The 287,603-nt window shown below is 42.7% G+C and overlaps 5 protein-coding genes across 13 annotated transcripts; 4 read left to right on the top strand and 1 right to left on the bottom strand.

Moving 5' to 3' along the window:
* The first annotated feature begins 30,079 nt into the window (after nucleotides 1–30,079).
* On the top strand, nucleotides 30,080–66,716 carry mrpl48 (mitochondrial ribosomal protein L48). The gene is made up of 8 exons (XM_041198609.1): nucleotides 30,080–30,195; nucleotides 31,939–31,994; nucleotides 36,432–36,469; nucleotides 45,511–45,596; nucleotides 50,654–50,823; nucleotides 51,436–51,538; nucleotides 53,977–54,066; nucleotides 66,443–66,716. The coding sequence occupies exons 1-8, from the start codon at nucleotides 30,175–30,177 to the stop codon at nucleotides 66,515–66,517; spliced, it is 639 nt and encodes a 212-aa protein (XP_041054543.1). The 5' UTR covers nucleotides 30,080–30,174; the 3' UTR covers nucleotides 66,518–66,716.
* A 32,832-nt stretch (nucleotides 66,717–99,548) lies between these two features.
* Nucleotides 99,549–128,924, top strand: LOC121284130 (proteasomal ATPase-associated factor 1-like). Of its 2 annotated transcripts, XM_041199282.1 has the most exons (12): nucleotides 99,549–99,669; nucleotides 99,777–99,817; nucleotides 114,682–114,785; nucleotides 114,890–114,979; nucleotides 116,373–116,471; nucleotides 117,202–117,352; nucleotides 118,477–118,671; nucleotides 121,887–121,978; nucleotides 123,858–123,973; nucleotides 125,854–125,936; nucleotides 127,193–127,275; nucleotides 127,882–128,924. In XM_041199282.1, exons 1-12 carry the CDS (start codon nucleotides 99,620–99,622, stop codon nucleotides 127,957–127,959), a joined length of 1,182 nt encoding a protein of 393 aa, XP_041055216.1. In that variant the 5' UTR covers nucleotides 99,549–99,619; the 3' UTR covers nucleotides 127,960–128,924. The 2 variants fall into 2 exon arrangements, with proteins under 2 accessions (XP_041055216.1, XP_041055217.1); XM_041199283.1 differs by lacking the exon at nucleotides 99,777–99,817 and having other exon boundaries at nucleotides 99,558–99,669.
* A 13,886-nt stretch (nucleotides 128,925–142,810) lies between these two features.
* On the top strand, nucleotides 142,811–203,929 carry dnajb13 (DnaJ heat shock protein family (Hsp40) member B13). 5 transcript variants are annotated; one of them, XR_005944440.1, is made up of 9 exons: nucleotides 145,361–145,521; nucleotides 156,136–156,239; nucleotides 161,631–161,792; nucleotides 173,156–173,310; nucleotides 175,486–175,599; nucleotides 181,515–181,628; nucleotides 194,567–194,643; nucleotides 195,799–195,936; nucleotides 203,482–203,546. XR_005944440.1 is itself a non-coding variant. In XM_041199303.1 (8 exons), the coding sequence occupies exons 3-8, from the start codon at nucleotides 161,663–161,665 to the stop codon at nucleotides 203,633–203,635; spliced, it is 744 nt and encodes a 247-aa protein (XP_041055237.1). In that variant the 5' UTR covers nucleotides 142,811–142,852; nucleotides 156,136–156,239; nucleotides 161,631–161,662; the 3' UTR covers nucleotides 203,636–203,929. The 5 variants fall into 5 exon arrangements, 4 of the variants coding, with proteins under 4 accessions (XP_041055237.1, XP_041055234.1, XP_041055236.1 ...); XM_041199303.1 differs by lacking the exons at nucleotides 145,361–145,521; nucleotides 195,799–195,936 and adding an exon at nucleotides 142,811–142,852 and having other exon boundaries at nucleotides 203,482–203,929; XM_041199300.1 differs by lacking the exon at nucleotides 195,799–195,936 and having other exon boundaries at nucleotides 203,482–203,929.
* A 6,620-nt stretch (nucleotides 203,930–210,549) lies between these two features.
* Nucleotides 210,550–262,976, bottom strand: LOC121283828 (mitochondrial uncoupling protein 2-like). Of its 2 annotated transcripts, none has more exons than XM_041198602.1 (8): nucleotides 262,953–262,976; nucleotides 238,400–238,561; nucleotides 225,876–226,100; nucleotides 224,882–225,089; nucleotides 222,991–223,188; nucleotides 216,902–217,003; nucleotides 211,785–211,965; nucleotides 210,550–211,237 (listed from the first exon to the last, which is right to left on the bottom strand). In XM_041198602.1, exons 3-8 carry the CDS (start codon nucleotides 225,999–226,001, stop codon nucleotides 211,138–211,140), a joined length of 915 nt encoding a protein of 304 aa, XP_041054536.1. In that variant the 5' UTR covers nucleotides 226,002–226,100; nucleotides 238,400–238,561; nucleotides 262,953–262,976; the 3' UTR covers nucleotides 210,550–211,137. The 2 variants fall into 2 exon arrangements, with proteins under 2 accessions (XP_041054536.1, XP_041054535.1); XM_041198601.1 differs by lacking the exon at nucleotides 262,953–262,976 and adding an exon at nucleotides 238,958–239,112.
* Nucleotides 262,977–263,168: 192 nt separating this feature from the next.
* Nucleotides 263,169–287,369, top strand: LOC121284444 (mitochondrial uncoupling protein 2-like). Of its 3 annotated transcripts, none has more exons than XM_041199913.1 (7): nucleotides 263,169–263,292; nucleotides 268,642–268,844; nucleotides 279,739–279,946; nucleotides 284,277–284,474; nucleotides 285,014–285,115; nucleotides 285,253–285,373; nucleotides 286,457–287,369. In XM_041199913.1, the coding sequence occupies exons 2-7, from the start codon at nucleotides 268,719–268,721 to the stop codon at nucleotides 286,566–286,568; spliced, it is 867 nt and encodes a 288-aa protein (XP_041055847.1). In that variant the 5' UTR covers nucleotides 263,169–263,292; nucleotides 268,642–268,718; the 3' UTR covers nucleotides 286,569–287,369. The 3 variants fall into 3 exon arrangements, with proteins under 3 accessions (XP_041055847.1, XP_041055846.1, XP_041055848.1); XM_041199912.1 differs by having other exon boundaries at nucleotides 285,193–285,373; XM_041199914.1 differs by lacking the exon at nucleotides 285,253–285,373.
* The last annotated feature ends 234 nt before the right edge of the window (nucleotides 287,370–287,603 follow it).

The raw sequence follows: 287,603 nt of genomic DNA, 5'->3' as shown, positions 1-287,603 counted from the left end.
AGGAGGCAAAATAGAGGTCTTCAAGACTATGACAGGTTTTGATTGAGCAAGTAGGGAAAAGCTGCTTCCTCTGGCAAAGTGGGTCAATAGCGAGGTGACAAATACATTTAAAGTAATTAGCAAAGGAACTAGTGGAGAAAGGAAGAGAATTTTTCTTCACAAAGAGGGTTGTTAAGATCTGGAATGCATGAATTGGAAGGATGGTGGAATCAGATTCAATAGGATCTTTCAGAAGGCAATTAGACATGTACATGAAGAGGAGTAATTTGTAGGGTTATGTGGAACCAGATTGTACAGCTCTTACAAATAGCTGGCACAGACATAATGGCCTAAACGGCCTCCTTCTGTGCTGTAAGACTCTATAATTCTATGAAATCACCCCTTAATCTTCTATATTCCAGGGCATACAGACCTGGTTAATGTAATGTCTTGTGATAATCAATGATCCTTTGTAAATAATCTAACCTTTGGAATTTTTGTGACACTCTAGTGAATCTGCACTGCATTCTGTCCAAGGGAAATATTTCCTTTCTAATGTGAGGTGCTCAGAACCGTCTCAGTATTCTGGATGTGATCTAACCAGGGCTTTGTACAGCTGTGGCAACACTTCCTCCCCTTATTTTCTAGCCCTACATTAGAAAGATTCTATTAACCTTTTTGATTCAGTTTTGTACCTGACTATTGCCTTTTAGTGATCTGTGTACCTGGACTCCTGTATTTTGCTGAATCACTTTGGAATTCCACTGTTCCTAGCTTTTCGCCATTTAAAAATACTCAGATCTATCTTGTTTTGGATGACCTCACAATTATGTCCATTGAAATCCATCTGCCACAGTTTTACCTACTCACTTAATTGATCAATGGCTCTTTATAATTTGTAAAACACAGAAAAGCAGAGACAAAGATCAAGTAACAGGCTAACAAAAGAAAATAAAGGAGCAAATAACAAATGTGAGAGACATCTGTAATATAATAAATAAACTTGTGGAATCTCAGAAACTGATAGGCTAACTTGTGATTTTATACAAAAGTACAATATACGGGCTTTAGAAAGAAAGAACTTGTACTTGTAAAGTGTCTTTCTTGCCCTCAAGGTGTCTCAAGCTGCTTCACAGCAAATTAGTTGACATTCAGTCACTTGTTATGTAGGCAAAACGTCAACCAATTTGAGCAAAGCAAGGCTCTACAAACAAATTGGACAAATCACCAGTTAATCTACTTAGTGATGTTGCTTGAGAGATGAATTTTGGGCAAGTCAACTCTTCAAATAGTACCGAGGGATGTTTTACATCTACATTTTTTTTCCAAAACTATACTTTATTCATAAAATTTATAAAAGTATATTACAAGAAAACTCAACTTGAAAATTACAGATAGTGCAATAAAATTCAACTTTTTACCTTACAGCATGTTCCACTCTGAGATGCCTCAATACATTCTAATACTCTTCAATGTACTTCCCACATCAGGCATACATCCTGAGGACAAAACATTTTGAATTAAAGATTACAGAAAGTTCAGTAGAATTCAATTTGTCTCCGTACAGCATGTTCCACTCTAAGATGACTCAATACAATTTCAATACTCTTGATATTTACAATAAACATTCCTTTTCAGGCATACAGCCAAGGGGTTCTACACAGTTTCTAGACCTTTGGTGCACAATGGCTGAAAGGCCTTAGATGCAACAACCTTTCCCCATTCCACCTCTGCGGCAGTTGCCCCCAGCTTTAGTGCATCCCTCAGCACATAGTCCTGGGCCTTGGAATGTGCCAGTCTACAGCACTCAGTCGAGGATAACTCTTTGCATTGGTAGACCAGTGAGATTCAGGCAGACCAAAGAGCATCTTTCAGCAGGTTGATGGTCCTCCAGCCGCATTTGATGTTTATCTTGGTGTGCTTCCCTGGGAACAGCCCATAGAGCACATAATCATGCATCACAGGCGCTGCTCAGGATGAACCGTGACAAAACCCATTCTAGAAGGAGGTAGGCAACAGTATCTTCCCCACCACAGCCACTTTGAGGTCAGTGTGCAGAGGGGTTGAGACTCTGGGCACGTAGGAAGGATCTGATGGGGAGGGTCTTTCTCACCACCAGCCAAGCTACATCTTGGTGCTATCTACATAGGCAGGCATGGATGGTCTTGCTTTAAAATCTCATTCAAAGACAGCAACTACAGCATTGCAGCACTCCTTTGGTACTGCACTGAAGTATCAAACTAGATGATGTATTCCAGTTCTAGAAAGCAGCTTGGACCAATATCTTCCGTGGCTCAGGTGAGAGTGCTACCATTGAGCAAACTGACACTTTAATATGTATAGAAAGCAGATAAGAAATGAAAGATGTTGTTTTTCTTTATGCCTATGGAAGGCATATTGAGATTTTTTTGTAGTAAAGATGCTATATAAATTCAAGCTGTTGTCAATGTTGCAATAGATATCACTCTAATATCAATGATACCTGGGACATAAAGGAAGGTGACACAATGGTACAGAATAAGCTTTCCTACAAGCTGGCTCAAAATACATAATTTATAGGGAGAGAAGATAACTAGGGATTTGATAGACTACAACATAACTAGAAAAAAAGGACAGGCTACTCTATGCAAATATGAGGAATCTATGTGGAAACCACAAAAAAAATCATAGTAATAGGGAATTTGAACCAGCTAATATGAATTGAGAATACCCAAGTGGTCTAGAAACTGAGCTAGTAAATGTAATGCACGGCTTCTTTCTGACCCAATGTATCAGGCGTGCCATGAGAGGCAACTCACATTTCAATTTAATAATGGTAAGTGACCCAGATTCTGGGAATAGAATTAGTGCCTCTCTTGGCAACTGTGAGTGGAACATGATTAAATGTGACAACAGCCAGGATAAACCAATATCACAAACCAATGCCCAGATGCACAACTTTAAAAGGACCGAACTTCCAGAAAATTAGGGAAACTTTTAAGCTAATTGAGGGACAATGTGCAAGAAAACTTAATTTGAGAGCAAACAGAATATGCAAGTTAAATAAATGTATACCAAAACTAATAAGTCTGGACCATGCAAACATGCCTACAAATGAATTATGACAATGCCAGGTTAAATAACCAATGAAAACGGTACAGGGTATGTCAGATAAGGATGAGGCAAACACCTGAGAAGAACACAGGAACTCCCAAGAAATATGAATAAAAAAGGCCAGTGGAGGAGCAAAGAGAGCAAAACTGAAGGCGAGATATTCTTCCAGTATTATAATAATAAGACAGTCATCAGAGAAGAAATGAGATCCTAAGGGTGCAACTAGTTGAAACTGACAAATTCCCTATCTCTTTAAACTCATCCAGGTTCACAACCCCTCGAGATCCCCACACTCCTCTAATTCTGACCTCTTGAGTATCCCCGCATTTAATTGCTGCACCATTGCTGTCTGTACTTTCAGCTGCCTTGGTTCTGAGCTCTGAAATTTCCTCCTTTAACCTCCCTGCCTCTCTTTCCCTCTTTAAGATAATGTCCAAAGGGATTGGGTGTCCTTGTTCATGAGTCATGTTACAGACAGGAGGGGGTGTAATTTAAACAGCCCTGATTTCTCCTGATTTCAGAGGGTGCTGGTGAGAAGTGACTGAAGCATTCTGGGAGAAGTCATCACAGTCACCACGATTCAGGAGGGAATCAAGGAGGACCCAGTGTCAAAGAACGGAATAGCCCCAAACATTACATTGCTGTAGTGTTTCCATCCCTCCTTCCTCCTCAAACCTAAAAAAAAGAGATACTTACCTGGCAGGGGAGAGACCTTCATCGTGTTTCTGTCAGGGGAAGAGCAATGGCTATAACCAGTCAAACCCCTTACCATGGGGTACCTAACACCATCCGAGTCATGGTGAAGGACAGCGAGCAAGGAACAGGAATGGATAGGACCTTCTTCACCAAGAGGATCCTATTCAAGCTGTGTGGTTTCGAGGTTGCGGAGACCTACTGCCTACAGGATTTCCCCAGCGCTGGTTTCTTTGATGTGACCTTCAAGCAAGTGGCAGCTTGTGTCAAACTCCTGAAGGTGTTTGAGGAAAAGAAAGACCTGCCAGAAATGAAGATCCTGACGGTGGAGCCGCTCTTTGCTCTACCGTTGCATCGAGAACGGGTTGCGACGGTGCATCTGTACAATCCCTTCGTCCCTGTCGCTGACGTGCTCACCTTCCTTACCAGGTACTTCGATAAGATTGGGAGCTGCACTGAGGTTAAAGATAATTTGGGGATCTGGACATGTAAACGCCAGGTTAAAGTAATGCTCAAGACCGATGGTAAGGGAGCCGTTTTCCACCCCCTTCCAGATTCGCTATCGGGGGAAGCCGTGGGTACCTTGTCTACGCTGGGCAACCCAAACTTTGTCGCTCATGCGGCAAGTCTGGTCATGTGGCGGCCAACTGCAACGCCGTCCTCTGCAAGAACTGCAAAAAGGAAGGGCACCAGACAAAAGATTGTAAACAGGCTAAGTGCTGCAACCTGTGTGGCGAGGCAAGTCACCTCTACAAGACCTGCCCCAAATGTTGCCGTACTTATGCACAGGCTGCCAAAGCCAACGAGGGGGAAGCAGAAGATATGCCTCGTGTCACTCCAACCACAGGGAGAACAACGGGACAAAGGAGGACACAGAGAGAGACAAGGTGGAGGAAAAGATTGGGGCAACAGACAGCCAATCAACAGCACTGCCCCCTGAACCTCCCACTCCTCAGGAGAGCGAATCAACGGAGGAGGAGGAGGCAGCAGTGGGAAAGCAGCAGGGGGAGTGGCAGCTGGTAAGAGAGCCAAAAGGAAGAAGGGGCTAAAAAGAAACCAAGCCACTTCCCAGACAAGAGTCAAGAGGCGACACGGATAACAAGAGCAGCAGCTCTTCGAACGAAGAAGGGCCAGGGCGGCGCCAACAGAAGAAGCGGCAAAACACTAGGGAGTTGGAGGATGAGACACCCGAGCTCCAGAACATTGGAGACAATGAGGAGACCAGCTCACCCCAACATGGCCCACAACCCGAAGAGGCCAGTGCACTACAACCCCAGGAATCTGGGAACAGTAAGGCACTCAGCGCACCCCAGCTCCGGGAAGCCAGGAGCAGCAACGCCCCAAAGGGGGAGGGGATTGGAGAAGCTTCTCCAACAGAGGACATTTCAAACCCCGCTCTCTGCATGGACCCCCAGATGCCACCCGAGCAGAACATCTCCAATGGGGAGGTTCAGGACGCTTTCCTCAGCCCATCCCAAGTGAAGCAATTTGAGCACACCACGGGCATGAAGGAGCAGACCAAAGGTCTGGAACTCTCAGAGACAACAGGTTTGGTAAGCGACTAACTGCTTTAAAATGGGTGTAAAGATTGTATCCATAAGTGTGCATAGCATTAAATCTACTACGCGATGTGTTGCAACCTTGGATTACCTTGCCAAGGTCAAAGCTGACCTGTTGTTTCTGCAGCAGTGTGTGATACCGCACCTCAGCTCCTACAGGCAATGGTCACGATGGTGGTCCCATGGGCCATCGATCTGGTCGGGAGGAAACGACTCTCGTTCCTCCAGCCTGGGGATTCTGCTGCGGGGAGGCAGCTTCACTGTCTCCGAGGTTAAGGAAGTGGTGGGCGGGCGCCTCCTCGTAGCAGACGTAATGTATAAGAATGCTCCACTCCGGTTAATTAACATCTACGCCCCATCACAAGGGGCTGAGCGGCTGGAGGTTGTTCAGCAGCTCCCACTGCTGCTGGCGACCTCCAGGCCGGTCATTCTGGGTGGTGATTTCAACTGCATCATCGATGTGGCTGGACGATCTGGCAGGGCCGACAGCAGATTAGATGCTATATCCAGATCCCTGATGGAAACAGTAAAGGATGCCAAGCTGCACGACGTCTTCAGCAACCCTGCAGATGGAGCGCAGCGTAGATACACCTGGTTGTGGCCTGACGGGTCCGTCTGTTCCAGGATAGATTTCCTGTTTGTGTCCCATGCATTCACAGTCAGATCCACCGACGTCAAGCCGGTTTTCTTCTCTGACCACTGCCTCCTACTGGCTGACTGTCACTTAGAGAAGGACCAGAGGGTTGGCAGGGGGGCATGGAAGCTAAACGTGAAACTGCTGACCCCAGAGAACATTGAGGAGCTCAAGAGGGATTACAAATGTTGGAGAACCATGAAACCCCACTTTGAGTCACTGACACACTGGTGAGAAGCGATCAAGGGAAACATCGAGAGGTTTTTCGTCCTCAAAGGCACCCAGAAAGCCAGAAAGGAACAGAGGGAAATGTCCTGACTCCAGAAAAACATGCAGAACCTGCTCTGGCTGCGGTCAATGGGGGTCAATATCAAGGAGGAACTCCAAGAGGTGAAGAGCCAGCAAGCCTCGCTCTTTGCCTCGGAGGCCTCCAAGATCATCTTCCGTTCCAGAGTCCGCTCCGTGGAGCAGGATGAGACGTGTTCACATTTCTTCTTCCAAAAGGTACACAGAGAGAGCTCTGTGATTAGCAGCCTTAAGGAAGAAGATGGCTCAGTAAAGTCATCACAGTCCGACATTTTGAGGATCAGCAAATCCTTCTATGCCGGATTATATGACGTGAAGCCCACAGACAGCACGGCCTCCCAGTCCTTCCTGTCCTCTATCATGGAGGTCTTAGACGACAGTACACGGGAGAGTCTGGACAAAGCGCTAACTCCTGACGAACTGACTGAGGCCCTTGAGTCCTTCGAGAAGAGTAAAACTCCCGGAAGCGATGGCTTGCCAGCGGAGTTGTATTCGGCTCTGTGGGACTGGATCGGCCCAGACCCGCTAGAAGTGTACGAGAGTATGCTCCTGGCCGGCAGTATGTCAGAATCCATGAGGAAAGGCATTATCACCTTCATCTACAAGCACAACGGAGAAAGGGAGGAAATTAGAAATTGGCGACCCATTTCACTGTTGAATGTGGACTATAAAATTCTGTCCAAGGTCATCGCCAATCGGGTCAAATCCGCTCTGGAATTGGTGATCCACCCTGACCAGACCTGCACTGTGCTGGGCAGGAAGATCTCTGACAGCCTTGTGCTGCTCAGGGATACGATTGCCTATGTACAGGACAGGAGTGTGGACACCTGCCTCATCAGCCTGGATCAGGAGAAGGCCTTTGACAGAATATTGCACACCTACATGGTGGATGTGCTCTCCAAAATGGGGTTTGGGGAGGGAATTCGCAATTGGATCCAACTGCTCTACACTAACATCAGTAGTGCAGTCTCAATCAATGGGTGGGAATTAGATAGCTTTCCTATTAAATCTGGAGTCAGGCAGGGCTGCCCTCTCTCGCCTGTTCTTTTCGTGTGTTGCATAGAACCTTTTGCTGAGTCCATCAGGAAGGATCCGGGCATAAGAGGAGTGACGATCCCAGGTAGTGGAGGCACTCAGATCAAAGTCTCCCTGTACATGGACGATGTCGCCGTCTTTTGCTTGGATTCGCTGTCGGTGCACAGACTTATCCACATCTGCGACCAGTTCGAACTGGCCTCGGGAGCCAAGGTAAATCGTGGGAAGAGCGAGGCCATGTTCTTTGGGAAATGGGCTGACCGATCCTTTGTCCCCTTCACTGTCAGGGCTGATGGCCTGAAGGTGCTGGGGATATTGTTCGGAGGGACCAGGGCACGTGTTAGAAACTGGAAGGAGCGAGTGTCTATGGTGAAAAGGAAACTGGGCATGTGGGAGCGACGCTCCCTCTCCATTGCGGGTAAGAACCTGGTCATCAGGTGTGAGGCACTCTCGCTGTTGCTGTACGTGGCGCAGGTCTGGCCCATTCCACACTCCTGTGTGGTGGCGATCACCCGAGCCATCTTCCGCTTTATCTGGAAGTCGAAAATGGATCGTGTCTGCAAGGACACGATGCACAAGCCTCTAGATAAAGGGGGAAAAAAACGTGCCCAACATCGCCCTCATACTAATGGCCACCTTTCGTGTGCAGCTGCATCAAGCGGTGCGTAGACCCTCGGTATGCAAACACCAAGTGTCACTACATGCTGAGGTTCTACCTGTCCCCGGTGTTGCGAAGGATGGGTCTGGCCACGATGCCACGGAACGCTCCAAGTAGTTGGACCGTACCACCTGTCACTCATGGGAAAATTTATGCAGAGAAACACCTTCGACCACAAGTCCATCAGGCAGTGGTCGGCACGTAATGTCTTAAAGGCCCTGAGGGAAAAGGAGAGGGTGGATCCTGTGGGATGGTTCCCTAAGCAGACTGACAAAGTCATTTGGCAGAATGCCTCATCACCAGAACTTTCCAACAAACACCAAGATGTAGCTTGGCTGATGGTGAGAAAGGCCCTCCCTGTAAGATCCTTCCTACATGCCAGGAGTCTCACCCCCTCTGCACGTTGCCCTCGAGGTAGCTGTGGTGGGGAAGAGACTGTTGGTCACCTCCTTGTAGATTGTGTCTTTGCGAAGAAGGTCTGGAGAGAGATGCAGTGGTTTCTGTTGAGGTTCATCCCGAACAGTTCTGTGACACAGGATTCTGTGCTCTACGGGCTGTTCCCAGGGACACACACCGAGACAAACATCAACTGCAGCTGGAGGATCATCAACTCGGTGAAAGACGCTCTTTGGACTGCCCGAAACTTGTTGGTTTTCCAGCGCAAAGAGTTGTCCCCGACCGCGTGTTGCAGACTGGCACATTCCAAGGTCCAGGACTACGTGCTGAGGGACACACTAAATCTTGGGGCAGCCGCCGTAAAGGCGCAATGGGGAAGGGTCGCTGCCTAAGACCTTTCTGCCACAGTGTACTGGGGGGCTGGGAACTGTAAAGAGCCCCTCAGGCTGTACAGATTAAAATGAATGTCTACCAATGATTGAAATATTCATTGTTTGTTCTGATACACCTTGTGATTCATGTTGTAAAAGTTGAACCTGTTTTTATTTTTGTAATGGTGATTTGAAATGGTTCGAAATGTTTTTGAAGATTTATGAATAAAGTATATTTTTGCAAAAAAAAACCCTAAAAAATAGAGAGAGAGGAAGAGGCAGTGCCTTCAGGAGTGCACCAGACCTGCGAGCGACACTCTTCTGAAAGTGGATTTTAAAGAAAAAGCAGCTGATTGGTGAGTAAATCCTGGGAGGGAGGAGCACCAGAGTGGTGAGTATAAATCTAGCTTATCTCGGGGATTCGCGGCCTTTTCTCTAGGGAGCAGACTCGTAGGGAGGAGCACCGGAGCAGTGACCTTGGGGCACAGAGTAACTGAAGCCAAGACTGAAAAAGCTGTGACCTAATTCGTTGGTAGGAAATCTGCACCAAATTTGAAAAAAAAACACTGCAAAACTAATTAATAAATTAATTATCTAAGTAGATATGGCTGGGCAGGTGATGTGCTGTAGCTGTAGTATGATGTGGGAGCTGGCAGATCACATTGTGAGCCACAGTGACCACATCTGCAGCAAATGTTGGTTGCTGGAGGAACTCCGGCTCAGAATTGATGAGCTGGAGTCCAAGCTCCGGACGCTGCAGCACATCCAGGAGGGGGAGAGTTACCTGGACGCTTTGTAACCCGGTAAGTTAAGTACCTCAAGTCTGGTCAGTGGTCAGGGTCAGCAGGGTGTGACTGCAAGTGAGGCAGGTAGAGGGATCCTGTGTTCAGAAACAGAGGAGCCTCAGCTCTTGACCTTGTCCAACAGGTATGAGGTACTTGCTCCCTGTGTGGATGAGGAAGAGGGCTGTAGGGAGGATGAGCCAGCTGACCATGGCACCGTGGCACAGGAGGCTATTCAAGAGGGAGGAGCAAAAAGACAAGTGGTAGTTGTAGGGGATTCTATAATTAGGGGAATTGATAGCTTCCTTTGTAAGCAGGATCAAGAGTCCCGCATGGTATGTTGCCTGCCCAGTGCCAGGGTGAGGGACATCTCTGACCGGCTTGAAAGGATATTGGAGAGGGAGGGGGAGGATCCAGGGGGAGGTGGTCCATGCCGGGACAAATAACATAGGTAAGACTAGGAAAGAGGACCTGTTTGGGGATTATCAGGTGGAGACTAGGAATTAGGAACTAAATTAAAGAACAGATCCTCAAGGGTTATAATCTCCGGATTACTAACCGAGCCACATGCAAATTGGCATAGGGACGTGAGAATAAGGAAAATAAACACGTGGATAAATGAGTGGTACGGGAAAGAGGGGTTGCATTTCGTGGGGCACTGGCATCAGTATTGGAACAGGACAGTCTCCACCTGAACCGATCTGGGACCAATGTTCTAGCGAAAAGGGTAAATAGGGTGCACAACAGCACTTTAAACTAGAAAGTAGGGGGGGAGGGAAGGTTAAGACTCCAAGAAATATGACTAATGGGAAACAAAGCAGCAGGTTAGCGTGTGGGGGGGTGGATTCAACTTCATGGAAAATTATGAAAAAACTGAAAAGCAAGGAGAGCCCAGGAGAGGCTATTAAAGCCTCCAGAACACAAAATAGGACAGAGTGTTTGGAAAGGGCTAGGAATCTAACTTCAAGCACATCAGATAAAGGGGACGGGAAATACAGGACTGAAGGTGTTGTATCTGAATGTACGCAGTATACGAAATAAGGTAAATGAGCTTGTGGCACAGATTGAAATTGGCAGGTATAATGTGGTGGGCATTATGGAGACATGGCTGCAAGGGGATCAGGACTGGGAGCTAAATATCCAAGGATATACATCCTATCGAAAAGATAGGCAGGTTGGCAGAGGGGGTGGGGTTGCTTTGTTAGTAAGAAATGAAATTAAAGCGATAGCAAGAAATGATGTATTTCAGTATTGAGTATTTGAGGACCAGAATCTCAAATCCAAGATCAAGGTTATATGCTTCTGGGCAGCAGTGATTCCCATGCTCCTATTTGCTTTGGAGGCTAAGACAACCTTAGAAAATATCAACGGGATTAGACAAAGTCAACATGGATTTATGAAAGGGAAATCATGTTTGACAAATATACTGGAGTTTTTTGAGGGTGTAACTAGCAGAATAGATGTGGTGTATTTGGATTTTCAGAAAGCTTTTGATAAGAGGTTAATATGTAAAATTAAAGCACGTGGGATTGGGGTTAAAATATTGGCATGGATTGAGAATTGGTTAGCAGACAGAAAACAAGGTAGGAATAAACGGGTATTTTTCGGAGTGGCAGTGGTGACTAGTGGGGTGTCACGACTCAATGGGGATACTGCACTGCAATATCAAGCCCCACTGTTCCCCAAGCTGCCTCAAATGTGAAAAGTTTGATTAAATCACCAGATTGCCCCAATTCTACCTAACTGTTTAACTTAGGTTAACAGAATACGAGCACCGGGTTTGTAAACTTATAATAAGTAAATAACTGTTTATTGAACAAACTGTCATTAACCAGTGGCAAAAGAAAGAAATATGAACTGCTAACTTCTAACACTATAACTTAAACTCTACCCCCTTCTTAAATCCCTATATACACACACACACACACACATACACACATCACCTAAGATACACAAAAAACATGGATTTTAACGGTGAGATAAGACAGTTCAATAGCACCAAACTAGAGTACAGGATTTGATGTGTTGATTTTGATCAATGTCTTCCAAATTCCTTTCAGTTCTTGTTGATGACACGCGGTAGTCTCCCAGCACTTTCAGTATTTAGTTCACTGGTTGAGCACTTGCCTTTCAATGTCTCTAACAGTGATTTTCCCCTTTGCCTCTTGACAGGGGTTTTCAGAGACAGAGCAGGTTATAGAGATATGAGGAGAAAAGCCAGCTAGCTATTTCTGTGGAATTACTGGAAAATTCCACACACAAGAGAAAGAGGTTTTAGATCTTGTTTCTATCAGGCTTGGAGCTATTCAGCTGCACTGCCCTCAAACAAAAACCTGGTCACCTGGTCAGGAGCCAAGTAAAACACTGTTGCCAGGCAGCTCCCTTGGTCCAGGAATCCGTTCCGGCACCATCCTGTCTTTTATGGCCCACCCTGTTCTAGGACTGCAACGTTGTCTATATCTCTCATCCGGTTCCAGTGGATATATCCCTTAAACTGCAGCCATTACAATTCTAATCCATAGTCCAACAGAAAATAAAAAGGTATGTCCTTTACAACAGTCCAACAGAAATAAAAAGATAAGTTCCTTCCATGCCTCCACCCTTAAAAGAGATGAAATGCCATTTCAAAAATACGTTTCATGACAAAGCATGTGACACATGGACAAGAAAACACAAGACTTACATTCATTCATCCTTCCTCCCCCTTACACAATCTTATACGTCTTCAGCATTTCTTACTCCTTTAATTTTTTTAATATTTTACACCCAGGACAATGCATCCATAATCACATTATCTTTGCCAGCAATGTGAACAATCTTTACATTGAATGGTTGAAACAATAGACTCCATTTAAACAATCTCCCATTTTGCGTTTTAAACTTTTCAATGAACGGCAGCGGATTATGGTCAGTGTAGCTTAGTGTTTCTTTGTTATTGTGTTGGACATAAACTTCAAAGTGTTGAAGAGACAACAACAATGCTAGAGTTTCTTTTTCTACTGTAGAGAACTTCCTAAGCAACCTTATTAGATCTTTCCTTGGTCTTTCCTCTAACTATGAGAACACAGTGTCTAACTGTCCCACTATTATCGTATCGGCCAGTTGAATTGTATGAGGTTTGCTTTGAGCGCTGTCTACTTCTCCTTCTATCTTACCTTTACTTTCTCTGTCATCGTCCACTACTCCTATCACATGGCATACTTGCTCTTTCCCATCATCTTCTCTTCGATGATATTGCTTCAACATGTTTATGTGACATAACCATTTCTTCTTCCTGCTCTCTGGAGTATCTAACAGGTAAGTCACTTTACTAACTCTCCTAACTATCTTGTAGGGGCCACTGAATTTTGCTTTCAGGGGTTCACCCTGCAAAGGCAACAATATCAATGCTTTGTCTCCTGCTTGGAACGTTCTATTTGTAGCATCTTTGTCTGCCTATTCTTTCATTTTGGCTTGGGAAATTTTTAAGTGCTCTCATGCTGCTTTACATGCTGCTGTGAGTCTTTCTAGAAACATGGACACGTAATCCAACATGGAGGATTCATCTTTCTGCTTTAGGAACTTTTCCTAAATCACTTTTAATGGACCTCTTATTTCAGGACCACAGATCAATTTGAATGGACTAAATCCAGTAGATTCATTTGGAGAATCTCTGGTAGCAGATAGTAAGAAATATAATCCTTTGTCACAATCCTTTGGGTATTCATGCAATAGGTCTTAATCATGGTTTCGAGATTCTGATGGTATCTCTCTAAAGCTCCCTGTGTCTGTGGGTGATAGGCGGTAGACTTTACTTGTTTGATATCCAAGTTGATTATGTCCTGGAAAATTTTAGACATGAAGTTAGAACCTTGGTCAGATTGTATTTCAATTGGAAGGCCATAACAAGTGAAAAATTGAGTTAACTTTTCCACTACCACCTTAGCTGTAATTATCCTTAAAGGAATAGCTTCTGGAAATCGGATAGTCATATCCATAACAAAAACAGAATTACCTGGAAAAACTCAGCAGGTCTGGCAGCATCGGCGGAGAAGAAAAGAGTTGATATTTCGAGTCCTCATGATCCTTCAACAGAACTGATCTTTCTTTACAAGGAGAGGGAAATATAAGCTGGTTTAAGGTGGGGGGGAGAAGTGGAGGGGGGGGTGTTAGGATAGGAGCAGATCATCAAAAGATGTCACAGACAAAAGAACACAGAGGTGTTGAAGTTGGTGATATTATCTAAACGAATGTGCTAATTAAGAATGGATGGCAGGGTACTCAAGGTATAGCTCTAGTGGGGGTGGGGGAGCATAAAAGATTTAAAAATAATGGAAATAGGTGGGAAAAGAAAAATCTATATAAATTATTGGAAAAGAAAAGAAAAACAAAAGGAAGGGGGAAGAAACAGAAAGGGGGTGGGGATGGAGGAGGGAGCTCAAGACCTAAAGTTGTTGAATTCAATATTCAGTCCAGAAGGCTGTAAAGTGCCTAGTCGGAAGATGAGGTGCTGTTCCTCCAGTTTGCGTTGGGCTTCACTGGAACAATGCAGCGGGCCAAGGACAGACATGTGGGCAAGAGAGCAGGGTGGAGTATTAAAATGGCAAGCGACAGGGAGGTTTGGGTCATTCTTGCAGACAGACCGCAGGTCATATCCATGATTGTAAGGATAAACTGATGTCCTGCTTTCGTTTTGGGTAATGGTCCTACACAATCTACTGATACCCAACTGAATGGTTCTTCAAAAACTGGTATGGGTATTAAAGATGCTGGTTTGATTACATATTGAGGTTTAACTATTGCCTGACATGTATGACACATTTTTCAAAATTGCATTACGTCCTTATGAAGTTTTGGCCAGGTAAAATGCCTGTTAACTGGTGCTTGGGTTTTCCATATTCCTACATGTCCTGCCATAGGGATTTCATTTGTTACTTGCAATATCTCCTTACGACATTTGGGCAGTACCACTATCTGACGAACAACTGTCCATTCCTCATCTGCAGATCTATGAGGGTGTCTCCACATCCTTATGAGAACTCCATTTTTAAGGCAATAGCACTCTGGAACTCCTTCAGCTTCAGCTTCAATGTGAGCCAATTGTGCTAACTTGTTTAATTCTGGATCGGCTTTCTGAGCCTCAATTAATGAAGACCTGCCAAACACTTCCTTTAAATTATCCTCATCCTTAAAGAAAATTTTGGCTACGCTAACATCTGCTCATGATATTACTTTGACTTCTGCTAATGGACTTTGTTTAGCCATTGTTCTGGTCACTACACATGATGGAAAAACACCAGGAACTTGTTCTTGTAACTGTTGTATCTCTGTAGCCTCCCTTTCCGTAATTATGGGCAAAGCCATAACCTTTACTCCTGCCAAATCATTCCCCAGGAGTAAATCAAGTCCATCCACAGGTGATTTCTTAACCACTCCTACAACCACCAGTCCAGATAACATATCACACTCCAATTGCACTTTGTACAAGGGAACGGGAAATACTCTCCACTTATCCCGTTTACCAATACTTTAGCTTTCATTGAACTCTCTGTAGGGAAAACTAAAGCTACAATTTGACCCGTGGCATTTCATTTTTGAGTTTCCTTTTTGGACTCATTCTTACAAACTCCAAAAAGTTTCATGGGCTTCCCTCACAACTTCCAGTATTCTGAACGAATGTGTCCTACTTTATTACAAAGGAAACATTTAGGCCTTCGAGTTTCACCTCCACCCTCAGTACCTTCCTTCCTGATCTAGGGAAGAGATCTCAAGGTATTCCCAGCTATCCAGTCTTTACCCTGGCTACTTGCCTTCCTTTCACTCCTATTTTCTATCCTTTTCAAATTTATGGGGGTGATGGAAAAAAGATCAGCTCATAATCGTCAGCCATTACTGCTACCTGTCTAGCAATTGCAACCCTTTGGTCTTCAATGTGGGTTCTTATTACAGGAGGTAGGGAGTTTTTAAATTCTTCCAATAGAATGGTCTCTCTGAGAACTTCATAGATAGTTTCAACTCGTATTCTCAAGTTGAAGTTCAATTCTCGTATCCACCTGTCAAAACTACTTTACTTAATCATTTCAAATTCAATGTAAGTTTGCCCAGGCTGTTTCTTTAAATTTCAAAACTTTTGACTGTACGCTTCATGGACCAACTCATATGCACTCAAAATAGCCCTTTTCACCACATCATGATCCCTAGAAACCTCCTCTGACAGTGAAACATACATTTCCTGTGCTCTACCTGTCAATTTGCTCTGCATGGACAATGTACAGTTTTCCTTTGGCCAGTTCATTTGTTTATCTATCTTCTCAAATGAAATAAAGAATGCTTCAGTATCCCTTTCCTCAAATTTGGAAAAACTTGCACAAATTTAAATATCTTCCCACTGGGTTGATCTGGAAATAAGTCCTGCCTCACCTACTGGTGTCTCTTTTTTAACTGTCAACATTTTAAGCTGGAATTGTCTCTCTTTTTCTCTTTCCTCCTTTTCTAATTGCCTTCCTTATTTTCTTTCTCTCTCCTGCCTTTCTGCCTGTTTTTCCTTTGGAAATCAAGCTTTCACATTTCCATTTCCTTTTCCTTTTCTGCTGCCTCTAGTTCCAATTTTTAAATTTACAACTGAATTTGAACCCATTCCAATGAACCACTCCTTGGCAAACTCAGTCTCTCGGGTATTCCTTCCAATTTCAAATGCTGTGTCATCTCTTTGATTATCTCTGCCTTCCTAGCTTTAGCAGGTAATCCTACTCTTAATTTACTTGGCAGTTTGATTAACCGGGTTTTTAGGTACATCTCTTTCACATGCAGGAAAGCTTTAGCAGTTTCCAGTGCCATATTATTATTGACAGTACAAACCTGGTGTTTCCTTTTAGCTTTTATTATTTACTAAATCTACACCCAAATCATCGTTGTCTTTTATTCCAAAATATCCTGGGCCCCGGCACTCAAACTTTGCCATGATTCGCTGGGGATAGTACACTGTGATATCAAACCCCACTGTTCCCTGAGCCGCAACAAAAGTAAAAAGTTTGATCAAATCACCAGATTGCCCCAATTCTACCTAACTGTTTAATTTAGGTTGACAGAATACAAGCACCAGGTTTGGAAAATTAATAGGTAAATAACTGTCGTCAACCAGTGGCAAAAGAAAGAAATATGAACTGCTAATTTCTATATCTATAACCTAAACTCTACCCCTTCTTAAATCCCTATACACACACACACACACTCACACCACATAAGATACACAAAAAACATGGATTTTACGGGTGGGATAAAACAGTTCAACAGCACCAATCCGGGGTACAGTATTCGGTGGGTTGATTTTGATCAATGTCTTCAAATTCCTTTCAGTTCTTGTTAGTTCACTGGTTGAGCACTTGCCATTCAATGTCCCTAACGGTGATTTTCCCCTTTGCCTCTTGACAGGGGTTTGCAGAGAGATAGCAGTTTATAGAGATATGAGAAGAAAAGCCAGCTAAATGGCAATAGATTGGGAAATGTTGATGTACAAACGGAACTGGGTGTCCTTGTACACCAATCACTGAAAGCAAGCATGTAGGTGCAGCAAGCAGTTAAAAAGACAAATGGTATGTCGGCCTTCATTGCAAGAGGACTTGAGTACAGGAGCAAGGATGTCTTACTGCAGCTCTACAGGGCCTTCCTTTGTGAGACCACACCTGCAGTATTGTGTGCGGTTTTAGGTCTCCTTTCCTAAGAAAGGATATACTTGCCATAGAATGAGTGCAGCGAATGTTCACCAGACCGATTCCTGGGATGAGGAGAGATTGGGCTGACTAGGCCTGCATGGAGTTTAAAAGAATGAGAGGGGATTTCATTGAAATGTATAAAATTCTGACAGGAATGGACAGACTAGACGCAGGGATGATGTTTCCTCTGGCTAGAACAAGGGGCCACAGTCTCAGGATACAGGGTAGACCAATTAGGACTGAGATGAAGAGAAACTTCTTCACTCAGAGGGTGGTGAACCTATGTAATTCTCTACCACAGAAGGTTGTGAAGGCCAAGTCACTGAATATATTTAAGAAGGAACTAGATAGATTTCTGGACTCTAAAAGCATCAAGGAGTATCGGGAGAGAGTAGGAGTATAGCGTTGAGATAGAGGATCTGCCATGATCATATTGAATGGCGAAGCAGGCTTGAAGGGCCCAATTACCTACTCCTGTTCCTATTTTCTATGTCTCTATGTTTCTAACCTACAGCAGGCTCCTCAAGCACTGGAAAAGTGCTATCAGCGGCACCTTCACAAGATCCTCCAAACCGGTAGTGAGAAAGGTGGCCCAACAATGCATCCTCTCCCAAGCCAACATGCTCACCATCAAAGTGCTAATCACTCAAAACCAGTTCTGCTGGGCAGAAGATATCATTCGTATGCTTGACACCAGTTCCAGGCCCCATGATCTAGAATTCCCCTCCCTAACCTTTTTATAACTCATTTGTTTGACCAGGTTTTTTATCATACCTTCCAATATCTCAGTTCCTGAAGCAACTGGGCCACTTGGAACATAGTCGCAGCAGGAGATTCCCAAATTGACAGCAGAGACACTTTAGGGAAGTCCTCAAAGCATCCTTTGAAAAGATCAAACATCCCTGTTGATTCATAAGTGGTGGTTTATGCAGGAAGGCACTGAACACATTGAGAGACTTCGCCGAGAGCATTCAGAGGCAAAGTCGATGAGCCGGAGAGACCGCACAAACCTCTGAACTCCTCATCTGCCAGAACCTTCAAGCACCACCTGCTCCGCATGTGGCAGAGACTGCAGATCACACATTGGACTTATCAGCCATCTCAGAACCTAATGAACTGAGGTGGAAGCAAGTCACCCTCGATCCCAAAGGACTACCTTAGAAGAAAGAGACAATGGCCTCAAATTTAAAATTATCATCCTTCTGTTTAAATCCCTCCTTAGCATTGTGCTTCCCTATCACCATAATATTTTCCAATGATACAACACACTAGAGCTCCTCATTTCTCTGACTGTCCTCCCCTTTCATTTCCCTCAATTGTTGGCTGTGACTTTAGCTGGCAGGCCCCATGATCTGGAATTCCCTTCCCTAACCTTCTTTATAACCCATTTGTTTGACCAAGCTTTTAATTATACCTTCCAATATCTCCTTTGGTTTAGCGACCATTTTTACCCTATTGCCTCTGTGAACCACCTTGGGATGTTTTTTTATATAAAGGTGCAAAAATTAAAATCACTGTTGTTGAGTTAGAAAGGAAGTCAGAATAAATTTCTATGTGGAAAAGTATTGTGCCAAAGAGCAGAAGTGAAGTAAACCGAATGCTTTTGATCTTTTCAGTGTTTGTGAGCCCTTGCATTTATTGACACATTCACGAGGGCCGTCAACATCATAGAGTGCAGCGCAAATAGAGGCCATGCAGAAATTTTGCCTAGGCTGGTTTCTTGAAAGAGCTGTCCAATTTGTCACACTTCTCCCATTCTACCTCTGCAGCCACACAATTTTTTCCACTTCCCATATTTATCCACGTCACTTTTGAAAGTTATTAGGCGGAATTTACCATTCCAGTTTGCAGCGGACGTCATGGCGGGCGAGGGGGAGAGAATTCGGCAGGAGGGGCAGAAATCAATTTCACGCCGGTGTGAAATCACAGTGAGATCATCCAACGGTGTCCGCCATGGCAGATTGCAAATCCAGCGGGAGGCCAAGGGGAAACCGATTTGCATCCCACTAATGGGAGGCAAAGTAAGGCCGCCCCCCTCCCCCCACCCCACACTGGATTTACCATTACGCCGGCAGCAAAACATGCTGGTCAAGAACAGGACAAGTGTGATGTGCAGAAGTCAGAACTTACCTTTAGGGCCTTGCTCAGATCACGGACATCAATGGACAGGAAGATGCTGGAGGCCTACAGCTACCAGACCCTGGAGGAACATATGCGTCACACATGGTGGGTGGATCCTCATGCACATGGTTCCACTGTGAAGCAGCTCTTGGAAGGTGGGAGTTCTCTAGGCTTCAGCTTCACTGAGGCTTTGGATCTTCGTGGACTTCACTGATGCTTCAGACTTGCTTTGGAACTTCAGGGACTTTGCCACAGCTTGCACCATCTGCCAGGGACTTCTCCATGGACTCACATCATCTTCCAAGGACTTCACCATGGGCAGGTACTATTGAACAGCAAAGGTGTGGCGGTGGGGGTGGGGGGGGGCATGGGAGAGGAAGGTCCAGGTGTGAGTGGGAGAGGAAAGTGTACTGGGACCGGGGTGGGGTGGGGACGGATTGAGGTTGGGAGGAGGGGCGAAGGTGTTGGGAGGGTGAGGTTGGGGAGGGGGAAAATATAAGGGAGGAGGAAGGTGTGAGGGAGGAAGAAGGTGTAAGTGGGCGGTGTACGGAGGGGTGAAAGTGTAAGAGGGGAGGAAGGTGTAAATCGCGAGCAAGGTGCTATGGGGGTGTATGGAGGGGGGAAGGTGTAAGGGAGGGGGAAGGTGTAAGGGGGGAGAAAGGTGTGAGGGGGTGTGGAATGTCCAGGTGCAAGGGAGGGGTCTGTGAAGTCAATGACTGCCTCCTGGGGACCAAACTGGGAGCGAGGTGGTAGAATGAAATAGAGAGTGTTGGAGGGGGAGAGAGAGCCAGTAGGGTGGGAGGGTGAGTGTATGTCGGTATCAGTAGAAGGGGCGGCAAGGCTGGTTGGTGAGAACACGGAGTCAAACACAGACCCTGGGGTGGGAAGGAGGAGGTTGGGGACGTCAATGTGGATGGGGGTTGGATTGTCAGGAAGGTAGGGAATGTGTATGTTCACCTGGACATTTGTGAAGGAGAAGTATTCGGAAGAGGGTAACAGTGGGAAGGTCGAAGGTGATGCCGGGAGATTGACTGTCATGGGGGAAAGGACATGGGTGACTGAGGGAGGGGAAAGGATGGGACCGTTTATCAAAAACTTAACGACTACCGTGCTATGCAAATTGAAAGTAAGCGGAGCCTCATGTTGGACGGGTACAGGTGCTGCATGGGAGTGCAGTCAGTGGGTTGGCAGAGCTGCAGGTCAGCTCAGACAGACAACTGAAAGAGAACTCCAGCAGACAGCACTGAAAAAAGGACAGTGAGATAAGTGTGATAGATGAAGGCTCCACATACATGGGAGAGTGCTTGCACAAGGGTCCAAAAAGCCCTGCCACACACATACTTCTCCTTCCAGATTCACACCTCACCTGGCTGGGTGCCAGTGGTGGGGGGAATGCACAAAGCCTGTAAATGAAGCTGAAAGACAACATTACACGTTATTCAGAGAAAGTGAATATATTTTCAGGTTATAAAGTGATAAAATGTGTTCACCTGTGCGACCATTTGTGATCAAAATTTCTTAAATTTTCCAGGCCTACCATTTGTTCTAGGTGCTGCCCCAATATCCACAGCAGGGATGGGGACAACCTGTGCAATGGTTGCTTCGTTGCCTCTGATGACTTTGTCACACTTCTCCTGGACAGCTGAGGCCTTGACGGCCCTGGCTTGCTTTGGCTGTCCTCCTGTGGACCAGCTACTCCCTCTGCAGTTACAGAGGATGAGGTTGAGGGGTTTACAGACATAGGGGATTTGGAGGGGCCAGACAGCCTCTGGGATTCCTGAGTGGATCATCCAGGAGTGTTCAGCTGCTGCTCCTCTTCCTCTATTTGGGTGCCTGAGGGCCCCAGCCTGACTCCTTGAGGGGCAGAAGGACCTGGAGGGATGTTGAGGTGCCCCATTTCCCCTTCAAGTTGCCACTGTAGGAACTCGCCAATGGCTACCATGATGGAATGCTATTCTGCATGCATCCCTGTATTCTGCTGCACCAGAGTCTCCATGGCATCCACTATCCTTTCCATGGAGACCTCCATATGCACACATAGGGGCACTAATTCATCAGACAGCAGGCAGACACACTCCTTCAACTCACGTGCCACTCTGTTGAGGGTTTCCAACAGCTCCATGTGATGTTTCCCTGCCTTCTGCTGACTCCATGATGAGTTGGAAGGCTGAATTCAGAGGCTTGTCATCTGACTCCAACCTCACATATACCTCTTCCCCAGCAGTCCTCTGAGTGCTGGGGAGCTTGGCTGAACCTGCGTCCTCCTGCAGACAAGTGTCCGTGTGGTGACCAGCAAATTGTGAACCCAAGCCTCCTCTAGATTTAGTGTGTGTCCCTGTGCTGGTGGAGGGTGTGGGTAAATGCTATGACGGGTCTTTCAGGCTGCTTATTCCCAGCTCTTCAATGGAGGAGGTGTCCTCATGGCAGGAGGTGAGAACATGGATGGAGCTGAGGGACTGGCTAGCTGAGGGTAATGGTTGCTTGGCAGAGCTCCCCATGAACCAAAGTGGAGATAATTAGCGCATGGCAGCAGAATCAAAAACGGGAGAGAGCACTCACAGTGAGAGGATACAGAGGGTAGTGATAAATGGTTGTTTTTCAGATTGGAGGAAGGTTTGTAGTGGAGTTCCCCAGGGGTCAGTGTTAGGGCCCTTGCTCTTCCTGATATATATTAATGCCCTAGACTGTGGTGTCCAGGGTATGATTTCAAAATTTGCAGATGATACAAAGATTGGAAATGTTGTCAACCATGATGGGGATAGCCTTGAAATTCAAAAGGACATAGACATGTTGGTGGAATGGGCAGACAAGTGGCAGATGAAATTCAGTGCAGAGAAGTGTGAGGCAATTCAGTTTGGCAGAAAAAATGTGATGAGACAGTGTAAAATAAAGGGAGAGCCTCTAAAGGAGGTGCAGAAACAGAGGGACCTCGGTATATACGTACACAGGTCATTGAACATGGCAGGGCATGTTGATAGAGCAGTTAATAAAGCATATAGTCTCTTAGGTTTTATCAATAGGGGCATGGAGTACAAGAGTAAGGAGGTCATGTTGAACTTGTATAAGACACTAGTTAGGCCTCGTCTGGGGTACTGCATCCAGTTCTTGGTGCCATACTTGAGGAAGGATGTAAAGGCTTTGGAGAGAGTACAGAGGAGATTCACAAGAGTGAAGAACTGTAGCTATGAGGATAGATTGGAGAGGCTGGGACTTTTTTCCTTTGAGAAAAGAAGGCTGGGAGGAGACTTGATAGAGGTATTCAAGATCCTGAGGGGTATGGACGGGTAAATAGTGAGAAACTGTTCCCACTCAAGATATGCATATGACAATATCACTACTCTATTATCACTACTCCAACATTCTTTCATCTTCCTGCAATTTTCTCCTTCCCACTATTAGGTGCCCTATTGTATACACCCAACCTTGTAATAGCTCCTATATCGTTCCTTAATTCAAACCAAATTTACCCTCAAGTACACAACATGCATTTATATTCTTGAATCGCCATAACTTCTGAAAGATAGTGTCAACTATCCTAAGTAAATCAGTGCTATTATTGCAGAAAATTTATTTTATTAGCATATCCAAAGATCTCGTAAGTCAACAAATACAGAGGAAATACTAGAATATGCTAATGGGAAACTGCTCATGTGGGCTCCCTAACATCCATTTAGGACTCTGTTTGAAAATCTATTCAGCAGTCCCTCATTTCAAACTACAAATATAAATCTGTAGTTATCCATTATATAGTACTCAATGTGACTATTAAAATTTCTACTAGCATTACATTGACAGGGTAAGACTTTTTAATCCTTGTGTAAATTATTTAAAGAGCTGGCAGTCCATCTCTTTAGTTTGATCTACATTAGCTGATTATCTCTCCCCACAGCCCTACCGAGGAAGACTAAAAAAAATGACATCATCATGTTTGGTTGGCCTGAGGTATAGTTACCTTCAGCCAATAGAGTAACAACTCACAAAAACTTCAAATAAGGATCAGGATTTATCCAAATTAACTCGAAGCAAAATTTGAACAGTGATGAAACATCATACAGCCTATAAAGATTAAAAAGCACAAAATATTAAATTAGCAACCTCTTCTGTCTATTTAATTAAGCAAACATCAATTGTGTCCTCATCTTTCTGCAGATTATATTTTAAAATACTGTAATCTGCAGACAGTGACTCCTGTTGACTTACTTCGCAAACACCAGCAGCCCCTATAATAAATGTACTTGGACAGCGAGAGTTGGCAAGCTTTATGATTGGGGCAGAAAGTGTGGGAAGCAGGGGGTGGAATCCAAGTAAAGTCTGATGTTTTCCTCAATTGATGGTCACGCATCTATATAACCGTGATCACTGGATAATAATCAGACATTGGAACCCTGACCAATATCTTCCTGCCTAGTCCAGTGATATTGAGGCCCCGTTATATCCTAGTTATCAGCTTACTCTGAAATTGAATCTGTGACACTGCTAGTTGGTTGCCTCAGCATCATGTAATGTGATAGAATTACCCAAACGTTACAGCAGCTCCAAATTTAGAACAACATTAGTGACGTCCCCAGTGGGTCCCTGGAAAAAGTCAAGACATCTGTCACTGCCACTGCCAGCATGGTGTCTGCCCTCTGTTCCGTTTGGGTTTCCCTGCAGATGATGCTCAACTTTGTCTCCGTCTCTCTGGTGAATTGGTGTCTCCAAAGACATTGTTCCTTTGTGGGGTCTAGGTAATTCCCTTGTATCCAATACATCCGATTGATAAAGTGATGACAAATACATTTTTCTTCCTATCCCAGTACCACATGTACAATGTGATTCCAAATAGATCACCTATTGTGCTGTAGGGAATGGTGGGAGCCGAACATTATATGTAATTCCCAAAATCTCCTCAAAAACTTCTGGACATTTGGCAGCCTTATCACAGATACAAGCATTATCAGTTTTGGTTTCCTCTATGTTCACCTGCCAGCCACAAGTTAATACCTATCTCTTGAAACAACTGTGCATTTCTGATGCAAACTAGCATCCAGGAGCATCTATTTTATGCACACAATGTTAGCACATGTTCTGTGACTAATATTCCTCCTCCTTCAGGTACCATGCCCTAAGAGGGCATTGGTGACCATGGACTACCATTGGATTGATCCATGATTATGCCTGACAAAGTACTGCAGTGGTTTGCCATTGACTTCTACAGTATGGTTGACTGGGAAACTCTCCCATTCTTACTGGCTGCAATCAGGCATATTGGAAGGACTTACAGGCTAACAATCAACCTGTTTGGCCATGTTATGAACATACATTCCGTGGCCATCAAGTTTTGAAATGGGACTTGAACCCGAAGCTTCTGGCTCAGAGGTAGGGAACACCACCCACTATGTCACAAGTCCTCCCATGACAAATACTAGGGGAGAAATAGGCATTGAGGCCAGAGCTTTTTTCTTATTCATTCATGTGGGTGTCATTGGCTTGGCCAACATTTATTGCCGATCCCTATTTGCCCTTGTTCAGAGGCCATTTAAGAGTCAATCACATTACTGTGGATCTGGAGTCACATGCAGGTTCGACCAGGTAAGGACAGCAGATTTCCTCCCCTAAAGGGCGTTAGTGAATCAGATGGGTTTTTACGACAATCAGCAACGGTTTCATTGTCATCATTAAATTTTTTAAATTCCAGATGTTTATTGAATTAAAATTTTACCATCTGCTGTGATGGGATTCAAACCTGGATCCCCAGTGTATTACCGTGGGTCTCAGGATTACCAGTCCAGTGATAAAAGCACTACACTTGTAAACTTAATTTACATCCCTGCCTCACATTCATCTAAACAATGCACAAGAAATTTGTGTAATGATGAGTTTTAATTGAACCAGTAAGTGTGACACTAGGTTACCTGAGGGTCATCATAAATATAGTTCTATAATCGTTGCCTCATCTAAGGAGGCATCTGATTCATAGAATCTGTCATGGACAGAATTTATGTGTTCCTGTTAACTGCCTGTGATCAGTATGTTGGTATTTAAAGGTGTGCTGTTTCCTTACCTTCAGAGTGGGAATCCTAATTAAATAATTTCAGCAGCAAGTTTTTTGTAAATTTTAAAGTAATAAAGATTAATTGTTATCAAACACTTGCCCAAAGATTAGATACAGATGAAGATAAAAGAATACAATTGCAATTTATCATTATCTCAGTCTCTTTCATGGCAGGCCCGTGGTTTCTTAGAAGAAGGTGGATGCTTTAATGTTGAATTGAATGTCTGGTAAAGCAAAGGATTCTCAGTCAGCTGCAAGGTCACTTGTAGTTGTATTTCCAGGAAGTTGGATCTCAGGTGAGCTCAAAGTTGGAACCGGTTGGGGAAGCCCTTCTCCCACTTTCAAGGTATTGCAGTTTATTACCTTGGCTGCTTGGATGATATATAGCTGGGTTTGATGGCTTTCAGTGGAATTCTCTCTATGCAATCAGCTTTTGCTGATTTAAAAGCAGACAGAAAACATGGCTGTCTGATCATGTGACTTTTTACAAGTTCAAAGTCCTTTTCCAAATAAGATGGATAATTAAGTTGAGTACACATCTTGTGTTGTCGCTTGACACCTTGAGAAATCAAGACAGCCAGTGCCTTTGTGTTTTAATAACCCATTCAATTTGAAATTACCCTTTCGTATTAGTTTCACGAAAAGGCACTGATTCAACATCAGTCCGGAAGGTTTCTTTTCTTCCCTCTTGAGGCAGGGGACCAGCTTCAATCCACAAAAGAAGTCAAGTGACCCTCAGGTGGCCATCTTTTGCAGCCTTTGTGGTCAGTTTTAAAAATATAAAAATTGGTTTGAAGTTCAGAATATACTGGGACATGACAAAGCCATATAATACTCTGGATGTAAAGTCGAATAAAACCTAAAGAAGCCTACAATAAAATTAAATAATACTGTTATCTTTGTCAATAAATAGTGTATATCTGACAATACCCACCAGCCACAGAAGGGTGCTATGCCTTTTCTAATTTAGTTACAATAAAAACAATTGAAAAGTGACTGCAGCTGGGTTGGTATTGTCAATTAAATTTACCTGGGTGTGAAAAGTCCAGGAGGGATAAGAAAGGGAAGAAATGTGATGGCAATGATTGTAAATATTATCATTCTGGTAGAGTCAATAGGCCTTTAACTGTATCAGCACTATTGTAAATTCATCCTACAGTACCTCAGATTGTGGGGGAAGGGGGCATACTTGGAGATGTAAAAGGTGAGCCAAAAGGACGCTCTAAATGGTTGGCAGATTATGGGGGAGTGTTTGGGGGGGGCGGTAAGAATTGTTTTGGGAGCAACAGAGACCAATGTATAAAATGCACAGCTGCTTCAGTGAGGCAAGTTGTGCTGGGTCCAGGATCTGACATGCTTTCATAGAAGCTTCAAAATGGTTGATGAAATCTGCTGAAACAGTTCAAAGCACAAGAGTTCTGTGCGGGCAGTGTCCTTGATTGAGAGCTCTATGCTCAGAAGTCCCCAATGGGGACATATCTGCTATTGTTTGAGCTCAACTCTGCAGTCAGCAGGCTGGACTGGATTTATTCTTGGTAGATTTTCACCATGCGTGAAGGAACCATTTTCTGGAATCTTGTTATGTTGAAAGATAGATCAGGACAGGTATCTTAACTGTTTTTTGATATATATGTTGAGGATAGTAACATTTGTAATTGCCCTAACCTGCATTGTTTTGCAATAAATACCATCCATCTAGCTGCTCTATTTAAATAAGTTGCCATTATTTCTGGCTAAAGAATGGGGAGGATTGGATGCTTATATTCCTGGGTGCAAGGTATTTAGGAAAGATAGGGAAGGAGAAAAAGGGGCATTAGCAGTTTTAGTTTTTTTTGTCATTCTTTCACAGGATGTGGGCTTTGCTGGCTAGGCCAGCATTTATTGCCCACCCCTAATTGCCCTTGAGAATGTGGTGGTAAGCCACCTTTTTGAACTGCTGCAGTCCTTGTGGTGTAGGTACACCTACAATGCTGTTAGAAAGCGAGTTCCAGGATTTTGACTGAGCAACAGTAAAGGAATGGTGATACAGTTCCAAGTCAGGATGGTGTGTGACTTGGAGGGGAACTTGCATGTGGTGGTGTTCCCATGCGTCTGCTGCCCATGCCCTTCTAGGCGGTCACGGGTTTGGAAAGTGCTGTCTAAGGAGCCTTGGTGAGTTGCTGCAATGCATCTTGTGCACATGATAGTACATGCTTCTGTCACTGTGCATTGGAGGGAGTCAATGCTGAAGGTGTTGGATGGGGTGCCAGTCAAGCAGGCTGCTTTGTCCTGGATGGTGTTGAGTTTCTTGAGTGTTGTTAGAGCAGCACTCATCCAGGGAGGTGCAGAGTATTCCATCACACTCCTGACTTGTGCCTTGCAGATGGTGGACAGGCTTTGGGGAGTCAGGAGGTGAATTACTCGCCACAGAATTCCCAGCCTCTGACCTGCTCTAGTAGCCACAGTATTTATATGATATTTAAGGGCACTGATGGGGAGGAATTTCTGAAGTGTGCCAAGGAGAATTTTCATATTTTTCCTGCCCAGTGAGGACGGAGGAGTTGTTGGATCTAGTCCTAGGGAATGAATTGGGTTCAGTGGACTATGTCATGGTTGGTGAGTACCTCAGGAATATTGATCATAGTATTGTAAGGTTTAGATTTGTTATGGAGAAGGACAAGGAGCAATCTAGAATAAACATACTTAACCTGAGGTGAGAGACTTTCTGTAAACTGAGGAAGGATCTGCCCAGGTAAATTAGAGTTAAAAAGAGTGGTGGGATGAATTACGAATCAAAATGGAGGCCTATTGGTGGAAACAGAAGGCATAGCTAGGACATCAAATGAGTACTTTGCATCGGTGTTTACCAAGGGAGAGGGCTTTGCCAAAGCTATGGTAAATGAATAGGTTGTCACAATACTGGATGAGATAAAAGTAGATAAAGAGGAAGTACTAAGAAGGCTGGCACCTGGTACTTAAAAGCAGATAAGTCAACCAGTCTGGATGGTATGCATCCTAGGTTCCTGAGGAGGTAAATGTACAAGTTGTGGAGGTGCTGGACATAGTCTTCCATTCCTCCTTAGATAAAGAGATGGTATCAAAGAACTGGAGGATTGCAAATATTACAGCCCTGTTCAAAAAAACTAAGGATAAATTTGGTAATTACAGATCAGTAAGTTTAACGGGGAAACTTTTAGAAACAATAATCCAAGGGAAAATTAACAGTCACTTGGACAAGCATGAAATAATAAAGGAGAGCAGTCTGGGCAAATCATTTTTGACTAATTTGAGTTTTGATAAGGTAAGAGGGAGGGCGTGGATGAGATCAGTGCAGATGTTGCTGTGTATTTGGACTTTCAAACAATTAAAGCAGTGCATATTAAGTTTATTATTAAAATCGAAGCCCATGACAGGGCAGTAACAGCATGGATACAACATTGGACAAAGGATAGAAAGCAGAGCTGTAATGAATGGTGTTTTTTTTATTAGAGGGAGGAGTACAGTGGAGTTTCTTCAGTATGAGGACCACTGCTGTTTTTGATATACATTACTGATTTGGACTTGGAGGTACAGGGCACAATTTCTAAATTTGCAGGTGACAAGTTTAGAAATGTAGTAATCACAAGTGAATGAGATAATAGATTTCAATAAGAGATAGAAAAAAATTGCATTTATCTAATACCTTTCACAACCACCTGACATCTCAAAGTGCTTTACAGTCAATGAAATATTTTTGAAATATAGTCACCACTTAATGTAGGAAACATGGCAGCAAATTTTGCACTCAGCAAGCTCCCACAAACAGCTATTTGATAATGACCAGATCTGTTTTTGTAACGCTGACTGGGGAATTGATCAGGATACTGGGATTAACCTCCCTTCTCTTCTTTGGAATAGTGCCATGGGATCTTTTACGTTCACCTGAGGGGACAGACGAAGCCTCAGTCTAACAACTCATCCAAAAGATGTCACCTCCGGATGTGTAGCACTCCCTTACTGACAAATATCCCCCATTTTTGCAAAACAAGGTGTTTGGATTAATGCAATGTCTGATAGGGTAGTGGATTCAAATTCAATAGTAGCCTTCAAAAGGGAATTTGGATAAATACTTGTTGAAGAAGAAAAAAATTGCTGGACTATGGAGAAAGAGTGAGGGATGGGACTATAAGTGTGCGGACTGAATCTTCTGTGCTGTGTTTATTATTCTATGATTAAATTGTTATATTACATGCTGTTCTTTTACCTGCTTTATTTAAACAAGTTCTATGTACCACAAGTCTGAGTCCACCTAGGCATTGTCTGCAAACTGCCTAAACAAGGCAGCCAAACAGAATTTTCTTGTCTGATGGTGAATCTTAAAATAACTAGATGGCCACTCCCTTATCATAAACATATAATGAGTGATACAATAGAGAAGTGACAGATTCAATTCATTAAATGAGTAGAGCTGCTTTTCTTTGCAAAGGCACATGGTTTTCATTGGAGGTAACTGGATGCTAATGAATATGTTTGACTGGTCTCCTCGCCCGCTATCATGTAATGCAACAAAGAACAAACGTGTCCACGTAAAACAAGTTTGCTTCCTCGCCTGAAAGATCTCTTGGCCAACCTATTTATTTACTCCTTACGATTCGATCTAATTTCCCCCTTAAATGTGCAATTCATTTTCACGACACTGCTCTTCTTCCTCATCCGAGAGCCGGCTGCGCTCCAGCCGGAACGCATGTTCTCCGGGTTTTGATGCTGGGGTGGGAGCTTTCAGAGCGGGTTTCGGTGGCGGGGGAGGGGGGAACAGATTTGTGTGAAGGACCTGAAGCAGTTTTTATTTCTGACTGTCTGAACCATGAACCCTGTTTTAACGAAGGTGATTTTGATTTATAGCAAGCATATATATAATACATATTTATAAAACGTAAAGGACAGTTTCATGTTTGAAGACATGTTTGCGGTGTGATTGTGTACTATGTATACGCAGCCTGGTCCCCAGGGTCGGGGTGGCAGAGACAAGGGGAGCATGGCTGGGCTTTAGAGAAATAATAACATTTCTCAGCGTGGTCAACGACCTCCCAAGCGGTCCTGAGTGACGCGCATTTCGATCGTATCTGAAACACGCGGAAGCTTACAAGCAAAGCCGACAGTCCATTCGTTTAGTGGGGAAAATGCATTTGTGTAGCGCCTACCGTGACCACGGATCGGCCCAAAAATGCGTTACGGCCAATTAAGTACTTTTGAAGTGCAGTGGCTGGCAATGTGGGAAACGTCAGCCGATTTGGGCACAACCAGCTCCCACAAATAGCTGTCTGACAATGACCGGAAAATGGCAATTGTGGGGTAAATACTGGCCACCACACCGGGAAAAATTACACTGCTCTTCTTTAGGATAGTGCCGCTGGATCTCTTACCTCCACCTGAGAGAGCAGAAGTGGCCTCGATTTAACATCTCATCCAAAAGATGGCACCTCTGACAGTGCAGCACTCCCTCAGTACTGCATTGGGGTGCAGCCTAAATATTTGTGCTGCAGCCTTGGACTGAGATGGACACAGCCTTCTGACTCAGAGTTGAGAGTGCTACCAACTGAGTCATGCTGACAAAGACGATGAGATTTTTCCTGATGTTCTGTGATTCTGCCCATTCCATTCCATCACCCTGCCCTCCACTCCCCCCAAAGCTGTTTGAAATTTTTTTGCCAAGTTCTAGAATTGAACAGGGAAAGAGATCTGGTCCTGACATCAAACATTTGCTTTGCTGCTGGTGAAAATTCACTATCTTAAGCAACATTAATTTATATACATCATAAGACATGATTGAGTGACATCCAGTTTACTAATTAGTTTCACACAGCCTATTCAAAAATAGTAACTCCATGTACAGCAATATTTTATTTTTTGAGGTCTGACATAATACAAAATAGATTATACATTACCAGAAATAGTGAGTCTTACTCCTAATGTATGAGATATGACAGGTTTAGTTTCTGTGTTTCTCTGTACACTGCATAATTCCATCACGTTTCTTTGGAACCAATTTTTCAGTCAGTTTTCATTGTTTTATTTTCTTGTATAATCTCATTGTTTTGCAGTGACTAACTTTCACAGATAGATCAACTACTTATTCAGTGGCTCTGAATTTATCTCAGTGAGTAGCTGAGCTTTAGAGAAGAAGATGATCTTGGGGAGCAATAGATGCACTTCATTTGGCCTCAGTGCCTCATAATCTGTGGTGGAAAATTCAACCAGTAATCACTACCTAGCATTCTGCTGGAAGTGTATGTTAGTAATGGATGGACACCAGAATGGACTTACTGCAATGACAGCCAGAATTAAATAGGCTTTTGGCACAGCTGAAGCTCACACGTGGATAGTAGTTATTTGTTTGAGGTAGTGGGCTGACTGCTGCCTGTGGAGAAAGGTAGGAGAGAAATTATTAAGGAAAGAAAACTCACCTTCTCATTTAACTAATCAATTCTTTTCTCCATTTCATACTAACTTATATACCAAACTGTGGCTGGCTCATTTTAATAAGTGCAGTTGATTTTGAATTGACATGGCAGCTAAGGTTTTGATTTCACTGTATTTCTCACCATGTACACTCATACTTTGCTTGCAGGTCCTGTGTGTCAGACAAGTAACCCTCTTAAAACAAGCTGCAGCTACAGTCTTCAGGTAGGGATTGATAAATGGAAGCACTTATTGTTAAATTATAGGCTTCACAATCTGTTCTAAAATAATGCCACCTTTGCTCTGCTTCACCCTCTCATTCCCACCCCACTAAGAGTACCTGGATGTGTTGCACAAAAACTTATTTTTACCTTAACTGCTGAGTAAGGGGGGAAGGAATAGGCCTTACAGCCCCTTGAGCTGACTCCATTATTCAATAAAATCATGGCTGATCTTCTGTCTCAACTCCACTTTCCTGCCTTATCGTTTAATTTGGTTAGTGTCCAAAAATATATTGATCTAATTCTTGAATATACGCCAGGGACACAGTCCTGTGTGATAGAGAATTCCAAAGATTCCAATCCCACTGAGTGAAGATACTTCCCCTCACCTTGGTCCTAAGTGGCTGAACCCTTATCCTGAGATTATGATACCTAATTCGCTCCAATGTCTAATCAAATCCCTTTTTTTTAAGCTCTGCCACTGAAGGTAGGTGGAGGTAACGTTTTCACCACTGGTTAGTCTGTAAACTATATATCTCAAAAACTAGCAGACCATGAATGAATGAATCAGTGAAACCAGGCGCACAGATAGCTATGGCTCAAGGAAGAACTGATTAGTTTTGGTGAAAATACAGATCTGGATCCTAGAATTTTTTAAAGGATCCGTTAACATTAGGAAATAGGTGAGTTGACTTTTTTTTAAAGACAGTTGTGGGTTGTTTTATTTAGAATTTTGTTGATTGTTTTAGAATGCTGTGGATTGTCTCAGCTGCTGTGATGGAATTTGTCACAGCTATCAAAACGTGTGCAGTTTTTAGAGCAGATTGTTGATTGTGGATGGGCCAGAGGCTGCCTCAGTGAGTTGGAAGCTCTTGAAAAGATTTTTTTTTTTAGCTTTTGTAGTAGTTACAGAGCATAATCCAGGCATGGAAAAGTCTCAGGGGAGAGCTGCGTATACGTAATTGTAATAATGTTGAATTAACACAGTGTGGTGGAAGTATGCACTCTACTGTGTGCACTCGTCACTTGTTTTAAGAAGTGTTTCCCTTTTTTGATAATGAAGCTGAGACTCCATAATTATGCAAGTTTTACATGTGGTCAACTTTGCTAGATTTGGGCTCTGTTTCTTGGCTCTGGGATTAACAAGAACCAGTGGCACAGAGTATAGAACATGCTTGTTTTAAACTAATCTGCTTGCAAAGCTTGAGTTTTGTAATGGGAGATTTTTTTTAAAAAAACTCTTAAGAAGTTTGCTATTTAAAATGAAATGTTTTCTAAGTGAAATATTTTTCCACAGTCCTTAATGTTCAACTTCTAAAAAGGTTTGCAATAAAGTGAGATCAGAGGTTAATGTTTATGTTTAATTTTGGTTTGATGCCAAACAATTTCATTCGTAGACACTTTCCTAATGGATGAAATCCACTACATTTAAAATATGCACCAGAACCACTTATATTCTTAATTTATTTATTACATGTTCTTTTATGTCCTTGTTCTCTTGTATCATGTATCCTCCATAACTAAGAGAGCAACAGAACAATTTATTACCAGCTTTCTAGCAGTGTCACACGTAGCTGTTTGGAGATATGAGAGCTTAGTCTGGGTTAAATTATCATCCATCCTTCTCTCTGGCAAAGTTTCTTATCTATTTATTTATTCATGGTATGTGGGTTTCAGTGGCAAGGCCAACATTTATTTCTCATCCCTAATTGCCCTTGAGAAGATGGTGATGTGCCATGTTCTTGACTTGCTGCAGTCCATGTTGTGTAAGTACACCCACAGTGCTTTTAGGATTTTAGTGTATCAGGATTTTGACAGCAATATTGAAGGACGGGCAGTATTGTTCCAAGTCAGGATGGTGTCTGACTTGAAGGGGAACTTGCAGGTAGAGGTCACAGGTTTGGAAGGTGCTGTTGAAGAAACCTTGGTGAGTTGCTGCAGTGCGTCTTGTAGGTGGTACACTGCTGCAACGTTGCGGTGGTGATTGGAAGGGGTGTTTGTAAAATAATGAATGGGCTGTCAATCAAACAGGTTGCTTTCTCTTTGATGACATTGAGCTTCTTGATTGTTGTCGGGGCCACACTCATCCGTGCAAGCGGAGCGTATTCCATCAAACTCCTGACTTGTGCCTTGTAGATGGTGAAAGGCTTTGGAGAGTCAGGAGATGCGTCAGTGATTGGCAGAATTTCCACTCTGATCTGCTCTTGTAGCCACAGTATTTATATGGCTGGTCCACTTCAGTTTCTGAAGGAAATTCAATTGCCCCATGCTAGATGTTACAAAGGTAACAAAAAGACAAAATTGAAGGCTCTCTATCTGAATGCACATAGCATTCATAACGACGCATGGTGTAGTGGGTAATGTATTAGCATGGATAGAAGATTGGCTGGTTGGCAGAAAGCAGAGAGTATGCATAAATGGGTCTTTTTCTAATTGACAGAATGCGTCAACTGGAGTCCCACAGGGGTCTGTACTGGGGCCTCAACTTTTTTACGATTTACATCAGTGACTTAGATGAGGGGAGTGAAGACATGGTGGCTACATTTGTAGATGACACAAAGATAGGTGGACATCAGAAGGATGTTTCCTGTTGTGGGGCACTGTTTTAAAATTAGAGGTCACTCTTCTACGATAGAGATGAGGAGAATTTTTTTCTCTTAGAGAGTTGTGCGACTTTGGAACTCTGCCTCAGAAGGTGGTGGAGGCAGGGTCATTGAATATTTTTAAGGCAGAGGTAGATAGATTCTTGTTAGGCAAGGGAATCAAAGGTTATCGGGGTTAGATGGGAATGTGGAAATCGAAACACGAGAAGATCAGCCATGATCATATTGAATAGTGGAGCAGGCATGAGGGGCCGAATGGTCTACTCCTATTTCTATTTCTTATTTCTTATGTTTCTTCCACCTGATATTGAGTCTTAATGCATTGAGCTAAGTTTTATATGTTTGTGGCACAAGGTATTAAAAAGCTAATTTTATTGTTTTGCCCTTTGCAATTTTTCCTCCCAAAACTTCAATGAATGAATGAAAGGAAGACATATTTATGTCCATACGTGCAATTGTAAAGTCACTGAAGGACAAGTAATAAAATGTCATTGTGTTGTTATCATATTCTTAATAGGAGAGGTGTATTGCCCCATCAATGTTTCATATTTGGTACATGGACTACAAAATAAATGGAACCGTAGGTTAAACAGGAGCTTAGTTCACCACTTTTTTATTAAATTACAGAAAACACCAATTTGTATTTGTATAACACCCTTAATGTTGGAACTTTCCCATGGCGCTTCACAAAACGTAAACAGACAAAAGTGGATGCCGAACCAAAGGAGGCAATATTAGCAGGAATGATCAAAAACTTGGTCAAAAGAGTTGAGCTTTTAGGAGTGTGTTAAAGTAAAAGGTGGTAGAAAGGCAGAGCGGTTTGGGGAGGCGATTCCACAACTTGGATCCTAGGTGGCTGAAGGCACAGCTGCCAATAGTGAGATGTGGGGAGTTGAGTGATTGGAGGAACACAGAATTCCCAGAGGTTTGTACAGTTGGTGAAGGTTACAGAACTAAGGAGGGTGAGGCTATGAAGGGATTTAAACATAAGGACAAGAATATTAAATTTGAAGCTTTAAGAGAACTAGGAATCAGCGTAGGTCAGGTTGGGCAGAGGTGATGAGTGAGCGGCACTTGGTGCAGGATGAGATTCAGTCAGCAAAGGTTAGAATAAATTGATGTTTATTGTAGATGGGAGGCAAGCTGGGAAAGCATTGGAATAGTCAAGAGTGGATGTGACAAAGGCTGCGGGTTTTGGAAGGAGATGGTTTTCGACAAAGGTGTAAGTGATCATGGAGGACGAGGGATTTGTGATGGAAAGTTTATGGATATGGAAGCTCAGCTCACGGTTGGAAGGAAGTTGAAATAGTGATCCATTTGATACAACTTTCCAATTAACAATACAAAACAACCAGTAAGATCTAATTCCTATCTCACCCAAATATAAATATATATATTTTTTTTGCTTACACGTATTTCAGATGCTGGGTTGCATAAAGCATGCACAAGATTTTTGACTGCTTCTAAGATATGAGAACAAGGGAGCTTAGGTTATAACTGGTGAAAGGAAAGTTTAGGATGGATGTCAGAAAGAACATCAACCAATGAATGGTCTTCAGGATGGGGTAGCTGGAGATGGTCGGGTAGTGTGGTAAGAGCTGGCAGGTTTCATTGATGCAGGCTTGTGCCACCAGCTGTCCCTCTTTTTGGTACATTGCAAATCTCCACATTTTTTTCATTTGGTTTATGAACTAAAATTTCAAGTTACCTCTCAGCAATGTGTATTTTAAGCTTAGCGAGGTAGTTTTTCTCAAATCAAACTTTTCCAATTTTCAAAATACAAATGAACTATCTTTGCAGCGTAAAAATGGAATTTCATTGATCTTTTTCTTTTTTAGGTTAACATCCGTCAGACAGCCTCCTTTGTGGTTTACAGGTCAGAAAGTCTTTAATTCATTTATTGCAGAATACTTTCTTGCCGAAAGGTTCCAATTTATTAGGGACAGCATACATACTTCATAATGTATTTATTTGATGTGCTTCTCGCAATTCTTGGGCCACAGCACTTCTCCAAGTCTTTCCAGCTCCTGCCTCTGATCCCGCCTGTTTCATTTACTCAGGCTGCTGGCTCTGACAATATTCACCTCAGCTTGCTCAAAGCAAGCTGTGGGGTACAGTGAGCCCCTGGCTTATGTATTCAATAGTTCAATACAGACTGGGATTGTTTCCATGAATTGGAGAGAGGCTAATATTTAAAAACGGTGGCAAATCAGAACCAGGAAGTTACAGGTTCATTAACTTAACTTCAACTTTTGGAAAGCTATTAGGGATCATTCAAGGACAGGATAAGCGTTATTAGAGACTCCCAACATAGCTCCTGGAAACAAAGTCAGGTCCCACCAACCTGGTTAATTTTTTTTGAGTTTGGTGGATGGTGTTGACATTTATTTGGACTTTCAGAAAAATCTTGGGAAGGTGCTCCCAATCAGTTACTTTATAAGATAGAGTCCTGGATTGGATAGGGAATTGTTGAGGGTTGGAAAGTGGTTCTGCATTGTGACTGATTAAGTTCCACAGGGATCAGTGTTGGGACTGTTGCTCTTCATGATCTACGTCAATGATTGAGACAATGGAGTCACTGGTACTGTCCACAAGTTCACAAATTACCAGAAGATAGATGCTCGTCTTGGGACCCTCTGAGAAAGTTTGCAATCTGACCTTGGTGCAATGGGAGAAATGGGCTCACATCTGGCAGCTGTCATTTAATGTAGCTGACTACAGTGTTATGCTTTTGGGTAGGGCCAATATCAAGCCATATATATACCATATTAGGCATGGAATTGAAATCTGTTGAGTGGGAAAAGGATGTTGGCAGTATAGTACAAGTCTTTGAAGGCACACAATCTGTGCAATTAGGCTATTGCAGAATCACATAGCGTGCCAGAATGTTTTGCAATGAAATTCAGTATAAAACTAAAAGAACTATAGCATCCTGTACATAGCCTTCACAAAACTGGTGTTAAAGATCCTGGAAAAGGTTTACAAGGAGGGCCATTGTAAAGATCCTTAGTTTTAAAACCCGTGGTTAGCATGATAGACTTGGAGAACTGGGTCTTTTTACTCTAAAAATACTTGGGTTTTGGGGAGATTTAAGTGAAATTTTTAAAATGATGAAGTGACTAGACTGTGTCTGTGTGATTAGGCCATTGCATAGAATCATAGTAACTTAAAGCACAAGAAATGGCTATTCGGCCCTTTCTGCTTGTGCTGGCTTTTTGAAAGAGCAGTTGTACTTAGTCTCACATCCCTGCTTTTTATCTGTAACCCTGTAAATTCCTCATTCTCAAAGTACCTATGGAGCTCTCAATTAAAATTTATTTATGGAATCAGCTTCCAGCACCTTTTCAGGTTCCAGATCCTGACAACTACGAAAAAATTTGACCCTATCCCCCTTTAGATCTTTTGCCAACAATTTTGAATCTATAACCTCTGGTCATTTAGCTACTCACTATTCCATCAAATCCTTTCATCATCTTGAAAATCTGAAGAAGTCACCAGGAGAAAGGATGAAAGTAAGAACAAATTACATTCATATAGCGCCTCTAACATAAAAAAGCTCAAGGCACTTCACAGGAGCGCTATTAAACAAAATTTAACACATGAACAAAAGCTAGGACCAAGACGTAGGCTTTACAGAGTGTCTTAATGGAGCAAAGAGAGAGAGAGGTGGGGAAGTTTAGGGAGGGAATTTCAGCACTTAGACCCTAGGCAGTTGAAGGCACAGTGACTAAAAACGGGAATGCACAAAATACCAAAACTGGACACCCACAGATCTCAGCAGGTTTAAGACCTTAAGGAGATTAACAGAGGTGGGAAAAGTGAAGACCATAGAGGTATTTTAAAACAAGGATGAGAATTTTAAAATAGGCATCTCTGCTGGAGGTTAGCATATATAGGTTAGCATAGGAGTAATAGATGAACAGGACTTGGTGCAAGTTAGAATGTGGACAGTAGTGTTTTGGATCATCAAGTTTATGGAGGGCGGAAGATGGATTGCTGGCCAGGACAACATTGGGACAGTCAAGCCTAGGGATTACAAATGCATGGATGAAGGTTTCAGCATCAGCTGAGCTGAAACAGCGTGGATACAGGTGATGTTACAGGGGAGTAAGAGATTTTGGAAATGGAGCAGATATATGGTTGAAACTTATTTCAGGGTCAGATAGAACACCAAGATTGCAAACGATCTGGTTCAGATCAGACAGTAGCCAGGGAGAAGGATGGAGTCGGTGGTTAGGGAACAACGTTTGTGGTTGACCACAATAGCTTTGGTCTTCCTAATATTTAGTTGGAGGAAGTTTATGCTATCCACTACTGGATGTTGGACAAGCAGTGTGACAAATCAGAGACAGTGGATGGCTCGAGAGAGATGGTACAGCTGGATGTTGTCAACGTACACATGGAACCTGACATTGTGTTTTTGCATAATGTCACCAAGGGACAGCATGTAGCTGAAAAATAGCAGGGGCCAAGGATAGATCCTTGTAGATCCTTTGTAGAGGGGATCACGAGAAGTAAGAGTGTGGGAGTGGAAAAATAATTAATTTCAGGTGAGTCTCTGCCACGACTGAATAGATAAGAGTGAAACCAGGTGAGGGCAGTCCCAGTACGTTGGACAGCAGAGGAGAGATATTTGAGGAGGATGGTGTGCTCAACATTGTCAAAGATTGCAGACAAATCAAAAAGGTTGAAGAGGAATAGTTTACCTTAGCCACAATCACACAGGATGTAACCTGGTAGACATTGTCTACCTGGACTTTCAGAAAGCTTTCCTAAAAGTTTGAAACTAGTGGATTATGGCAATCTACTTTAACGGACTGAAAATTAACTGAATGTCCTTAGGCAGAAGGTTGTCACCAGTGGATTTTGATTTGAAACCTGTTACCAATGGTGCCTTATAGGAATTAGTGTTAGCACCTTTGCTATTTACTATTTAATTGAAGGCCTGGATGTAGGTATTAGGGGAATGGTCCACAAGATTTTTGCAATTATTACGTCTAAAAACGATGCTTAACTACTAAATGCAGATCTTTACATTTTGGAAGAGTGGGCGTGTGTTTAACAAATGATGTTCAACTTGGTAGTGTTATACAAGGGAGACAGGTCTAATGCTAAATATACATACATCCTACAGGGAACAGAATTGAAGCCAGTGACGACAGAGAGAGATCTGGGTTTTATAGTGCATCATTTTTCTCAAGGTTCATTGCCACTGCTGTGAGGAGGCTAAAACAACACTGTTCTAGATTGTACACAAGACAATATAAAAAAAACAAAGCATTTTATCCTTGTGTAAGACATTGGATGTGCCTCAGTTAGAATACTATGTCCTGTCTTGGTCTTCTCATAGAGGATATTTGAGGTTTTTTTTTTATTCATTGTGGATGTGGGCTTCACTGGCTGGGCCAACATTTATTGTCCATCCCTAGTTGCCCTTGAGAAGGCGGTGGTGAGCTGCCTTCTTGAACCGCTGCAGTCCATGTGGTGTAGGTACACCCGCAGTGCTATTAGGAAGGGAGTTCCAGGATTTTGACCCAGTGACAGTGAAGGAACGATGATATTTTTCCAAGTCAGGATGGTGAATGGCTTGGAGGGGAACTTCCAGGTGGTGATGTTCCCATCTTTCTGTTGCCCTTGTCCTTTGAGGTGGTAGTGGTTGTGGATTTGGAAGGTGCTGTCTAAGGAGCCTTGATGAATTCCTGCAGTGCATCTTGTAGATGGTACATGCCGCTGTTACTGTGCGTTTATGGTGGAGGAAGTGAATGTCTGTGGATGTGGTGCCAATCAAGCGGACTGCTTTGTCTTGAATGGTGTCCAGCTTCAGTGTCGTAGGAGCTGTACTCATCCAGGCAAATGGGTAGTATTCCATCACATTCCTGACTTGTGCCTTGTAGTTGGTTAACAGACTTTGGGGAGTCAGGAGGTGAGTTACTCGTCACCCGATTCCTAGCCTCTGACCTGCTCTTGTAGCCACTGTATTTATATTGCTGGTCCAGTTCAGTTTATGGTCAACGGTAACCCCAAGGATGTTGATAGTGAGGGATTAAGTTATGGTAATGCCATTGAACATCAAGGGGCAATGGTTGGATCCTCTCTTGTTGGAAATGGTCATTGCCTGACACTTGTGTGGCACGTATTCTACTTACCATTTGTCAGCCCAAGCCTGGATATTGTCCAGGTCGTGCTGCATTTGGACATGGACTGTTTCAGTATCTGAGGAGTCGCGAATGGTGCTGAACATTGTGCAATCATCAGTGAACATCCTCACTTCAGACCTTATGATGGAAGGAATGTCATTGATGAAGCAGCTGAAGATGGTTGGGCCTACGACACTACCCTGAGGAATTCCTGCAGGGGATTTCCAACAACCACAACCATCTTTCTTTGTGCTAGGTGTGACTCCAACCAACGGAGAGTTCTCCCCCTGATTCCCAGTGACTCCAGTTTTGGCTGAATCGAATTGGCTGAAGACTGGCATCTGTGATGCTGGGGACTTCCGGAGGAGGCTGAAGTGGATCATCCACTCGGCACTTCTGGCTGAAGATTGTTGCGAATGCTTTAGCGTTATCTTTTGCATTTTGTGCTGGGCTCTTCCAACATTGAGGATGGGGATATTTGTGGAGCAGTCTCCTCCACTGAGTTGTTTAATTGTGCATCATCATTCACGACTGGATGTGGCAGGATTGCAGAGCTTAGATTTGATCCGTTGGTTGTGGGATCGCTTAGCTCTGTCTATCACTTGCTGCTTTGGCATGCAAGTAGTCCTGTTTTATAGCTTTACCAGGTTGGTACCTCGTTTTTCGGTATGATTGGTGCTGCTCCTGGCATGCACTCTCTCATTCTTCATTGAACCAGGGTTGATTCCTTGGCTCGATGATAATGGTAGAGTGGGGGATATGCCGGACCATGAGGTTACAGATTGCTCCAGTTCTGCTGCTGCTGATGGCCCACAGCACCTTATGGATGCCCAGTCTTGAGTTGCTTGATCTGTTCGAAATCTATCCCATTTAGCACGGTGGTAGTGCCACACAACACGATGGAAAGCATCCTCAATGTAAAGGTGGGACTTCCTCTCCCCAATGACTGTGTGGTGGTCACTCCTACTGATACTGTCATGGACAGGTGCATCTGCGGCAGGCAGGTTGGTGAGGATGAGGTCAAGTATGTTTTTTCGTCTTGTTAGTTCCCTCACCCCCTGCCACAGACTCAGTCTAGCAGCTATGTCATTTAGGACTCGGCCAGCTCAGTCAGTAGTGGTGCTACCAAGCCACTGTTGGTGATGGACATTGAAGCCCCCTACCCAGAGAACATTCTGCACCCTTGCTACCCTCAGTGCTCCCACCAAGTGACGTTCAACATGGAGGAGCTCTGATTCATCAGCTAAGGGAGGGTGGTACATGGTAATCAGCAGGAGGTTTCCTTGCCCATGTTTTACCTGATGCCATGAGACTTCGTGGGGTCTGGAGTCTATGTTGAGGATTCCCAGGGCAACTCCCTCCTGACTGTATACCACAGGTTTTGGAAAGACTGCATTAGGGAACAATTAATTCACAGTCTAAAACACCTCATGTGCCAGATTGACTCAGTCAGATCTCTATACTTCGGAAGTGCTTAGACTCGGGCTATTTGATTGAGGTTTCTGAAATAATATAAGGACTGGATTTTGAAAAAGGGCCACAGAACTAATCCAGGAGTAACATGGTGGAGTGGGCGAATGGCAGGCAAAAATGTTAGTCTTCAGGTATGGTACAGATTTCAAAAGGGAACATTCCTCATTGATGAATCTCAAAAAGAATTTATCAAGGAGATAACACACATGGTGGGGGGAGGGGGTGTTGGGAGGGAAGTGCAGTGGATATAGTGTTCACATGGACCAATTATCTCCACTGGATAGGCTAGGGAGCACCCAGAGGCCACACTTATAAATGACACAAGGGCAGAATTAGATTGGATGGAACAAGATAAATAGATTCCCTGAAATATATAATTGGGACTGATTTAAATCAAGAGAAAAGAATTTCAAATTTGATCTGTTGAGCGACAGAGAGCAGTCATGGGTTAGCCTCCAGAAAACCACTCTGCCTGATTAAAAGTAGTTGTTTTAACCACAGTTGGCTGTCTTGTGTTTGTGCGCATGTGTGTGTGTGAGGGAGATGGAGATGGACACAAGCTGTATTGAGCATGCTACCAAGATCTTTTAATTTTTTGTATGAATAAACTTCCACTGCTTTACTGTCAAAACCACACTGCAATCACAACATGGTGTTTATGCCCAGTCGGTAACTGCTGAGATGCTAATTCCACTTCTGATGCATTTAACTCCTGGGAAAAGAATGAATGAAAGTAATGTCACTGCATTAAAGCACTTAGAGATGTGTCGTATTCTCTGGAGTGAAAGCTCAGCATCTGAACAGCAATGAGAATAATTCAGCTAATTGCCAAGGAACCAATTTAACAATTCAAGTAAATAATGTTCAGCATTTGTTCCATCATTGTATACAACGGAGATCTCAGATTTGACTTTACATGGAAATATTTGGGTCAGATAAGATATTTTAGATGTCAAACTTAATAGGCAACTAAAGGTTCCAATCTGATGAATGCAATCTTTGAGCTTTTAAATTTGTTTGTTTTAAATCTTCCATTTTAATTGGATTTATGGTACTGCAAAAAAGATTGTGTCCCCGCCCCGCCCCACCTCACCCCACCCCACCCCACACAAGTAGACTTGTTTATTGCTTGGAGACCTTGTGCTGCTCTATATTTCCCAATTTCACAGCAAAGGTCCAAAACCAGCTATATTATTGAGGCTGGTGTGTGTCAGGGAGGTGAATCAAACTAAGCTGCTCAGCATAGTAGTCAGCTTGTTGGCAATATTGACAAAGACATAGAAGCAGGTCACATCATGTTACACTGGGAATGATTTGTGATATAGAGAGACACTAAGGAGGAAAGAAATTGGCAAGAGAAAAATGTAGGTTTTCATGGTCTTCGATTTTGGATCTGCCTACTTGGTGAAAGAGAGATTTCAATGGACATCATTGCTTGGAAGCTGGCAAGATGGAGGTCTTGATTTGATTTCTCCTCAGAACTGCACTGTCTATGATGCAAGTTGCTGTACACTGGGGAGATCAAACAAAGGTTGGATGATCAATTTGATGAATGGCACCATGCTCTGTGACCTCCTTGTGACTCATCTAGTTCAATTTCACTCCTCCTATTTCCACTGTCACTGTTTCCTTTTTGGCCCCGTGCACCATTCTGATCAAGCTTGTCACAAATTTTAGTCTCTGTCCTCAGTCTCCCTGCAGCCGTCTGTTCTGAGCACTGATGGTTGCAGCTTTAAACCTCTGCTGTCTTTCCCATTTTCTTGCCCATCTCTCACATCTACCTTTTATTACTACCATCATAAAATTGTTTTCGTCCTCTTCTTATTTATGCCTCGTTGTGATGAGAACCAGAGAGCCAAACTACTGCCACTCTACCCAATCTCCCTTTTATTGCTCCTATAAAGAGGTTTAGCTACCTTCCAACTTTTAGTTATGATGGGTCTATACCCAAAATGTTAAGCAGGTCTGTTGGCAGATAAATTAAGTGTTATTAGAAATTTATTTTACATTGCTAGCTTGCTTCAATTGTTTGTAGGACTAATCCTTTAAAATTCTATCCTGCTCCTTCCTGTTTCATATATTCATCAGACTATATTATGTGTCTGTAGCACTATAAAAATGGTCTTTATCAGTTTTGATAAAAGGTTATCAACAGGAAATATTGGCCAGGATTTTTTGGATGGCAGGGTTTCCCTTCCCACCATCCGAAGAGTCAGTGGGGAATCCATCCCCGCTGATAATGCCTGCCTCACATCCAATGAGCATTAACTGGCTGATCACTCAGGAGGAAGTCCCGTCTTAGAGAGCTGCTGGACAATCTGATTGGCCAACAGCTGTCTAGTCCCTGCAGCACTAGAAGCTGCAGTGGATAGGACTGGGACTGCATGCAGTCCCTGGAGCCTAAGTACCGGGATTCCAGGAAGAGGTAAGTTTTGGGGGTCTCAGGGCGGGAGGGTCAAAGGGGCCTTGGGGGATGGATAGTGGGGTGATTGGGGTGTTGACTGAGAGGCTGAGGGTGTGGGGGAGGGAGATCCAGTGGCCACCAGACGTTAAGGGGGAGGCGCCTGAGGTTAAAAGAGGGCTTCTGATGGAGGCACCCCTCCCCTTCCCATCCAAAGCCTAAACCCAATTATTTTCAGGCTTTCCTGATACCCCGGAACTCCTCCCACCAGCCTAAAATTTGAGGCATTGTGGGGAATGGCCCTTAAGTGGTCAATAATTGGCCATTTAAGGGTCTCAATTGGGATAAGGATGGGTAGCCTGAGGCCTCGCCTGCCCCAGCGTAAAATTGCTGAGAGGTTGGGGTGGGTGGAAACCCAGCAGCTATGTTATTTTTCGTTTTCTAACTGTAAAAATCTATAGTACCGATTGCTTAAAAAGACTTTCAATTCTGATTAAAATATTCCATCAAAATATTAGTTTATCTTTTTCTCTGTTAGACACTGACTGACCTGTAATGCATTTCAGGATTTTTTTGTTCATGATTCAGATTTTCAGTGTTCATGGCTTACCCTCTATCCATTCCTTTATTTAATATTTACATATTTTCATTTATCTGAACTGTACATGATTTTAGGTAGAGCTGGACAAAAGTACAGAATCAAAGGATAACTCTAATAGAGCAAGCAGATTCTAACCCTGTTAGATTATTTGTACAAAAATGCTATTGTTAGTTTTTGAAGAGTGGTCTCAATTGCTTTGTGTTATTTTGTATTGACCCTGTACTGCCACCAGGAGATTAGACATCTCAAGAGTGTGACCTGGTAATATATTTTAATCAAATAAATTCTACATTTTGCGTACACAGATAATATCCTAACCAGCAAGAGACATTACAGGTCGATGCCCACCCATGGGATTGGAAGGTATAAATACTTACTGCCAAGAGAAGTGGTAAGTAATATTTTGTTTGTGTGTCTGGATTAAATTCCACACAACGATAGTACAGAGATGATTAATTGCAAAATTCACTAATCAACTTAATTTTAAAATAGACAAATTTCATGGTAACTATATTTTTCAAATCAGGCATTGAATTCTTTTCTTTCCCCTCCTTAATTTACTGTCATCTTCCTCCTTCCTCTCCTGAAAGATTCAACTCTTATAATCTCACTATTCTCCAGGGCCTTCCAGGTCAATTCTCAAATTGTCACCTTCCTGGTGTCCCTAGACAGTGAATACTGAATGCCAATTTGTATGGAGGACATTTTAGAAATTTACACAGTCCTGATTGTGTTTTACCTGATATCCATAGAAGCACACCTTCTGTGTGGCTCAGTTATATACTGGTTTCAGCAATTGCGGGAGCTTTGTTTTGTCCCTTAAATTTTCTGTTCCCCTCAAAAATGATGGAATTTGCATTTATGTAGTGCCTTTCACAACTTCAGGACGCCCTGAAGCTCTTTATGGCCAAGTGTAATTAGCTTTATAATATAGAAAACATGGCAGGCACTTTATGCTGTGTAAGGTTCCACAGACAGGCACTGATATTTGAAATAAAAACAGAAAATGCTGGAAATATTCAGCAGGTTTTGGCATCACAGGTAGACAAAGTTGTAAAGAAAGCTTTTGGCATACTGGCCTTCATAAATCAAAGTATTGAGTATAGGAGTTGGGATGTTATGGTGAGGTTGTATAAGACATTGGTGAGGCCAACTTTGGAGTATTGTGTGCAGTTCTGGTCGCCTAACTACAGGAAGGATTTCAGTAAGATCGAGAGAGTGCAGAGAAGATTTACTAGGATGTTGCCGGGTCTTAAGGAGTTGAGTTACAGGGAAAGATTAAATAGGTTAGGACTTTATTCCTTGGAGCGTAGAAAAATGAGGGGAGATATGATAGAAGTTTACAAAATTATGAGGGGTATAGACAGAGTAAATGCAAGTAGGCTCTTTGCACTTAGATTAGGAGAAATAAACACGAGAGGACATGGCTTTAGGGTGAAAGGGGAAAGGTTTAGGGGGAACATTAGGGGGAACTTCTTCACTCAGAGAGTGGTGAGAGTGTGGAACGAGCTACCATCTAATGTGGTAAATGCGGGCTCACTCTTAAGTTTTAAGAATAAATTAGATAGATACATGGATGGGAGAGGTCTGGAGGGTTATGGACTAGGTGCAGGTCAATGGGACTAGCGGAATAATATTTCGGCACAGACTAGAAGGGCCGAATGGCCTGTTTTCTGTGCTGTAGTGTTCTATGGTTTGGCAGCACGCTTGGAGAGAAAGAGTTAACAATTCAGGTCTTTGACCTCTCATCAGAATTTAAAGGTCATAGACCTGAAAAGTTATCTCTGTTCCTCTCCATAGATTCTGCCTGACCTGCTGAGTATTCCCAGGATTTGCTGTTTTTATTTTAGCTTTACAGCATCTACAGTATTTTGCTTTTGTATTGGGTGCTTATTTTGTAGTTAATACATTTTGGCAAGCTATTTTCTATCATATAAACTTGTATTTGTTTGCACCCAAAGTCCACAAATTTACAAGCATTTTTGAGTAGGCAATTAGAAGCAGGAACACTATTAATTTTTCCCTTCCCTAACCTGAGATGTTGAGGTCAATTATAGAGCCTTCTTCACTGACACGTTGACTGTGATCATCTAACTCAGCACAGATCAGAGATTATACCTGGAACCCTCCTGGTTTATCTGGCTTAGGTCTATACCAGGAAGTACAAAGACTGAGCCACAGGGGACTTATATAAAAATCTCATTTGCAATCCCTTTACCATGGTGTCATTCAGACTTAACATTTTGCATCTTAAACTTAGTAAAGAACCATAGAGCTGACATCAGTAGCAAATGTAAAGTGAGTAGTTAGTAGAGTCCTTATTTGTCTTGTATGCAGTAAGAAGATGTCAATTTTCCTACAATTATGAGGTTTATAAATTATCATGTTTTTTGAAATGTGTCTTTAATTTAAGGTAAGATGGAGAGGGTCATACAACCTGCTCTGGAGTTCTAAAGTCTTTTTGACAACAAGCCTGGGGCAGTTAAAGATCAAAAGATTGTGTTACTGGGGCAATGGTGTTAGGTGTTCATGGTTGGAGACAATGGCAGTAGTCTCTGAGTTCACAATGGATAGACCAAATGCCTGGATTTTTGCAGAGTCAAAAATGGTGGGTGGGACCCAAATCCAGAAATCCCGCCCCCATTTCCGACAGTAAGGGAAAATGGGTGGGACATGACTCACAGAGATGGGAAACTGAACTTAGCTGGGTCATTTGAACTCAGTACTGAATTCAAACAATCCAATTTTCACTGTGGCAAGGGCCCTAACCCACAATGTGAGAGTTACAAACCTTTAAGAGCACTCGTAAAATCTCTTAAAGGGCAGATAAGGTCTGTAGAACTGTCAAGCTGTCAAGTTATTTAAACTCCTGCACCTTTTAACTCATTAAAAAAAATCAGCCTGCCTGTTATCAGTGAGAATTGAAAAAAATCTGGCCTAGCAGTTACAATAACTGTTTGTTGACATTACCCCAAGGGTCATTGTTAATGTTTGGTTGCTTTCCATAACATATCATTATCTCAGTGGAGGGGTTATGAGTTCACAGTTTAATTGACAGCTCAAAGAGGTATTAAAGGATTGAATGTCTTTATGGGATTATAAATACAAATGTTTGTTTTTATAAGGGATTAAGTATATGAGGGAATTTAAATGTTTTGAGTGGGCTTTCAAGAATGGGAATTTTTTTTGATATAGTAAAGGCTGTAATAGATATTTAGAATTTTATTTCATCTCAGCATGGCTCCTGAGGTTTACACATTGTGGATACTAGGTGGGTTGGCATGGAGGGTAAGGACAAAGGGTGGGGGGTGAGGGTATGAGGAGCTAAGAGGTAGGCAGGAATATGGGGAGTGGGTGGGGGCGCAAGGGCTAATATTTAACAGAACTGGGACAAAGTCGCAGATTTCCCGACTTGAGCCACCCAACTCAGGAGTGAAAATCCAAGCCTGAGTCTGTCTCTCACAGGCTCAGAAGGATGTTGAAAGTATCGGGTTGTAAACAGTTGTGTTGTAAACTGTCCATTTACTTCTAAGATGAAAAAGGGTTGGGGTCAAGAATAGCTAATCAGCAGTGTTACCAGGATGCAAGGCTAATGTATTTCATGTTGCCATGGAGAAGAGTGCAGAGGAGGCTATTTTTGATATCACGTTACAGGCTTTGCTACAAATCAGTGAACATCATAAACAGATGAAGTGTTCTGTGTGGTTGGCAGAGAGAAGCTGCTGTTTGTCTTTGCGAACTACCACAGCTAGATACTGGAGGGAGATGCAGGTCTCTAGTTGAAGAGAAGCATCCCATTTAAGAATTATGGGAGATTTGTCCTGGCGTGGCCAGAGGGGAAGAATCATTGGGACAGGCCTGACTGCTGGTAGTGAATTTAAGATGCTCTCCGAAAACTAAGGGAAGCATCTGGATGTGGATGTGGTTACTTGAAGTTACAGCTTGGTGAAATGGGGAAATGCGAACCCATTGGAAACTGGGAGTAACCATGAACTGTTAGCTATAAGGACTATAATTCTGTGGAGAATGTGATAAGAAAAGGATTTGTTTCCGTGATTTAAAGTATAAGTTGCCTACAAAAAGAAAATATAGTGTTTAGACAATAGTGCTTTTAGTCATTTGTTCCAGTAAGAGTTTTAAAATCTGAAATCTTATTGTGTCATCCTTTTTAGCTATTAACTGGTAGTTCAAATTTCTTTTTAAACATCATTGGTTTCTACGGGCATTATAATAATTTAAAAACCCAATGCCTGGCAAATGTTGCTGTAAAGACTATTGGGTTCAAACCAGTTACCATTTTGTTCCACTTTTTGGACTGTTGTTTGTTATTCATAATATAGGTCTCCTAAAAGACTTGACAATAATTATTAGTGTTGCTAGCAATCTTTGCCTTCTTCAGTGGCAGCCTGGCTGTGATCATATGGTTATATTGATATCTCAGCTGCCAGAATTAAGCCAGCAATGGCCTGTTGTTGCAATCAGCATCAACAACTTGCATTTGTATAGCACCTTGGAATGTAGCAACATTTGAAGATCATTGTGACCTGAGGTCTGTTGCAAGACTCTTTAACATCCGGGCTTCTTAGTTCAGTTGATCACTTGAACACAATCCTGTAACTTGAACAATATTTATGGCCCTCCCTACTCACCAGTTGTTTGACGCACATAAAAACCTACTAATGTTCTTGAGAGTAGACGCTGTTTTGTACAGAGGGTTGTGAGGCTATCATTGGTACCCTGGATTAGCGATTGAAGCAGAGAACATGCCCATTTTTAACACTTTCACCCCAAATGGACATGCTTCACTTACTGAATTCCAGAATCATTTAGTGTAGTTTTATGAGAGTGAAGACTTTGAGAGGCCCAAGTGTGCAAGAAGAGCACTGCTGGAGTTTAACTAGCTAAAACAAGGAAGCTTCCCATTGTTTAACTAGCCTGGGCCACCATACCTGTTTGGCTTGCTGGGTGAGAGATTTAATTAATCAGCTAACCATTCCGTCACAGCTGCAATTGTGTGGACCTTTCTGAATCAGAGCATTAGACCCAATCTTCAGTCACAAAGTGCATCATCATGGAGTTAATGTGACCTCTCCCCCCCCACCCCCCCCCCCACCACAATAGTGATGTAGTTTACCTATTGCTGCAAGAAACATTGTTACTAGTTGGCAATTAGGTCACTGATAAATGTGAATTTGAGCCCTTAGCAGGTACCAAGAACTCTTCAAGTGGCACAATGATTAGCACAGTTCCTTATAAAATATGATAGCCTGTTTTCACTGTCCCCCTGATCACAGAATGGAGATGCACATGATATCTCATCTCGTTCTATCATCTGGAGGTTCGGAATGTCCCTCTACAACCGATCGCAATAGACTATCATGAATCTGACTACCTTTAAATTTTATTGTAAATTACATGAAGATTTCAACTGCTTGATTTTTCCAACAGCCACGGAAGAAAAGAGAGAAGTTGCAGATGAAGCAGCTAAAGCCTGGCACTGACACAGAATATGGTGTCCTAAATATCCAACTTACCGGCTATGACATGACACTTGTAGAACACTACAGTCAGTACATTCACCGGCTCTGCAATCAACTAAAGATCAAAGTGGAGGAAAGGTAAAATTCAATGCTAAATGAATCACCAGTTTGCAGTCAATCACAACAAATTGCATTTATATAGCTTTTAACATTGATAAATGTACAAAAGTAATTCAGAGAAATGTAGTCAAGGAAGTAGAGATTTGGAGGGGTGAGCAAAAGCTATCAAAAAGTTGGATTTTAAGTAAGGTCTTCCAGGAAGGGAGTGAAGGGGTTTAGAACATCAAAGGTGGAGTTTAAGACTAGGGTTGAGCATACTGATGGCTGCAAAATTATTGTGGCAATTGGAGGGCCTTAGACTAGGCATTTGGAAATCTGATAGTGTATTTGTAAATGAATTGGTAGAGAGTCATGGATTTCAGCAGTCGTGTCAGGTAAGAGTTAAAAGATTCTCCTTTTTAGCCTCATTAAAAATTAAACAGTGATATTCCCCTCCCCCAAGTCTTGTTCTATAAACAAAATTACAGATGCTTCATACATGTCTTCATTCACTCTGTCCCTTTCTCCCCACAAACTGGAGAGCAAATGATATTAATATTTATAATTTCATGTTTGTTCTAATATTATTTTGAATGTTTAGTTTTATTGAAACAAAATATGTAGAAGTGCTTTTGCTTTTCTTTTCCACAGCTATGCAATGCCTACTAAGTCCACTGAGATCTCAGTGTTGCAGGAACAGGGCACTAAGATGAATGTGGAAGGTGTTATTCACTCTCATGAGAGAATTGTACAGGTATTGTGTGTTTTCTCCACTTAAAATATTTCTCATATTTCCCATTTAAAATTTCTCCAGTGCTATGCATTTTTCATTAACACAAAAGGTAGAAATTAATTTTGCTCCCAAGCTGTGCTATTGCCACTCCAAAAAGTCGATTCACAGTTATAGCCCTGGATAATATGTGTTTTTTTTAAACCTCTTCCTATGGGAACGTGGTTTATCTGGCATTGCTTAAGTCAGGAATACATTAATTTGTATTAAGCCACTTACTGGCATAAGTTGTATCTTCGAGCTGCTATTTAATTAATTTTAACAGGAATTTTCAAAGTAATTGGTCTCATCGCTCTTGGCACAAGGAGAGTTAAGATCTAAGTTGATTTGAAATGCAAATTTCATTTTTTTAAAATAAAGGCTACTGGATGCAGAGAAGTGACATCTATTTTTTTTTGCTTTATAAGAACATCCCTTTTTTATAACCTAGTTCGCAGTTAAGTCATTCATTGCAGCTTTAGACAGTCTGAGAACAAAGAGGAGTAAGTCTGCCTGCTATTACTATCTTGGTAGAGACCAGTACTTTTTTTAAAAAGTAGACAAAATGCAAAAGTCCCAGTTATTTGCTATAAGAATGAAGCCACAAGATTCCACAATTTAAAAACAGAAGAATTCTTTTTACAAGAATCAACAAAGCAAACACTCCTAATATCCAGAATTAACACTAGTTAAACATGAAAATCTTGATCAAATTTAAACTATAAATTATAACTTAAATGGCAGATACAACTAAGACAGATCTTACGAATTAGCTCAGCAGCCCATTCAGATTTTAGTGATCATAGTGGGTTACAAAGTCCTCCAAACACTGTCTTCCTCACGAGGAATCTCAGCACCCCTCCTTCTTGGAGCTAATCTGATCCTCTGTCGACAGCAGTGCTAAACCTATCTGAGTTCTACGGGCACGGTCTTTGTCACAAATGGTACATGTCTGCAGAAAATACTCAGCTCTGGATGGCGTAGATCTGCTACTTATCTTCAAGTAACAGAAACAGCTGCAGCAGCTTATTCTTAGCTTCTGAATCTAGCCTCTTCTTCAGATTGTCTGTTCTGCTCCAGTGGACAACTGCTACTGCACAACTTGGACTGATCTGTGTCCTTTTATATCTTTCAGCAAGGTTTGATTTCCCAAATTCAATTTGCTGCTGTTTTCCTTAGAGATTGGGAAGTTTTAGTTTCATTTCTGTATTTACCTTTTCTGCTTCCCTTTTAGTTTCATTTTCAGTTCAGCTCCTGTTTTGAAGTAGTGTCTACCTCAAAAACATCCAAATTAGATTTAATAATATAGATTCCCTCACACTACCAACTGAAAGTCTACAGAACCTGCCCAATCTGCTTTACACAAGAGACTTGGACTGTGTGCCAGTGTTATGCGATGAAGCTCAACCACTTTCACTTGAGCTACCTTTGGTAGTTTCTGAAAATCAGATGGCAGAACAAAATACCAGACACTGAGATGCTTACCCAAACTGGAATGCCAAGCATCCACACCATATTGAGACAGTCACAACTGAGTTGGTCATATAGCCACTCGCTTAACAAAGTGAAATTTCTACGGAGAGATTGAGTCTGGGGTGCACTCTGATGACAGTCAAAAGGAAGCGCTACAAGGACACTCTGAAGACTTCACTTCCGAATTTTGATATCGACTTCAAGTCCTGGCTGAAGCTGCCTGGCGCAACCAAATAAGTCTCCTTCAAAAGCAAACACCTATCAGAGGCAGAGAGGAAATCCCAAGCCAGCAACTCGTCAAAGACTCAATTGTTTGCAGTATCCTGTCCGATTTAAAGCAGAACCTTCAGGATGCATATCAGTTTTAGCAGTCACCTACATACCCACCAGAACCCTGCCAAACACCTTAGATAACGAACATGGTCATTTTCGCCTTGAACACCATTTGGCCTTTTGCAGTGAATGCAATCAGAATGTCCTTAGTGCACTCCATTTCTGCAACCAGTTTTTAAAATGATTCCACAGTTTTCATTCCTACTGTCTGACTTGACCTGCTCTCCAAAAGCTTTAATTAAATTGGTGTTTAAACACAGGGAGTGAAATTGCAGTACTTACACACAAAACAATCCAGAAAAAGTTCAGCCTTGTCCATTCAAGTGTAACCAAATTTTTAACAATGTGATAAGCGTTAATATTGTCAATCTCTTTAGCACTCTGCAAACAGATGGAACTTATAATGCCATGGAGAACAGTGCAAACAGTCTCTGCGATCAGCAAATAAATTTCTTAATGTCAACGTATCATTGATTGAACTAGCACCTGGGCATCCTTTATATATAATGGGACCATGTAGCATGCTGTGTAATTTATTTTATAATTGTATATTAAGTATTTTGTAAATGTTGAATGAACTTGTACAGTATTGATTTTTTTATATCTTAAATTTTCAGGTTAGTGGTTTGAGTTCAGCTCTCGCCCCAATTGTTTTGGAAGTCCTTAAGACTAATCAGCCAGAAGGTGTGCAGCTGTGCATCAAGGAGGTAAGTGCCAAAGCTGATCATTTTGGAAAACTTAGCAGCACAGTCCAATTAATCTGCAAGCACAGCTGTTACTTCTTCCTTTTATATTGAATCTGTACTTTAAGAAAAATCAAAAGCAAAGAAGTCTCAGGCATCATTCAGTCCAATCAGTACTTTTTCTCTCTAGAACTGCACAGAAACAGAGCATTTTACCTAACTGAGCTATGCCAGTTTTTATACTCCACACAAACTTACTACTTACTCCCACTCGAATTACCTCTTGTCCCCCCGCACACATAAAGCTCCATTCCATTCTTCCTCATGTATTTTTATAATTGTGGATAAACTATTTTTTCAAGCACTCAACTGAAATTCCAACAGGCTGTAACCGAGCTTGAGGTTTTAAATAAAATGATAACCACAACTGGAAATGCTCGCACGTGCACAGGCATGTGCAGTCCTTCATTTCATTTTGTAGCTCAAGCATATCCAACATTTTTTCCAGCCTGTGTTTATGCATTCTGATACAGTCTCTTTTCCTCTCAACAGGTTGAGATCTTTTTGTTTTCCTTTTTGCTGGTACTCCCACAAGGTTTTATTTCCTCCCTCCTTTGATTCTCCTTACAGCTATTCCTCTATTGAGAGATAAACAACCTGCTGCGGGTCTCAGGTATTTGGCAGTGCAGAATACTGACCCTGGATATCAGTTTTTCCTTCCTGAGCTGAACTATCTGACCTCTGCTTGGCACATTTGCTTTCTCCAACACCACCGCTCCCTCTCCATTTTGATTGAGAAAGTGGGTGCAATTGATAGTCATATTAATTTATAGTAGTGAGATGGAGAATTTCAACAGCAACCAAATTTTTGTGTTTCAAGCAACTGAGTGTCAGATTTGATGTTTCTTGTGTTTGATTCCTATTTGTAATCCTCCATTCCTCCACTTGTTGCACTCTCATTAGATTAAAAAGTGCAGAGAAAGGAAAGAATAGCTAAGGAGGTGGATGAGATGAAAGTAATAGAAGTCTAAAAGGTGAGAAAGTAAAAGAAATAGGAAGACAAAGTGTGAAACCTAACAAAACAGAGATTTTAAATGGAGGCAATCCAAATGATAAAATTTGATTGATTAGCCTTAAGTAAGAATCATGAAAGTGCTACCAATATGAAGTTTGACATTTATGTTCAATAGATTTCTATCATTAAAGAACAATCAGCAGTGGAAGGGTTATACTGTAGAGCAGAAGCAATTATTTAATCCAAAGGGAAATTATGTCAGGTGACTGCATTGACGTTATAGGAGATGGTCTCAAGGGTATTCTCTAGCTGACGTTGATTACCATGTACTTGGGTTTTTACCACACCCATTGAGATTTTGTCAATGCAACATTTTTTGCGGTTTAGTTCTTAGCAACAATACTAAGTTCTGTTGCTATTTAGAACGTAAGGAGATAAGAGCATGAAACATTATTCAGTTCATTATGACATTCAGGCCCATGTACATCTCTTTAAGCTTTATATTTATTATAGTCTTTTATTCTGTTGTATACATTCAAGTGGAGTAACTGAAACACCTTTACAATTTACTTAACAAATACACTTGCTGGTTAGCTGAACTGCATTAGAAAAATTGTAGAGTCTAACTCACAGGTTCAGAATAGAGAAATGGAGGCAAGAATCCTCAAAAGCTTGAAAAAAAATGAAGTTTCTAATATATCTTGAATTTAACTGTCTTTTTGGTCTGTTAGGCTTAGTAAACATGAATTTGTATTTTTAAAAAGCAAGATACATGGGTATCTCTCGTCCCTTCCTTTTTAAAAGCAGAATACTGTTGATGCTTAAAAGATAGTTTGGAAGAGGAACAACAGAATGTGTAAGCTGAAGGCAGGGGGTGGGAGTGTTGGGAGAGAAGGGATAATGAGGAAATTTTTGGTATAGGGACCATGTTGAACATTTTTGGGCTGACTGAACTCAGGGAACAACCTAGTTTGAAATTCCACTGGAAATTTCCGTGTGGTTATCATATGAAGTTTATATCTGAGTAGGCACCACTTGCCAAAGAATAAATTTTTTCCTGTAGTTTAGTTGTGTATATGTTAAAATGACAGTCCCCGAATGATTTTGTTGATAAAGTTGCTTAGCCTCATTAAAAAATATAAAAACTGAAAAGAATAATTTGTAGATAGAAGGAACACTTTGAGCAACTCCTCAACCCGGTGGACACACCCTTACAGAAGGTAGTGCCAGAATCCTCTGGTGAGATCAGATCTATCGCTGTTGCTGAGGTCACTGCAGCGGTAAGGCAGCAGAGGTAAACGAGATGTTGAAGGTGCTGTACAATGTTGGGGTGTCGTGGTTGACGCGCCTCTTCAATGTTGCATGGAAGGTGGGGGCAGTATCGCTGGGTTAGCAAACTCAGGTGGTGGTCCCTATCTTTAATAAAGGGGATCAGAGGGTGTTTTCCAATTATAGAGGGATAACACTCCTCAGCCTCCCCAGGAAAACCTATGACAGAGTGCTGGAGAGGAGACTCCAAATTCCGGAGGAACAATGCAGATTCTGCCCTAGCTGTGGAACAGTGGACCAGCTGTTTGCCCTCTCACAGATATTTGAGGGTTTGCTAATCCGGTCTACCTCTGTTTTATAGACCTGGAGAAGGCGTACAACCACGTTCCTCGGGATATTTTGTGGGAGATGCTGCGGGAATATGAGGTGCCGGTGCCGCTTCTGTGTGCTATCAGGCCCCTCTATTTGCGGAGCGAGAGTTGTGTCCTCATTCTCAGCCTTAAGTCGAATTCATTCAAGGTGGGCGTTGAACTCCGCCAAGGGTGCATCTTGTCTCCACTCCTGTTTGTGACTGCATGGACAGGATATCAAGTCGCAGCTGAGGTACAGAGAGTATCCAGTTTGGGGGCTTGAAAGTGGCATCTCTGCTGTTTGCAGATGATGATGTGCTTCTTGCTTCATCCGACTGTGATCTCCGGGACGAACTCGAACATTTCGCTGCCGAGTATGACGCAGCTGGGATACAGATCAGCATCTCCAAATCTGAGGTCATGGTTCTCTCCCGGAAAAGCGTGGGTTGCTCTCTCCAGGTGAGGGGGGAGCAAATTCCCTTATGGAGGAATTCAAGTATCTCGGGATCTTGTTTGCAAGTGTTGGCAGGGAGGAGCATGAGATTGACCAACGGATCGGGACGAGAGCTGCAGTTCTGCGGGTGCTCTACCGGTCGTGCTGGTGAAGCAGGAGCTGAGCTTTAGGACAAAGCTTTTGGTTTACTGGTCAATCTACATCCCCATCCTTGCCTATGGTCATGAACTGTGTGTAATGACTGAAAGAATAAGATTGCAGATACAAGCAGCGGAAATGAGGTTTCTCCGTAGGGTTGCTGGGCATACTTTCTAGAAGAGGGTGAGGAGTTCGACAATCCAGGAGATCCTCAGAGTGGAGTCGCTGTTCCTCTGGTTCGAGAGGAGACAGTTGAGGTGGTTCAGGCATCTGATAAGGATACCCCCTAATAGGCTCCTGCTGGAACTGTACTGGGCAGAGACCTCGAGGCCAACCCAGGACACGCTGGAGGGATTACATCTCTTGGCTGGCCTGGGAACACCTGGGAATATCCCAGGAGGAGCTGGATCTGTGGCTGAGGAAAGGGAAGTTTGGTTGACCCTGCTCAGCTTACAGCCACTGCGACCCTCCCCAGGAGAAGTGATGTGAAAATGGATGGAAAAATCATTTGTAGGGGAAGACCTTATTACAAAATTTTATAACTGCATAATTGATCATTATCCTCTGCACAGTTAGGTAAGATGCATTGTAAATGATCCTGTTAAATTCACTCTGAGCTGCAGACTATTGGGTGCATTAATACATACAAACACACAAATTAGGAGCAGGAGTAGGCCACACGGTCCCCCAAGCCTGCTCCGCCATTCGATAAGATCGTGGCTGATCTGATTGAAACCTCAACTCCACATTCCCACTTACCCCTGATAACCTTTCACCCCCTTGCTTATCAAGACTCTATCTAGCAATGCCTTAAAAATATTCAAAGACTCTGCTACCGCCTTTTGAGGAAGAGAGTTCCAAAGACTCACGGCCCTCAAAGAAAAAATTTCTCCTCATCTGTCTTAAATGGGCAACCCTTTATTTTAAAATAGTGATCCCTAGTTCTAGATTCCCCCACAAGAGCAAACATCCTTTCCACATTCACCCTGTCAAGACCCCTCAGGATCTTGTATGTTTCAATCTAAGTGGGATTTTAAAACTGGCCAACTGATATTTACCTCAGTTTAATGGGAGTAAATATGGATCAGATTGGATGCATGGTCCACCAAACCACCTCCAGTCATTTTTCTCCCTTCCTCAACAGAGGTGTCTGTAGCTTTTATTATTTTTAAAATGATTGATCTTGAATTGGATTCTGAGATGTTAGCCAACTCTTGGCTTAATTTTCTTGATCTTAATAGCTGGCTTGGCTACTTCTAGCATATACTTGTTCATTTAGTCATTTGTACATGTTACATGTGAATAAATGCTGAGATGAGGTGTGACTTGGCCAAATGAAGATATATCTGTATTTAAGAAAGAAAACATTGTTGATCTGGAAATATAGTGATGTATTTACATAGAATACAACACAGAATCACACCATTTGAACTAGCTGATCTATGCTGGTGTTCATACTCAACATGCACCTCTTTTTTTTTCTAAAATCTCTTTCCACTTCCCCTCTGCATCCCTCTATTTCCTTATGTATGCATCAAGCATTCCCCTAAATGCATTAGTACTATGTACTTCAATCATTCATGTGACAGCAAGTTCCACATTCTGACCGTCCTTTGTGCAAAGAAATTCCTCGTAAATTCTTTATGGTACAAACTAATCTAATATTTATGCCCCCTTCTTCTGGACTTGTCCATAAGTAAGGTTTTATATATTTATCCTTACGAACACTTTGTAATTTTTATCTATCAGTTCTCCTTTTTCCCAGAGATAAGAGCCTCTTTCTTGATCTTGCATCCTTTCAATTCTGGTAACATCCTTGGTATCTTTTCTGCATTTTCTCCAAAGCTTCATTATCCTTTTTGGTAATATGGAAACCAGGACCCAGATTCTCGTTACCAGGTCGGATGCGCAGAGATGGGAGAATTCCTGGCCCAGCGAACCTGACCTTTAAAGATGTCTGCCCCCATGTTGGATTTTCAGTCTGGGGGCAGGGGATCTGGATTAGAAGTCAGGGCGGGTGACCCTGGAAGAACTGAGGAGAATGCCAGGTGCAGAGGTGAGCTGGGTAGAAGGCCTACCTCAGAGCTCTGGCACTGTGCCCAAAATATTAAAAAGAAGAATAAACCATGAAACATCCCTCCAGCCCTCAACCCTCCACACTCCCCATGCCTCCACCCACCCCCATGGGCTCTTGTAGTCTCCATTCCAACCTCTGGTCCTCCACCCACCTCCATGGCCCCTCCTACCCTACACACCAACTTATGCCCCTCCACTCCTGCCCCATGGCCTCTCATACATGACAAGGTACACCCCTCCACCCAACCACCCCCCTGCAATGGCCCTTTGTAACCTGCATGTCAACTTGGTGCCAACCCATGCACCCCCACCCACCACTCTTTGCCCTTACAACTACCATGTCAGCACACCTAGTATCCACCATGGGCAGACATCAGGACCCATGCAGATATGAGATAAAATAAAGTTCTATAAAATAAGTATCTATTGCAGATTTCACTATATGAAGAAAACACTCATTCATAAAAACCCATTTACTACGTTTACATTCCTTCAACTGAAGCCTTATAACAACAAACATTGGAATTCATAATCCTACATCAAAGAGTCTGTAAGCGCTTCTAGCTGTCAATCAAACTGAAATAGCAGGCACCCTACTGTGATAATGAAAGGTTGTGATATCTGTCATGCAGCAATAATCCAGTAATGGAAGATCTCAGGCTTATGTCAGCAGACAGAGTTAAATAGGAAACAATCATTTTTTTTTAACATTCCAGGAGACATTTATTTCTCAAATACTTAAAGGGCAGGTCTTTTAAATGCCTTGATATGTCCCTTTAACAGGTGCTTCTGATACTTTTGACAGTTGATTTTGATTGATCTATTGACATTTCTAATGATCTTGACAGTAATGAGTTTACATGCCTTTTACACACATTTATGTCTACTTTTAACAATTCCAAAGGGCACCTTACACCGCCGCCACCCCCCCCCCACCCCCGTGTGTCCCAGGACCATATTCAAAGGGTTACCTTCTCAAAAGAGGTAGCCTGGGTATCCAAACAAATCCACAAAACTCAGACCTGCTTTTGAAGTGGATTATAATCCTGGCCCCTATTTGGGACTTTTCTGGATCAGGCATACTCCTCAGGTGATCACTCTCACTTCAAGTTGAGAAGGATAGACCTCACAGTTGCTTGATTGGATGTGAAGAACTGATCTAACTTTCTGCGAAGGAAAGGAACCCGCAAAGAATATTACCGTCCTCCAGATAGCCTTTTTAACAAGTTTTAACTGGATTATAACAGCTTGGAGATTATAAGGCTCCGGGCAACTCTCCTTAATAACTCTCCACTGAACAGTGTACAGAGACAAGTTCTCAAGTTTGGATACAGAAGACTATATGAGACAATATATTTTCTAAATTATATAAAAGATTATGAAAGAACCGAACGTGTAATTCACACTTGATTGGAAAGTTAATTGCAATGTTAATAGTTTTATGATTCAATTCATAAGAAAAGACTGACCTAGCAGGAAGCTATGAGCACACGTGCTTGTCAACATCCTTAGAGCTTAACAAGATGCTGAGAGATGCAAATGGTGGTAACGTCATAGCCACACAATTGTGTCTTAAGATTAGAACTAAGTTTTCTGGATTCAGTTGACAAGTGATTTAGGGGCATCCATAGAAAATAAGGTTATCCATCTATAGATTGTGGTAACTTACAATAATTATTTCCAAAATCTGTATCACCAATGCCTTACTGAGATGATGTTTCCATGATTTTCAGGAGCCAGTTCCTGTTTTTCATTAACTGTGCCTTGTGTTAGGGGATGAGAACAATAAGCCTCAGGATATTGGTATCCTTGAGCGCACAAGTATGCCCAGGCATGTTTATGAACTTCTTTTATTCTTTCAGGCAGAGGAACTCTACTTTTAATTTTCTAATCTCTACTTCATAAGATTAAAAGAGGGCTTTTCTTATAACTGCTTATTATAACTTGATTGCTTCACACATTTACTAGGTCTAAGCTGCGCAGTTTGGGTTTCACACTCCAAGGCTACCAAAATTTGAGTGGAGGCAGCTGATTATTTAAATGGCCAGCTGCCTATGTAAAATGCCCATGCCTTGCCCCTGCGAAAATGGCAATTGCCATGTTTGGTGACAGGACTTAGGATTTTTGGCCACTTCTGCTATTTTCATCACGATGGGGAGCCTCTCTGTTGTGGCAAAAATCTGGACCCAGAACATTAGTTAGACTACATTTGGAATACTATCTAAAATGAATAATACTTTCCTGCTTTGTATTCTATTCTTCTAGATATGAAATCTTGTACTTTGTTTGCATTCTTTATGGCCTTCTCTACTTGTGTTGCTACTTTTAGTGATTTATGTATCTGTATTCCCAGATCTCTTTACTCCTATAAGACCATAACCAAAGGACTCTACCCCATGTACTTTCTTAACTTCCAAGAAAAAGTTGTTTCCTCATTCTTTCAACTAAAATGAACTATCTCACACTTTGCTTTCATTTTCCATTTAACCACTCACACTGCAAGCCTGTTATGTATTCCTGTATTTTGTTAGTCTTTTACATTATTAGCTTAGGACTTATTAGTTAGCATTATCTTCAAATTTTGACAATGTACCTCCAATTCCTTAATTCAGATCACTATGTATGTGGTAAACAGCAGTGCTCCAGGCACAAGTCTCTGCTGAAAACAATTCCCTCTTTTTGCCTGTCTGAGAAACTTCTCTCCATTTTCATTCAATCCATTTTGTGACTTGGCACCTGATTCAACTTGCTTTGACCATTGCCATGAGCCCTCACACGGCACCTTATCAAGGCCTTCTGAAAGTTCATGTATACCACATCCATCGCTTCACCCTTGTCAACTCTTGTTATTTTTATACCATATATAATCATTTTCAGACTAGGTCTTCTATTTTTTTACTGAGAGAATTTGATTTATCTTTGTTAGCATCTATAATTATTCACATTTTACAGAATTGTTGCAATCATTAGAGGAGAAATCCTTACTTTAGTCCAGGTTGGATTCAAACTTGGGTCACAGATGTAAAAGCAATTATTGTACTCCAATAATTATCAGAGATTATTTTATTTGCATAGTTCAGATTATTACAGGCATAAATTTAAAATGAGAATTTTAAAAATTCTATGTTGGAGTTATATTTCAAGCAGTGTAGCCTTGGAAAAGAGGTAATTCTGTGACCTCTGAGTTTGCAGTGTCATTAAATTTCTGCTGACTAAAAACAAAAGATGAATGACATCTAGTGACATTCTGGGGACTTCAGAAATGCTGAACAAATTGACATTCCCCATATTGATCGTTGGAAGTGGTGCTGGTCACATGTTTGCTTCTAAGCAAATGGCAACTGCTCAGGGATGCCAGTTCTAAGCTCTACTGTTAACTCTTTCGGAACACATTTGTGGAGTTTCAAATTGTCTAGCTGCACAGTGCATTTCAGCATTTGCAATGTCACATTTAAATGTTGCATTTGTTCCTTAACTGGTAAATATGCTTGCAATTTTTTTTTGAGGAACCCTAAAATCCTCACTGATTTATATCCATTTTATGATACTAAATATACATTGTGTCTTTGGATCAACATATTGTGATGCATATGGCATTATCTTGTGAGGCATTTTTAAATATTGAATCAGAATGGTAACCATATTCATGCATATAATGATGTCCTTGAAGGAATGGAATATGACACCCCACAAAGTCTGGTTTACATATGATTCCAGTCCTTTGTTACATAGTTGACTCTTAATTCCCTCAGGGTAACTAAGGATAGGAGATAAATACTTGCCTTGCCAGTGTCGCCCATGTCCCGAGAACATTTTTTTTTTCTAAATTGCTCACAAAGTCAGTTCATCCCATAGAACTTTGGCTTCTCTCCCTCGTAGAGCAAGATGTTATCCTAGGCTGTTTTAATATATCTCCTAACATTCAATTCCAAAGCAGAGTATGCAGAAGCCTGGAAGCATTTCTATTACCGTTAGCCAAAAAATTATGTGCAGCATAGGCAGGGGAGCTAAATATATGTGAACATCATGGTGAACACATGCACTGCACAACTTGAGAACATCCATCATTTCCTGTCTGATATAAATTAATGTCATAGCCCAATAAAAATTAATAATCATTGTTATTTATATGATTCATGTCTTAGGTTCCAGGCCTTGATCTATGCTGACATTTTATTGCAGTACTTAGCGAGTGCAACTTTGTTGATGAGAAGTTAAACTGAAGCCCCCATCTTCCTGTCTCCAAGACATTATTTGGAGATGAGTAACAAGTTCTGCTAATGTCCTAGCTAATATTCTACCCACAACAAACAGCACCAAACCCAGATTAATCTACTTAATTTGCTGTTTGTGGGATTCTCCTTTTTTGCAAATTGGCTGCCATATTTAATGGGAGATGTGGTAATGTCACTTGGATAGTAATCTGCAGGCCCAGGCCAATGCTCTGAGGACATGGGTTCAAATCCCACTAAGGCAGCTGGTGGAATTTAAATTTAATTAATGAAAAAATCTGGAATTGAAAGCTAGTATCAGTAATGGTAACCATGAAACTATCAATTCTCACAAAAACCTTTTAGTTCACTAATGTCCTTTTGGGAAGGAAATCTGCCATCCTCACTCAGTCTGGCCTCCATGTGATTCCAAATCCATAGTAATGTGATTGACTCCTAACTGCCCTCTGAAATGGCCTAGCAAGCTACTCAGTACAAGGGTAATTAGGGCTAGGCAACATTGCCTAGTCAGTAACAAAAACAAAAATAGCGGGAAAAACTCAGCAGGTCTGACAGTATCTGTGGAGAGGAACACAGTTAACGTTTCGAGTCCATATGACTCTTCATCAGAACTAAGGAAATATAGAAATGTGGTGAAATATAAGCTGGACAGGGCAAAAGAGAAAAGCGGAAATCCTGTCGGAGAGAAGAGCAGTACTTCTTCAAGGTAGGCATTCCTGGAAGAGAAGTGGCAGTCAATTAAACACTAAGATAAAAGCAAAATACTGCGGATGCTGGAAATCTGAAACAAAAACAAAAATAGCTGGAAAAACTCAGCTGGTCTGACAACTTCTGCGGAGAGGAATACAGTTAATGCTTCGACTCCCTAAGACTCTTCATCAGAACTAAGGAAATATAGAAATGCAGTGATGTCCGCATCATGAAAGAATAATTTTTTAAAAAATGCTTTCAAAACTACATCAACAATACTTTAAAAGTATCTGACCCAAGCCATGATGAATTTGTAACTCTTGATATTGCGTTGACAAGCTACTTTGCTGCATGGTGTATTACATAGGAGCCCAATTAAGTCGTATGCACATGCAGTTCCAAAAGTGCTTGCTAGGTGATGATCTGGAGTCAGTTTTCTCTCCGTTCCACAGATATACTGAAACTGCCTGACCAGCGCTTCTGCCACCCTAGCTGAAATTCGACTTGGGACCTTCCTCATCTGTTATGGTTCAGTTACTCACCTGGTAAACTAATTGAAGCTTTGGAGGAGTTCCCGATATTGTTTCATAAAACATTTTTTCTCCATGGTTAGGTGGGTGTCATGCACTTGCAGAAACCAGTCACTATGCGTGGGCATCAAAGCTACTGAAAATCCCACACAGATGCATCTCGCTTTCTAACGTCCAGAGAGCATTGTTTGACAGCTTAATGACCTCTAAAGCACATAGGTTAGCTAGCAAAAACCATACAGCTTACTAGCACAGATCTACCAGCTGCTTGCTGAGCACCATCCTATTTGTTTCTAGAGTTATCTGGAACAGAGTGGGAAAAATCTCAGCCTCTGATTACAGATCTAACTTCTCAGGCTCTATTATTGAGCAAGTTTGTTGGCGCAATCATCCCCTGCACATGAATTGTTGATATAGCCCCCATCTCCCATCATCATGCATCTCATCTTTGAGCCACCTCAACCTAAAGAAGTATCTTTTACCTTGTTCACCTTCACAAGGAAAATAATTGTAGTTGGTTACTTCACAGCGCACATGTAGATTTGACCCTTCAGTGGACAGACAGGAAAAGAAACCAAAATCTCTTCATGAACGTCATGGTGAGCTGTTCACCATGAAATTTGTGATTGGATTTCTACCAGCCTCATGATCACAGCATAGGCACAGTATACCACAGGGAATAGTGGTTCCATGAGTTGGAAGTACGGAGTTGCAGCAACAGTTACTTCCTCCCTACAACCCAATCATGATATTGGACCCTTTAAATAGAAGCACTTCATCTCAACCCAACCACCATGGTAATCCCTTTCAATTGCTGTTGTGCCAGGTTCCAGAGTTTCCTAATCAATTTTGACACGCCTGCCTCCAGAATTGTGGAAGGATCTTTGCAACATGACAAGCCACCTTGATGTCCTTGACATCAAAGTCTAGTGCAGTGTACCAAACTTATTTGTCACCAACTGCTTAATTGGGAGCATTATGAGACCCTTTGGCAAAGATATGCCAGTTGTGAGGTCAGTATAAGCTGAAACCCTCTCTCCCTGCAGCTCCTTTTGTGTCACAGCTTCACCTCAGGCTGGTTCTGGACTTTACACATGGGCTGCAGAGAACTCTTTAAGGAGTTCCCAATCATGAAGGAAAACTGCTTAGACATGCTTCAACCAAAACTATTTTCCACATTGCCAAGGCAAACGTGTGGATGGAGGAACTTGAACCCTGTTATATGCACCCTGAACTTTACAATAAGGATGTGAACAAAACTAAGTTTATCCAGTACTGAACATGTGGAATTATAGGCAAATGATCTATTTTTGTTTAATTTCTCTAAAATCACTTATTTTGATTAGTAGGTTGTGAATTGCTGTAGAAATGCTGCAGCAAAATTAAAACCTGTTTAACTCACAGATCTGAAAAAATGGTTGAAATCTCTTCCCCTCGTTAATACCAGGCATCATTTAAGAAGACTAATTTATTTTGTTAAATTTTAATGAAAAAGACTTAAAAGCTGAAAACGTTCTAGGTATTTAATTGTGAAAGGGATGATCCAAATTTTTTATTGAGGAATATCATCGCTAATCTTGACCTCCAAAATGCAATGTTGATTATCCCACATGGCAAATAATTATTGCTTTTCACTGTTTTCACAGCATACTGAAGCTGATTTCAATGCCCGGTTCAAGGCTCGACCAGAATTAGAAGGACTGATAGCACAGATAAGTTAAGAAGAAAACTAGAAGGGAGGTGACCATTTTGGCTCAAAGATCATACACCAGGCCAGAGGCTACTGTATGTGGTGACGTCGGGAGCTGTGATTATTACATATTATTTTCAATCATTGTTTCAAGGACTTGGGAGCAAGCAGCTAAAAGTAATGTACATGAATTGTGTGATATGTTACTAATAAAAAGGATTCTAAAGAGATTGTCATTTAATTTACTTAGTAAAATCAATCAGCAGTAAAGACATTCTGCCTTGAAACTTTTCACCACAATTCAGTTAGCCACTTCATTGCTTTCTGAATGTGCACCTAATTGAGTTGTTGGAAAGGGACTAATAGTATATTGTATAGCGCTCCCTAGCAGTTGGATTAGAGTGTTTAATAACTTTGACCGTCCACTTGCAACAATAAAATCCTGTATATCCTGTTTTTAAAAAGTTGTATGCAACCAGCTGACTCCTAGTTTCACATGCCCTATCATGAATAGAAATGGGTGCAAGAAGGAAAATTGATACATTTCAGTAACTTAGTCAGGGGCTCAAGTGACATCCTAAAAATGGAACAGTTTACAATTATTATCTGAATGCTGAGATTAAATTGCGACCTTGAAGGGTTCACATCACCAGATTTTGTCTAATTCTTCCAGTTCTGTTTTCAGCATTATGTTGGCTAGTGTTACCCAAACACACACATTAATCTTCTCAATACATCACCATAATGCATTCACAAAAAATTAATGCTACCTACACAATGTCCCAACAATGTGCTTTAATATAAGCACTAATAGGGTATTGGTCAGTGTTGTTTCGCACTCTACAGAGCGATGAATGCTAAATAATAACGTGAAAATGTTCCTTCAAAAAGTAATTCCTTGAAATGAGCATTGCCATACAATGAGAAATCAGCCCTAAGTTAAGACAGTGTTGTCCAGTAGAAATACTGGGCTGTTAGGAAATAGAGGTAGTTAAGTAAGTTACCTTGGTATTTGTAGGTGTTAGGAATGAGTTTTAGTTTTAATTTTTAAGTTTGATTTGTATTTCTGTATCTGTGTGTTTAAAAAAAAGTCAAATGGAGTTTTAGCTTCACTTTAAAAGTGTGCTTGCATTTCTAATGAGGTTTACGACTCCTAAGGATAAATTAAACAAAAAACAGAAGAAAACTGGCTGTTGCCTAGTAACAGAGAGCCAAAGAGAAAGGTCCCACAGACACACGCACAAGAAGAGAAACAGCAGTTTGATTTGGAAGCTGTTGGGTGTTCAATTGGTTTTGAAAGTTGTTGCCAGGGGAGACTGGAGTAAAGGGGACAGATAACCAGTCCCAAGCTAAAGAAAAGACGTCAAAATCCAGGGGAGTGGAAGAAGGGACAGTCCATAGAAGACCGTCTAGTCGAAGGACAGGAACTTGGGAAAGGTCCTGTTAAGTGAAGTTAAGAGTGAGGGGCAAAGAGAAAGGCTCCAAGCTTCAGATTTAAAGAGACAAAAGCTGCAGAAAGCAGATTTAAGGTGGGAACAGCTTGCAAGAGACAAGAAGCTCCAAAGAGACAACTGAAGGTCTGTAACTCTTTGCTTTGGGCATATGAAGCAGTGGTGTGCTGTTAACGCTAAGTTGGTGAGAGGGAGTGCATGGAAGACAGCTTGAATGCATATGGTGACCCAAGGAAGAGGAACATCAGAAGGAGAGTTTGAAACCCTGGAGGTGAGGCCTTGAAGGGTTTCTCTGAGAGAAAGTATTGGTTTTGGAGAAGATTCCAAAGCGAGTTATTGGAGTGGAGATTGGAAACCCTTGTGTGAAAGACAGAGTGCAGTGAGACAAGTGTCTGGGGGGAGTTGAGGAGAGATCCATAGCATCTTTGAGGTGGCATCTGTCACTTGGTTTCAGAGTATAGTGTGTCTGACCACAGGATGCCTATTGGTACATGGACTGTGTACTTATGTGGACTTGAAGTATAAAATAGCTTTTGTACCTTGTGTTATCCTTACAAATCTGTATATATCTGTAAAGGTATAATTGTGGGTGAAGGAGTATTGTAATATAGTTCATCTAAATGTTTTATTCTTTTGTTATAAGTTCATCAGCTGACTCCTGTGCCTCTTCGGTAGCTACTCTCCACATATCTAAACAAATAAAAGTTAGGATCTATCAAGCTGGGTTCCACTCTGGGATCAAGCTTGTCCAGGAGTAACCTCTGCTGCGGATCATAACAAGGACTAACCATGGGCATTATGTAGACACGACTTTAACTCCATGCTCTAATTTTAGTAGAACACCATGCACACAATGTAAGTAAATGTGCTTCACAAAATTAGTGAACAATTTGAAAGTAGGGAGCATCTTGAAAATAGTGATCATAATATGGCTGAATTTGATAATAGGCCTGAGAGGGAGATAAGATAGAGTTCAGTGTGAGGTTACCTACTTTGGATCCAAGAAAAACAAATCATATTTTTTTCTTTCTTGGGATGTGAGTAGCTCTGGAAAGGCCAGCATTTGATGCCAATCCCTTATTGCCCTTGAAGGAAGTGATAAGTCACCTTGAAATGCTGCAGTCCATGTGTTTTAGGGAAACTTGCAGGTGTTGGTGCACCCATGTGTCTGTTGTTCTTGCCCTTCAAGGTGGCAGAGGTCGCATGTTTGGTAAGGTGGCTTGGTGAGATGTTCCGGTGCTTATCGTATATTGTACACACTGCTGCCACTGTGCACTGTGGTGGAGGGGAGGGAGTGAATGTTTAAGGTGGTGATAGGGGTCCCGATCAAGCTGCTTTGTCCCAGATAGTGTCCAGCTTCCTGAGTGTTGCTGGAGGTGCACTCATCCAGGCAAGTGGAGGGTATTCCATCACACTCCTGACTTGTACTTTGTTAATGGCTTTGGGGAAATCAGGAGTTGAGTTATTCACCACAAAATTCCCAGTCCCTAACTTGCTTCTGTAGCCAAAATATTTATGTGGCCGGTCTGGTCAAGCTTCCAGTCAATGGTGACCCCCAGGATGTAGGGTTTCAGCGAAGGTACTGCCATTAAATGTCAAAAGGAGATGGTTAGATTCTCTCTTGTTGGAAATAGTCATTGCCTGGCACTTGTGTGGCACAACAAATGTTACTTACCACTTATTAGGCAAAGCCTGAACGTTGTCCAATCTTGCTGTATGCTGGCACAGACTGCTTCAGTATCTAAGGAGTTGTGAACAGTACTGAAAACACTGCAATCATTGAGAAAACCTGTCTTCTGACCATATGATAGACGGGAGATCATTGATGAAGCAGCTGAAGGTGGTTTGGCCTAGAACATTATCATAAGGAATCGCTGCAGTGATATCCTGGGGCTGACATGATTGGCCTCCAACAACTACAATCTCCCTTAGTGCTGGATATGATTCTGGCTAGCTGACAGTTTTCCCCATGATTCCCATTGGCTTCGATTTTGCTGGGCTTTTTGTTACCACACTCTGAAGCTGAGAGGCCCAGGTGGGACTCAAACTGAACATCAATAAGCAGGTTACTGCTGAGTAAATGCCATTTGATAACGCTGTCAACAATACCATCCATCACTTTGCTGATTATTGAGAGGATGCTGATGGGGTAGTAATTTGCCAGATTGGATTTGTCCTATTTTTTGCAGACAGGCCACACTTGGGCATTGTCAGGTATATGCCAGTGTTGTAGCTGTACTGGAACAGCTTGGCAAGAGATGTGGCTAGTCTTGGACCACATGACATCAGCTGGGACATTGTCAGGGCCCATACACTTTGCTGTATCTGGTGCCTTTTGTCGTTAATTGATATCATGTGAATTGAATTGGCTGAAATCCGGCCTTTTGTGATGCTGCGGACTTCAGGAGGAGGCTGAGATAGACCATCCACTCAGCACTTCTAATGAAGATGGTTACAAATGACTCAGTCTTGTTTTTACACTGATGAGTTGGACTCCTTCATCATTGATGATGGGGAGCCTCCTCCTCCCCCAGTTAGTTATTTAATTGTTCCCCCAACATTCACTACTTAATGTGGCTGTACCAATACTGTCACAGACAGGTGTGTCTGCAATAGGTGGATTGGTGAGAGCAAGGGTTCTCTTGCCACTTGCTGCAGGCCCAGTCTGGCAGATATGTCCTTTAGCTCTGATCAGTAGAGATGCTAATGAGCCACTCTTAATGATGGACATTGAAGTCACCCAGAGCATCCCCAGTGTTTCTTCCCGTTGGTGTTCAACATGAAAGAGTACTGTTGCATCAACTGAGGAAGAGTGGTGGGTGGCAATCGGCAGGAGGTTTCCTTGCCCACATTTAACTTGATACTTCATGGGATCTGGAATTAATGTTGAGGACTCTCCCATGGCCAGACCCTAACAAGGTACCACTGTGCCACCCACCACCTCTGGTGCATGTGTGCTGCAGGTAGTACAGGACATAATCAGAGGTAATGATTTAAGTTAAAAGCAAAATACTGTGGATGCTGGAAATCTAGAACAAAATCAAAAATACTTGGAAAAACTCAGCAGGTCTGACAGCATCTGTGGAGAGGGATACAGTTAACGTTTCGAGTCCTTCATCAGAACTAAAGAAAAATAGAAAGATGAAGTCTGGTTCATTGGCTGTAAGGTATGATTTGATTATCAGGCTGCTGCTTGACTATTCTGTCTTTTCTGAACAGCACTCGATGTACATACAGCTTTCCCAATATTTGGCACTCCACAGATATTAGTGAGGAAGTCTGTGCAGGGGCAACTGGGCAAGATCACCTTTGTTGTTTCTGGTGCCTAGATCCAATGCTGGGTGGTCAGTCTAGTTTTATTCTTATTTGTCTTTTCAGTAGTAGTTTGATACTACTGCAGCAACTCAGCAAAGATCTTTCCCCAAAAGCACCTTCCAAACCTACGACCTCTACCACTCAGAAGGACAAAGGCAGCAGATGCATCGGAACATCACCACTTGCAAGTTCCCCAGCAAGCCACACACCATCCTGGCTTGGAACTATATCGCTGTTCCTTCACTGTTGCTGGGTCAAAACCCTTTTCTGAACAGCACTCTGAGTGTACCTACAACAGATGGACTGCAGTGGTTCAAGAAGGTGCCTCACCACCACCTCCTCAAGGGCAATTAGGGATGGGCAGCAAATGCTGGCCTTGCAATGACATCCCATGAAAGAATAAAAAACTGAGTGACTTGCTAGATCATTGCTGAGGGCAGTTAAGTATCAACCACATTGCTGTGAGTCTGGAGTTACATGTAGGCCAGACCAGATAAAGATGGTAGATTTCCTTTCCTAAAGGACATTACTGAGCTAGATGGGTTTTTACAACAATCGAGTAATTTCATGGTCACCATTACAGAGGCTAGCTTTTTCATTGAATCTAATTCCTACCAGCTGCTGTGCTGGGATTTGAACTCAGTTTCTGGGCCTCTAGATTACTAATCTACCACTATAATGCCATACCCTTAAAATTGAGATTCTAGGAGCTGTTGAGAAGCAAAAGGATTAGGTGCCCATGTACAAAAATCATTAAAAGCTAGTGCACAGGCACAAATAGTATTGAAGAAGGTTAATAGAATGTTGACTTTATCTCAAGGGGCTTGAAATGTGAGCTTCAGTGAAATCAGAAGGAGCTCTTTACAAGAAAGGGTATTAAAATCTGGAACTTATTCCCCAAAAGGCCCTGGATGTCAGGTCAATTAAACTATTCATCTTTTGTTTGGCAACGTATCAAGGGATGTGGAATAAAGGCAGGTAAATGGAGTTGAGACAGAAATCTGCCCTAATCAGTGTACATTAGTGTCCAGAGCCCCAGGTCATGCTAATTCTGGAAATGAAAGCCGGTCTCAGTTATGGTGACCATGAAACTATCATCGATTATTGTAAAAAAAAATCTGGTTCACTAATGTCCTTTGGGGAAGAAAATCTGCCATCCTCACCTAGTCCGGCCGACATGTGACTCCAGACCCACAGAGTATTGTTGACTCTTAATTGCAATCTGAAGTGGCTCAGCAAGCCACTCAGTTCAAGTGCAGTTAGGGAGTGGCAGTTAATGCTGGCCTTGCCAGCGATGCCAAGTCCCATGAAAGAATAAAAAAAAAATTGGATGGCTCAAGGGACTCAATAGCATATTCCTGTTCTTATATGTGTATTAAACATTGATCACCATTCACCATTCAATGCAAATGTCCTTTGCTGAAGTTTGGAATTCTGACTTGAATTTATCAGACTTACTGTAGCTTCTAGTCCAACAGTACCAAGCAGCACTTTGACGTCATCAGGTTAATTGCTGAGTGTTGTCTTGCACAAGATGCACTCTATTTGGCATGGCATGAACTATTGAAAGCTGCTTTCCTGCACTGACTTGGAGCGATTATTCTGACTCACCATGGTGACAGCTCCCCTTAAAATGCTGTGAGTGTTTCCATGGTGCTTAGGTCTGACTGTTTCACTGTGTTCCACATCATTTTAGAAGAGAACCGCTAAATAGTCATTAAGAAGGCATAAAGCACACACAATGATCAAAAACACTTACACACTGCTTTTGTCTTATACTATTTTAGCATTAAAGCACAAAAGGTTAATGTATACATAGGTGCACCATGCAATTGAGCATTAAGATCATATGAAAACATATTTATATAACACCTATAACAATAGAATGTCCCAAGGCACTTAACGAGAGAATTATAAAACAAAATATGACAATGAGCTAAATAGGGAGATATTGGATCGGGTGACCAAAAGGTTGGGCAAAAAAGTAGGTTTTATGGAGTGTCTTAAAGGAGGAAAGTGAGGTGTAGAGAGGGTATTTCAGAGCTTAGGGCCCTGGCAGCTGAAAATAGAGATACCAGTTGTGGAGCAATTGGGGAAGCTCAAGAGGCCAGAATTATAGGAATGTAGATATCTTGGAGGGTTGTGGGCTGAAAGAGATTACAACAATGGGGAGGGGCAAGGTCCTGGAGGGATTTGATAATGAGGAAGACAATATGCTCAATAACTATGTCTCATACTTAATATGTTAATCAAAAGTGCAGTTAATCATATCTGGATTTTCAATTAGCCACTCACCATCCTGACTTGGAAATATATTGCCGTTCCTTCACTGTCACTGGATCAAAATTATGGAACTCCCTCCCTAACACCACATGGACTGCAACGGTTCAAGAAGGCAGCTCACCACCACCTTCTGAAGGGCAATTAGGGGTGGGTAATAAATACTGCCCTAGCCAGTGATGCCCAGGTCCCATGAATGAATTTTTAAAAATGTTCACTTGTAGATAGCAGCTAACATTTTGTGCAACATTACATTAGAAAAAGAAATGAAATATGAGTTTGAAACAAAGACATCCCCATCCAGAGCATGATGGTGTTTATAGCTGAAATTAAGTATTCTTGTCCTTCTATTAATCAAATATGGATAGCAATGTTAAACATTAAAAAATAGTGTGGCCCAGCAAAGTTCAGCTGTTCCTTTTTACATTTCTGAGGATTAATTGGCTGATTCGCTAAAAGAAAAGTTTTTCTCGGCTGAAGAAAAACATATGTTTTACATGTAAAAGTGTGATAGTTTGGGAAGATTGTTTTTCTGGCTCGACTGAAGTTTGGATGTGTGCATCAGCTGCTATGGAGATTATATTTTCCTGTTTAACAATATGTCAGGGAAGATATACCAGCTGCTGTACTTTAAGTGATTAACCAATGCAAATAGTACAGCTTTAATACCCTCTGTATCTATTTCTTTGCTTGCAATAAAGAAATCTATATTATAAACTGGCACTATTTCCTATCCAGGCATAACAGTTACCACTTCAGCATCTGTATAGACCCAATGGACTACTTTTATTGAGGCAGTACCATTTAAGTACCTTCAATCCCAAAAAAGCCTGTCATGTTCCTCCAGCTCATTGAGCTGACTGGTTAGATGATCCAATGAGTGTACTCGACCTGTTATAGAATTGCATTATAACAATGTACATTCCACATTGAACTTTTCAAGGTACTTGACAAGTGGGAGAGGTAGTGTAACAGATAGGCAGATTTACAGATTTGAAATTGCTTAAGTTAAAATGAAAGCTACCTTTTACCATAAGTCAACATGGGGAATGGAAGGCTGGAGACAGATGGTCTGTGGATCCAAGCCAGGTGGTTTGATATGTAAATTGCTCAGGATAGAGAGGCTGGCCAAGATTTTCTGAGCCCTTTGGAAACATGGCCTGTCCACATGATCCTTTCAGCAGCCAACAGTATTTTCCCCAGAGATGAGGGCCTAAATTGATATGCAAAACAGGTTTAGTGCAGGAATCTTGCTTGTAACGGCTGTTCCACAAGTGGGAGCAAGTGGTTTTGCTGCAGTAGTTGAAAGGCTACTGCAGCTTACAGGTCCAAAGCTCTCAAACCTGTCAGCGAAGGAGACAAGAAGTGAAAGAAGATACACAAGATCTAAAATGGCAAGAGGAACAGCAGGATCAGAGATACCTCTGGTGACCAAAGCCCCAAAGTTCCCAGAACTTTTGATTAAGCACCACTTAAAAATTATTCATAAGAATTAAAGCAAGAGGACATGATTGGAACTGGCACAAAGCAAATTTAGGCCTGATTATGTCATGAAATTCTAACATTTAGGATGGATTTTCAGCAAGAGTATTGGGAGAGAGAGCCCTGGATTTATTTGAGAAACAGTTATGTCCTGGAGAGACTGTAGATTTTTCTGGCTGGATGATATGGCCAATGACCTTTCTATTCCATATTTATCTTGTGGCCTTGAAGAATGAGATTGAGAGAATTGAGGAGAATGCATGGTAATTCCAATTCTACATAATCTGTGGAGGGATGGGGCTTAATGTACTAGGAAATGGTCACTTATAATTGCCAAGGATACATAAAGTACAAATACATCTGCTTTTGTCATTGTCAACTCCTTTAGACCTACTTTTTGTTACTTTCATTGTCTCATTACCACTGTCTTTTGCCTTGCATTATCATTCCATTTGTCATTCCTACCTTCCACCCCATCTCAAAAGTAATTTAAATTCTAAATCTTCAGAATATAACAAAGATCTTCACAGCAATTAACTTATTTTGAAGTATAGTCACTGTAGTTTTGCAAGCAAATATTGTTACCAATTATGCACAGCAAGGTGACCCAAACTGCAAATGTTGTTCATTAGTGGGCTGAGTATCGTGCCAGCAATTATTGCCTGTCCCTAATTGCCCTTGAGAAGATTAAAATAAACTGTCATCTTGAACTTCTGCTGTCTATATCCATGATTTTGACCCAGTGAAAGTGAAGGAATGGCAAAATAGTTCCACACAAGGTTGTATGTGAGTTGGAGGCGAAATTGCAGGTGGTGGTGTTCCCCTGTGTCTGCTACACTTGTTCATCGAGGAGGTAGAGGTTGTGGCTTTGGAAGGTACTGTCAAAGGAGCCTTGGTGAGCAGTTGCACTGCAGTTTGTAGATGTATTTAATCTGTTTTAGTAATGTTGATGAAGGGGTGAATTCGCTGCCCTTAAAATAGTGTCATGAGATTTTTTTTACATCCATCCTGAACAGGCAGCTGGGATTTTGGTTTAAAATCTTATTCAAGAGATGGCATTGTTGATGATACAGCACTCCCTAAATACTGCATTGAACTCAGTCTACTTTAGATGCTCAAGTTCTGTAGTGGAGTTTGATCTCACAACTTTTTGACTCAGAGGCAGGAATACTATAATTGAAATAAAACAGAAAATGTTGGAAACTCAAAGCAGATCAATCAGCATCTTTAACAAGAAAATAAATCTTTTGAGGAGGTGTTGCATGACCCTTTACCTAACAGCACTGTTGGACCTTCACATGGACCATAGCAGTTCAAGACAGCTCACTATTACCTTTTCAAGGCAAGTATGGATGGATAATATAATACTGGCCTTGCCCATATGTCAAGAACGAAATTTTAATGATGACAATTTTGGTGTGCACCCTTCAACTGAACTAAGTAGGCCTCATGTTAAATGGAAGGTCCCAAGTTGAACGCTAATCTATAATAAGAGAATTAAGCATTGCTGAAAAAAGACACATGTTGTTGAAGCTATCACACAAATAAGTAATATGGTATTTGAATTTCAGTACCGGTGTGATGCTAGGTATGTAGGCCGTATGTCCCAAAAACTGGCGGATCGTATCAAACAGCATGTCCCTTTGGCTGTTTACAACAGGCAAGGTACTGACCATACACAACCAGCCCATGCTAGCAAAACTCAAAACATAGCGTCCAACATTAAACGTGATTGGACAACATTTGCTAAACAATCCTGAGTGTGCTAAGAATTGCACTGACAACCAATTTAAGATTATCAGTCAGGCTCCCAGTGAGGCTCACTTACACATTCTAGAAGCTACATATATTTATGAACAGGGTCCTTTGCAGACAGAAAGAACATGTATACACATTATGCTTTTTTCAACTACACAAATCAGGTGACAACCATACTTTGGTTCATTCCCTAGGGCAACGCCTTGACTAATCAAAGTAGACCTGCCTTTTCAGTCAGAGTCATACAGCACAGAAACAGGCCCTTCGGCCCATCATGTCCATGCCGGCCATTAAGCACCTATCTATTTTAATCCCATTTTCCAGCACTTAGCCTGTAGCCCTGTATGCTGAGATAAAAACAAAAAACTGCGGATGCTGGAAATCCAAAACAAAAACAGAATTACCTGGAAAAACTCAGCAGGTCTGGCAGCATCAGCGAAGACGAAAAGACTTGCCGTTTCGAGTCCTCATGACTCTTCAACAGAACTCAGTTCTGTTGAAGGGTCATGAGGACTCGAAACGTCAACTCTTTTCTTCTCCGCTGATGCTGCCAGACCTGCTGAGTTTTTCCAGGTAATTCTGTTTTTGTTTTAGCCCTGTATGCTGTGGCGTTTCAAGCGCTCATCTAAATACTTCTTAAATGTTATGAAGGTTCCTGCCTCCACCACCCCCTCAGGCATTGTGAAAATTTTTTTCCTCAAATCCTCTCTAAACCTCCTGCCCCTTACTTTAAATCTACACCCCCTGGTTATTGATGCCTCCGCTAAGAGGAAAAGTTTCTTCCTTTCTACCCTATCTATGCCCCTCATAATTTTGTATACCTCTATCAGGTCTGCCCTCAGCCTTCTCTACTCTAAGGAAAACAACCCTAGCCTATCCAGTCTCTCTTCATAGTTGAAATGCTCCAGCCCAGGCAACATCCTAATGAATCTCCTCTGCACCCTCTCCAGCGCAATCACTTCCTATAATGGGGGATTTCAACTTCCCCGACGTTAACTGGGTTAGTCATAGTGTGATAGGTTTAGACGAAACGGAATTCTTGAAATGCATCCAGGAGAGCTTTTTAAGCCAGTACGTAGAAGGTCCTACAAGAGAGAGGGGACAGTCCTGGACTTAATTTTAGGGAATGAAGCCGGGCAAATGGTAAAGGTATCAGTGGGGGAGAATTTTTCAGATAGTGATCATAACTCCGTTAGATTCAAGGTTGTTATGGAAAAGGACAAGGATGGGCCAGAAATCAGAGTTCTAAACTGGGGGAAGACCGATTTTAATAAGATCAGATATAATTTGGACAGAGTGGACTGGGAGCAGCTACTTTTAGTTAAATCTACATCAGAGCAGTGGGACTCATTCAAGAAGGAAATAGGGAGAGTACAGGGCCAGCATATTCCAGTAAAAGCAAAGGGTGGGACCAACAAATCCAGAGAACTCTGGATGTCGAGGGACATACAGGATTGGATAAAGAGAAAAAGGGAGGCTTAAGGCAGATGCTGAGGCCTCAAAACAGCAGCACCCGAGAGGAGTATAGAGTGTGTAGGGGGGAACTTAAAAAGGAAATTAAGAGAGCAAAAAGGGTGCATGAAAAAACATTGGCAGGTAAAACAAAGGAAAATCCAAAGTTATTTTACAAGTGCATTACGAGTAACAGGATAACTAGGGAAAGAGTAGGACCCATTAAGGACCATAGTGGTAATTTGTGTGTGGAGCCAGAAGATGTAGGTAGGGTTCTAAATGAATACTTTGTGTTGGTGTTCACAAGTGAGAGGGATGACGTGGGTATGGACATCAGGCAAAAGGACTGTGATATAATTAAAGAAATTAGCATAGAAAGGGAGGAGGTTCTAAGTGGTCTGGCAGGCTTAAAGGTAGATAAATCTCCAGGCCCGGATGAAATGTATCCCAGACTGTTGAGTGAGGCAAGGGAGGAGATAGCAGGGGTGCTGGCAATAATTTTCAATACCTCTCTGGCCACAGGAGAGGTGCCAGAGGACTGGAGGACAGCCAATGTGGTACTGTTATTCAAGAAGGTAGGAAGGGATAAACCAGGGAACTACAGGCCAGTCAGTCTAACCTCAGTGTTATGGAAACTATTGGAAGCAATTCTGAGGGACAGATTTAATCTACACTTGGAGAGGCAGGGATTAATCAAGGGCAGTCAGCATGGTTTTGTTAATGGGAGGTCATGTCTGACCAATTTGATTGAATTTTTCGAAGAGGTGACCAGGTGTGTAGATGAGGCATTTGACATAGTCTACTTGGACTTCAGCATGGCTTTTAATAAGATCCCGCATGGGAAACTGATAACGAAAGTAAGAGCCCATGGGATCCAAGGCAATTTGGCAAATTGGATCCAGAATTGACTGAGTGGCAGGAAGCAGAGGGCGATGGTCGAGGGGTGTTTTTGTGACTGGACGCCTGTGTCCAGTGGAGTTCCACAGGGCTCGTTGTTGGGTCCCTTGCTGTTTGTGGTATACATAAACGATTTAGACTTGAATGTAGGAGGGTTGATCAGTAAGTTTGCATATGACATGAAAAGTGGTAGGATGGTAAATAGTGAGGAGGATAGCCTCAGGTTACAGGAGGATATAAATAGGCTAGTCAGATGGGCTGCTCTGTGGCAAATGGAATTTAAACCAAATAAGTGTGAGGTGATACACTGGGGCAGGATAAACAAGGCACGGGAATACATGATGAATGGTAGAACCCTGGGATGCACCAAGGAACAGAGGGGCCTTGGTGTGCATGTTCACCGGTCCCTTAAGGTAGTGAGACAGATAGATAAGATGGTTAAGAAAGCATATGGGATACTTGCCTTAATTAGCCGAGGCATGGAATATAAGAGCAGGGAGGTTATGCTGGAACTGTATAAAATGTCGGTTAGGCCACAGATAGAGTATTGTGTGCAGTTTTGAAATCCACATTATAGGAAGGATGTGATTGCACTAGAGAGAGTGCAGAGGAGATTTACCAGGATGTTGCCTTGACTGGAGAATTTTAGTTATGAGGAGAGATTGGATAGACTGGGGTTATTTTCCCTTGAGCAGAGGAGATTAAGATGATTGAGGTGTATAAAATTATGAGGGCCATAGATAGGTTAGACAGGAAGGAACATTTCCCCTTGGTGGAGGGATCAATAACCAGGGGGCATAGATTTAAGGTAAGGGGCAGGAGGTTTAGAGGGGATGTGAGGAAGGATTTTTCACCCAGAGGGTGGTGAGAATCTGGAACTCACTGCCTGAAAGGATGGTAGAGGGAGATACCCCCATAACTCTTAAGAAGTTTTTGGATGTGCACTTGCGATGCCATGGCATACCAGGCTTTGGGCCTAGTGCTGGAAAATGGGATTAGAATAGTTAGGTACTTGTTTGACCGGCGCAGATTCGATGGGCCGAAAGGCCTTTTTCTGTGCTGTAGACCTCTATGACTCTAGTACTACCCCTTCTCTTGAAGGACTGTCTATGTGCTGGCTGCACTTTATGAATCTCCCCCCCCCAACCATGCCTTTCACACTAAGTCTATCCCAGTTAATATTGGGGAAGTTGAAACCCCCTACTATTATTACCCTATTATTTCTTATACTTCTCTGAGATTTGCCTACATATCTGCTCCTCTACCTCCCCCTGACTGTCTGGTGGCCTATAGTACAATTGCCGGAAAGTGATTGCCCCCTTTTTGTTTTTAAGTTCTACCCATATGGCCTCATTTGAGGAACCTTCTAAGATACCTTCCCTCGTTACTGTAGTAATTAACTCCATGATCAATAGTGCAATGCCACCTCCTCTTTTACATCCCCCCCCCGTCTTGCCTGAAGATTCAATACCCTGGAATATTGAGCTGCCAGTCCTGCCCTTCCCTCAACCATGTCTCTGTGATAGCAACAATATCATATTCCCAGGTGTTAATCAATGCCCTCAATTCATCTGCCTTAGTTGTAAGACTCCTTGCATTAAAATAGATGCAATCTAGCCTTGCATTATTCCCCTGCACCTTAACAGGTCTATATTTGCTCTGCCTTCCAGACTAACTTAGTTTCTCTTCTATATTTGGCTGTGCATCACCACCACTGTACCTCCACTCTGTATCCTATCCCCCGGCCAAAATAGTTTAAACTGCCGCAACATCACTAGCAAACCTCCCCGCAAGGATGTTGGTCCTGTTCCGGTTCAGGTGCAACCTATTTGACTTGTATAAGCCCCATCTTTGCCAGAAACAGACCCAGTGATCCAGGAAACTAAAGTCCTCCCTCCTGCACCATCTCTTCAGCCACGCATTCATCCTCTCTATCCTCCTATTCCAATACTCACTAGCACGTGGCACAGGGAGCAATCCAGAGATTACAACCTTTGAGGTCCTGCTTGTTAATCTGCTACCTAGCTCCCTAATTTCTTATTGCAGGACCTCGTCCCTCTTTTGACCTATGTCATTGGTACCAATGTGAACCAGGACTTCTGACTGTCTGCCCTCCCCCTTCAGAATGCCCTTTGAATTTAATCAAAGCTTGGCAGTTAACTGTCAGTCATCAGTTAACTGGTGCATTCTCCATGGCAACGCCTCTACCAATTGGAGTTCACTTGTCAACCAATCAGCACTCTCCTCTCATGCAGTATAAATTGTTGTTCCCTTCATATTTGGTGCAAGACGAAAAGCTTCAACAACAAATGTCTTTATTCAGCAATGCTCAAGTTCTGTACTATCAAATGACTGTGAGTGAATTAACTTCAGCCAAAGCAATTACTGAGCTCAGTGTGGTTGACTCTTAACTTTGAAATGGTCCAGTAGGCCATCCAGTTACATCAACAGCACTAACAGCAACGTGGGAGAATCTACACATGGTTTGCAGTAATTATAAAACACCCACCACCACCTTCTCAGGGTGGGCAATAAATTCCACCCTTGCCAGCGACACCCACATCCCAAGCATTACCAAAACATAGGTCTACTCTCTAAAATTGCCTTTAATTCCTTGTCCAAAATTTTCCGTGCCCGCCAGTGTCAGATGTATTCAGTGATGTGAGCAGACAATATGGCATGATCGGTTTCACGACGGTGTGAAACCAGTTCATGATCATCCACTCAGCCTGCTGATGGCGGGCCGTGTTCTCCGCCATCGGATAGGACCCTCATTGTAATACATCAGTATATTATTACTAGGCCCTGCCGCCAGGATTGTTCCCCCCCTCACCCCCACCCACCACCGGATCATCCGCCCAAGTTGGTGGGCAAACACACCATTGTAGAACATGTCTTGACAAAAACAGAATTACCTGGAAAAACTCAGCAGGTCTGACAGCATCGGCGGAGAAGAAAAGAGTTGACGTTTCGAGTCCTCATGAGCCTTCGACAGAACTTGCGTTCGAGTCCAAGAAAGAGTTGAAATATAAGCTGGTTTAAGGTGTATGTGTGGGGGGCGGAGAGATAGACAAAGAGGTGGAGGGGGGGGTGGGGGTGTGTGGTTGTAGGGACAAACAAGCAGTGATAGAAGCAGATCATCAAAAGATGTCAACGACAATAGTACAATAGAACACATAGGTGTTAAAATTAAAGTTGGTGATATTATCTAAACGAATGTGCTAATTAAGAATGGATGGTAGGGCACTCAAGGTATAGCTCTAGTGGGTTTTTTTTTATATATAATGGAAATAGGTGGGAAAAGGAAAATCTTTATAATTTATTGGAAAAAAAAAGGGAAGGGGGAAACAGAAAGGGGGTGGGGATGGGGGAGGGAGCTTACGACCTAAAGTTGTTGAATTCAATATTCAGTCCAGAAGGCTGTAAAGTCCCTAGTCGGAAGATGAGGTGTTGTTCCTCCAGTTTGCGTTGGGCTTCACTGGAACAATGCAGCAAGCCAAGGACAGACATGTGGGCAAGAGAGCAGGGTGGAGTGTTAAAATGGCAAGCGACAGGGAGGTTTGGGTCATTCTTGCGGACAGACCGCAGGTGTTCTTCAAAGCGGTCGCCCAGTTTACGTTTGGTCTCTCCAATGTAGAGGAGACCACATTGGGAGCAACGGATGCAGTAGACTAAGTTGGAGGAAATGCAAGTGAAATGCTGCTTCACTTGAAAGGAGTGTTTGGGTCCTTGGACGGTGAGGAGAGAGGAAGTGAAGGGGCAGGTGTTGCATTTTTTGCGTGGGCATGGGGTGGTGCCATAGGAGGGGGTTGAGGAGTAGGGGGTGATGGAGGAGTGGACCAGGGTGTCCCGGAGGGAGCGATCCCTACGGAATGCCGATAAGGGGGGTGAAGGGAAGATGTGTTTGGTGGTGGCATCATGCTGGAGTTGGCGGAAATGGCGGAGGATGATCCTTTGAATGCGGAGGCTGGTGGGGTGATAAGTGAGGACAAGGGGGACCCTATCATGTTTCTGGGAGGGAGGAGAAGGCGTGAGGGCGGATGCGCGGGAGATGGGCCGCACACGGTTGAGGGCCCTGTCAACGACCGTGGGTGGAAAACCTCGGTTAAGGAAGAAGGAGGACATGTCAGAGGAACTGTTTTTGAAGGTAGCATCATCGGAACAGATGCGACGGAGGCGAAGGAATTGAGAGAATGGGTTGGAGTCCTTACAGGAAGCAGGGTGTGAGGAGCTGTAGTCGAGATAGCTGTGGGAGTCGGTGGGTTTGTAATGGATATTGGTGGACAGTCTATCACCAGAGATTGAGACAGAGAGGTCAAGGAAGGGAAGGGAAGTCTCAGAGATGGACCACGTGAAAATGATGGAGGGGTGGAGATTGGAAGCAAAATTAATAAATTTTTCCAAGTCCTGATGAGAGCATGAAGCGGCACCGAAGTAATCATCGATGTACCTGAGAAAGAGTTGTGGAAGGGGGCCGGAGTAGGACTGCAACAAGGAATGTTCCACATACCCCATAAAGAGACAGGCATAGCTGGGGCCCATGCGGGTACCCATAGCCACACCTTTTATTTGGAGGAAGTGAGAGGAGTTGAAGGAGAAATTGTTCAGTGTGAGAACAAGTTCAGCCAGACGGAGGAGAGTAGTGGTGCATGGGGATTGTTCGGGCCTCTGTTCGAGGAAGAAGCTAAGGGCCTTCAGACCATCCTGGTGGGGGATGGAGGTGTAGAGGGATTGGACGTCCATGGTGAAGAGGAAGTGGTTGGGGCCAGGGAACTGGAAATTGTTGATGTGACGTAAGGTGTCAGAGGAATCACGGATGTAGGTGGGAAGGGACTGGACAAGGGGAGAGAGAAGGGAGTCAAGATAACGAGAAATGAGTTCTGTGGGGCAGGAGCAAGCTGAGACGATCGGTCTACCGGGGCAGTTCTGTTTGTGGATTTTGGGTAGGAGATAGAAGCGGGCCGTCCGAGGTTGGGCGACTATCAGGTTGGAAGCTGTGGGAGGGAGATCCCCAGAGGAGATGAGGTCAGTGACAGTCCTGGAAACAATGGCTTGATGTTCAGTGGTGGGGTCATGGTCCAGGGAGAGGTAGGAGGAAGTGTCTGCAAGTTGACGCTCAGCCTCCGCGAGGTAGAGGTCAGTGCGCCAGACAACAACAGCACCACCCTTGTCAGCGGGTTTGATGACAATGTCAGGGTTGGACCTGAGAGAATAGAGTGCAGTAAGTTCAGAGAGAGAGAGACAGGTTAGAATGGGTGAGAGGAGCAGAGAAATTGAGACGACTAATGTCGCGTCGACAGTTCTCAATGAAAAGATCGAGAGAAGGTAAGAATCCAGAGGGAGGGGTCCAGGTGGAGGGAGAATATTGGAGATGGGTAAAAGGATCCGTTGAACTGGGAGAGGACTCCTGCCCAAAGAAGTGAGCCCGGAGACGAAGACGGCGGAAGAAGAGTTCAGTATCATGCCGAGCCCGAAATTCATTGAGGTGAGGGCGTAAGGGTATGAAACTAAGTCCTTTGCTGAGCACTGAACGTTCAGCATCGGAGAGGGGAAGGTCAGGGGGTATAGTGAATACACGGCTGGGGTTGGGATTGGAAGAAAGGGTGGGGACGGAGGAACAGGCAGGGGTGGGGGCTCCTAGATGGGTGTTGGTGTCGATGAGTTGTTGTAGCTTGCGTTCCTTAGCACTTGAGAGAAAGAGAAAAAGTTTCTTGTTGAGGCGTCGGATGAGCCGAAGGATAAAATGAAACTGGGGGCACGCGCAGCTTTGAAAAAGGGTACGGCGGTGCTGCTGGAGGGAGAGGTCGAGTGTGTTCATATGGCGGCGCATGGCACTAAGTGTGGATTTCAGAATGTGACGGGAACAGCAGTCCGAGAAACGTTTTATGTCCCGGAGATACCTGTAATCCTGGGTGGGTTCGAAACATGAGGGGTGGAATTTCAGTTGAAATCCACGTGGGGTAAGTCGGAGACGGAGACAGTCACTGAGAAAGGAGATATGGCTGTGAAAGCGGGTTTTAGTAAACACCTTGTCAAACACTAGGAGGGAAATGGAAAGCAAAGAAGGTGAGCAAGACAACAGAGAGATACGGAAATCTTGTCGCAGAGAGGAACAGAACTTCTTCAAGGAGGTAGGCATTTCTTGAAGAGCAGTGGCAGTCAATTAAACACAGAGATAAAAACAAAAAAACTGCGGATGCTGGAAATCCAAAACAAAAACAGAATTACCTGGAAAAACTCAGCAGGTCTGGCAGCATCGGCGGAGAAGAAAAGAGTTGACGTTTCGAGTCCTCATGACCCTTCGACAGAACTTGCGTTCGAGTCCAAGAAAGAGTTGAAATATAAGCTGGTTTAAGGTGTGTGTGTGGGGGGCGGAGAGATAGAGAGACAAAGAGGTGGAGGGGGGGGTGGGGGTGTGTGGTTGTAGGGACAAACAAGCAGTGATAGAAGCAGATCATCAAAAGATGTCAACAACAATAGTACAACAGAACACATAGGTGTTAAAATTAAAGTTGGTGATATTATCTAAACGAATGTGCTAATTAAGAATGGATGGTAGGGCACTCAAGGTATAGCTCTAGTGGGTTTTTTTTTTTATATATAATGGAAATAGGTGGGAAAAGGAAAATCTTTATAAATTATTGGAAAAAAAAGGGAAGGGGGAAACAGAAAGGGGGTGGGATGGGGGAGGGAGCTTACGACCTAAAGTTGTTGAATTCAATATTCAGTCCAGAAGGCTGTAAAGTCCCTAGTCGGAAGATGAGGTGTTGTTCCTCCAGTTTGCGTTGGGCTTCACTGGAACAATGCAGCAAGCCAAGGACAGACATGTGGGCAAGAGAGCAGGGTGGAGTGTTAAAATGGCAAGCGACAGGGAGGTTTGGGTCATTCTTGCGGACAGACCGCAGGTGTTCTGCAAAGCGGTCGCCCAGTTTACGTTTGGTCTCTCCAATGTAGAGGAGACCACATTGGGAGCAACGGATACAGTAGACTAAGTTGGGGGAAATGCAAGTGAAATGCTGCTTCACTTGAAAGGAGTGTTTGGGTCCTTGGACGGTGAGGAGAGAGGAAGTGAAGGGGCAGGTGTTGCATTTTTTGCGTGGGCATGGGGTGGTGCCATAGGAGGGGGTTGAGGAATAGGGGGTGATGGAGGAGTGGACCAGGGTGTCCCGGAGGGAGCGATCCCTACGGAATGCCGATAAGGGGGGGTGAAGGGAAGATGTGTTTGGTGGTGGCATCATGCTGGAGTTGGCGGAAATGGCGGAGGATGATCCTTTGAATGCGGAGGCTGGTGGGGTGATAAGTGAGGACAAGGGGGACCCTATCATGTTTCTGGGACAACTGTGAAGTCTGGACTTACCCGCCAAGGCTTTGCTCACATCACGGACACCCGAGGAGCAGAAGATGCTGGAGCCTGACACCAACAGCACAGTGGGGGAACATCTATGGCATTTTGGGGGGATTCTCATGGGTGTGGCTCTGCTGCGAAGCAGTGCACAGAAGTTGGATAGTCATTGTTGATGTTCACAACGGATGATGGTCGAGGGACTGGGAGAGGAAGGGCTAGGATTATCTGGGAGAGGAAGAGGTGTTGGGTGGGTGAGGTTGGGAGGAGGAATGACGATATCAGGATGGGGTGAGGTTGGAGGGGAGGGAGAACAGGGGGAGGAGGGGATAATGAGTGAGAAGACATCAGCTGGGGAGGTAGGTGTAAGATGCAAGGGAAGGGGTGCGGAGAGGGGTGTCCAGGAGTAGGAAGGATTGTGGAGTGGGAAAGGTGTCCAGGGAGAGGGAGAATTAAGAGTGGGGGAAGGAGTCAGGAAGAGGGGAGGACTAAGGGTGATGGAAGTGGTAAGGTTGGAGGAAGGAGACAGGAGGAGGGAGGGACTAAGTGAGGGTGAGTCCTGGTGGCTGGAAGGGCTCAGGGGGGAAAGGATTCCAGGAGGGGAAGGGGTTCTGGGGGTAGGAGTGCAAAGGGGGGGGGAAGGGGTTCCAGGGAGGGAAGGGATGCAAATGGGGTAGGGGTTCCAAGGGGGGGAATGAATGTGAAGGGGGGAAGGGATGTGGAGGGGGCAGGATGTGCAGGTGAATGAGCACAGGAAGAGTTGGATAGGCCCATGTCTGCCTCCTGGGGAGCGAACTGAGAGTAGGTATGGTATGGAGGAAGGGCGAGAATGACCAAGGGCAGAATGAGGCAGTAGGGTGGGAGGGAGAGGATTTGATGGTAGCGAAAGAAGGGATAGCGAGGGTGGTTGGTGGGGACCCAGTGGCAGACATGGACCCTGGGGGTGGGAAGGAGAAGGTCAGGGAGGTGAATGTGGATGGGGGTGGGATTATCGGGAAGGAAAGGAACGTGCACGTTCACCTGGACATCCTTGAAAGAAAAGGGTAGGGGCTGGTAGGTAACAGAGGGCCAGGTGGAATATGATGCCAGGGGTTCAACTGTGATGGGGGAAAGGAAATGGGTGACTGGGGGAAGGTAAAGAATAGGGGAGCTAAAGTAAAACTGAATTAGCATCATGCTGTCCATATTGAAAGTGAAATGAGAGTCGTGGTGAGCGAGATCATGTGCCATTTGGAATGTGATCAGTGAGTGGGCGGAGATGCAGGTCAGCTCAGATGGACAACTGAAAGCGAACCCCAGCAGGCAGCATTGAAAATGCTCAGAATATTGAGATGAATGTGAAACGTGAAGGATCCATGTGCGTGGGAGAATGCTTGCATGAGGCTCCGAAAAGGCACTGCCACAAATACACTTTTCCGTTCAGAATCACTCGTGGGCCAGCTGTTCCCTCTGCGGTGATGAGTCTTCTAGGCTGTCTATTTCCACCTCTTCACTGGAAGAGGAGTCCTCTTGGCTTCAGATGAGGGCGTGGATGGAGCTGAGGGACTAGCTGGCTGGGTGTATTGGTCCCTTGGCAGAGCTCCCTGTGAACCAAAGTCGAGATAAGTGGTGCACGGCAGCAGAGTCAAAAGCAGGAGAGAGAGCACTCACAGTTGCGTGGAGGATGGGATGATGTGGTGCAGGATTCTCAAGTGAGCGTTCACCGCCAATCTCACCATCACTGCAGGGACGGTCCACATCCTCACCAGTCAGCACAATAACACCCTCCACAAAGTGAGTGAGGGGCCACTCCACCCCAGATCTGGGACTTCTTCTGCATGAAAACAGATGGAGAGAGTGTGAGCAGGACACATGGCACTGCATGGAATGTTTGTGTGGTGAGCGGCGCCATGGACAGGAATGAGGATGTGAGCTCCAGAGGATGTGAGCCTGATGGAGATGTGAGGGTGTGTGTGAGAGTTAGTGGTGTTGTCCCTTGAGGTGTGATGGGTTTGTGAGTGTGAGATGATGAGAAGAGTGAGTTACCCTGGCAGAATAGATGAGACCATTTATTTTGTAGTGGCACTGGGTGGCTTTCCTCTTTTTCAGGGCATTGGCACTGACCAACCCTGCCACCACCTCCCAAGCCTAGCTGGTAACGCCACCGCCCATCCTAAGGCCAGAGCAGGGGAAGAGGGTATTGTGGCAGGCCTCCACTACATCCAAAAGGCATTCCAGTGACATGTCACTAAACCTGGAGTCTTGCCTTTTGCGCTCATCTTCCCTGCAGTAGTTGTGCCCTGGAAGCTCTGAGATGTGTGCATGGCTGGACTTTAAATATGGCACCCGGCGTGATAAAGTGGCATGGTGATGGCAGCCAGGTGAATGAGAGCCTGCCCACCATGGAAATAGCATGTTTCTCGGGAATGCTTAAATAAAGTGGTGGGTTTGGGATGATATGGCATGAAAAGCTGTCATCGCTACTGCACTTAGTGCAAAACTGGGATGATGCTGCCCCTCCTCTCTGTTTCCTCTCTTTGAACCAGTGTTAATCTGATTCGCTATGTTTTCCTATGTCCCTTAATCTTTTCCAATATGCTCATGAATGGTACCTTGTAAAGGGTTTCTAAGAGCCCATGTATGCCACATCCACCGCATATTTCCTTCAATCATAACCATCATCTCCTTTTTCGGTCTAACAGTACCTTAATAACTGGTTGGATAAAGTTGTAATTTATAGAAATCACAGACTAATCAAAGTAATTGGGATAAATATCCTATTTAATTGACAATTTGTATATGGCTGACCATTCTAATATAATTATGAGAGATACCATTCTTAATGACCTTTAATCTAACATGTTCTCAAAGGATCATGAAAGGTATACCTGAAGCTGGAGTAATCAGAATAAAACTAACAGATACAGGGATGATCCAAAGACATCATGGTAGAGATTCACCACATAAGAGCTAAGTGACCTGATGATCAGGTTTGTGTTGAGGGTTAGTATAGGAGAAGAATCTATGCTGTTTTGAAATTCTGTGAATACTAAAATTTGTAATACTGCAAACACACAAGAACACAAGAGAAAGGAGCAGAAATAGATCAGATGGCCCATTGAGCCTGCTCCACATTTCAATATGATCATGGCTGATCTTGGGCTTCAACACCATTTTCCCACCCACTCCCCATATCCCTTGATACCCTAAGAGACCAAAAAATCCCAGCCTTAAATATTTTCAACAATGGAACATCCACAACCCTCTGGGGTAGCAGATTCTAAAGTTTCACAGCCCTTTGCATGAAGAAATTTCTCCTCATCTCAGTCCTAAATGATTGTCCCCTTATCCTGATACTGCCCTCGTGTTTTAGATATCCCAGCCAGTGGAAACAATGGCCGGAATCTTCTAGCGCCATCCCCCCCCCGCCACCCCCGCCACCCCCCACCCCGCAATGGGTTTCCCTGTGGCAGGGTCGGCAAGTCATTGAAATCTCTGTTTACACTGGCGGAACCGGAAGATTCCACTGGCATGAGGGGCTGGAAGATCCTGGCCAGCCTCTCAGTGTCAACCCTACCAAGGCCCTTCAGAATTTTGTATGATTCAATGAGATCATCTCCCATTCTTCTAAATTCCAGAGACTATAGGCCCAGTTTATGCAGCCTCTCATCACAGGACAACTCTCTCATCCCAGGGTCCAATTGGAGGCAGCTATACTGCCTCCAATGCAAGTATATCCTTCCTTAAAATATGGAGACCCAAATTGCATACAGTATTCCAGGTGTGGTCTCAACAAATCTTGTACAATTCTAGCAAGACTTCTTTATTCCTGTACTCAAATCCCCTTGCAATAAAGGCCAACATGCCATTTGCCTTCCTAAATTGCTTGCTGCACCTGCATGCTAACTTTCTGTCTCTTTGAACAATAACACTTAAAAGTTTCACACCTTTTAAAAAATATTCTGCTTTCCTATTCTTAAGACCAAAGTAAATAACTTCACACTTACTCACATTATACTTCAAATACCATTTTGTTGCCCACTCAATTAACCTGTCTATATCTCTTTGCAGCCTCTTTGTCCTCCTCACATTTTACATTTCCACCTAACTAGGTAGTCAGCAAACTTAAATACATTACTCTCTCTCTTCATCTTATTCATGAACATAGATTGTAAGTAGCTGGTTTCCCAGCACTGATCTTTGTGGAGTCCACTAGCCACAGCCTGCCAACTTGAAAATGCACTATTTATGCCTATTCTTTGCCTCCTGTTCATTAACCAATACTCTATCCATGCTGATCTATTATTCTCAATCCTATGAGCCCTTACCTTGCCTATTACCATTTTGAATGCTTTTTGGAAATCCAGTTATACTACATCTACTGGTTCCCTTTTATCTATCCTACTAGTTACAACATCAAAAAATTCTTATAAATTTGTCAAACATGATTTACTTTTCATAGAACCATGTTGACTTTGTCTGATCATACTATGGCCAGAATCTCATGCTCCTCCTTAAATTGGTTGTCAGTGTAAATCTTAGCACAATCAGGATTGTTTAGCAAGTGCTGTCCAATTGCAGAATCACATCTAATATTGGACACTATGTTTTGAGTTTTGCAAGCATGGGGTGGTTGCGTACGGTCAGTACTTTGCCTGTTGCGAACAGCCGAGGGGACGTACTATTTGATATGATCCCCCAGTCGTTAGAACATACGGCCAACGTACCTGGCATTACACCAACACTGAAATTCATATACCACATTACTCATTTGTGTGGTAGGCAGAACATCTTTTTGTCTTGACAGCAGCATCCTGTTAGTGGAGACTACCACTCGTGTTGTTACTGCATAGTAACTGCATGAAACGGCTACCTTCACCTGTTGCTCAAATTTTGGAGACATCTTATCCTTCCATGGTAATCTGAGGTAGACTGGGCACTTTTCAGGACTGAAATAGGCGGCCTTAGGCACATTCATAAGTTTGTACAGTATACAGCGAGCAACGATCTGATCAGTGTAGCTATTATCCTGCATAATAGCTATATTTTGGCATCAAGCTTGAATGGTAAGCAAATGGCTCAGGCCATATGTACAAGGTTGCTGATAAAGGCAATCTTATAGTGTGTGGAACTGTAGGAATCGCATATATTGACCAGTGAAAGTGGGCTTGTGGTAGACAGTAGTAGAGAACCCACTGCCAGATTTCTCAACCATCATGTTGAAGAAAGGGAGCTCATTTGACTGCTCCATTTCAAAGGTGAATTTGAACACAGGATGGAGCCCATTAAGGTGTGTAAAGAAATTGTTACATGCAGCTGCAGGTTAAAATGTAGCAAATATATTATCTACATATCAGAAGCATGCAAGAAGTAGGAGATTAGGGATCATCCCATCAAAGGTGCATTTCTCATGGAAACTGACAAAGATGTTGGTGATAGCAGGGCCTAGCGGGGATCCAATGGCAACAGCATTAATTTGGGCATACATGGTGTTGTTAAAACTGAACTCAATTGTGCAAGTTGCTGAGTTCATAAGCTTAATGAATACAGATTCAGACAATGGTGGTGCACCTAGATCGCCATGATATAGTGATATGGTACAAATGACTATGGCTTCCTTGAGTGGTATATTAGTGAATAGGCTAACAATGTTGAACAAGCACATGGGCACAGCATTGCTATTGGCCTGCAAATCCTTTACGGTCTTTGTAAAAGTGAAGGAATCCTTCACCGTGTCTGTGGAAGCCTTGCTCAGAACTGGTTGTAGCAACTCTCTCAGACATTTGGTCAATTCATGCTGTGCTGGGCCAGTCATAAATAAGGCAATGCGTAAAGGGACATCACTTTTGTGTGTCTTGGGCAGCCCATACATACGTGGACAGTTAGCCATGAGGACAAATCTTATCATATACCCAACCAGGCAGCTTGTTGCTCTACACAAGTTCAACAAGCATTTAAGTAACTTGCATTCAAGCAGGGCTGTGTGGTCATGCTTAGTGGCAGATCCAATGGATACAAATTTGGATTCATCATCAAGAATGGTGTGCATTTTGTTGATACAGTCACACTTAACTGTTAAGGATGACTATTCCATATGACTTGACAAGACACGACCTTCCCCTAACAAAACCATGCTGACTTCCCTGATTAATCTGTTCCTTTCTAAGTGACAGTTTATTCTGTCTCTCAGAATTAATTCTAATAATTTTTCCAGCACACAAGTCAGACTGACTAGCCTATAATTATTTGGTCTATCCCTCACACCCTTTTAAAAGACTTCCAATCCTCTGGTACCTCGGATTGGAAAATGATCCCCAGTGCATCTCTTATTTCCTCCCTGGCTTCCTTCAACAGCCTGGGATACAATCCATCTGGCCTTGGCGACTTGTGTATCTTCAAGGATGTCAGTTCCTTCAGTACATCCTCCCCCACTATGCTTATTCCATCTAATATTTCACACTCCTCCTCTTTAACTAGAATATCTGCTTCATTCCTCTCCTTATTGAGGACAGTGTAAGGAACATATCTTTTATTTCTGTTGGACTGTTGTAAAGAACATATCTTTTTATTTTCTGTTGGACTGTGGCTTAAAATTACAATGGCTGCAGTTTGAAAGACATGTCCACTGGAACAGGATGAGAGATAGATACAATATTGCAGTCCCGGAACAGAGTGTGCCATGAAAGACAGGATGGTGCTGGAAAGGAACCCTGAACCAAGGGACCGGCATGGCAACACTGTTCTAATTGGCTCCTGACCAGGTGACCAGGTTTTGTGTGAGGGTAGTACAGCTGAATAGCTCCTAGCCTGAAAGGAACAAGGCTCAAAACCTCTTTCTCCCGTGTGTGGAAGATTTCAGTAATTCCACAATAATGGCTAGCTGTCTTTTTCACCTCATATATCCATAACCTGATCTCTCTCTGAAAACCCCTGTCAAGAGGCAAAGGGGAAAATCACAGTTAGAGATATTGGAAGGCAAGTGCTCAACCAGTGAACTAAATACTGAAATTGCTGGAAGACCATCTTGTGTCATCAACAAGAACTGAAAAAAATTTGAAAGATGTCGATCAATATCAGCCCATTGAATCCTGTACTCTGGAATTAGTGCTATCGAACTGTTTTATCCCACCCTCAAAATCCATGTTTTTTGTGTATCTTATGTGTCTTGTATGTGTGTGTATAGGGATTTAAGAAGGGGTAGAGTTTAGGTTATAGAGTTAGAAATTAGCAGTTCATATTCCTTTCTTTTGCCAATGGTTAACAACAGTTTGTTCAATAAACAGTTATTTATTTATTAAGTTTACAAACCTGGTGCTCATATTCTGTTAACCTAAATTAAACAGTTAGGTAAAATTGGAGCAATCTAGTGGTTTGGTCAAACTTCTCACATTTGTCGTGGCTTAGGGAATAGTGGGGCTTGGTATTACAGCGCACTATCCCCAGTGAGTCATGACAACAGAGGCAAAGTACTCATTGAGAACCCTGCCCACAGCAGCATCAGAGCACAAGTTACCATACACATCGCTGATTATCCCCACCCTTTCCTTAGTTACTCGCTTGCTCTTAATGTACTCGTACACTACCTAATGTATATCTTTGGGTTTTCTTTGATTTTAACTGTCAATATTTTTTCATAACCTTCTTTGCTTTCCTAATTACCTTTTTTACTTCACCCTGTATTTTCTATACTCCTCTAGGCTTTCTATGGTATTAAGTTTTTTGTGACTGTCATAAGATGTCTTTTTTTTGCTTTATCTTACCTTATATGCTTCTAGATAATCAGGGATCTCTAGATTTGGCAGTACCACCCTTTTTCTTTATTGGGACATGTCTACACTGTGCCTGTAGAATCTCACTTTTGAATGCCTCCCACTGGTCTGTCATTGATTTCCCTTCACGTAGCTGTAACCAATCCACTTTCGCCAGATCACTTCTCAACTTCATAAAATTTGCCTTTCCCCAATTTCATTATAGTAAATCTAACTGTATTATGGTCACTATCTCCAAAATGGTCACCCTCTGTTACTTCATCCACTTGCCCAGCTTCATTTCCTAAGACTAAATTTAGAATTGCACTGCCTCTCATTGGGCTTGTTACATGCTGGCTAAAGAAGTTCTCTTGAATGCAATTCAAGAATTTTGTGCCCTCTGTGCTCTTCACACTGTTCATATCCCAGTTGATATTAGGGTAGTTGAAGTCCCCACTATTATTGCCCAATGTTTTTGCACTCAGAAATGTACCTAAACATTTGCTCTTCTATCTCCCCATCACTATTTGGGGGTCTATAGTACACTCCTAGTAGTGTGGCGGCCCCCTTTTTATTCCAGAGCTCAACCCATATGGCCTCATTTGATAATTCATTTAGTATATCATCCCTCCTCAGAGTTGTAATTGATTCTTTAACTAATAAGGCTACATCCCCACCTCTTTGAGCCCCTTCTCTATCCTGCCTGAAAACCCTATATCCAGGGATGTTGAGCTGCCATTTTTGCCCATTTTCAAGCCAAGTTTCTGTTATTGGGATTAAATCGTGCTGTTTTGTGTCTATCTGTGCCATCAGCTCTCCGGCTTTGTTTGTTATACTCCTTGCATTTAAATAAATACCTTTTGACATTGCCAAATTCCTGTGCTGTAAATCTTTTAACCTTTGCTTCTTCTGTCGTTCAGAGTCACTCGCCAATTTTCTGTCTCCCACTCCCTGCTCTGAATTTGTTCTTTCTGAATCTGCCCTCAGGTTCCCATCCACCTCGTTTAACCCCTCCCCAACAACACTAGAAAATCTCCCTGCAAGGATATTCGCCTCGGTCCTATTCAGGTGTAGACCGTCTGGCTTGTACAGATCCCACCTTCCCCAGAACCAATCCCTATGCCCCAGAAATCTAAAGCCTTCCCTGCTGCACCATCTCTCCAACCACGCATTCATCTGATGCATTCTCCTATTTCTATACTTAATAGCACGTGGCCTTGGAAGTAATCCGGAGATTACTACCTTTGAGGTCATGCTTGTTAATCTCTCTCCTAACTCTCTGAGCTCAGCTTTCAGGACCTCACCACTTTTTCTACCTATATCATTGGTACCAATGTGAACCATGCTCCCTGGTTGTACACCCTCACCGTCCAGAATGCTTTGAAACCGCTCAGTGATATCCATGACCCTTGCAGCAGGGAGGCAAAATACCATTCTGGAATCATGTCTGCGACCACTACCACTATTGTTCTCCTCTCTTTTTTCGTCCCTCCCTGCACAACTGAGCCACCCAAGGTTCTCTGGTCATGACTTTCGCTGCTTTCTCCAGAGGAACCTTCTCCACCATTGATACTCAGGACTGAGTACCTATTAGAAAATGGGATATGCTCAGGGGCTGCACTACCTGCTTTGCTTTTCTTGTCAGCCTGACGGCCATCCAGTCCCTTTCTGCCTGCTCTTTCATAAGTTGTGGGATGGCTATCCTCTGAAAAGTGCTATCCACATAGATCTCCTTTCTTGGACTCGAACTCAAGTTCTGTCGAAGGGTCATGAGGACTCGAAACGTCAACTCTTTTCTTCTCCGCCGATGCTGCCAGACCTGCTGAGTTTTTCCAGGTAATTCTGTTTTTGTTTTTGTTTTAGATCTCATCCTTGTGAATGCTCCTCAGTGACACCAGCTGCTCCTCGAGTTCCAAGATACGGAACTTGAGTTTTTTCATTTGGTGGCACTTTCTGCACATGTAGTTGTCCAGGACATGGGTAGTGTCCTGGAGTCCCCCACATGGTACAGGATGTGCACTTGGCGGGTATAAGCAGCCCTGCCATGCCTCCAATTATTTATTTACTGCACCAAAATTGGAATTTAAGTAAACACAATAAAACGCTAATTAACTCTCATTCTGTCCTCGTGCCGGTTATTTTTTAAATCCCCAACTCTTGCCGGAACTCTCGCTCTGTCCTAGCGTTGGTTATTTTCAAATCCCCAACAGCAAAGTCTAATTTGCTATCCATGGCCATTTTCTTCTTCTTGTATTTACCACTTTAAATGTGTTGCCGCTTTAAGGCAGTAACCTTTTTCTAACTCAGGCTACAGTTGCTAGGGTACAGTTCTCTGTTTTTTCTGAGTTTTTGTTGCTGGGCGGATCTTTGAAAAAGCTTTGCGGTGTTCTATTTTGCAACAAATGTATCAATGCAGAGGCAGAGTGTTTTTTGTACTGACCTGCACTGCAGTGAGCTTGGAAACTTGGGTACACCTCTGTTTTAGTTTGGGAGGTAATTTGCTCTCCTTATTTAAAATGAATATTTGAAGCTATTTCCAACTGAGTTCAGAGTGCTAATGAAAACTCAGATTTCAGTATTTCCAAAATGCTTAGAAGGGTTGGACAGCCTGTGTGGCATTTCACTAGTACTGCTGTTTATTATCCTCTGGCCCTTAAGTTTCCTTTTTTTAAAAAAGCCTTTAAAACTGCAGCAATTTCTTCAGTGGTCTTGCAATGGACTTCTACTTACTTGGGTGGATTCCTCAACTTACAAGTCTGTAATGAAGCTTCCTCAACTTATTCTTCAAGTTTTCTTCTTAGATGCTCATCTCTCTAGTAAGACTTCAGTTGATTTTAGTTCCTCATACCTTGGGATGCTGATTTAAGGCTTCTTCACAAAGCAGGTACAAAGCAGAGTGGTGTCTCTGTTAAAAAGCCTGTGCAGGTATAGGGCAGCTAGTCATCCAGGTGGCCAATGTCTTTTGAAAAATGGTTTAAGATCTGATCAATAGGATTTCTATCAAAGAATAAAACAGGAGCTCTTATAACGGATGTAAACATTTTGTTATGCAACTCCTGTGATGCTTTAACCAATGCTTTGAAAATAATCAAAGTTCTGGTAATTCCAAAAAGTATCACAGCTATTGGTAAACCTGCATATTCCCCTAAATAACAGTTAATATTTAGTTATTGTGCTGTGTTATTTGAGCCACTTATTTGAGTATTATTCAACTGTTCTTGACTTGTCGCCCAGTAAGACAGCCACCAGTCCTGAAGTACATAAGATACCTCCTTTTTCCTCACCGTCCAAGGTCCCAAACGCTCCATCCTGGTGAAGCAGCAATTAATGTGTATTGCTTTCAATTTAGTATACTGCATTTGTTTCACACACTGTGGTCTTCTTTATACTAGGGAAGCCAAAAGCAGATTGGGGACTGCTTTGCCAAACATCTCCATTCAGCCCGCAAGCATGATGAACCTGAGCTTCTAGTGGACTGTCATTTCAATTCTGCACCTTACTCTCCTGCTGACACCTCTGCCTTGGTCTGCTGCGCTGTTCCAGTGAAGCTGAACATAATCTTGAGGAGCAGTATCCCATCTTTCATTAGGCGCCATACAGCCTCCCGGATTCAACTGCAGGGGAATTTTCCCCGCAGTCCTGCTATCCATCACTGGCGTCACAAAAGCAGGTTATCCGATAAAGGTCACAGTTGTTTGTGGGAGCTTCCTGTGTGCAACAGTGACTGCACCTCACCAGTACTTTATTGGCTGTATTGTCATTGTTCACAATGACCGGATGTCTCAAAGTGTTATTATATTTCAGTCTTTCTTTTAAAAACTCCAGCGTAAAGACAGGGAGAGATCAAAGAGAGTCACAGGTTAAATTAACCTGGATGCCACTGAGTCGGGAAACAACACTATGACCCACTCTCTGCCCACACTGCCTAACGTACTTCAAGAATTCTATTTCCTACTTCATATATTGATGCATTTGAAGGGCAATAAATAAGTTGTGAAGTGAACTCGAGTATAAATTAACTGTTTTATAAGATTGAGCTTAACCATAGACCTTAGTCTCTATCCTGAATGTTTAACCTATTCATAACATCTTATATTACGAATAAACATCAGATGGTTTAGATTATAGTAATCATCGTTGTGACTTCTTTCAAACCAAGATATTTACAAAAAATTGAACAACATGAAACAAGATGAAACACAGTGCAGGGTCAGCGATATCAAAAGGATCATCGCCTTTGATTCTCTCTCCACAGAAGCTGCTTCATCTGCTGAGTATTTGCAGCATTTATACTTGAGACATTTTAACCAGGACAGATCAGTTCTCAATCTACAAAAATTGATCCCTTCCAATTAAATTATTTTATTGCTCGAGATTGCACCGTGTCCCATTCCAGTCGAAAGTTCATGTTATTCATAACATGAGCTGCTCAACAGAAGTTTCTCTAGGTATGGCTTGAACCCACAATCTCAGCATTGCACATGCCTCAATCCTGCCATTAATGTACCACAATGATTGCATCACAAGAGCAAAGCAGTGCTCATTTGCATAAGTTATCCCATCTAGTTAGAAGTTTTTTCAATTGATTGGCAAGAATTGAGGTTATATGATAATGTGCAGAAGTAATTACATGACTGTGAAAAAGCTGGTGAAATAACCAATGCCCCGTAGTTTTGGGTTGCATCTGGAGCTCGGGGGGGGGGGGGGGGCGGAAGGGTGGCCAAGATTGAAGCTGAGCACAGGGCTCCACTAACTGTAAATGGGGAGGCGGTGGTATTGTCACCAGGCCAGCATTCCAGAGACCCAGGATAATGCTCTGGGGACCAGGATTCAAATCCCGCCACAGCAGATGGTGAAATTTGAATTCAATAAAAATCTGGAATTATAAGTCTAATGATGACAACGAAACCATTGCTGCTTGTTGTAAAAATCCATCTGGTTCACTAATGTCTTTTAGGGAAGGAAATCTGCTGTGCTTACCTGGTCTGGCCTACATGTGACTCCAGACTCACAGCAATGTGGCTGACTCTTAAATGCCCTCTGAACAAGGACGATTAGGGAATGGCAATAAATGCTAAATGCTGGCCTAGCCAGCGACGCCCACATCCTACGAACGAATTTTTTAAAAAAAGCCCAAAAACATAGGTTTAAATGAGCTTGAAAAACTAAAAAAATCTAATTAGTCACTTTGCCAGTTTGAGACGGTTCGTTTTCAATGTTATGCAAGAGATTTGGGGGCGGGGGGGCGCGGTGGTGGTTAAGGCAGCACATGAATACAATCTACTTCAAGTATTACCAATTACCTGATAAGAGAAGCGTCAAAGTATCGGGGGGGGGGGGGGGAGAGGCGGGACGGTGGACGGATGAGCGGAGAGGGCTGTTTGCGACAGGCGCAGTGGCCGTTTGGTTTCCGGCAGTGAGGCGTCGCCATGGCAGGAGGCAGGATCTTCATCCAGAGCGACTGGGCTCGAGCCTTGCGGTAATTTTCTCTGTCCGGACGCCAACAGTTTATAACAAACATTCATTTGTGGCTCCTCTTCTCTCCTTATGTGCCGATTTTAATAACGTTTCGGTTTTGTCCCACAGGGAGAATGAGAGGGAAGCGTGGGTTTCCTGTAAAATACCCGGTAAGGACGCAAGGCAGAGTTTAATAGGGTTTAAAAAAAACAACAATCACAATAATAATAATAACAACAACAATAATAAACACAGGCCCGGGGCTGTGCCTCCCCAAGTATTGATCACTGCGTGAGTCTCTCCACCTCCCTGTTCACCGTCCCCCTTGTAAAACAAAATGGGTTAGTCTGCTGGAGAATAGAAACAAAAATGTGAATGTTTCTGTCAGTGTTTAGTCCTTAAAAGGTGTTTTCTCTTCCTCTTCACTGTCCTGAAGACCTTTGCTCAATGCTGGGCTATGAATTCTAAGCTTTTGGCCACATAGAGTTACATGGAAATTACAATACAGACACTGGGCTCAGCCCTCTGCATTCATCCTCCACATTAGCAGAAATCCTAATCCCTTTATGTCTACTCTATTCTGTAATTTAAAAAAAAATCTTCTGCCCATAAATATCTATCCAACCTATTCTTAAATGTTGCTTCAAATGCAAACTGAGTGCATTCCAGAGCCTCACAATAATCCTGCATTTAAACAAAAATGCTTCTGCTCACTGTCATAAATCTCTTGTGTTTAATTTTATATGTGTGTTTCCTTGTTCTAGATACCATAACACTGGAAAGTATTCTTCTGTCTAGTGTCCCATCCCTTCAGATTTGATTGGGGATGGGAAGAAACCAGCTTGGCACAACACAATCTGACATCCACTCGCAGATTCTTCCTAGCAGAAATTGTTAGCCGTCAATCTGGAGTGGGATCCATTGCCACTGGACAGAGACACTAAAGTCAACTGTAATGCCTTCCCTGCCCCAAATAGTTTTCCAGAAAACTACATTTTACCAGCGCTGGAGCAAATAATTGTGGGAGGTTGAATTATGACAACCCCAATCACTTTGAGTTTGGCCAACACAGTTTTTGATGACTGCCTCCATTCCACTTGCAGGAACTTCTGTCACTTTTGTTCAGATTCTGGATTTGGTTTGCAAATCTGCAGTTCCCAGGTCAGCTTTTGTACTAAACTTATTGACATACACCTGTTCCCAGGCCTGCCTCCTTCCTGCCAGTCAGTTAAATCTTGAGTTCCATCCCTGAACTGTGTTCACCCTCTGCTCCCTCCCACCACCAACCTTAGTCAAACAAACCGAGCTCCACCACTGATGCCAACCAGCATTATATGGTAGTTTGTTAGCATTTCTAAAAAAAAATCAGCTTTTCTGCTGGGATGCAATATTGCTGCATCAATCAATCCAATCAGAATACAAGAGGACAAAATTCAGTTCTCAGTGCTCTTTTTTTGCAAACTATACTTTTATGGGCTTTTGTGATTTTTTTTTAATGAATAAGAGAGTTAGAACAGTATGTGCTATAAATTACTGACAGCTGAATACTTAATGCATTCATATGATTGTCTGCTATTAACATGCACTAATCTGTTTATTTTAATTGCGCTAAAGCCACCATTAAAATAATCAAAGAATGCCATATGAATTTAGAAGAGTTTAGAAGAATGAGAGGTGATCTCATTGAAACATTAAAAAATTCTTACAGGACTCGACACAATAGATGCAGGAAGGATGTTTTTTGTGGTTGGAGGGTGGGGTCTAGAACCAGGGGACAAACTCTCAGAATAAGGGGCAGGCCATTTAAGATGAAATGAGGAGGATTTTCTTCACTGATGGTGAATCTTTGGAATTATCTTCCGCAGAGAGCTGTGGAGGCTCAGTTGTTGACTATGTTCAAGACTCAGATTGATAGGTTTCTACATATTAAAAACATCAAAGGATACGGGGATGGTGTTGAAGTAGAAGATCAACCATGTTCTCATGGAATGGTGGAGCCGGCTCAAAGGGCTGAATGGCCTGCTCCTCCTATTTCTTTTGTTCTTATGAATACTTTCAACACTTGCCTGGATGAGTGCAGCACTGGCAACACTCGAGTCTCGATGCTATACAGGACAAAGCAGTTTGCTTGACTGGCACCACATCCACCACTTTAAACATTCACTTCTTCCACCACCACTGTAGCTGCAATACATGCCATCTACAAGATGCACTGCAGCAACTTGACAAGGCTTCTTCAACGGCACCTCCCAAAACTGTGACCTCTACCGCATAAAAGGACAAGATTAGCAGGTAATTGGATCATCACCACCTGCAACTTTCCCTCCAAGTCACACGCCATCTTGACCTGGAAATATATTGCCGTTGCTTCATCAATGTGTCAAACCCTTGGTACTCTCTACCTAACACCACTGTGGGTGTACCTTCATCACATGGATTGCAACAGTTGAAGAAGGCAACTCAACACCGCCACCTCGAGCAATTAAGAATTGGCATTAATTACTTGCCTTGCTGTCGATGCTCACATGCCATGAATGAATTCTGTTTTTTTTTAAAAGTGTCTGCTAATTAATGCCAGCAGCAATGTCAGGCCTTATATTTTGAGACTTAAAAACAGAAATTGTTTGAAATGCACATTAGCTTGATCTGCATCTAAAAGAGAAGAAAATTAGTTTGGTACTAAGATTAAGTTGTATATATTTACTAACCCTGATCTTGTTTGTGCGGTCTATCTCGTGCTTCCTCAGTCGTCACCGTTGGTTTTCCTTCATTATTGAAGGTGGGCATTTCTTGCGTGCATAGAGTAATCTGTTGTGCGTTCTAACAGGGCTGTGGACCCTGAATGCAGACCTGCATGGCTTTCCACAGTGTGGACCAGTATCAATTGTCTGATTTTTTTTTTTTTTTTGGGCTACCCAGTCTTTCTAACTTGTCTTTTGTCCTTAGCTGCATGTATTCTTTGATGTTTAAAGGAAACAATGCCGCTGCTTAATATTGTTCCCAGGAAGTTCTTTCTGGATGCACTTTTCTCCCAGTCTGTGGTTGACATGCCACATTTCCTGAGGTTCACCTGCAAGGAGTCTTTGAACCTTACTCTTGGCCTACATTGCAGGTGGGATCCAAGTTTAAGTTGTGAATATGTAACTGCCTTAGGGATTTTATCATCAGTCATACGTACTACATGACCACCCCATCTTAGCTGGGTTCTGATGATGAGTGCTTCAATTCCAGACATTTTCTGCTCCTTGAAGTACCACAGTGTTGGGCACTTTGTCCTCCCATTTGAAGCCCATGATGTTCTGAATGCATCTCATGTGGAATCTGCCCAACTATTTTACATATATGGGGTAGGCAGCCCATGTCTCTCAGCCCTGTTGAAGGATAAGTATTATCACAGTTTTGTATACATCAAGTTCTGTTGTAAGTTCACATTCCTGCTAAATTGCTGCCCACTTTTCCTGGTCCTCCTCTTCACGCTCCACCTTTTTTAAAAAAAAAATTATCCTTGAATTATCTGTTTGCAAACAGCTGCCTTATCATCAAACTTATTTTACTCAAGGCTTTTAACATGTAGTTTCCTTCCAAATTCATGCTCATCTTTCCTGGAGCCTCATGCTTGAATCTTTCCAGTCAGATTTCCATTCCTGTCACAGTACTAAAACAGCCTTAATCAGTGTCACAAATGGAGACCTTTGACTGCGGTGCATTTTCCCTCCTCAGCCTGCCTATAACCTTTGAAACAGTGGATTTCAGCATCAATTTCCAACACCGTTTTGCTTTGTTCCAGTTTACTTATCTACTCGTAGCCAGAGTATCTCCAGAGATGGCTTCTCTTCCTTGTTCAATCGCCTCTTGAATCTCCTAAAGATCTTCGTGACTAAGTCCCCTCCTTTTCCTCATCTACAGACATTGTCTGTCTACAGATAAACGATCAGTTCCATATGAATGCTGTCGAGACCAAGCTCTGCACCTTCACAGTCTTCCTTGACTCCGCTGCTTGCATTGTCAAAGTGCTTACCTAACAGTCTGTGATGAACTGCAGTTTCCTCCAGTGAAACATTAAGAAAATGGAAGTCATCATCTTTAACCCCCATCACAAACGTCATAGCCTTATCACCAATTCCACCTGCACACTGGTCATTTAGGTGGACACAGATGTTTCACAACCTCGGGACACTAGTCAACCCTAAACTGAACTGCTGGCATCATAATCTCACCATTTCAAAGGCCGACTACTTCCACCTGTAACAGCATTCATTTCTATAAATCACCACCTTCTGCTATCTCAGCTTGTGTTCCACTACAACCCTCATCCTTGCTTTTGTCACTTCTACACTTCACTTTTCTAGAATTTCCTGCCCATTCTTCAAGTTCTGTAAATTTCAGCTTGTACAAAGCTTTCTTGATGTATTCTATCTCTCTCTAACCATAGTAAGCTTTTGCACGACTGAAATATTTTGCTACCTACATCCTGTTCACCCATTATTCCATCACTCCTCCCCCAATCCTTGCTGACCCACAGTGGTTCCTGATCCCCCATGCCTCAAATTTAAAGTTCTCGTTCACATGTTTTCCACTCCTTCAGCTACTTAGGACCCAGATTCTGGATTCCCCTCCTTTTATTCCACTGCCTCTCCAGCACAGTGTCCTCTTTTAAGAGCTTCTAAAATGTACCACTTCAACCTAGCTTTTGGTCACCCATCCTAAAATCATCGTCTTGATCAATGTCTGTTTTTGTCTGATAACACCTTTATGAAGAACCTTGGAATATTTTCCTGTTTTTAAAGGCACTACATAAAAGCACATTGTTATCCCTTGTTTTATTACTAAAAATAAAAATAGAATGTTTAGTATGTTTCTGTCAACTTGGAATGCTGCATTCAGTGTTGTGCTCTGTGTAAGATGTTAAACTAAGGTTTCATCTTTTTTGTAGTTCTCAAAGGATGGTCCATGGACCACTGGTGGTCCACTAGGGTGTTCTGGGTGGTCCGTGGGCTGGTCTGAAATGCAAGTCACTGAAGCTAGAATTTGGTGAGAAAAGTTCGACAAAGTTTGGTTCCTCATACAGTCCTAGCATGCTGGACTGGCCAACGGAGCTCTGAAGCGCCTGCTGCCATTTCCAACAATGTAGGAGTGCAAGATTGGATTTTCAACATTTGTGGGGCTGAATACAAAGGAGAGGAACTGACTAAACATGAGCCCAGCATGGCACTGTAGCTTGGAACGAGACATCACCTCATGGGTGTCTTATCAAGCCGGCCTGGCCATTCTTCCCATTAATTCTGAGCATTTTTTTTTTTTGCAGTGGCAAGCAGAAGTGGGTGGGTAGGAACTGTAGATGCTGTGTGGGATCTTTTGTGCTGTCTAAATGGACTATGGACGGAGAAAGGAAAACTACAGGTTTTGATGAATATTGAAGTTCCTTAGTGTTTGAGGATTAGAAGTGCTTCCAGTGCCCTGGTCAATGTTTTTCAACATCACCAGAAACACGTTAACTGACCCTTCCCTCTGATGTTTGAGGGACAATTCTGAGAAAAAAAAGTCAATTTAATGTAACTGATTCTGGACAGTACCTATTATACCTCAGAAATCCTGTCATTTACCTCTTTTCGAGGCTGTGTGCAGTTTTTAAAAATAAATTCTAAACTTGCTCTCAAGATGAAGATAACATGACTGTTCTATCTCCCCTCCCTCTCCATGATAATGATTTTGCCCTTTGAATGGCTATAATTTATGTTTAAGTAAAAATTAGGTGGAGCTGATGATCTTAGAATGTTTGTGTCAAATATATAATACAGAACTTTTTTATGGTAGTCATGTATTATAAATATTGAAAAGCAAAGTGACATGTCATCTCCCACTCCCATACCAGCAACGGTATCTCGAACAAATAGTCAACTATACTCGGATGTAGAACCATAAAAGTTACAGTATAGAAGGAGCATGTTTGATACACCACTCGCTTCAGCACTGATGTAAAATCCCAGATGACTTTGAAGTATATTGTCAGTTTTACTGATGTAAAAGTGGCAGGGATGACTGCTTCCTAAGATTTTTTTTGTAAACAATGAATGAGGGCAGACATAGTTCATATATTTAAAGTAAGTACATGAAATGCAAATGTTGACAATATTTTTTAGATTGAATTTGGAATGTACAAGGGAGCATTGCTGAAAAATACAGTAATTACATCGCAAAATTTGGAACGAGTTTCTTGTTTAAAATGATTAACTTCTGAAATAATACATTACCTGGTGTAGAATATATATGTCCTTTGAAACAGGCTGGTTTTTTTTTTGCAGAAATGTTGTATCTGGGTAGCCTCAACTTTGTTTTTGAAACTAAAATTTTATTTCTCCAGCTTTTCCTCTTAACATAGACCTTGATACTAGGGAACTGCATGCAGTGTTCAAGCAGTGTCTGGCCAAAGTGCTATACAACTTCTCTGACATGTATTCTATTTTGGCTGTAAAAGGCAAGGTTCTAAGCAACATAATAATTAAAAGGGTAGATTTTCCCAGTTCTTGACAGCATCCCTGTGTTGGTCTGATAAATTATGTATTTCCTTGAGTTTAGAAGAGTGATCTAATCTAGGTGTTTAAAATGACAAAGGATTTGAGATGCTAGGTAGCGAAGCTATTTATTATATAAGATAAAAACAAAAAACTGCTGATGCTGCCAGACCTGCTGAATTTTTCCAGGCAATTCGTTTTGTTTAAACTATTTCTTATGGTGGGATAATCCAAAGCAAGAGAGCACTATCTTGCAATTAGAGCTCGGCCATTTAGGAGAGCAATCAGGAAGCACTATATTGCAAAGTATAATGGAAATCTGGAATTCTGTCCCCAAAAGACTGTGGAAGCTGGATCAATTCAGATTTCCAAGACTCGAATCAATTGATTTTTTTTTGGGGTAAGCGTTATGATATGGCAGGTGGCAATTGCTGGGCTGACCAAATCCCAAAGGGAAACTTGGTCAATCAAATAGTTTGCAATTTGTATTTTATTACGAGAAGGTACGTGCAGCACTGAAGTCAGAAGTAAAGATTCCACTACCAATTTTGGAGATTTTAAATATTAAATTAAAACATTTATTAAGAAAACTTAAGCACACAAGATTACAGTTACACAGCTAAATTTAGTATTACAACATTTCCCAAAAGATTTCTACCCAGTTAGACTTCCAAATAAACACCCTTTTCCAGGCAACAGTCCAAATAGATTCTTAATCTATAAAACATCCAGTAATATTACCACACAGCACCCACTGTTGCTATAAGGGAGGTATTTCAGTTTCTCTCTCCTCATTCAACAATGGAATTTCAAGGCCTTAAACAAAATCTTGCTTTTTGAAACAAGCAAGCATTTCTCTGGCATGGCTAGAGGCTGCTTTTCACAAGCCTATCTTCGTAACCCCCCCCACCCCACTTTCAAGATTTTACATGGCCACTCTCCTCATACAACTTTCAATCTTCCCTTAAATATATTTTCCTCCCTTTTGGTCTGTAAACCCATTGTTCTAAGCTTTCTTTGGAAGCTACCTTTCCCAGAATATAAAAATCTTTCATGTTGTCATTATGGCCAGCACTTTCAGGAAAATTAAACTTTGCCTAATTTATTAACGATTTTTGCCAGTTGTAAAAGTTCCTGTTATGACTCTTTTGAAATTGAACAGCTAACAATTCACTCCTCACTTTATCTTCCAATGCAAATTCCCATTCGTATTGTATGTACTGGGATCTCATCTTGGCTTGCCCATCTCCATTTCAAAATGCCTGTTTTTACACCTAACCGTTTTGATGATTTACACCTTGCAGTCTGACTGTCTTCAGTTTAATTAAATTAGTCATGCACACAGCTCCCACAAGCCTGCTTCAGTATCCCACAGTAATATTAGGGAAAGAAATGAAGTTTCTTTTACAGTAAGGCTATTGAGAGATATGAAACAAAGGTAAATGAAATTGAGGTATAGATCAACCATGATCTATTTGAATGGCAGAACAGGTTTGAGAGGCTGAATACCTACTATTGTACCTATATTTCTATGATGTACGATGGCAGTAAGCAAGGACTTGGGTTACTTACTCTGTAAAGTCCAACTGGAACAAATCCACCAAGAGTTAATATACACCTTTACAGGAAATTGTTGCTCACAGGTGACTGGAAGTGTAGACTGTCCTAGTATACTTTTCAAATTATTTCTCCAAGTTCCTATAATCACCTTACCCAAAAAAGGCCACTGGATAGTCTGAGAGGTTTCCGAGACAATAAGACTGTTTTCTCCTTTGAAGCAGTTGGATGATCAAAAATGTTAACTTTTAACCTAGACAAAGTGATCATCTTTAAAAGTTGCTGACATCCTCAGAACTTTTTTCCTCCTGCCCCTCTAGAGTCTGGTTATGACTACAAATTACAACATGCATCTGTCAAACTTTGTGTATTAAATTTTCAAAAAAGCAATATCACCCATCAAAGTAACAATAAGGCTTTCTGAAAATGAGATATTATCCCATTAATTGATCATCTTTCATTACAAAATTTCAGAGCCAGCACCTTTTTTATTTTGAACCCAGCCATTTAAACTGCAGAATTTCTTTTTTTTCTGTCAAATCTGTTCGTTGGTGTAAGAAATAAACATTAATATCAGTTGTAAGATGCTTTCTTTCACTTTTATTTCCCTTCATGAAGTCAGTAATTCTCAATAGGGTGTTACACAGGTGGCTTTGAGTCAAATGGTGGTTATTCCTATATTGCATGACTAACCATGACTCTGGTGTTGGCCTGCAGTCACAGCAGAAAATTTAGGGATAAGCAGAAGTAGGAACCTTGCATTATTTCCACTCCCATCATTGCAATCCTGGAGACATGTAGCAAATTGCATCACCCTGGTGACTGCCTTAGCTGAAACTGGCTAACTCGTTCTAGACCAGAGATTGAATCTAGAATCTTCATAGCCCATATACACTATCAGCACAACATGCAGCATGTTGTCCCTTTTACAATGAACTAATTTCAAATAAGACCATAAGACGTAGGAGCAGAAGTAGGTCATTCAGCCCGTCGAGTCTGCTCCGCCATTCAATGAAATCATGGCTGATCTGATAATCCTCAACTCCACTTTCCTGCCTTTTCCCCATATCCCTTGAGTCCCTTACTGATTAAAACCTGTCTATCTCAGCTTGAGTATAGTTAACGACCCTGCCTCTACAGCGTTCTGGGGTAAAGAATTGCACAGATTGACTACCCTCTGAGAAGAAATTTCTCCTTATCTGTTTTAAGTGGGCGCCCCCTTATTCTGACATTATGCCCTCTGGTCCTAGACTCTCCCACAAGAGGAAACAACCTCTCAGTATCTACTGTCAAGCCCCCTAAGAATCTTATGTTTCAACAAGGTCGCCTCGCATTCTAAACTCCAGTGAGTACAGGCCCAACCTACTCGACCTCTCCTCATAAGAAAATCCCTCCATCCCCTGGATCAACCCAGTGAACCTTCTCTGGACTGCCTCCATTGCCAGTATATCTTTCCTTAGATAAGAGGACCAAAACTGTTCACAGTATTCTTGGTGTAGTCTAACTAGTGCCTTGTATAGTTTTAGCAAGACTTCCCTATTTTTAGTTATTTATTTACTTCCCTATCTTAGGCTCCACCTATCACTGGCCCCCTATTGAGCTCTCCTGTCCCACCCCCTTCTACCAGCTTATATTTCATCTCATTTCAAAATGTCTTAGTTCTGATGAAGGGTCATACAGACTCTAAACGTCTACTGTATCCCTCTCCGTAGATGCTGTCAGACCTGCTGAGTTTTTCCAGGTATCTTTGTTTTTGTTCTAGATTTCCAGCATCTGCAGTATTTTGCTTTTCCCTATTTTTATACTCCATTCCCTTTGAATTAAAGGCCAACATTCCATTTGCCTTCCCTATTACCTGCTGAACTTGTATGCTAGCTTTTTGGGATTCATGCACGAGGACCCCAAATCCCTCTCCGCTACAGCTTTCTTCAGTTTTTTTGCATTTAAATAATATTCAGCTCATCTATTCTCCCTGCCAAAGTGTATAACCTCTCACTTTCCCACATTATATTCCATCTGTCACGTTTTTGCCCACCCACTTAATGTATCTATATCCCTCTGTCGACTCTTTGTGTCATCCTCACCACTTGCCTTCCCATCTATTTTTGTGCCATCCACAAACTTGGTGATAGTACATTCATTTCCCTCATCCAAGTCATTAATATATATTGTAAATAATTATGGCCCCAGCATTGATCCCTGTGGCACTCCACTAGTTAAAGGTTGCCATTCTGAAAATGCCCCCTGCCATGTTCCAACTCGCTGGGCAACATTTTCCCCCCATCGTGGGGGAACTACGGGAGTGGGTACAGGCGGGTGGGCTTCCGATCGGCGCCCCCAGTTGGGGGTGCGCTGCCATTTTACATGGACGGGCCAGTTAAGGCCCGCCCAGCGTGATGTCCGCCAGGAAGCAATTTGCACTCCCTGTATGGGTGAGGTGGGGATTCCCTCAGCTGGGAGTGTGCTCTTTCGCACATGCGCGTGAAAGAGCCACAGAGATCCCGGATACAAAGTGATGCCTCAGGGAGATCGGCTCCAACTTAAAACTTTCAATAAAGGTGATAAAAATTTCCCTCCCATGTCCCCTCATGTGACACTGTCACATGAGTTGGGGCATGTCCATAACTTTTATCTAAACATGTAATAAAAATTTAAATACCCTCATGAAACCTCATCCCACCCATGGATGAGGTTTCATGTTTTTTCCAAAGCCCGCCTGGGCTCCCGGCCTGCCCGTCAACCTTAAGGTTCGACGGGTAGGTCCGTCAATCAGGCTAATTAGCTTTTTAATGGCCTTAATAGGCCATTGACAGTTCGGCAGGTTCACAGCCAATTTGGTTGCGCGGCTGCTGAATTGAAAATCTAAATGACACGGTGACGTCGGGATGCATGCCTGACATATCCCTGCATCATTTTACACATCGGCAAGCAGGCCCCGCCCCTGCTCACTGATTGGAAGATGCTGCCCTCTGTCTTCTATTAGTTAGCAAGTCCTCCATCCATGCTAATATACTACCCCCAACACAGTGGGCTCTTATTTTGTGTAGCCTTATGTATGGTACCTTCTTGAACGCCTTTTAGAAATCCAAATATATTACATCCACTGGCTCCCCTTTTATCTTGCTTGTTACCTCAAAGAATTCTAATAAATTTGTCAGACATGATTTCCCCCTTCATGAAGCCATGCTGACTCTGCTTGATTAGATTATGCATTTTTAAATGCTCTGCTATTACATCCTTTACATTAGACTCCAACATTTTCTCAATGACAGATATTAAGCTAACTAGCCTATAGTTACCTGTTTTTTGTCTCCCTCCTTTTTTGAATAACGGTGTTACATTGGCAGTTTTCCAATCCTCTAGGACTTTTCCAGAATCTAAGGACTCTTGGAAGATTACTTCTAGTGCACCCACTATCTCTGCAGCTATTTCCTTTAATATCCTAGGATGCAATCTATCAGGTCCAGGTGACTTATTGGCATTTAGCCCCATTCGTTTCACTGGTACTTTTTCTCTAGTGATAGTTATTGTATTTATTTCCAACCCCCCCCTTTTTTTGCTCCATGATTATTTAGTATTTTTGGTATGCTATTAGTGTCTTCTACTGTGAAGACTGATGCAAAGTATTTATTCAACTCATCTGCCATTTCCTGGTTCCCCAACCTCATTCTCTATGGGGCCTATATTGACTTTGGCCTCTCTCTTTTATATATCTAAAGAAGCTCTTACTGATCGTTTTTATATTACTTGCTAGTTTACCCTCAAAGTTTATTTTCTCCCTCTTTTTTTGGTCATATTCTGTTGGTTTTTACCTCTAATCTTTGCCACATTGTATGTTTTTTCTTTCACTTTGATACTATCCTTAAATAAAAACAAAAAAACTGCAGATGCTGGAAATCCAAAACAAAAACAAAAACAGAATTACCTGGAAAAACTCAGCAGGTCTGGCAGCATCGGCGGAGAAGAAAAGAGTTGACGTTTCGAGTCCTCATGACCCTTCGACAGAACTTGAGTTCGAGTCCAAGAAAGAGTTGAAATATAAGCTGGTTTAAGGTGTGTGTGTGGGGGGGCGGAGAGAGAGAGAGAGGTGGGGGGGGGAGGTGTGGTTGTAGGGACAAACAAGCAGTGATAGAAGCAGATCATCAAAAGATATCAACAACAATAGTACAAAAGAACACATAGTTGTTAAAGTTAAAGTTGGTGATATTATCTAAACGAATGTGCTAATTAAGAATGGATGGTAGGGCACTCAAGGTATAGCTCTAGTGGGGGTGTTTCTTTTTTAAAAAAATAATGGAAATAGGTGGGAAAAGGAAAATCTTTATAATTTATTGGGAAAAAAAAGGAAGGGGGAAACAGAAAGGGGGTGGGGATGGGGGAGGGAGCTCACGACCTAAAGTTGTTGAATTCAGTATTCAGTCCGGAAGGCTGTAAAGTGCCTAGTCGGAAGATGAGGTGGTGTTCCTCCAGTTTGCGTTGGGCTTCACTGGAACAATGCAGCAAGCCAAGGACAGACATGTGGGCAAGAGAGCAGGGTGCAGTGTTAAAATGGCAAGCGACAGGGAGGTTTGGGTCATTCTTGCGGACAGACCGCAGGTGTTCTGCAAAGCGGTCGCCCAGTTTACGTTTGGTCTCTCCAATGTAGAGGAGACCACATTGGGAGCAACGAATGCAGTAGACTAAGTTGGGGGAAATGCAAGTGAAATGCTGCTTCACTTGAAAGGAGTGTTTGGGTCCTTGGAAGGCGAGCAGAGAGGAAGTGAAGGGGCAGGTGTTGCATCTTTTGCGTGGGCATGGGGTGGTGCCATAGGAGGGGGTTGAGGAGTAGGGGGTGATGGAGGAGTGGACCAAGGTGTCCCGGAGGGAGCGATCCCTACGGAATGCCGATAGGGGAGTGAAGGGAAGATGTGTTTGGTGGTGGCATCATGCTGGAGTTGGCGGAAACGGCGGAGGATGATCCTTTGAATGCGGAGGCTGGTGGGGTGATAAGTGAGGACAAGGGGGACCCTATCATGTTTCTGAGAGGGAGGAGAAGGTGTGAGGACGGATGCGCGGGAGATGGGCCAGACACGGTTGAGGGCCCTGTCAACGACCGTGGGTGGAAAACCTCGGTTAAGGAAGAAGGAGGACATGTCAGAGGAACTGTTTTTGAAGGTAGCATCATCGGAACAGATGCGACAGAAGCGAAGGAACTGAGAGAATGGGATGGAGTCCTTACAGGAAGCGGGGTGTGAGGAGCTGTAGTCGAGATAGCTGTGGGAGTCGGTGGGTTTGTAATGGATATTGGTGGACAGTCTATCACCAGAGATTGAGACAGAGAGGTCAAGGAAGGGAAGGGAAGTCTCAGAGATGGACCACGTGAAAATGATGGAGGGGTGGAGATTGGAAGCAAAATTAATAAATTTTTCCAAGTCCCGACGAGAGCCTGAAGCGGCACCGAAGTAATCATCGATGTACTGGAGAAAGAGTTGTGGAAGGGGGCCGGAGTAGGACTGGAACAAGGAATGTTCCACATACCCCATAAAGAGACAGGCATAGCTGGGACCCATGCGGGTACCCATAGCCACACCTTTTATTTGGAGGAAGTGAGAGGAGTTGAAGGAGAAATTGTTCAGCGTGAGAACAAGTTCAGCCAGACGGAGGAGAGTAGTGGTGGATGGGGATTGTTCGGGCCTCTGTTCGAGGAAGAAGCTAAGGGCCCTCAGACCATCCTGGTGGGGAATGGAGGTGTAGAGGGATTGGACGTCCATGGTGAAGAGGAAGCGGTTGGGGCCAGGGAACTGGAAATTGTTGATGTGACGTAAGGTGTCAGAGGAATCACGGATGTAGGTGGGAAGGAACTGGACAAGGGGAGAGAGAAGGGAGTCAAGATAACGAGAAATGAGTTCTGTGGGGCAGGAGCAAGCTGAGACGATCGGTCTACCGGGGCAGTTCTATTTGTGGATTTTGGGTAGGAGATAGAAGCGGGCCGTCCGAGGTCGGGCGACTATCAGGTTGGAAGCTGTGGGAGGGAGATCCCCAGAGGAGATGAGGTCAGTGACAGTCCTGGAAACAATGGCTTGATATTCAGTGGTGGGGTCATGGTCCAGGGAGAGGTAGGAGGAAGTGTCTGCGAGTTGACGCTCAGCCTCCGCGAGGTAGAGGTCAGTGCGCCAGACAACAACAGCACCACGCTTGTCACCCTATCCTTAACTTGCTTGGTTAACCATGGTTGGTTTACCCCCTTCCTACAATCTTCCTTCCTCTCTGGGATATATCTTTGTTGTTAAATGTTTTGTTTGTTAATATATGTTTGTTAAATCAGAGCTCAAGAGTCTTTGAAATATATGTCGTCTTCATTTTAGAATGGCCTGCATAAGCAGCAAACTGTACAGTAGAATTTAAATTCTAAAGGCAGCTTTCTGAGTGAGTTTTGCAGTGACTGGCTTTAGCCAGCCGCAATTCTGGTATTGAATCTGCAGTGGTTTAATTTCAACAGAGTACATTACCTGAAGTTATCTGCAAATTGGTGCCATAATTTTTGATCTTTGCAACATAGCCTTACAAAAGAATGATAATTTTTATATAACATCTTTCACCACCTCTGGATGTCAAAAAGCATTTCACAGTCAGTGAAGTACTTTTTTATTAGAAGTTTAATCACCGTTGTAAGAAAAGTGGCAGCCAATTTGCATACAGTGAGGCCCCATAAACAGCAATGTGATAACCAGGTAATCTGTATTTAGTGAGGTTGGATGAGGAATAAATATTGACCAGGGCACCAAGGAGAACTTCCCTGCTCTACAAAATTCATGTAATGGGATCTTTTGGGCCCACCAGAGGTTAGATGGGGCATCAGTGACAACCCATCTGAAAGACAGATTTTAGAAGAGGTTATTTATTTGTGGTTGACATCTCACAAATGATGAATAAATGATGTGATTATAATTGAGGACAACACAATCTAATGTCCATTTCTAATTTAGGAACAGCTACTTTATATGGCTGTATAAAGTGTCAAGGGGTTGGTAAAGATGGTGTCCCAGTGGTCACAGCTTCAGAAGGATTTGAAGTGACTGAGATTACAAAGGTGAGATCTCCCTCCTATTATTTTCCTCCTTATTACCATCCCTCAAAATGCAGTGCTTAAAACAATGTGGCATTCAATTTTTAAAGGCTTTTTTTCCTTTTCAGAAAAGTATTTTAATTTCCTGCCCTGATGGAAATGCAGCCTCAAAATTTCTCATGCCTTACACAACCTTTTCTAGAATACACAATAAAAGTGTAAGTCCTTATTTTCTTGAAATTGTTTTTGTGTAAACTGAAGGATGTTGTCACTGTTCTTAGAGTAAGTACAGTCATTAGCTGTGAAATCAACTTTACATTGGGTCTCTTGTGATTAATTTGGAAAATTCTACATTTGGAGACATCTATTATAGATTTCCTGTGATTAGCCTATGATGGCAATGCAGCACAAAAGCACATTATAATTAAATATTAACCTTAAGGTAAAAACCCCCTTGTTCTCTCAGTTCTGCTTCCAGCTCCCATTAATCGAGTGTTAGCGCTGGTTGTGAATTTTTTCAAGACTTTTTCAAGACTTGGAGCTCTAAGGCAGCAGGAGTTATGTAGAATAAGATTCTTAATGGACCTAGTAACATTTTATTAATTGGTGTAATGTTATTTTTAAGAATAATATTCCAGCATGAGTACATTTAACTGCAAAGAATATTACTTTGTGGTCCTTTTATCTGTTATGCCTTTGGCATCCAAACAGCTTTTTGCTGAGCCCCCTGTTGGGAAATTCATGTCCCATGTTTGCCTCCCTTTTCCTAAGAAGTAGTTCTTTTGCATAAAACAAGAGGATTTATTTTGATTAACAACATATCTGCCTCAAGTCTTTGACAAACTAGGTTTTCTTCAAAGACTGCAAAGGCTATTTTTATGGCACTGTACTCTCAGCAATGGGTGTTGTAGCACAAATATTATGCTTTATCCAATGTCTCCTGTTTATTTAGTTGATATTTTAGTCAATTCCCAGTGCCAAAATATTAATTGCAGTCTAGAGAGGACTTGGCTGTATAATTTCATAGGACTGTCTTATTTCAAAGGTCTGAAACCAAACCCCGACATTACTACGCAAAGTGAACATGATCCAAAAACTAATTTGCAATTTCTAATAACCCTGATATTCCCCCAGATTGGGAATTTTATTACAGGATGGAGCGTGATACATGCGTTTTTTTTTGCTGTTGCAAACTCTCAGTTTTAGCCTGAGCTCCTACTCCACTGCCACTAAACCTTTGTCAGCCACTATGAAGAACAGATAAGCAACATACAGACGTTTGTCCCTTTGACTTTTCTTCCCCTGTGCAGAAACACCTGGCCTCTCCTGAGCACCTCATCAAAAGACTGTGCTCATGAGTAATAAGTCGAAGTAATTGACTATTGAAGGTGTTTTCCTGAAGTCATACTGTTTCTGAAAAACATTTTCATGCATGGCTCCAATTGTTTGTAAGTCTTAGTAACCTTTGAAAAAAATTACTTTTTAAACAGTTTTGAGTTACATATGGAAAACAGATTCTGGTGTGCTGATTTTGTTCCACCTGACGTATCTTTCTAAATAAAATTGCGTACTAGATAGAACGTTACCTCTTTTCAACCTTGCCCTCTCTAGATAACCGGCATGGATATTTCTAGTGGTGGAGGGCTGGGAGTATCTTGCAGCACAGATGGAACAATGCGAATCTGGCAGGCCAACAATGGAGAATTGAGGGTTTGTGTGTCTTTTATTTTATACTGTTAATATTGTCAATAATTTACAATAGATGTACAAAAAGAATCTTGTTTAAACAATTTTGTTCAGATTTGGTAAACACTTGACCATGTGGTAAACATTTTATATCTCAAGGCCTGTCCTTGATCAGCTTCATTAGAAAGGTTATGTGACCTTAGCATTCTGGTTTGAATTATGAATCGCTGCTTGACATTAAGCATCGTACCAAATTGTGCGTTTTGAATAACTTGAGAGTTTGACAGAATTTTCTACCTACACTTTTCAGTTTGTGGACAATGGCGGGTACCCAGAGGAGATTATTAAGCCATTATAACATCATTGGTTTCCAGTAACATAAGTGAGGAAACTGCAGATTAAACAATTATAACTGTCATTGGTGAACCTTGAGATAAGATTACTGCCTTGTAATCCTTCCGATATACCCATTATACTTTGATGTAGTTAATTCCATATTGTGCAAGTAATTTAGTTAGGTTTTTGGTACATTTGTTGTTGGTGCCAATGCAAATTGGACAGTCTGAATACTTCAGTAGTGACAACCATACTAAAGGATTCAGTGTTATAAAATAATCATTGCCAATTTATCCAGGATCATCAGAAGTTGATCTGAGAAATAACACGGTCGTCGTTCCAATGTGTGTGCATGTTTGTGTGTATGTGAATTGGAAGCATTCATGTATCTAATTCATTGTTCATTTTTAATTTTTAGAGAGATCTGGTTGGCCACGTATACGACGTGAATTGTTGTAGATTCTTCCCTTCTGGTATTGTGGTCCTCAGTGGTGGAATGGATGCTCAGTTAAAGATATGGTCCGTTGAAGATGGAAATTGTTCTGTAACTTTAAATGGACACAAAGGAGGTACACAGAACTATTAACAGGGTCTCTTTGAGAGGAAAAGAGTAACTGTATTCTATTTTATATTTAGCAAGGATTCTGAAAAAGGATATCTATTTTAAAAATTGTAGATTTTTCTACCAAGTTTAGATTTACTACAGATTTTAGATTTTCAAGCAATAAAAGCTGTTTATTGAAAACCTATCTAGGTTACATTCAATTCCTGCTGCAGTGGTCTTTGATTTTCTTTCCAGCCCTCCAGAAGCTAAATGCCTCTCTCAAAACTAATCTGGAACAGATCAAAGACTGATGAAATTCACCCAACTAGAACTTAGGCTTATGACTGGCTAGTTGAAAATCGTCTTTGAGGTATTGGGTTATTGTCCCAATTCAAACACCCTTAATAAATAAAATCCTCCACAGCTAGCAGCTTATAGATGTAATTGATTCATTTTTTAAAAATTCAGTCTTTGTTCAAAGCTTGTCATGAAGCCATAAGTATTACTCCTGCCCGAAAGATAAAATCCAAAATAACAATTAAATTCAAGAAGTACAAGCCATCATTGCTGTTCTGCTGTGACGCATGCAGTCACTTTTCATGTTCGTCACAAGGAGCTCTTCTCACCATATATGTGCCGATGAGCAACATCAGCGTACAGTGCACCTGCAGTCTCCTGTGTTAGGCTAAATGAGGCACATTAACGCTTTGTAAGCCAATATTCTAAGAAGACAGTTGCAAGTTTTTTATTATTTTTGGCATTGTATTGTACATTCAAAGATTATTATGCTGGTTTAAATCCAAAGTTTTCTGGTTACACTTTTTTTATTTTTGACCTGTGAAGCATGCACTTGTTCACTGCTAACATTTTTAATCTTCAGGAACCCCCCGCCCTCCAACCTCAAATCATTCTCTTATTAATGGCAGCAAATAATGATAATGAACAAAAAAGTAGGGCTTCCTGCATGTAATTCCAACTTCAGAATTGAAGGAGACCTCATTTTGCTTAGCTTTTAAAGTTGTGCTTTACTAAAATAGCTAAAATTCTGTTACACAATACTGAAAATAATTGTTTGTAGGCTATATTAATGTTAAAGGAAGATGTTTATTTAAAATTGGATTTTCTTTTTTAAATTGATTTTTTTTTAAGGTATTCTTGATACAGCAATTATAGAACGTGGACGAAATGTTATCTCAAGCTCCAGGGATGGAACGGCAAGATTGTGGGATTGTGGCATGTCCACTTGCCTTGCAGTTCTAGCAGACTGTGGGACTCCCATTAATGGCTGTTCACTTGGTGTTGCTGAAAACACAGTGAATTTGGGTTCTCCTGAGCAACCACCAAGTAAGTAAACTATTGAAACAGATTGTTGCAAGATCCCCAACTTATTCCAGTCAATACTTGAAGTATACAGACCAGAAAGATATGAGTTTCATTTTCCAGCATGTGCTGTTACACAGTTTCAATAGGGGTGGTGATGGGGTGCTATAATTGACCCTGGGGTGGGAAAACTGGGTTAGAGTAGAGAATCACCTATGAATGCTGCTTCTGCTCACTATCCAGCATAATACACACCCGAGCACAGTTTGTATTTGTTAACTCAATTTTGAGAACTATGAGATGAGAAAGTTTGTAACCTGCATTTTTTTTTAAAGGCTCATATGCTAGATTAATCAAATATGACTTTAGGAAGCATACTGCAATCTCCTTTTCAATCCAACAAATAAAATCATAATCCATAATTTTATTGATCATTTCTCTCCCTCTCACTTTCTCTGTTTTCCAATATGTTCCTCACTGACTCCTGCTGAGATGTATTTGTGGATACTGAGGAGAAATTGAGGCCAAGATCTAAAGTATATTCAAGTTAAATTGCCCTGTTGAGTTTACTGTGGCTGTAGGTGAAAAAATATTTATGAAACATTTCTGTTAATACTTGTTAGGGAAGGTTTAGTAATGTTTAGACTAAGGTTTACACTAGTAATTGGTAGCCATACCTTCAGCTGTCTAGGCGCTACCCCTTGAAATTCTGTGCTTACGTGCCTTTGCCTCTTTTTCCCCCCCATCTCATCTTTGAAGGCCCTCCCTTTGGTCCACTATCCATTTATTTCTGATTTTATCTCTGAAGCACCACTGGGATATTTTTCTACTTGAAAATACAAGTGCAAGTTGTTGTAGTTCATTGCTCACAAAATGTTGCCACTCTTCCAGGGTTTCCACGGAAGTTATGAAAAATGAGTTGGAAATTTGACTACACACCTTTTATCATACCTACTAGTGGGTTTTCAGTATTTGTTTAAGTTGTAAATTCCTTTAGGGAAGGAAATCCGTCATCCTTACCTGATCTGACCTACATGTACCTCCAGACCTACAGCAATGTGGTTGACTCTTAAATGCCCCCTGAACAAGGGCAATTCAGGATGAACAATAAATACTGGCTTAGCCAGCTGCCTACATCCCGTGAACAAATTAAAAAATATATATTTTTGTGCTATGTTCAAATTAGCCATTTGTAATTAATTATTAGCTTGTATTTTCAGTGTAGTAAATGCAGTTAAGTATACAAAGCTGTCAATGTTGGGGAAGTCCTGGGGTGAGTTTTGTGGCTGCAAGTCAGCCATGATTCCTGGGGTGAAGGGGTTGTCTTATGAGGAAAGTTTGGGCTTATACTCATTGGAGTTTAGAAGAATGAGAGGTGATTTTTTTTTTTGATTCACGGTACGTGGGTGTTGCTGGCTATTTATTGCCCATCCCTAATTGCCCTTGAGAAAATATAAAATTCTTCTCCTATTTCTTATGATCTTACATATTGCCTCAAGCAAAAGTCTTGTGTATCTCCCTACTCGGTTGCCACAGTTGGTAAGGAGATGCACTGGAAAGTCTTGTGGTAGTGATTGAACTCTCTTGTCTTGGTGCTGTCTCCTGAGGGAGAGGATCATTTTCAGTCTGTGCTGTTAGTCTGCCTTTTTAGGTAAAAATGTAGGCCTACAGTTGGGATAGCAGATTGTTATGTCTGTCTTTGCTTCTGGTTCTGTCTCAAAATTGATCCTCCAGCTAGGGTTAATGTGGGTTCTGCAACTCTGAATTTGATTTAAAAACACATAGTAATGTCCTTTTTTGAATAAAACAGCCCTAATAAAAAAGTTGTTTTAAAGTTAGCTGCTTCTGCTACATTGTGCTCTTATTTCCACAGACAGTCCACGAACCACCAACGCTGCCATCACCACGCAACCCCCCCCGCTCCCCCACCCCAAACAATCCTGCCCCCATCTGATTTTCTGAATCTGGAAGGTTGATGCACCTTGAGGCCCTGGTGCTCATCTTCATGCATTTGGTGTGCTGATAGCCCTGATTGGAGTCTGTATATTGGAGGTGAGAACTCTTGCAGGAACATGAGCTCCTGCCACCGAATAACAGACAGCAATCAGAACTATTAGCCCTGGAAGCACATAAATAGAGAGAGCCGGGCTGTTCAGTGCACAAAAAAAACTTGAGTTGCAGAATGTAATCCCTCAACACTAATAAAAATCCTGAAATCCAATGTAATAAAAACGGACTTAATTTATTCTGTCACCTCGAAGCAATGGCCCTGATTGTAGGCCTTTACTCAGGGCTGTTTTGCTGTTGTATGAGTTTTTGATTTGTTAAGCCTATTTATGCAGCTGTGTCAGCTTTTTAAAAAGTCATGAGCTTTACTGAGATTTGTAGGTTGCACGTATGCAGTTCCACAGTGGAATAGTGAAAACTCTCATGATGCATCTTTCATACACAAACACAGGATTTGTCAACAGCAATTCAAAAATCTAATACCCAGCTCCAGGTAAAATTTGCAACCCAAACCTTAGACTCTAGTAGAAGGGCAAGTCTATTTTGGGGACATTTCTGGCAGATGTTTCCTACGTTATGCTGCTTTTGTGTTTTTTCTAGAAGAATTTTGTTGTATTTCGTATGTTTCATTGAAACATTAAACATTCTGAAGGGGCTTGACAGGATAGACACAGAGGTTGTTTCCCCTGACGGGGGAATCTAGAACACGGGGTCCTCAGGGTTTAGGTTGGTCATTTAGGACTGAAATGAGAATTTTCTTCACTCAAAGTTGTGAATCTTTGGAATTCTGTACCCCATTAGGTTTTGGATACTCTATCATTGAGCATATTTAAGATTGAGATCGATAGATTTTTGGTATCTTAGAATCAAGGGATCTGGGGAGCTGACAGGAAAGTGGAGTTGATGCCAAACATCAGCCATGATCGAAATGAATGGCAGGGCAAGATCTACCAATTGAGTGGTTTACTGCTATTTCTTATGTTTTTATGCTATGTTATGTATGTTATTTCTTACTTTGTATGACATTGTGAAGATGGAAAATGGCAGATGAAAACTGTGTAATGTATAATGTGGTCAATGTGGTATTTGCTGAATAGTAAATGATGACTTTCAAAAAAAATGCTGAGGACTTCAAAATGATATACACATCTATATAATTGACCTAATTGATGTTAGAAATATTATTCCTTTCACATAATTAGTTTTAAATTAATCAATAATGTGTTTACCAGGTGAACGTGAAATAGGGACTGAGGGAAAATTGTTACTTTTAGCCCGTGAAGACAGAAAACTGCAAAGCATTGGATTGCTCAGTAGGCAACCAGTAAGTGCTGTTTATTGTTTGGAAGCTTGTGTGGTTGTTGCCCGCTAACCTTGTATGTTAACCTGCTAACATTGATTCAGATTGTGTATACAGTAATAAAATAAAAGCTTGAATATATAGTAGTTTTTGAGATATCCGGTCATACCAAAGTACTTTACAACCCATTGAGTATTTTTGAAGTGTAGTTACAATTGTAATGTAGGAAACATGGCACCAATTTGCACACAACAAGGTAGCAAAATGAGATAACCGGATGATCCGTTTAGTGACGTTGTTTGAGGGGTAAGTATTTGATTAGGCAGAATGTTTTCAGCTTTTTGAATTATTGAAGAGACAGTTTACCTTTTCTAATTTAAGGGTTTTCATATTTATTTCCAAATCAAGCACCCAATTAGGGTAAAACCAAGAACGCCAAAAATCTCACCAGAAGATGAGGTACAGTTATATAATTAAAAGCATATGGGTAAGTAAGGAAGTCTGGATCCTAGTTATTAACAGGATGATTGGAAGTAGCGAGATACTGAAACCACTCCTGAAGTAACCTGATTGAGACTTTATAAACAGAGGTGAAGAGTGCAGAAGCAAGGAAGTTAAGCTACACCTTTGTTAATTCACTGGTTAGGTCACAGCTGGAGCAGAATGATCAATTTTTGCGCCACACTTTTGGAAGATGTCAAAGCTTTAGAGCAGTGCAGGGTTGATTAACTGGAATGGTACAAGGATGCAAAACTTATGTGGAAAGATTGGAGAAGCTGGGATTGTTCTTGGATCAGAGAAGATTAAGGCATTGAAAATCATGAAGAATTTTGATAGAGAAAATGAGGAGAAACTATTTATAGCGACAGAAGGGTCAGTTGCTGGAAGTCATAGATTTAAGGCAATTGGCAAAAGAACCAGAATTGAGAATTTTTTTGAATCCAATGAGTTATGATCAGGAATGCAGTGTCTGAAAGGGTGGTAGAAACAGATTCACTGATGATTTTCAAAAGAAAATCAGATAAGTACTTAAAGGGGAAACAGTTGTAGGGCTGTGAGGGAAAAGGGTGGACAATGGGATAAATTGGATAGGCTTTTCAAGGAGCCAGCACAAATGGCCTCCTCTGTGCTGAATTAGTTTGTGATTTTGTGAATGAGCAGCAACCAATACAAGTATGATATACTTTATATAAAAAAATAAACTACATTATGCAATGAACAAAAACATTCCAGTGAGGGATATGGAACAAAGAGTTTGTGATTATAATTCCTAACGTATATCTACTGAAGTATTATACAGACACAGTCTGTGCAATAATAAAAACCCTTTTTCCTCTATTCTGTAATATTGAAACTTGAAACTATTATATATTTATGGTTTAAAAATTGTTTTACATTAAGAATTAAGTTTCCACAAGATATTTTCTAATGTAAATTAATATTTACATCATATTGCCACAAACCACCGCAATGCACATGCTCAGATATGAATGCCTGGTGCCGATTTGTGTTGTTGTTTAATATAGTTTAATCTGGTGGATTTTGTCTTGAATTGTTCGCAAAAGGGTTATTGTTTCCTAAGGGAAATTAAATTTGCTAGGTAACTTGAGCTACAAAGCTTTGCTTGTCTCTAAACAGTCCTCTTGGTCAGGAAATGTGGGAGGGCTTAAAAATGACTTTTGCAAAAGGGAGCTGATAAAACAAAGATATCAGGTGTATCATGAGGCATTCTTTGAAGGTTGAAATTAGCTTTGCTTCAAGCGAACTGAAGTGCTACCATAATGTCTCCTCTCCTGACATCTTTTTAAATAGAAAAATGGCAGCAAATTCCAAAAAGTCCTAACATTTTCCATGTAAAAGAATGCACACAAATCTGACATATTTCTGTGTTGTGAATTTTCAGATATTTACATTTGAGGGATCTGATGCTTTCAACTGTTGTACGTTTCTTTCAAGTACATATATCCTTGCAGGAACACAGGATGGTAACATTTATCAGCTGGATGTTCGAAACACAAAGTAAGTATGCTGTGTTTAGCCTGGATGTTCCCTTTTTAGTGATTGTGTTGTACCACTTTTACAGCACTTCTAAAGGATTTTGTAATTGATTAATGGTGGGAAATGGTATTCCACAAGGATCTGTGCTAGAATCATTGTTGTTCACTTTTTGCATATATGATTTGGATTTGGACTTGGGAATTGGAAGAACAATTTCAATAATACGGAAGAGAAGATGCGGAAGATACGGAAGAGATACAGAAGAGGACTGCAAAAAAAAACGTGGAACTCATCACAGGGAATAGTTAAGGCAGTCAGCATAGTTATTCAAGGGGAAGCTAGATTAGCATGAGGTGAGAAAGGACTACAAGGATTTGTTGGTGTTAGATGAAAGGTGGCAGGAGGCTTTGTGTGGAGCATAAAGATGTTGGGCCAAATGGTCTGTGGTGTAAATACTTCATAATTCTTTATAATTAATTAGTGTAAACTTGCACTTCTCTATTTTATGGAGAAAAATAGTTTTGTCATCCTCTGTAAATCAATGAATTTTTTTAATTTAAAAAAGAAAGCAAACTTCCTTAAATTTGATTCTTTACGCAGAATAAATCAGATGGGGAATTAGGGAAAATTCCTTTGGGAGAGAGTTAATTTCTAATGAGGTTCCATTCATGTTTTCTGTCAATAAACCTCAGCTGTTCTCTCATGCATTGGGAAATGGCTTGTCATTGGTCAGATCATCTCAATGTGGTGCGTGTACTTTCATTGCCTCTGGGTCTTTTTATTGTAAATTACAGTATTTGGGCAGCAAATCATTAAACCTGTTAAATATGAAAATTGACAGGCTTTGTAGAAGATGTTCCACCACAACAAATCACTCGTAATCTATTTTTAACAGAATTATTTGCAACAATAACAGCCTGCATTTATAGGACATCCTTATCACACAAAAATATTCCAAACAGAAGTAAGGAGAAAGGATGCTGAACCAGAAGGGAGATTAGCTTGGCCAAAGATACGTGCGTGAGTTTTAAAGATTCAGAGAGGTTCAGATAGGGAGTTATAGGGAGTTACAAAGAATAACACTGAAGTCACTGAATGCTCTGCTACTGACTGTGGGGTCAAGGGAGGGATGATACATTGATGCTGGAGGCATTTGGAAGGACATCGGGTGACCATAAGATTTATGGGCAATAAATCAGTTGAGCGGGAGGACATTGTGACTAATCCAGAACTTGGTGTCTGACAATAATTAGATCTTTCTTGAATCGAGAGGGATGCTGAAGAGTAGCATGTCATCAGCATACACATGAAAGCTGACTGCGAACCTGCAGATGATGCTGCTGCAAGACAACGTGTAGATGAAGAGTGTAGAGAATAGATCCTTGGATAACTGTGAAGGAGAGCAGAAAAACGATTGCTGGAGATGCACCCAGATGGGTGTGAATGAAATCATGCAAGTCCCGGACTGGACTGGACAACAGAAACATTGAAGGAGGATAGAGTGGTCAACTGTATGAGACACTGCAAAGAGAAGGAATATAGCTCCAGATCACAGTTGTAGGAGAGGTCATTCATGTTTTTTGGTTAGGATTGTTATGGTGCTGTGAGAAAGATGAGAGCCGTCCTGTGAAGTTCAGTAGAGGTGGGTATGGTGCTGGGAGAAGGGCCTTGGAGAGGAAATGTACCTATACCAATTTTTATGGGGAGGGGAACAGTTTGTGAGGAAAGGAAACCATGAACTAATGTGAGGGTCAGAAGGAGAGTTGCATGGTCAGGAATTGAATTTCAAAACTTTACATTAGATAGAAAATAGTGCTTACTGGAGAGGAGCAAATGTGCCACAATCTCCTGCAAGTGTGGTCGATGGTAGGAACAAACTCAATTTATTTTGTTTTTTGCAGAGCTCCACTACAGCTTATCCATCGATCAGGTGCACCAGTGCTTTCTTTGTTGCCTTGTAGAGAAGGCTTTATGGCTAGCCATGGTAAGATAACATTTGTTCCTCTATTTACATGTATTCTTTACACATGCATACACATATTACAGGGAAAAAATTGTTCTAAAATATGATCATGTTAGAAATATATTAGATTCAAATACTGAAAAATAGTAAACAAAGGGCTGAAAATACATAGCAAGTGCTTTAGCCTCTGAAAAGGGGGAAAATAGGTTAATGCTTTAAGTATGGAAGCCTCCTCCATAACCTCCTATGGAATATAATTTGAACACTCTGCGTCTACATTATATCTCCACCTTGTGGTGTACTCCTCTCAAGTGAAGTACTTGATTTCTCTTGGCAGTCTAGAAACTCTCCCAATCTGAAGGTAGCTGAGCGCAAATAAACTCTCTGCAAATGATCATAGACACACAGAATGAGATCAGATTCCAATCATTTTCTGTTCAAGCCTTCTCCATTTTTTTTTTCTCTCCTGGCTTTTCTCCTTTTGTATATTTGAGGTCATGCAAAACTGCTGCCCGTGTCCTTACTTGCACCAAGTTCTATTCACTCATCACCTGTGTGCTTGTTGATCTACATTAACTCTGGTCAAACAATGCCTTGATTTTTAAATTCCCATTTTTGTTTTCATAGTCCTCCTTGACCTTACTCCTCCCAATCTCTGGCCTGTGACAGACAGGAGGCAGAGTTTGAGTTTGAGAACTGCTTGCTTCGGCACCTGCAAACCTAATATTTTGGATTATTTGAGTAGTTCAGCTGAAAACCTGACCAAATTCATCCCAAGGAAGGAAGCATGTTGACCATAGATCTTTCAGTTGGATGCCATGCATTCAACTGCCTGGGAAAACATAAAGAAGACTATGGAAACAAAAAATAAACAAGAGCAATCATCCAGGAGTCATGTTTCTGATCACATTGACTCTTGGTGAAAGGTGGATGTCTTGTGGGAACAGGAATAGGTGTGTAATGCCCCTCCAGTTAATTAGCTTGCTGACACTTAGCACCTAGGCTTGTACATAAACGATGACTGCTTATGTAAAGCACTGAACCATTTCTAGCACTGATGGATCTTTGTCCCCAACAAGAATTAGCATCTTCAGAAGAAGTGGGGAGGAAACTAAGGTGGAAAAACAAATTCTCATATTAACAAGGAGTTAATAGATCATATGCAGTAATGTGGCTTGTTTATTGGAGCAGAGTCAAATTAGCTGAAAGTGTAGCAGATGTGACCTGCAACCAAACATTCAAATCTATCTCATTTTGTAACTATCTTATTGTTTCAGGTGATGGAAGTTGTTATATTATTCAACAGGATCAGGATTATGTCATTGAATTTACAGGGCCTGACTGTGACCCCATTTACAAGGTATGTAAAACAATGATGGCTCATATTTCTATCAGTTATGTTTGGTTGTTTCAAGCATGAGCATAATAAAAAATTAATTTTGCTATGAGCTAGATTTTTCAACTTTTGACTGTGTTTAGAAAATCAAATCTGCACATTATCAATGATGCATTTTATAATTTTATATCCAATGTTCAGAAAGACAAATATCCTCAGAAGTTCTTGTAGTACGGAAATTTTCTTTTTAAAATTGAGGGTAATTAGTATGTGAAGTTGGAGTTTCATTGAGTCCTGGGGTGATGGAACATGAGTTTGTGCCTTTTAATTTTTTTTTACATGCATTTGTTTTTAATTCTGAAGAATTGGATGCCAAGGTCATTATTTTTGAGTTAAAATGATCAACTAAATGTTGTAATGGAATTATTGTTGGGAAAGTTAAAATTGTTGTAGAATATATTTAATAACAGCACTTGTGTGCTCTGCAAAACTGTTTTTGCTCCTGATATCAGTCCCCACAAGAATTAATGGGCGTATTAGTTATTCATCACTTTAGGTATTACAATACTTTTTGACAGATCTCTTCCCATTGTTTGATTTACTTATCTTTCTACACATATTGCATTTCAGGTAGTTTTGTGGGAGAAGTTTGCCTACACATGCTCCAGAGATAGCATTGTGAGGAAGTACCAGCTGCTGAATTTCTGAACACAATTGCATTGTTCATGAGGAGAGCATTTCAGATAAGAACTGCAGCCTCACATTCAATTGCCATTATTATAACTACAAAACAACACCATTCAGAAGCTTGGGACGACAGGCCATTTTGTAGTTTCTGGGCGTTATTTTGCCACTTGTATTAGAATTGTCAACATGTACAAGAGGATGAATTCCACAAAAAAAGTAAATGAAGTAGTGTTTTTGTAATAATTACATTGTATTGGTTGTTATGAATGTTTTTTATAGTTAAAAATCACAAACTCAGCAGGTCAGGCACCATCTGTGGAGAGAGAAACAGTTAATGTTTAAATGTTAGATCAGTTTCTCCCTCCCCAGATGCAATCTGACCTGAGTATTTCCAGCATGTTCTGCTTTTATTTCAGATTCCCAGCATCTGCAATATTCTGCTTTTTGATGGAATGTGTTTCTCTATTCTTTTAAATTCTGTGTGAAAACAATAAAGTTTAGTCCAATGAATTGAACGGTCAATACTGAGAAAATAAATGCTGTTCTACAGTTCTGTTTTGGCTTTTTTAAAACAAAGTATAGATACTTATCGCCATATTGCAAATTTAAGTCAACTAGGAATCAATGTTGCTTTAATACACTTGTCAATCTTTTTATTTTTCCACTTGTAATAATGTCTTGTGTATCTTTCATCATTTGCTGATAACCAAGAAATTCCCAAATCACCTTGTCCTAGCTGGGGATTGGATATGAAATATGGTTTTTTTGATGGGCAGCTGTGAAGCCTTGTCTTGGACATGCAATGCAAGCAACAGAAGCTTGTGTTACACCAAAGAGTATATAGATTTGTATATAGACCAAATATCTTGTAACATGGGCTGCACACTTTGTACCAAATAACTACCTACCACAAGTAATAATTATATTGAACCTTTGAAAATCACCTTTCTGCTAAGTGTGACTCTAAATAAATTTGTTTGTGTATATATCTCAATGTTTGAATTTTGAAGAAATATGGAACACCATTTGTATTGAACCTAAAGAGAATTGAGATTTGGGGAGTGAGTGAGGTTTGCCGTCTGACAACAAGTTAAGTATTTAGCAGGCAGTGCTTATGTAGTGGACTAAAAATATTTGTTTATCATGTAATACATTTTTTTGACCATTTTGAAGACCTAGATTATTTATCCCCCTCAATCTTCTCTCCATCAGAAGCAGGTCCAATTCAGTTTTTTCTTCAGTCTTGAAATTATTCTTCCTGCTCCCTAATCTCTCCTTAATGCTCTTTTGAAGGGAAATTGTCAAGAATTGCTCATTCTATGGCAATTTTATTGTCACCGATGAATTTCAGTCTAATTTGATTACAAATATAAAGACTATGAAAATGTGTGCAAGACCTTCATTAGTCCTGTGGACAGTGTCCTTTAGTTGACTGGATAATTTCAATAGTTAACTATCAAATTCATATGCTTTTCCACCATAGCAGTTGAGGCCCATCTATAATGTATGTTACATAGTTCTTGTGCTATATTACATCACTTTTATTCCAACATCTCATTCTGTCTGGCATATCTAATACCTAGCAAAGAAAGTGTAAAAATAGTCATACATCTCACTGTCCTTGTAAACAAAAATATATTTATCAAAATACTCCTTGACAATTTTTAAAAAAAATCAAATCTCTAACCTCACTGAAGATCCATCAGTTTGAGCCTCAGGAGTTACCTGTATCCTGAGTGACTTAACTTTATTTTAATGGGGCCTATGATTCAGCATTGTCCTGGTGGTTGATCTAGAGTAAAACATGTACATTTGCTAGTTGGTGGATGTGGAAATCACTCATTCACTCAACCAAAGAAAAAAGATACCATCTCAGAACGAAGAGAAAATTTGGTTGGGGAGGAGAAAGAGAAACATCAAGAGTACTTGTTACAATTTGAACCAACTCTAAATGCTACTTGTGCTTGTGGCAAGAATGCAATTTCCGTATGTTGACCTATGCCTCCAGTGAATTGAAACTTAATTTTATGAATGTGGTGAATGGGATGTGGCGTATCTCTGATCTAACAAATATCCTTTTACCATCGGGTTATACTGAAAATAGCTCTAGTCTATTCCTAAAGGTAGAAAAGTACCACACTACAGATCATATATTTCAGACCAAATTAATATGAAAGAAAGTATGACAAATAGCAATACAATACTTAACTATGATATAAACAACATTGTGAGACCAAACTAAAGTGTTACAAGCAGAGTAATTTTGCAGTTTACAACCTCATTTTTGACATAGTTTTGTGCCATGATTGCTTTGATATGGGTTTGAACATGTAAACAAAAGAATTCAAGGCCTTTATCATAAAAATGCTTTTCTTATCGGTGATACTAATTTTGAGGCAGTGATTTGTCTAGCAGAGTGTCTCCTGTTAGAACTGCCAGAACAGATAATGGCTCTCCTTGTTGTGGCAAATTTGCACACATTGTTTGAGGAACTAAATCAATATTGTCCTGATAGAAGTAACGTGAAGCGGTGAGCTGCAGTTTGAAACTGGTACCTATACTGCACACTAAATATTAGTGTAACTTCCCTCATATATATATATACAAACACAATCCTTTCAGAAAGCAGTGAACAGAAATAAATTTACATTCTTTTGTATTGAGCACCTCCAAACAAACATGAGATATTCCCTCCCACCCCATCTCAACCTTTTCTTCCAGTAAAAAGTTTAAATCTTTCATTATCTGACTCAGTTATATTGTCACATATTTGGCATAATCCTAATGAAACTTTGTTGCACTTTTTCTTTGGCTCTAATATCACTTCTATAATGGAGCATCCAAAAGTGCATACACTACTAAAAATACCCTCTAACTAATGAGGTAACCTTGGCTCAATGAGTATTACTCTCATTTCTGAGTCATAAAGTTGTAGGGTTAAGTTCCACCTGTTATGATGTAGAGGGAGACCATTAACTTTTAAAATTTTAACTCCCATTTATTAACTGAAAGAAGTATCCGCAAGGATTCACACTCTAAAGAAAAACTTTACAAGAATTAATATGTTTTCTGTATGGGATGTGGGTGCTGCTGGCTAGGTCAGCATTTATTGCCCATCCCTAATTACCTTTGAGAAGGTGGTGGTGAGCTGCCTTCCTGGACCACTGCAGTCTATGTGGTGTAGGTACACCCATAATGCTGTTAGGGAGGGAGTTCCAGGATTTTGACTGTGACAGTGAAGGAACAGTGATATATTTCCAAGTCAGGATGGTGAGTAGCTTAGAGGGGAACTTCCGGGTTGTGTTCCCATGTGTCTGCTGCCCTTGTCCTTCTAGATGGTAGCAGTCATGGGTTTGGAAGATGCTGTTTAAGGAGGCTTGGTAAGTTCCTGAAGTGCATCTTGTAGATGGTACACACTACTGCCACTATACATTGGCACTATTAATTGAACATTATATTCAGTAAACTAATTTTCTTTAATCCTGAAAGTCTTAACACAACATTTCCCATTTTGTTTTTAATTCAACCCAAGAGTTCCCCTACTCTTTCTAGGATGTTGAGGGTTCTTTTACTTCTGGGACCAAACCAAGGTATGCCACAGCTCTCAGGAATTCACTTTGATTCTCCTCAGTTTCCCAGTCTGGCCCTTAGATTTCCAGAGTGAGCTCTCTGAAGGATTCCACTACTGATCTCTTCCATTACCTTTACCAGGCAGATCTGACAATTTTACTTCTTCATGAATTTGGACTTTCATTCTGAGCAATAGCTCCACTTGTAATTACTGTTTAGTGACTTGGGAACACCCCTAGTTTCTAATGTTCTCTATGCTCCTTGTTCTGGCTGCTGGCAGATACAGGACTGCCATCTTACAGTCTTGCAAATTTTCTATAAGAAAATACATAGATAAACCAAACAAAAAAGGGTACTGCCCTTGCAACCGATCCTGATGACAATGTGGTACACCTGGGATGTCCCAGATTTGAACTAAGTATCCTAAATTCCTAAACTTGTCCTTTGATCTGAAGAGTAAGATCTCCCCTCATTTTCAAACCTTTTTGATCTGGGACTCACATAAACAATTTAAACCCCTTATGAAGACAACTGTAGACATCCTGTCTTTCAAGACTCAGAAAAGGGCCACCTATTGTTTAGAAGCAAAAAACTGCGGATGCTGAAAATCCAAAACAAAAACAAACAGAAATACCTGGAAAAATTCAGCAGGTCTGGCAGCATCGGCGGAGACGAACACAGTTGATGTTTCGAGTCCTCATGACCCTTCAACAGAACTAAGTAGAAATAGGAAAGGGGTGAAATATAAGCTGTTTTAAGTGGGTGGGTGGGGGGGGGGGGGTTGTTGGGACAAGCAGCCAGTAGTAGGTGGAGACAACCAAAAGATGTCACAGACAAAAGGACAAAGAGGTGTTGAAGGTGGTGATATCTAAAGGAATGTGCTAATTAAGAGTAGAAAGCAGGACAGACAAGGTACAGATAGCTCTAGTGGGGGTGGGGTGAAGGAATACTAAAAGGGCTAAAAGGTGGAGATAAACAATGGGTGGAAATACATTTTAAAATAATGGAAAAAGGTGGGAAAAGAAAAATCTATATAAGTTATTGGAAAAAACAAAAAGGAGGGGGAAGAAACGGAAAGGGGGTGGTGATGGAGGAGAGAGATCAAGATCTAAAATTGTTGAACTCAATATTCAGTCCGGAAGGCTGTAAAGTGCCTAGTTGGAAGATGAGGTGCTGTTTCTCCAGTTTGTGTTGAGCTTCACTGGAACAATGCAGCAAGCCAAGGATAGACATGTAGGCAAGAGAGCAGGGTGGAGTGTTGAAATGGCAAGCGACAGGGAGGTCTGGGTAATGCTTGCAGACAGACCGAAGGTGTTCTGCAAAGCGGTCAACCAGTCTGCATTTGGTCTCTCCAATGTAGAGGAAACTGCATTGGGAGCAACACTCCGCCATTTCCGCCAACTCCAGCATGATGCCACCACCAAACACATCTTCCCTTCACCCTCCCTGGTGGCATTCTGTAGGGATCGTTCCCTCCGTGACACCCTGGTCCACTCCTCCATCACCCCCTACTCCTCAACCCCCTCCCACGGCACCTTCCCATGCAACCACAAAAGATGCAACACCCACCCCTTCACTTCCTCTCTCCTCACCGTCCAAGGGCCCAAACACTCCTTTCAAGTGAAGCAGCATTTTACTTGCACTTCCCTCAACTGCATTCCCAATGCAGTTTCCTCTACATTGGAGAGACCAAACGCAGACTGGGTGACCGCTTTGCAGAACACCTTCGGTCTGTCCGCAAGCATTACCCAGACCTCCATGTCACTTGCCATTTCAACACTCCACCCTGCTCTCATGCCCACGTCTGTCCTTGGCTTGCTGCATTGTTCCAGTGAAGCTCAACGCAAACTGGAGGAACAGCAACTCATCTTCCAACTAGGCATTTTACAGACCTCCGGACTGAATATTGAGTTCAACAATTTTAGATCTTGCACTCTCTCCTCCATCCCCACCCCCTTTCCTTTTCTTCCCCCTCCTTTTTGTTTTTTCCAATAATTTATATAGATTTTTCTTTTCCCACCTATTTCCATTATTTTAAAATGTATTTCCACCCATTGTTTATCTCTACCTTTTAGCCCTTTTAGTATTCCTTCACCCCACCCTCACTAGAGCTATCTGTACCTTGTCTGTCCTGCTTTCTACTCTTAATTAGCACATTCCTTTAGATAATATCACCACATTCAACACCTCTTTGTCCTTTTGTCTGTGACATCTTTTGGTTATATCCACCTATTACTTGCTTGTCCCAACAACCGCGCCCCCCCCCCCACCTTCAACCAGCTTATATTATTTCACCCCTTTCCTATTTTTACTTAGTTCTGTTGAAGGGTCATGAGGACTCGAAACGTCAATTGTGCTCTTCTTCGCCAATGCTGCCAGACCTGCTGAGTTTTTCCACCTATTGTTTACTGTTTTCACACCACTAGCTCTAATCCTTTGAGTAAACATGAACCATTCTTTGAATTCTAGTTACACTAGGCTTTGTTTACCAGTTTCTTAAACTGAGATTTTTTCCATTTACAGTTCAAAATTCAATTCCTAAAACTATAGGTAATATTTCTAAAACATATGAATCATGAAATTACACCTTCCTAACACACTCCAGGACTTAATTGCAAAAAATATAGGCTGACACTCAAGTGCAATACTCAAGTGAATTCTACACTTTTGAAGGTGCCATCTTTTGGATGAGATGTTAAACTGAGGGCCCATCTGCTTGCTCGGGTAGATGCAAAAGATCCCATAACACTATTTAGAAGAAGAGGTGGGGTGCTTTCTCTGGTGTCCTGTTTATCCTTCAATCAACATCACAAAAACATCATCTGGTCATTGTCACATTGCGGAGTTTGCTGTGTGCATGTTTGGCTGCTGTGTTTTGTACATTACAACAATGGCTACATCTCAAAAGTGGCTTTTACAGCACTTTGAGACATCAGGTGGTCGTGAAAGAGCAATATAAGCTTTTAAATTTTAAATTTTTAAAAAATTATTTAATATGCATATAAAAATCAAATTTTTCACTTAAACTCTGCTGGGTTAGTACTAATATTAGCATTTTGCCAATGTGGTGGAGGCTGTCCAGATGTGCTAGTGACAAGTGTAAAAATGAGGAGGCTTCTGTTGAGTTTTTTCTCTGCCTTTCAAGCCTTTTTCCCATTTTGTTTTCTCAGGTACTGTAGCCAAGCATCATTAAAGCTAGATAATGACATGAGGAAGAAAGGAGACAAATATACTGACGGTGTTAGATGAAGAATGGAAGGAGGCTTGTATGGAGCATAGACACTGGCATAGACTTGTTGGGCTGACTGGCCTATTTTTGTGCAGCAGATAATTTGTAATGCAGTGTTTATGCCCCATATGAGCCTCCTTCCTGGCCCTACTTCTTCTGATGCTATCAATGTGTATCCTTCTATTCCTTTCACCCTCATGTTGATCTAACTTCCCCTTAAATGCACTTATGCTATTTGCCCAAACTATGTGGTAGTAATTCTAACCACTGTCTGAAGTCCCCATTGAATTTATTAGTGACTACCTTAAATCTCCCCCCACAAGTGAAAAGATCATCTCCCTGTCTACCCTACCAAATCCTTTTGTAATCTTAAAAGAGCTCTATCAAGTCATCCCTCAGCATTCTCTTTTCTAAAGATCTTGCCTGATGTTAAAACCTTTCAGTTCTGCTGTCATCCCTGTAGATATTTTTTGTATGTTCAGCAGGGTTTCTATATCCTTTTTCATAATACGGAGACCAGAATGGTGCATAGTACTTCAAATTTCTGTTTCTCTAGAAATTAACTCATGTTTTGTTTTTTTATGGCCATATAAATCTGCAACTCTACAATTTGTATATTGTATTCCTAGATCCCATTGCCCATCTGCCCCATTTGCCTCCTATTTTAAAGGAGAATGTGGCCTTATTCATCATACCAAAATGCACCATCTCACACTTATCTGTATTGAAATTAAATTGTTCTTTGAGACTTCAGAGAATGTATAACAAAGATTCACCATAAGGATATAAAAAATAGGAGCAGGAGTAGACCATACTGCCCTCAAGCCTGCTCCACCATTCAATAGGATCATGATTGGTCTTTGATCTCAAACTCCACTTTTCTGCCCTTTCCCATATTCGTTGATCCCGAGAGATCAAAAAACTTTCTATTTCAGCCTTGAATATACTCAACAATGGAACATCCACAACCCTCTGGGGTAGGCAATTTTAAAGAATCATAACCCTCCGAGTGAATAAATGTTGCCTCATCTCAGTCCTAAATGATCATCCCTTATGCTGAGACTGTTGTCCTCATGTTCTAGAACCCCTATTAAGGAGAACCAGTCTCTCTGTCTAACCTGTCAATCCCCTTCAGAATCTTGTATTAGATTAGATTACCTCTCATTCTTCTAAACTCCAGACAGTATAGACTAATTTACATAGCCTCTCATCCTCATACAACCTTCTCATCCTGGAAACCAATATACAAACATTCACTGTACAGCCTCCAATGCAAGTATAACTTTTCTGAAGCATGGAGATCAAAACTATGTATTCTAGATGGAGTCTCACTAGAAAAAGACCTGGACAATATCCACGCTTGGGCTGACAATTGGCAAGTAATATCTGCGCTACATAAGTCCCAGGCAATGACCATCTCCAACCAAGACGGAATCTAATCATCGCCCCTTGACATTCAATGGCATTCCCATCACTGAATCCCCAATTATCAACATGCTGGGGGTTACCATTGGCCAGAAACGGAACTGGACTAGCCGTATAAATACTGTGGCTACAAGAGAAGGAGTCCTGTGGCAAGTAACTCACTTCCTGACTCCCCAAAGCCTGTCCACCATATACAAGGCACGTCAGAAGTGTGATGGAATACTCTCTACTTGCCTGGATGAGGGCACTGCAACAACACTCAAGAAGCTCAACACCATCCAGGGCAAAACAACCTGCTTGATTGGCACCACATCTACAAACATTCACTCCCTCCACCACTGACACACATTGGCAGCAGTATATACCATATACAAGATGCACTGCAGCAACTCACCGAGGCACCTTCAACAGCACCTTCCAAACCTGTGATCTCCACCAGCTGAAGGACAAAGGCAGCAGATGTATGGGAACACCACCAGCTGGAAGTTCCTCTACAAGCAACTCACCATCCTGACTTGGAATATATATTGCTGTTTCTTCACTGTCGCTGTGTCAAAATCCTGGAACTCCCTCCCTAACAGCACAGTGGGTGTACCTACACTACATGGACTGCAGCGGTTCAAGAATGCAGCTCACCACCACCTTCTCAAGGGCAATCAAAGAAGGGCAATAAATGCTGGTGTCGCCAGCAACATCCACATCCCATGAATGAATAATAAAAAAAAATTAAAGCCCTATACAATTGTAGCAAGACTTCCTTATTTTTGTACTTCAATCTCCTTGCAGTAAAGGCCAACATGCTACCTGCCTTCTTATTGCTTGCTGTATTTGCATGCCAACATTCTGTGTTACTTGGATGAGTATACCGAAATCTATCTGAACATCAGTATTTAGAAGTTTCACAGCTGCTAACTTACTATCAAACTGATTAACTTTATTCTTCCCCACTGCATCTCCATCTGCCACCTTGTTTCCCACTCACTTAACTTGTCTACATCTCTTTGCAGCCTCTTTGTTCCTCCTCACAGCTAACATTCCCACCTAGTTTTGTATTGTCAGGAAATTTGGATACGTTACTCTCGACCTCTTCATCTAAGACATTAATATAGATTGTAAATAGCTAAGGCCCCAGCACTGAGCCCTGTGGCATTCCACCAGTTACAGCCTGTCCATTTGAAAATGCCATGTTTATCCCTACCCTCTGCTTTCTGTTCGTTAACCAATCCTCCATTCATGCTAATATATTACCCCCAACACCATGAGCTCTTATATCGTGTATTAAACTTTTGAATGGTACCTTTTTGAATGGTCTTTTGAAAATCTAAGTATACCACTGACTCCCCTTTATCTGCTCTATTAGTTATATCCTCAAAAAACTCTAATAAATTTATCAAACATTCTCTTTCTCAAAACCATGTTGGCTGTCTGGTCATGCCACGATTTTCTAGGTACATTGTTAACACTTCCTTAATAATAGATTCCAGCTTTTCCCCCTACTCCTAAGGTCTGATGTTAGGCTAACTGGCCTGTAGTTCCCTGTTTTCTCTCTTGCTCCTTTCTTGAATGCTTGCCTGGTATGAAGCAATGCAAATACAAAGAAAGATTTGAGAAACTGGACACTTTTACTTAATTAGAACAATACAGATTATGGGCAATATGATAGTTTTTAAAACAAACAATAATGGGAGAATGGGACAGGGTAAATAGAAATTGACCAACAGTTGAGAGATCTAAATCGAGGGGCCACACATGCAAACTATGGAAGATGGTAGACATAGTTTACAACACACTCTGCCTTAAATATTGTGATGTTTTAAACATCTTATCATTCAGCATCTGGGGAGCAATGTTTCATTAGTTACTGCATGCTAATTACAGCACTTTTCCCTAAAGAAATAATGATTGTACAAAATCTAATTAAAATAAAACTACATGTTCTTTAAATCTTGATTACCATTTGTTGTGTGTCAATTTTTACTTAGTAAAAAAAACAACTTAAACCATTTAGACTTTCTGAACCAGCTCCATTTTTCACACCCACTGTGTATTCCTTATAAGCAACTCATTCCTTAATTTGAAGGTGGGAATATTCTACTTATAACTTGTTAAAAAAATATAGCTGCTGACCGGATCTGCAACCACAAGTCCATTTGTCAAGACATCTGCTGATACATATTCAGTGCAAATTCTTTGAAATGACAGGATACATACAGACACTGTGTATGTGTGAGAGAAAGGACCGTTGCACAAGAAAATAGTCATTTTGCATTGTAGGAAATCCATCAGTATCACAGATAATTTGCAAAGGTGCCTGGCTGATTTTGTCAGATGATTTCAAAAGCAATTTTGACAAGGGTGTGCAATTTGCTATATTTATACAAAAGCAGAACAATGCAAATACTGGAAATTTGAACAAAGGAAAAACAGGGAATGCTGGAATACTCAGTACATCAGGCAGCATCTGTGGAGGGAGAAACAGCGTTAACGTTTCAGGTCAAGAATCTTTCTTCATGTACAGTAAAATTAACTCTATTCCTCTTTCCACAGATGCTGCCTGACCTGCTGAGTATTTCCAGCATTCTGTATTGGTATATTTATAAACAGGGAAGCTTCCCCTTATACCCCAAGAGTTCATCCGGTGATAAGCCAAGTAATGTTCTAAAAATAGGCCTTTGTAATGGCATTCCTAACATAGAGAATGACATCTTGGAGCACTGTACAGAAATGTGGACTGAGTATGAAGAAAAAGGAGAGCTAGTGAAAGCACAGTCATGGAGTTTTAAAGAAGCTTTGGAGACAATAAGGAGGTACAGGAGAGGAAGTTTCAGTGTAAGGGGGAAATAGTGGATGAAGCATACAGACTACAGAGTCCCAGGTTCTATCCTTGGGCTTTGCTGAACTAGCTATGAACAAGCTTGTTGTATTTAATTGCTATCCATGCATCCAAAATGGATGTGCACATCAGTCCCAACAAGTTTGTTCTTATTCACAGTGCTGTCCTCCTTTCCCTGTTTTGATAGGCTCTCTCTACACAAATAAATAATTGTTACAAGAATGAGGTATGAGAACATGAGAAAGCAAAGTGATCCAATTAGATTTTTTTTCATTCATAGGATGTAGGCGGTGCTGGCTAGGCCAGCATTTATTGCCCACACCTAATTGCCCTTGAGAAGGTGGTGGTGAGCTTCCTTCTTGAACCGCGGCAGTCCATGTGGTGTAGGTACACCCACATGGCTGTTGGAAGGGAGATCCAGGATTTTGACCCAGTGACAGGGAAGGAACGGCAATATATTTCCAAGTCAGGATGCTGAGTGGTTTGGAAGAGAATATCCAGGTGGCGGTATTCCCATGTGTCTGCTGCCCTTGTCCTTCTAAATGATAGCAGGTGTGGGATTGGCAGGTACTATCTAAGAAGGTTTGGTGAGTTCTTGCAGTGCATCTTGTAGATGATACACACTGCAGCCACAGTGCATCGGCGGTAGAGGGAGTGAATGTTTGTGGATGAGGTGCCAATCAAGCGGGCTGCTTTGTCCTAGAGTGTCAAGCTTCTTGAGTGTTGTTGGAGCTGCACGCATCCAGGCAAGTGGAGAGTATTCCATCATACTCCTGACTTGTGTCTTGTAGATGGTGGACAGGCTTTGGGGAGTCAGGACGTGAGTTACTTGCCACAGGATTCATAGCCTCTGACCTGCTCTTGTAGCCACAGTATTTATATAGATAGTCCAATTCAGTTTCTGGTCAATGGCAACCCCCAGGATGTTGATAGTTGGGGATTCAGTGATGGTAATGCCATTGAATGTAAAGGGGGCGATGGTTAAATTCTCTTTTGTTGAAGATGGTCATTGCCTGGCACGAATGTTGCTTTCTACTTGTCAACCTTAGCCTGGATATTGTCCAGGTCTTGCTGCATTTCGACATGGATTGCTTCAGTATCTGAGGATTCACGAATGGTGCTGAACATTGTGCAATCATCAGCTAACATCCCCACTTGCATACAGATAAAAAGACATTTATGAACTTCTTTCACATAAACTATGAAAGATAATTGCTGAAGTTTTCTATTTGAGAATTATTTTATTCTGTTTGTATCTTCCAGCTACACTCTATGATATCTCTCTAATAAAAAGACCAAAGTTTTCTTTGATGTGATTGTTGATATTTCAAAATTGGTTAGGCAGTCTGCAAGAAGTTAGTTTGTCCAGAACATCACCACCATTCTCACCGTTAGAATAAAGGTGTTCAGACAATAGTTTATGGTCCATATCTGGGCTGTGGATGATGAGCTGTAGCTATATCTATTTTGCAAAGCCACATTTTTACCCTCCCACAGCAACCATTGTCTGCTTTGATTCCCTCTCTTTCTATAAAGTAGTTCCATACAGCCAACAGGCTCATTTGAACTGTGATATTTCAACTAAATGTCTGCCTTAAAAGATGGAGAACAAATCAACTCCAAAAACATATGGGCAACTGATTGTTATACAAATGTACATCCAGGGTGCCGCATTTATTGCTGCGTTGCAATCAGGTACCGAGCAACAATGTATCAGTCCACCAGCCACATGGAAAGCTGCAAGAAATACATTCGATGAAACTCCAAAATTTTGAATTTAGAAGTGTGATTATTTCAAATTTATGAGAACTAGGAGACAACACGCTAGCAGCAGTGTCTGTGAGTAAGATCCAAACAATTTAAACAGATTTAATGTTGAATTAGATGGAGGAAAAAATCAACTTGGGTTATTGCCAGAGAGAGACAGAAAAACTGAGTGAATTGTTTAAAAATGAAATGGCCACCACCTCAGCAATGAATGCACAGCTACAGCCCATAATGAATTGGGGATGTTGATGATGTCATAAAGGCATTTGTGAAGTTTAAACAAAAGTGCAGACTGACCTTCAATAGCTTTTTAAGAAGTTATTAGTGAAGAGCAAAGGGCCAGAAGAGAAAAGATGAAATTTGCTTAATAGCTGGCAGATGAGTGAGCACACATCTCCAGCCAAAATCAAATCATCTGATCCACCAATTCACCATCTGAGTTTCAAAGCCTGAGGCAGGAACCAGGTGATCCTGCTGACAATTTCCTTAACAGGATTTTAAAACGCAACCAGAAAATGTAAATGCAAGAAAACAGAAGAAAGGCTGATAAACCAGCTCATTTGGGGCTCTGCATGCCTTGAAATACAAAAAGATTTGATCGGAAAGAATGAGCTCACAATATTGCAGGGCTGTAGACACTGCCAGAGCACATGAAGCCACGAGTAGACAGTTGAAGATGCTGATTTTCCAAATGGATAGGCTTCAGTTAAGTCAAGAGAAAGACAGCTGGATTTATGCGGTGATACAGAAACAAGAGAAAGCACACCAAACAGAGAGAAAGATTTGCAAGAGATGTGGGTAACCACATGAGTTCACAGCCACAATGAAATGTTGCACATATGGATCAAACTGCAGAGTTTGTGGAAAGCCCAATCACTGGGAAAAGATGTGCAGGACAGAAAAAAAGATGGTAAAGGAGTTATCAGAGGCAGATCAACAATGCGAATAAGAAGGAAAATAAATTAAAACACCTATGCTCTGGAAGATGACGATTCGTTTGAGAACACAATCGGCATCCACTCACCATCCTGATTTGGAAATTTATCACTATTCCTTCACTGTCACTGGGTCAAATTCCTGGAACTTCTAACAGCACTGTGGGTGTAACTGCACCACATGGACTGCAGCGGTTCAAGAAGGCAGCTCACCACCACCTTCTCAACAGCAATTATGGATGGGCAATAAATGCTGGCCTAGCCAGAGATGCTCACATCCCATGAACAAATAGAAAAAAAGCATTGGAACCATACAACTACATGAAATGGATGCAACAGTTGCCAGAGAAAATAAATTCACACAGCCATTCAGAATAGGAAGAGGGTGAGAAATAAGCCCACAACCTTACATCTGAAGCCGAACATTGATGCTGGAGCACAGACTATACCAGAAGACCTTTTCTGAAAATTTGAAACAAAAGGGTTGCCCAAGTTAAGCTCCGAAATTAAGCCACGTCATGCTAACAACATACGGGGGAACTGAGATTTATCTGTTAAGTACACACAAATCAGCAAGACACACAAAGGAAAAGATGTTAACTGTATGTTCTAGGTCACTGAAACATGTGGCCTTGCTATCTTGGAGTTGAGCAATTGCAAAGAGCTGCAGTTTATCACAGTAAACTGTGAGATGAAGGAAGTGGCACTGAGGACTGAAGGTAATATGCAAAAGCGCCTCCAATCAGAAGCAAGAAAGTGATTGCCAGAATCACAGAGATTACAGATTGGGTAAATTCCATCGTTATGAGAGAACATGCAAAGCTAATTTTCTTTTAAATTCATTCATGGGATGTGGGTGTTGTTGGTTAGGCCAGCATTTATTGCCCATCCCTAATTGTCCTTGATAAGGTGGTGATGATCTGCCTTTTTGAACCACTGCATTCCACGTGGTGTAGGCACACCCATAATGCTCTTAGGAGGGAGTTCCAGGATTTTGACTCAATGACAGTGAAGGAAAGGTAATATATTTCCAAATCAGGATGGTGAGCGGCTTGGAGGGGAACTTCCAGGTGTTGGTGTTCCCATCACCTGCTGCCCTTGTCCTTCTAGATGGTAGCAGTTGTGGGTTTGGAAGGTGCTGCCTAAGGAGCCTTGGTGAGTTCCTGCAGTGCACTTTGTGGATGGTACACACCACTGCTACTGTGTGTCGGTTTGTGGAGGGGTGCCAAGCAAGTGGGCTGCTTCGTCCTGGTTAGTGTCAAGCTTCTTGAGTGTTGTTGGAACTGCAAGTTGCAGTCAGATATTGAAATTCTCAAGGTCAATATTGAAAGATACAAATAGTTCCTAACATAAAAGGAAAGACAGCTAATTTGGAAAGTTCAGGCAGTTAAAGAAGAAGATTTCTAGAAACTTATAGCAGTCCACAATGAAAAGTTAGAACTAGAGAATAAAGTCACTGACCTTAAATGACTGAAGGCTGAGCAGGACATAGCGGGGCGAGCATATGGAAGAGAAACTGCAAGCTGTATAGTTAGCAGAGAAGGCATCCGACAGGGAGGTCCTGAAATTCTAGTCAAAGCTTCAAAGCACATGCTTAAAATAGAAGAACTTGAAAAAGAAAATAAATGAGATTGTTGCATTCAGACAGCAAATTTGTGAACTGCAGATGTGACTTAATACTACATCACAGTCAGAGAATTATTTACTGGAGACCAATAACAAACTGCAAGAGATGCTGGAGATTTTGAAAGAGGAACAATGAAATGCAAGAAGCCAGCAGAGCTTGTGCGGCAGGGCATTGAAAAATTAGTGGAGGACAGACACAGAGTGGTTGGAAGAGAAACATAAGCTAGAGAATCATAGCACAGAGCTTGATGAGAGGTACTGCCAGGCCAAAGACCAACTGCAGCGTGCTGCTTTTAGCTCAGAAGAAGAGGCACAACATTTTACTACCCAAGCGAAACTGTGAATGATGTTCTTTGATTTAAAAAAAACAAACTATAAAAGAGCCTTAAGGTTTTGAGTTTATTTACGAAAGTCAATTGTCAATCTTCTTTAGTTTTGAAAAAGGTTAATGATTGAAACCGTTATATTGATATAGAGACATTTTTTGTTTTTTTAAAGGAAGAGGGATGTTATGCTGTTATATTATTCGTAAAGAGTTAGGAACTAATTGTTATGCAAATATACCTCCATGGTGCCACATTTATCACTGCACTGCAGTCAGATGCAACAAAAATATCAGTCCACCAGTCTCATGGAGAATTGTAGAAAATACACTCAAAGCTCCAGAATTTTGAGTCTAAAAGTGTGATTATTTTAAACTTTTGGGAACAAAAAAACATAACACCAATATTGTAACTGTCGTAGTTGAGGGGAATAAATAAATTCATTTTTATATTCGTCTAACTGCTAGTAGGTGTAAGGAAATTGACAAGATCTAGTCAAAAGTAAAGTCACTGGCTGTGAACACATCTCTCAGACCAACAAGATAACTTCAATTAATCCTGACCAATGCAACAGGAGATCCAAATATGTCAATATTGAAACTGGACCAGAAATTTAACTTTAATTCCAGGGAAACCAAAACTTAAAAGGCACTGCTTTTGTTGTAAGAAAGGGGAATGCATCAGGATGCAAAGTGTTTGGCAAACCTTTTTGTTGTCCTTTTTGAGCCAGGCAATGACCATCTCCAACAAGAGAGAATCTAACCATCTTCCCTTGACATTCAATGGCATTACGATTGTTGAATCCCTAACTATCAACATCCAGGAGGTTACCATTGACCAGAAACTGATTGGACCAGACATATAAATACTGTGGCTACAATAGCAGGTCAGAGGCTGGGAATTTTGCAGTGAATAACTCACCTCCTGACTCTCCAAAGCCTGTCCACCATCCACAAGGTACAACTCAGGAGTGTGATGGAATATTCTCCACTTGCCTAGACAAGTGAAGCTCCAACAAAACTCAAAAATTCAGGAAAAGGCAGCCCGCTTGGTTGGCACCCCATTCATTTAAACATTCACTCCCTCCAGCACTGATGCACGCTGGCAACAGTGTATCCCATTTACAAGATGCACTGCAGCAACTCACCAAGGCTCCTTTGACAGCACCTTCCAAACTCGCATGCTCTACCACCTAGAAGGACAAGGGCAGCAGATGCATACAACCTGCGAGTTTCCCTCCAAGTCACACACCATCCTGACTTGGAACTATATTGCCGGTCCTTCACTGTTGTTGGGTCAAAATCCTGGAACACCCTCTGTAACAGCACTGTAGGTACCTATACCACATGGACTGCAGTGGTTCAAGAAAGCAGCTCACCATTACCTTTTCAAGCGCAATTAGGGATGGACAATAAATAAATAAATAAATGCCGCCCATCCAGCAACACTCACATTCTGTGAAAAAATAAAAAGTGTGCTTTAACATTACCAAAATAATAAAGCATAATGGCTTTATTTTTTGTGCAAAACGCGTTAAAAAAAGTTCAAAATATATTAAGTAATTTCAAAAAGACGGATAACTGTTTTTACCAGAAAACAGCTTTGCACAAAATAATCGCCACAAAAACTACAGTTCCCAGAAGACCGTGCGCCGGTAACCATGGCGATCACAGTCGCCGCCGCCATTTTACGGGCCAGGAGGTTGCCACAGCAACGGAGGTCTGTCCTGGGGAAGAGAGTGCAGTGGAGAAGTGAGGAGAGCAAGCATCCTTTAAGTTTAATATAGTGTGAACCTTCTGAGCAGAAGATGGGTCAGGATTACTACAATATCCTGGGCATCATTAGGAATGCAACGGACGCGGATATTAAGAAAGCGTGAGTGATTTTTATTTGTTCTTAGCAGGCACGAAGGAACAGAGGGTAGGTCATTTCGTCCCTCCAACCTGTTCCTCCATTCACTAAAGTCAGGGCTGATTTGCCTGCTCATTTTCAAAACTAACCAGAAAGCTTGCCAAACGCTTTGTATCCTATTGCATTCCTCCTTTCTTACAACACAATCAGTGCCTTTTAAGTTTTGATTTTCCTGGAGTTAAAACCGAAATTCTTTTCCCTTTCAATATTGAAATATTTGGATCTCCAGTTGTATTTGGTGAGGCCTGGAAGTTGTGTTGTTGCTTTGCCCCATATCCCTTAATACCTATGGCAACCAAAAATTTAACAATGTCAGATTTAAATTTTACAAATTACCAATTGCCTTTAGAAAGTTCCAAGTTTATAACATCCTTTGTGTGTAGAAGTCTTTCCTAATTTCATTCCTGAAAGTTCTGGCTGTAACTTTTAGACTGTGTAGATGTAGGTGTAGTCCTAGACTCCCCAGCCAGCGGAAATAGTTTATCTGTTTCTCTTACTATCTTGAAACTTCGATCAAATGTCGTAGGGCAGGTTGAGAAAGTGGTTAAAATGAAATATGGGATCCTAGGTTTTATAAATAGAAAGTATGAAAGCAAGGAAATTATGATGAACCTTTATTAAACACTTCATTAAACAGCCTCAACTGGTGTTTTGTGTCCCAATTCTGGACATCACACTTTAGCAAGAATGTGAAGGCTTTAGAGTGGGTGCAGAAAAGATTTGCAAAAATGTTTCCAGGGTTGAAGGACTAATTATGTGGATAGCTTGGAGAAGCTGGGTCTGTTCTCCTTGGAGAAGGTTGACAGGAGATTTCATAGAGGTGTTCAAAATCATGAAGGGACTAGACAAAATGGATGGAATCTGTTCCCATTGGCAGAAGGATGAAGGACCAAAGGGCACTGATTTAAGGTGAGTGGCAAAAGAATCAACAGTGACCTGAGGAAAAACATTGTTATGCAACATGTGGCTAGGATCTGGAATGCACTACCTGAGAGTGTGGTGGAGGCAGATTCAGTCATGACTTTCAAAAGGGAATTGCATAAGAACCTGAGGAGTAAAAAATGCAGGGCTACATGGAAAGAGAAAGGGAGTCAAACTAGCTGATTTGCACTTACAGAGAGCTTACACAGACATGACAGGCTGTATGGCCTCCTTTTATGCTGTAACCATTCATTAACTATACAAATTCAACCTTTAACCTTCTAAATCCCATGGAATACAACCCTAGTTTTTGTAATATCTCCTTATAGCTTAACCCTTGGAATCCAGGTATAATTTTAGTAAATCCATGCTGCACTCCCTCCAAGGCCAATTTGTCTTTCCTAAGGTGTGGCACCCAGAATTGCTCATGGTACTGATTGGTATTCAATAACTCGACTCAACTGGATGTAGAGCTACTTATATTGAGATGCTGGAGGGTGAGATTAGAGGTGAGGGACGTCCATCTCTGTACCCCCTAAAATATTGCAGATTTTTGTGATCTACACTTTATGATGCTATGTCATTGTTATGTTAACCATAAAGATGAAAAAAATGCAAAATTAGCAAAAAGAGGAAAGTGCATCAATTTGAGACTACAGTTCAATTTCCTACCATTCTGTGGTTTATGCATTATGATGCCACATCAATTGTGTAAATTTTTAATGTGAACATTTTTTGATAAATTTAGTAAAACTTTTCTTCATGAATTGCATTATGAAAGAGTCAATTCTGTCCATTTTAATTTTCTCCCCTTGTTGCTTGAAAGTGACTATAGTTCAAGTGAAAATCTAGACATCCCTCCTGTGTAACTCTCAGAATCACAGAATTTCAATGGTGCAGAAGGAGGCCATTCAGCCCATCGTGTCTGCAACGGCTCTCCAAATGAGCATTGTGACCTAGTGCCATTGCCCTGCCTTCTCCCTGTACCGCTGCATAATGTTTCTATTCAAATAACCATCTAATGCCCTCTTGAATGCCTCAATTGAACCTGTTTCCAACACACTTCCAGGCAGTGCATTCCAGACCCGAACCACTCGTTGTGTGAAAAAGTTTTTTCTCATGTCACATTTGCTTCTTATGCAAATAGCTTTAAATCTGTGTCGTCCCCGTTCTTGATCTTTTTATGAGCAGGAACAACTTCTCCCTATCAACTCTTGTCTGGCCCCCTCATGATTTTGAACATCTCTATCAAATCTCCCCTCAGCCTTCTCTCCAAGGAGAACAGTCTGTCTGCATAACTGAAGTTTCTCATCCCTGTTCCCATCTTCTGAACCTCTTCTGCACTCTCTCCAATGCGTTCACATCTTTCCTATAATGTGGCGCCCAGAACTGTACACAATACTCCAGCTGAGGTCTTACAAGTGTCTTATATAAATTCAGCATAACTCCCTTGCACTTGTACTCCATGCCCCTATTGATTAAGTCCAGAATGCTATATGCTTTGTTGCCTGCTCTCTCCACCTGTCCTGCCACCTTCAATGATCTATGCACATATACACCCAGGTCTTTCTGCTCCTGCACCTCCTTCAAAATTTCACCCCTTATTTTAGATTGTCCGTGTTCTTCCTACCAAAATGCATCACCTCACACTTCTCCACATTGAACTTCATCTGCCACCTATCTGCCCACTCCACCAACTTGTCTATATCCTTTTGAAACTCTACGCTGTCCTCCTCACAGTTTACAACACTCCCAAGCTTCATATCATTCGCAAACTTTGAAATTGTCCCCTCCACACCAAGATCTAGATCATTAATATATATTAGGAAAAGCAAGGGTCGCAATACCGACCTCTGGGGAATTCCACTACAAACCTTCCCCCAATCCGAAAAACATCTGTTGACCATTACTCTCTGCTTCCTATTTTTCAGCCAATTTTGTATCCACATTGCTACTGCCCCTTTTATTCCATGAGAAATAACTGTTCTTATTAGTCTGTTGTGTGGCACTGTGTCAAATGCCTTTTGAAAGTCTATGTACATCACATCAACAGCATTATTCTCATTGACCTTTTCAGTTACCTCTTCAAAAAAACGCAAGCAAGTTAGTTAAACATAATTTCCCCATTAGAAATCCATGCTGGCTCTTCCTTATCAACCCATATTTTTCCATGTGATTGCTAATTCTATCCTGAATAATTGTTTCTAAAATCTTGCCCATCACTGAAATTAACAGACTGGTCTGTAATTGCAGGGCTTATCCTTACAACCTTTTTTGAACAAGGGCGTAATGTTTGCAAATCTTCAGTCCTCTAGCACTTCCCCTGAGTCTAGGGAAGACTGAAAAGTTATGGCCAGTGCTGCTGCAACTCCTACTCTCACTTCAATATCTTTGGATGCATCTCATCCGGTCCCGGTGCTTTGTCAACTTTAAATACTGATAGTCTATTCTACACTTTCTCCGTATCAATTTTGAACCCTCCTAACGACAGAGTTTCCTCATCTGTCACCATGGCCTGGATAGCATCTACCTCCTTGGTAAAGATGGATATAAAGTATTCATTTAATACCTCAGCCATTTGTAATACCTCAACCTTCGTCCACGTGTAAATACCTTTTTAGGTCCCTAATCGGCCCTATTCTTCCTTTTACCATCTTTTCACTATTTATATGCCTATAGAAGACTTTGGGATTTCCCTTTATGTTGGCTGCCAGACATTTCTCATAATCCCTCTTTGTTTCTCTAATATGCTTTTTCACCTCCCCTCTGAACCTTCTGTATTCCTCTTGGTTCTCAATTGTATTTTCTACCTGACACCTGTCATAAGCACACATTTTCTTCTTTATCTTAATTTCTATCCGCTTTTTCATCCATGGAGCTCTGGATTTGTTTGCGCTACCTTTCTCTTTCGATGGAATATACCTTGACTGTGCCCAACCAATTCTTTTTGAAGGTAGCCCATTGTTCAGCTGCAGTTTTTCCTGGCAATCTTTTGTTCCAGTCTCTCTGGCCCAGCTCTGTTCTTGCCCCATCGACGTTGGCTCTCGTCCAGTTAATTATTCTTACTTTGGATTGCCTATTGTCCTTTTCTATCACACCCTAAAATGTACAATACAATGATTACCATCTCCTAAATGTTCCCGCACTGGCACTTAATTTGCTTGGCCCACCTCATTTCCAAGAATTTCCAACAGTGCGTATTTTCCCCACCTGCGCTAGGGCCATCTGTCAGTAGCTTACTTCCCTTAATGTACCCATTAGCACAAGCTTTAGATAATATCACCACCATCAACACCCTTTTGTCCATGACATCTTTGGCAGTCTCTTGGCCTCCACCTATCACTGGCCCCCTATCGAGCTCTCCTGTCCCACTCCCTTCTACCAGCTTATATTTCATCTCATTTCTATATGTCTTAGTTCTGATGAAGGGTCATCCCTCTCCGCAGATGCTGTCAGACCTGCTGAGTTTTTCCAGGTATTTTTGTTTTTGTGCATATCTTCTTGTTGGATTGGACACATACTGCTGTAGAAAATTTTCCTGAACACAATCTAGGAACTTTTTCCCCTCTCCGTCCTTTGCACTACCACTGTCCCAGTCTACATTTGGGTATTTAAAGTCACCCATTATAACTATCCTATAATGCTTGCATCTCTCTGCAAATTTCTCTGCAGATTTGCCCTTCTACTTCTTTCCCACTATTTGGCGGCCTATAGACTACACCGGGCAATGTAATTGCCCCCTTTTTGTTCCTTTGCTCTAACCAAATTGATTCTGTCCTTGAACCCTCTGGGACTTCCTCTTTCTCTGGCACTGCAATGCTCTCCTTAACCAATACTGCCACCCCTCCTCCTTTCCTTCCTTTCCTATCTTTACTGAACACCTTGTACCTGGGAATATTTAACACCCAACTCTGCCCTTCCATGAGTCAGGTCTCTGTTATCGCCACAACATCATATTTCCACATGGCAATCTGTGCCTGTAACTCCCCAATCTTATTTATTATACTCCGTGCATTCACGTACATGCATAGTAACCCTGATTTAGATTTTGTTACCTTCTCCCTCACCCCGACTTCACCTATTAACTTACTATTCTCCATACTAGTGCTATCTGTCCCACCCAATATTTTATGTATCCTGGTATTCCTCCCTAATATTTTCTCTTGATTCCCACACCCCTGCTGAGTTAACTTAAAGCCCTCCCAATAGCACTAGCAAAACATCCCACAAGGAAATCAGTCCCGGCTCTGCTCTGGTGCAACCCGTCAGACTTGTACTGGTGCCATCTCCCCCAGATCCAGTCCCAGTGTCCCAGGAATCTAAAGCCTTCCCTCCTGCACCATCTTTCCAGCCATGCATTCATATGCCTTATCCTCTATTTCTGTACTCACTGGCAAGTGGCACTGGGAGTAATCCGGAGATTACTACAATTGACATCCTGCTTGCTAATTTTCGACCTAGCTGCTTAAATTCTGATTGCAGGACCACATCCCCCTTCCTACCTAAGTCATCGGTACCAATATGGGCCATGATCTCTGGCTGATCACCCTCCCCCAGAAGAATGTCCTGCAGCCGCTCTGTGACATCCTTGACCCTGGCAATATACCATCCTGGAGTCACGACTACAGCCACAGGAACGTCTTTCTGCTCCCCAAACCAATGAGTTGCCCTATTACTATTGCTCTTTCTTTCTTCTTCCTTCCGTCCTGTATAGCCGAGCCACTCATGGTGCCACAAACTTGGCTCTGACTGCACTCCTCTGAAGAACCAGCACTCTCACCAGCTTCCAAAACGGAAAACCGATTTGTGAGTGGGACCCCAGGGGACTCTTGCATTACCTGTCTACTTCTCTTGGACTGCCTGGTGGTCACCCATTCCCTCTCTGCCTACAGGTCCTTAAGCTGCGGTGTGACCACCTCTCTGAACATGCTATCCACGTAGCTCGCAGATGCGCCACAGTGATGCCAGCTGCCGCTCGAGCTCTGAAACCCAGAGCTCAAGCTTCTGCAGCTGGTGCTACTTATTGTACATTTGATCGTCTAGGACACTGGTAGCGTCTATGACTTTGCACATATTACAGGACACGTATTCCACTCGACTGAGCTGCCCTGCCATGTCTTAATTCTACTTCCCTTATGTTAACTTTATTCTATTTTGGATTATTTATATTTTTTTATTATATTGGCCCTAAATGTTCCTTATTCCTGGCCCGTCTCAATTAAATCCAAGTATAGCTACTTGTTTAAAAATATTACACTTTTCCAATTTGGGCTGAATTTGTTGGAAAATTATTTAGGAGCCCATCCTCCAGTTCTCTACTTTCCCCTAACATGGCATTTCTAACTTACATTTATTTTGTAACAGAGGCGGATTTGTTTGATAACTAAGCTGATAGTGTGGTGAGTCTAGCAAATGGAATTAGCTGCATCTAGTATTGTGTTTAATAAACATGTATACATGCCAACTATCAGCATGTTCATATATAAATGGTGTTGGTGAAAATCAATACTTTTAATGCTGCTAGCAATTGAGGCTCAAATTTATCTCAAATTGCTGCAGTGGTTGTTGGTGCACATGCGTAGAGGTATCAGCAGCTGTTGAAGTAGTGCTCTGAGTTGTCATGACATCTGCATGTGGATGCGTTCGGGACCAACAAGAGCAATCAGAAAGGAGCAGGTTATATCTTGCTCTCATAAGGAATCCATAGTGCAAGTTGTGGCACTATACTAAATTACAGTTCTGTTTTCAAACCCCTCCTTGGCTTCGCCCCTCCCTCTCTGTGATCTCCTCCACCCTTACAGCCCTCCAAGACCTAGACACTCTGCCAATTCTGATCTCTTGAGCATTCCTGATTTGAATTACTCCACCAGGGCCCTAAATTTTGGAATGCCTTCCTTAAATCTGTCTGCCTCTCTATCTCTCTTTCCTCTTTAATATGCCTCTTAAAAACCTACCTCTTTGGCCAAGCTTTTGGTCTGATCTTATTTGGCTCAGTGTCAAATTTTCTTTGATAACACTTGTAATGTGCCTTGAGACATTTTATTATGCAAAAGGCACTATATAAATGCAAGTTGTTGTAAGGTTTAGGGGAGCCTCACATACATAAGGTTTTGGCATAGTGACCTTTTGCAGCACGTTTGAAGAAAATGGAAGCTGTGTGAATACACAGTCAAATATTGGCTTTAATTGGGATATAGTTTAGCTGATGGTCAATGTGAGGATGTAATGAATAAAATGAGTGACAGTGGAAAAAATTGTCTTTATAAACGGCATTGTGAGGAACAGTGCTAAATTGCCCATTCTGGGCATTTCTGAATTGCACTCCTTTTCGTAGCGCTTATGAGCCTATTCACCTGAGGATGTAGCATGCCTCCCACAATTAGTTTTGGTTTCAAATGCAGAATCACAGTAGACTTCAAAATGCTGGAAAATGCACCAAACAAGTATCAAGAAACAAAATTACCTAACAACCCTGTTGCCAGACCCCTCTAGAAATTCAGTTTTGCACTTTTAATGTTCATATTCCCATTCAGAAATGCCTAAATCGACTTCAAACACATTTTTGTGCACTTCATATTTTGTTTTCCTCTACAATTCATCTAATGAAATGTTGGGTACAGTTGCAGCTTAAGCCATGATAAGCTTGTGACCCATTGTATCCTCATTGTAACTTCTACTTTTTATATGCCACAACCTTTCATAGCAAATAAATGGAATCATGAGTGTACTATAGGCCCCAAAACAATCAGAGAAATAGAAGAGCAGATATGTAGGCAAATTTCAGAGAAGTGTAAAAATAATAGGGTAGCAATAGTGGGGGATTTCAACTTCCCCAACATTAACTGGGTTAGTCCTAGTGTGATAGGTTTAGAGGGAGCGGAATTCTTAAAATGCATCCAGAAGAGCTTTTTAAGCCAGCACATAGAAGGTCCTACAAGAAAGGGGGTAGTCCTGGACTTAATTTTAGGGAATGAAGCCAGGCAAGTGGTAGAGGTATCAGTGGGGGAGCATATTACAGATAGTGATCATAACTCCATTAGATTCAAGGTTGTTAAGGAAAAGGACAAGGATGGGCCAGAAATCAGAGTTCTAAATTGGGGGAAGGCCGATTTTTAATAAGACCAGGTATGATTTGGCCAGAGTGGACTGGGAGCAGCTACTTTTAGGTAAATCTGCGTCAGAGCAGTGGGACTCATTCAAGACAGAAATAGGGAGAGTACAGGGCCAATATATTCCAGTAAATTCAAAGGATGGGACTAACAAACCCAGAGAATCCTGGATATCGAAGGATATACAGGATTGGATAAAGAGAAAAAGGGAGGCTTGTGGCAGATACCGAGGCCTCAAAACAGCAGAAGCCCTAGAGGAGTATAGAATGTGTAGGGGGGAAACTTAAAAAGGAAATTAGGAGAGCAAAAGGGGGCATGATAAAACATTGACAGGTAAAATAAAGGAAAATCCAAAGTTATTTCACAAGTACATTAAGAGTACGAGGATAACTAGGGAAAGAGTAGGGCCCATTAAGGACCATAGCGGTAATTTGTGTGTGGAGCCAGAAGACGTAGGCAGGGTTCTAAATGAATACTTTGTGTCGGTGTTCACAAGTGAGAGGGACAACGTGGGTATGGAAATCAGGCAGAAGGACTGTGATATAATTAAAGAAATTAGCATAGAAAGGGAGGAGGTTCTAAGCAGTCTGGCAGGCTTAAAAGTAGATAAATCTCCAGGCCTGGATGAAATTTATCCCAGGCTGTTGAGTGAGGCAAGGGAGGAGATAGCAGGGATGCTGGCAATAATTTTCAATACCTCTCTGGCCACAGGAGAGGTGCCAGAGGACTGGAGGACAGCCAATGTGGTATCGTTGTTCAAGAAGGGAGGAAGGGATAAACCAGGGAACTACAGGCCAGTCAGTCTAACCTCAGTGGTGGGTAAACTATTGGAAGCAATTCTGAGGGACATAATTAATCTACACTTAGAGAGGCAGGAATTAATCAAGGGCAGTCAGCATGGTTTTGTTAATGTCTGACCAATTTGATTGAATGTTTCGAAGAGGTGACCAGGTGTGTAGATGAGGGCAATGCATTTGACAGTCTACTTGGACTTCAGCAAGGCTTTTGATAAGGTCCCACATGGGAGACTGATAATGAAGGTAAGAGCCCATGGGATCCAAGGCATTTTGGCAAATTGGATCCAGAATTGGCTGAGTGGCAGGAAGCAGAGGGTGATGGTCGAGGATCGTTTTTGTGTTTGGACGCCTGTGTCCAGTGGGGTTCCACAGGGATCGGTGTTGGGTCCCTTAGTGTTTGTGGTATATATAAACGATTGAGACTGGAATGTAGGAGGGTTGATCAGTTAGTTCGTGAATGACACGAAAATTGTTGGAGTGGTAAATAGTGAGGAGGATAGTCTTCGATTACAGGAGGATATAAACGGGCTGGCCAGATGGGCTGATCAGTGGCAAATGGAATTTAATCTGGATAAGTGTGAGGTGATGCACTGGGGCAGGACAAACAAGGCATGGAAATACACAATGAATGGTAGAACCCTGGGAAGTACCAAGGATCAGAGGGACCTTGGTGTGCATGTCCACCGGCCCCTTATGGTAGCGGGACAGATAGATAAGGTGGTTAAGAAGGCATATGGGATATTTGCCTTTATTAGCCCAGGCATAAAATATAAGAGCAGGGAGGTTATGCTGGAATTGTATAAAACACTGGTTAGGCCGCAGCTAGAGTATTGCATGCAGTTCTGGAATCCACATTATAGGAAGGATGTGATTGCGCTAGAGACAGTGCAGAGGAGATTTACCAGGATGTTGCCTGGACTGGAGAGTTTTAGTTATGAGGAGAGATTGGATAGACTGGGGTTATTTTCCCTGGAGCAGAGGAGATTGAGGGGGGACATGATTGAGGTGTATAAAATTATGAGGGTCATAGATAGGGTAGACAGGAAGGAACTTTTCCCCTTGGTGGAGGGATCAATAATCAGGGCGCATAGATTTAAGGTAACGGGCCGGAGGTTTAGAGGGGATGTGAGGAAGAAGGTGGGAATCTGGAACTCACTGCCTGAAAGGGTGGTAGAGGCAGAAACCCTCATAACATTTAAGAAGTATTTGGATGTGCACTTGTGATGCCATGGCATACAAGGCTATGAGCTTAGTGCTGGAAAATTGGATTAGAATAGTTAGGCACTTGTTTGACCGGGGCGGACTCAGTGGGCTGAAGGGCCTTTTCCTGTGTTGTAGGCTTCTATGACTCTATAAACGTGATCACAAAACACTGATTTTAAAAAATTGGAGATCCAATGTAATAAAAAGGAATTAAACACATTTAGTCACCTTGAAGCAGTGGCCTTAGCTACAAAGGAGCATCAACCTGAAATGTTAACTCTGTTTCTCTCTCTCCACAGATACTGCCAGAGACCTGCTGTGTTTTTCCTGCATTTTCTGTTTTATTCCAGTCTTTACAGTTGTAATTTAAGTTGTTACAGTTTTTGAAATTGTGCCAGATTTTTGGAAGCTGGGTATTAGCCTTTGTGAGTTCTGTAAGGCGGCATGTATGAGAGTGGGTGCATATTTTCATTAAACCATCAGGGAAATAAATGGAGAGGGGAATAATCTTATTGCATTTTACTGAGGATGTATATCTGCCATTGTAGGTACCGTAAATTGGCTCTAAAGTACCATCCAAACAGAAGTACAGATCCATGTGCAGAGGAAAAGTTCCTACAAATTGCAGAGGCTTATGATGTTCTAAGTGATTGTGAGTATTGCAATCTTTATAATTGGGAGCTGTAAAAGTGGGTAAAACAAAGATATATTTCATGATCAGCTAAAGCAAGACAAATACCTCTGGGGAGCCGGTGGGAAATCTGCTGTCCTCACCTAGCAAGTCAGTCAGTAGTATCAAACCACTAAAAAGCCACCCAGCATTGACTGAGGCACCAGAAACAACAGTGGCAAACCCAGCCCTGTCGAACTTACTAACAACTGGGGGCTTGTTCCAAAATTGGGAGAGCTGCCTCATAGACTAGTCAAGCAACAGCCTAACATAGTCACACTCAGGGAATCATACCTTACAGATCATGTCCCAGACACCACCATTCCTGGGTATGCCCTGCTCCACCGGCGGTGAGTGGCAGCACAGTGGTATACAGTCGGGAGGGAGTTGCCTCAGGAGACCTCAACATCAATACCAGCCCTCATGAACTCTCATGGTATCAGGTCAAACATGGGAAGGAAACCTACTGCTGATTATCATGTACTGTCCCACCCTCAGCTGATGAATTAGTGCTCCTCCATGTTGAACACCACATGGAGGAAGCACTGCGAGTGGCAAGGCCACAGAATGTACTCTGGTTCGGGTCTTCAATGTCCATCAGCAAGAGTGGCTCGGTAGCACCACCACTGGCTGAGTCCTAAAGGATATAGCTGCTAGACTTGTTCTGCGGCAGGTGGTGAGGGAACCAACAAGAGGGAAAAACATACTTGATCTCATCCTCACCAACCTGCCTGCCACAGATGCATAGTATCAGCAGGAGTGACCACCACACAGTCCTTGTGTAGACGAAGTCCTGTCTTCATATTGAGGATACCTTTCATCGTGTTGTATGGCACTACCACCGTGCTAAATGGGATAGATTTCGAACAGATCCAGCAACTCAAGACTGGGCATCCATGAGGTGCTGTGGGCCATCAACAGCAGCAGAATTGTACTCGACCACAATCTGTAACCTCATAGCCTGACATATCCTCCACCCTACCATTTCCACCAAGCCAGGGGATCAACCCTGGTTCAATAAGGAGTGCAGGAGGACATACCAGGAGCAGCACCAGACATATCTAAAAATGAGGTGTCAACCTGATGAAGCTACAACACAGGAGTACTTGTGTGCCAAACAGCATAAGCAGCAAGTGATAGACAGAGCTAAGCAACTCCACAACCAACGGATCAGATCTAAGCTCTGCATTCCTGCCACATTCAGTCATGAATGCTGGTGGACAATTAAGCAACTCACTGGAGGAGGAGACTCCACAAATGCCCCCATCCTCAATGGAGGAGCCCAGCACATCAGTGCAAAAGAGAAGGATGAAGCATTCGCAACAATCTTCAGCCAGAAGTGCTGAGTGGATGATCCATCTCGACCTCTTCCAGAGGTCCCCAACATCACAGATGCCAATCTTCAGCCAATTACATTCTCTCCATGTGATATCAAGAAACGGCTGAAGGCATTGCATACTGCAAAGACTATGGGCTTTGACAATATTCTGGCAATAGTAATGAAGACTTGTGCTCCAGAACCTGTTGCGTGCCTAGCCAAGCTGTTCCAGTACAGCTACAACACTGGCATCTACCTGGCTATGTGAAAAATTGCCCAGGTATGTCCTGTACAGAAAAAGCAGGACAAATCCAATCCAGCCAATTAGCACCCCATCAGTCTACTCTCCAACTTCAGTAAAGTGCTATCAACAATGCTATCAAGTGGCACTTGCTTAGCAATAACCTGCTCACTGACGCTCAGTTTGGGTTCTACCAGGGCCACAGCTCCTGACCTCATTACAGCCTTGGGTTAAACAAGGACAAAAGACCTGAACTCCAGAGGTGAGGTGAGGGTGACTGGCCTTGACATCAAGGTAGCATTTGACTGAGGGTAGCATCAAGGAACACAGCAAAACTGGAGTCAGTGGGAGCTGGAAAGAAAAATTTCCGCTGGTTGGAGTCATACCGAACATAAAGGAAGATGGTTGTGGTTATTGGAGGTCAAACATCTCAGTTCCAGGACATCACTGCAGGAGTTCCTCAGGATCGTGCCCTAGGCCCAACCATCTTCAGCTGCTTTATCAATGACCTTTCTTCCATTGTAAGGTCAGAAGTGGGGATGTTCACTGATGATTGCACAATGTTCAGCAACATTCGCAACTCCTTAGATGCTGAAACAGTCCTTGTTCAAATGCAGCAAGACCTGGACAATATCCAGGCTTGGACTGACAAGTGGCAAGTAACATTCGCGCCACACAAGTGCCAGGCAATGACCATCTCCAACAAGAGAGAATCTAACCATTGCCCCTTTACATTCAATGGCATTGCAATTGCTTAATCCCCCCACTATCAACATCCTTGGGGTTACCATCGACCAGAAGCTGAACTGGACTAGCCATATAAATTTTGTGGCTATAAGAGCAAGTCAGAGGCAAGTAATGCTTCTCATCAACCTGAGCAAGCCAGGTTTAATGAAGAGTGCAGGAGGGCATGCTAGGAGCAGCACCAGGCATATCTGAAAATGAAGTGTCAACCTGGTGAAGCTACAGCACAGGACTGCTTGCATGCCAAACAACAGAAGCAGCATGTGATAGATAGAGCTAAGTGATTCCCACAGCCAACGGATCAGATCTAAACTCTGCAGTTGTCACATCCAGTCACGAATGCTGGTGGACAAGTAAACAACTAACCAGCGGAGGAAGCTCCACAAATATCCCCATTCTTACTGATGAGGGGAGCCCAACACATCAGTGCAAAAGGCTGAAGCATTTGCAACCATCTTCAGCCAAAAGAGCCGAGTGGATGATCCATCTCAGCCTGCTCCAGAGGTCCCCAGCATCACAGATGTCAGCCTTTAGCCAACTTGATTCATTTCATATGATATCTAGAAATGGCTGAAGGCACTGGATACTGCAAAGTCTATGGGCCCTGATAACATTCCAGCAATAGTACTTGTGCTCCAGAAGTAGCCATGCCCTGAGCCAAGCTGTTCCAGTACAGGTACAACATTGGGATCTACCCAGCAATATGGAAAATTGCTCAGGTTTGTCCTGTCCATAAAAAACAGGACAAATCCAACCCAGCCAATTACCGCCCCATCAGTCTACTCTCAATCACCAGTAAAGTGATGAAAGGAGTTGTCGACAATGCTATTAAGCGACACTGACTCAGCAATAACCTGCTAACTGATGCTCAGTTTGGGTTCTGCCAAGGTTACCTCAGCTCCTGACCTCATTACAGCCTTGGTCTGCATATGGACAAAAGAACTGAACTCAAGATGTGAGGTGAGAGTGACTGCCCTGGACATCAAGGTAGCATTTGAGTGCAGCATCAAGGAGATCTAGCAAAATTGGAATCATGGGAAAACTCTCCAGTTGTTGGAATCATACCTAGCACAAAGGACAATGGTTGTTGGAGGTCAACCATCTCAATTGTGGGACATCATTGTACAAGTTCCTCAGGGTAGTGTCCTAGGCCAAACCATCTTCAGCTGCTTCATCAATGATCTTCCCTCCATCATAAGGTCAGAAGTGGTGATGTTCGCTAATGATTGCACAACGTTCAGCACCATTCACAACTCTTCAGATATTGAAGCAGTCCATGTCCATATGTAGCAAGACCCGGAAAATTTTCAGGCTTGGGCTAATAAGTAGCAAGTAACATTTGCACCACACAAGTGCCAGGCAATCAGCATCTCCAACAAGAGAGAATCTAACTATCTCCCCATGAATTTCATCGGCATTGCTGAATACCCAGCTATCAAAATCCTATGGGGTTACCATTGACCAGAAACCGAAATGCACCTGCCATATAAATACTGTGGCTACAAGAGCAAGTTAGAGGCTGGGAATACTGCAGTGAGTAACTCACCTTCTGACTCCCTAAAGCCTGTCCAGGGCACAAGCCAGGAGTATGATGGAAAACCCTCCACTTGCCTGGATGAGTGCAGCTCCATTAATACTCAAGAAGCTTGACACAGCCCAGGACAAAGCAGCCAGCTTGATTGGCATCCCATTCATTACCTTAAACATTCACTCCCATCACCACATGTGCACAGAGGCTGCAGTGTGTACCATCTACAAGATGGACTGCAGCAACTCACCAAGGCTTCTTGAACAGCACCTTCCAAACCCAAACCTCTACCACCTAGAAGGACAAGGGCAGCAGATGCATGGGAACACCACCACCATCACCTGCAAGCTCCCCTGCACACCAAACACCATCCTGACTTGGAACTATATTGCCATTTCTTCACTGTTGCTGGGTCAAAAATCCCAGAACTCCTTTCCTAACAGCACTGTGGGTGTACCTATACCACATGGATTGCTGCAGTTCTGATGGGCAATAAGTTCTGGCCTAGCCAGTCATTCTGTGAATAAATACATTTGAAAAAAAAACATTTTTGTTGTACTCATAACTTGTTTGTAATTTTTGGACCCACTGCAATCTGGTTTGGATATACCATCTTCTGAAATATGAAATTCTGAAGTATCCTACTTGATGCCTAAATTCTGCCTTTGGCAAACAATAACCTTGATAGCTACAAGTATTATATCAGCATCTTGGGGGTTACCATTGACCAGAAGCTGAACTGCACTAGCCATTTAAATACTGTGGCTACAAGAGCAGGTCAGCGGCTAGGAATCCTATGGCGAGTAACTTACCTCCTGACTCCCCAGAACCTGTCCACTATCTACAAAGCACAAGTCAGGAGTGTGATGGAATACTCTCCACTTACCTGGATGAGTGCAACTCCAGCAACTCTCGGGAACCTGGACACTGTCCAAGACAAAGCAGCCGCCTTGATTGGCAGTCCATCCACAAACATTCACTTCCTCCACCACCAACGAACAGTGGCATCAGTGTGTACCATCTAGAAGATGCACTGCAAGAACTCACTCTGGGTCCTTAGGCAGCGCCTTCCAAATCCACGACCGCAACCATCTAGAAGGACAAGGGCTGCAGATACATGGGAACATCACCACCTGGGAGTTTCTCTCCAAGCCACTCACCATCCTGACTTGGAAATATATCGCCGTTCCTTCACCGTTGCTGGGTCAAAATCAAGGAACTCACTCCCTAACAGCACTGTTGGTGTGCAGCGGTTCAAGAGGAACTCACCACAACCTTCTCAAGAGCAATTAGGGATGGGCAATAAATGCTGGCCTAACCAGTGAAGCCTACATCCCATTATTAATTTAAAAAATTGTATAATACATTGGTAGAAACATCAGAATATGTTCCTAAATAAATAACTCTTTGCCAATCTATTATATAGAGTATCTTATTGGTTCTTCCAAATAATTTTATTGTAATTTTAGTGGGATTGAGCATTTTAATATTATCTGAATTTCTAAATTTAAGTGTGAGAAATATGTAATCTTATTTTTTCAGTAAGAAAGAAAGCAACTTATGATAAATTTGGTATGGAGGGATTGAAAAGAGGTGTTCCCATTGAATTCGATGAAACTGGTGCTTGGACATCTGGATATACTTTTCATGGAAATGCCCACAAAATCTTCAGGGATTTCTTTGGTGGAGATAATCCATTTGCAGGTATTTCTGTTAGATTTCAAAATAACACTGTGAGAAGTAATATTAACACAGGGATGACATTATGCATTATCTACTGGATCATGAATAAACTGTTTGTCAGCACATGCCAGCTAGAAATGTATGCCTGTCAGTGGCAGTTTGTAAAAATACATGCCTTCAATTGATGCCAGATATATCCTGTTTCATGCAAAGAAAGAAGTTTTTTATATTGCACTGTTCATGACCTCAGAACGTCTCATCTGGTAGCATCTGGATAGATTCATACTTTGTTTTTGAAAGTAAAGATATGCTTATCCAGTGTTTACTCATAACTCAAACCTTGACATGTGTGGCTGCCTCTAGTGCTTGAATGACTTCATTGTATCTCAGCAACCAGAACTGCATGCAGTATTCAAACTTTGCTCTGGACAGAGTTTGATCTCTTGACTTGTATTCTACCATTTTGACTGTCAAAGGCTAGATACCAAGCACTGTAAAATATTTATAAGGGTAGATTTTCCCATTCATTGACAGCATTCCTGTGATATACTTCTAAATTATGAAGACAGGTCGTTTAAGCCTACCTTGTATTTCCTTGAGCTTATAATGTTGAGGGATGATTTAATTGAGGTGTTTAAAATGATTAAAGGGCTTAATAAGGTCGATACAAATAAACTATTTCCTCTGGTGGGGAAATCCAGAACAAGAGGGCAATATCTTAAAGTTAACCTAGGCATTTAGAAGTGAAATCAGGAAGGACTTTTTCACACAAGTGGAATGGAAATCTGGAACTCATTCCCAAAAGGCTGGGTCAATTGAAATGTCTAAGACTAAGATTGATAGATTTTGGTTGCATAAGGGTATCAAGGGGTATTGAACATAGATTGGGTAAAGGAGTTGGGCTAAAGATCTGCCAAGATCTAATTGAATGGCAGAACAAACTCACGGAGCTGAATGCACCTAAATTCCTATGATGTGTGCTGACAGCAGACATGGGTGAATTTTATGGTGGGGATGGGTGGTGCACATAAAACCCACCTCCCCCTCGACCTGTCCCCCAATTTACGGGGGTGCGGCTAAGGTGTCAGGCAGCCCATCCGCCCTTAGGCCTTTTAAGGTGCTTATGTGGACAGTTAACTGTCACTGTTGTATGAAATACAGCACCTAATTTGCACACATCAAGATCCCAGAAGCAGCAATGTGGTAATGACCAGAAGATTTCTTTTGGCGATGTTAATTGAGGGATAAATGTTGGTCAGGATACAAGAGATAACTCCCCTACTCTGAAATAGTCCAGTGATCATGAAAGGTGCTATGTAAATGCAAGTTTTTCTTTAGAATATAGATTTTAAAATTTTGTCATATTTGTCTGCTGATATAAAAGTAAACATCAATATCAATTATACAAAGCATTACTTAATTTATCTTCTACTTCCTGAAATCAGCGACTCTTAACATGACTTTCACTGTGATGCCTTACTTAAACTGTGGCTAAAAGTGAAACTTGCATGACTAATCAACTATGGATACCTCACAGCTGAGTTAACACTCCTAACTTTCCTGCAGAAATTTCTCAACAAAGCAGAAGCAGGAATATTGGTTAATTTTCCCCTCCAACCCCACCTATTTCCATTATTTTTAAATCTTTTATGCTCCCCCCACCCCCACTAGAGCTATACCTTGAATGCCCTACCATCCATTCTTAATTAGCACATTCGTTTAGATAATATCACCAACTTCAGCACCTGTGTTCTATTGTTCTTTTGTCTGTGACATCTTTTGATAATTTGCTCCTATCACTGCTTGCTTGTCCCTACAACCACACCACCCCCCTTCACTTCTACGCACCCACCCACCGACCCCCCCCCCCCCCCCCCACCACCACCACCACCACCACCACCACCACCCCACCCCACACCTTAGACCAGCTTATATTTCACCCCTCTTCTTGGATTCACCTAGTTCTGTTGAAGGGTCATGAGGACTCGAAACGTCAACTCTTTTCTTCTCCGCCGATGAATAAACTGTGTATCTCCTGAACCAAGAGATTTGAGGATTAAGAAAAAAAATTGAGGAGGGTAAAATAGAGTAGATGCATGCAATGCAAGATGAAGTACTGAAAGATAAATAGAGGTAAGGGTAGATTGGATTAAGAGGGAAAAAAAGAGACTTAAAAAAATTAACAATTTTAAAATCTAAAACAATTCACAATCTGAAAGAATGAGACTTCGTACTTATAATTGTTTACTTTCTGGGAAAGATAGATTGATAGGCATCATTAAAACTTATTGTGATTAAACGGGTAATTACAGTATTAATTACTAGACATGACTTCTTGTGATGAGTTTGATGAGTAATTAATGTGCAAATACTACAACTACATAAAAACAATGGAGAGGTTAAGAGATGCCATTTTTCTGAAGCTAATGGCAGAGCATGGCAAATTGTCCAACAACTAGTGGTGATTCACAAGTCACAGGATATCTCTACCTTGCTACAAGTTGCTGGTCGAATTGCGCATTAGTTATTGCATGTGTCATTCAGATGGCTAGATTTTGCTGAAAATAATGCTAAGTGTGTCTTAAGTATTGGATTATTATGTTTGACTAATAAAATTCAAAATTTACACTTGTGAAAAACAAATTCTAGTAATGTTAAACTAGCAGATTGCCTCATCAAGCATGTCAGTTGCTACCCTGATTATCCCTTTCCATACTGGTCTATTTACCATGGTCTCGATAAGAACTTTATTCAATACATTACAAGCAACAAAAGACAATTCAGTCAATAAATTTAATCCTATTTCTGTCAAACATTTAATTTGGTCATTTTGCATTTTTAAACCTTATTTTGGAACATTAGAAATTTCAGTTACTGAGACAAAATGGCCGATATTTTGAGCAATTTGTGGAAACCCAGTAGCCAGATTATGCAACTACAGGGTGATAAATTCGCTACAAGTTAGCAGCAATAATGTATTACAAAGTGACATCTTTAACATTGAAAAGGCCTATCACATTGCCATCTACAGCATTAATAAGTACTGTGAGTACTTAAAATGAGTGTCCATTGTACTGAATTTAATTTTTGGTTGTTTTCAGTATTTAATTTTTCTTTATTCTTCCTTCCTATTTTTATCCCTTGATTTTTATTCACTGAGCTAGATAGAGAGATAAAAAAAATCAGAATCCAGTCTGAAAATGTCTATAGGAAGAAGCAGAGGTTGAACTCAGCCCTGCTGACACTTAGGCTTATACCATGTATAAAGAATAAATATTTAGGCAAGTGCTGGATGCAGTTCTGAAGGGAGGAAATTTGGCAATTTACTTTTTAAGTATGGAATAAAAAATAGCATTTGACCTGTCAAACATCTCTCGTCCATGACCATGTACAATTTGTGGTATATATCTATGCAACCCACTCAGTCGCTACACAAAAGGGAAAGCCTACAAAACGATAAAGGTACCTGATATTTCTTCTTGGTTCTGAAAAGCAGTCACGTGGAACTCTAGTACATTGACCTAACAACTTACATCATTTAGCTCTATCCAATTGGATTCTATTTGTAAGATTGTCCAATCAGCTGAGAAATAATTTTATACAGAATTCGATAGTCAATATTCTTATGACCTGCAATGCTATTCTTCACCAGCTTTTTATCTGGAATCGATTCAATTTCAGATTGACAACCTCCCCTGTCATCAAGGTGTGGATGAAGTAACACTTCCTCCAGCTGATATTTGGGAAGACTGAAACTATCATTGTCCAACGTGTTATAAATTCTGCTCTATCTTTGCAAAGCTCTCAAAACCAAGCTGACCCTTCCACCATCCCTCGGCATCCATTTTCTCCCCTCTGTAAAGTGCCATGAAGTGTTTTTACATTAGAAGTATTATATAAATAGAAGTTGTTGTTAGATGCCAATCCAAGCTAAATGCTATCCATTAATGTGTCATCTTGCCAGCTGTGTGCTGCCATGCACTCTGGTGATATAATTTGATAATTGGCCATTTAGAATTGGAATCCAGGAACAAAAAGGGTGCAGATCTTTGCTGCACCAATACTGATGGAAACCATAGTAGGTAACATGCCAGTTCCACTCAAAATGTCATGTCTCTCTGGGTGATACAATGACATTAATTAATTCTTCCAGCAGCTGAAAGACTTTTCAGGTGTATTTTTTTTTCAATATGTGGATTGTCAGTGTTAAGATTTTTTTTTCACTTTTGATTTCAGGTTAATATATCACGGACAAAAGTAAAGTTCCCTTTACTCTGCCCCATCAGTGTGTTTAACCTCAACTTCACAAAGCCTCCCTCTGCTCCAGTGTCAGTAGGTGGAATTTAATGCCCTCCCCTCAGGCAAGTTTGGAGGCCGGGGACATTCAATCGGGCTTCATGGTGCTGGGTGGGAACTCCACTGCTTTCCTACCTCTGTCCTAATTGAGTCTGATTAAGCCTAATTATTGCCCACTTAAGGGCCTCATCTCACTTTGGCTGGTATTCAACAAGTAGCAGGTGAGGTAGTTGCCAAGCAGGTTGGGTTTGCTTACGGGCTCTCGGGGGAGGTCTCTCATTGTCAGGCACTTAGCGCCTGATGGAAGGACCCTGCATTGGAAAGGAACATAAGAACAAAGGACTTAGGCGCAGGAATAAGTCATTGAGCCCTTCGAGCTTCCTCTGCCAGTAAGCTCATGGCTGATCTAGTTGTGGTCTCAACTCCACTCTCCTGTTAACCCCCAAAACCCTTGGCTCCCTTATCTATCAAAAATCTATCCAACTCTGTCTTAAATAAATTCAGTGACCCAGCCTCCACTGCTTACTGAGGAAGAGAATTCCACAGACTTACGACCTCCTGAGAGAAAAAAAATTCCACATCTCCATCTTAAGGGAGACCTCTTATTTTTAAACCATGTCCTCTTGTTCTAATCTCCCTCACAGGAGGAAACATCCTACTGGTGTCCACCCTAATCAAGTCCCCCCAGGATTTTATATGTTTCAATAAGATTGCCTCTCATTCTTCTAAACTCCAGTGGGTATAGACCCAACTTATTCAAACTTTCTTCATTAGACAAGCCCTTCATCTCAGGAATGAGTTGAGTGAGCCTTCTCTGAACTGCTTCTAATGCAATTACATCCTGTTTCAGCTAGGGGACCAGAAGTAGTCACCATACTCCAGTTGTGCTCTCACCAAGGCCCTGTACAGCTGCAGTAAAACTTCCTGCTTCATTATTCCATTCCCCTCACAATAAATGCCAACGTTCCATTTACCATCCTAATTACTTGCTGTACCCGCATGCTAACTTTGTGATTCATGCAACAGGACACCCAGATCCCTTTGTACCACCAAGCTCTGAAATCTCTCTCCATTTAAGTAATATACTGCTTTTCTATTTTATGCTATACTGCTTAGAGCCACTCCCCTGCCCTTACTTCCCACCGCCCTGCACCCCCACCCAGCCAGCGATCCCTTCCTCATGATCCTCATCCCGCCCTCACTCACCTGTCGCCTGGGTCCCTCATTGATCTTGGGTGCATTGTCCACAGCTACCACTTCTCCTGCAGTGAAGCTAACGGCAATGAGTTGCCGGCCTATAAGTGGCCGGCAGTCCTTGGGGCAGGATTTCTGATCTCGGCATCCTTGATTCCGGAGAAGGCAGGCTGTTGGTCACTTATGTGCCTGACTGGCACTTAATATAGTGGGACTTCCTCAAAGAACATGGTGCGGGGCTCTCGGTGGCTCTCCAGGTGGCGGGCTGTACCCCGGTTGCCTGAATTAACTTCTGCCAATGGCCAGAATTTTTTGCTTGGCATGCAGCATGCGCCCGAACAAGCTTGAGCGTAAAATGATGCACAATGACATCGGCGAGTGTCCCCGATGTCATCGCGCACGTGCGACATTTCGGTTAGCAGGCCTGCGCGGGAGTTGGAGCACCCCTGCTGACAATCAAGCGGCCTATTAAGGCACTTAAACAACTAATTGATTGGAATTTTTTGTTGCCTGTCCAACCATTTGGTTGATGGGCAGGTGAAAAGGCCGAGCAGCCTTTGCATTTTTGGCAAAACCTCATCCAGAGTTGGGATGAGCTTTCAACCAGTGATTTTTAAAAAAAAGAATAAAAACTTTTTACATTCATATTTAAAATGTCCCTTCCCACACATGAAGGGACACGTTTTCATTATTTTAAAAATCTCTATTCTTATTGATGAAAATCTTCAGCTCCCTGAGACAGCTTTGTGCCTCAGGGAGCTTTTACTGTGCGCACCTTTGCAAACGTCAGTGCTCACACTCCTCCCGTCCCCATGCTGAGCACTGCAGCACGCGTTTCACACTGGCTGGCCATTAATTGGTCAGCCAGCCTGAAATTGCGGTCGGGGCCCAAATGGGCCTGCCTGCCAGATGAGGGCAAAATTCTGCCCAATGTCTCTGGTTCCCATCCCAGCTATTCTTGTTGCTTCACTGAAGCAACAATTTAGTGCTGAATTATGGATGATTTTTAAAAGTTAATTTCTGTGTTGAAAGTTCCCATTACATGATATTAGGCTCAAAAATAAAACAGTTGCTACAGCCCCAAATAATAAATACTTCCAGAATTTCTCATGGACTTAGTTAACGTTTCTAGTTATATGACAGGATGAGTAGATGACACGGGTGGGGACTTGACTTGCCTCACCTGGTCTCTGCCCATTTCCATGCATTGCCCCTGCTGGATGTTGGAAACATGAAAAATAGATGGTAATGGCAGAGTGGTGTCATACATTGCATTTTCTGTCCTTACTACCATAGCAGCATGGAATGCCAATATTCCTCTTAACTCAACCTGTCTGACAGTTCAATTTTTTTAAAGCACTAATTTGATGTTTTGCTGTGTTATTTAAATTGCTTGATTCAAATCAGTGCTTAAAAATGACTTTGAATTGTCACACCCAGCATTGCCAGTGATGATGGTGAGCGATTAAAAATGAAAGTGCAGTGCAGGGAGATAATCCATTGGGAGCCCAGTAAAAAAAATGTTCCACTTCAGTAAATTCACACCTGTCAGAGAGGCAGAAATTCTGTCCCACCATGCTTTCAGTGATACAGCAGCCAAAGGGAAATTCTCAGCCAGAAGGTCTGATATTTTAAAAGTGCCATTTATAAACAATTTGTTTCGTACCTTGAAGTATACACGCTGGAAATATTAATATTGAACATAATGCGAACACTTAGAATTGAACATTTTCTGATATGAACCTGGAGGTGACAGGAACATCACTGTGGCCACCCAGGTCATGCATGACTGACCTTAACAAATCTTCTGGGGTCAAGCCTCTTTAAATATTAGGGAGAGCTCCCAGTTTATAATCCACTTGTGACCAGACAGTCAGGCTTCGATTTTCATCTGCATGTCAGGTGGGCAGAGTCTGCAGAATTCCTGGCTCCGCGAGCCCGACTTCATGGGCTTTCCCTGTGGGAGATTTGTAATTGTTGCTGCCTAGTCAAAGTATACTCTAATAAAGCGTTAAAGTGTGGAGTGGATTCTCAAGATACAGCCTTGGAGATGGCATTGTCCTGTCACTGCTATCTGGTACAGGTAATATGCAGTCATGCACTTAGCTGCTAAGACCCAGTGAATGATTGATGAACATTTCCATGGCCATTATCCCATCCACTTGCCCTCTTGCCACCCATCAATCAGGATGCGCCCACACAGCTGACTCTTGACCAGGCCCCCCTCATCTGCAAACTGTCATGACATAACAGTGTGACTAAAAGGGAGTAAACCAGCAGGACTGCCAGTGGTCGCAGAGCACAACATGCTACCTTGGAGTCACAGCCGCCACATACATGGAACCAAGCATTTGTGCAGAGCCATTTTCTCCACCACACCTTAACAATAATCATTGATGATATGGTGAAAATGGTTGGTGCATGTAAGCACACAAAAGTGAATGAGAGCATTGCAATCTGAATGGCTCATGACCCTTTTCACCTTACATTTTTATTGATAGAATGTAACACAGAGGAGATGCGGGGAAGGATGGGTCCAGCTGCTCCCCACTTTTCTGACCAGGACCTTCAAGTTTTGGTGGAAGAGGTCCAGAAGAGGAGATTAGTCCTCTACCATACAGGCTGGCATAATGCACCTACAACAACCAAGTAGGCTTGGATTCAACTTGCAACTGCAGTGAATACAACAGGAGACCATCAGTACTCATGGATTCAGTGCCAGAAAAGGTTCAATGACCTGCTGAGTCCTGGCAAGATGAGTAGCTTCGCTCATCCGCACAGTCACTCTGCGTGCTGCAGCTAATGTGCAGAACTGGCACATACCTCTGCTTCAGCACTGAGGCTTGTATGAATAAGCCACTCATGTAGGGGTGCACAGAACAGATGTGAATGAGCACTATGATGCACAGACACAGCGAAGGAAAATATCACTGCATGCACTATATACCAGGCTAACATGAAATCATGTTATCGTTGCAACCGAAAAGGGTGAAGAACACTAAGGAGATGGCCTGGACTGGGGGTTGGTCAGCCCGGCTGAGACCAATTTGCTCGGTTGAACAGATGGCCATGGAGATTGTCGGGGTGCCTGAACATCTGTGTGTTGGTGATGGTGAATCGCTGGTAGCAGGTAATAAAAGCAATGTTAAAATCACCTTGGCACATAGTGGTAATGGTAGAGGTCATGATGTCGCTTTGCTGAGTGCAAGGGGATGTCAGCATGAGGGGGAGTTCAAGGATGGTGCTGCATCATATGGGTAGTGTAAACATGGTTAGCGGCAGTGGTATGCACCAGAGCCATACCTATATAACTTCTTTTGTGTCTCACACAGGTCTCAGCCCTAGTCCCTCACTCGCTGCCCCTCACCCCTCCACCGGGCCAGATCGTCTTTCGGGCATTAAGAGGAGGAAGAGATGTCCAAGGAGGCAGTGTCACATCTGACTAGCCCACACTCTGCCAACTCAGATACTAGCACTCAGGAGGGATGTAGCACATAAGTAGTCTGTGGCACAGGGTGAAGGGCACCACACCAGAGTGGAGGAAGAGTGTCGGAGTCAGAGACATCTGTGCATAGTCCCCCTTGGAAAAGGGAGGAAAGTTATGATGATGCTCCAGTCGGCAAGAACATGGAGCCTCAGGAGTCACCTTTTGGGTACAGTATTTGGACAATCAGCAGCAGATGTGTGGAGATATGGTGGAGTTCCCAGAGGCCGTGGGAGCTCTAGGACTCTGAATAGACGAGTCTATCACCGTCATAAGCTCCACATTGTCCCAGGGGCTCAGCTGCATGAGCTCCAACCATGAATGATTGGCTACTTCATGGAGTGAAACATGCAGCAGCTCTCAGAGTGGATGCAAGAGCTGCATCTTGTCTAGGAAAGGATGCATGCCTCCATTGGTAGCCTGGATCAGTATGCTTTGCATAAGTCTGACATCCATGGAACACATCAGGAGCTGCGTACCCTTAACAGGACGGTTGCACTGTTGCCCATTCCAGCAGCCACTATCAAACCAGGGCCGTGGAGGTAACTGAGGAGGGTGAAAGTGTGGGATTTCTTAGGACCCTCATCTCCTTCCACCTCACCAGCCCCTCCGCCAGAGCCTTCGTCTGTTCTACTTGTGCCTGTAATCACAACTGTCCATGTAGAGATGCAGAGGCTGCAGTCAGAAGGAGGTCCCCAATGGGTGCCTGCACGATGAAGCCGGCCATTATGTTTCTCATTGTTTTGTAGACCGAGAAGTATGCAGCCCTGCCTCAACCTCCTCTAAGGCAACACAGGGCACTTCATAGGAGTGTGCATGAGCACAGGGTGCCGTCTCACCTAGAGCACTAATGGGTTTACTGTGGTTACACTTTTCAAATTGTATATGTCACATTTGAGCACTTTTTGAATATATTTGCATACATCCGTGGATGACTTGGCGTGTTTGTACTCTGCAGAACTCAAAAAGAATGGTAACATTATATAGGACATTTTTACCAGTGACAACAAAGGCAACATGCTGAGGTCCATCTCGAGGTGAAGTCATCAGGAGCAAGAATCCAGTGTTCAAAGGCTTAAGTGCTGAGATGCTCCTTGTATCTTTCATTGTCCATCCAAATTTGACTTTTAGAGAGGCTTGATGATCACACTCCACACGTAGAAGCTGGGCAGCAGGTGCATCTGAAGCATACATGCTGGGAGCAAGAGACTACATGGCAATGTCACACATTGACCTAGACGTAGGCATTGCAGCTCGACAGGCCATATATGCTTCAGGGAATATTGCTTGTCTGTTGTGCACATGACTTTGGCAGCATTTGCATTCCAAATGGCAAAGGATGTGCCTTGTGAGGGAAGCAGAGGTTTATGGAAGTCTGGAATGTTGCATATGTCGCCCACCTCAGAAACTGGGCAATTGGCCAGAATGAATGGTGCACAAGTTTTTTAAAGAGCTGTTGCTGCACAGTTGTGGGCTCATACTGCGCAATATGCCCTATCTGCATATTTGCTGGCATATACAATCCTATTAGCATTGTAGAGGGTGTAAAATTTTAAGTCATGTCACTCTCAGCATTGTGGGCATGGTTTAATTATGGACCAGGTGGCTGCTTTGGCGCCTTATTTAAAGGCACTGGCATTTATGTGAGGGGTCCAGGTTGTAAGGACTTCTTACCATGTGTGTTTGAAATAAATTGAGGCCCATGGATATGATGGTGAGGGTTTCTGCTATTTTAATGTAACTGGGTCAAACTCATTGATTTCATTCTCTCCCTTGTGGGAGATGGGCATTCCCTGAGTAATTGTGGCATCAGTGTAAAAGGTTCTTTACTTAGAAGTTGTTCACCAGGGACTGGCTGATGGTAAGTGTGATATAGGAGGACCTTAAATGAATTGATTTTGCACAAGGACACATGCTAATCCCAACCCGGGCCCATTCCCTCCCCTGCATAAATGGTCATTTCCATGCTCGGAGATCAGATCTCAGATTTCCAAGCACGGCCTCCATTTTTGCAATGACATTGAGGCTCTCCGTCATAGTGAAACTTCATACCTCACTGTTTGAGGGTATGAAAAGTATCTGGCAAGGTCTGGGTGTATTCCAGTGAACAGTAGCAAGATGACTGAACAACAGTTTCCTGTTTTTCACACATCTGAATCCCATTGACAGAGCCCAGACCACTGCCTGCAAAATCTATCTTATAGTGTCCATGTTTCACTTACAGCGTGAGACGACTTTAAATAATACAAAGAACTATGTGGCAAGCTGGATTATTTTTACAGGCAATTGAAAGGTGAAGTGAATTTAGCCAGAAACTGTCTCAAAAAGAAATGCACAAAAGTGTAATGAATACATCTGGTGCACAGCCACAGTTGCCCATTACTGAAGATTACCACCCTTTACTCTGCAGATTTTTTTGATGCAAAAGGAGAGATAAGCCTGGGATTTGGAGGGCTACGAGGGCGAGGAGTTAAGAAACAAGATCCCCCTATTGAAAAGGAGCTGTATTTATCTTTAGAAGACTTGTATCATGGATGCTTGAAGAAGATCAAAATCTCACGCAGGGTATGGTACTATTATTTCATTGAACTGCTATATTATAGTTGTAGTTTTATTTTATTACACAGATTGAGATTGAAAATCTGCAGGAGAATGGATCCTTTGAGTTGAACTATAGCATTCTAAGTACTGTCTGACTGAGATAAACTAACTCAGAACTGATCCGAAGTTCAACTTCAGACCTTCTGGCATGTATGACTTAGTATTGCAATAGGTGGTTTACTGAATTGTTGGGTGAGGAGGGTTCTTTTTTTTTATGGCTACTGAAGGAGAAATGATAATTTGGATATTAAGTTATTACCACTCGGAGGATTTTTATTACCTGAAACTAAAATATTTTTTAAATATTGTTACATGTGATGGTGGCACACATTAGTTCTCTCCATTCATCTTTGCCATGGAGTAGTAGGACAGAGGTACATGGATCTGATTATCAACAGACCAAGTTCCTGGTCTTAGCTATGTACTTTCCAGCGCAGATTGGAATCAGGATTTAAAACTCAGGGCATTTTTCATGTCCTCTCTAAGAAGTTAATAGCAGCTTGCCATTCGCAGCCTGGTGGAGATCAGCAGACATTTCAGTCAGCTTTTAACATGTGAGCATCACCAGTGCCTATATCTCCAACCACTTGGTAAGCAGAAAGCCAAAAAAAAAATCTATGACATTTGCTACATCCTCCAAAGCCAACATTTATATTTTATATTGGCCTGAAAAAAGATGAATTTCACTTTTAAGGGCAAGGTTAAATTTATAACTGAATTGATTACAGGCCTGAATTTTCGTGGGAATGGAAAGGGTCTCTAGCTTAGCCGAAATGGTACCGGAGCCCCGATTCCAGAAGTCCTGCTGCTGAACCCGGCACTCACCATTTTTGCCGGGGGTGAGGAACAGGTGCAAGTTGTAGTTTGCACATCCATGGTTCATGGAGGGGGTTGCACATTGCAAAGTGCAGCTACGTTCAAACAGATCCAATTTTCATTAGTGGGATGTCCAAAACTCAACTTGTGGGCTTTAGACCTTTGAGGTGAAGGTCTAAAGCTGCCGGAGTTGTTTGGAGAGGTCCAGGGACCCCTTTGGGGGAGGTAGGATGCCCTTTGGGTAAGATAAAGTGCCATTTAAGAGAGGTAAGATGCTCTTTAAGATTTGTAAGAGCAGACATGAATGTGTGTAAAAATGGGATAAGCTCTGAGGAACTGTCAAGCTATCCAGGCATTTAAACCTCCTGCCCTTTGATTTAAAAAAAAAAGTCTGCAGTTTAAAAGCTATCACTTCTTGAAATTTCACTCCGTCTGTTGACATAAGCCCTGAGGGCTTACCATTATAGGATTAGTGCTGCATGACTGATTCAGCAACCTATCATTATTACAGTGGGGTGCCTGTCAGTTCACAATTTGATTGAAAGCTCCAAGTAGTTATAAAATCTACAATAGACACTTAGAACTTTATTTTCTTTCATCTCAGCATGATCCCTGAGGTCTGCCCATGTGAATACTGGATGAGTTGCATGGAGGTTGTAAAAGCAAAGGGTGATGGGTGGGGGGCATGGGTTGGCATGAATGCCACTAAGTTGGCATGTGGCTATAAAGGGCCATGGGAGTGTGGGTATAGGGGCATAGGTTGGCATGGAAAGTATGAAGGCAATGGGGGTGGGTAGAGGGGCATAGGTTAGCATGGAGGACATGGGCCAGAGGGGAATGGATGGGGGGCATGAGTTGGCATGGATTGGGCAAGAGGAGTGGGTAGGGGGTGCAGGATGAGGGCTAGAGAGTTGTTTTTTGTTTTATTATTTTTCTTACTGAGGCGAACCTTTCTCTTAGTCTGCTTCCAGCAGCCCACTGTTAATGCCACCCCGCTGAACGAAAATTAGAATATTTTGTGCACTTCTCCTAAATTGGGTTTGCAGAGTTGGGAAATTTTCCAACTTTGTGCCCCTGACTCTAGAGTGAAAAATTAGGCCCACAATGTTATTTTGTTAATCTCATGGATGCATGAAGAAGATCAAAATCTCACGCAGTGTATGATAATATTATTTCAACGAGCTACTATGACTATTATAGTTGTATTTTTATTTTATTACACAGATTGGGATTGGAAATCTGCAGGAGAATAGATCCAATGAGTCTAACTAACTATAGTATAAAGTGTTTAAAGGCAATTCTTTTATTTTATCTTTTAATCAGACTATGAATGAAGATGGTCACACTTCAAGCATTAAGGATAAGATCCTGACCATTCAAGTTAAGCAAGGCTGGAAACCAGGAACCAAAATCACATTCCCAAATGAAGGAGACCAGGTACAGTTTGTGTAATCTCTCCTCTTAATTTAGTCCTTGGAAATCAGATATCATCCTGTTAAATCTACACTGCACTCCCTCCAAGGCTGTTACATCCTTCTGAAGGTGTGGTGCCCAGAACTGCTCACAATACTTTTGGTGTGGTCTAACTAAGGCTTTGTATAGCTGAAGCATGAGTTCTCCCTCTTTGAATTCTAATCCTGTGGATATAAAGTCAGCATTCCATTAGCCTTTTTGATCATTTTTTGTATCTTCTTGATATTTTAATGATCCACATACCAGGACCTCAAAGTGCCCCGTCCTATGATTTTTTTGTTATTGTTTTTGATTGAGGGGGTGGTGAGGAAGCAGACATGCAGTTGGAGGTCAAGAATTTCCACTCCCACTGTTACTGCTATTCCCATGAGGCTTTGGTTCAGCACTTTCATTGTTTTACAGGTGAGCAGACTGCAAATGATGAATGACACAATTAAAGCCCCGAATATTTAATCCATCAGTGTCCTGGGATTGACTGGATAAAGTGGTGGACATCTGCTTTTAGAACTCAGATTTTTCTTGCCAGCCATTTGAGCTTCAACCAGGCCACTGACTTGTGTTGTGACAACCCAGCTGCAGTGTTCCTGGATGTGTTTAATTCCACCAAGGTAGAATGCAGAGTATCGATGTTCTGGGAGTTGACTCCATGCAGGCTGGAAGAGGACTCTCCAGATTTACAGCCATGGTGGTGAATTTCCTTGGCAAACCTTCCAAAACCTGATATAACTGCTTGTGTGAAGCAAGCAGTTTTCTTTTCATTGCTGGGCCCCTGAAGCCTTTACCTCTGTCAGCTTCAGAAGAGGTAGGAGAGGATCTTGCCCTCTGGTGAGCTGTCTCCTGGCTTGTTTCTACCACTGGTACGTACTACTGCAGATTTTGCACAGTTTTAGTGAACCCTGAAAACAAAATTTTAAAAGTAAAAGCATTTTTAACAATGGTTTCTGTTCACACCCACACACAATCAACTCTCAAGTCCTCCAGGGATCTACTCTTGGTTCTCCTTCTTCCTCATGTGCTTACTGCCCTTCAGGGACATGATCCACAAGCATTAGGTCCCTTCCAAATTTATGTGATAACAACACGTTTCACCTGTCCACGTTCCCTTGACTTCCCAATCCCTTTATACTGTCAGTCCAATATCACAGCTCCGAATAGGTGAAAATTTACTCCCCAGATTAGCTCAAAGCCTTGGCATTCTGTTTGATTCTGTCCTGAGCTGCAAACACTAATCCCTATCCATCAGCAAGACTGCTTCCACCTCGAAACAGCATTCACTTCAGCCTCAGTTAAACTCTTATCCACACTTTGGTCCCTCTAGAATCACTTATTCAACATTTTCTTGCTTCCCATCCTCCATTTTCTGTTAATTTAATGATTACAATTTAGCTACCCATAACCTTTTCTCCAATAAGTTCCACTCACCTATTATCCCTCCTCTACGATTTGCACATGCTGCCCCCAGTACATTGAATATTTTCCTTATTTTAAATTTCTCCATTGCTTCACTCCATCCTACATCCACAACCTCCTCCACTATTCTCTAGCCTCGAGCATCCTTCAGGCCCAGGTCACCTTATATTCAGTCTCCTTCCCTCTGTTCTACCATTAGTGGCTTGAATTTATTCCCTAGAAATTCTCCCTAAGCCTTTTGGTCTCTCTATTTCTCTTAACCTTTAAAAATCTCTTCAAAACCCATATTTTCAATCAAGCTTTTAATCACATCTTCTAGTTCTTCCACCATAGCTCAACAATAGTTTATTTCTCCCCCGCTGTAAATTGGGATGTTTTCTGCACTAAAGATGTGAAAAATTGAATTTATCATTGTCTTTAATGTATAGGGCCCAGATAGCCCATTTCTGAAATTTTTGTTTTTGTCTTGTGCCTGCAATTCCTAAACCACCTTAAGAACAAAAAGAGGCTGAATAAAAGATGTCACGTTCATTGCAAAATATTTAACACAAAGACACATCATACTGGCAACTCTATGCTGCCCTCTGTGATTTTACACCATGCCTTCAATATTGGTTTCAGGATTCATAAGTATTCTAGCCAGGACCAGATATAATCTACCTAAATTTGTATCTTAAATGTTTTTAGACTTTTAAGATTAAACTGCTTATTTATGTTTTAAATATCTACTCATAAGCTTTGCTTAACTTAATCTCTTCTATCTTAGTTTATTCATTTCTAATTTGTCACAACCAGATGACAATGCAGTCAAAGTGGACGGAGTGTTTTTTCAGCCTTGAGGGGAGTGCATCAATTTCTAAAACTGTGTATTCAAGTGGTTGCTAACTGTGAAGCCAGCTACATCTGCCTTGACTACTAATCTTCAGATTCTACTTGATATTCATCGTTAGTATGCACTTGCCTAGCCTGTCATGTGTTTGCGTTTTGTGTTACCTGACATTCATATTCATCTGATATGTGCTAGCTGTAATGAACTGCAGCAACTCATGGTTATTTCTTGCGCTGAGTCATGTTAAATTACAATTTTTTATGAATTTAGCATGTCGCTTATTTTTCCTCTCCTTCCCTTTTCTTTCCTCACCTTTCCTCCCCTCTCCTCTCTCCTTCCCTCTCCTTGCCATTGTAACCCTCAATGTTTATACTTACTTCAGGTTGTGGTAGGTGATATCAATGACATCTCAAATTTTCTGTGTAACGCTGTAGTAATAAAGTCGCCAAGGCTCTCTACACCAGGAAGAAAAGCTACATTATTTTCCCCATGGATACAGCAAAATAGGCAAGAAAGCTGCAGGAATTGCCTGCATCCAATTCATCCCCAGGGTACAAGGCACCATAGACTACACCTTCTTTGCCTTGCGTGCTCCCCAAACCAACCTGGCATTTTTACCATTCAAAAGAATCCCACTCCCTCAACATCCATCTGGTTTGTGACCACAAGCAGCACATCTTGCAGGGCTGTGCCTAGCAGCAGCCATGATAGTCACCATAGGCCAGTCCTTCTACTGGAGTTTAGAAGAGTGAGGGGTGATTTGATTGAAGTATGCAAGATCTTGAGTGGCCTTGACAAGGTAGATGTTGAAAGGAAGTTTCCTCTTGTGGGTGAGTCCAGAACTAGGGGGGCACTGTTTTAAAATTAGGGGTCACCCTTTTAGGACAGAGATGAAGAGAAATTTTTTCTGAGCGTTGTGTGACTTCGGAACTCTCTGCCTCAGAAGGTAGTGGAGGCGGGGTCATTGAATATTTTTAAGGCAGAGGTATATAGATTCTTGTTAGGCAAGGGAATCAAAGGTTATTGGGGTTAGATGGGAATGTGGAAATCAAAACACAAGGTGATCAGCCATAATCTTATTCAATGGCGGAGCAGGCACAAGGGGCCAAATGTCTACTCCTGTTCCTATTTCTTATGTTCTTATGTCCTACATCCCACCTTTATTTCACTCAGGCTGTCATTTTACAGGTTGGCTACTGAGTGATAAAGATTATCACCTGTAGACATGGTTTACGAGTCCTGCCAGGAACCTGGGAAGACCTGTAACTGGGCTAAAATGAGAGCCACACTGCCACCATTAACATCATTGAACAAACAATTACATGCTCAAACAATGCTTCCGCTGTCTGGAATGTCCAGGACGAGCTTTGCAGCACAGCCCTGAATAGGTATCCCTATTTGTGGGTGATCCATGATCCATAACTTTATCATTATGAAGACAGCAGGTTCCAAAACCTAAACCTTTACCACCTAGAAGCCAGCAGATGTATGGGAACACCATCACCACCTGCAAGTTCCTCTCGAAGCCACACAGCATCCTAATTTGGAACTATATCACCATTTCTTTGCTGTTGCACGGTCAAAATCCTGGAACTCCCTTCCTAACAGCACTGTGGGTGTACCTACACCACATGGACTGCATCGATTCAAAAAGATGGCTCACCAACTTCTCGAGCAATTAGGGATGGGCAACAAATACTGTCCTAGCCAGCAGCACCCACATCGTGATAGAAAAAAAAGGCCTGTCCATACCACCACCTGGGCAACAAGAGGAGAATCATCAAGGAGACCAGGAGAGACATTGACCACTAGTACCTCAAGCTGTTAGAACTCTAAAAGAGCAGCTCGTCGAAGAGCACTTTACCCAAATCATCCATCCCATTCCCAATACATCAATAGTTCCCCAATCTTTAGTACTGTCCTTACTACCTTGATGCAATTACCTTCCTTTAGTCCAGCTTTATAGGTTTTGCCCTCACTTCACTACAAATATAAACATCTAAACCAAATCCAGAATAAAAAATCAACTGATGAAACAACTCAATTTCTTATGTATCTAGCATTTAACAGAAATAATTATGAATCATCCTTATTCAATGCCTATCATGTGTGCTTGATTACCTATCCTAGTTCCCCTATGAAGTGTATTTCCAAATTGACAGCATGGGTGGTAGAAGGCTGCTGAGCTTTCATTAACAACCCTTCAAATGGATATGGTGGACATTCTCAAGTTGCTCTGGATCTTGAGGGCTGCAGATTGCAGCATCTTGGCGTGGGTTGGGGCACTTTTGCTCACCTTGTTCTGTGGCACCAAGGGCACTAGTGTAGTGGATGGCAGAGAATTGGAGGCATGCTGTCATTCTGAGAACAAGTGCCTCTCCCATTGAACCAAGATGAAACTTGGAACTGTGCATCAGTACTCCTGTGGCTGAGTATAGTAGTGATATCATACTCTGGAATCTCAAATGGCCCCTAAAATCAAGATGGCAATTGCCTGATCTCCCTGGCAGCTGCAAGAGATGTCAGGAAAGGGTCCATGACAGTGGATACCACTGTCCTTTTGAAGGAATTGACTGCTTAGTCCATAGTGGACAGAATTATGTTCTGCGAGAAGCTGTAACACAAGTTGGAGCTGGTCTCCTCCATACTCTGACATGGCGTGTAGCTCAATGACAGGCTCCACAAAGCAACTAGCATTTCCCGGTAAATGCCCATTTCTTCTTCGATAGTCTGGGACCTCACAGTCAGCATCTGAGTCCTCTGCAGCTGAGCTGTTATGTGATCCCATCCCTTATGCTTGGTGATTCATCACATGATGACTTATCCTCTAGCCTAATCTCTAAAGTAGATATGGTGTTAATATCTAAATTGATCCCTGTAAAGTGAGATTGAGTCATGCTCATCATCAGGAAGGCTGGCCTCCTTTTCCTGAAGGGGCAGAGGTATTTTCACATCTTCAACACTTGAAATAAGGACAGGGTTAGTTTTTCATATGAAGGAGAGCACAGAGTGAAGTGTCAGATTAGAGAATCTGCGTTTTGCCAAGCACAAAGTATAGGGTAAAATACTGTTTCTTCCAGGGTTGCCAGTCGCCACTGATTTGCCAAGGTGCTGATAAAAGATCACGACCTGAATCTTTAACTCCGTTTCCCTCTCCACAAATGCTGCCAGACCTGCTGAGTACTTGCAGCATTTTCTATTTTTACACCCCTTTAATAGGATTGGTTGCCTTTAAGTGGTGTCACATTCCACCTCCACCCAATAGGAATGCAACTAATGATAGCCTGCACACCTGATTCATTATAACGAGCTTTCATCATGAATATTATGTGCTTCTAGGAATAACACTGACAGCCACATGGAGTGCAAGTCCTGACCCTTATGCTCCTGTTTTTTGGCATAATCAGACTTCAAGGCGATTGCCCAAGAGACCATTATTTCCTTATAAGCAGGTTATTTGACAAAATAAAATATACCAATATGAATTTCAGTGAACCTTATCATTAAAAGTGCTGATCAAAGATTCATGCATTGTTCTTAAAGTTGAAGCATGGTTATGACTATGAAATTATGAAACATTATTAAATTTTAACCACTTTTGTATTGGTTAAATTAGATTTATTACTTTTGATTTATGCAGGGTCCAAATAATATTCCATCAGACATTATATTTGTTGTGAAAGAGAAACCACATCAATGGTTCTGTCGAGAAGAAAATGATCTAATTTTCTGTGCTCAAATTTCCTTGGCAAAGGTATGTGTAATGTTAAGGCAGATTGCAATGTCAATTCAGAACCTGCATTAGGACCAGAGAATAGAACATGTTTTTCTTCTTGCTGGATATGATTTTTCAGATGACTTCAATAAGTACTCCTTAGTCTCAGTCAATATGTGTCAACAGCATTATTCTAAAGGTAATTTTTAAAGGATTTAGGTCCACTGGGTATTCTGCAGGGAAGATTTGTGTTGAGTCCCAAGACATGGCTAAGATTTCAAATTGTACCTTTTCATCAGTTCTTACTACTGAAAATGATGCTGTTAAGTAGAGGTGAAACAACTGTTTAAGAGTAAAGAATGGTCTAAAAATAGAATTAGTTAAATAAAAACACTAACAGAACCAGGAAACCATAGGCACATCTGTTTAATTTTAGTTTTAGACTTTTGGAAAAGGAGGCCTCATCTTGTCAACTTGATCAAATGTTTTGAAGGGGTAACAAATTTGCTGGCATGGATTAATTGTGCACTAGTGCAGTGGTTCTGTTATTCAACTCCAAAGGGTTGAATTAATAATCCAGAGGATGTGAGTTCAAATCCCACCATGATAGTATTAAAATTTGAATTCAATTTTTAAAAAACCTGGAAATAAAAAAGTTTAAGTACTAGTGAAAAATGACCATGAAGCGACAATATTATTGTAAAAACTGAACTAGTTTACTCATGTCCTTACGTGGTCAGGTTTGTATGTGAGTTCAATCTCATTAACGTGGTTGACTCCCAAGTGTCTTAGAAAGCCAGATGAAGAAGATTTACCACCATTTTCTCAGGACAACTTGGCATCAACTTTGCCAACAATAGTTACTTCCCGAAAATGATTTTTAAAAATCTAAATTGTCACACAAAAAGGAAGTAAGTCTGCATTTTATGGGATCAGCAAGCAATTCTTCCATTGGATAACAAATAGATTGGATTCTCATAGATGGAGGGCAGTTTTTAATGGTAGAACACCTGTGTGGGTGCCAGTGCAGTCCTGCAGGAATTCATGTCAGCTGTATAGCTTCTTACCATCTTTACGAATGATCTTAATGAAAGCACTGGGGAAGCAGTCCACAAGTTTGCTGGTAGCATTATACATAACATATGCTGTTTAAGCAAAAATTATATAAATTATATTTCATTTCAGATGTATTATTAGAGGTTTTTTTATTCGTTCTTATATGTAAGCATTGCTGGCAAGACCCATATTTATTGCCCATCCCAAATTACCCTTGAGCAGGTGGTGGTGAGCGACCTACACTGAGTGGCTTGCTAGGCCATTTCAGAGGGCAGTTCAGAGTCAACCACATTTAAATGGGTCTGGAGTCACATATCGGCCAGACCACGTAAGGACAGCACATATCATCCCCTGAAGGATATCAGTGAATCAGATGGAAATTTCTACAACAATCCAGTAGTTTCATGATCATTATTTTATTTCAGATTTATTAATTAAATTTAAAATCCTCCAGCTTCTGTGGTGAATTTGAACTCATAGGTTGAATTTTACCGGTGCGGGGAGTGTAGGGGGGCATATTGATCGCACCCCTCGTAGAAAAGTCTGTTGCAAATCGACTGACTTTAAAAACGCTGCCCCGCAGCAATAATACACTGGGGGTGGCCTTAATGAGACTTGTGTGGGACTTCTGTCCCTCAGGTAAAGGAAGTCCTGCCCTTAAGAGCTGCTGGTCAATCTAAAAAGGGATGTTTCACCCGCTGGCCACAATAGTGGGTTTTCACACCTTATCGTCCCATTCCTGCCTCATTCATTTTGCATTCCCCGGAAGCATGCTGGGTTGCTGCTGGGGCATCCTCTGACTCGCCCGTCCTGTCATCATCTCAGGCCTTCAGTAAACAGAACAGCATATTTAAAGGCCGCCCCTGCACAGAGCTAGCACTCTTCAAGGGATAGGAAGCTGCTGGGAACTGATGGCTGCCAAAGGGACGAAACATGCTGCCCCCAGATTTAGCAACACCTCCCTTGAGCGCATGCTGGACGGATTGGAGGCCCACCGCAATGTCCTGTACTCCAGCTCTGGGAGTGGGTCCACAGGCAAGATAACCAATCCTGCTTGGGCAGCGGTGGCCAGCGCCAACGCCCTGCGAAAGAGGATGAATGATCTCCTCTGTTTCCCCAGGGTAAGTCGCTCTTGTCATGACTCTCAACTCTCATACTCACAAACCCAAAGGGATCTCACTCACTGGCAGTTCAAGGGACATCACCATTCACTCTCTCACACACCATCATCTGCCCTGCTAATCATGTCCTCATTCCATCCGTGGCACAACTCAGCACCCACACATGCCAGGTGCATCCTTCTCATCTGGCATGGCACTCTCTCCATCTGTCTTCATGCAGGACAAGCTGGTACACAACAAAAGGGAGAGGTTGCAGACTGGTGGAGGAATGCCTGAAATCAAGGTCCTCACGGACTTTGAAAATAGATTCAAAATAGAGCTGGCCAATGACAATCTGGACCGTTCCTGCACTGAGTGATGTTGGCGGTGCTCAACCAAGTGGGCATCCAGCAGTACAGCATCCAGCATACAAGCATGCCGTGAGTCAGTTCCCCTGTTCCGCCGTCTCTTGCTTGGGAACATCAGGAAAGGATGTCCACTGCACTCCTCAGATTGTAAAGCACAGTGGAGGAGTCTGTCCGCCTTCACTCTGAGGTGATAGTGCTGGCATGCCAACGCACTGAAGTCAACATTGGTAGGATGGCAGCTACCATGGAGAACTTGGTGTAGGACATCGGTCCTGCACTGCTGTGCGGGCTGAACTCCATCACTGGCACTATAGTTGGCCTCCAACAGTGTCAACGCAAGGCGGTTGCGGGGTGGTTCGATCTTATTCCAGCTTCCCCTTCTCCCCAAGTCAGCCAGGGGCCCCCGGGCACCCATATGGAGGAGGGGCAGCAGGTGCACACCCTGGGGCCATCCACCCAGGTGACTCTGGGAGTGTCTGACCCATCTAACCCATCCAAATGTGACCCCAGCAGTTTCAGCTCCACTGGCCGAGGAGGGTGCCACTGCAACACAGCAGGACCCTGAAAGCAGGCCAGGGCCCTCCAGAGGATGCCCACCAATGTCATCACAGACAGGGAATAGCAGTCAGCAGGCTGACTCCACCTCTGCTGTGGATGTTGGGAGAGCACCAAAACATATGGCAGGGTTAGGAAGGTTAAGAAGATGTAACTCTTTCAGAGTCAAACAAGTAAACTAAAGTAACAAAATGAGGGATAAAGTTAGGTTAGCTGAAAAACCAAAGACAAAGTTTAAAGGAAACTTACAAACATCAAACCAAAATGTGATTAAGAGGGTCGATAAAGCACCCCAGACCCTGCAGTGCCCACCGGGCACGGAAGGCCTTGACGGTGCCAGCAGACACCGCCTGCTCCCTCTCCAGGGGCACCCGGCCACGAACGTAGCCGCAGAAGAGGGGCAGACAGTCGGGTTGGACGACCCCCTCGATCGCCCACTGCCTGGACCTGTTAATTGGCCAAGCCTAGGTCCTCCTCCTTCCCAGCCCCCCTCCGCACCAGGTGCCAGTAGATCAGGAGCGTGGGACTGAAGTGCAAACAAAACAGTAATAAAAGGTTCTTTAAATAACTGAAAAGGGAGTGCAGCCTACAACACCCTATGTAAACGTGGTCCACGGACTCCACAAGACCACATAAAGGGCAGGTGTCTTGGGCGTCCGTGAACCGACACATTCTACGATTATAGGGGACTGCTGCATGCAACACCCTCCACCCCAGGTCCCCGATGGAAAGCGGGAGGACACCTCCGTAGAGGGCTTCCCAATGGGGACCTCCGCCGCCAGATGGCAACAAGGCACGCCAGGGCGTGTGTGGGTGGCGGGCGAGGGCAAGGAAGTGAAGAGTGTGCAGCAGCAGTCCGCACAGAAAACTCCTCCGTGTTGTGCTAAAGGACACGGAGGGCGTTTCCCCGAGGTGGCTCATATTGCGGGACACCGGCACCCGAGGGAGGGTTCAGGGCTTGGGGCCAATGTGGAATTCCGTCCGAACAGGGGAACATTCAGATGGAAGACCACTGCACACCTGGGCCACCTCAAGACCCAGTATAACGTCGGGGCCAAGCACGACCGTTCTAACCTCTTGAATGGCATCAGCTGCGAGCCAGACGCTCACAGATGCACAATGCGCCAACTCCTGCGGAAGCATCCAGCCCACTCCTCCGCCACCCAGCACGTCCCCGATCCTGGTCACCCCGGCAGCCACAGCCTTCCTCTCCGCCAGCCACTGAAAAGGAAGGAGGGGCGGATTCCTGAGCAGCGGCTCTCTGACGATAGCCGCTACTCCTGACAGGGGAGAGCTGCGTCGCGAGGTGACCACGTTCCAGACTTTGATCAGATCCTGGTAAAAGACGAGCAATGCCTGCAAGGAGCCACGAAGGCCCCTCAGGTTTATAAACAGGAGCTGCACGTCATAATTCAGGCCGTGCACCTGGCGGAAGAAATACATCACCAGGGCACACCATCTAGGAGGAGGCTCAACGTAAAGGTATTGCTGCAGGGCCTGAAGGTGGAAAGTCGCCACCTGGGTGCAAAGGCACACCAGCGCCTGACCGCCCTCCCTAAGCGGGAGACTCAGAACCTCAGCAGCGACCCAGTGCAATCTTTTGTCCCAGAAGAAGTCGACGAGCATTCTCTGGATTTTTGTGACAAAGTCCGGGGGAGAGGTCAAAGTGACCAGCTGGAACCACAATATGGCGGCAGTCAGCTGGTTTATGACCAGAACTCAACCCCAGTAAGTCAGCACTCTGAGCAGTCCTGACCAGCGCCGCAGGCGAGCGGTGACTTTCGTCTCCAGTTCCTGCCAATTCACTGGCCAGGATTCCTCAGCAGGGCAGAGATGGACCCCCAGGTAGAGGAGGCTGTTCCTGCCCCAGGTGAAAGGCCTGAACTCCTCGGGTAGGGGATCCATCTGCCACGGGCCGACCAGGAGTCCAGAACATTTACCCCAGTTGATCCTTGCAGAAGACGCAGCAGAGTAGACATCTTGGCACTCGTGCATCCTCCTCAGGTCAGCCGGGTCACTAAACATAAGGAGCACGTCATCAGCGTAAGCCGAAAGGACCACTCCGATGCCTGGCCCACACAGATCCAATCCTGACAACCTCCTCCGCAAGAGGCGCAGGAAAGGCTCCACGCAAATAAAATACAACTGGCCAGACAAGGTGCAGCCCTGATGTACCCCTCTCCCAAAGCGAAGGGGCGCCGTCAGGGACCCGTTAACCTTAACTAGACGCTCCGCGGCAGTGTACAGAAGTCGGATCCGGCGAAAAAACGCATCCCGAACCCGAATGCTCGCAGAGTTCCGAATGAGACAAGCTTTCCGGCGCCCTCCGGGCTGATCTGCAGCAGGTCCTCCCACAAAACTCTGCGAGCATCCTCGCTGGATGGATCCAGAGAGAACAGGGCAGTATTGTAGGTTCTGGCAATGGCCCTGATGCCCTCTGGATCCGAGACAAGGGATCTGTCATCGGCCAGCAGCGTAAGGAGCTTCTGATGGACCCCGTGCCTTTTTTCCAGCGAGTAGAAGAAGGGGGAGCTGCGGTCCAGGTCCGTGAGGAACCAGATCCGTGACCTCACAAACATGCCCGGGGATCTGAAGAGTTGCAGGTCCCGCAGCGCGCCCTTCTTCTCATCGTACACCGACCATAGGGCCGGGTCCACGTCGGGCTGATGGAGACTTGCCTCCAGGTCGAGCACCTCCTTCTTCAACTCCTTGACCCTGGATTCCCGCCTCTTTGTCGACCCTCTTGCATACTCCTGACAGAAAACACGGATGTGAGGCTTGCCCACGTCCCACCGTAGCCTCAAGGAGGGGAATCCTCCCCGCTTCCTTCTCCAGCCAGCCCACAAAAGACTAAACGAGTCCAGGAACTATTCGTCCTCCAGCAGCAGGTACGTGGACCCCTTCTGAGTGCAAAACGACACCCACTGCACAGAAGCCGACGAAACGCAGGACGCGTGTGCCCTTGAAACGTAAAGGCGGTCGAGTCCAGATGACACAAAAGTGAAAACGCTGGAGTCAGGTTGGAGATTTCACAAGGCATCCACCAAATCGAAGGACCTGACCAGGTTCCGCAACTTACTCACACCTGATGTGCGGTGCTGGGTACCGTGACGGTCCCGGACTCCGAGGGTGCAGTTGAAATCCCCCCAGAGGACGATGCACTCGCCCGCGTCGATAGAGCCAAAAGGAGTGGACACTTCCTCAAAGAAGCTCCCTTGCTGCTGTGTGCCCAGCGGAGCGTACACATTCACAAAGTGAAGTGCCGCACCCCCCAGGCGTGCAGTAAGGTGCAGCAACCGGCCTGGCACCGGCTACTTGATCCCCAAGATCTCTGGCTGTGGGGCCAACAAGATAGCCACCCCGCCAGATTTGGAGGCTAGGTGACTCATGTAGGCCCCCCCCCCGCCACTCTAGGAGCCACGTGGCTTTGTCTCCCGGAACGGTATAGGTTTCCTGCAGGAAGCACACTGCATCCATCCCGTCCTGGAGGACCGAGAAATTCTGGAACCTGCGCTGTGCGTCCCTGCTGCCATTGATGTTGAGGCTAGCTATAGTTGTCTTCATTGTCAGAAGTATGTGCAACCTTCACCTGAGTAAAAGGAGAGGACTTTTAAGCCTTCCTCTCTTTCAGGAGCCCAGCGAGAAACATATGGACCTCCGCTGGGCTTTCCTATCCAACTCGGGGGCCTTGAGGGCCTCGCGAGTGGACCAGAACATCAATGGAAAAGAATACCACCAGTCCATGGCCAACTGAACTCTGTCTCGGCAACCGCGATTGCTCACTAAAAAATCCTGGAGTTCCCGTACAGGGATGAGGGGAGAGTCAGCGGGGCGCAGCAGGGGATCCACCACTTCACCCGACAACGACTCTAAGTCGTCCCTGGTGCTCACCACAGAAACTCTGTCCTCCTCCAGGTCATCGCCTCCAGTTTCCAACTCCTTCCCCGTATTGAGTAAGGGGGGGTGGTTCGGAGCTGCCAGCCGGCTCCACCTCCATTTCGATCCCACCCCCAGGATCAAAGCCAGAGGGGTCCTCTCTGGTCTCAGCTGTGGGTTTTGGGTCAGAGGGCGGCGGCATTTCGGATACCCGCTCCCCCCCAGGCACCGGGTCATTCGGCGAGCTCAGGAGAAGCTCCTGCTCTAAAACAAGGACGCTAGGTGCTAAACGTCGAGAGGGAGCAGCAAGGCCTTCTTCGCCACCGCCACCCAATGACCCGGGTTGTTAATATTAAAAATGGGGTGCTGCAGTCCCCCAACGGGCCAGATGATATCTCGGGGGTATTTAATGGGGCTGTGAGGGGCACCTCCTCAAGTGAGGTACCCTCCGAGGGGCCTGCTCAGGGGACTGCTGCAAGGTGATAGGGGGGACAGTAGGGATGGGGTTTGGGTTTCTCCCAGAGGGCAGAGCGAGGAGTTACAGGGTAGAGACGCCCCCACCTCTTCACGGGGGAGGGGATACACCCAACCTCTTCAGCTGGGGTGTCACCCTCCTCCTCCTGACATCTCTTCCGGGGTAGGCTGGGGAGACTTACATTTGCAAGGCCCCCTTCATCTCGTCTAGCCTCCCCGGACGCCCCACCCTCTGGGGTTTAGGTTGTTCTACCAGTCGGGGACGCAAGTCTCACCCCCGCCGGCCCTGGGAACCCGCGCAGGGACGACGCCGGGTCCAGCACGTGGCATCGAGGTGCACACGGGCCCAGGAGCACTGGCGGAGACGCCGCTGGGGCTGGATGTTGTTATTCCCCCCGAGCCAGTGTCTTCAGGGGGATGGTGGTCCTGGGTGGATTGGGGGATCTGGGGAGTCTCGGGGACCGCCACCAGGTTGCAGGTCTTCCTCCGCACCTTCTTACGGCGCGGGGGTACTCCCCCTGCCTCCCCGGCAGCCGAGATGGCAGTGGCTGCCGGCGGCACCTCCACTTGCAGGAAGATGGAGTAGTGGCAGGGGGAGGAGTGGCGGTGCGAGCCACAGCCACTTGGTTGGTATTGGCGGCCTTGGAGGCGGGGCAGTTCTTCCGTGCACATGTCCCACCTCCTTACAGGCATGGCACCACACACCATCCGCGGTCCAAAAGACCCGGTAGGCGGTCCCTTCGAAATTTACTGAAAAGGCCCCCTCCAGGCACTCCTCCCGGGCCAAGCGGATGAAAACCTGGCGCCGGAAGGAGTACATATGGCGGAGGGCCGCATCCTTGAGGCCGAGCGGGATTGGCGCAACCCCGGACCTGGCCTTCCCCCAGTTGATGGAGGTGGGGGAGGAGGAGCCCATTGGTAACAAAGGGCGGGATGTTTGATACTATAAGCCTCTGGGTGATGGCCTCAAGGGGGTCCACCTCCAGAAAGCCCACAGTGAGCTCCTTTTCCAGGGCCAGGTGCACCGCCCACTCAGACCTCAGAAAAAAGATGGCTTTGCCATAAATTTTTGAGGCGGTGACTATGGCTGAGGGGCCGACGACCCCAGCCATAGCCCTTACGCACGCCTCAATCGTCATCTTGCGGTGAGCATAGCTCTTCACCCCCAAGGCCTTGGTGAGGAGGCGGAAAGATGATGGGGTCGCAGAAGAAGCTGCCCCTGCAAAGGTTTTTCTGGGAGGCCCTGCCACCGGTGACGATGCCGCCTTCACCTTTGCTCTTGAAGGCCCGGCCACAGGCATGTAAGGCAGCCATAGGGGCTGAGCCACACCCACCCCGAGAAATTTAGGTCTTAATAAGTTTTTTTTTAATTAAATTTCCTCCTCGAGGGAGAGGGGGAGAAAGGTGGATTAATCTCCCCCTCAGAAGGTAAATAGAGAGGAGGGAGATGGGTAGAGGACGGGGAGGCACAGGAGGGAAAGGGGAAGGTGTAGGTGGTGTCTTGATTGAAGAATGGATGGTGGGTAGGGGCCTTGATGATCTTCCGGTAGGGGGAGGGCGATGCCTTCACCAGGCAGCCGGTTCTGCCTGGAACATAGGAGTGAGGCCTGTTCCTCCAGGGGTGGTGGCAAGACTTTACGCAGGCACGCGCACACACCCTTTTCCTCCCCCAAGTCTCCAGGCAGTCTTCTGCCCTCCCCCTACAAAACAGTTCTTTTTCAGCCCCCACCTGAACAAATGAAAAGTTCAGACACCCACCTAGGATGATTATCTCACAGTCCTGGCCTCCCTGTCCTGTAGCAACAACAGCAGCAGCAACTCTTCCTCTCCCTCTCTCTCCTTCCTTCTGTTGGCCCCACAGAAGGCCCTCCAGGCTCCAACTCCCCCAGGCAATGGTGGATGATGAAATTGTTGAAAAAACAAAAGGCTTCTGGAAGCAAACAGGCAGTCCAAAACAGGAGGAATCCAGCAGTAGTTCAACAGACAGGAGCATACAGGCAGAGCAACCTCCTCTCCTCAGTCTCTGGCTCCAACTGAAGCAACAACGAGGAGGAAACGATCCAAAGGTGAGAGCAGTCGAGGAGATGTAATTGCTACAGCCTGGGCATGGGTGTTGATCACTTGTACATAATGTTCTCTGTTGAACGTAAACTTTTAAGAATGACTCCTTGTTCTGATGAGCAGTGTTCATGTCACTCAGATTTGCAACCTTGGTCCCTGTAGCCTTGGTCCCTGTGGGTGTCTCCAACCAGGGCCTCTTCCCTGTGCTTTGTGCAACCTTCCCAGCACACTGATGGTGCGCCTTCACAGTCACTGAACACATTAGCCATGCCTGCACCTTGATGGGGGCTTATCATTGCTGCCAGAATGTCCTGGACTGGCAGCACAGAGTTTGGTCATTCTCTCTATCTGCTCCCAGCACCTTTGAGATGCGACTGGCCCCCCCATCCCATCAGCATCTGTATTCGGTGACAGTGTGGTACTGAAGGATTCAGCTCACAAAGGATGCCATAGAATCAGGATAAGTTAAAGTTTCCCTGCTGCATCTCCATAATATGACCCTGTTCACAGAGCGTAAGCATTCTGCCATCAGCCAAACAGGAGTCAAACGTTCACAGATGCAATGTGAGAATCTATGGGGTCTCCTCACTACATGTTATCATCATCCCCCATGAATCTAGAAGCTATGAGAGCCTCCTGAACGCGCCTGCCTTATCTGGCCAGTGCAATGGCCTCATCGCCATCATCTCTCCTTCGAGGACCTCCTCACCCTCAACCCTGTCGATGTCATCCTCATCGGAGGAGACATTCAGCTCCTCCATCTCCTCCTCTGCCAGTGGCAAAATCGGACAGAGTCAGCATGGATTTATGAAAGGGAAATCACGCTTGACAAATCTACTGGAATTTTTTGAGAATATAACTAGTAGTTGATGAGGGGGAGCCAGTGGATGTGGTTTATTTGGACTTTTAGAAGGCTTTCGACAATGCCCCACATAAGAGATTAGCGTGTAAAATTAAATCGCATGGGATTGGGGGTAGTGTATTGAGATGGATAGAAAACTAGTTGGCAGACAGGAAACAAAGAGTAGGAGTAAACGGGTCCTTTACCGAATGGCAGGCAGTGACTAGTGGGGTACCGCAGGGATCGGTGCTGGGACCCCAGGTTTCGCAATATATCAGTGATTTAGATGAGGGAACTAAATGTAATATCTCCATATTTGCAGATGACTCAAAGCTGGGTGGGAGGGTGAGCAGTGAGGAGCATGCAGAGATGCTTCACTGTGATTTGGACAAGCTGAATGAGTGGGCAAATGCATGGCAGATGCAGTATAATGTGGATAAATGTGAGGTTATCCATTTTGGTAGCAAAAACAGGAAGGCAGATTATTATCTGAATGGCTATAAATTGAGAGAGGCGAATGTGCAACGAGACCTGGGTATCCTTGTACATCAGTCGCTGAAGGTAAGCATGTAGGTGGTAAAGAAAGCAAATGGTATCTTGGCCTTCATAGCGAAAGGATTCGAGTCCAGGAGCAGGGATGTCTTACTGCTATTATACAGGGCTTTGGTGAGACTACACCTGGAATATTGTGTGCGGTTTTGGTCTCCTTATCTGAGGAAGGATGTTCTTGCTATAAAGGGAGTGCAGCGAAGGTTTACCAGACTGATTCCTAGGATGGCGGGACTGACATATGAGGAGAGATTGAGTCGGTTAGGATTATATTTGCTGGAGCTCAGAAGAATGAGGGGGGTCTCATAGAAACCTATAAAATTCTAACAGGACTAGACAGGGTAGATGCAGGAAGGATGTTCCCGATGGTGGGGGAGTCCAGAACCAGGGTCATTGTCTGAGGATATGGGGTGGACCATTTAGGACTGAGATGAGGAGAAATCGCTTCACCCAGAGTGGTGAGCCTGTGGAGTTCGCTACCACAGAAAGTAGTTGAGACCAAAACATTGTATGTTTTCAAGGAGGAGTTAGATATAGCTCTTGGGGCGAAAGGGATCAAAGGATCTGGGGAGAAAGCAGGAGCAGGATATTGAGTTGGATAATCAGCCATGATCATAATGAATGGCGGAGCAGGCTCGAAGGGTTGAATGGCCTACTCCTGCTCCTATTTTCTATGTTTCCATGTAAAAGAGCATGCTATACATGGTTGTCATCTCCAGTATTTGTAATAGGGAACTTTAGAAGAATAATACAATAATAATCTGACTATAATTACTCAGGCAATTATTTTAGGTAAAATAACATCATAACGAGAAAATGTTCCAGATGATTACCATATTGGAAATCCTTTATAGGATCACATCGACACTTTGGTGGGAATTTTCCAGCCTCATTGGCGTCAGGAGAGGGGACAATATTGCAAGGAGGTCAAAAAACAGCCTTAAGGCATCATAAAACCAGTTTGCAATTGTCCGCTTCACCTGTCATGGCGCGTCACTTTTCCTGCCGCTGCATATCAGGAACATCGTTTTAATACATTTGTATCTAATTATAAGCCCTGCTTGCTGGAATCATTCCCCCGCGTCAAATTTACCGTCCACTTCGGCATGACTTCAGAACGGCGAAGTGGAGTTGGGTGCAAGTGGTTTTGAACAGCCAATGAGTGCACTACACACTGGCCATCCAAATGGTGGCCAGCACTCTCCTGCATGCATGAAGGGACCTTCAGACTTAACCAAGAGAGGTTCTTAATACACCCATGCTAACCCACATTCTCTCTCTTTGATCCTGCAGAAGGAGAACATCAGGATCATGTAGCCTGATGATTTAGCGGTATGACTCATGGCTTAGCAGAGAAGAAGAGAACAGCGGAGGTGTCTGGCTTGACAAAGGGAGGAGCACCTCCCTCAAGATGAAGGGGCAGCAGGACCTCCTGCGCATGCAGCTGAAAATCCACAGTGAGCCGTCACTCATGGGTGTCTCGCTAGGCTCAGGGTCTATAGACGGGTGCCTGTCATTCCTGCAGATTACTGAGAAACAGTGCTGCTGAAGACTGCGCATGTCTGAGGAACTGGTCAGTCACATATGCCACCTGTAGCAGGATTTGGTGCCACGGAGACATGGCTGTGAAAGTGACTATGGTGCTCAATTTTTACACCAGTGGCTCCTTTTAGGACTCCACAGATGACCTGTGCGGGATCCCACAAGCCTCCACGCACAAGTGTATCCAGGAGGTCACGGACACCATCTTCACAAAAGCACATAACTTTGTGCATTTCACCCAGCATCAGGAGAGCCAGGAAGCAAGAGCGCTGGGATTTGTGCAGATCTCAGGTTTTCCACAGGTGCAAGATACCATCAACTACACTCTTGTGGTGCTTAGATCCCTATGCTGACAAGCAATCAACTATGTCAACTACAAGGGCTTCCACTCGCTGGTGTTTGTCAGTAGCCATGGAACTATACTCTGACATGAGTGAAAGAAACAGAAATGTATCAAACTGTCAAAAAATATCTGAAGCTGAAGAATATTTGTTCTCAGTTTTAAAAATTTTGTACAATTCATGTTTTAATATTTAATGGTTATTTGGATTTCAGGCCCTAACAGGTCATACCGTGGAAATTGAGACACTCGATGGCAGATTTCTCAGTATCCCAATCAATGACATTGTCCAGTAAGTATTCTCAAACTATTTTTATGCTGTTTTATTGTGGGAAGAAGTTCAAAAGCTTTTACTCTTATTACACAGCTAAGTGGCTATTTTTCAGGTGTGAACCTACATTGTGAGTCTTAGGGACGTGACAGTTGAACCCAGTCCTACATTCTCCCCACATCTACACACACAGACACATACATTTAGCTGCTGAGGCCATTGTCGTAGCAATCAAGAGCAGTAATCATGGCTATTTTTCTCCATCCTTGGCTCAGGAACACTGAGGAAAGTTGTAGCGCCTCTTCTATGTGCCTAGTTGCAATATATTTGTATTCATCAGGGGAACCTAAGAATTCACCTGATTGGAAAATACTATTTGTGTTATCTGCTCAGCTACAGATTTCTAAATCAGAATGTACAGTTCATTACTTGTATTCTTCAATGATTTTCATATTGTGATGGCCCATGTTCTTTTGAAAATAATACCCTATGTTTTATGCTGGGATGATAGCCCCTTTAGGATCTAGGTTTCTTTGAAAGAGTTCTGGATAAAAAAAAGCAGCTTGCTTCCAATGACCAAGCTTCCTGGGAGATAAACATAGAAAAAAAATCAACAAGCAGTTAATATAGGGGTGAGTAGGTCCTTGATTGTGGTTCTGTGTTCAAGCAGTTTGGGTTTAGTTAAGCACAAGATAGCTAGAGGGAAGATTACGTTCAAGCAGGATTCAGTTAAGTTTCTGTGTGTTGGCTAAAAGTGTTTTAAAAACCTGGTTGACTGATGGACTTTATTAACACTGAGATGGATTTCTGGAATAGCCAAGCTGAGGAAAGAGAGAGGGTCTTGTATGACTCCAGAGTTACAGAACATTGGAACCAAGAGAGTTCTGACCCGAGGTAGCTATGCTTAAGATGCTAACAATGCCTGCACTGAACTGGAAGCCTACAACTGTGGGTTTGAAGGAACAGACTTACCGGAAGTAAGCAGAAGGCCCACGAAACCACAGCCTTGAGAGAAATCTTTGCAACAGTATTTTAGACCAAGTGATTATTCTTCCAATTTCTGAGAAGTATCTGGCTTGAGATAATTAGGGTTAAAAGCCAAATGGGTGGAAGAAGAAAAGTTGGATTAAGAAGTTCAATTTAAAGTACCAGCTTCTGTGTTCATTGTACTTTTAGGCCTGAATTTTTCGCTCGTCGGGCGCACGTGATTGGCGGACCTGGGTGCGGACTGGAAGTGGGCCCCTGATCACGATCGGCCCCCAGTTAACAGCCAGCCAGTGTGAAACGCATGCTGAGAAAGGCTCAGCACTGCCGGTGAGGGTGGGCGCTGATGTCACCACAGATGCTGGTGAACACTTCCACTGAGTTTGCTGAGGGCAGACAGCTACCCCAAGGAGCTGCAGACATCCACGGAATAAACAAAACAACAGAAGTGCTGCAAAATATGTCCATGCAGCATAATCAAGCACCTGAAAGCATACCTCGTTTAAAAAAAAAAGCAGTCCCAAGATATCTCTCTTTTGTTTCCCCATGGAGATTTCATCCCATCCTGGATCGAGGCTTGAACAAAAATGTAAAGGCCGTCTGGCCAGTTGGCCCGCCTGCCAACCATAAAAGTGGGCAGGCCATGAAAAATAGCTTTCAATTGCCTCCTTAATGGGCTTAATTGCCTGCTTAATTGTCTGTGGGCGCACTTCCGATTGCTGCGCGTGCCTGCTGAGTGAGATATCATGTGAGGACGCGATGACGTTGGGACACTCGCCCGCAACACACAAAATTCTGGCCATAATATCCACTTAAAATAGAGTGTAGTCATTAGCATTCATGTTCTTTGATTTTTGTGTTGTAAAGTTTGTTTGAGTTAACCTTGTGTCTTCATTCTTTTAGTAAATACCTGGGTTTTTGGATTCTAAAAAAACAGAATACTGGTCTCTACCAAGATCATAACAATAGCAAATACTTACAAAACATCCTTATAAAGAAGGAAGTAGGGAGAGTACAGGGCCAACATATTCCAGTAAAGACAAAGGATGGGACCAACAAATCCAGGGAATCCTGAATGTCGAGGGATATACAGGATATAAATATAAAGAGAAAAAGGGAGGCTTATGGCAGATACCAAGGGCTCAAAACAATGAACGGCCAAGAGGAGTATATAATGTCTAGGGGAGAGCTTAAAACGGAAATTAGGAGAGCAAAAAGGGAGCATGAGAAAACATTGGCAGGTAAAACAAAGGAAAATCCAGAGTTATTTTACAAGTACATTAAGAGTAAGAGGATAACTAGGGAAAGAGTAGGGCCCATTAAGGACCATGGTGGTAATTTGTGTGTGGAGCCGGAAGATGTAGGTAGGGTTCTAAATGAATACTTTATGTCGGTGTTCACAAGTGAGAGAGACGACATGGGTATGGAAATCAGGCAGAAGGACTTTGATGTAATTAAAGAAATCAGCATAGAAAGGGAGGAGGTTTTTAGTGGTCTGGCAGGCTTAAAAGTAGATAAATCTCCAGGCCCAGATGAAATGTATCCCAGGCTGTTGAGTGAGGCAAGGGGGGAGATAGCAGGGGTGCTGGCAATAATTTTTAATACCTCTCTGGCCACTGGAGAGGTGCCAGAGGACTGGAGGACAGCCAATGTGGTACCATTATTCAAGAAGGGAGGAAGGGATAAACCAGGGAACCTCGGGCCAGTCAGTCTAACCTCCATGGTGGGTAAACTATTGGAAGCAATTCTGAGGGACAGAATTAATCTACACTTGGAGAGGCAGGGATTAATCAAGGGCAGTCAGCATGGTTTTGTTAAGATGAGGTCATGTCTGACCAATTTGATTGAATGTTTCGAAGAGGTGACCAGGTGTGTAGATGAGGGCAATGCATTTGACATAGTCTACTTGGACTTCAGCAAGACTTTTGATAAGGTCCCACATGGGAGACTGATAGCGAAGGTAAAAGCCCATGAGATCCAAGGTAATTTGGCAAATTGGATCCAGAATTGGCTGAGTGGCAGGAAGCAGAGGGTGATGGTCGAGGGGTGTTTTTGTGACTGTGTCCAGTGGGGTTCCACAGGGCTCAATGTTGGGTCCTTGCTGTTTGTGGTATATATAAACGATTGAGACTTGAATGTAGGAGGGTTGATCAGTAAGATCATGGATGACACGAAAATTGGTGGGGTGTTAAATAGTGAGGAGGATAGTCTTAGATTACAGGAGGATATAGATGGGCTGATCAGTGGCAAATGGAATTTAAATTGGATAAGTGTGAGGTGTTGCACTGGGGCAGGACAATCAAGGCACAGTGAATGGTAGGACCCTGGGAAGTACTGAGGATCAGAGGGACCTTGGTGTGCATGTCCACCGGCTCCTTAAGGTAGCGGGACAGGTAGTTAAGATGGTTAAGAAGGCATATGGGATATTTGCCTTTATTAGCCGAGGCATAGAATATAAGAGCAGGGAGGTTATGCTGGAACTGTATAAAATGCAGGTTAGGCCACGACTAGAGTATTGCGTGCAGTTCTGGACTCCACATTTTAGGAAACATGTGATTGCACTAGAGAGAATGCAGAGGAAATTTACCACGATGTTGCCTGGGCTGGAAAATCTTAGTTATGAGGAGAGATTGGATAGACTGGGGTTATTTTCCCATGAAGCAGAGGAGATTAAGGGGGTACATGATTGAGGTGTATAAAATTATGAGAGTCATAGATAGGTTAGACAAGAAGGAACTTTTCCCCTTGGCAGAGGGATCAATACCACGGGGCATAGATTTAAGGTAAGAGACATGAAGTTTAGAGGGGATGTGAGGAAGAAATTTTTCACCCAGAGGGTGGTGGGAATCTGGAACTCACTGCCTGAAAGGGTGGTAGAGGCAGAAACCTTCATAACATTTAAGAAGTATTTGGATATGCACGCGATGCTATGGCATACAAGGCTATGGGCCTACTGCTGGAAAATAGGATTAGAATAGTTAGGTACTTGTTTGACTGGAGCAGACTCGATGGGCTGAAGGACCTTTTTCTGTGCTGTAGACCTCTATGACTCTATAAAGTTGCTTTTATCAGCAGTCTTCTTCTCGCCCCTCCGCATACCTTTCATCAGGAAAATCTCTAACATATTAACCCATAGTTGTCAGACTCACCAGGCTGTAAATTTCAGCACAGTCTTCTTGCTTTTTTTTAAAAGATAGGTGTTAAATTCCCTTCGCTCCAATTTTTTCCCATTTCTGTCAGAATCACAGCAAGCAAATAACCAATTTTGTATGCCACTGTCTGAGTAATTTTAATTGTCCTTAAGATTTCCTCCCCATTTTCTCACTGGGAGAGAGTCAACTGCTTCTTCCATGAACACCAGCATACAGAAATTGTTTAGAATATTTGCATTTCTTGATTGTCCAATACCATATCCCTATCTGTGCCTACTTCCTTAAATTAAATGGGATTTGACTCAACTTAAATGGAAGAAAATACTGACAAACAGAACTGTAAGTCAGCAATGAGAAGTATTGAAATAGGAAAGGTAAAGGGTTCAAATCAAATCAAATATATTTCATTAAAGAAAGGAATTAAGTATTTCAAAGGCTGGGACTCTAATGCTGAAGAAAGACACTAAATCAAATTTGAAATTTAAAAAAGGAAAAAATTAATGCTTACAGAGTTGATAATGAAAAGAAAACTAGGAAAGATGTAAAGAATATAGAAACTATGCAAGTAGGATGGGTAGAAAGGCTAAGAAAGAGTGTGAGAAAATATTAGCAAACAATATAAAAACATATAAGGATCTTTATAAGTACAATGTATGAATAAGATTGTGAAAGTAGGGACAGCTGCTAAGAGGTAAAAATGGCAAACTTGCAGCGGAACTTATGGAACTCAGTTTTCATAGAGTGTTGATTTTGAAATTGTAGAACCACCAGAGGCAGGAGTGGAGTTTAAGTTTATGATCCTCTGTCTCATAGGCAAGAGTTTTTTTTCGTTCATAGGATCTGAGCATCGCTGGCAAAACCAGCAATTATTGCCCGTGCCTAATTGCCCTTGAAGAGGTGGTGGTTAGCTGCTCTCTTTAACAGCCGCAGCCCATGTACTGTTAGGGGGAAAGTTCCAGGATTTTGACCCAGCGACAGTGAAGGAATGGCAATATAGTACCAAGTCAGGTGGATCTGTGTGATTTGGAGGGGAACTTGCAGATGGTGGTGTTCACATGCATTTGTTGCCCTTGTTTTTCTAGATGGTAGAGGTCAGGGGTTTGGAAGGTGCTGTTGAAGTAGACTTGGCAATGAGGTCAGGAGCTGAGTGGTGCTGGCAGAACCCAAACTAAGCATAAGTGAAAAGGTTGTTGCTGAATAAGTGCCATTTGATAACTGTCTACAACATCCATCACTTTGCTCATGATTGAGTAAACTTGGGGGATAATTGGCCATATTTGTGGACAAGATATACCTAGGCAATTTTCTGCCTAGGCAATTTGCTGCAGCGCATCTTATAGATGGTACAAACTGCTGTCGTGGTGCATCAGTGGTGGAGGGAGTGAATATTTAGTGTAGTGGACAGGAGGGCCGATCAAGTGGGCTGCTTTGTCCTAGTTGGTGTTAAGCTTCTTGAATCTAGTTGGAGCTTCAGTCATCCAGGCAAGTGGAGAGTATTCCATTACACTTTTGACTTGAGCCTTGTAGATGGTGAACAGGCTTTGAGAAGTCAGGAGGTGAATTACTCTCCACAGAATCCTCAGTCTCTGAGCTGCTGTTGTAGCGACATTTGTATGGTAGGTCCAGTTAAGTTTCTGGTTTATGGTAACCCGCATGATGTCGACTGTGGGAGATTCCATGATAGTAGTGCCGTTGAATATCAAAGGAAGATGATTAGATTCTCCTTTGTTAGAAATGGTTATTGCCTAGCACTTGTGAGGCATGTATGTTACTTGCCACTTATCAGCACAGCCTGAATGTTGTCCAGGACTTGCTGCATAAGAGCATGGACTTCTTCAGTATGTGAGGAATTGCGAATGGTAAAGAACACTGTGTAATTATCTGCAAACATCCCCACTTCCGACCTTATGATGATAAGGTCATTGAAGCAGCTGAAGGTGGTTGAGCCTAGGACACTACCTTTAAGAAATCTTGCAGTGAAGTCCTGGGTTTGAGATAATTGGCCTACATAAAACACAACCATCTTCCTTTGTGCTAGGTATGACTCACACCAAGTGGAGAGTTTTCCTCCAGATTCTCATTAACCTCAATTTTGCTAGGGGTCCTTGATGCCATATTTGGTCAAATGATGCCTAGATGTGAAGAGCAATCAATCTCACCTCACATCTGGATTTCAGCTCTTTTATGTATTTTTGGAGCAAGGCTGCAGTGAGGTCAGGAGCTGAGTGGTGCTGGCAGAACCCAAACTAAGCATAAGTGAAAAGGTTGTTGCTGAATAAGTGCCATTTGATAACTGTCTACAACATCCATCACTTTGCTCATGATTGAGTAAACTTGGGGGATAATTGGCCATATTTGTGGACAGGATATACCTAGGCAATTTTCTACATCTTCAGGTAGATGCTAGTATTGTAGCTGTACTGGAACAGCTTGGATATGGATGTGGCTCTCCAAGTTTTAAGTACTACAGCTGGGATTTTGTTAGTCTGACTGTGTCTTTGAGTTGAAACAAAACTGTGCTTCCAGTTTCAATTACTGTTTGTTGACATAACTCTAGGCGCTATCATTATAGTATTATTACTGCTTGACTGCTTCCACAACCTGGCATTATCACAGTAGGGACTGTAAATTCACTGTTTGATTGACAGCTCCAAGAGGTTATTAGAGGATTAACAGTCTTGATGCAGGGCTGAGTACAATTATTTGCTGTTATCAGGGATTAAGTACTTGAGGGGATTTAAATGTATTAAATGGGCTTTCATGAATGAAAGTGTTTCTTTTAATATAGTGAAGCCTGTAATAGATATTTAGAACTTTATTTCATCTCAGCATGGCTCCTGAGGTTTGCCTATGTTGATGCAGGATAAGCTGGCATGGAAGGTGTAAGGGCAAAGGGTGGAGGCTGGGATATCCTGAGTTAACACAGGGCTATGAGGAACCATGGAGGGGTCAGTGGGGGTTCATAAGTTGGCATGAGTTGGCACTGTTGGCATAGGGGCTATAAAGGTCATTGGGTGGGTGGGGGTCATGAGTTGGCACTGTTGGTATAGGGACAGAGGTGGGTGGGGGTTCATAAGTTGGCATGGAACTATAAGGGGTAATGGGGTGAATGGAGGGCATGGGTTGACAGTATAGACATGGGAGGTGGGTGGGGGGATGGGAGGCTTGAGGGGGTGAGGCCCAGAGGGCCTAATATTTAACAAAACAGCTGGGATGAAGTCCCAGAGAACCGAGGCCTTTTAACTAGCCCGCCTTGGCACCTGGCAGCCCTGGTGGCCGCCTCTCATCTACGTCTGGAGGTGGCAGACCTGAATCTATCCTGTAACTACCTTGCCCCCCTCCGGTCCCAGAATGAAGATCCCACCATTCGGGGGACTTTTTCTTGAGCCAGGTGCGGTAAGCTGAGTGATTTCCCAACTCTGCACACCCACCTCGGGAGCAAAAAATCCAAACTAAGATGTCTAATGTTTAAAATATTAAATAATTATCCATGATCCTTATGTGGGTAAAAATACTGGGAATGCAGGGAAAGGTAGCTCGGAGTTCAATGAATAAATAATTTTTAAAAATGTTAATTTTTACCTTAAATCATAAAGGCTGTTACTCAGTTTCAGCATTTTCCATTGCATGTCAAAAATAAATAATAGCTCAAGTATGAGACATTTAGTCCTAGGTTTGTGTTACTGAATCTTTGATTTTAGATTAATATTGGTCCACTTGCTATACTCAGTCAAACTAGAAACTTGAGAGCTTCTTTTTGAAAGCAGAGAGAAATTATCTTTTTCCTGCCCTTTGATGCCCTGGCCAATATTTTTCCCTCAACCAACATCACAAAAAGAACACGTTGGGGAGAATCTTCGGCTCGGCGAGCAGGGGTGGGGTCCGCTTGCTGAGGCGTAAAGTGACGCGGGGTGACATCGGGCGTGCATCCCGGCATCACCGTGCTTCTTTTAAATTTTCAGTTTGGTGGGCGCGCAGCCGAGTCAGCTGCACGCCTGCCGATCTGTCAAAGGTCTATTAAGGCCATTTAACTAACCATTAAAATAATTAACAGAGCTGCCCATCCAACCTTAAGGTTGGCGGGCAGACGAAGAGCCCAGGCGGCCTTCGCATTTTTCATGGAACCTCATCCACGGGCAGGATGAGGTTTCATGAATGATTTTAAATTTTCTCAAAAATCTTTATTGAAATGAATACACATGTCCCAGCTCATGTGGCAGTATCACATGAGGGGACATGTCATAAAAATTTTTTCAACACTTTGTTGAACTGTTAAAACTTTAAACTAATCTCCCTGAGGTACCTCAGGAATATTTCTGCGCTCTTTCGCACACACCCACACAAGGAGCGCACAGCGCTTATGGGTGCGCGTCACACTGGACGGGCCTTAATTGGCCCGCCCACTTAAAATGGTAGCCTGGACCCGATCCGGGGCGCTGATCAGGTCTGCGCCTGCCCCCGCACAACCCCCCCCCAATGGGGGGAAAATTCTACCCATTATGTAGTTATTATTGCATTGTTTTTGTGGGACCTTGCTGTGCACTAATTGGCTTCCAGATATATTACAATAGTGACTATACTTCAGAAGTACTTCATTAGCTGTAAAGTGCTTTGGTGCATCCTGAGATTGTAGAAGATGCTACATAAATGCAAGTTTTTTTTCCTCTTCTATCTAGGCAGAGTGCCCTGATTCCTCGTAATTCCTACTATTTTGTTTCCCTAGCCCTAGATACACTAAAGTAGTCCCTGGAGAAGGAATGCCCTTATCCAAGAATCCATTACAAAAAGGAAACCTTGTGATCCAGTTTAACATTCAATTTCCAGAAAAGCTCACAACATCAAAGAAGAAGCTGATTATTCGAGCATTACAAGTATGAAGTCAAAAATGGCAAAAAGAAAGACAGTTATTAAAAATCAGGACTTTGTATGTACCCATCTGTATTGATATATAATGCATTAATCTATTTGCAACATAAATTAAAGTGTGTTTATAAATAGAGATTGCTGAAGCAAACTTCTTGTACTTGATTATTGTGTGTTACATTTCCTATAAGAGTTCATGAATTATGGTCAGCCTTATTGTAACTAAATCAGACTAATTATAGCCTTTGACTGGTAGGAGCAAAAGAACTTTTACACAAATAAACAGACATTTGTTTTCGAACTGAAAATAAAAATTGTGAATTTAAAATTCTCATCCTTGTTTTCAAATCACACCATGGCCTCGCCCCTCCCTATCTCTATAATCTCCTCCAACCCCACAATCCTCTAAGATATCTGCACTCCTCTAATTCTGGCCTCTTGTTCATCCTTGATTTTAGTTGCTCTGCCCTTTCAGTTGCTTAGGTCCCAATCTCCACAATACCCTCCCTACACTTCTCTGCCTCTCCATCTCACTTTCCTCCTTTAAGACACTCCTTAAAGCCTACCTCTTTGACCAAGATTTTGATCATCTGACCTAATAGCTGCTTACATGGGTCGGTGTCATACTTTGTTTCATTATACTCCTGTGAAGCGCCTTGGGAGGTTCCATTATGTTAAAGGCACTATATAAGTTGTTGTTGTTGTGAATACTGAAAATCTAAATTAAAGCAGAAAATGCTGAACATACGCCACAGATCATTTGAAATAAAAGAAATTTAATAAGAATTTCCATTGACTCTCCCAATCTCCCACTGTAACTTCTGTGTAAGATCAGGGAAATAGGCTATTTTTATGTCCTTCCTACTGGGATTTTGCCAATCACCTGCCAATCCTCAGCAAAATTCCGGGTATTCATCTGTTTTGACTTTTTATTTGAGCAAGTCTGTATCGTGAGAATTTTTTTTTAAAAAAAGACTTGAATAGGCAAACTGGTCTGGATTTTCATGACATAATCCTGGCTATTTTGACAGCTTTCCTAATTAGGGTGTTAATGCTCCAAGCGCACAGTTTCTATGTCCAGTCCATAATATCCATAGCTATTATGGCATGGCATATGCTGACTAAAATACCAGTTAATTATGAGGGAGCACAAATAAACTTAGCAAACTTTATTTTTTTGCATTAACTTCCTCTGTATTTCAGTGGGAATCCCAAAAGATCAAATGGGAGTAGATTCAAAATGAACCATCATATCCTGACTTCTTCATTCATGGATCCTTTGAGCACTCTTGGGAGTGGAATTTTTAGTTGATTGATCGCAGTATCACAAAAAGAGAAAAAGGGCAAAGAGACTCTAACAGATACAGAATTATCCTTTTCAGAGGATTTCAGAGGATTATTTGACTTTAACTTATTTATCTTTTTTTCTTCAGTAAGGAAGTTCTCACCGGCGAGTTATTTGTTATTCATAGGCTTGGAAATGGCACTTTTCATATTTTCCATTGCTATGGACAGAATAATAGATGCAAATATATACCCATTATCTCCTCCGCCATAAGATCTCAAATTTATTCCATGCACTGTGACAGTATCGAACAATAAACATACGTAAATGTTCTATTTTTAAAAATATTATGAGAAATGTTATCTCCTGTTTAACATTGTGTTTTATTTGATTTGGGACTAATAATGAAATTACTCAGCACCGTTTGCAAAGATTGCCGATAACCTTGAAAATAATGGAACTCGGTGTCCATGCAAAACAGGTGCTGAATGATTGCTTTGTTCTATCATGTTATTGCCAGACTTTAAATGGAACCTGCATCAAGTCATCTTAACCCATTGATTTCATTATTAAATAAAGGGCCATGCCTGCACCCCAAAAGGCAGATCTTGCCTAACTAGTTTATTGACATCAGCTCTAGGTTTGTGAAACATATAAAACTTGGTGACCTAGTAAAGGGTTAGCATGATAGCAGCAGACTTCAGGACACAGACTGACTAGTGAAATGGAAAGAGACTTGTCAGATACAATTTAATGCAGATAAGTGTAAAGTGATGTACTTTGAAAGAAAAAACATGAGTATAATCTAAATAGTACATTTTTCAACTAAACAATAGCTTGAGGGACAACCATTTCTTGGTTCATTCCCCATGGCAATGCCTTGACCAGAGTCGATCTGCATACTTTGAATTTAAATAAAAGCCTGTCAGTTAGCTGCACGGCAGCACCCTTTTCTCATGCAGTATAAATTGTTGTTCCCTTTGAGATTTGGTATTTTTGCAAATCTGTCCTGAGTGCAAGTTGAAAAACTTTGGACAGTATGTCTCTTTTTCAGCAATGCTCAAGTTCTGTATTACAAAGCGACTGTTATGTTCTCAGCAAACTCAGCCAAAATATTCATAGGGATTTGCTACTCCATATGCCAATTTATTGTCAAAGGTCTCAGTGCTAATTAGAAATAAGACTATATAGACAAAAAAAGGTTGCTGAAATCTGAAGGAAAACACATGACAGGCCATAGCCAAAATACAACTGCCAGCATGAGGGATTTCAATGGAGTTCAATCCAGACAGATATGAGGTAATGTGTTTGGCAAAGGCCAACAATGCAAGGGAAAACACAATAAATTGTAGCATGCTGAGAAGTGTAGAGGAACAAAAAGACCTTTGAGTGCATGTCCACAGATTCCTGAGGTGGCAGGACAGGTATAATCAAAGCCGCATACAGAATACTTGCCTTTAATAGCCGAGGCATAGATTTATCACAGAATTGTTACTATGCAGGAGGCCACTATTCGGCCCATCAAGTCTGCACCAGCTCACTGAGTGATTAATTCACCTACTGCCCTGTTCCCTATACCATGCATATTCTTCCTTTTCATTGATTGCCTATTTCCCTTTTGAATGCCTTGAGTGAACCTGCCTCCACCACACTCTAAGGCAGTGTAATCCAGATCTTAATCATTCATTGCGTGAAAAAAGGTTTTCCTCATGTGGCTTTTGCTTCTTTTGCCAATTACTTTAAATCTGTGCCTTCTCGTTTTCAATCCTTTCACAAATGGGAACATTTTCTCCTTGTCTTCATAACTTAAGTCCCTCATCCCTGGAACCATTTTCATGAATCTTTTCTATACTGTCTCCAATGCTTTCGCATCTTTCCTAAAGTACAGCGCCCTGAACTGGCGCAATACTCCAGCTGAAGGTGAACTAATGTATTATACAAGTTCAACATAACCTCTTTGCTCTTGTACTTTATGCCCCTATTAATAAAGCCTAGGATACTTTACACTCTATTAGCCGTGCTCTCAACCTGTCCTGCTACCTTCAATAACTTACACACACATGCACTCAGGGCCCTTTGTTCCTGCACCCCGTTTAGAACTGTGCTTTATTTTATATTGTCTCTACATAGTCTTCCTACCAAAATGAATCACTTCACATTTCTCTGCATTGAAGTTCATCTGCCACCTCTCTACCCATTCCACCAACTTCTTTATGACTTTGCTCTCAAGTCTGTTGTGTGGTACTGTATCAAATGCCTTTGAAGTCCACATACACCACAGTAACATCATTGTCCTCAACAACCCTGTGTTATCTTTTCAAAGAACTCCAAGCTAGTTCAACACTATTTTCCCCTCAATAAATCTGTGCTAACTTTTCATAATTAACCCACATTTGTCCACGTGACCAATAATTTTGTCTCAAATTGTTTCTAGAAGTTTCTCCGCCACTAAAATTAAACTGACTGGCCTATAGTTACTGGGCTTATCTTTACACCTTTTTTTGAACAAGGGTGTAATATTTGCAATTCTTCAGTCCTCAAGCACCACCTCAAGTTGCCGCAATTTCCACTCTCACTTCCCTCATTATCCTTAGATCTCATTCAGTCCGATGCTTTATTGACTTTTAATTATAGACAGCCTACCTAATACCTCCTTATATAGGAGTATAGGTTATGCTGGAACTGTATAAAACACTAGTTAGGCCTTGGCTGGCGTACTGTATGCAGTTCTGGTCAGCTGCACTATAGGAAAGATGTGTTTGCACAAGCGAGGGCACAGAGGAAATTTACAAGAATAAAAGCAAAATACTATGCATGTTGGACATCTGAAAGAAAAAATACTGAACATACTCAGCAGGTCTGGCAACATCAAGAGTCATATTTGACTTGAAACTTTAACTCTGTGTCCCTCTCCACAGATTTACAAGGATGTTGCCTAGACTGGAGAATTTTAGTTGTGAAGAAAGATTGGATAGGCTATGGTTATTTACTCTGGAACAGAAGAGACTGAAGAGAGACCTAATTGAAGAATATAAAATTATGGAGGGGTCCAGATGGAGTGGATAGGAAGGCCCTACTCTATCCCCCTGGTTGAGATGTGCATAATCAGGACATTAGATTTTCATATGAATTAGGAGAATTGGTAGGCCACTTGGCCCCTCGAGCCTGTTCTGCCATTCAATAAGATCGTAGCTGATCTGAATGTGACCCCAACCCCACTCCTGCCTACCCCTGATAACCTTTCACCCCCTCGTTAATCAAGAGTCTTTCTAGCTCTGCCTTAAAAGTATTCAAAGACTATGCTTCTGCCTTTTGAGGAAGAGTTCCAAAGACTCTCAATCCTCAGAAAAAAATTCTCATGTCTTAAATGAGCAACACCTTATTTTTAAACAGACTCCTAGTTCTCGATTCTCCCACAAGAGGAAACATTCTCTCCACATCCCCCCTGTCAAGACCCCTCTGGATCTTATAAGGTTTCAATCAAGTCACCTCTTACTCTTCTAAACTCCAGTGGATACAAGCCTAACCTGTCCAGCCTTTCCTCATAAGACAACCCACCCATTCCTGGTATTAGTCTAATAAACTTTCTCTTTACATCATCCTTTAAATAAGGAGACCAGTATTGTACACAATACTCCAGAGGTGGTCTCACCAATGCCCTGTACAACTGAAGCATAACCTCCCTACTTTGGTATTCAATTCCCTTCTCAATAAATGATAACATGCTATTAGCTTTCCTAATTACCTACTATACCTACATACTAACCTTTTGAGATTCATGCATTAGGACTCCCAGATCCCTCTGAATCAGAACTCCTCAATCTCTTACCATTTAGGTAATAAGCTTTTTTATTCTTCCTGCTAAAATGAACGATTTCACATTTGCTCATATTATACTCCATTTGCCGGATCTTTGCCCACTCATTTAACCTACCTATGTCACTTTGTAGCCTCCTTACATCCTCTTCACAATTTACTTTCCTACCCATCTTTGCATTGTCAGCAAATTTAGCAACCATTCCTTTGGTCTCTTCTAGTCATTTATAGAAATCGTAAAAAGTTGAGGCCCCAGCACTAATCCCTGTAGCACACCACTTGTCACATCCTGCCAACCAGAAAATGACCCTCTGCTTCCTGTTAGCTAGCCAATCTGTTACCCCTACATCATGAGCTTTTATTTTCTGTAATAACCTTTGATGTGACATTTTAGCAAATGCCTTATGGAAATCTTAAGTATGGTACATCCACCAGTTCCCCTTTAGCCACAGCACATGACTCCTTCAAAGAACTCCAATAAATAGATTGAACAGGATTTCTGTTTTACAAAACCATGTTGGCTTTGCCTGATTGCCTTGAGTTTTTTTAAGTGACCTGCTATAATATAACCATTTTCCCCTATGACAGATATTAGGCTAACTGGCCTATAGTTTCCTGTTTTCGATTTCCCTTTTTGAATAAAGGAGTTATATTTGCTATTTTCCAATCTAATGGAAGCTTCCCCGAATCTAGGGAATTTTGGAAAATTGAAACCAGTGCATCAACTATTTCACTAGCCACTTTTTTCAAGATCTTGCAGTGAAGTCCATCTGGACCTGGAGCTTTGTCAGCCCTAATGATTTGCTCAATACCACGTCCCTGGTGATTGGTAAATCAGGAAATGGAAGGGAAAATTACAGACACATACACACACACACACACACACTCTATAGGACCAACGCTCACTTCATTAACTCTTATTTAAATATCTATAGAAACTCTTACTATCCGTATTTATGTTATTGCCTAGCTTTCTCTCATACTCTAGTTTTTCCCTCCTTCTTAATCTTTTTGTCATTCTTTGCTGTTCTTTATATATTCTTTCCAAATCTTCTGTCCTGCCACTTGTTTTTGTGTAGTTATATGCTTTTTCTTTAAGTGTGATACTGTCTTTAACTTTTTTAGTTAACCATGGATGGTGGGCCCTCCCCTTGGGATTTTTATTTCTCATTGGAATGTATATATGCTGTGTCTTCTGAAATATCCCTTTAAGTGTCTGCCACTGAACTTCTATTGACATACCCCTTAACCTTATTTGCCAGTGTACTTTAGCTAGTTCTGCTTTCATGCCTTCATAATTACCCTTATTTAAGTTTAAAATACTACTCTTGGACACACTCATTTCTCCCTTAAAATGGATGTAAAATTCAATCATATTATGATCGCTGCTACCTAGGGGTGCCTTCACTAGGAGATTATCAATTAATCCTACCTTGTTACAAGAGGTTTAGAGAATTTGAAGGATAATTCTTTCACCCAGAGGATGCTGGGAGTCTGAAACTCACTGCACAAAAAGGGTGGTAGCAGCAGAAAAACTCCCAACATTTAAAAATGTATTTGGATATGCACTCGAAATGCCATAACCTACACAACTGCAGATCAAGAGTTGGAAAGTGGCATTTAGCTGAATGGCTTCTTGTCTGCTGGCGTGGATAAGATGGACCAAGTGGCCTCCTGTGCTGTAATTTTCTACAGTGCTATGAGGTCATAACTAAAAAACTTAAAACAGTTCAATTATGAAACCAGCTTCAAAATTATCTCTAAAAAATGGGCTGTTATCAAATGCATAAGCTACAAGCACAAACCTGGGAAAAAAAGTACATATACTTTACCATGAGAATAAGTTTTTATTATTTGAGACTGCAATGAGATATAATTAAAAAAAGGTTTCTTTCTTTTAGATAGAACAGCAACAGTACTATTAAAAAATGTTATAAAGTCAAGCACATTACTCCAAAGTGGAGCCATGGTTCTTCCTGTGTGGTACTTTAATTCCAGAATGAATTTTTCCAACTGCTAATAGATTTTCTAACACAAATTTACGAAATTTAGAGTGGCTGTTTCCTGCTGGCATATAAAATTTATTGGGGAAGAAAAATAAAATGTCGTCGTCGAGACAATTGCATCAATGTGTGTATGGCCCTTGGTAAAACAAATCTGCAACCATTTACGCCAATGGTTACATTGTGCCAAAGATAGATATGAAATATCAGTAAAGAAACTGTTATACAGAACAATAGGACATTAAGATTTAAAATCTGAAACCATTCCCAAGGTCTTACAAAACCTAGGAGTAAATATGCAAAATTCTAATGAAAGAGGTAGGAGGAACTAAAAAGAGTTTATATTGGTGTACAAGTTGTGCAAACTCCAGCAGCTAAAACTAAGCATTATTTTTGTTTACAGAGAAGATTCTCAAGAAAGCCTGGCTACCATCATAGCTCGTTTCAGCTGTTCATATGTAATAAACATCACTATGTTCCATGACCCCAGACGTAGAAATGATGGCATAAACCTGGAATGAAATAATAATTGCACTTAGATGATAGTACAAACATGCATGGGTATACATTCAAAGCATATTTGCTACACTAATTGCACACAGCAAATTAGATTTAAAAGCTGTACTATATACGGACAGACAACACTTAAGATTTTAAGAAGGTCATTTTAGATGTCAATAACTCCAATCCATTTTAAGCTGAAATCATGCAATGTTGCTTACTTTAAATACTAAACTAGTTTGTATTTTTAAAAATGTAATATGGTGGAATTAATCAATGACATCAAAAAGATGCCCAAACTTCTTTCAACATCCTCCCAAACTCTCTTCTCCTTTCACCCTCCACTGCGGCCAATAGTTGATGATCTTCCAAATAGCTTCCCTGTTTTTGCCTTTCATACCCACAAGTTCTAGTGTCCTATTTGCATCCCAACTACCAAGATTCAAACCTCATCTTGCTAACATACACCTCCCCAAATTAAAAAAAGTAGGTATCTCCAATAACAAGTGCAACATTTGTGTTTCTAATATGTTAGAAACGTTAGTGATAAGCACTCACCCTTTATAGAAGGCTGTAAGACCCTCCTTTGTAAACATGGTTACTGCACAGTTTAAGGCACTGCTATATTGGCCAGGGGCAGAGTTCATGTATCTTGTCTTCACTACATCAACAGGCGAAGCAATAATGGTTGTGCAGAATCCAGCACCAATAGCAGAAGAGAAATGGCATGGAAGGTTATCTGTAGGGAAGACATTAAAACATTGGTTTGAAAGACATTTTTGCAGCAATTCAGAGTTAAAATGTATTGTTAAAGTCAAGTGCCTTTTATGTGAACATTCCTCTCAAAGTTTGTTTTGGAACCTTTTAAAAAAAATTCAACAGAAACAGAAGCTATTCCAAGCAACTGAGAAGAGATTTGGCATCTGGTGCTCAATTTATAGAGGCTGAACTTTGCTGGCCCCATAAAACCACATTTTAGAATTTCCTATTAGACAGATTAATTACTTATTAATAAAAATGTTGGTGTCGCCCTAGCATATCACACAGCACTCCAAATGAAATAGCACCATTGGCCATTCCCTATTCCAAATAAGCCACCATCTTCAGCTGTAGGAAGGTAGTTCATTCCCATTAGCTCTCCCCTTGGTATCACAGCTAGACAGGCCACTGGGGAGAGGAGGAGTACTTCGCACCTACACGCCTATTCTGCAAGGAAGTATCAAATAAAGCAACTTCGTATCATTAACCTCCCTCAACATTTAATTGGACTGGATGCAAAAATCTTAAACCAGAAAGGTCACATATGGAAAAGTATATTAGATTAAAAAATTCAACTACCCAGACAGTGGTGATGGTCTGGAATGCACTGCCTGGGAGGGTGTTGGAGGTGAGTTGCCCCACATCCTTTAAAAAGTACCTGGATGAGCATTTGGCACATCATAACATTCAAGGCTATGGGCCAAGTGCTGGTAAATGGGATTAGGTAGGTAGGTCAGGTGTTTCTCACCTGTCGGTGCAGATTCGATAGGCCGAAAGGCCTCTTCTGCACTGAGGTTCTGTGAACTATATTACAAACTGCTCAGCCGCCAGAACTATTTGAGTGGTTAGATTCTGCATGACAATCTCAACTTTCAATATCTCAAATTTGATAGAAATAGAATGTCACACAAAATAGTTTATGAATTTTCTAAGCGACAACGAAATGAAACAGGCAATGTCAAAATTAAGTTTCAAATGGTTGCATCTAATTTCGCCAGCACTGGATGAGCAGTAACTGTATTCTGGTAGGAAACAATGACACCGATTGCTTGAAACATAAGAGCAAGAAGCCAGAACCTTCATTTTTGGGAAGATTTAATTCTGGTAAATCTCAGCAATCAAACAGGAAGGGAAAGGGGATGTGTACGTTAACAGCATCTTTCCACGTACGGTATACGTGTGTATAGTAAATAAATTTGTGTTACGTGTAGAGAAGGCTCCGAGAGATTTCTTAAGGTAGAAAGGGAGGTGGCATGGTGGACATACTGAGACACTGGGCTGCATTTTTTGCTTTGGGGGCAAGAAACAGGAGCCAGGATGGGCAGAATCTTGTGGAGGCTATGGGGATCTCAGCCACCAACTGGAGAGCCAGTGAGAGCCCTATGCCCTATGTCTCCTCTTCACAGGAAGGCCCACTGCATCTTGTTCCATTTAGGCACTTTAGCTGCCAGGGGCAGGCCACCACCCCCCCCCATATCAACAACCCCAGGGCCGACTAAGAGCTGCCAATCTAGGTAGGCAGTGGTTGCTGCTAGTACAACACCCACCTGAGGCACAAGATTCTCACTGGATTCCAAGCCAGATGTGAGTCATGGTGATGGTTGGGGAAGAGAGAGAGAGAGAGAGAGAGAGAGAGACACAGAGTGGTCAGCAGCAGGAGCAAGGGGGCAGCTCTGAAATGCGCCCCCCTTCCTGATGCCAGGTCCCCCCGGTGCCCCCATCAAGCAGAGTAGCTTTGAATGGAGGGACCCAAGGACCCAACTCCTAGAGCCTGCAAGCAACCCCACATGGCAAGCCCCCTATCCACAGCTGGGTTAATACCAGCAGTGGCAGGATGGGCCCTTAACTGGGTATTATTTCCCACCTAAGGGTCTCAGTTGGCAGCAGTGCAGGAAGGCTGTCCACAGGCCTTTCTGCCATGGACTTAAATTGTGGAGGAGGCAGGAAAGCAGCAGGGTCCCCACCTGATTAAATGCCTCCCCACCAAATTTAACACAGGGGAGGGCACAAAATTCCACATGGAAAAATCCCTCATCTTCTTAAAAAATATATTAAAAACAGAAAAGGCAGTCAGGCCATCAATGTGGTTGGGGGAATCCCCTACTGGATGACCTTTAGCTGCACCCACATCCATCTAGGCTGGGAAGGTCTGTATTATAGGGCTTCCTGGAGCACTGGCCCTCCTGGCCAGCCACTGGGTGCCTGCCTCTTGGCAGCTGAACTGCCCCCCTTGCATTGGGAAACTGGAGGCCAAATGGCCTCCCTTAAGTTGAGGCTGGTAGTCCAACTGGGTCCTTGGCCAATGCTGGGAACAGGATTGGGAATCTGGTACATTGGTCAGTATTTGTGTCCTGTCCACCGCTCCAGATTTTGACGGGCCCTGAAAATCTTTCCCACTGAGTTTGATGGCAGTGACAACTGATAGTGAAGCACTGAGTAAGTTGAATGCTACCATCAGCAAGACCAGAGGGTGTAAATGGGAGAAAGAGGCCGAGACAGAGAATGGATGGAATTGAAAGGAGGATGGAAATCATATGAAGTCTCTCGGCTAAAACCCACTGAAGCTTCATGAGGACAGGAAGGATGCAAACTGTAGTTTTGCCTGGAAATCTGGAGACATTTTTGCTAGTACTACAGTGGGGCCTACAATGAGAACCACTGATGGATCCCCAAATAGAGGCAAGCGTGGGCAGGATAGGAGTCACAGGAGGGGATTGGAAGCAAGGACTGAGAAGCGGATGGCTTCCTGCAGCTCCCGCCTTCTCAATATCAGGTCCCTCAATCTGGCAGAGTGCCCATGAATGAAGGATTCCCCCAGTAGGCTGGTGGCAAAGCTGACAGGGCTGAGCAGCCTCCTCAGATGTAGGGTCCCCTGCCCACCGTTGGTTGAATACTCAACAGCCTTAACTGGCCTCCAGGTGGGAAGGCCACCCGCAAACCTTTTCTTCCCGGACTTCATTGGAGGGAGGTTGGATCTCCACCCCCACTCTACCATCCGATCATATGGCCCACACCTCTGAACTCGTCTTGGGGTTAGACATTAAATTCTGTCCAATGTAAGTGTTTTGAGAGTTTCCACATCTAGGGGAAAGCATTTCAGTCAGGCTAGTAACTGACTGCATGGTGTACCAATTCTTGACACGCAAGAGCAAAAACAGTCCTCGTTTCCTTACCATCAGTACCCCCCTCTCCACCCACACAAACATGCACCTCAAATTTGGCAGACAATGAGACTTCAGGGTGAGGCATAAACAGAAAAGAGCAGGATTTTACCACCATGGTCCTGCTGTTTCTGCAGGGACTGTTGACAGCTGCAGCGGACTCTGAGCCGTGACATCCCAACTAATCAGGGAAGGTTGATGGGATGATGCACTGGATCTATTAAAGGAAGGATTTCTAATCAAAGGCACCTGCATGGGTTAGAATAGGTGAACTGGACTTAGACTTTGAGACTGAATCAACTACAGGATCGGAGAGGAGGCCTGGAAAGGCTGCTCCCTGGCTCTCACTCTTATTTCGAGATCCTGCTGTGGGATCAGAGGCTGCAAAGAGGTGAGCCCTCTTAAGATGTGAGGAGCACTGCAACCTCTCCAGGCAGGCAGGTGTGGATGGAAGTGGTCAAGGAAGTCAGCAGGAGGAGTGTGCTCCCTCCAACCTGAAACCTGTGCACCAAGAGGATCCAGGATCTCAAGAGGGCATAACAGGTGAGTGGCAAGACACTTGCAAATGCCAAACCCCCACATTTAACTTGCCCAACATTCTCCTGTGCAGCACTCATCAGTGCAGCACACCTTGCCAATTATCTTTCCAATCCGTGGGACCTTTCCAGAATCCAGGGAATTTTGGAAGACTACAGCCTAGGCACCCTTCAACTCTACAGCCACTTCCTTTCAGACCCTAGGATGCAGGTCTAAGGGACTTGTCAGCCTTTAGTCCCATTGGTTTTCCTAGGATTTTTTCCCTCTAGTGATAGTTATAAGTCCTCTCCCTTCGTTTCTATTATTCTTGGGATGCTTTCAGCGCTTTCTGCTATGAGGATAGATACAAAATACTTGTTCAAAGTCTCAGTCATTTCCTTGTTTCCCAATATTAATTCCCCAGTTGTTTCCTCTACGGGATGAACATTTACTTTAGCTACTCTCTTCCTTTTATATACCTGTAGAAGTTCTTACAGTCTATTTTTATATTTGCTAGTTTACTCTCATTCTAATTCCTCCCTCTAAGTCATCCTTTGCTGGTTTCTAAAATTTTCCCAATCATCTGACCTACCACTAATCTTTTCAGTCTTTTCTTTCACCATCCTTAACTTCCTTAGCTAGCCATTTGTTATTAGTTCCTGTATAAATTGTCAAAGAGAAAAAAAATACTTGCATAAATTGATTTCTTTATAACCATATTTCCACTAGTAACAATGCCAGTTATGCCAATGATTATATTATGCATAAAATACCCATTAGGAGTGAGAGTGAGTGATGGATCAGCTTGTTTGTTCACACATTTTAAAGTACAAACTAGATCTAAGATAATAGGAGCCACTGTCAAAACTTCGCGCAAATATAGATGTGCCCACCCGGCAGTCACATTGCAACTGGCACAACTCGAGACTGCTATCGAACCAACTGCTTAATCTTGGCAGCAGAAATATATTTGAAATAGCACTGGGTTTTTTTTTTAAACAAGCAAAAATCACATTAGATTTCAGAAGGCAATTTCAATGCAAGTTACACACTTTAGAACATGGTCAAAACCGTTTTCCAGTTTCATTTCTTCCAGAATAGATAAACTGAGTAGATTCTTTACACTAGCTTAATCTTCATCAATCCAAATTTGAAAATCCCACACTATTAAACTACAATAAGCTCAGAGTAGCTAATATTCCAATGTATAAGCATCAGGTAATCTCTTCTAACACTTACCACTCAAAAGACCATTCTTCAACAACAGATCTTTGATCAGATCATATGTAACGAGTTCTGTGCAGTTCACAATAGCATTGCGAGCAATATTTGGCATGGTCCCTGCAGAAACAATTATAATCCTGATCTTAACAATATTCATAACCAATCTAGAAGTTAGAATTTACAATGTTAGATATTCAGATCCTGCCTCTTACCCCTCCCTCCACAGCCTCCCCCCATCTCAAAACACCAAAAAAAAAAGCTACCTTATTTTAACAGATTTGCACAGAAAGTAATTAGGGAAAAAAAGGTAGAATGTCCATGAATGTTTAGCTGAACATTGTTCACATGCTTCAAGGGGAGACGGTGGTGTAGTGGTATTGTCACTAGACCAGTAAATCCAGAGACCCAGGGTAATGCTCTAGGGACCTGGGTTCAAATCCAATTCAATAAATATCTGCAGTTAAAACCTAATGATGACCATGAAACCATTGTTGATTGTCATAAAAACCCATCTGGCTCAATATCCTTTAGGGAGGGAAATCTGCTATCCTCATCTGGTCTGGCCTACATGTGACTCCAGACCCACAGCAATGTGGTTGATTCTTAAGAAAAATGCCCTCTAAACAAGGGTCCAGCAATAAACGCTGGCCTAGCCAGCAACACCCACATCTCACAAATGAATATTAAAAAAAAGTCTCCAATTGCTACAAGAGTTCCAAAGATTCAAAACAGCTGACAGGAGAGGCCACAGTAAGACAACTAAGCATCGTCTGAAAAAGCCTGCTAATATGTGAGAGGAGGACCCTGGGACAGGCAGTCAGTAGCACCTAGCACTCAACGTCACTGGAGCAACACAAGTTCATTAGTTGGTGAGAAACTGCTGTTAGAGTGTCATCAAGTAGCTGAGAATTAGAAAAGCTTATTCTTATTAAAAAGAAGGGGCTACTTACATTCAAGTAAGAAACACAAGCACCAATAGGGAAATAAAGTTGAGGCCAGGTAGAATAAAGTTGCATAAGTAAAATAAAGTTAACGCAAGGGAAGTAAATTGAAGCCATGGCAGGACAACTCGGTCATGCAGAATGCGTGTCTTGTAATAGGTGGGAAGTTGTGGACACTACCAGTGTCCTAGACAACCACATGTGCAGGAAGTGTCACCAGCTGCAGAACCTTGAGCTCCAGGCTTCAGGGCTTGAGCAGCGGCTGGAGTCACTGTGGCACATCCGTGAGACTGAACGCTACATGGATGGCATGGCAAGAGAGGTGGTCACACTGCAGCTTAGGAGCCTGGAGGCAGAAAGGGAATGGGTGACCACCAAACAGTCCAAGAAAATTAGGCAGGTTGTGCAGGAGTCCCCTGGGGTCCCGCTCACCAATCAGTTTTCCATTTTGGATACCTGTGAGGGATACCTGTTTGTTCCTTGGAGGAGTGCAGTCAGACCCAGGTTTGTGGCACCAAAGGCAGCTCTGCTGTACAGGAGGGGAGAAAGAAGAGGGGAAGAACAGTAGTGATAGGGGACTCATTAGCTAGGGGAACAGAGAGACGTTTCTCTGGCTGTAGAAGTGACTCCAGGGTAGTATGTTACCTTCCTGGTGCCAGGGTCAAGGGTGTCATGGAGCAGCTGCAGGACATTCTTCTGAAGGAGGGTGATCAGCCAGAGACTGTGGTCCACATTGGCACCAATGACTTAGGTAGGAAATGGGAGGAGGTCCTGAAAGCAGATTTTAGGGAGCTAGGAAGGAGATGGAAAAGCAGGACCTCTAAAGCAGTAATCCCATGATTACTCCCAGTCCCACTTGCAAGCAAGTATAGAAATAAGAGAATGAAGTGATTAAACACATGGCTGGAAAGCTGGTGTAGGAGGGTAGGCATCAGATTTCTGGGGCATTGGGACTGGTTCTGGGGAAGGTGGGACCTGCAGACTCTACACCTGAACAGGACTAGGATGAATATCCTCGCAGGGAGATTTGCTAGTGCTGTTGTGGTGGCGGGGGAGTGGGTTTAAACTAGGTTGGCAGGGGGAATGGGAACCAGAGGGAAAATTCAGAGCAGGGAACAGGAGATGGAGAGTTAGTGAGTGACTCTGAAAGATAGAAGCAGCATAGCTTAAAAAAGTGTACAGCACAGAACTTTGGCAGTGTTAATAAGGTATATAATAAGTGCAAGGAGCATAGCAAATAAAGCCAATGAGCTGAGGGCAGAGACACATTGATATAATTGCTAGAACAGGAACGTGACTTAAGGAGGGGCAAAAACGGCAGCTCAACATCCCTGCATAAAGTTTTCAGACAGGATAGGGAGGGGGATATAGCTTTATTGGTTAAAGAAATCAATTACAGCCATGAGTAGGGATGATATACTAAATGAAGCATCAAGTGATGCCATACGGGTTGAGCTCAGAATTAAAAAAAATGGTGCAGTGACATTGCTAGGAGCGTGCTATAGACCCCCAAATAGTGGAAGGGAGTTAGAAGAACAAATATGTAGACAGATTTCGGAGTGCAAGAGCAATAGGGCAATAATAGTTGGGGACTTCAATTACCCTAATATCAATTGGGATATGAACAGTGTGAAGGGCACAGAGGGCGCAAAATTCTTGAACTGCATTCAAGAGAACTTTTTTAACCAGCACGTAAACTCAACAAAAAGGGGTGCAATTCTAAATTTAGTCTTAGGAAATGAAGCTGGGCAAGTGGATGAAGTAGCAGTGGGGGACCATTTTGGATTCATTCATGAGATGTAGGCTTCACTGGCTGGGCCAGCATTTATTGCCCATCCCTAGTTTCCCTTGAGAAAGTGGTGGTGAGCTGCCTTCTTGAACCACAGCAGTCCATGTGGTGTAGGTACACCCACTGTGCTGTTGAGAAGGGAGTTCCAGGATTTTGACCCAGCGACAGTGAAGGAACGGCGATATATTTCCAAGTCAGGATGGTGAGTGATTTGGAGGGGAACTTCCAGGTGGTGGTGTTCCCATCTATCTTCTGCCCTTGTCCTTCTAGATGGTATGATCGTGGATTTGGAAGGTGCTGTCAGGGGAGCCTTGGTGAATTCCTGCAGTGCATCTTGTGTCAGTGATGGAGGGAGTGAATGTTTGTGGAAGACCATAGTTAGATTTAGCATTATTATGGAAAAGGACAAAGACAGAACAGGAGTAAAAATTCTAAATTGGGGGAAGACAAATTTTACAAAGCTGAGAGGTGAGCTGGCGAGAGTGGACTGAATACAGCTATTGAGAAGGAAAAACTGTCAAATCAGTGGGAGGCATTCAAAGGTGAGATTCTAATGGGCACAGTGTAAACATGTCCCCACAAAGAAAGAGGGTGGTACTGCCAAACATAAAGCCCTCTGGTTATCCAGAAGCATACACACCAAGATAAAGCAGAAAAAGAAAGCTTATGACAGTCACAAAAGACTTAATACTGTAGAAAGCCTAGAGGAGTATAGAAAGTACAGGGTTGAAGTAAAAATGGAAAATAGAAAAGCAAAGAGGATATGAAAAAATATTGGCAGGTAAAATCAAAGAAAATCCTAAGATGTTTTACCAGTACATTAAGAGCAAGAGGATAACTATGGAAAATGTAGGGCCTATCAGAGATGTACATGGTAACTTGTGGGTGGATGCAGAAGATGCGGGCAGGGTTCTCAATGAGCACCGTGTCTGTCTTCACTAAGGAGAGGGATGATGCAGACATTCAAGTTAAAGAAGAGTGTGAAACATTAGATACACTAGCAGTGAGAGAGGAAGTACTGGAGGGACTGGCATCCTTGAAAGTGGACAAATCACCAGGGCCAGATGGATTGTATCCCAGGCTGTTGAAACAAGCCAGGGAAGAAATAGCAGATGCTTTGAGGATCATTTTCCAATCCTCACTAGATACAGGCAAGATCCCAGAGGATTGGAGGTCTGCGAACATTATACCATTATTTGAAAAGGATGCAAAGGATAGGGCAGAAAATTATACACCAGTCAGTCTGACTTCAGAGGTACGCAAATTATTAGTTTGGAAACAATTCTGAGACACAGGATAAATGGTCACTTGGAAAGGCACGGGTTGTCAGGGATGGTCAGCGTGGTTTTGTTGGGGGAAGATAGTTTCTTATTACCTTAATAGAATTTTGAGAGGAAGTAACAAGGAGGATTGATGAGGGTGGTCCGGGGCTCATAGATTGCAGGATTAGAGGACACATGAGGAAAAGTGTTTTCACCCAGAGGGTGGTGGAGTCTGGAATTCACTGCCTAAGTTGGTGGTTGAGGCAGAACCACTCAATTCATTTAAAAAAAATAGGTACCTGGATCAGCATCTGAAGTGCTGTAACCTGCAAGGCTATGGGCCAGATGCTGGAAAGTGGGATTAAAATGAGCGGCTGGTTCCTTTTTTTCTCTCCCTTTGGCCAGCGCAGACATGACGGGCTGAATGGCCTCTTTCTGCACCACAACTTTATGGTTCTATGAACCTTCCAAGCTAATTGAGCAAATCATCAAATCAAATTCTAAGTCTGAGAAATGAAATTGCTGATTTTTAATTTGTGCCACCTAGGGCAGAATTTTCATTGGGCTGAGGCGGCAGGGCCAGAGTTAGGCACGACACTGGGACAGTCTGCAAGCTTGTCCCTGCCTCCAGTGTATTTTCAAGTAAACTGCTTTGGAGGAGAGTGGGAGGGGAGGGTGCTGACAGCTACCTATGCTCCATAGGCGGCTAGCCAATTTTAAAAAAATGTACCTATTAAAAAGGACATTCAGAAGAAGTCAGGAATTTTTTTAAGGCAGGTGGGTCCCCCACCCCCACCAAGGCTAGAGCCTGGCTGATGGATGAAGGCAGCTTCCCAGCAGCAGACCAGAGGAGCAGCAATGCCACATTTAATTTCTCACCCTGCACCACCACCCCCACCACCCACCCCCACCCAGTGGAACTTGTCTGCATCCTTACATGGATGGGGCTCCTGGGAACAGTCTGTGAAATCTTCACCCTCCTCCAAAATCTCCCTCAGGGTCCTGCTGCCAGTGTTTCCAGGTTCCCACCCCAGCAGCAGGTTCCGTACTCAGGGACAACTAGTCCCTCGTTTCTGAATCATTAAATGAATTTTCCTTGTTATGGCACGGCAGGTGATGTGTGCTAGGCAGATTAAATCCATGATGGAAACTTGATGATACTATCACAGCCGTTTTGCAATTTGTATTTATTATTTTGAGATTTGTGACCTGAATTCAGGAGTGACAAGTCCACCAAGATAGACTTGAGATTTTTTTTTAATTTAAAAAACAAAATTAAATATTTATTAGCAAAAAAAAAAGATTTAATGCACACAGGTCTACAAATTAGTTTAATAACTCCTAAAACCCCTAATTAAATTGGGCTTCCAATTACACCCCCATTAAGGCAACAATTAAAAAGAAAGATTTTAAGCAGGCCCAGGCAAGTCAACACAATACCCTGGACAGTAGAATTCAAAGTGGCTTTTCCCAGCTTTAGTTTCTGTAGACAGCAGGCTTAATGCACAAATATTGGAGGCTTCTCACACTTGAGAGATCTTACAAAGCCTTCCCTGACACACAGCCTCATTCTCCCTTATACATGTATAAATTTTTAATATGTAAATTCCATTATTCCCATATGCCTTTGGAACTTTACCTTTCTCATCATGTAAATCTTTCCATGGTGCTAATATTGTCAGTAATCTTTGGGAAAAATAAACACACTGCTTGGCCTAGCTTCTCTGGCTAGGTGTAAACATCCTACCATCTCTGACATTCAAACTGCCCTGATTTATCTAAAAATGCAAATTCTCCTCACCTTACATTGTAAGACCTTATCCATGTTTATGTATTTGGCATTTCAAACCTAGCTTCTTTTGAAGAGTCAAAACCTCCAGACCAACTGTCTCTAATTCAACTAAATCCCCTCCATACGCAAAAACTATCTAAATTCCAGTATTAGCCTACTTTTACAATAAATCACAATAATATTATGAAAATTATATTTTCGTGACATCCTTGAAGACAGCTGGAAGAAGTCATCGACAGCCTGTCAGTTAACAGAAAGTTAAAGTATCAGCTATTACAATATACCACTCCAAACATAATGAGAACCTGCAAAATACATACCTTTCCATAACCCTCGAATACCTTCTTCCTTGGCGATGGTTTTGTAGGCTTCAATGGTGCCATTATATCTTCTGTTTGGACTAGACATATTTGCTTGTGCTTGAAACCTTACTTTCACCACATCAGTTGGTTGGGCAAAGGCCACAGCCATGGCTCCTGTGGTGCAACCAGCAAGTAGGCGGCTGCCAACACCAACATCTAAAAGAATTCAACCACTTATGAAAAGTTGGTGATACAAATTATTTTTTAAACCAAAAAAAGTGGTTAGGAACTTCCTTGAAATGAAAAATTAATCAAAACAGAGGAGTACGACAAATTTGTCATGCTAAACACACGTAGACCAATTGGAGATACCAAAAAGTTTCTTTATCTTTTTAAATTCTCATATCTAACTTCAAGTACCCAGAGTTAACTGTTATTTGATTGGTATTTCCAATTACTGACTGACAAAACGCTGCTTCATGTTGGTGTCAGTGGAGTGTTGCCACTGCTGGTCTCTGCTGAACCACAAGAACACAACAGATAGGAGCAAAAAGTAAACCATGTGGCCAGTTGAGCCTGTTCCACCATTCAATATGTTCATGGCCGATTTTGGACTTCAACTCCATTTTCCCCACACACTCCCCATATCCCTCCATTTCAAGAAATCAAAAATCTGTCTATCCCAGCCTTAAAATATTTTCAATGATAGAATGTCCAAAACCCTCTGGGGTAGAGAATTCCAAAGATTCAAAATCCTCTGAATAAATAATTTCTCATCTTAGTCCTAAATGATCAACCCCTTACCCTAGGGCTATACCTCCATATTTTAGATTTGCCAGTCAGGGGTTGGGGGGAAATCTCTTGTCAACGCTGTCAAGCACCTTCAGAATCTTGTATGTTTCAATGAGACCACCCCTCATTCTTCTAAACTGCAGAGAGTATAGGCCCAATTTACTCAGACTCTCATCATTATCCCCTCATCCCAGGAACCAATCAAGTGAACCTTTGCTGAACTGCCTCCAATGCCAGTAGATCCTTCCTTAAATATGGAGAGCAATGTTGCATAGTATTCCAGGTGTGGTCTCACCAAAGCCCTGAACAACTCTAGCAAGACTTCTTTATTATAGTACGCCAATCCCCTTGCATTAAAGGCCAACATACCATTTGCCTTCCTAATTGCTTGCTGTACCTGCATGCTAACTTAGATCCACAAGCACATCCAAATCTCTCTGAACATCAACAAGTTTCATACCTTTTAAAAAATGTTCCGCTTTTCTATTTGCACAAACAAACCTCATCTCCCAATGTTATATTCCAACTAGCATTAAGTTGCCCAATCACTTAACCTGTCTATCTCTCTTTGCAGTCCCTCAGTGTCCTCCCCACAGCTTACATTCCACCTAGCTCTTCAGCGTCAGCAAACAAGATAAATCAAACAGATTCACGAAGTTTAGCTTCTCAGGCCTGTTTTTGTGTTTAAAACAAGGTCTTTTGAGTGACCAGATATTGAAAATCAGGTGAGGTTTCCACTGGGTGGTGCCAGTCATGCAAGTACAATGCTTCAAGAAAATTGGCAAAGCACAAGTACCTGGCATTAATATAAAAACTAAAATTATCAGTTTTGTGCAATCTAAATTGGTAAAAAAAATTGTACACTGCTCAGTAACTAGTCTTTCCCCAGACTAATAGAACCTTACAATCACAAATGTGTCTGTGATTTTTCTTCAAATCAAATTAATAGCCTCATCCTGCATCTAGTGGCATAGTCAAGAAATTAAGTTGGATTGAAAAGCATCCACAAAAAAACAGCCCTATCTGGGGAGTCAAGCATCCTTTGTTCTAACCATCATTAATGGCATAAACAGACCAAGACATGACATTTTGCTAGTTAATTACAAGCTGTACTTACGTTCAGATCCTTTGGTATAGAACTGTTTCACAGAATCATAAAGTCCAATGCGCACCGAAGCGAAGCTCATCTGACGTTGGAGACCAGCTACCAGACCACTGTAGAGACTTCTCGGTCCCTCAGTCTTGACCATTGTAGCCATGGTGCCAAAGACACCTTTATACTTTATGGTGGCCACTTCTGCAGCAGACTTGAATTCTCCTTGAATCTGTGCAGGACAAAAATCGGATGAACAGGCACTTATGTGATTTGGGCTCAGCCCAACTCACATGTAGACTAGTCTAATACTTAGGCATCCCAGATCCAGCACTTGGTCATCACAGGGTAATTCCAGCTTGGGACTTGTAAACTGTTATTTGTAAAAAAAATTACATATATAGAAATATTATAAGTAGGAGATTTGAGGAGCAGAAAGTTTCATCATTTGCTATTTCTTAATGTTGATAAGAAGCCAAAGTGGGCAATGTAGCACAAGCACTAAACACCAAGCCAGGACAAGATTGGCAGTTACTAGAATGACAATTTTGAGCTATTTGCTAACATGTGGGCAAGTTAGAAGGCATTTTTACACAGCATTTGTTTAGTTCAGCTTATGGGAGAACAGGTGTCCGGCGTCCTGTGTTAGCTCTCCACATTTATACTGCTAATACTGGGTCCCTTGTGATGGTAGAATTTGAGGCTGAGATAATGGTTTTAGCAATGTTAGTGCAAAGAACTAGTGATAAAATTGCTCTTCCTTAATCTGGACAAAATAAATCCCACGTGTGTTTAAAGACAATGAGAACTTGTCAATCTAGCAAATATTGCCAAGAAGCGTTCAGTACTTTTGGCACATTTGAAAACCAAGTTAGTAAAACTTAGTGAAAATGTTACTGTGAAGGTTGAAAGCAAAGAATTCACAACAATGTATCAGACCAAATCAGTTGGTATGCCAATGTCTATGCTGGCCCAAGCGACATGCTCATATGTACTACGACATTGCTGGGAATCTTACCTGTAATCTGACTTTAGCAGTGTCCAAAGGGAAGGTGAACAGGTCAGCTATGCAAGCAGCTGTTCCAGCACCAATAAATTTCACTGTGGCCGTTGGAGGAACGTCTGTGGGTTTAAATCCAACCATTTTCAGCAAAGTTACGATTAGCAAAGATGAGAAAAGTCCTGCTGTGTCTTGCAGGATTGCAATCTAGTGATCAACAAGACAAATGGACTCTGCCCGAGCCTGTGGGAAAAAAAAAGCAATAATTTAGTTTTTACACTTTGTAATTACCTATCAGATAGGTAAGCAATGATAGGAGAGATAAGGCTAAAATTAATTCCTCAGCTCGGGTCAAAGGAATTGCTGTTTGATGACTTTGGTTTAAGCTGAATATTAGAAAGAATTGTGATTAAATGTCTGTATTGCACCACTTCTGGTATAAACAGAAATACAAATTGTTGCAGCGTGTAAGTCAACTCTAGACAAACTTATTCTCTTCTGTTGGAGGTGCTGGGAAAGATTTGTAACCTCTTAGAGTCTTATGGTCTAACTCATCCATTTCTGGCATATACAGAGATACACAAGATGAAGACTGGCAGCCAAGTTGAAACAGGAAAGAAATACTTTTTCCAATCATGCTGGTATCCTGCATTTACATTGTAGTTGCGTTAAGAGCAAGTCTCTGAGCCAAAAAGTGCAAGTTTTGAACCCTGCTCTTGACAGTCCCAGCAACTGAAGCTCCAACTCTGAATTCCAAGTTAACCACAGTGTGTGTGTATGCCCATGTGTATGATTTTCCTTCAAGATTATTTTTTAGAAAATAAGATTGCAATTTTTAGAAGTTTCTTCATTAGGAAACTTTTTTGAAAATTCATTTTTGCCTTTGACATATTGATCTCAGTTGGCAAGTATACATGCTACTCTGGTTCCGTCAAGTCATTTTTGTTCAAAAGGTCATTTCTGTTCAAAGAATTCTAACAATCCAGATGTTTAAAATTGAGAAATTTTAAAATAATTTTTAATGAATTAGCAAAATTTTGAGCAAAGCAACTTTGCAAAAATAGGCTGTAAAGTTAAGACCATGGAGTTGCTAGGACGCCATCAGCATTTTAAATCAGAATTACTGTCAATTAACTTTAAGTTAATTATGTTTAGTGTTGGTGGCTGCAACAAACATTCATCATCGTAGAATAGTGCAGCATAGAAGGAAGCCAATTAGCCCAATCTATGCACCAGCTCTTTCAAAGAGCAATCCAGCAGGTTGTACTCCCTGGCTATTTCCCCATATTCCTGTAACTTCTTGCATTTATCCAAATCCCTTTTGAAAGGTACTATTGAATCCATTTCCAGCACAGCCATCAGGTAGTGCTGGCCAAATGCTAACCACTCATTGTTGTATAAAGTTTTTCCTCATGTTGCCTCCAGTTCTTTTGCAAATCACTTCAAATGTGTATCCCTTAGTTATGAAACCTACATGCTTTGGAAACTGGTTTCTCTTTATTTACTGGTTTATGACTTCACGCAAGTCATGGAAGTCTTGTGGTGCAGTGGTAGCATCCCTACTACAGAAGTTCTGGGTTCAAGTCCCACTTCAGGACTTGATGACCAGGGAAGGGGCGTTCATAATGTTGCTAAACAGGTTGATCATCAGCCTGTAAATCTTTCCAACGGGCCTGATGGCAGGCACTAAGAGCGGGAAAGTTTCCTGGTTAGCCATGCTGCAGAAGACAACTGCAAACCACTGAAGTACTTTGCCAAACACAATCATTGACCAATCCAATGGAAATCCATGGTTGCCAATGCTCTTTTGGTGTATGGTACCTTAAGAAGGAGGATCATAAATTCTCTCTGCTCCAGGCAGAACTCCTCCAGTTTCTCCAGTCTATCCATATAACCCTCACCCCTGAAAATATTCTAGTAAATCTCTCCTCCAAAGCCTTCACATCCTTTCTGAAGTACCATGCCTAGAATTAGACAATGTTCCTGCTAGGGTCAAACTGCTACTTTGATGTTAGGTTTAATCACACTTGCTGGCTTTTGTCTTTGACTATTTATAAAGCCCAGAATCTCGTAGGTTTTAACTGCTTTTTTAAGCTACCCTACCACTGTCAAAGATTTGTACACAAACAATCCCAGGTCTCTCTGTTCTTGCAACCCCTTGAAATTGTATCATTTAACTTGTATTGTCTATTAAAATGCATCGCCTCACACTTTTCTGTGTACGTCATCTGTCAAATACACATCCATCCCACCAGCCTGTCTATTCCCTCTAGAAGTCTATTCCCATCTTTCTCATTGTTTACTACACTTCCAAGTTTCATATCATCCCCAAATTTCAAAACCCATGCAGTCCACTCCCAAGCCCAAGTCATTAATGCATCATTGAAAACAGAAATGGTCCTGTTATTGAACCCTGGGCAACAGCATTGAATACCTGACTTCAGTCTGAAAAACCAGCAACCATTCACATCAAGAAGTGGCATAGTGGTATTGTCACTGGGCTAGTAATCCAGAGACCAGGGTAATGCTCTGGGGACCAGGGTTTGAATCCTGCCACGGCAGATGTTCAAATCTGAATTCAATGAAAATCTGGAATTAAAAGTCTGATGATGACCACGAATCCACTGCTAATTGTCATAAAAATGTCCTTTAGGCAAGGAAATCTGCTGTCCTTACCTGGTCTGGCCTGCGTGTGATTCCAGACCTAAAGCAATGTGATTGACTCTTAAATGTCCTCTGAACAAGGGCAATTAGAGATGGACAATAAATGCTAGTCTAGCCAGTGACATCCACATCCCGTGACTGAATTAAAAAAAAGCCATCTTTTCAACAACTTGAAGATATTTCAGTTAATGGTGGTGGGGAAAATAAATTAGAAAACAAGTTGTGGAAATGTTTCTTCTGTGCTGCATTGGAATAACAACGAGGTAGATATCCTGTATTTGACTTTCATATAGAAGGTCAAAGGGTCTCTTCGCTACAAGAGAGTGTTAAATCTCCCTCCCCCACCAAGGTGTGCACAAAAACAAGTAGTATACCTTGACTAACAAGGGATATGCAGTGACATAAAATTTTGTACAACTGGTTTGTGCAGGTACTAAACTTGGGCTCGGATTTAGCTGATATGAAGAAAGTAGGATAATCTGGTTTGCCAATACTGAAATCACGTCATCCTCGTCATCAGGGAGGAAGAGGAGAGAGAAAAACAAGTGCAAGGACTATAATAACTGGGGAGTGCCAGGTTGACACCAAGGATTTCTGATTTTCATTTTCAAAAGGGTATGCGGGAATTTTAAACATTAAATACCATTAATTTATAGTTACATTTCTCCCACATTATAATTTTTAAAACAGTAACCAAATTTAATTTAGCATCTGCTGACTCTTTTTGTCAGTTTCCTTTGTGGTCATAACGCCCAAGAGATATAAGGCACTTCCCTTTAAAACAAGCGATTTACATGGTTACCAGGCTCATTTTCAGACCTGCCACAGACTGCTGACTGTAATTTAGCTGAAGTAATGGGTTAGTCAAGTTGATGTAATGGGTGACATGCCGGAAACTTTGGTTATTGGTCAAACACACACAAAACATAACTGCAGAAAAGGAACCAACTCCTTTGCTGACACAGTATATCACGGGGTGTCTAAGTTCCTTCGATGCACTTCTGAAGTCCAGCATAACTGGGGAGATGTATCCATATAGCGTAGTGTAATGAGACTGCTCACCAACACCCAAACAGGAAGTGAAGGAAAGGGGCAAAGAACAGACAAAATTAAAAAGAGAGCAGATTTTACTAGTTTGTGCATGTGAAGACCTAAACGTTTTTCCAAGTAGTGAGATTTGCATATTGTTTATGGGAGGGGCCGGGGGGAGAAGGGAGTACTTGAATCAATGTAGGAGGGCCAACGCTCACATTAGCTTCAGGAGGAGGGCAGGATACCATTTGCATTTTTTGAATTTAGTTAATTTAATAATCCGCAAATTTTGAAATTGTTCTGTACATTCAGGTCAAGGTCATTAACATGGATCAAGAAAGGCAGGAGTTGTAGTACGGACCCCTGGGGAACCTGACTGTATACGGTCCTCCGATAAACGATTGTTCACCACTACTCTCTTGTGTCACTCAGTCGATTTGGAACCATACTGCCACTGACCCTTTTATTCCAGAGGCTTCAACTCTGCTGACAAGCCTGTTGTGTGGCATTTTATCAAATGCCTTTTGGAAGCTTATGTACACCTCATCAACTGCATTTCCCTCATCAACACTGTTGCCTCAAAAAGCTCAAATCAAGTCAGTTAAACATTTGCCTTTAACAAATCCATGTTGGCCTTCTTTAATTAATCCACATTTGTTTGAGTGACTATTGATGTTGTCTTAAATATTCCACTAAAATTTTTCCCATCACCAAGGGTCTTTAGTTGCTGGGTTTATCTTTAGATCTTTTGAAGAAAGGTGCAACATTTGCTATGCTCCAGTCCTCTGTATTGGAAGATTATGGCCAGAACCTCCTCAAACGGCCACCCTTTTCTTCCTTCAGCATTCTTGGGAGGAATCCCATCTGGTCCTGGTGATTTATTAACTAAATAGAAGTACAGCCAGCCTAATACATCCTCCTTAACAATTTTAGCCTAACCAGTACCGTAATTACTTCCTCTTTCACCATGACTTTGGCAGCATCAGTTTCCTTGTTAAAAGACAGATGTAAAATATTCATTTAGCATGTCAACCACACCCTCTTCCTCCACATCTTGATTTTTTTTGGGTCCCTAATCAACCCCACACCTCCTCTTACAACTACCAGTCTCAAACTGATCTTAATTCCACACTTTTCTTCCTCTTTTCTCCCTATTTTCTCAGTCCACCCAGTTCCTTAGCCATTTCTTTTCGATAATTCTGTTCATTATTTGGCTGAGGCAATCTGTTAGACCTGGTCAACAAATTGTTTTCTGGGTTTGAGTGCTCTTTGTTTATTTTCCTTTTTTAAAAATTGCATCAAATATGTCGGTCTCCTTCATATTTCAGTTTGAAAGAAGGGTTTTCACTCCAAATTAAAAACTTATCTGCTCCCTCCATGGATGCTGACTTATCAGAGATGCATTTCCAGTAAGGTTCAGAGGACTGTTACCTACAGTATTTAGTTCAGTGCAGGATGTTAGATTTCATTAACTAACCTCCAACAGATGGCCATTTCATTTCGAGTTTCCAGTTAAAAAGGTGAAGTAAAAATATTCCTGGAAAAACTCAGCAGGTCTGGCAGCATCGGCGGAGAAGAAAAGAGTTGACGTTTCGAGTCCTCATGACCCTTCGACAGAACTTGGATTTTGTTTTGGATTTCCAGCATCTGCAGTTTTTTTGTTTTTAAAAATATTCCTTTATAGCCATTGTCAAATATTGCATGAGAACTGGGCTAATTTCCCCCACTGCTTCCAGCACACAGGCCCTGCGCTACTGGTGTCATTTGCTAATGTCAGTAACTAGGACCATTCGGTTTAAAGAAGTTTCCCAGCTACCAGCCCTAACAAATGCAGAAAATTGACTTTGGATTTGCTACCAGCTGCTCAAGACCTGGTGTAAGCACATCATTAACAAAGCTTTCCCTTTGTTCATTAATCTGCGTTTCACGAGGAATCTGTTTTGTAGCAAAAATGTTTACATGCAAAGCCAGGCAAGTCCTCGTGAGTGAGCAATAGATGGCCTGTCAAAACACAACCAAGGCATTGTTCTCAGTGTGATAACAAGCTATAGGATACTGTGTACTGAATTGCAAAATTTCTGATTAGAACACATGATATGGATCTATTATTAAGAGCTATAGTATCCACTTTTATATTGTTCCAGTATTTGATCTACATCAGTACCAGATAGAGAAGTTCTCCTCAGTTAACTTCTCCTCTGTGCAAAATTAACCTGAGGAATAGTTGGCCTGCAATAATTGGCCAGAAGGGTATGGCAGTTAAAAACCAATTGGTCAGGTAGTACCACAGTCCTCTAGTACACTGTTGAGACCCTGGTCAAGAAGTGGAATGTGGACCTTGGTTAAAAAGGCAGCACCCACTACAAATACCTCCACAGTTGAATAGTTTGCCAACACTCTTAATGAAGAAGCATGCAAGAACAACGGTTACAGGTGAATTTTTGGAGATGACTAATGTCTGTGGATCTGTTCCCCTAAATGAGCCAGTTTTTTCAGTAAGTAGAATTGGAAAATTGGGAAGGTAGAAATTAACACATACTCCAATCACAAAAAGATAGTGAGTCAAGTGACCAGTTTCCTGCTTAAAAGGGAAGCAGGAAATTGAAACTATCTTTTTATATCAATTGTTAGTGAAGGAAAAGAAGGGTATTATAGACCAAAAGGACAAGTAAGTAACAATCAGACAAAGGCAAAGTAAAAGAGATACAGTTTGTGAAACATGTATTGCACTTGGTGGCACAACTTGGGAGACCAAAAATACAGAAACCAGATCAGAAACACTCTTGGCAAGGGGGATTTACAAAGTTGCATGCTGCAGGGAGCATGGGTTCATCATTGCAGACAGAAGAGTGATGGCAGAATGGGTAGGGACAGATATGGCAGAAGATAACTGATCAAATGCAGAAACCGGTGGGAAAAGAAGGAAAGCAAGTACAAGCCATAACCATGACCCCGCTGTGGCTTGCCATTCAAACTCCACCTCCCATTGTCACTCGGGCTTCTCCATTTTTGGCCCCCAACACAGCACTGCAACCAACCTTCAAGTACATGAGCCAGTTTCTGATGAGTTAGTTCTGCTGAAGAGTTATTCGGACTCAAAATGTTAACTCTGTCTTCCTCACCACAGATGCTGTCAGACCTGCTGAGTTTTTCCAGCTATTTTGTTTTTGTTCAAGAACATGAACTCATCTTTCTCCAGGGTATTTTGCAGTCTTCAGTTTGAATATTGAATTTTGTAACTTCAGGCCTTAATCTATATCTTAAGCTTTACAGGAAGATATGCAATGGTTTGTTGTTTTGATCTAGACCTTTCATCTACACAAAGTTCTACTGGGGGAGAAAAGAAAGGATATTGAACCTGTTGTTCTTCTGCAAGACTAGCCCATCCACTTCAAAAACAAAAATACTTGGAAAAACTCAGCAGGTCTGGCAGCATCTGCGGAGAGGAACACAGTTAACGTTTCGAGTCCAACAGAACTAAGGAAAAATAGAAAAGAGGTGGCGGGAGGGGGTGGTGGTGTTGGGACAAGTAGAGCTGGATAGAGGGCCAATGATAGGAGGAGATAACCAAAAGGACAGAGGTGTTGAAGCTGGTGATATTATCTAAGGAATGTGATAATAAAAAAAAGGTACAGATAGCCCTAGTGGGCTCATCCACTTATCTCGTTTCCAACCATTTCAATTGAGACCAGAGTCTGCAGAATCCTAGGTTTTTGATTCCCCAAACCAGCACTGTCCCATTCCCCCCTACACTACCTTGCCCCAAAATAAGACGAGTTTGTCAGCATCTTGGCTGTTTGCCTGTTCTTTTGATTTATTTGAAAATGTACTTTCCTATAAAAACGCTTATGCCTCAGTTCCCAGAGCTGAAGAGGGCTCTAGCTGCAGTGTTACACTGCAGCTATTGATTGACCTGCTGTATATTGCCAAAATGTCTTTGTTTCCGGTTCCCACTTGTGTTTCTCAACAAGAAAAACATGTTTGTTCTCGTTAGTTCTAAACCACATTCAAGGCCTCAAAATTGCAGGCGTGAAGAAGATAAAAAGGTAATCTACCACCACCAGATACTGCAATAAACAGGATCCGATTGCCTCAGGGACAGAAAAGGATGATGAATAATGGAAGGACTGGAATATAATTGGTTGATTCTGTTGCTAGGGCTGGACTGAAACACAAGTAACATCTGCTTCACTGTGAAACCAATACAGCAAGACAAATAACTGCCTCCACTTTGTCATAGAACATTTATAGCAGTAGATAAAAGAAACAAAACAACTTGAGGCCATGATAAAATCTCTTGCAAAACAGGACATTCAATACTTTGTTTGTATGCTAAAATCCAGTGTGGAAAAAAAAGCCATGGGCACTTCAAGGTAGCAATTTCCTATTAATAAAACAGCCGATCTTGTAACTATAGCCAGGGCTGGGTTTCAGAAAAATATTCTGTAAATTGCATGATTGTTGCACGCACCAAAAACATCAGGAAGATAATGCTATGTTAAATCAAGGTAGAAATATGATCAAGCAGCCACTATCCCTTTGCTCCATTGATACATTACAATGATGCACACAGACACACAGAGCCTAGAGAGGACATGAAGGGAGATAGGAGAGAAACTAGAGAAAGAGCACGGAGAAGCCATTTCAACAGCAGGAAAAATAAAAAGCAGCAACCCCCCCTACCCCCCAAAAAAACCTTTATGTTTCAACAAAATTCAACAGCATTTTGATTTCCTTCGTCGTAATTCAAGTCAGGCTACATGGCAAGCCCAGTTGAACCAAACTTAAGGGCAAAACTACAAGTACTGACAGCAGTGACATTAACTGACTGCTGCAAATTCAGCTTTGGGAGTCCATTAGTGTTCGTCTTGACAGGAACTTCAAATTTTCCAAAATTCAGCTGCTTTTAAATCTATTTATTTATTTTTCCACACAGCTCTGGCTTCCATAGTCATTTTAATTTATTTTCCTCAATATGTGGGCAATATTGGTAAGACAACACTTATTGCCCATTTCTTAATTTATTGTATTTACAACCAAGTAGCTAGCTGGACCACTTCAGATGGTACTAGCAGTCTGTCAATCACAGGGCAGATAGCAGTGTCAAGTTCACTTCCCTAAAAAGCAGTTAGTTGTTTACAACAATACAGTTCCTGTTGTGGCCAAGTTTTAAACAACAATGCAAGTCATTATGTGGCCATTTTTTCCCCCATAATGTTTCCCTGTGGGCCTACGAGTTACCAAGTTTAGTAGCTATAAGTCAAATGATTCCCTCAGCTACCTTGATTACACTTCTTCCTACCCAGGTTCCTGAAAGGCAGCTACTCCATTCTCAGCTTCCCCATTGCACCTGTTGTAATGATTTCACTTTCCACAACAAAGCTGCAAACAACAACTTTATATAGCACATTTGACACAACAAAATGTCCCAAAACATTCCACAAGAGCATTACACAACATTTGACACCAAGCCAAAAAAGGAGATTTTAAAATGACCAAAAGCTTGGTCAACGGGATAGGTTTTAATAAGCATCTTAAAAAGGAGGAAAGAGGGGTAGAGAGGGAATTCTAGATCTTAAAGCCTTGGCAGCTGAATTCATGACTACCAATGGTGGAGTGATTAAAATCAGAGGTGCTTAAAAGATCATAATTAGATTTTAGAAATTTAGATTTTGTGGGGCTGGAGGAAATTAAAGATGGGGGGGGGGGGGAAGCAACCATGGAGAGATTTCAAAACAAGGGTGAAAATGTTTTAAAAAATCAAGGCATTGCTTAACCAGGAGCCAATGTTAGTTAGCAGGGGCGATGAGTGAACAGGTTTTGCATAAGCTAGGACATGTGTAGCAAGATTTTGGACAGCCTCAAGTTTATGGAGGTTCAAATATAGGAGGCAGAGCAGGCTGATAGGTCTTCAACTGAGGATTCCACTCCATTGTGTTTGACCCTGAACCACGTCTCTCCCATTTCCTGAACTTCTTCACCAATTCCTTTCTGAATCACGTGGTGTTCTCCATATTCTCACCTTCAGCATGTAACATCTCATCCTCAGCTATCTCTGCCCCAAGCAAGATGCCACTAAACATATCTTCCCCTCCCCACCTGCCAAAGGAATGTTCCTTCTGCAACCCTTCCATCACCCCCAATACGGAGCCCCCTTCCCAGGAGAGGCAACACCTGCCCTTTTCACTACCTCCCTTCCCAGCACCCAGGGTCCCAAACAATCTCAGCAATTTACTTGTATTTCTTTTAATATAGTATACTGTTATTTGCTGCTCACTATGCAGTCTTCTCTACATGGGAAATTACCACGCTGGGGTGGCTGCTTTGCTGAACACCTCCCTGTTCAGTCTGTAATTATGCTGTGCTTCAGTCGCTTGCCATTTTAATTCTCCAAAGCAGACCTTAATCTCACTGAAGCTTTGTAGAGGCTGAGGACCAGCACCTCAGGCACTTTATAACCTTCTGGACTTTTGAATTGAGCTCAACAGTTTGAATCATAACTGCAGTATCCATTTTGTACTCCCTTCAGACAGCAAGGTGTTGGTATTTGTTCTGCCACCTTGTTTCCTTACGTGTCCCATTATCACCCCCTTTAGCCTTGCATCAACCATTCTTTTGGCATTGAATCACATCCGTCTCTCACATTATCACCAACCTTCTCTTAGATTCTTTCGTCCCCTCCCCCTAACTTGTCTAAAATCCTGTTACATCTCTAACCTTTTCCAGTTCTGAAGTGACCTGAAATGTTAACTGATTTTCTCTCCCTAGGTGCTGCCTGGCCTGCTGAGTAGTTGCAGCATTTTTCACTTTTGATACGAGATTTATTGAAGGAGTTTCGTAACCACGAGAAACCAGCTCATGTTTCCCTTTACCCTAGTCAAATATGGACAGTACAGACTATTCTTATCAAGCTAACAGCGTGAATGGCATTGGCACGTGAGTCAACTCCTCACTTGGTACAGATGACTATGAACTGCAGGTGGATCCGGACCGTACAATATTAAAGACTGGCTTAACCAGAACTCCAGCAAGGTTGATGCAGGGAAGTGGCATTGAGGTAGATGATCAGCCATGATCTAATCGAATGGCAGAGCTGGCTCGACAAGCGGAATGGCCTACTCCCGTTTCTATCGTCTGTTGCTATGATTGGAAAGTTTGGAAGGCCATAGCCGCTTATGCTGCTCGGCATGGCACTAGACAATGATAAATTTGGGGGGGAAAAGAAGACTCATTTATGTAGCATCTGCCACGACATTGGTGAGACTGCACCTGAAATACTATGTGCAGTTTTGGTCTCCTTATTTAAGGAAGGATTTGAATGCATTGGAGACGGTTCAAAGGAGGTTGACTAGACTGATACCTAGAATGAGTGGATTGTCTTATGAGGAAAGGATGGACAGACTGGGCTTGTTTCCACTGGAGTTAAGAAGAGTGAGGGGTGATTTGATTGAAATATACAAGATGCTGAACAGCCTTGAGAAGGTGGACATCAAAAGGATGTTTCCCCTTGATGAGTCCAGAGCTAGGGGGCATTGTTTTAAGATTAAGTATCACCCTTTTAGAACAGAGATGAGGAAAAAATTTTTTCTTTGAGGGCTATGCAACTTTGGAACTCTCTGCCTCAGAAGGTGGTGGAAGTGGGGTCACTGAATATTTTTTTACAGCAGAGGTAAATTGATTCCCTTGCCTAACAAGAATCAAAGGTTATCGGGGGTAGATGGTAATGTGGAAATCACAACAAGTGGATCAGCCATGATCTTATTGAACGGCAGAGCAGGCTCGAGGGGCCGAATGGTATATTTCTGTTTCTATTTCTTATGTTCTTATGACATCCCAAAGCAATATACAGCCAATGAAGTACTTTTGAAGTGGCGTCACTATTGCAAATTAGGAAACACAACAACCCATTTGTGCACAGCAAGGTACCACAAACAGCAATGGTGATGGCTAGACAATCTTGTTTTATTTGTGATATTGCTGGAGGGATAAATATTAACCATAAAACCAGGGATAACCCCTCGGCCCTTCTTCAAAAGTGTGCTATGGAATCTTTTACATCCACATGAGCAGGCAAACGTCTCTTCCAAAACACAGCACCCCAGCACTCTCTCAGAACTGCACAAGAGTGTCGCCCTCAGGTCCTGGAGTAGAACTTGAACCTGAAATCTGAGTACATGGGAAGAGAGTGTTGCTGAGACACAGCAGACACTTACATTTGCCATTGTTAGAATGTTAGATTCCAACTCAGGACGGGTCCAGTATTATGACCACTAAAATAGCTTCCCCCAAGGATCCAGAGCACAATTTCAAACTAAACACAACTCTAAGCGAATGGGACTTATGTGCAACTCAGATTTTTTAAAAAGTCATTCAGGCCTGGTGTCAGGGAGCAATGAAGAATATTTGTTACCTGCGTGGAATGGGAGGTTAGTGAAGGGCTAACGTTCAGGGTCATTCAAATGACACTTGAATACAATGATGCTGAGACTCTTGGTTGGATTACACAGCAAATTTCCATCTATGGCCACAGCATCCCGTTGGTGCGTTTCTAATAATCTTAAATCTCGGAAGACATTCTGTTAAAAAAAAACGCTATCTATCCGCACATTTTGTTCCAACTGTCAAAAGAGCTTAGGCAATACCTGCGGCCCCTCAAGACCTGTAGGAGGGAAACAGACTAAAATGAGTCAGAGCAGCAACTCAATGAAACTCAACCAGGAGTGACGAGGGACCCACCTCGTGATTGATATACCTACAGTTTCACACACGAAATGTTCTAAACGCTAAACAGCAATTAAACAAAGGCTGGAACCCCTTTGTGGAGACAGTAAGTGGCCTGGAAGTACCTGTTGTCAGATTCAGTGTGCCAGGGCAGTTAACAGGGGAGGGACGACCAGGATTCTCTAAAAGTATCCCGCTCGTTGAAGTTCTTCTTAACTAAGCATTGGCTCTGCCGCTGTTCCATAGAAAGTCCAGAAATGAAACGCCGAATGATCATAATACAGGTTCTGAAACAAGAGAGGATAAAACAGTTAAGCCCACTGCCGTTACTCGGTGTAACACAGGACAGGCTGGCTATCGTTAAATACCAGCGTCTCACTTCAACAATCCATGTATGAACTAAAGACAATGCCCAGTTAAATAAATACCCAATCTGTTAAAATTCAACTTGTTTCGAAAGCTCTAATGGACACGTTTTAAAAAGAAATTACTGCAAAATATAATCCCATATATTTTGGTTTCAATTTAACTAGAGCTTGTCAAACATGTTTTTTTTTAAAAAAACGCGAATATAACTACACCAGACAGGAGTCGCCTTACCAGCCATTCTTTAAAAAAAAAATCACAAAGTCTTTAAGCAGTTGAAAAAAATGTTTGAAATTCCCAGCTGCCTAAATTTATACCTGATAACTAAGTGAATCCTTTTCCTACGAGGTAACAATGTATTTGCTCGCCGCTGTGTGCAGAATCAGGATGTTCTCTCCAGCTGTAACGTGGCCCTAACCCGGTTCTCGACACTGGGCTGCCGTCTCCAACACCTTAAATAGACAGCGTCAGAGCCACCCTCACTGACGTGCGGCAACAGGGGTGGAGCTCGCCACCCTGCATCTCTCTCGCACATGGAGCATAGCGCGCACTGGGCAAGGCGCACTAACAAATAAAAAAGGACAATTTTTATCCCTCCCCCCTCCCCCACTCCCAATCTCGGTAGCAAAGATTGTATTTTTGAGTTGCGCCTTTTCATTTTTGTTTGCCAGTGTCTCATCATACCCTATTACAAAACAAACGTTTGTCTATTGTGTCGATGCAAATGTTTGACTTCAGAGTAACATCAGAAATCGGGGACGGGGACGGGGACGGGGAGGGGGTGGAAGGGGGGAGGGGAAGGGGGCTGCAAGAAGAGTGGGAGGAAGAGGGGAGGGGATGGAAGAGGGGAGGGGATGAAAGAGGGGAGGGGATGGAAGATGGGTAGGGGTGGGGGAGGGAAGATGGGTAGGGGTGGGGGAGGGAAGATGGGGGGAAGAGGGGAGGGGGTGGAAGATGGGTGGGGGAGGGAAGATGGGTGGGGAAGAGGGGAGGGGGGGAAGGGGGGGGGGAAGAGGGGGGAGGGGAAGGAAGAGGGGTGAGGCAGAGGGGTGGGAGGGGGAGGGGGTGGGAGAAGTGTGGGCGAGGGGGTGGGAGAAGGGTGGGGGAGGGGCTGAGAGAAGGGTGGGGAAGGGGTGGAAGGGAGGGGGGGTTGGGGTGGAAGGGAGGGGGGGTTGGGGTGGAAGGGAGGGGGGGTTGGGGCGGAAGGGAGGGGGGGTTGGGGCGGAAGGGAGGGGGGGTTGAGGTGGAAAAAGGGAGGGGGAGCGGGTGGAAGCAAAAAAACTGTGGATGCTGGAAATCCATAACAAAAGCAAAAATAACTGGAAAAACTCAGCAGGTCTGACAGCATCTGCGGAGAGGAACACAGTTAACGTTTCGAGTCCGCATGACTCTTCAACAGAACTAATGAAAAATAGAAAAGAGGTGAAATATAAGTTGGCTTAAGGGGGTTGGGACAGGTAGAGCTGGAGAGGGCCAGTGATAGATTGCCAAAAGATGTCATGGACAAAAGGACAACGAGGTGTTGACGGTCGTGATATTAGCTAAGAAATGTGCTAATGGTGACATTAAGGATAGAAAACAGGATGAGCAAGGGACAGATAGCCCTAGTGGGGGTGGGGTGGGGGGAAGGGATCGAAATAAGCTAAAAGGTAGAGATAAAACAATGGATGGAAATACATTTAAAAATAATGGAAATAAGTGGGAAATGAAAAATATATATAAATTATTGGAAAAGGGGGGGGATCGGAAAGGGGGTGGGGATGGAAGCTGGAGTTCATGATCTAAAGTTGTTGAACTCAATATTCAGTCTGAAAGGCTGTAAAGTGCCTAGTCGGAAGTTGAGGTGCTGTTCCTCCAGTTTGCTTTGAGCTTCACTGGAACATTGCAGCAGGCCAAGGACAGACATATGGGTATGAGAGCAGGATGGTGTGTTGAAATGGCAAGCAACAGGGAGGTCTGTGTCATGCTTGCGGACAGACCAAAGGTGTTCCACAAAGTGGTCACCCAGTCTGCATTTGGTCTCTCCAATGTAGAGGAAACTGCATTGGGAGCAATGAATGCAGTAGACTAAATTGAGGGAAGTGTAAGTGAAATGCTGCTTCACTTGAAAGGAGTGTTTGGGCCCTTGGACGGTGAGGAGGGGGGAAGTAAAGGGGCAGGTGTTGCAACTTCTGCGGCTGCATGGGAAGGTGCTGTGGGAGGGGGTTGAGGAGATTTAACAGATGGGCAATATGAAATTGTTGCAATGTAACCATCACCTATTAAATTGAAATCTACAACAAATACTACATTATATAGAGTAAACAACTTGCATTAAAAGGTCTCTTTAACAGAGCAAAAAGTCTTGAGGCACTTCACAAGAGCGTTATCAAACAAAGTTTGACACTGAGCCATGAGAGGTGATATGGGATCAGGTGACCAAAAAGGTCAGTTTTAAGGAGTGTCATGAAAAAGGGAAGATGGGTAGAGAGGCAAAGAGGGTTAGGGAGGGACTTACAAAGCTTGGGCACAAGGCTGCTGAAGAAATGGCAACCAGTGGTGGATTGATTAAAATTGGGGATCTACAAGAAGCCAGAATTGGAGAAGCACAGAGATCTTGTGGGGTTATAGGGTTGGATGAGGTTACTGAGATAGGGAAGGTTAAGACTGGAAAGATTTGAAAACCAGTATGAGCATTTTAAAATTGAGGTACTGTCAGCACTTGAGCCTTTGCAGGCCACAGCACAGAAACAGGCCATTCAGCTCATCAGGTCTATGCCGGTGTTTAAGGCAAGCCTCCTCACACTGTAATTACCTCTTCCCAACCTGCTCCCCATCTCTCTCTATTCCCCTTTCCCTTATGTGTGGTTCAAGTCACCCCTTATCCACTTTCACCATTGATACAACCTTCCACCCTTCCTCAATTCTTCTCCATGTTGAATACCACTTGGAGGATGGCAAGGGCATACAATGTCCTTTGGGTAGGGGACTTCAACAGCTTGGTAGCACAACTATTGACCAAACTGGCCAAATCCTGAAGAACATATCATTCCGATTGGACCTGCAGCAGATGGTGAAAGAACCAACAAGAGAGAAAAACATATTCAATCTTGCCCTCACCAATTTATCTGTCACAGGTGCATCTGTCTAGAACAGTTTTGGAAGGTGTGACTACCACACAGTCCATGTGAAGACAAAGTCCCAGCTTCACATTGAGAACATCTCCCATCATGATGTGTGGTACTACTACTGTGGTAAATGGGATAGACTCAGAACAGATCCAGCAGCTCAAAACTGGACATCCATGAGGAACTATAGGCCATCAGTAGCAGCAGAACTGTATGCACCCACAATCTGTAACCTCGTGGCCCAGCATGTTCCTCCCTCTACCAAGCAACAGAAGTACAGCCTTCCGGACTAAATATTGAGTTCAACAATTTTAGATCATGAACTCTCTCCTCCATCCCCACCCCCTTTCCGATTTTCCCCCTCCTTTTTGTTTTTCCCAATAATTTATATAGATTTTTCTTTTCCCACCTACTTCCATTATTTTTAAGTGTATTTCCATCCATTGTTTTATTTCTACCTTTTAACCTATTTCGATCCCTTTCCCCCACCCCACCCCCACTAGGGCTATCTGTATCTTGATCGTCCTGCTTTCAACCCTTAATTAGCACATTCCTTCAGATAATATCACCACCTTCAACACCTCCTTGTCCTTTTGTCTGTGACATCTTTTGGTTATCTCCACCTATTACTGGCCCTCTATCCAGCTCTTCTTGTCCTCCACCCACCCACCTTAAACCAGCTTATATTTCACCTCTCTTCTATTTTTACTTAGTTCTGTTGAAGGGTCATTCGGACTCAAAACGTTAACTGTGCTCCTTTCCGCAGATGCTGCCAGACCTGCTGAGTTTTTCCAAGTATTTTTGTTTTTGTTTTGAATTTCCAGCAACAGAAGTAACATGTTGCAGAGAGAGTTAAGTGATCTCTTAGCCAACAGATCAGACCAAAGCTCTGAAGTCCAGCCACATCCAGTCATGAATGGTGGTGGGCACATAAACAACTAACCAGAAGAGGCTCTACATACACCTCCATCTTTTATCATCCTCAGCATGTCAGTGCAAAAGGCAAGGCTGAAGCATTTGCAACCATCTTCAGCCAGAAGTGCCAACTGGATGATCTATCGCAGCCTCCTCCTGGGATCCCCAGCATCACAGATGCCAATTCGTTTCACTCCACGTGATGTCAAAAATGACTCAAGGCACTGGATACAGCAAAGGCTATGGGGCACTGACATCATCCCTGCTGAATTACTGAAGACTTGTGCTCTAGAACTAGTTGTGCCACTAGCCAAGCTGTCCCAGTACAGCTACAACACAGGCAAAGAACCCAACAATGTGGAAAATTTCACAGGTATGTCCTATCCACAAACAGGACAAATCCAATCTGGCCGATTACCACCCTCATCCAGTCCACTCTCAATCATCAGCAAAGTGATAGTTGTTGTTGAAAATGCTCTCAAGCAGCACTTACTCAGCAATAATCCGCTCACAAATTCCCAGTATGGGTTCCGCCAGGGCCACTCGGGTCCAGATCTCATTACAGTCTTGGTCCAAACATAGACAAAAGAGCTGAATTCCAGAGATGAGGTGAGAGTGACTGCCATTGACATCAAGGCAGCATTTGACTGAGTGTGGCACCAAGAAGCCCTAGCAAAACTGGAGTTAATGGGAACCAGGGGAAAAACTTTCACTAGTTGAAGTCATAACTAGAACAAAGAAAGATGGCTGTGGATGCTGGAGGCCAATCATCTCAGGAGTTCCTCAGGGTAGTTTCCTCAGCCCAACCATCTTCAGCTGCTTCATCAATGACCTTCCCTCCGTCACAAGATTAGCAGAAGTGGGGATGTTCACTGATGATTGCACAATGTTCATTCATTACCATTCGCAACTCTGTTATGCAGCAAGACCTGGACAATATTCAGGCTTGGGCTCATAAACAGCAAGTAGTATTTAAGCCACACAAGTGCCAGACAATGGCCATCTGTAACAGGTGAGAATCTAACCATCTCCCCATGACATTCAATGGTACTACCATCATTGAATCCCCCACTATCAACATCCTGGGGGTTACCATTGACCAGAAACTGAACTGGACGCCATTTAAATTCTGTGGCTACAAAAGCAGGTCAGAGGCTGGGAATTCTGCGATGACTAACACCTCCTAACACCCAAAGCTAGTCCACCATCTGTAAGGCACAAGTATATTCTCCACTTGCCTGTATGAGTGCAGCTACAAAAACACTATAGAGGCTCAACACCATCCAGGACAAAGCTGCCCGCTTGACTGGCATCCCATCTACTGCCTTAAACATTCATTCCCTCGACTATTGGCTCACATTAGCAGCTGTGTGTACCATGATGCAGTAACCTGCCAAGGCTCCTTCAACAGCACCTTCCAAACCTGCAATCTCTATCACATAGGCTGCATATTGGAACACCACCACCTGCAAGTTCCTCTGCAAGTCACCTCCCATTGTGACTTGGAACAATATTGCCATTCCTTCATCATCACTAGATCAAAATCCTGAAACTCCCTCTGTAAAAGCAACGTGGGTGTGCTGACACCACGAGTACTGCAGCGTAGTGAGCTTGGCAGCGGCTCATCACAACCTCCTCAAGGGTAGTTGGGAATAGGTAACAAATGGTAACCTTGCTAGCAATGCCCACATTCCATGATTGAATGAAGAAACTCCATTTTACATTGAGTTTCCCATTCTCACCATGCACTGCGCTTGATCTGTTAGTGGCTATTTCATATTTACGCCTCCCTCTTCTAGACACAGTATTTTGTATGGCATAGGGGATAACAAACACAAGCAAACTACATATAATAGACATATTTACACTCCTACATACAAAAATACCTTCCAGAATACACCTTTCAGGGACTTGCCATTGATTTTAATTGATGGGGCAGTGTTGGGGGTGGGGGTGGGGGGTTGTTTTGCTGTGGCAGCTGGTTTAGAAATGACCTCCGGGTGTTTAGTGAAAGGCCCATTTCCTCATATGCTTCAGAGAAGCAGTCGACAATGACCTGGAGCTCAGTTTCTGAGTGAGTGACACACAGGTGTCAGCTGCAGACTGAAGCTCTATGCCTCATGTTGGAATGATTTTGGTTTTGGATTAAAGGCAGGGTAGGTTATGCATTTTCCCTTCTATTCTGTAGATTGTAGAAACGTAGGACACCTCAGTAACATAAAAACAAAATTAAACTATCACAGCTTGTTTCCAGAACGTGGAAATTATGGTCCTTGAAACAAACCAAAATTAGACACCCTTACAAAAAAGGAAAATAAGGCACTAGACATAAAACAACAAATTGTCACTAGGTGGTTTGAAACTGGATTAGACAAAACAATGACATCCCCAACCAGAAAGCCACAACACCAAACCCCTTGACCTCAACACAAGCCCAGACCCTAATCAGACCCAAACACAAATAATAACAAAGACCTAATTGTAACATGAACCATAATGCTCAAACAATAGCACTTTAAGCCCTAACCATTACCTCAATCCTTAACCTTTAAGCATGAACACTGAACCCAAACTGAGTTTAACACCAACTGCCACAGATCACTTGTAGTCATACCTATATCCCTACTTCAAGATCCCTAACTCTAACAACTGAACCATAAATCCCAGCCCTGATTCAGCTCCAAACTCAAATGGCCTGATCCTAGCCTAAATGTGGTGGTTAACCCTAAACTTAAGGTCAATTTTGGGTTCAATGTTCATGCTTCAGGGTTAAAGATTTAGAGCAACGATTAGGGCTTAAAGTGCTATTTTTTTAATGCATTTACGGGATGTGGGCGTTGCTGGCTGGGCTAGCATTTATTGTCCATCCCTAATTGCCCTTGAGAAGGTGGTGGTGAGCTGCCTTCTTGAACTGCTGCAGTCCCTCTCATGTACATACGCCCACAGTGCTGTTAGGTAGAGAGTTCCAGGATTTTGACCCAGCAGCAGTGAAGAAACGGTGATATATTTCCAAGTCAGGAAGGTGTGGTTTGGAGGGGAACTTCCAGGTAATGGTGTTCCCATGTATCTGCTGCCCTTGTCCTTCTAGATGGTAGTAGTCGTGTGTTTGGAAAGTGTTGTCTAAGGAGCCGTGGTGAGTTTCTGAAGTGCACCTTGTAGATGGTACACACTGCTGCTATTGTTCATTGGTGGTGGAATGTTGTTGAACTCATCCAGGCAAGCGGAGAGTATTCCATCACACTCCTGACTTGTGCCTTGTAGATGGTGGAGAAGCTTTGGGGAGTTAGGAGATGAGCTACTCGTCACAAGATTCCTAGCCTCTGATCTGCTCTTGAGCCACAGTATTTATATGGCTAGTCCAGTTCAGTTTCTAGTCAATGGTCACCCTCAGGATGTTGATAGTGGGGGATTCAGTGATGGTAATGCTATTGAATGTCAAAGGATGATGGTTAGATTCTCTCTTGTTGGAGATGGTCATTGCCTGGCACTTGTGTGGCACAAATGTTACTTGCCAATTGTCAGCCCAAGCCTGGGAATTGTCCAGGTCTTGCTGCATTTAGACATGGACTGCTTCAGTATCTGAGAGGTTACGAATGGTGTTGAACATTGTGACATTGTGCAATTATCAGCGAACATCCCCATTTCTGTCTTTATGATGGAAGGAAGGTCATTGTCGAAGCAGCTGAAGATGGTTGGACCTAGGACACTACACTGATGAACTCCTGCAGCGATGTCCTGGAACTGAGATGATTGACCTACACCAACCACAACCATCTTCCTTTGTACTAGGTATGATTCCAACCAGCGGAGAGTTTTCCCCGATTCCCATTGACTCCAGTTTTGCTAGAGCTCCTTAATGCCACACTCGGTCAAATGCTGCCTTGATGTCAAGGGCAGTCACACTCACACCTTGTTGGAGCTTATGGTTAATGTTACAATTAGGGTCTTTGTTGGTATTTGTGGTCCCCTTGTGGTGGGTTCCCCCCGTGGTGGGGCTGACAAGCCATTGAAATCTTCGTCACATCGGTGGGACCGGATCTTCCTGCCGGCGTGAATATATGAGCAAGGAGCAGGGTAGACCATTCAGTCCCTCGAGCCTGCTCCGCCTTTTAATAAAATCATGGCTGATCTGACAGTAACCTCAAATCTGCATCAAACCCACCCGCCGATAACCTATCACCCCCTTGTTTATCAAGAATCTATCCACCTACCCCAGTCTTAAAAATATTCAAATATTCTGCTTCTGCCACCTTTTCAGGAATGCTGTAGTCGATGCTTTCTCTTAACCAGGTGTGATAAGCAGTGTGAAGGATACACCGCCATTGCTATTTAAAGGTATCATCAATTATTTACAGATTAATTGCAAGTTGATTTCTTCTGGCTGTTGGTGCAATTCTACAATCGTTTGGCGCATGTTTCAGAAGTCAACAGGAAGTGTGGTGTGGCAGATTCCGAAGAACATTTTGCTGATATCGAGGCCTCTTCTTAAACCAGTTGCACCCAGACATCAACGGCCTAGTATGGCTTCCTCTTAGCATTAAGCATGACTGGGGAGAATGAGCAGAGGCCACGCAGACAGTGTCTTCAAGAAACAATTAAAAATGTTCAGCAAAAATACATCCTGTCAAAAAATAAGAACTCAGCAAGAAAGATCCCCCCCGTGGCTAATTATGGAAGTTAAAAGTTGCATTAGATAAAAAGAAGAAGCTTATAATATTGCAAAGAACAGTAGCTGGTCTGAGGATTGGGAGTTTTAGAAACCAGCAAAAGGCCACCAAAAATTGATAAAAGGGGGAAAAATAGAATATGAGAGAAAATTAGCCGGGAATATAAAAACAGATCGTAAGAACTTTCACACATATATAAAAAAGGAGAGTAGCTAAAGTAAACATTGGTTCCTTAGAGGCAGAGACAGGAAAAATTATCATGGGGAATGAAGAAATGACAGAGATATTGAACAAATATTTTGTCTGTCTTCACAGTAGAAGACACAATTAGATACCGGAAATAGACCGAGGGGCGAATAAGAGTAATTAATATCAGCAGAGAAAAAGTATTGGAAAAACTTAAGAGACTAAATGCTGACCAGTCCCCAGGGTCTGATGGCCAAGGGTTCTAAAAGAGATACTTGCAGAGATAGTGGATGCACTGATTATGATTTTCCAAACTTTCCCAGATTCTGGAATGGTTCCAGTGGTTTGGAAGTTATCAATGCAATCCTGCTATTCAAGAAAGGAGGGGGAGAGAAAACAGGGAACTTCTGGCACCACTGCATGCAGGTCCTCAGGGTTGACACCTGGTATTGAACTCCATGGCTATCTGCTCCCACTGCCTTTTGACCATCAACTTGGAAACACTATTATATAACTTATAAGAATTACAGACTTCAGTTGCAAGTATGCAAGCATAAAAGCATACAAATTTAAACAAAGTCTGATCACAATTATGAATTGTTAACTAAGTGAATTTTTAGGGCATTTTCACCAAATTTTAAATCTCTGTGACTTCTAATAATAGTAGTCCTAATAACCTAAAGCGGATTTTAAATCATATATCCCCACCCCCCTCCATTCTTCAGATTTTTTTCAAAGCAGGCAGCCTTTTTGAGTAAGAACTCTGATGGAATATATTCCTAAATGCTGGAAATACAAATACGGATTAATTCAATTTTATCTTACCACCCTGGAATGTGCTGCCTGAAAGGGTGGTGCAAGTAGATTCAATATTAACTGTCAAAATTGAATTGTTTAATTGAAAAAGATAAGTTTGCAGGGTTATAGGGAAGGAGCAGGTGAGTGGGTCTAATTGGATAGTTCTTTCAAAGTGCCAGCACAGGGACATAGGCAGAATGCAATCCTGTGCTGGATGGCTTTATAAATTGACTTGCTACTAGAACATAGGCAAGATTAATAACATTCTGTGACTTTTCTGTTGAAACCTCAGTACAACGTGTCTAAGTCGTTCTCTGCTCTCAGAATCACCATGGTAAAATTTGAGATACACACAGACTTGTTACCATTGTCTCCATCTGCAACCTGCAACAGCAAATTGTGTGCTATTTGCATATTACACAGATAGCAAAGACGGCTTCCTTAACCATAGGCTGTGATCTGGCAGCGTTGTATATCCGCACCTACATTACCACCAGCTAGTTGAAGTGGCAGTAGATCTACATGCCTTTCAGAGCACAGTCAACCATTTTTCACATGATGGTTAGAAATTCATGTTGACCATTGTATTCAGCCCTTTACCTGACATTATCGACCTGTGTTCTTCTCATCTCCAACCTTAGGAATACTCTCACAAATCTCCACCTTTTTCTTACATTTGTGCATTACATTAGGGCATTACTTATGAACTATTTTTTCCTCATTAACATTTTTTTCTCATTCCTCATCTCTGGTAATGCCCTGTATAATACATTATGCACCTCATCTCTTGTGGAAAGCAAATGATATCCAATGAACATCCTTCCTTTTAATTGGGTTACCCTTGCAAAGAATTTCAAATATACATTTACAACATCAGCAACAACTTATATTTATATAGCATCATTAACGTAATGAAATGTCTCAAGGGACTTCACAGGAGCATTATAGAACAAAATATGACAATGAGCTACATAAAGAGTTGTTAGGGAAGATGATCAAAAGCTTGGCCAAACAGGTATGTTTTAAGGACTGTCTTAAAGGAGGAAAATGGAGAGACAGAGAGGTTTAGGGAAGGAATTCCAGGGCCTGGGGCCTTGGCAACTGAAGGCATGACCACCAATGGTGGAGCAATTATAATTAATTATATTATGTATTAATTATAATTTATACTTTCAACTTAACAATATTCTATTTTGTCTTGTTTTATTTCAAATTCTTGCAATCTTTATTTTCTTTCAATCTACAATAGCTAAACTGACTTTCCTAGCTTTTTGGCTCTCATGTCAAAGATGGAGATTCATCCTGGTATCTGATTTTGCAGGTGGTATCATTCTTCTAGCAACTTACAGAATGCATCATTCATTGTAATGCAAATCTAGCCATTGAGTGCTTGACATTACATCAGAAAATAAGCCCATTCAATATTCTTTCCAGAGCAGGTGACTGGATAACGAAAGAACTGAGCACAGCAAGAGCAATGAAGAAACCCTGATATCTCCCTCACAGGATCACAGTATCTTTAAAATGCAGGAGGCCATTCGGCCCCTCGAGTCTGCACTGGGTCTCTGAAAGAGCATTCCATCTAGTCCCACTCCCCTGCCTTATCTCCATAACCTCGCACATTCTCTTTTTTCAAATAGCAGTCCAAATCCACTTAGAATACCTCAATCAAACCTGCTTCCATCACCCTTTCGGGAAGTTTGTTCCAGACTCCAACCGCCCACTGGGTAAAAAAAATTTTCCTCACATCACATTTACTCCTTTTTGCCAATTGCTGATGTTAACTAACTCAGCAAAGACCAGGGATGAAATTTGATCTCTTCCTGGCAAATTATATCACTGTGAACTTGTAAGATATTGTTGGGGGATTTCTCAATTACACTTCTTGGGGCCTATTAATTTGCTGAGGGCTTCCTGTTGAATTAGCTTGGCCTGGAGAAAACAAGAGAAAGCCATGAGACCCTGGCTGGAGGCGAAGACACAGTTGACTTTATTATCGTTGCAACGAGAGATGTGGACTACACCAGGGTCACATCTAACAAATACAAGCATGTATCCAGTTTTTAATAGTAGGACAGTTTCATTCATTGCTATGGCTAACAATACAGAAGAGATAGTAAATAATACGTGGAGATTGCTTCCCATTTCATATTAACGATTGTACACAGTCAAGTTCATGTTACAATGCAGCCAGAGGTAAGTATTGATACAAAAACAAAAATATCTGGAAAAATTCAGCAGGTCTGGCAGCATCTGCGGAGAGGAACACAGTTAATGTTTCAAGTCCGTATGACTCTTCACCAGTACTAAGGAAAAATAGAAAAGAGGTGAAATATAAGCTGGTTCAAGGGGGGTGGGACAGGTAGAGCTGGATAGAGGGCCAGTGATAGATTGCCAAAAGAAGTCATAGACAAAAGGACAAAGAGGTGTTGACGGTCGTGATATTAGCTAAGAAATGTGCTAATGGTGACATTAAGGGTAGAAAGCAGGATGAGCAAGGGACAGATAGCCCTGGTGGGGGTGGGGTGGGGGGGAAGGGTTCGAAATGGGCTAAAAGGTAGAGATAAAACAATGGATGAAAATACATTTAAAAATAATGAAAATAGGTGGGAAAAGAAAAAATCTATATAAATTATTGGAAAAAGGGGGTTCAGAAAGGGGATGGGGATGGAGGAGTCAGTTCATAATCTAAAGTTGTTGAATTCAATATTCAGTCTGGAAGGCTGTAAAGTGCCTAGTCGGAAGATGAGGTGCTGTTCCTCCAGTTTGCATTGAGCTTCACTGGAACATTGCAGCAGGCCAAGGATGGACATGTGGGCAAGATAGCAGGGTGGAGTGTTGAAATGGCAAATGACAAGGAGGTCTGGGTCATGCTTGCGGACAGACCGAAGGTGTTCCGCAAAGCGGTCACCCAGTCTGCGTTTGGTCTCTCCAATGTAGAGGACACCGCATTGGGAGCAGTGAATGCAGTAGACTAAATTGAGGGAAGTGCAAGTGAAATGCTGATTCACTTGAAAAGAGTGTTTGGGCCCTTGGACGGTGAGGAGGGGGAAGTAAAGGGGCAGGTGTTGCACCTTCTGCGCTTGCATGGGAAGGTGCTGGGGGAGGGGGGTTGAGGTGTAGGGGGTGGTGGAGGAGTGGACCAGGGTGTCCCGGAGGGTATGATCCCTGCGGAATGTCGCCAGGGTGGGTGAAGGGAAGATGCGTTTGGTGGTGGCATCATGCTGGAGTTGGAGGAGGATGATCCTTTGAATGCGGAGGCTGGTGGGGTGATAAGTGAGGACAAGGGGGACCCTATCATGGTTCTGGGAGGGAGAGGACGATGTGAGGGCAGATGCGCGGGAGATGGGCCGGACACGGTTGAGGGCCCTGTCAATCACCGTGGGTGGAAAACCTCGGTTAAGGAAGAAGGATGACATGTCAGAGGAACTGTTTTTGAAAGTGGCATCATCAGAACAGATGCGACGGAGGCGAAGGAACTGAGAGAATAGGATGGAGTCCTTACAGGAAACGGGGTGTGAGGAGCTGTAGTTGAGGTAGCTGTGGGAGTCGGTAGGTTTGTAATGAATATTGGTGGACAGTCTATCACCAGAAATTGAGACAGAGAGGTCAAGGAAGGGAAGGGAAGTGTCAGAGATAAACCACGTGAAAATGTTGGAGGGGTGGAAATTGGAAGCAAAATTAGTAAAGTTTTCCAGGTCCAGACGAGAGCATGAAACAGCACCGAAGCAGTCTTCGATGTACCGGAGAAAGAGTTGTGGGAAGGAGTTGTAGGAATGGAGTATTCATAGCCTGCTAATGACTGGAGGTGACTCCGATGAATTTTGATAGTCTACTATTGTCTACTTACAGACATCCATCTCTCTTTAACTGCCCTCCCGTAACAAGTTTATGGGTGTTCACAATGCCCAGACAATTCTGATTATTTTAAACACACAAAATACACATACAGCCCACATCAACATCTGTCCCTATCTTACACAGATTTACATTATTATCTTGCTCAGCCTATTACTTTTGTTCTCAACTGACCCAGGGTTGGCTCACAAGCAGCAGGAGTCCAAGCACCAGCACCAAGGAGTTGTCCCTACATACCTTTTCATCTAGCTAATGTCAGGGGGACCACCACACAGGCAAGGAACCATGTTCCCTGACTGAAAATTCCCCACAACAATACCATGATAGGAAAGCTTAGCCAAGCACTGCTAAGTAACCAAGGCAGATAAGTTCAGTATATGTTTTCACCTGCTAAACCAGAAAATTCATTTTGCAATAGGAAATCTGTTAAAATGCCAAGGAGAAAATCTCAAAGTTTCCACAAGTTTTTTTTTTGGTGCTTCCACAATTGCCAGGGTCTTAAAGCACAGGTCACTGACATAATCAGACCAGTATTAGTGTCACAAATTGAGGTGGATTCGCTGAAATACTCTTAAATCTGAATTTGGACATGGTAAAAATAATTTTAAAAATTAGCTTCAGGTTACCTTTACTTTAAAAATAATCAGTTGATCAATATGATTTGGAAATTGTCTGCACAAAGTTGATCAGATCTGCCTACGGATTCAATTACAGTAGGCTCGTGCTCATTGTTATGTCTCTGCCTGTATTGACAAACTTATTGGCAAGTCCCAGTGTACATGTTAACGTAAGTGAGTGTGCATAATGAGGGAAATTGAGGAATTCATTATTGCTAACACCTGAAACAACAAGGGAAGATATCCCAATATCCATACTTGTGATGTGAATAGCTTTGAAAACTGAACTGTGTAGTTGTTTCTGCCAATCAACTTCTTCCCTTTGTCAGTCAGCAAAGGGATCATTTCACCCCACTCACAGCATCTCATTATTAAATGTCCACAACATATTTTGTGATGATCACCACGCCTTTGAGATATGTCAAGTCATATGCTCTTCAGCAAATTGCTTCACAGAGCGGAATCGTCACAGGTTTGTACAAAATGTGGTAGCGGGCAGGAAAAGGGACGTTTCACCTGCAGGTTGCAATGGCAGGTTTTCGCGCCGTATTGTCCTGTTCCTGGCACCTCCCGCCTCATTAATAATGCATTCCCGGGAAACACACTGGGTCGCTGGTGGAGTGGCCTCTGATTCGCCTGCTCCGCTGTCACCTCAGGCCTTCAGTAATCCACGTGCCCTATTTAAAGGGGGACCCTGCACAGAAATAGCGTTCTCTAAGGAATCGGAAGCCGCTGCAAAGTCATGGCTGCCAAAGGGAGGGAACATGCTGCCCCTAAATTTAGTAATGCCTCCCTTGGGCACCCAATGGATGCAGTGGAAGCCCACCATAAAGTCCTCTACCCTTGCTCTGGGTGAAGGCCAGCAAGCAAGGTCACCAATTCAGAATAGGAGGCGGTGGCAGGGGTGGTCAGCGCCAATGCCCTACAAAAGAGGACAGTCATCCACTGCTGCAAGAGGAAGAACGATCTCCTCTGTTCCACCAGGGTAAGTCACTCTTCTTATACTCTTAACGGACACACTCACAAACACATAAGACATCCACAGGGATCTCACTCACTGCCAGTTCAAGGGACATCACCACTCGCTCTCTCTCACACACACTCTTCATCTGCTCTGCGGATCATGTCCTCATCCCATCCATGGCACCACTCGCCATCCACACATGCCAGGCATAAATCTCATCTAGCCTGGCAAGTGTCCTGTTTACACTCTCCCCATCTGTACTCATGCAGAACAAGCTGCCACACAACAAAAGAGTGAGGTCACAGACTGGAGGAAGAACGCTGGACTTCAAGGACCTCACAGCCTTTGAATATAGAGTTATCCAGCTGGCTGGTGACAATCTGGACCATTCCTGTGCTGACGCTGAAGTCAGCGGTGCTCAACCAAGTGAGGATCCAGCAGTACATCAGACAACCATGTTGTTAATCAGTTCCCCCGTTCCGCTGTCGCATACCACGCCCTAATTATCTCTCCTTGCTTTCTCAGGCACATCTGGGAAGCAGCCCGACCCCGTTCCTTGACTCAAGCCCCAAAGAGACCTCGGAAGAAGAATCTGATGACACCATAATTAAAGATTCATCACAGCGCTCACCCACACCCTCCACCAGTGCAGAGACACACACCTCAGTGGGACCTAGTTCTAGAGTAGCCTCAGGGTCACAATCTGGTGAGCACATCGACTGTCTGATCCACAGCAGGTAGCAGCAGGGACTTTCCATGTTCCAGCACTCGGAGGACCGAAATTTGACGAGTCCGAGTCAGATGATGAGCCTCTGGACTCAGTCATACCTCAGTCACCGGAGCTGCAAAGGCAAGCTTGGGAACACCAGGAAGGGATGTCCGTTGCAGTCCTCAGATTGCAAGGCAAGATGGAGGAGGAGTCCATCCACCTTCAGGCTGAGGTGATAGCGCCAATGTTCCACTGTACAATGTCAACACTGGTAGGAGGGTGGCTGCCATGGAGACCTTGGTCCAGGATATTGGTCCTGCACTGCTGCACGGGATGAACTCCATCACTGATGCCATAATTGGCCTCCAACAGTGTCAACACAAGAGGGGTGTGGGGCAGCTCAATCTCACTCCAGCTACCCCTTCTCCTCAAGGAGTCAGCCAGGGGCCATTGGGCACCTATAAAGAGGAGGATCAGCAGGTGCACACCCCAGGGCCATCCACCCAGCTGACAATGGAGTGTCCTCACTGCATGTCGTCAACATTCTCCTGGAACCTAGCAACTATTAGGGTCTCCGCTGCGTCTCCATGATATGACCCTGAGCACTGAGGATATGTGCACTGCCATCAGCCACACAGGAGTCAAATATTCACAGATGCAAGGTGAGGATGTCAGGACTGTCCTCACTGCATCTTGTCATCATCCTCCACGAATCTTGCAGCTATGAGGGCCTCTCAAGCATGTCTGCCTCATCTGGCCTCATCGACGACATCCTCGCCTTCAACAACCTCATCACCATCATCCCCTTCGACGACGTCCTCATCAGATGATACGTGCAGACCCTCCATCTCCTCCTCAGCCAGGTCCTCCCCCCAGTTGCAGCACCAGGTTGTGGAGTGCGCAGCAAGCAACGATGATGCGCGACATTCTCTGGGAACAGTATTGCAGTGTTGCACTGGACCTGTCGAGGGACCGGAACCTTGTTTTCAAAATGCCTATGATTTGCTCCACCAAAGTCCCGGTTGCAGCATGAGCCTGGTTATTCTGTCCATCTGCTGCACTCTGAGGCTGCCACACAGGCAGCACCAGCCACATCCTCTGTAGGTGGTCTTTGTCCCTGCAGCCTCTCTGCACCCTGGAAGATGTCAGGGATATGAGACCTACTAAGGATGTAGGAGTCGTGGACATTCCATGGGAATTGTGCACAGACCTGTAAGGATGTGTTTGTGGTGGTTGTAGACCAGTTTGACCATTCAGCAAGTGGAAGCCCTTGTGGTTGACGTAGTTGCCTGCTTGTTGCCATGGAGATCTAAGTGCCACATGAGTGCAGTCAATGGCACCCTGCACCTGTGCAAATCCCAGCGCTCTTGCTTCTCGGTTTTCCTGATCCTGAGTGAAATGCATAAAGTTCTGTTCCTTAATGAAGATGGCATCCGTGACCTCCTGGACACGCGTGGGTGGAGGCTTGTGAGATCCTGCACAGGTCACCTGTGGAGCCCTGAAAGGAGCCACTGGCGTAAAAATTGATCACCGCAGGCACTTACACGGCCACTGGCAGTGGATGCCCTCCATATCCCCGTGGCGCCAAATCCTGCAGCAGGTGGCACATGTGACCTGGACACGCATAGTCTTCAGCGATACTGGTTGGTTCTCAATCATCTGCAGGAATGACAGGCTCCATCTATAGACCCTGGGTCTAGCGAGACACCTACCAACGATGGCTACCTGTGGATCTTCAGCTGCGTGTGCAGCAGCCCTGCCACCCCTTCATCCTGAGGGATATGCTCCTCCCTTTGCTGAGCCAGGTGTCTCTACCGTTCTCTTCTTCTACTTCTTGGCTCCCTGTAAGCCATGAGACACACCGCTAAGTCAGCAGGCTCCATGATCCTGATGTTCTGCTCCTGCAGAATCAAAGAGAGAGAGACGTGCGGGTTAGCATGAGTGTACTATGAACCTCTCTTGGTTAAGTCTGAAGACACCTTCATGAATGCAGAACAGTGCTGGCCACCACTTGGATGGCCAGTGTGTAGTGTACTCATTGGGTGTCCGAAGCTCCACCCCACTCCACTTGACCGATTGGCGGCAGTTTCGGCCACTCGACTGCATGCTGTGCTCTCAACTCCTAACCCACACTGCAAGGCTGCACTGTTAGCTTGAACCATGAGGGATACTGGGCCAAATCCTAATAAAGACATTGCAAGGGGCTGTGAGCACCTCCACCAGTGACTGCGCTGTGACCACGGAGATTCTACAACTTGCCCAGTCGGCCAATTTCTCTGCAGCCGTCACATTAATTTGCAGTCTGCGCCCAAGGGGTAAAATGTTCTGGAGCGTTTGGTGGCACTTTCATGCTTTTGCATTGCTTGAGTGGGCAGAAAAGCTTCAGAGCCCCGACTCCCAAGCACGTCAATGGAGCTGCAGATGAACAGTCTCCGCTGCAGAAGAATGCTCACTTTTGACAAGCTTTTCCAAGTGCGTGGCCACTTCCCTCACCAACCCCCCCTTTCCCCACCCCTTCACCCCTTTCCCCACCCCACCCCTGGCATGTGCTTGAGTATTTCCTCATGTCAGTCTGGGCATTAGTGTGAATCTGTTAAAAGAAGTTATGGACTTACTAAATAATTGTATTGAATTTTACATTTTGCACACTACTGCATGGCAGACTCACAAAAAAATGCCCAACACCATCCCTTGGTATTCGTGACACACACCATGTTGTATGGTCCTTAAGTTACATAAATAAGCTCAGTGCATAGTGTACATTAAGATTGCTGGTGAAGCGGATAATCTTTTTTATATTTGATAATGGAATCAGTAAGCATGTACTGGATTCCCCCATTGTCATCAGCTAAAACCAAGTAAATAAATATGCCTAAATAAAATCAGGAAGTACTGGGAATACTCAGGTTAGGCTGCAACCATGAACAGCAAAACTAGAGTTAACATTTTGGGTCAATAACTTTTGATCCATTCTGATTATCTGATTTTCTCTGCACAGATGCTGCCTGACCTGCTGAATATTTCCAGCATTTCCTGATTTTATTTCAGATTTTCAGCATCAGCAGTAATTTGCTTTTGAAATAAATGTGCTTCCTTTACAAATGGAACAACTAATAACTGACATTAAGCCAAAGGGAAAATAGAAGCTAGGAAATGGAATGACCTTCTGGGCATCCACTACATTCTCCAGTATTCCAGTTCCGCCCCCCACCACCCACCCCCAACACCACCACCCCCAACACCACCTTCCCCCACCAACAACCCCCCCCGCCACCCCCCCACACCCCACCACCACCACCCCAACCAACCCCACCCACATAATGTAGTGTGGACAAGACTGTGGAAGGCTACCCCATGGGCAGCATCCAGCTTGGACCAGCAGATGGCCACCTTGGCCAGTCCCAAGGACAGGTCCACCAGGAAATGTTCTAACTTTTCACCATCCCTCCCCACTCCTATCCCATTCCACCCACCCCAAACCCACAATACACCGGCTGGCCAAAGATCAGGAGCAATGGACTCAAATAAACCCAAAGGCTGGGGAGCAATTAAGCACCATCAAATAGTTAAAAAGGGTTTGCAACCTCTCACAGTGAACAAAGCTGTGCAACACTGACTCTGCCTGGCAGCTTGAATAACATTGGTTGTTTCACCAGTGTAATGGGGATTCAGTATTGCTGGGATCTCTTATGCTTTGGTAGACTGTTAGGTAAATAGTTATCACTCTCCACTAGATAGAGAGAAGACAAGTGATTGTATAGCTTGAGGAGCATGACTCCACAATAAGCATGCAGCAAGGTGAGGAGGCAGGGCTCTGTGAGCTACCGCAGCCTGTACAGGGATTGAACCAGTGCTGTTGGCGCATTCTGCACCACACTCTAGCCATCTAGCCAACTGAGCTAACAAACCCCCTGCATTTTTCTGCAGATTAAATTCCCTGTAAAAAAAATGCAAATGAAAGCATTGCCACCAGCACATTATAAATGATTTTAGCATTCCTGAAAAAAGAGATGTTGTTGAAGCTTTTGATGGCCGCACATCCCTGCTTGAAAGCAAGTTACAGAAACACTTAGATAAAAACAAAAAAACTGCGGATGCTGGAAATCCAAAACAAAAACAGAAACAAAAAACGTCCAGGCCCAAACCCATCAACAGATACGCGGCTTGGAGGGAGGTGGAATACCGGAAGTGGACCAAACTCCAATGCCAAGGAATCGGCATCGAGTATTACGGAAATGACTATGCCTCTAATTCCTGGACAAGAACCTGTTTCAATATCAAACAATCCAGACTAATAAACAGTTTTCTACTACGGTGCAATCTCTACCCGACGAGATGTACCTTAAACAGAGGCAGAGTTCACCACAACAAATCCTGCAGGAGATGTGAGGCCCCCTTCGAGTCACTGGCTCACATCTCCGGCAACTGCCCGTTCGTAAAGAATGCAAGGATCAAAAGGCACAACAAAATACTGGACCGCTTACAACAGTTTGTCGCAAAATACGGCTGGACATCACACCTAGAACCGAGGCTCCTCGGAAAGGACGGGTCCCTGTGGAAGCCCGATCTTGTTCTCGTCAAGGACGAAGTAGTCGCGGTGGTGGATGTGACAGTGCGTTTCGAAGACAACAACAAGTCTCTGGAGAAAGCATGGGCCGAAAAAGAACGCAAGTACAAACACCTTGAGGAGGAGATACTGAAACTGACTGGCGGCAAGTCAGTACGATACTTCGGATTCGTTATGGGAGCTCGTGGCAAGTGGCTCGACCTGAACAACAGCCTCATGCGATTCCTGAAGATCGATAAGTACAAATCCTTCGCCCAGCTTGCTTCAAGACTTACAATATCTCTGACATTGGAACTTTTACAGATCTTCGGAGACCAGTAGTCAGAGAATTGTCTCACAAAGACCACCCGTAGAGATGTCACAAGACCCAAGACGGAGGACGGAGAGGCCGCACGAGATGGGTATTGTATATCTCCAGGGTGGGAGGCCTAACGCCTGATCCCCGGTGGGCGGGTAAGGTGGAGTGTTTGTAAATAGGGGTTAAATAAACCTAAGAATTGTCTGGCACGTTGATTAGTTATTCTACTCTGTTTAACCATTTGTTAGTGTTACTTAAAGTTGGTTACAGTTATGTTAACTTAATTACGGCTTTTTCCTTTGTTAATGTAAATAAGTAATTAATGGTCTGTCCGCAAGAATGACCCAAACCTCCCTGTCGCTTGCCATTTTAACACTCCACCCTGCTCTCTTGCCCACATGTCTGTCCTTGGCTTGCTGCATTGTTCCAGTGAAGCCCAACGCAAACTGGAGGAACAACACCTCATCTTCCGACTAGGGACTTTACAGCCTTCCGGACTGAATATTGAATTCAACAACTTTAGGTCGTGAGTCCCCTCCCCCATCCCCACCCCCTTTCTGTTTCCCCCTTCTTTTTTTCCCAATAAATTATAAAGATTTTCCTTTTCCCACCTATTTCCATTATATAAAATTAAAAAAAAACCCACTAGAGCTATACCTTGAGTGCCCTACCATCCATTCTTAATTAGCACATTCGTTTAGATAATATCACCAACTTTAACTTTAACACCTATGTGCTCTATTGTACTATTGTTGTTGACATCTTTTGATGATCTGCTTCTATCACTGCTTGTTTGTCGCTACAACCACACCAACCCCCTCCACCTCTCTGTCTCTCTATCTCTCCGCCCCCCACACACACACCTTAAACCAGCTTATATTTCAGCTCTTTCCTGGACTCGAACTCAAGTTCTGTCGAAGGGTGATGAGGACTCGAAACGTCAACTCTTTTCTTCTCCGCCGATGCTGCCAGACCTGCTGAGTTTTTCCAGGTAATTCTGTTTTTGTTACAGAAACACTTGTTGGACTCGTGTAAGAGTAACAACTTGCCTGGTTGTTTATATGTTAGGATTCGTCCTTACTACTCACTGCATCCACGTATGTATGGGCTGCCTGAAACACACACAAGTGATGACCCTTTACGCCCTAGCTTATCTATGGCTGATTCTGCTCACCATGAATTGGCCAAATGGTTGGGTAGGTTGCTACAACCAGTTCTGAGCAAGTTTTCCACATACATGATGAAGGGTTCCTTCACATTTGTGAAGACCATAAGGACATGGACATGACGTTGCTATCTATATACATGTACTCATTCAACTTTGCTAGCCTATTCTCTAATGTAGCGCTCAAAGAAGCCATAGACATTTGCACTGCATCACTATATCATGGTGATCTAGACATGCAGCCATTGTCTGAATTTGTATTTATTGAACATATAAACTCATCAACTCATGGAGTTGAGTTCAGTTTAACAATACCATTTATGCCTAAACAGTGTTGCCATTGGATCCTCTCTAGGCTCAGCTCTCACTAACATCTTCGTCAGTTTCCATGAGAAATGTGTCTTTGATGGAATGATCCCTAACCTCCTATCCCTTGCATTTTTCCGATATGTTGCTTCCAATATATTCCAAATATTTCCAATATTTGCTATATTTGAATCCATGGCTGCGTGTAAGAATTGCCTTACACACCTTAATGCCTTACACATCCATCTGTGCTCAAATTCACCTTTGAAATGAAGCAGTTGAACAAGTTCCTTTTCCTTGATGTGCTGGTTGAGAAATCTCCAATGGGTTATTCACTACTGATTACCTCCACTGGTCAATTTACATGTTGGGATCACTACAGTTCCACATGCTATAAGATTGGCCATATCAGCAAGCTTGTAAATAGGGCCCAATCCATTTGCTCATTGTGCAAGCTTGATGTTGAAATAGGGTGCAACAAAGTTATCGTGCACCATAATAGCTACCCTGATCAGATCATTGCTCACTGTATAACTGATAAATGGGCCTAAGGCCACTGCTTTCAGCCCTGAAAAGTGCCTAGTCTACCTCAGATTACCCTGGAAGGATAAGGTGTCTCAAAAAATTGAGCAACAGGTGAAGCTAGCCGTTTGGTATTATCCACTAACAGGATGCTGCCATCAAGCCAAAAAGTCCTGCCTAACACACAAATGAATAATGTGGCATATGAATTTCAGTACTGGTGTGATCCCAGGTACGTAGGCTGTACCAATGACTGGTGGACGGTATTAAATAGCACATCCCTTCAACTGTTCACAACAGGCAAAGTACTGACCATACTCAACCAGCCCATGCTTGCAAAACTAATGTCCATTAGATGTGATTCCATGATTGGACAACACTTATTCAACAATCCAGCTTGTGTTAATGATTACACTAACAATTAATTTAAGATTATCTGTTGGGCTTGCAGTGCAGGTTACTTAAGCATGCTAGAAGCAAACAAAGAATATGTCCAAGCATTGTGCCTTTTTCAACTAAACAAAAACTTGGGATACAGCCATTCCCTGGTTCATTCCCCATGGTAATGCCTTGACCAATAGAGTCTATTTGCCTGGTTTGGATTTAAACAAAAGTTTAGCAATTAACTATTCCCTGATGCAATCTCCATGGCAACACCTCTACCAATCAGAGTCCACTTGCCAACAAATCAGCAGCCTCTTCTCATGCAGTATAAACATTTCAAAAAATGAAAATCCCGTTTCCATACAAATTCCTCAATAAGTATCATCACACATTTAAGATCACTGCATTTTCTATAACCGGAACAAAGAAAGAGGACAGACCGCCGACCAGGCCCCTCTAACTAATGGTAGATAAAATTAGGAGGCTGTTGATATTTCCAGTCTAAACTTTGGAAGCTGAAATGTATTCATGCCTCTGTTCGGCCAGTAGACCGCATTAAGATCACCGGGCGGTCAATAGAAATTGAATACGATAAGCAACATTTACAGCTGTTCCCTCAATTCTATAAATTAAAAACATGACGCTACGACTCTATTTTTTGCCCCAAAACCCAAGCGGTGAGGCAAAAGCAGATCAAATACATTTGGAATAGAAGTTCGAAAATACACATTGACATTGTCCATTACTCTAAATTACACACTATGCGATCTTTTAATTCTTCCCGTGATAAAATTACTCGCAAGGAATCATACATTCTGGCATCGAACACATCGTAACAAGCAAAGCCAAAATTCAGTGTGTAATGTAGCCATTAGTTTAAATTGCCAATGTTGAATCCAAACGGTGTGTATCGTATGTACAAATTAGTTAACCTAAAAATATTTTTTTAAAACTGGTATAAACATGGAGGAAAATATACTAAACATTAAAAAAAGGGGGGGGGTATACTAACTCCAATTGTTGTCTTAATGGAAATCTCTTCCGTTTCTGTATGTATACACGCCCTTTTCAGGTATGTATTGCATTAATTTTAAAACTTGACAATCAACCGAAATGGAAATCTATCAGGATGTAAACTGTCATACTTCAGATTCTTCAAGAGCAGCTCAAATATGTACACAATTCAAACACTTAGTTCACATAACTACGAATCATCTCAACCAAGCGCAGATGGTTAAGGAAAACACACCAAGACACGTTGTGGTCCCAATTTTGACTGGTTCCGGATTGCTGATTAATCGTCTCATGGGATCAGGTAATCCTATCTTCGGTGGTGTTCAATGGACTGAAGTTGCAATCCCGGACACTTGAGTAAAACTGAAAGCAAAAGATTCCTCAACCCACGAGGATTCCTCAACCCACGAGGATGTCCCGCCCCAGTGTGAGCAAGTATAAATAGAGGGCAGCCTGTTTACAGGTTTGTTGAGGGCAGAAAAAGTAAGGGGTAATTTGGTTCTTTTGGACTAGTTTTTTTTTAAATGTTGGATTTACTATTTCATTTGTTAATAGTCTTTATTTTTATATGTCAGGTAAGAAAGTTAATTTCATCCTGTGTTTCCGTTTGTTTTGCTGAATCGCGTAGATTATTTTGTATGATTTAAATTTTTGTATAATGAACCATTAAAATACACCCACAACCTGCAAATTTGTACCTCGCTATATTGTTGTAAATATCACTAGTATCAAAACTGATAATCAAACTATTTCATAGCGGTGGAAGTCATTAAATTGTCTAGAGGTACCTTTTTTAATATTTTCTCCCCCCCCCCCCCCCCCTCAAAAGTTTGTTAATGTTCAGCAATATTGGGTCAAATTTGAGGGCCCGCCGTTAATCTGTTAGGAATAGGTTTACGAGTTAGTTGCTAGAATCAGGATTAGTGTATACCGCTATTTGCCTCATGATCCCCGGCCTTTCGAAGAAGCAATTGAAGCCAGCTAGTGTTTGGACTTGTCAGTGATGAGGTGCATAACTCCGTGTAGATGTAAGGCTGTCTTTCTAACATTTGGTGGTGTGCTTATTGTGGTCGTCCTGAGAAATCCGAGGACCCTGCTTGTTGTCTGAAAGCGCTAATAATTTCTAAAATAAAAATACCTAGAAAAACTCAGCTGGTCTGGCAGCATCTGCAGAGAGGAACACAGTTAATGTTTTGAGTCCATATGACTCTTCAACAGAACTAAGGAAAAATAGAAAAGAGGTGAAATATAAGCTGGTTTGGGGGTCGGTGGGACAAGTAGAGCTGGATAGAGGGCCAGTGATAGGTGGAGACAGACAAAAGGACAAGATGTTGAAGGTGGTGATATCTAAGGAATGTGCTAATTAAGGGTAGAAAGGACAAGCAAGGTACAGATACTCCTGGTGGGGGGGGGGTGAAGGGATCGAAATAGGCTAAAAGGTAGTGATAAAACAATGGATGGAAATACATTTAAAAATAATGGAAATAGGTGGGAAAAGAAAAATCTATATAAATTATTGGAGAGAAAAAAGGGGGAATCGGAAAGGGGGTAGGGATGAAGGAGAGAGTTAAAAGGACAGCACAGGAACAGGCCCTTTGGCCCTCCAAGCCTGCGCCGATCATATTGCCCGTCAGCTAAAATATTTTGCACTTCTGGGGTCCGTATTCTTCTATTCACATCCTATTCATGTATTTGTCAAGCTGCCTCTTAAACATCACTATCATACCTGCTTCCACCACCTCCTCTGGCAGTGAATTCCAGACACTCACTATCCTCTGCATAAAAAAAACTTGCCCCGCACATCTCCCCTATAGTTTTCTCCTCTCACCTTAAATCTATGTCCCCTAGTAATTGACTCTTCCACCCTGGGAAAAAGCTTCTGACTATCTACTCTGTCCATGCCACTCATAATTTTGTAAACTTCTATCAAGTCGCCTCTCAATCTCCGTCACTCTAGTGAGAATAATCCGAGTTTCTCCGATCTCTCCTCATAGCTAATAACCTCCAGGCCAGGCAGCATTCTGGTAAACCTCCTCTGCACCCTCTACAACGCCTCCATATCCTTCTGGTAATGTGGTGACCAGAATTGCATGCAATATTCCAAGTGTGGCCTAACCAAGGTTCTACACAGCTGCAGCATGATTTTCCCAGCTTTTATACTCAATACCCCTGCCAATGAAGGCAAGCATGCCATATACCTTTCTGACTACCTTATCCACCTGTGTTGCCACTTTCAGTGACCTGTGGACCTGTACACCCAGTTCCCTCTGCCCGTCAATGCACTTAAGGGTTCTGCCACTTACTGTCTAATTCCTGTCTGAATTAGACCTTCCAAAATGCATTACCTCGCATTTGTCCGGATTAAACTCCATCTGCCATTTCTCCGCCCAAGTCTCCAACTGATCTATATCCTGTTGTATCCTTTGACAACCCTCTTCACTATCTGCAACTCCTCCAACCTTGGTGTCGTCTGCAAACTTACTAATTAGCCCAGTTACATTTTCCTCAATCATTTATGTATACTACAAACAGCAAAGGTCCCAAAATTGATCCCTGCAGAACTCCACTAGTCATAGCTCTCCGTTCAGAAAAGCACCCTTCCACTGCTACCCTCTGTCTTCTATGACCAAGCCAATTCTATCCATCTTGCCAGCTCACCTCTGATCCTCTGCGACTTTACCTTCTGTACCCGTCTGCCATGAGGGACCTTGTCAAAGGCCTTACTGAATCCACGTATATAACACCCACTGCCCTTCCATTGTCGATCATCTTTGTCACTTCCTTGAAAAACTTGATCAAGTTAGTGAGACATCACCTCCCCTTCACAACCATGCTGCCTCTCACTAATACGCCCATTTGCTTCCAAATGGTAGTAAATCCTGTCATGAGGAATCTTCTCCAATAATTTCCCTACCACTGACGTAAGGCTCGCTGGCCTGTAATTTCCTGGATTATCCCTGCTACCTTTCTTAAACAATGGTACAACATTGGCCATTCTCCAGTCCTCTGGGACCTCACCCATAGCCAGTGAGGATACAAAGATTTCTGTCAAGGCTCCAGCAATCTCCTCCCTTGCCTCCCTCAGTACTTTGGGCTAGATCCCATCCGGCCCTGGGGACTTATCCACCTTAATATTCTTCAAGATGCCTAACACCTCTTTTTTGATCTCAACATGATCCAGGCTATCTACACAGACTTCCCTAGACAAATTGACCACTAAGTCCTTCTCTTTGGTGAATACTGATGAAAAGTATCCATTTAGTATCTCTCCCATTTCTTCTGTCTCCACACACAGGTTCCCACCTCTGTCCCTGAGTGGGCCTACCCTTTCCCTGGCTACCCTCTTGCTTTTTACATATGTATAAAAGGCCTTGGGATTTTCCTTAATCCTGGTTGCCAGTGACTTTTCATGACTCCTTGCTTCAGTTTCTTCCTACTTTCTTTATATTCTCCTCGGGCTTCATCTGTTCCCAGCCTTCTAGCCCTTACAGATGCTTCCTTTTTCTTTTTGACTAATGCGTGATCTAAAATTGTTGAACTCAATATTCAGTCCGGAAGGCTGTAAAATGCCTAGTCGGAAGATGAGGTGCTGTTCCTCCAGTTTGCGTTGAGCTTCACTGGAACAATGCAGCAAGCCAAGGACAGACATGTGGGCATGAGAGCAGGGTGGACTGTTGAAATGGCAAGTGACAGGGAGGTCTGGGTCATGCTTGCGGAGAGACCGAAGATGTTCTGCAAAGCAGTCACCCAGTCTGCGTTTGGTCTCTCCAATGTAGAGGAAACCGCATTGGGAGCAACAAATGCAGTAGACTAAATTGAGGGAAGTGCAAGTGAAATGCTGCTTCACTTGAAAGGAGTGTTTGGGCCTTTGGACAGTGAGCAGGAGGGAAGTAAACGAGCAGGTGCCGCACCCTCTGCGGTTGCATGGGAAAGTACCATGGGAGGGGGTTGAGGTGTAGGGGGTGATGGAGGAGTGGACCAGGGTGTCCCGTCCAAGGGCCCAAACACTCCTTTCAAGTGGAGCAGAATTTCACTTGTACTTCCCTCAATTTAGTCTACTGCATTTGTTGCTCCCAATGCGGTTTCCTCTACATCGGAGAGACCAAATGTAGACTGGGTGACCGCTTTGCAGAGCACCTTCGTTCTGTCCTTAAGCATGACCCAGAGCTCCCTGTTGCTTGCCATTTCAACACTCCACCCTGCTCTCATGTCCACATATCCATCCTTGGCCTGCTGCATTGTTCCAATGAAGCTCAATGCAAACTGGAGGAACAGCACTTCATCATCCGACTAGGCACTTTACAGCCTTCCGGACTGAATATTGAGTTCAACAATTTTAGATCATGAACTCTCTCCTCCATCCCCACCCACTTTCCGATTTCTCCCCCCCCCCCCCCCACTTTTTTTCCCAATAATTTATATATTTTCTTTTTCCACCTATTTCCATTATTTTTAAATGTATTCCATCCATTGTTTTATCTCTACCTTTTTAGCCTATTTTGATCCCTTCCCTTCACCCCACCCCACCCCCACTAGGGCTATCTGTACCTCGCTTGTCCTGCTTTTTTACCCTTAATTAGAACATTCCTTAGATAATTTCACCATCTTCAACAACTTTGTCCTTTTGTCTATGACATCTTTTGGTTATCTCCACCTGTCACTGGTCCTCTATCCAGCAATGCCCCCCAAAACCAGCTTATATTTCACATCTTCAATTTTTCCTTAGTTCTGTTGGAGTCATACGGACTCAATGTTAACTGTATTCCTCTCAGCAGATGCTCCCAGGCTGCTGAGTTTTTCCAGGTATTTTTACAACCTCCAATGTAGAGGAGACTGCATTGGGAGCAGCAAATGCAATAGACTAAATTGAGGGAAGTGCAAGTGAAATGCTGCTTCACTTGAAAGGAGTGTTTGGCCCTTAGACGGTGAGGAGGGGGGAAGTAAAGGGGCAGGTGTTGCACCTTCTGCTGTTACATGGGAAGGTGCTGTGGGAGGAGGTTAAGGTGTAGGGGGTGATGATTTGTTTTAATCATCCTTGAGATGTGGGGTTATTGGAGAAGCAAATATTTATTGTCTTACCCTCATTTCCCTTAAGATTATGGTGAGCCAGCTTCTTGAAACACTGTAGCCTGTGTGATGAAGGAACTTCCACAGTGATGGTAAGAGGGGTGTTCCAAGGTTTTGAAATAACAATGAAGGAATAATATTTTTCCCAAGTCAGGATCATGTTTGACTTGGAGGGAAACTTCCTTGTCCCTTTAGAAGATAAAGGTTATGGGTTTGGGAGGTGCTGTTAGGAGAAAAAAAAAACCTTAATGAGTTGCTGCAGTGCCCAAGTGGTGGAAGGAGTGAATGCTTAAGTGGGCTGCCTTGTCCTGGATGGCCTGGAGCTGCTTGTGTTGCTGGAGCTGCACTCATCCAGGCAAGTGGAAAGTATTCCATCACACTCCTGACTTCTACCTCGTAGGTGGTGGACATGCTTTGGGAGTCGGGAGGTGAGACACTTATTGCAGAATACCCAGCTTCTGACCTCCTCTTGTATGGTTGGCCTAGTTAAATCTCCAGTCAATGATAACCCCCAGGGATGTTGAAACCTTTCCTCCCAATACACCTGGGTTTTTACCTGACTTTTGTGCCTCTCCCACGTGATCACATGGTTTCAGGTGGAATGGGGAATATATGTATTGTGACATGTGATATCATTATTTGTGAGGGGCAGGTTGGATAGATCTGAGGGTCTTTATCTGTCATTGTTCCCAAATCAGGTTTTTCCTATGAAAAGTTTTTACCAAAAGGTAATTGTGACTTGATGCTCCTCACAACCTGAACTGACAATATACGTGTAGGTGTGTTGGCTTCTTTCTATCCTTGTAATATAAGAAAACGATGGGAGACTCAGTAGTATCAATATTGCTTTCTTGTAGGTTTGGCTGGAGAACGGTGAATTTCCAAGAGTGTTAATTTCCCAGGCATCTGCATTAAGGCTGCACTCTACTCCAATATGGTTGGATTTAAACCGGCAGATGTCCCTCCAACAAATTGTATAAAAGTTGTCGGTGCTGGTACCGCAGCCTGTGTAGCTGATCTTGTTACATTCCCTCTTGATACTACCAAAGTGAGATTGCAGGTAAAGTTTAATTTTTGTATGAGAATGATATGTGTTGGATCTCAACTCTGCTGTATTTATCAGCGACTTAGACGACGAGATAGTATGTTAATTGATTAAAGTTAAGGATACATAGTGAAAAGCATAGAGTATCTTGAGCACTGTTACAACCACCCCCCTCAAGGTGAGGTTCCCCAAAGCTGTTGATCCAGGTGCGAGCCCTCCATTTGTCACTATCTGGCTGGGACACCCTGAAACTGTCATGTCCTGGGTGTGGACAATTGAACTGGTTCCCTGTCTTACTCAGTGCCCCTCCTCCCCCTTTTTTGTCTGTTGGTCACAACAATTTTTAATCTAAAAAGGACCCCTTTCATGGATACCTTTTTCCCAGACCCAATCGTTCTGACTGAAGGAGCCAATTTGATTATACTTTTAATTCAAGAATGTGAGAGAGTTTATTAACTGCTAAAGGCAAGAAAGGATAAAACACACGCATATACGGTCATACAGGTTAAAAGAGCATGGCATCAGTTGCAATTAGAAATAGGATTACAGTTGATTCTGGTAGATAAATAGCTGGTTTCATGGTTCCAGTAGTGTTGAATTTGGTGGAGAGGGAGAGATTGGGATACCTGCAAAATGGCGGTTTGCAGGGGTACTGTGTGGGTCTGTTACTGAAGCAAACTTCCAGCACATGTTCTCTCATAGAACACCCACCAACAGGTACTGAGGCAGCATTTCAGCTCCCTTTTAACCCCTTTGCATATGCTAAGTGGGAAGCAAATTCACAAATCTCTTGATGAAGTGATGCCCATTTCCCAGTCTGTCCCATTGTCTCTGCTGAAGGGAGGAATTAGTTTCTGGGTGTCTTTCGAAGCACCTTGTCTGGCAACAGGGTGGGGTTTCATTACCTCTTAAGGAGTCACCCTGCAGCATTCCAGCCAGTGGCTTGTGTGCATCTTTTTAAAAACTCAACTCTACTTAGTATTAAGTAGAAAAGAAAATTGGGTGACTTTTTTTCCTGCTTCAATGAATTAAGGTGAAGAGGATGGTTGCCTATAGGTGAAGGTTGGAAACTACATTTTTTAAATAAAATGGTAATGAGTCAATTTTGTGAAGAATAGCTGAAAGCAAGTGTAAATTGGTGGGTAATCATAGCCTGAGATCTCTGAATCTGAACCTTATGACCAGTGGGGAAAAATGAAGCGGATATTTAGACACAGGTTATTTCTTACAGAAGAGAAAACAAGGTCTGGCCTTGGCATTGTATCTTAACTTTTTTAAAAAAAAAATCAGAAGCAATGTATTTTGAGTTGGCTGCACATCGGTTGGATATTGATGAAGGTTTAGATCTTCTGTTAAGCTTCATTGATAAAATTTAACAAGAAGGATGATCTATTAAATGCCTACAAGGCATAGTCAAAAGACAAAAACAAAAAAACTGCGGATGCTGGAAATCCAAAACAAAAACAGAATTACCTTCAAAAACTCAGCATGAAGGGCCATGAGGACTCAACGTCAATTCTTTACTTCTCCGCCAATGCTGCCAGACCTGAGTTTTTCCAGGTAATTCTGTTTTTGTTATAGTCAAAAGACAGATAGGCATTCCATAGAGGAATACATCAGACTTTAACAAACTGCAGAAATTAAATTTGGAAATTCCTTATTCAGTACTCTCTCTTAAATTGCTGGATTGTGGTAAGGTGTTTACATATGGATATGCTCCTAGTATTAGCTGAATTTGGTTCTCTGAAAAAGACACCCTTTTGAATAAAATACCTGCTGCTTTTGAGGGGGGGAGGAGAATATCCAGGGAATTAGTCATTTTCAGCAGCCTTGATAGTGCAAATGGGACATCTATGTTACAATGGAAGACTCAATTATGACATTTTGAGATTCCAATGTGAGGTGTCAGTACAACAGCAGAGTTACAGACAGGAGGAATGAGGATTAAGGCATTAGCAAATCTAGCAGGTAACAGGATTGGAGTAGCAATAATGGATGAATGAACCACAGGGAGTAGTTAATAGGTGCTCCAGACGTCACTAAAGTTCATTATACAATGAATTGCCCAAAGTAGAACAGGGATTTTGCAGCAACACATGACAGACTGATCATTATCTTCAATAACCAAATTCTGAGGGAATTGTACTAGCATTCATTGCATACTTCATTTAATTGTGCTGTTAAGTTGTGGTTGCACCAAGAGTGTGTGGATAGATTGATTAAAATGTGTAAATTCACTCTGGTTTGAAGTAAAAATCAGAGTATAAAAATTCTACTTTGTTTCAGTTTGAGCATGACAACACATCGAGCATGACAACACATCGAGGTTACTAACTATTCAATGCAAAATAGCTGGAGTAAGCCTGATGTGGTGTCTAGTGAGATACCCTTGCTGCTGAGCCAGCCTTCCATGCAAAAAAAAACAAATGAAATTGGATTTTTTTAAAAAAAAATTCAATTACAGGATGTGGTATTGCTGGCTAGGCCAGCATTTATTGCCCATTCCTATTGCCCTTGAGAAGGTGATAAGCTGTTGACTTGAACCACTGAATTCCATGTGGTGTAGGTACACCCACGGTGCTGTTAGGCAGGGAGTTCCAGGATTTTGACCTAGCAGCAATGAAGGAACAGTGATATAATTCCAAGTCAGAATGGTGAGTGGCTTGGAGGGGAACTTCAGTTGGTGGTGTTCCCATGTGCCTGCTGCCCTTGTCCTTCTAGGTGATAGTGGTTGTGGGTTTGGAAGGTGCTGTCCAAGGAGGCTTGGTGAGTTTATCATGGAAGCAATTTTGTTTTTGGGTAAACTGCAGATTCACTGACTTTCCAATCAGGGCATTATTGTACCCCCTTAAAGCCATTAACTCCCGCTCCTGAATGGAAAGGCATTAGGAACAGTTCCATGTGTTGCAGTTGGTCTGCACTGTGGCCACTAGCAAATGTGCAATTGACTCTGATGCCTTTCCATTCAGAGGCGCATGTGTGGCTGCAGAGCATCAAACCCCACCTTGTCTTTCTACTTTATTGGGGATAAATGCATTGAACTTGCAGTGCAAATTGCAAATATATAAAATGAGAATACTATATGCTGGTTTGCGTAACAGTCATCTGAAGTGAGTTGGTAAGGTTTTGTGGAGGGAATTCCCAGTTAGCTCAGTTGGTAATTAATGGGGCTCTTAGCTCAAAGTTTTGGTTTTGACCCCCACTTTGGGTGTTAGTTTTTTTACTTAACTAATTTTTTGGTAAATAATAATTGTACAAAATGGATCAAATCTTTTTGATAGCATCTGCAATAAGTCCTAATTTTTTTTAAAAAAAAAAGCAATATCCTGATGTATCTAAGAAGTTTAATAATAACGGCTGACAAATGAACAGAACGTTTTGGGGAACAATCAATCCCAACATATTCTGTTTAAAAAAGCAATGCTAGAAATCTGGAATGAAAGCTAAGGTGCTGCAAAAACTCAACAGGTCTGGCAACATCTATAGAGTGTGTTTTGAGTCCAATATGACTCCTCTTTGGAAATGGAGAGAGGTAGAAGTGTAATGGCAAAAGCAAAAAACTGCGGATGCTGGAAATCCGTACGGACTTGAAACGTTAACTGTATTCCTCTCAGCAGATGCTGTCAGACCTGAGTTTTTCCAGGTATTTTTATTTTTGTTTTAGAAGCATAATGGGTTTTGTGCTGCTGTAAAAGGAGAAGGGCAGGTGGAGCAAAATAGGTCAGGGATAAGATAGAGGGCAGGAGAGATTAAATAACAAAGATGTAATGATATACGAGTGGCCAAAGCTTTAGACTTTTAATACTGAGTTGGTGTTGATGATAGAATAAAGGTCAGCACTATCTGAAAGCAAAAACATGAACAAGAGACACTGGCACTTTTGGGGGTGGGGGAATTCAAAATGGAGGACAGTTCATGGTCTGACTGCTGAGTCCAGAAGGCTGTAAAGTACCTAATTGGAAGATAAGGTGCTGGTCCTCCTAGAATTCTGGTTTAATTTAGTCCCTCTTATCAGGTTTCAGTATCTCAAAATTGAGGCTGTCTAATTTCAAATGATGAAGCCACAGACTTGATTCATTGATGCTGTATCTACATGTGCAGGAAGTACTCCCCCTAATGTCGTGACATTAGTAAAGACTGGTTTTGTTAGGCTGACATTTCTAATCAGAATATTAAAGAAGTGTTAATGGTATCAGTAATAAGGATTGTGGGGGGAAATTATCTTAAACTAAAATTGACAAGGGTGAGCAAGTTGTCTCAGATTTTAATCTTATTAAAGGACATGGTGTGGTGGTGGTTGAATATACAAGGCTTCTCATAGTGAAATAAATAGTGGCAGAGGATGCCACCATGTCTCATTGCAAGTCTTGCATTGTCATGAAACTTAATAGCCATGGATTTAAAGTTGAGGCAAGGACAGCTTTTCAATTTGAATTTTATAGATTTGTAATTGATTTGGTCTTTCTACGGTAATACATAGTAAGGATAAAAGATTGTAGGAAGTTACAGAAAATCATGGAAAAATGGGTAGGGGAGTGGACTAAGAACTGACTGACAGTTGGGGATAGGGAACAAGGAGGTGTGGGGGAGGAATTTGCTATTGATGTGTAAAAATTCAAACATTATCATTATGAACACAGCTGAAAGTCCTTTTAGCAATTGACTCTTAAGAAATAGTGCATTGATCAATGAGATGCTCATTAAGATCTTGCCAAACAACTGCCCTGACATGGATAATCCATGCAAAGATATTTGCTTTGGATCATTATTGGTCTATAGGAGTAATTCCCAAAATACCTTCCATGCTGTGTGATAGTCCCCTGGTCCTAGAAAGCACTACAATCTCTTTCTGCACACTTCAATGCTTTATGTGCAGGGAGAATGGCATTCATCAAGGCAGAAGATTGAGCTCTGGAAGGCATTGCATAGAACTGTCTGAGATGTACTTTAATCCTGGGGGTTTGGTGTACTGTAGAAGAGGCTCAGAATGGAAAGACTGTAAGAGACCATAAGATATAAGAATAGAAATTAGGCCCTTTGGCCCATCGAGTCTGCTCCTCCATTCAATCATGGCTATAAGTTTCTCAACCCCATTCTCCTGCCTTCTCCCTGTAACCTTTGATCCCCTTACCAATCAAGAACCTATCTATCTCGGTCTTAAATACACTCAATGACCTGGCCTCCACAGCCTTCTGTGGCAATGAATTCCATAGATTCACCACTCTCTGGCTAAAGAAGTTTCTCCTCATCTCTGTTCTAAAAGGTCTTCCCTTTATTCTGAGGCTGTGCCCTCAGGTCCTGGTCTCTCCTACTAATGGAAACATCTTCCCCACGTCCACTCTATCCAGGCCTTTCAGTATTCTGTAATTTTCAATCAGATCCCCCCTCATCCTTCTAAACTCCATTGAGTATGAACCCAGAATCCTCAAACGTTCCTCATATGTTAAGCCTTTCATTCCTGGGATCGTTCTCGTGAACCACCTCTGGACCTGTCCAAGGCCAGCACATCCTTCTTACGGGGCCCAAAATTGCTCACAATATTCTAAATGTGGTCTGACCAGAGCCTTATAGAGCCTCAGCAGCACATCCCTGCTTTTATATTCTAGTCCTCTTGAAATAAATGCCAACATTGCATTTGCCTTCCTAACTACTGACTCAACCTGCAAATTAACCTTAAGAGAATCCTGGACTAGGACTCCCAAGTCCCTTTGCACTCCAGATTTCTGAATTCTCTTCCCATTTAGAAAATAGTCTATGCCTCTATTCTTCCTACCAAAGTGCATGACCTCACACTTGCCCACGTTGTATTCCATCTGCCACTTTGCCCATTTTCCGAACTTGTCCAAATGCTTCTGCAGTCTCCCGGCCTTCTCAATACCTGTTCCTCCACCTATCTTTTGTATCATCTGCAAACTTAGCCAGGATGCCCTCAGTTCCTTCATCTAGATCATTAATGTATAAAGTGAAAAGTTGTGGTCCCAACACTGACCCCTGCGGAACTCCACTAGTTACCGGCTGCCATCCTGAGAAGGACCCCCTTATCCCCACTCTCTGCCTCTGCCAGACAGCCAATCTTCTATCCATGCTAGTACCTTGCCTCTAACACCATGAGCAGCCTCCTGTGCGGCACCTTGTCAAAGGCCTTCTGGAAGTTCATCATCAGACCCCAAAATATTATATTAATTTTAAGTTACTGAAGTTTTTGCAACGAGTTACACTGCCCCTTTAATGGGCTGTTAATTTAATTTGTTTTGTTGGTTTGCTAGTGTTACAAAGGGTGGTTAGGGGAGGAGGCAGACAATATAATCTGTAAATTAAATCTAGTATTGAGTAAAAAAAATTGGTATCTGTTTTCTGATCTTACCATTTGACTTCAGAATGAATTAACAGAGCCACTTGTAGTTTACCAATGACAAAGATGGGTAGCATTGTAAGCGGTGTAGAGGAAAGTATAACATTGCAAAGAAAGGTGAATAATCAAATGAACTTCAACATAGTTAAATGTGACACCTTCCATTTTGGACCTAAACTGGATAGGGAAGGTACTTTTTTTAAATGAGTGGAAAGATATAGGGATGGAATCCCTGTGCTTATAACCTAAAACAACAGAATAGCCACAAATGATGGGGTGGAGAGTGGGAGCTGTACAGGAACCTGAATTTGGCAGAACACTCAGTTCTTGGAGCACTGGAGAATGTTAGAGACTGAGGTTTTGAACATGCGAAATGACTTTAAATTTGGAGTATTGGAGGCCAATTATAGGTTAGCAAGCCCAAGCTTGATGGGTGACCAAGACATCAGACCAAGCCTTTTGGATGAGTTTTATGTTTTAGAGCATGGGAGGCTGGCAATGTGAACAGTGGAATAGTCAAGAATGGAAGCAACAAAAGTTTGGATGAGAGTTCAGCAGATAAGCTGAGGCAAGAGCAGAAATGGGTGATGGAAAGGATATAAGAGCCGAAGCTCTGCTCAGGGTCAAAAAGGACACAAGTGGCAAGCTGCCACTGCCTCAGGCTGAAACTATGGAGGATGATGGAATTGAGGGTGTGGAGTTTGTGGCAGGTCCAAAGGCAATGTTTTCAGCCTTTCTGATATTTAGTTAGACAGAATTGTAGCTCATCCACAACCAGAAGCCTGTAGATGGGCAGAGGTCAACAGTGTGATGTAAAACTTGATGCTAATAACGTTGAGGGATGGGCAGTATGAATGAGGGTTGCTGAGGCAAAAGTGGAGATGGGTTATGTTATGGAGAAATGGGAATCCAGTGACAATAGTGAGGGAATGAATAGAAGTTTTTTCAGGAGATTCTCTGGCTATAACTGGAGAGGTAAGAGTGGAACCAGATCAGTGCCATTCAACTGGACAATGCAAAAGATGTTGTAGCATGATGTGGTCAATAGTATTAAAGGTTGTAGAGAGATTGAGAAGGATAATGCACCATGATCATAGTCATGAGTGACACAATTTGTGCTATGATTAGAGCCTTTTCAGTGCTGTGGTAGGGACAGAAACTTAGTTGTGGAAAATGAGCACCATTCTGGGAGATGGCAATATGTTTAAGTAATTTGGAGAGGAAATAGGGCAGTAGCTTACATGGTCAGAGGTGATGAAAAGTGGCTGCTATTTTTGAGGATGAGGTGATGGCAAATTTGAGCAGGACAGTATGAGAGCTATTTACAATGTCATCCAACACAGGCTAGGAGAGACATTTTGAAAATTAATTTAGTGGGAATAGGTTTGAGAGGAGGAAGTGTGCCCTGTAGATAAGAATAATTTGAGGGGGCATGAAGGGATTTTAGGAGAGAAACTAAAATGGGGAGTTCAGAGCTATAGTGAAGGGGCAACTTGGCTTGGGAAGGGAGGGGGTGATAGAGGCAGCTGAAGTGATGGACTTCTATTACTAAAATTGAAACCTCGAGCTCCTCATGGGGGTGAAGTATTGGTGGAGCAAGGAAGCTGGAGGTTATTCCAATGTTCTGGAGTAAACAGGTTTGACATGAGAGCAGACCCTGTAGTGCTTGGTGTTGCCTAGTCAGATCTGGCAGTGAATCACTTAAACCAGTTGTACAATATGTCTGAGGGGTTTCAATTTTAATGATGGGGAATTTCATTAATTGTCAGTAGTTCCTTGGTATCAAGGATGGTGCCCATCAGGCTTGGTGAGACTTCAGATGACTGAAGCCCAATTCTGGATCCACATGTTCTACTGCATTGGGGGCATGTTGTGCAGGGGAGTGGAAATTGCAGCCCTGGGTTGGCTCCCTTCTCCTTCCTCTGCTGCTGCCATTCTGCCTCTGTTGTGTTGCTGAGTCTCAAGTGGCTTGTGCCTTGATGGACCAGGTGGTGCCCTGCTGAATGATCGGTAGCATTCTCCTTCCCAGTCAGTGGTGTTAATGCCTCTGTGCTTTAGGACAACCTTGAGCATGTCTTTGTACCTTTCCCTTCGGCTGCCCTTTTGAGCATTGGCCAGTGGAGAGCTGTGTAGAGAACCTGCTGAGGGGAAATGTATTTTCGGCCATCCAGATGCAATGGCCTGTTCCTTGGAGTTGTTTCTGCAGGAGAAGGGCTTCAATGTTGATGGACACAGTTTCATGGAAGATGCTCGCATTAGCCTGGCAGCTCTCCCGTTTGATCCAAGTTTTTGAATGTGGAAGGGACAGGTCAAGGGCTATAAGGAAGGAAATGCTTATGAATTGAAGAAATGTGTTGTAACTCTTTCGAGTATAACTCTTTCCATCTGTTCCTACTCAGATGAAGTTACATTGTTTCATAGTTTGCCATTGTGAGATTTGAACTCTTGATCTTGGGGTTACAAGCCCAGTACCATAACCACTTGGCTATTTAGGCCAAGCTCAAGAAATGTGTTGTATTATTGCAGACTTCAGATAAAGCAAAACAAGGGGGCTTTTACTTCTAAGACACTTGAGAACACACTACATACTTGAGGTGATATAGGAACTTAATTTTCCTGTCCAAAGGTATGACTTGGCTTTTCTAAAAGTTTAAAAGCTCTTTTGGCACTGTAGGATGATGCACGAAAAAGGAAACTGGACTATTAGACATCCTTAAGCAGAATAAAATGGGGGGGGGGGGGGTAAGTTGGCTCAATTGAGGCAAATTTCACTCTCCTTTATTAGGATCACTGCAGAGGCTGCTTTTTTTTTTTAAAAACAAATCCCCATGACGCTGACAGAAATGACCAAAGGACAAGATTTCATTCTTTAAGGCTTTCACTGTAACAAACTAAAATCAAGGTGGATTAAACATTAACAGGCAACTAATAAATCAAACTGAAGACAAAGTTTTGCATTAACTAAGGCAACCAGAATATGCTTCATGAAGCTTATTGTGCACCACAATACTGGCAGATATAAAAAGGAATTGTCTGTCGCTCCCAGCTCTCTAGCAGAGGTTCACCACTTCCTGCCATGCCAGATTGTTGAAGGACATTGGAAGTCTCAATTGGAATGCCATTGCTAGAAGGGAAGTGTCATGTGATCTAGTCTTCGTTTCACTGTGGCCTGTGAGCAGAACGCAGTACACACAGCTCTGCTACTGATGTCTTTAAGCTTTCTACCTTTTGTATAAATGTTCCTAGGTGCCTAGTCTTAAGTTAACCCACAAGTGTTTACAGAATCGGAGTGATTAGTGTCTTTTATAAAAACACAGTTCCACCCTGCCTGAGTTTTCCTGATCCAATTATCACCAGCAAGACACACCTCGATGAATCCACCTCTTCCCTCTGATCACGGCAGTCCTGACAATCCAGAATTCCAGAGATTCCTGTATCCAAGCCCTTCAGAAAGTTTAGTTGGTTCTGGTAAAATAGTTTTCCCCATTTCCTACAGAAGAGCAGATCTGGTCCTGGGAGTTCCAATTTTCTCCTCCCTGCTGTTTGGCAGCAGCTTTTCCTGTTCTGTGACCTTCTAAGCAAGATGCTGTAAACTGCAACTCGACACCTAAGGCTTTCAACTTTGTTTGTTTTTTCCCTTTGGTTCCCATCCCCATGGCAGCCTGAAGTCACATGGGCACTTCTCCTAACTGAGATGTTTACCAGGAATTCACCCCTTGACCTATTGGTGTTAAAGGGACATTTTAAAACATCCTCTTACAAGTTGAGCATTTGTGACTGATTATCCTTTTTGTCTATAACTCACTGCAATATTCCTATTAAGCATCTTAAATTGTACCTCATCAAATTTAAAAACAAGTTAATGTAGATATATTTCTTTCTCTTTCCTGTCAGGACAGCATGGTATAGTAACCATCTGTATGTATAATCATTGTGCTATATATTCCACTTTGACTAGTGGTCTGACAAGAACCTGATGTTTTCTACCCAAAATATCCATTCTGCCTCTGGTTATGGAGGGTGGGGTTAATACTGGGATCAGTTACCTTTTTGGATAAGGTCTGGAGTCTTTCAAAAGATCTTCGCAGTCCTGAGAGGTCTCAGCTAGAGTAATTGGATTGAAGCCAAGTGTGGATGGAATATCTCCCAAGCAGGAAAAAAAACAGGGTTTCTAGCTTAAATTTTGGCTCCTTGTTGGCATTGACCAGCTCGCTGTCTTTAGCCTGATTTGGGCACTGGATTTTTATCGTTCAGGGCTGCCCCCTGTCACAGAATGGTCATTGGTGTGTTCTCCACACTGCCAGGTGATCTTGAATAGGAACTGAAAGATCTTGTCAAGTAAGTGTGGCTGCTTGATACAGAAATCATGCAGCATCACATTGGATTGTGGGGCCTTGGTGCACACTGAACTCTCTTCAGTTGTGCTGCTATGCAAAGCAAACAGTAATAGGAAGTGACAGTGGCTTGATTGAAATTGGTAACTGAGATCATAGAAATCTTAATTGTGAAACTCTGAATTAAGGTTAATCAAAATTGAATCCTGTTCATAATGCACAGATTCAAGGGGAATCCAAATCTGTCAACAGTGTGACTTCTCCAAAGTATAAAGGTGTCTTTGGTACCATGGTTACAATTGTGAAGACTGAAGGAGCGAAAAGTCTCTACAATGGCTTGGTGGCTGGTCTTCAACGTCAGATGAGCTTCGCATCAGTGCGTATTGGGCTTTATGATTCTGTCAAACAGTTCTACACCAATGGATCTGACAGTAAGTATCTGCAGGATGGTGTGTAATATATTCAAATTTGTGTAGTAAAGTGGCAGCCTTCTGGCTCTACAATGACAGTGGTCAACTGTGTTGAGTATCATGTGCTGTGGCTGTGGCCCCACTCTGGCATGGCAGTCTCTGCCACGTTTCCTGCTGAGAAGGTGCACAATTCGTTAGCCTCTTTGTTTTCTGAGTCCCCTTAACCAGCTGAGCTTTTCATTCCTGCTCTCCTCTTCCAATGCCCCTCCACAGGTCATGGCCATCAGTGACTGTCTCCCCCAGTCTTCAGAGTTGATGTTAATGTATCAGCCATCTTCATATCTCCCTTGCAATGGTGGGATGGATGCCCAGGAGTTTGTGGCCCTGTGGTCAATTCACTCTCTACAGAAGGTCTTCAATGAATATGGGCGAGCAAGTAAGAGTGTACGCTAATGGAATTAGCACGTTCCGAGACCTTTGAGTTGGTGGCCTTTGTTCTGCCAAGAGATGTTAAGGATACATCTGAGATAGCAAATGTGGAAACTTCTACCTAGTGTATGCTGTCCAGGCCTCACCATTGTAGAGGGTGCTGAGGATGCAGGCTTTTGGACTCTGTTAGATCTGTCAAGTTGCTGTTGTGCCACTCTTGTTATTCAGCTTGGACAATACAGCTGCAGCTTTTTGTGATGCATCTTGATTTCAGGAATAAGACAAATTTGAGGGTAGAACCTAGATATGGGAATCTATCAAAATACTCCAGTATCACATTCAGTGCTGATAGTGGTACAGCAACATCCTGGGCCATGACATTTTGTTTCCCTGATACTGATGGTCAGATCAAACTTCAATCATGAATGGGTCTGTCCATTTGCTGCTGAAGGTGTTCCTCAGTGTGGAATGTTAGTGTGACATCATTAGCATAAAGCAACTCTGAGGACTTGGCACAGATTTGTCTTGGATCTTGGGCATGCAAGGCTCAACAGCTTTTGTCACTTCTGGTATGTAGGTAGATGGTCTCTAGATGAACTGAAGACACATGACCAGCAGCAAATAGAAGAATATACCAAAGAGTGTTTGTGTCTGAACACAACCCTGTTTGAGCCTACTGCAGGCCTTGAAGTGTTCCAGTGTTGCCCCTCATAGATGAGCTTGCCCATGTTCTCAAGGAATGTGGAGATCCAGTTGTGCAGCCTTGGCAGGCATACAATTTTCTCCAGTTTAAATAGACCACCTCTGTTCATATGTTTGAATGTGTTGGTGAGCTTGATGACTGACTGTGTAATAGATAATGGTCTCCTGGTTCACAGCATTTCTCTTGCATCTGTCAGATTGAGAAGATCATGTCAATTGTAGATCTTCCCACAGAGTTTGAGTAGATGTATTCAGCCAGGATCCACAGGCTGACCATGGTAACCTGGGCAAATACTTTTCCTCATGATGCTCAGCAGGGAGATACCTCCATTGTTGCAGTCACACTCATCCTTGCACAAGGTCACAATCTTTGCATCTCACACATCCTGGGGTGCTGCTCCCTCCCTCCAACAGACAAAAGTTCATGTTGCTGGCTTCTGGTGCTTGAATTCAGGTAGTATAGCAACAGCACCTGGAGCTTTGCCCATGGCAAGCCAGTCAATAGCTTTGCTAAGCTGCTACTCCTCTGTTTGATATCCAACTCTGGCATGACTAGCAGGTTTTCTACGGTGTCTAGAACTTGCTCAGAGACTGTTCTAGAGTACAACTCTAGGTTGTTCCACCCATCTGTCCAACTGTTTACTGAGTTCGAAAGAATGAGGGGGCATCTTATTGAGACATAAGATCTTGAGGGGATTTGATAGGGCAGATATCTGGGAGGATGTTTCCCCTTGTGGGAAAGACTAGAACCAGGGGACACAGTTTTAAGAGGTCTGCCATTTAAAATGAGAATTTTTTTCTTTCAACTGATCATTAGTGTTGGAATTCTCTTCCCCAGAGCAATGGAGGCTGGGTCACTGAATTCATTCAAGGCAGATTTTGATCAAAAGTTGAGTGTTATGGGGGGCGGGGGGCAAATGGCAAAGTGGAGTTGAGGCCACAAACCAGGTCATCCATGATCATCTTGAATGGTGGAGTAGGCTCAGGGCTTTGCTGCAAGGAACTTGCTACTCCCGATGATACAGCCCCCACCACCACCACCCCCACCCCCCAAACAAAAGATGGCCTGCTTCTAAATCCTTTGCTCCAGTTAGTGTTCTGCCTCCAACAATGGGAGGAGCCATTGTGTCCCACTAGGCAGCCCCCAAATAGTAAGATGCTAATCCATCACTGCCCACTTGCTCAGTGGGTGCTTAGGTGGGGCTGGGGGCTGTATCATTGGGAGTTGCAAGTTTCTTGTAGCAAAGCCTACACTTGCTATTCCCATGCCAGATGAACACTCAGCCTGGTCTCTTGTAGGGATGATCTACTTTTTAATGTTCAGTCGATCAAGTTCCTTGTTGATCACAGCTGTCTTGCACACTCAGCCAGCTCAGTCATCTGTCAGTCACATGCACATGGTCACACATGTTCTAGCTTGCCAATCTGTTGGCATCATTGTTTGCCTGGTGTGATGGGTTCCATCTATTCTCCAAACACCCATTGACTAGTCTGGTATGTCAGCATCTGACTAGTTAAGGGCTGCCCACCAACTTGAGGTGGCCAGTGGCTGAACAGTGGGATATGATGGCCCTTGCATTGTCAGAGATGGCCCACAGCATCTGCCCTGTACACCAGTCAAATCAAGTTGAAGGTAGTGATGTGTTAGAGCTGTGTAGTAAAATTGCCCTCCTTAAGACACATCTAGGCAAAATTTGAGACCCCAGGACTGACCAAACATCAGGTCATCATCTTCCCCTTCTACCCCACCTTCCCCCCCACCCCCCAAAAAAAAACTTTCATTCTCCCCAGTTAAGTCCAAAGGAATGCAAAGTACTATGTTTAGTTGCAGGAGTTGCCAGAAAAATGACATCTAGACATCTGTTTGCCTCTGCACCAGATTTTTTTTTCAGGGTTTACTCTTGGTTACCTCAGTTAAACTATGAGACAGTGGGGCTATTCATCCGTAACTGGGAGTTTGGAATACGAGCGACAGCATGCCCATATACCAGTGGGCCTGCGCACTGCATGTTTGGGGGCCAAACCACCTCTTGTTTCTCAAGTTTCCATGAGGAGGCACTGCTGCAGACTTGACAATGGAGATGCTATGTATTGACCAGGAGAGACTTGCACACTTTCACATTGCTGGTAGTTTGGGCTGAAAGTGAGAAGCAGACTAGCGCACAAGCAGACTAACTCTCTTCACCCACACTCTGGACTCATCACATTGACTTATGTGTTGGATGCAACGTATATAAAGTAGTAAACAGTGAGGAGGATAGGAACAGACTTCAGGAGGATGTAGACCATTGAAACAAATGGATATACAGATGAAATTTCATATAATGAAGTGAGATGATGCTTTTTGGAAGGAAAAGAAATAGAAATTAAATGGTGCAATTTTAAAGGATGTGCAGAAGCAGAGATGACAGGACAAGTTGATAAGGTGGTTAAAGTATACAAGATCACTGCCTTTATAAATACAGGCATTGAATAAAAAGCTACTGGTCAGGTCTCCAACAGTACTGTGGCCAATTTAGGGCATTGCACTTGAACAGTGTTGAAGTTTAAGAGGGTGCAGATCAGAATGGCAGCAGGGGTGAGGAACTTTGAGAGTTAAGTGGTGGGTTAGAGAAGTTGGAATTGCAGCCCCCCCATCCCTGGCCTTGGAGTAGAGAAAGTTTAAAGTGTTTAGATGTTCAAAATTGAGAAATTTTGATAGTCAATGGAAAGAAACGGTTTCATCTGAGGAGAGTCAGTAACCCAGAATTAGTCATTGGCAAAAAAAAATCTGGGGTGGTGAAAATGAGACAACATTTTAAACAAACACTATCTGGAATGTGCACCCTGAAAAGGTGGTGAAAGCAGAATCGGTAGTGAATTCAAAAGGGAGTTGGATATATTCTTGAAAGAGAAATTTACAAGGCTATGGGGAGAGTGGGACTATTTGAATAACTTTCTTTTTTTAGCACAGAGCCAGCACTGACACTCAGCCACCTGACTTCCAGTGAAGTGAGATTCTACAATTCCAAACTACAACCCTGCATCTGTCCTCCATGCAAGCAAATTGTTCTGATACATTCACCCACTCTGTTCCATATTTATTCACAACCCCTTTATTCCTTTGTGCTCTTATCCAATCTTTGAATGTTGACAGTTTTTGCTTGACTGACCCCAAAAGTGATTTTTCACATCCACCATTCTCTACACTAATTTCTTCACCTTTTTTTTCCCCCTCTAGCCATTACCATTGGTAGTCGTTTGCTTGCTGGATGTACAACTGGAGGTATGGCAGTCATCATGGCACAGCCAACAGATGTGGTGAAAGTAAGGTTTCAAGCACAATTAAACCTAACTGGTGTGAATAAGAGATACAGTGGGACTATCGATGCCTACAGAAAAATTGCTAAGGAGGAAGGACTTTCAGGATTATGGAAAGGTCTGTAACGGTCATCGATAATTATCAAATTTTTGAATTGATTTGAATGAACTATTGAGTCTAGCATTAATGACTGGTCTATATTTCACAGAATTATCTATGTGGAGGATAGTTGTTGTATACAGCACTGGGATGATTAAAGTGGGAGCTCTATTTGGGGCCCATTATTGGTGTATACTGATCACAAAATTTGCAGAATGGGAACAAGTCATGGATTTAAAACACACCAGACTTCCTAAATAGTGAGAGGCAAGTACTGTGGCTGCAGATGTTGGAAATCAAATAAAAGCAAGTGCTGGAGATCTCCTATATGGGTCTCCTTGGATAATGTTTCACTACTAAGCTCATGGACAAATCACTTAGGTTCTTGGAAGACAATGTTTTTGACCATTTATAAAAGTGAAGCTTTGCAGTTTCATTTATATACAGTTAAGTGGCTGCTAAATACGATTTATAATAGGCTGAGAATTTAATAGTAAAGTCACACTACAAATTTCTACAGAATTGAAAGGGCCAATTCAGGTGCCTTTGCTTTCCAGGTACTTTGCCAAATATTGTTCGCAATTCTGTCGTCAACTGTTCAGAACTGGTGACTTATGATCTGATCAAGGATGCACTTATAAAGTATAACCTTATGACTGGTAAGTGTTGCACATTGACGAATATAAAGGCTGAAACTTAATAATTTTGTGCAATTAAAATGAGACTTTATTTGCAGATAACCTTCCATGTCACTTTTGTGCTGCTTTTGGTGCTGGATTCTGCACAACCATTATAGCTTCACCTGTCGATGTTGTGAAGACAAGATACATGAACTCTGCCCCTGGCCAATACAAAAGTGCCTTGAACTGTTCCTTTATCATGCTGACTGAGGAGGGTTTCACAGCTTTCTATAAAGGGTAATTTTAAAAAATATTTAATCCACATAGATATTGGGCAGGCTTTGGAATTGAAATCAGACATGTGAAAGTGTACATAGGACTTCACAACCAATTAAATTTACCAAGATAAAAGCAAAACACTGGATGCTGGAAATCCAAAACAAAAATACCTGGAAAAACTCAGCAGGTCTGACAGCATCTGCGGAGAGGAACACAGTTAACATTTCGAGTCTTCAACAGAACTATTGTCAGCCTCTCTTCTAATGGCAACTGAATGGAATTTTACTCCCCCCCCCCCCACCCACCCACCCACCCACCCACCCACCCACCCACCCACCACCACCAGCAGTGGCATTTTCCAGTCCCACTGTCAATGGACTTTTAAATGGCTTGCTGCATTTACTGCCCTGTCCCCACAATGGTGGGGCTGTAAAATTCTGTTCCGAGTCTTGTAGATGCTCATGCATACAGCAGCCTCTCTTGCTGTGACCGTTTTCTTTTGTTCTCTTTATCATCCCCATTTTATTCTTCAGTTGTGGGTTTTTTTCCCCCCCCCCCCACATACCAATGTCATCAGGTGGCCCACCTTGATCTCTCCTAACTTTCTCCTTGCTGGTCAGCTGTCTCTTGGCTCCTGTACCAACTCAAGTTGATGGTTTTCTTCCCTTGGGCTATCCTACGCCCCACATTCTAATGCTAGTCATCATTCATCAAGCCTTTTTCTGACTAGCACCCAATAACTAACTTGATTCATTCCTCCCAAGACTCAGGTTCTTGTTTCTCCAGCCTCCTGTTTGATTCACTTCAGGTAGTTTCTGCCCTTTGCATAGCATCTTTTACCTCCCCAACTCATAATGAGCAACCTCTCTGCTATCAGGCTACCAGTGTTTGAACTGTCACTGATTTTATCCCCCTTCACTTATTCAGGCCAAATCTGATGCCCTATTAAAACCAGGACTTTGCTTCTTCATAACTCACATTCCACACCCAATTGTTTATTTCCACATCGCAACCTTGTTTCTGAAAATTCGTGTTTCTAAGGGTAGATTTTGGTCAATTTTCTTTCTTGATTAATCACTGACGAATTTTATTTTGCAACAGGTTTATGCCGTCCTTCCTGCGCCTGGGGTCGTGGAATGTGGTGATGTTTGTCACTTATGAGCAGTTGAAACGTGCCATGATGCTGGTCAAGCAGTCCTGGGAATCTTCCTAATATTCTATATTTTATATTTGTAAATCATTTAAAGTTTATCATGTTTTATATCAAAGGGCATGGATTTCTTAAGCATTCTGTTCTAAAGGATGATAATATGTGCATATCGCTGGTCGATTTTGTAATGCACCAAATCTTGTTGCTGGCTTTATTTCTTAAATTGAGGTAGTTTTGTGAATATATATTTTTATAAGGTAAATAAAGGTCTTTTCTAATTTCACGTTCTGTTTTGGAACACCAGCAAACTAATGCTATCCTTTTCCTTCACACCTCCACTTCCTATATAACAAATGATTGGATTGTTAAGTTAAACTAACACAATGCAATATTGAGGGGTCATCTGCACAGTGTACTCTTCTGCACTTTATCCATTTTGACCATGGGGATTAATTTTTACAAAGCTTGATATAAAGACCATGTTGCTAAGCAGGGTTTGTTCAACATTTAAAACATTTTTTTGTTTTTGGTGTTGGTGTGCTTCAAAAGAAAATTCTAACTGGTCTTTAATTTAGTTGCTACTTCAAGTGAAAGTGAAAGCACATGTTGTAGAGATATGAGGGAGGTTTTTTCTTGGTAAAAATGTCATAGCTTTTAAAAACCTCCCTGCTGTAATGTGGTATGCCTATCTTTACTCCCTTTTTAAATTTGCATAAATTCAGATTCTTAAGTTTTTTTTTCACTCAGGTTGTTTTGTTTAATTTAAATGCAATTCTCACCATTGTAGTAAAGTGAGGATTTACATTTACATAGCACCTTTTTATGCCCACTGGACAGACAGGCAATAAACTATTTTTGAAGTGCTGTCAGTGTTTTAATTGAAGTAGGCTTGCTGGCTCTTTCACATTATGTTAGCTTGAGGGCCAGGTGTCTGTACTCCCCTAATAAGGCCATAAGAAGGTTTTAACCAGAGAGCATATAGAAAAATACTTCGAAGTGTGGACAAGATAACTTCAAGAGCATGCAATAAATACCAAATGTAATTACCTTTTCAACTTTTGGTTTCAAAACCCACAGCCCTCAGCAGAACAATAGTGT

The sequence above is a fragment of the Carcharodon carcharias genome, chromosome 11, assembly GCF_017639515.1.
Source record: "Carcharodon carcharias isolate sCarCar2 chromosome 11, sCarCar2.pri, whole genome shotgun sequence".
Lineage (NCBI taxonomy): Eukaryota > Metazoa > Chordata > Chondrichthyes > Lamniformes > Lamnidae > Carcharodon > Carcharodon carcharias.
Note: the sequence above shows the minus strand (reverse complement) of the source record. Positions and strands in the feature narration are given on the sequence as shown.

Bases quoted from the DNA above. Each gene is read 5' to 3' on its own strand.
- dnajb13 (XM_041199300.1), top strand. From the start codon at position 145,454: ATGGGTCAGGATTACTACAATATCCTGGGCATCATTAGGAATGCAACG. The intron at 173,311-175,485 runs GTATGGTACTAT...TCTTTTAATCAG, and splicing joins AGATCAAAATCTCACGCAGG to ACTATGAATGAAGATGGTCA. The intron at 194,644-203,481 runs GTAAGTATTCTC...TTGTTTCCCTAG, and splicing joins CCAATCAATGACATTGTCCA to CCCTAGATACACTAAAGTAG.
- LOC121284444 (XM_041199912.1), top strand. From the start codon at position 268,719: ATGGTTGGATTTAAACCGGCAGATGTCCCTCCAACAAATTGTATAAAA. The intron at 268,845-279,738 runs GTAAAGTTTAAT...CATAATGCACAG, and splicing joins CTACCAAAGTGAGATTGCAG to ATTCAAGGGGAATCCAAATC. The intron at 279,947-284,276 runs GTAAGTATCTGC...TTCCCCCTCTAG, and splicing joins CTACACCAATGGATCTGACA to CCATTACCATTGGTAGTCGT.
- mrpl48 (XM_041198609.1), top strand. From the start codon at position 30,175: ATGAACCCTGTTTTAACGAAG. The intron at 36,470-45,510 runs GTCAGAAAGTCT...TTGCGTACACAG, and splicing joins GCCTCCTTTGTGGTTTACAG to ATAATATCCTAACCAGCAAG. The intron at 50,824-51,435 runs GTAAAATTCAAT...TCTTTTCCACAG, and splicing joins AAGATCAAAGTGGAGGAAAG to CTATGCAATGCCTACTAAGT.
- LOC121283828 (XM_041198602.1), bottom strand. From the start codon at position 226,001: ATGGTTGGATTTAAACCCACAGACGTTCCTCCAACGGCCACAGTGAAA. The intron at 217,004-222,990 runs GTATGTATTTTG...TTGTTTCTGCAG, and splicing joins TATTCGAGGGTTATGGAAAG to GGACCATGCCAAATATTGCT. The intron at 211,238-211,784 runs GTGAGTGCTTAT...ATTTCATTCCAG, and splicing joins CTTACAGCCTTCTATAAAGG to GTTTATGCCATCATTTCTAC.
- LOC121284130 (XM_041199282.1), top strand. From the start codon at position 99,620: ATGGCAGGAGGCAGGATCTTCATCCAGAGCGACTGGGCTCGAGCCTTG. The intron at 99,670-99,776 runs GTAATTTTCTCT...TTTGTCCCACAG, and splicing joins GACTGGGCTCGAGCCTTGCG to GGAGAATGAGAGGGAAGCGT. The intron at 114,786-114,889 runs GTGAGATCTCCC...TTTCCTTTTCAG, and splicing joins AAGTGACTGAGATTACAAAG to AAAAGTATTTTAATTTCCTG.